This window comes from Dendrobates tinctorius, unplaced genomic scaffold (assembly GCF_039654945.1).
Source record: "Dendrobates tinctorius isolate UK_male_01 unplaced genomic scaffold, ASM3965494v1 ptg000120l, whole genome shotgun sequence".
NCBI lineage: Eukaryota > Metazoa > Chordata > Amphibia > Anura > Dendrobatidae > Dendrobates > Dendrobates tinctorius.
This window is the reverse complement of record NW_027361788.1, coordinates 16,285,726-16,543,720: the sequence shown is the minus strand read 5'-3', so window position 1 is coordinate 16,543,720 and position 257,995 is coordinate 16,285,726. Positions and strand designations below refer to the sequence as shown.

Here is a 257,995-nt window from a genome sequence, read left to right as displayed (position 1 = left end):
CTGCAAGGTTAACTCAGTGTTCCTGTATACTGGTACAACATTAATGAATCCTGTCCAGCCACAGTTTATGAAATAATTCCAGCTTATTTCTTTTGGTGTAAATACCCCTCTCCAGTTGAATTATATGGTCCGATTGAGCAATGAATTCACGTCTGGACGGAGGCTCCTCTCTGATCCAATATTTAGCAATCAGTTTCCTTACAATAAACAATAGTCTTGCAATTGCAATTTTGGTCGTATTGTCTGTGATTACTTCCTCCACGTATCCTAGTACGCATACCAGCAGATCCATAGGGACCACACATGCATACACCACTCCAATACGGTTCAGCACAACAATCCAAAAGGTTGACAGTCTGGGACAATGCCAGCGCATATGTAATATACCCGCCTGAGATTGTGAACACCTTGGGCGGTCAGAGTTAAGGCCCCGTCACAAACCGCGAGATCGCTGATTTTGTGACGCCAGTGATATTGCTGTGTGTGACAGGTATCAGCAACCGGCCCCCCCGCCGGGTATCGCTGATCGTGCTCGATCGTCCTGGGCCATTTTTTGATCGTTGGTCTCCAGTTGGCCAGCACGCATCGCTGCGTGTGGCAGCGAGAGATCAGCGACGCTGGTTTCCAATGTCAACAGCGGGTATCCAAGAGCCGTGCAGCTCGTAGATACCCGCTGTTTACATTAGAAACCAGCTTGCTCGCTGGTCCTGATCGCTGGAGGGGCTGTCTAACGATGTCCCAGCGATCCCATCCATGTCGGATCGTTGGTGGGATCACTGGGACATCGTTATGTGTAACGGGGCTCTTAGACTTCAGCCCAGCCTTGAATAACATACCAGGGGTTCTACAAACCCTATGGATCACATACAATCTCCCAGGTTCACTCATGGATATCTTGGGTACGTACTCCAAAATAGATTCCCAACTATCATCATAGGAAGTATATCCAAGGATAAGGTAGTGCTAGCCCCCCATCTTCTTTTGACCTCTGTAGAGTTTCCTGTTTGAGCCTCTGACTCTTTCAACCAATACTAGTTCACCAAATAACGATTTTATCCTGCAAAATCTACACAAGGGAAGCCAAAAAGGGGAGTTATGTAACACATACAATAACTGCGGCATCACAATCATCTTGGTCTATATGATTCCGGCAGTTGTGGGTCCTTTTCAGCTTTGGGGATAACCACAATAATGCTCCCGTAGCCCTACCCCCCCGCCATGGACATGAAAGTCTCCCTCAGCTCCTCCTCTGAAAGCGGTTCATCCAGCCGGTCTCTCTCCTCATTACTCAATTTAGGCAATTCAACCTCTTCCAAAAACCTGTTCATCTCCCCTTCCACCTGCTGCAACCATGAGGAGTATAACCTACCGTAGAACCCCCAAAAGGCTTCTAAGATTTGTTCCCCCTCCGTAACCACATTACCATTCTCTGACTTTAAGTGCATATACATGAGCAGAATCCTGCTGTGCAGAAGCCACTACTGAAAGAAAATGGCCCACTTTTCCCCCCTCTCCATTAAAAGCTTCCTTTTGGAACGCTCTCGACCTATCTTCCCTATCCATAGGCAATTTATTTATCTCTTCTTGAGTGACCTTCATGCGGTTTTGAGCTTCTTTTGTACATTGGTTGCTCAGCGCTACCTCTGCTGCTCAAAATTCCTCCATCACCGCTTTATCAGAGTTTCTGGTTTTAGTTTTATGCCTTGATGTGTCTGAACAAAATCTCCCTCAAGTATGCCTTCATAGTATGCCACACTATATGTTGCTCTGAACTGCCTTCATCCAGTTATTTTTCTCCTTGGCCCAGGTAAGATGCTTCTGGTGTTGTCTATTGGTCATTGGTGTAGGGGAAGTGGACTGATGTATGGACCTGTCTGCAGTGGGAAGGCAAAGGTGTAGTGTATTGTAGGTGGACTGTTATAGTGAAAGATGGGAAACAGCTGGGGATAAAGATGTAGAGTGTAATATTGGAATTTGACCACAAGATGGGAGTAGAGAGAGTTGTGAGAAAAGAGGCTGAACACCAGTCATTGGCTGAAGAAACTGCAAAGACATGGGGGGTGGGGTTACCAGAACGAGAAGGGCATAAAAGAGGGAGAGAAAGTTCTGGAAGGGTCAGTCAGTCCAGGGAGAGGAGCTGAGGAGAAGAATAGAAGTACAGTGCTGAAGCTCCAGAAGGGTCTGACATCTGAGACAGTCAAGGGGGTGACCCTGACAGGAGAAGCTGCAGACGGAGAGACAGGAAAGCCGCAGACTGAGAGGCCAGGGGGTACCACAAGACGGTCGGACTCGGGTAGGCGAAGCGCTGCAGTGGATAGGCCTAGGGCAGCTGCAGGGAAAGAGCCGCGAGGGCTATCATATGGAAGTAAGAAGGAAGCGAAGGTACTCGGGCCTGTGTGCGGAGAGTGTCTAGCTGCTGCTGTTTGTTGCAGTCGTCAGGAGGATGGCCAATAAAGAGGACCTGTTGGACGCACTTCAGTCTCTGTCTCAGTCTGTTCGCGGCGAAGAAAGGAGTCACCTCCCAGTCGGCCCACCTACCTACAGTGGCTTGACACAAGGAATATGACACTTGTAGCTCATGTCCTGGATACATCTGTGTGGTGGCTCTTGAAGCAATGACCCCAGCAGCAGTCCACTCCTTGTGAATCTCCCCCAATTTTTTGAATGGCCTTTTCTTAATCCTTTTAAGGCTGTGGTTATCCCAGTTGCTTGTGCACCTTTTTCTACCACACTTTTTCCTTCCACTCAACCTTCCATTAATATGCTTGGATACAGCAACCTGTGAACAGCCAGCATTTTTAGCAATGACCTTTTGTGGCTTACCCTCCTTGTGGAGTGTGTCAGTGACTGCCTTCTGGACATCTGTCAAGTCAGCAGTCTTCCCCATGATCGTGGAGCCTACTGAAACAGACTAAGAGATCCTTTTTAAATGCTTAGGAAGCCTTTGCAGGTGTTTTTTGCTAATTATTCTAATTTACTGAGTTAATGACTTTTGGATTTTCATTGGCTGTAAGCCATAATCATCAACATTAACAGAAATAAACACTTGAAATAGATCACTCTGTTTGTAATTACTCTATATAATGTATGAGTTTCACTTTTTGTATTGAAGAACTGAAATAAAATCACTTTTAGATAATCTAATCTATCACACTGCTCAAAAAAATAAAGGGAACACTAAAATTCCACATCCTAGATATCACTAAATGAAATATTCCAGTTGCAAATCTTTATTCATTACATAGTGGCATGTGTTGTGAACAATAAAACATAAAAATTATCAATGTAAATCAAAATTAATATTCCATGGAGGTCTGGATTTGGAATGATACTCCAAATCAAAGTGGAAAATCAAATTACAGGCTGATCCAACGTCAGTGGAAATACCTCAAGACAAGGAAATGATGCTCAGTAGTGTGTATGGCCTCCACGTGCATGTATGACCTCCCTGCAATGCCTGGGCATGCTCTTTATGAGGAGGTGGATGTTCTCCTGAGAGATCTCCTCCCAGACGTGGAATAAAGCTCCTCCTGAACAATCCGTGGTGCAACATGGCGTTGGTGGATGGAATGAGATATGATGTCCCAGATATGTTCGATTGGATTTAGGTCTGGAGAATGGGCAGGCCAGCCCATAGCATCAATGCCTTCATGATGCAGGAACTGCTGACACACTTCAGCCACATGAGGCCTAGCATTGTCATGCATCAGAAAGAACCCAGGGCCCATTGCACCTGGTCTCACAATGGGTCTGAGGATCCCATCCCAGCACCTAATCACCCATGTGAATTAGCACAAAGATCAACATTGGGTCCATTTGATTCAGGCTACTGGAAAGAGGTGTCTGCTCTGTAACACAGCTGGCACCCACAAGTAATGGCGCTGGTACAGCTCCTGTGCCTTCACCATCTATGTGCCACAATGGTAGGTCAGATCACAGGAACGCCCTGCTTAGGCTGGTTTCACATTAGCGCATTTTCAGCGCGCGCACGGCCGGGGGTAGCTCCGCCCCCGAGCCGGCTCTCTGCCCGGCGTGCCCGCCCCTTGCTTGTAGCGCCGCCTACTAGCGGACAGCGGCGCCTGCGATCGGCGCACCCTATCTTTAGCATAGGGTGCGCAGATCGTGCGCAGGCCGTGCGCTAGTTGCGCTTTGACCTGCGCTGCGCACTTTTGACGGTGCGCCGTGCGCGCCAAAATCCGAAAAGTTTGATTTTGGCGCGCACGGCGCACCGTCAAAAGTGCGCAGCGCAGGTCAAAGCGCAACTAGCGCACGACCTGCGCACGATCTGCGCACCCTATGCTAAAGATAGGGTGCGCCGATCGCAGGCGCCGCTGTCCGCTAGTAGGCGGCGCTACAAGCAAGGGGCGGGCACGCCGGGCAGAGAGCCGGCTCGGGGGTGGAGCTACCCCCGGCCGTGCGCGCGCTGAAAATGCGCTAATGTGAAACCAGCCTAACTATGACTTAAGGTGTCGACTCTGCTGTACAGTTATGGCCGAAAGTGTTGGCACCCTTGTAGTTCAAGAAAATGAAGTATTTCTCCCAGAAAATTATTGCAATTACACAGGTTTTTTTAATACACGTTTATTTCCTTTGTGTTTATTAGAACAACACAAAAAACTGAGAAAAAAGGCAAATTGGACATAATTGCACACAAAACCTTAAAAATGGTCAGGAGAAAATTGTTGATACCCTCAACTTAATATTTGGCTGAACACCCTATGAAATAAATAACTGCAATCAATCGCTTCCTATAACCATCCACAGGCTTCTTACACTTCTTAAGGGAAATTTTGGAGCACTTGTTGAAATAATTATAATAAAGTCCTTTCTTTTATGTGTGTGAGTGAATATATATATATATATATATATATATATATATATATATATATATATAATTGCATGTATGACATTTTAAGTTTCTTGACTTAGAAACTATTTCAGCTGACATATGAGAGTAACAATTGTGAATGCTTAGTTGGCTTTCCTAATATTACATACAAATAAAGGAATCATCACTTTCCCTACTCTGGTACCATAAATAAGGATTGCTGACAGTTAAACATATTCCAACATATGTGCTATTTTGCAAACTTTGTATTTTGAACGCCCTTCTATTGTTATATTTAAACTCAAAGAATCTGTATTGGGGCAGAGAGGTGACTGCTCACATCTTGTGCGGCCGTCATTCTCTCTCCATGCCAGTGTGGTCAATAAAGAAGAAATCATCTTACCTGCTCAGGTCTGGACGATTTCTAATTGGAAGACTAAAACTCCACTGACAGCACTCTTCTTTTGCACACTGCTTCAGGTCTCATATTTGAAGGCACCTTCTCTCAACAGCAATTTTAAGATCTCTCCACATGTATCCAATAGGATTTAGATCCGGACTCAATGCTGTTCGCTTCAGAGCTCTCCATCACTTTGTTTCCATCCATTTTTGGGGGCTTCTTGAAGTATATTTGGGGTCATTGTTGTGCTGGAAGATCCATGACTTAAGGGCATGTCACACTAAGAGATATCGCTAGCAATATCGCTATAACTTGTGACGCTATAGCGATATTGCCAGCGACATCGCTGTGTCTGATACTTACCTCCGACCGACTCCCCCACTGGTTATCGCTGATCGCGCGAGAACGTCCAGGACTGTTTCTCGTCGTCAGCTTCCTGCGGCGCTTCCTGTGGAGAGACGAGCGACGAGCGTGGACGCGGGCGGGAGAACGCAGGATCGCCTAGTCTGACAGGTAAGTAGCGACCCCCGACCCCTGCGATGTCACTGGTGAGATCTGCCTGTGTGGCAGCTCACTAGCGACCACTTAGCGATGTACCAGTGATCCTGACCGCGTCATATCGCTGGTCGGGATCGCTGAAACATCGCTAAGTGTGACAGTACCTTTAGGACGCAAACCCAGCATTCTGACACTGGGCACTACGTTGCAACTCAAAATCTTTTGGTAATCTTCAGATTTCATGATGCCTTGCACACTGTCAAGGCACCCAGAGGCAGCAAGACAACCCCAAAAACATATTTAAACTTACACCATGTTTGGCTGTAGATACTGTATTCTTTTCTTTATAGACCTCATTCAATTTTCAGTAAACAGTAGAATGATAATCTTTACTAAAAAGCTCTATCTTGGTCTCATCTGTCCACAAGACGCTTTCCCATAAGGATTTTGGCTTTACCTATGTATAGGGATGAGCAGACCCCTGGATGTTCGGATTTGTCAGGTTTGGATAAACTTAATTAAAAAAATAGGTTTGGGTACCAGAACAGTATCAGAACATAGATCCCACTCAAATGAATGGGGAGCCCGTACATCAGGCGGTTCCCTTACCTCCGGTCACAGCGCTGTGGTCCCCACGCTGTCACAAAGATGACAGTGTGTGGGCCAGCAGCTGTGACTGGTCGTGAAAAGGTTACCGCAGGTTAGGCTTCGGCTGATGACTATTGCTCTCATCAGCGTATGCCTGGCTCATAGCAGCAAGAGCTGGCAACGCTGATGAGAGTATTCACCAGCCAGTGCCTGTGCATACTAATAAAGATGTCAGTGTGATATATAATCAGTGCAGTGCGTGTAGTTTTATGTACTTGTATTTCTTGAATAAATAATTTTAAAAAATGCTGTCGGGTCCTCTTATTTTTACTAACCAGCGGAGGGAAAGCAGACTGGGGGCTGGTATTATTATCTTGGGAAGGGGCCAATATCCATTAAGCTTCACAGGCTATTTATATCAGCTCACAGCTGTCTGTGTAGCGTTTACTGGTTATTAAAACGGAGGAACCCCCCCAAAAAATGACATGAGATCCCCCTTATATTTAATAAACAGCAAAGGCCAAACAGAGCCCCCAGCTGTCTGTTTTCCCTCAGTTGGTTAGTAAAAATAAGGAGACCCCATGGCATTTTTTTAAAATTATTCAAGAAGTACAAGTTCAGAAAACTACACGCACTGCATTGATTATATATCACACTAACATCATATTATTATGCACAGGCACCGGCTGGTGAATACTTTCATCAGCGTCGCCTGCTCTTGCTGCTATGAACCTGTCCAGGTTTGCCCATCTCTATTCACGTACATTTTGGAAAACTGCAATCTAGTTCTTTTATATCTGTGTGTCAGCAGTGGGGTCCTCCTGGGTCTGCTGCCATAGAGTTTCATTTCATTCAATGTTGAAGGATAGTTCACGCTGAAAGTGATGCACTCTGAGCCTGCAGGACAGCTTGAATTTCTTTGGAACTTCATTGGGGCTGCTTATCCACCATCCAGACTATCCTGCATTGCAACCTTTTATCAATTTGTCTCTGCCGTCCATGTCCAGGGAGATTAGCTGCAGTGCCATGGGTTGTAAACTTCTTGATTATGTTGCGCACCATGGAGAAAAGAACATCAAGATCTCTGGAGATGGACTTGTAACCTTGAGGTTGTTGATATTTTTCAACCATTTTGTTTCTCAAGTCCTCAGACAGTTCTCTTCTTTCTGTTCTCTATGCTTAGTGTGGTGGCACACTCAGACATACAATGCAAAGATTGAGTCAACGTCTCCTTTTTTATCTCGCTTCAGGTGTGATTTTCATTTTACCACACCTGTTACTTGCCACAGGTGTGTTTGAACGAGCATCACATGCTTGAAAAAAGTGGTTTACCCACAATTTTGGAAAGGTGCCATCAATTGTGTCCTGACCATTTTTGAAGATTTGTGTGAAATTATGTCCAATTTGCCCCCTTTTTCTGTTTTTTTTTGTGTTGCTCAAAAACACATAAAGGAAATAAACGTGATCTTAGCAGAACATGTGTAATTGCAATAATTTTCTGGAGAAATACGTCATTTTCAGGAACAATTTCAATGGTGCCAACATTTTTTCGGCTATGACTCAATCCTTAAATGAATGTGCTGGCTGGCTGGCCCACGTGACAGGTAGGTAAATGCTACCTCAGCAGCTGTGCAGGGCCGGCCGCCTGATGGATGTGCACAGCAAAGTGCGCACGACCGTGTCTGCTGTGCTGTGATGCGGCCGGCAGTAGAAAGGCCATGCGCATCAGTCTGTCTCATAAGTCGCAGACCGCGGCTTGTGAGACCTCAGCGTGCTCATGCAGGGGGCGCGATGTCGTCATTGTCTCGCCGCTCTACAGGCCAGAAGAGAAAATGGAGGCTATGGTGCCGGGAATCAGGATGAGGCGAGTATAAACTTCATTATTTTTTATATGAACGGGCTGTGGGGCCATCCTCCTATATATATGGAGGGGAACTAGGGCCATCATACTGTATATATGGGGGAAACTGGGGCCATCATACTGTATATATGGGGGCTGGGGCCAGCCTACTATATATATGGAGGGGAACTGGGGCCATCATACTGAATATATAGGGGCTGGGGCCATCATACTTCATATATGGGGGCTGGGGCCATCATACTTAATATGGGGAACTGGGGCCATCATACTGTATATATGGGGGCTGGGGCCATCATACTAAATATGGGGAACTGGGGCCATCATACTTTATATATGGGGGAACTGGGGCGATTATACTGTATATATGGGGCTGGGGCCATCATGCTTCATATATGGGGGAACTGGGGACATCATACTGTATATATGGGGGGAACTGGGTACATCATACTTTATATATGGGAGGAACTGGGGCCATCATATTGTATATACGGGGGGAACTGAGGTCATCATACTGTACATATGGGGACTGAGGTCATCAAACTATATATATGGGGACTGGGGCCATCATACTTTATATTGAGAAACTGGAGCCATCATACTTTATATTTGGGGGGAACTGGGGCCATCATACTGCATATATGGGGGCTGGGGCCATCACACTGTACATATGGAGGAATTTGTGCCTTCATACTGTGTATATGGGGCGCTGGGGCCATCATACTCTATATATGGGGGCTGGGGCCATTATACTGTATATATGGGGGCTGGGGCCATCATACTTTATATTTGGGGGGAACTGGGGCCATCATACATATATGAGGGCTGGGGCCATCATACTTTATATGGAGGAACTGGAGCCGTCAAACTGTATATATGGGGGCTGGGGCCATCATACTATATATATGGGGCTAGGGTCATCTTACTGTATATATGAGGGCTGGGGCCATCATACTTATATATATGGGGGAACTGGAACCATCATGCTATATATATGGGGAGAACTAGGTCCATCCTACTATATATATGGAGGAACTGGGGCCGCCATCATGCTTTATATATAGTATACCTAGGGCCATCATACTATATATTGTTAGCGTCCTAGCTTGGCGAGGCAAGACTCCAGGAGTGGACCCTCTGGACTGTGGCACCGAGGGGTCCCCGGGTGAGCAACCAGGTGGATCCGACCCCTATACAGGGAGGAGCAGACCCAGGGGTTCGAATGCCACGGCAGCCAGTACCAAGAGGGGCGGCTCGGGATGGACTGGAATAGGACTGAGTGTGAGGTACCACGAGAACCAGGACAGAGAAGGACTCGGGTGGTGAGACCGGAGTAGGACTGCAGCAGATAGATACGGACAGCAGGACGAAGCAGGAACACAGGACCGGAGTAGGACGGCAGGAGATAGACACGGGAAGCAGTACAGAGCAAGGGCACAGGACCGGAGTAGGATGGCAGGAGGTAGACACGGGCAGCAGGATGGAGCAAGGGCACAGGACCGGAGTAGGACGGCAGGAAACAGGCACGGCCACAGGATGGAGCAGGGACTGCAGGGAAGAAAGCACAGTTGAGAGAGATGAGCACGGGGCACAGGGAACAGCGCACAGGGCACGGCGCACAGGGCATAGGGCACAGGGCAAAGAGGGCGGCCTAGTGTGCAGGTAGGAACACGACGATCAGGCGCCTCCAATCCAGGAGGGCGGCTTGAAATACTCTAAGACAGCCACCCTTTGGTCCGGCGGTGCTTCCGGGTCAGGGCACCGCCGGAGCACAAGAAGGTGGAGGGAGACGTGGCCGTGGCCTACGGCGCATGCGCAGAGCATGCAGTGACACAGCGGGCCGGTCAGAGGAGGACGCCGCGGCTGACGGGAGGAGACAGGCTGCGGCACTGGAGCGAGCAGGTGAGTATACAGGGGCATGATGGGGGCCGTGACAGTACCCCCCCTTAAGCCGCCCCTCACTGCGATTGGCAAAAAATCTGAGAATGTGGGGAGCGTTGATGTTCTCCCAAGGTTCCCAGAACCTTTCCTCGGGGCCAAAGCCCTTACAGTCAATAAGGAAAAAGGACCTCCCCCTGACCCTTTTCATGGCAAGAATATTTCTTACCTAGAAGGTATTGTCGGTACCAACCGGTCGAGGAACGGAACAGAGTGAAGAGTGAAACTGATTTAGTACCACAGGTTTCAGGAGAAAGACGTGGAAGGTGTTCAGGACTCGGAGCGAAGCAGGCAACCTCAACTTGTAGGCGACTTCATTGACACGTTCAAGGATCTCAAAAGGACCGATGTTCCGGGGGCCCAACTTGTGCGAGGGTAATTTTAGCTGGATATACTTGAATGAGAGCCAGACTTTATCTCCAATGCGATACGGTGGAGGATCCAATCTTCTCTTGTCAGCGTGATTCTTCATCTGCTCACTGGCTCTCTTGAGTGCTGTGTTGGTCTCGGCCCAGATCTCGGAAAATTCCAGGGACAAGGAGTTGGCCGCAGGTACCACGGAAGGAGGGGCAACAGGGAGAGGAACACCGGGATGTCTGCCAAACACCACAAAAAATGGAGACTTGGTCGAGGACTCAGCGGTATGATTGTTGTTGACGAATTCCGCCCAGGGGAGTAGGTCAACCCAGTCATTCTGGTGGACGTTGGAAAAATGACGTAGATACCCAGTCGACGTCTGATTAGTTCGCACCACTTGCCCGTTGGTCTGCGGATGAAAAATCCAGTGATATATCCAAGAGTTTACAAAGTGCCCTCCAAAACCTGGAAGTAAACTGGACTCCTCCGTCAGACACATTACATCGAGGTAAGGGCAGCACGGTGGCTCAGTGGTTAGCGCTGCAGCCTTGCAGCACTGGGGTCCTGGGTTCGTATCCCACCAAGGACAACATCTGCAAGGAGTTTGTATGCTCTCCCCGTGTTTGCGTGGGTTTCCTCCGGGTACTCCGGTTTCCTCCCACACTCTGAAGACATACTGATAGGGAATTTAGATTGTGAGCCCCATCGGGGACAGTGATGAAAATGTATGCAAAACTGTAAAGCGCTGCGGAATATGTTAGCGCTATATAAAAATAAAGATTATTATTATTATCGAGGTAGATCATGAAGCCTGAAAATCTGATGGATGAAGATTTTGGCCAGTTCGGGGACTGACGGGAGTCCGGTTAGAGGGATAAAATGTGCCATTTTGGAAAAGCGATCCACTACCATTATAACCACCATACAACCCGATGAACGGGGCAAGTCGGTGATAAAATCCATGGCGATGTATTCCCAAGGTACAGTAGGAACCGGCAGTGGAAGCAGTAAGCCGGAAGGGGACCGTCGCGGTATTTTGTTTCTTGCACAGAAAGAACAAGGGGCAACGAAATCTGCCACGTCTTGGCGGAGAGTCGGCCACCAGTAGAGCCGAGAAATGAGAGCGAGATTCTTCTTAGCTCCGGCATGGCCCGCCAGCCAGGAGGAATGACCCCAAAGTAGGACTTTTCTTTGAGCATCCTCGGGCACGAGAGTCTTGCCTGGGGGTGGAGAATGCAAATTCACAGGAGCCACGGTGATAATTTTAGTGGGTTCGATAATGTGACATGGTTCCTCCCCAATCTCGGACGGCTGGAAGGCTCTGGATAAGGCATCGACTTTGGTGTTCTTGTCACCTGGGTGAAAATGGAGCTCAAAATCGAAGCGAGCGAAAAACAAGGACCACCTAGCCTGTCGAGGATTGAGTCTCTGAGCGGACTGGAGGTAGGCCAGGTACTTGTGGTCTGAGTAAATCACAAAAAGGTGGACAGCCCCCTCCAGAAGATGACACCACTCCTCCAAGGCCAATTTTATGGCTAACAGTTCACGGTCGCCTATCGAGTAATTACACTCGGATGGAAAAAATGTCTTGGAAAAGAATCCACAGGGGCGTAGTCGACCGGAGACGGTTTTCTGGGACAGTACTGCCCCAGCTCCTGTTGAGGAGTCATCCACATCTAGCACGAAGGGTTTGCTGCTCTCAGGATGGGACAACACTGGAGCCGTGGAAAATGCCCGTTTTAGTGTCAGAAAGACCTCTTCAGCTTCCGTGGTCCAAGAATTGGGACTCATCCCCTTTCGGGTGATGGTGGAGATAGACTTGGTGATTGAAGAAAAATGAGGAATAAATTGCCTGTAGTAATTGACAAATCCGAGAAACCATTGGATAGCTCTTACACCGACGGGATGGGGCAACTTGAGAATGGCGGACAGTTTCTCAGGATCCGTCTTCAATCCAGCGTCAGAGATGATGTAGCCCAGAAATGGCAGCGAGGTTTGTTCAAACAGACATTTCTCAATCTTAGCGTACAAGCGATGTTCTCGAAGACGCTGAAGAACCAGGCGGACACTCCTCCTATGGGACGAAAGGTCTGGCGAGAATATAAGAATGTCGTCCAAGTACACTACCACACAGGAGTACAAGAGGTCCCTGAAGATCTCATTGACGAACTCTTCAAACACGGCGGGGGTGTTGCACAGACCAAAGGGCATGACTAGGTACTCATAGTGGCCATCTCGAGTGTTGAAAGCGGTCTTCCACTCGCTTGCGCGGATACGGATCAGATTGTAGGCTCCTCTGAGGTCTAACTTGGAGAAAATCCGCGCCCCTTTGAGGCGATCAAACAACTCCCGAATGAGTGGAAGGGGGTACCTATTCTTGATGGTGATGTCGTTCAAGCCCCTATAGTCAAAGCACGGCCGCAGAGAGCCGTCTTTCTTTTTGACGAAGAAAAAAACGGCTCCTGCGGGGGAGGAGGATTTCCATATGAAACCTTTGGCAAGGTTCTCCCGTACTCGGACATGGCTAAGGTCTCTGCGGGAGATAGTGGGTAGATCCTACCCCTGGGGGGGAGGAACAGGGGATTAGCTCGATCGGACAGTCAAAAGGCCTGTGCGGGGGAAGAATTTCCGCTTCCTTCTTAGCAAAGACGTCTGCATAGGACCAGTAGGCTGAGAGAAGCCCCGAGAGATCAGAAGGTGGCCGTGAGGGGGCAGCAAGACGAATAGGGTTCTGGCACCGGTCATGGCACAAGTGTCCCCAGCGAAGGACCTCCCCAGACGACCAGTCGAGGACTGGCTTGTGTGTCCGTAGCCATGGAAGCCCAAGTAGAATTGCATTAGGCAGCACGTAAAGGCCATTCTTTCACGATGTAAGGCGCCAACTTGCAACTCTACCTCCGCGGTGACCATAGTGACGGATTCCTGTAGCGGTCTGCCATCCACTGAAGCAATTAGCCGAGGATTCTTTAGGGTGACCATGGGAATCTGGTACTTATCCACCTCTTCACGCTGGATGAAGTTACCTGCTGAGCCCGAATCCATGTAGGCCACCTCGGAGCCACGCCTCCGCCCTGAAACCAAGAGAACAGATATCGTAAGAGAGGAATCATTGACACCTAGGGAGGCCTGTTGTGAGTTCATTTTCTGGTCCACCAGTTGTGAGTTCTCCTGCCAGGCTCCCTATGGTGGTAACAGGAGGTAGTGAGGCTGATTTAATCAGTAGAGATCTGCCACCTGATAATGAGGATGACGATTGGACCTCAGGAATCTCAGACTGGATTTAAGACAGCCGAATCCCTATTCTGGTGCTGGTGATTCCTTTTGGCTTGTCAGGTCTTGGTTTTCAGCTCTGTTCCAGTCATCTAAAGCTAAGTTTTTCTGCTAATGTTCACACTTGCTTTTGTTGATCTATTCAGTTTTTTTGTGGTCAGCCAGCCCCGGCTGGGGCTGTGCTGAATTTCCACTCTTATTTACCTGTATTTGCCAATTTGCTTTTTGTCCCTTATTAGATTGGCCTCTTTTTGCTCTGTCTCAGAATATTTCAGAGTGCTAATATAGTGGGAGAAGTCTAGTGACTTCAGGGTTAATTTTGCTATCAGAAGTGTTGGACATTATTTTTGTAGGGTTTTTTGCAGATTGCAGACAGTGTCTTTCCTTTCCTATCCTTTCTAGTTAGTTTGGGCCCCATCGTTTGCTCAGACTATTTTCCTGCCTGTGTTTGTGCTTTCATCTTGTTTCTCCATCAATACATGTGTGGGGGCTGTCTTTCCTTTGGGGTCTGCTCTGGGGCAGTTAGTTTTCCCCTTTTCTTGCTTCAGGCTTTTGTAGTTCTCCGGCTGTGACGAAGCGTCTAGGATCATCGTAGGTACGCTCCACGGCTGCTGCTAGTTGTGTGGTTAGGATCAGGGATCTGCAATCTGCATAGTTACCAACCTCTCTGGTTTTCTGTGACTTAGCTTGTTTTGTTTTTTCCTCCTCAGTGACCCATTCATAACAGAATCACCAGCCATACCGCAGATTCTAGGGTACTCAAAAGCAGGAAAAAGTTGTTAAAAAAAAAAATGTGTCAGAATTTTTTTTTTTTATATTTTTTCCTCTTTTTTTCTGGGGACGTAGGAGGATTTTTTTTTTCCTAATGGAGATTAAGCAATTGTCTGATCGTGTGGAGCAATTTGCTGCTGAAGTACAGGGAATTTTGACCTACCTCATTCAGTCACATGCTGCTGAACCTAAGATCCCTACTCCTGGTGTGTTTTCTGGGGATCGCTCTAAATTTCTGAATTTTAAGAATAATTGTTGCCTTGAAACCTAACTCATCGGGGAGCTCTGTGCAGCAGGTTAAAATTGTCATCTCCTTGCTGCGCGGCGATCCCCAGGATTGGGCTTTTTCTGCTGAAAATCCTATTCTGACTAATGTGGATGCATTTTTTCAAGCCTTGGGGTTGTTGTATGATGAACCTAATGCTGTTGATCAAGCTGAGAGAACCCTGTTGGCATTAAACCAGGGTCAGGATTCTGCAGAGTTATACTGTCAGAAATTCCGAAAGTGGGCGGTCCTTACTACATGGAATGTTATGGTGGGATTTCCTGTTCCCTCTGGTCTGGATGATTCTATGTCATTAGCCATTCAAGTTGATCGGCGTTTACGTGAACGTAAAACTACACAGGAGGCGCTGCCACCTTTTGAACAAACGTCTGAACCTATGCAAGGTGAGTTGGGGTTGTCAGTGTGTTCTTAGGGGCGCTCCTGTTTTCTCCACCTCTCCTCAGTCTCATGATATTCCTGATTATCTAGTCGATTTTTCTGATGTATTTCGTGAGAGCAAGTCTGCGTCTTTGCCTCCTCATAGGAGTTATGACTGTGCAATTGAGTTGATGCCTGGGTGTAAATTTCTCATGGGTCGGCTTTTCAACTTATCAGTACCCGAACATGATGCTATGCGATCCTATATTAAGGAGTCTTTGGAGAAGGGTCATATTAGACCATCCTCGTCACCTTTAGGTGCTGGTTTTTTTTTGTGGCCAAGAAAGATGGTTCATTAAGACCGTGTATTGATTATCGTTCCCTTAACAAGATGACGGTTAAATATCAGTACCCGTTACCTCTGATGTCTGATTTATTCTCCAGAGTTGAGTGCCTGCTGGTTTACTAAGCTTGACCTCAGGGGGGCGTATAATCTTATTTGCATCAAGCACGGGGATGAATGGAAGATGGCGTTTAATACTCCGGAGGGACATTTTGAGTACCTGGTGATGCCTTTTGGGCTCACTAATGCCCCTTCTGTCTTCCAGTCCTTTATGAATGATATTTTCCGTGACTTTGTGGATAAGTTTTTGATCATCTATCTGGATGATATTTTGATCTTTTCTAGTGATTGGGATTCTCATGTGGAACACGTCCGGACTGTGTTCCAGATTTTGAGGTAGAATTCCCTGTTTGTTAAGGGATCGAAATGCCTCTTTGGTGTACAGAGGATTTCATTTTTGGGATTTATCTTGTCTCCATCGACTATTGAAATGGACCCGGCCAAGGTACAGGCCATTTATGATTGGGTTCAGCCTACTTCTTTGAAGGCCCTCCAGAAGTTTTTGGGTTTTGCTAATTTCTATCGTAAATTTATAGGTAATTTTTCTGGTATTGTCAAACCACTGACTGATCTAACCAAGAAGGGCGCTGATGTGCTGAATTGGTCTCCTGAGGCGGTCTCAGCATTTCAGGAGCTTAAGCAGAGATTTACTTCAGCTCCAGTTTTACGGCAACCTGATGTCTCACTTCCATTTCAGGTGGAGGTAGATGCTTCTGAGATTGGTGCAGGAGCTGTTTTGTCCCAAAAAGACCCTGTGACTTCTAAGATGAATCCCTGTGCCTTCTTTTCTCGAAAGTTCTCCCCATCTGAACGCAACTATGAAGTGGGAAATCGGGAATTGTTGGCCATGAAATGGGCATTTGAGGAGTGGAGACATTGGTTGGAGGGAGCTAGACATCACGTTGTGGTCCTCACCGATCACAAGAATTTGAGTTATCTGGAGTCGGCCAAACGCTTGAATCCTAGACAGGCTAGATGGGCCTTGTTTTTCACACGTTTTAATTTTGTGGTATCTTTTCTTCCGGGCACTAAGAATGTTAAAGCAGACGCCCTTTCTAGCAGTTTTTTTGCCGATTCCCTCAGTGTGACCGAGCCTACTACCATCCTAGCTGAGGGGGTAGCTCTTTCTGCCATTTCGCCCGATTTGAGACGCGCCCTGGAGGAATTTCAGGAGGATAAACCTGAGCGTTGCCCTATGGGAAAATTGTATGTTCCTGACCAGTGGAGAAAGAGAGTGATGTCTGAAATTCATTGCTCCGCATTGGCTGGTCATCCATGTATTTTTGGTACCGGAGATTTGGTGAGTCGGTCTTTTTGGTGGCCTGCCTTATCTCGTAACCCTGTTCTCATTCTAGTGGGTTGCTGATGCCCCTGCCGGTGCCCAAGAGGCCATGGACCCATATCTCAATGGATTTTATTTCTGATCTTCCTGTCTCTCAGAGGATGACTGTTATCTGGGTGATTTGTGATAGATTTTCGAAGATGGTCCATCTTGTACCATTCCCAAAGTTGCCATCTTCCGCTGAGTTGGTGTCCTTGTTTTTACAACAGGTGGTTCAGTTACATGGGATTCCTGAGAACATTGTGTCCGACAGAGGAGTCCAGTTTGTTTCCAGATTCTGGAAAGCCTTTTGTTCCAATCTGGGAATTCAGTTATCCTTCTCTTCCGCGTTTCATCCCCAGACCAATGGACAGACTGAGAGAACAAACCAGGCCTTGGAGTCTTATTTGAGATGTTTTATATCTGCTGATCAGGATGATTGGGTCTCATTTTTGCCCTTTGCCGAATTCGCACTGAACAATAGAGCTAGTTCTGCCACTTTGATGTCACCCTTTTTCTGTAATTTTGGGTTTCATCCTCGATTTTCTTCAGGGCAAGTGGAATCTTCGTCCTGCCCATGTGTGGACACTGTGGTTGAGAGAATGCAGCAGATATGGGACCAAGTGGTGGATAAGTTGTCACTTCTCAGGAAAAGGCCCAGCGATTTTCCAACCGGCATAGGACCATTGGTCCCCGGTTTAAAGTGGGTGACATGGTTTGGTTGTCATCTAAGAATATTCCTATGAAGGTTGCATCTCCAAAATTTAAGCCAAGATTTATTGGACCTTATAAGATTTTGGAGATTCTTAATCCTGCTTCTTTTCGATTGGCTCTTCCAGTTACGTTCAAGATCCATAACGTATTTCACAAATCTCTGTTGAAGAGGTTTGTTGAGCCAGTGGTGCCTATGGCAGCACCTCCTGACCCTGTGTTGGTTGAAGGCAATGTGGAATATGAGGTAGAGAAAATATTGGATTCTCATTGGTTAGACGGAGACTCCACTATTTGTTCAAATGGAAGGGTTATGGCCATGAGGATAATTCTTGGGTCTCTGCCTCTGATATTCATGCCAATAGATTGGTTCATGCTTTTCACCGGGCCCATCCTGATCGGCCTGGTGGCATGGATGAGGGTTCGGTGACCCCTCCTCAAGGGGGGTGTACTGGTCCACCAGTTGTGAGTTCTCCTGCCAGGCTCCCTCTGGTGGTAACAGGAGGTAGTGAGGCTGATTTAATCAGTAGAGATCTGCCACCTGATAATGAGGATGACGATTGGACCTCAGGAATCTCAGACTGGATTTAAGACAGCCGACTCCCTATTCTGGTGCTGGTGATTCCTTCTGGCTTGTCAGGTCTTGGTTTTCAGCTCTGTTCCAGTCATCTAAAGCTAAGTTTTTCTGCTAATGCTCACACTTGATTTTGTTGGTCTATTCAGTTTTTTGTGTGGTCAGCCAGCCCCAGCTGGGGCTGTGCTGAATTTCCACTCTTATTTACCTGTATTTGCCAATTTGCTTTTTGTCCCTTATTAGATTGGCCTCTTTTTGCTCTGTCTCAGAATATTTCAGAGTGCTGATATAGAGGGAGACGTCTAGTGACTTCAGGGTTAATTTTACTATCAGAAGTGTTGGACATTATTTTTGTAGGGTTTTTTGCAGATTGCAGACAGTGTCTTTCCTTTCCTATCCTTTCTAGTTAGTTTGGGCACCATCGTTTGCTCAGACTATTTTCCTGCCTGTGTTTGTGCTTTCATCTTGTTTCTCCATCAATACATGTGTGGGGACTGTCTTTCCTTTGGGGTCTGCTCTGGGGCAGTTAGTTTTCCCCTTTTCTTGCTTCAGGCTTATGTAGTTCTCCGGCTGTGACGAAGCGTCTAGGATCATCGTAGGTACGCTCCACGGCTGCTGCTAGTTGTGTGGTTAGGATCAGGGATCTGCAATCTGCATAGTTACCAACCTCTCTGGTTTTCTGTGACTTAGCTTGTTTTGTTTTTTTCAGAGGCCTCTCTTACCTGGCCTAGGTGGAAGAGTTTCCCGGTCTCTCAGGACAGGAACGGATGAAATGAGAGCTCCTCCACAATGCGCCCTTGCACACGCCTCTCTTTCTGACGTAACTCAGCCAACTTGACACGACCAACCTGCATGGGTTCAGAAGGGGGAGTATAGGAAGCCCCGGCTGGGTGTGGACTAGAGGGCCGATTGGCAGAAGGGAGTGGTCTAGTGGGCCTCCTGTCTCTAGCTGACTCCCGGGCGCACTCCTGGAACCGAAGATCTATGCGGGTGGCCAGGGAGATAAGGTCCTCCAGAGTGGTGGGGGTATCCCGACCTGCCAGCTCATCTTTTATCCTGCCCGAGAGACCACGCCAAAATGCCCCCACCAGTGACGCATTATTCCAAACTAGTTCAGAGGAAAGTGTGCGTAAACGGATAGCATACTGTCCGACAGTGAGGGCTCCCTGGTGGAGGTTGAAAAGGGACTCGGTAAGAGAGGCTAACTGGCCTGGCTCGTCAAAGACCCTACGAAAGGTATCCAGAAAGACCGGAAGGTTCGAAACCACGGGATTGTCCCTCTCCCAGAGAGGGTTTAGCCATGACAGGGCCTCCCCTTCCAGATGGGACATAATAAAGGCCACTTTGGCCCTATTGGAGGGATACTGCTGCGGTAGAAATTCAAAGTGGAGGCTACACTGGTTTAAGAACCCCCAGCAGAGTTTGGGGTCACTGTTGAACCGGGGTGGCTTGGCAAGGCGAGGGGATGAGAACGAAACGGGGCCAGGAGATGAAGTAGATGCCACGGCGGCAGACTGGAGAGCCACCAGACGATTGTCGACAGAGGCCATATAGGTTAAAATATGGGCCTGAGTGTTACGCTCCTGGCCCGGATCCTGCTGGAGACTGGCCAGCTGGGTAGCATTTCCAGGATCGGCAGCCTGAAGGGCAGACAGGCGAGAGTCCATGGACTTCATTACGGACATTATGCGCCCCTGGTTCTCCCGCAAGAAAACCAACTCTTTTTGGGCAGCAGCAGAGGTACCGGCGGGATCCATGGCCTGATCATACTGTTAGCGTCCTAGCTTGGCGAGGCAAGACTCCAGGAGTGGACCCTCTGGACCGTGGCACCGAGGGGTTCCCAGGTGAGCAACCAGGTGGAGCCGACCCCTATACAGGGATCGTTAGGAGCAGGCCCAGGGGTTCGAATGCCACGGCAGCCGATACCAAGAGGGGCGGCTCGGGATGGACTGGAGTAGGACTGAGTGTAAGGTACCACGAGCACCAGGACAGAGTAGGACTCGGGTGGCGAGACCGGAGTAGGACTGCAGTAGATAGATACGGACAGCAGGACGGAGCAGAAACACAGGACCTGAGTAGGACGGCAGGAGATAGACACGGGAAGCAGGACGGAGCAAGGGCACAGGACCGGAGCAGGACGGCAGGAAACAAGCACGGCCACAGGACGGAGCAGGGACTACAGGGAAGAAAGCACAGGAGAGAGAGATGAGCACAGGGCACAGAGCACAGGACACAGGGAACAACGTACAGGGCATGGCACACAGGTCACAGGGCAAAGAGGGCGGCCTAGTGTGCAGGTAGGAACACGACGATCAGGCGCCTCCAATACAGGAGGGTGGCCTGAAATACTCTAAGACAGCCCCCCATTGGTCCGGCGGAGCACAAAAAGGTGGAGGTGTCAGGGTTTGAACAGGGTTCTTGCCCTGCACTCACAGGGTTAAGTGTCCGTGGCCTCTTTCTGGATCTGGGAGGGGTATTTGTACTCACTCTTTACTGGGGTTCTCTGTCAGCTATACTGTTGTTCTGGTGTGTCTGACCCCTGGTGTGTGTGTATTCTGCGTTGCTTGTTTGTTTCCCATGTATGATCCGGTCCCTTCCCTCACTCTGTACTCCGTCTCTCGTTTTTGTACTATTGTCTTTTCTGGTTTTGACCTCCTGGCTTGGCTATCGTTACTCCGTTACAGTTTGTCCCTGTTGTACCGTCTGTTGCCCGTTCTGGTTTTCTGATCTGTTGCTGCATCCTGACTATCCATTCTGTCTAACCCTTTGGTGCTGTGTTGCTGTCTCGTGCTTTGACCTAGCTTGATCTGGTTTCTGTCTCTGTCTATGCCCCTTGGTAGCATTGCCCTGTAGTTACCTTTCTAGGAGTTTCCCTGCAGCTCCTGGCTCTGTGGAGCTGAGGCCACTCCCCCAGCAGTCACATGCTGCAGGTCCTGTGAGCTTGGAGCATGCATCGTCACCACTGAGACCCCGCTCCGCAGGTATCTTTGTGCACAGTCTTTGTACTCAGGACACGTGCACTGGCTCAGTGAGCAAGTGCAGTGCGGTGTTCTTGACAGGAGGGAGATGTGGCCGCGGCCTACGGCGCATGCGCAGAGCATGCCGTGGGCCGGTCAGAGGAGGACACCGCGGCTGACGGGAGGAGAAGGGCTGCGGCGCTGGAGCAAGCAGGTGAGTATACAGGGGCACGACGGGGGCCGTGATATACATACAGGGGAACTGGGGCCATTATACTTTACAGTCATGGCCAAAAGTTTTGAGAATGACACAAATATTAATTTTTACAAAGTCTACTGCTTCATTTTTTCTAATGGCAATTTGCATATACTCCAGAATATTATAAAGAGTGATCAGCTTAACAGCAATTACTTGCAAAGTCAATATTTGCCTAGAAAATGAACTTTATCCCCCAAAACACATTTCAACATCATTGCAGCCCTGCCTTAAAAGGACCAGCTAACATCGTTTCAGTGATTGCTCCATTAACACAGGTGTGGGTGTTGATGAGGACAGGGCTGGAGATCAATCTGTCATGATTAAGTAAGAATGACACCACTGGACACTTTAAAAGGAGGCTGGTGCTTGGCATCATTGTTTCTCTTCTGTTAACCATGGTTATCTCTAAAGAAACACGTGCAGTCATCATTGCACTGCACAAAAATGGCCTAACAGGGAAGAGTATCGCAGCTAGAAAGATTGCACCTCAGTCAACAATCTATCGCATCATCAAGAACTTCAAGGAGAGAGGTTCCCTTGTTGCCAAAAAGGCTCCAGGGCGCCCAAGAAAGACCAGCAAGCGCCAGGACCGTCTCTTAAAAGTGTTTCAGCTGCGGGATCGGGCTACCAGCAGTGCAGAGCTTGCTCAGGAATGGCAGCAGGCAGGTGTGAGTGCATCTGCATGCACTGTGAGGAGGAGACTCTGGAGCAAGGCCTGGTCTCAAGGAGGGCAGCAAAGAAGCCACTTCTCTCCAGGAAAAACATCATGGACAGACTGATATTCTGCAAGTGGTACAGAGAGTGGACTGCTGAGGACTGGGGTAAAGTCATTTTCTCTGATGAATCCCCTTTTCGATTGTTTGGGACATCTGGAAAACGGCTTATTCGGAGAAGACCAGGTGAGCGCTACCACCAGTCTTGTCTCATGCCAACTGTCAAGCATCCTGAAACCATTCATGTGTGGGGTTGATTCTCAGCCAAGGGAATGGGCTCTCTCTCAGTCTTGCTTAAAAACACAGCCATGAATAAAGAATGGTACCAGAATGTCCTCCAAGAGCAACTTCTCCCAACCGTCCAAGAGCAGTTTGGTGATCAACAATGCCTTTTTCAACATGATGGAGCACCTTGCCATAAAGCAAAGGTGATAACTAAATGGCTCAGGGAACAAAACATAGAGATTTTGGGACCATGGCCTGGAAACTCCCCAGATCTTAATCCCATTGAGATCATCAAGAGACGGGTGGACAAACAAAAACCTTCAAATTCAGACAAAATAAAAGCATTGATTTTGCAAGAATGGACTGCTATCAGTCAGGATTTGATCCAGAAGTTGATTGAGAGCATGCCAGGGAGAATTGCTGAGGTCCTGAAGAAGAAGGGTCAACACTGCAAATATTGACTTGCTGCATTAACTCATTCTAACTGTCAATATAACCTTTTGATACTCATAATATGATTGCAATTATATTTCTGTATGTGATAAAAACATCTGACAAACACACATAAAAACCAGAGGCCAGCAGATCATGTGAAAATATAATATTTGTGTCATTCTCAAAACTTTTGGCCATGACTGTATAAATGAGAGAACTAAGGCCGTCATACCATATATGGGGGAACTGGGGCCAATCTATTATATAAAGCTCAAGTGTGTGTGTGCATGTATGTATGTATGTATGTCCGAAATTGGCATCCGCACCGTCACAGCTACAGCCACAAAATTTGGCACAGTCACATGTCTGGACCCCGAGAGCGTCCTAGGCTATGCTGTGAGGCGAAATTTTAACCCCGCGTGTTCCAATTCACCAAACAATTTTGCCCCTTTCTACATAATGGGGACAAAGTGTGTGTGTATATCAAGCCCCGCCCCTCATTATGTTGTCATAATGGTTGCCATGGCGACGCTGATGTCATCATAGGTTGCAAGCCCCGCCGCTCATTATGATGTCATAATGGTTGACTGTTATGATTGAGTCACCGTAGGAGGCAAAAACAGAAATGCTAGCTAAGTCCAGAAAACCAGAGAGGTTGGCAGCTATCGGATTGCAGACCCCTGATCCTATCCACAACAACTAACAGTAGCCGTGGGGGGTTCCTACGATGCCCTAGACCCCTCGATCACAGCCGGAGAATTAAATAGGCCTAAAGAAAGAAAGAGGAAATCTAAACTGCCCCAGAGCAGACCCCAAAGCAATAGGCAGCCCCCAACATATAATGACGGTGAAGCAAGATGAAAATACTAACACAGACAGAAAGATAGACTGAGCAAAGACGGGGCCCAAGCTAACTAGATAGGAAAGGACAGGAAGGCTGCTGTCTGCAATCCGTGAAAAACCCTATGAAAATAAGAGCCAACAGACTGACAGAGAAAAAGGCAAGGCCCTGAAGACGCTAGGCTTCAAAAAGCTATGTCAGTACTCAGGAATATTCTGAAGACAGAGCAACCGGCAAAAGGAGATTCAGCTCACCCCAGCAGGGAATGGCAGAATCCAGAAAAGCAAGGAAAACAAAAACAAAACACAAATGCTAACAGGCAAAGCAGAAAACTTTGCTTTAGAGGAGCAGGAATCAGACTGGTGTCCTAGAAGTCCACAGAGAAATCACCCGCAGGGCAGAAGGGCGTCGGCAACCTTATATCCAGTCCGTGACTCCACTCAGCCAGTCCTCCTCATTAGGCTCAGGTGCCTGATAATCAGGCTCATTACCTTCCTTTACCAGAATAGGGAGTTCACCAGACCTCAGTGACGAAGGGGAAAATGAACTCACAACAGTACCTCCCCCTTGAGGAGGGGTCACCGAACCCTCAACCACGCCACCAGGGCGATCAGGGTGAGCCCGATGAAAAGCACGCACCAATCTTTTGGCATGAATATCAGAGGCAGAGACCCAGGAATTATCCTCCTGACCATAACCCTTCCACTTAAAAAAATACTGGAGTCTCCGTCTAGCCAGACGGGAATCCAGTATTTTCTCTACCTCATATTCCATGTTACCTTCAACCAATACAGGGTCTGGAGGTGCCACCCCAGGAACAATTGGTTCAACAAACCTCTTCAACAAGGACTTATGGAACACATTATGGATTTTAAATGTGACAGGAAGAGCCAAACGAAAAGAGACCGGATTAATAATCTCCAAAATCTTGTAAGGTCCAATAAATCTAGGCTTAAACTTAGGAGAAGCCACCTTCATAGCAATATTTTTTGATGATAACCACACCATATCACCAATCTTAAACTGGGGACCAATGGTTCTATGTCGATTGGAAAACCGCTGGGCCTTTTCCTGGGAGAGAGATAACTTATCCACCACTTGGTCCCAGATCTGGTGCATTCTCTCCACCACAGTGTCAACACCTGGGCAGGCAGAAGGCTCCACCTGCCCTGAAGAAAATCGAGGATGAAACCCAAAGTTACAAAAAAAAGGTGACATCAAAGTGGCAGAACTAGCTCTATTATTTAAAGCAAATTCGGCCAAGGGCAAAAATGAAACCCAATCATCCTGATCAGCGGAAATAAAACATCTCAAATACGACTCCAAGGTCTGGTTTATTCTCTCTGTCTGCCCATTGGTCTGAGGGTGAAAAGCAGAGGAGAAGGACAACTGAATTCCCAGCTTGGAACAGAAAGTCCTCCAAAATCTAGACACAAACTGAACTCCTCTGTCAGATACAATGTTCTCAGGAATCCCGTGTAAGCGAACCACCTGTTGCAAAAACAGGGGCACCAACTCAGAGGAAGATGGCAACTTAGGAAGTGGTACAAGATGAACCATCTTAGAGAACCTATCACAAATCACCCAAATAACAGTCATTCTTTGAGAGACCGGCATATCAGAGATGAAATCCATTGAAATATGGGTCCATGGCCTCCTGGGGACCGGCAAAGGCATCAACAACCCACTAGAGCGAGAACAAGATTTAGACCGGGAGCAAGTCCCACAGGACTGCACAAAATTCCTGACATCATGAGACAAGGTGGGCCACCAAAAAGAGCGACTCACCAGATCTCTAGTACCAAAAATACCTGGATGACCAGCCAATGCAGAGCAATGAACTTCAGACATCACTCTCTTCTTCCACTGGTCAGGAACATACAACCTTCCACTGGGACAACGCTCAGGTTTGTCCTCCTGGAACTCTTGCAGAGCAAGTCTCAAATCGGGCGAGATGGCAGAAAGAACTACCCCTTCGCCTAAGATGGTAGCAGGCTTGGTCACCACAGGAGAATCAGCAAAGAAACTCCTAGAGAGGGCGTCTGCCTTGACATTCTTAGTTCCAGGAAGAAAAGAGACCACAAAATCAAAACGTGTAAAAAACAAGGCCCACCTAGCCTATCTAGGGTTCAAGCGTTTAGCCGACTCTAGGCAAATCAAATTCTTGTGGTCAGTGAGCACCACAACTTGATGTTTAGCTCCCTCCAACCAATGTCTCCACTCCTCAAATGCCCATTTCATGGCCAACAGTTCCCGATTCCCCACATCATAGTTACGTTCAGATAGAGAGAACTTTCGGGAAAAGAAAGCACAGGGATTCATTTTAGATGTTACAGGATCCTTTTGGGACAAAACAGCTCCTGCACCAATCTCAGAAGCATCCACCTCTACCTGGAACGGGAGTGAGACATCAGGTTGCCGCAAAGCCGGTGCGGAGGTAAATCTTCGCTTCAGCTCCTGAAAGGAAGCAACAGCCTCCGGAGACCAATTTAACACATCAGCACCCTTAGTCAGATCAGTCAATGGCTTGGCAATACTAGAAAATTTTGCTATAAATTTCCGATAAAAATTAGCAAAACCCAAAAACTTCTGGAGGGCCTTCAAAGAAGTGGGCTGAACCCAATCATAAATGGCCTGTACCTTGGCCGGGTCCATTTCAATAGTTGACGGAGACAAAATAAATCCCAAAAATGAAATCCTCTGTACTCCAAAAAGGCATTTCGATCCTTTGACATACAGGGAATTCTCCCTCAAGATCCGGAACACAGTCCGAATATGTTCCACATGAGAATCCCAATCCTTGGAGAAGATCAAAATATCATCCAGATAGATAATCAAAAATTTATCGACAAAGTCTAGGAAAATATCGTTCATGAAGCACTGGAAGACAGAAGGGGCATTAGTGAGCCCAAAAGGCATCACCAGGTACTCAAAATGTCCCTCCGGAGTGTTAAACGCCGTCTTCCATTCATCCCCCTGCTTAATGCGGATAAGATTATACGCCCCCCCTGAGGTCAAGCTTGGTAAACCAGCAAGCACCTCTAACTCTAGAGAATAGATCCGAAATCAGGGGTAACGGATACTGATATTTAATAGTAATTTTATTGAGGGCACGATAATCAATACAAGGCCTTAAAGAACCATCCTTTTTGTCCACAAAAAAAAAACCGGCACCTAAGGGTGAAGAGGATGGTCTAATATGACCCTTCTCCAACGCCTCCTTAATATAGGACCGCATAGCCTCGTGCTCGGGTACAGATAAATTGAAGAGCCGACCCTTGGGAAATTTACACCCCGGGCTTAGTTCAATTGCACAGTCATAACTCCTATGAGGAGGCAAGGACGCAGACTCATTCTCACTAAATACATCATAAAAGTCCGCCAAATAGTCAGGAACATCATGGGACTGAGGAGAGGTGGAAAAAACCGGAGCCTCACTAAAGGCACACCGAAAACCCCAACTCACCACAGACACAGATTTCCAATCCAAAACTGGATTATGAATTTGCAACCAGGGAAACCCCAGAACAACGGCATCATGCAGATCATGCAACACCAAAAATCTGCAATTTTCTTGATGGTCTGGGGCGACCCGCATGACCACCTGGGTCCAAAACTGAGGTTTATTTTTAGCCAAAGGAGTAGCATCAATCCCCCTCAAAGGGATAGGCGTCTGCAGAGGTGTCATCGGAAATCCACAACGTTTAGCAAAATCCAAGTCCATTAGGTTTAGCGCTGCTCCTGAATCCACAAAAGCCTTGGCGGAAAATGTGGACAGAGAGCAGATCAGAGTAATTGCCAGAAGAAACTTAGGTTGAACACCACCAACAGAAAACGTGTGTGCAAAGCGTTTCTCTCGTTTAGGACAAACAGAAATAATATGCGAGGCATCTCCACAGGAAAAACACAGCTTATTATGCCTTCTGAACTCCTGACGCTGCGCCTTAGGCAAAACTCTATCACATTGCATAGGTTCAGACGTCTGTTCAACCGGTGGCAACACATCGTGCAATCCTGCGTTCACGTAAACGCCGATCAACCTGAATGGCTAATGACATAGAATCGTCCAGACCAGAGGGAACAGGAAATCCCACCATAGTATCTTTTACGGCTTCTGACAAACCCTTCCGAAAGAGAGCAGCCAAGGCATTATCATTCCAGGTAGTAAGGACCGCCCACTTTCAGAACTTTTGACAGTACAACTCTGCAGAATCTCGACCCTGGTTCAATGCCAACAGGGTCTTTTCAGCCTGATCAATAGCATTAGGTTCGTCATACAACAACCCCAAAGCTTGAAATAATGCGTTCACATTAGTCAGAATAGGATCATCTGGTTTCAAAGAAAACGCCCAATCCTGGGGATCGCCACGCAGCAAAGAGATGACAATTTTAACCTGCTGCGCGGAGCTCCCTGACGAGTTAGGCTTCAAGGCAAAAAATAATTTACAATTATTTTTGAAACTCAAAAATTTAGATCGATCCCCAAAAAATACATCAGGTGTAGGGATCTTTGGTTCAACAGCATGCGAATGGGCAAGGTAGGCGGAAATTCCCCGCACTTCCGCAGCGAGCTGCTCCACACGATCAGACAATTGCTTTATCTCCATTGAGAGAAAAAAAAATTCCCCCTACGGCCTCAGAGATATAGAGGAAAGAATATACACACACTTTTTTTTTTTTTTGTTTAAAACACAATCCTTTCCTGCTATTGAGTACCCTAGGATCTGCGGTATGGCGGGTGATTCTGTTATGATTGAGTCACCGTAGGAGGCACAAACAGAAATGCTAGCTAAGTCCAGAAAACCAGAGAGGTTGGCAGCTATCAGATTGCAGACCCCTGATCCTATCCACAACAACTAACAGTAGCCGTGGGGGGTTCCTACGATGCCCTAGACCCCTCGATCACAGCCGGAGAATTAAATAGGCCTAAAGAAAGAAAGAGGAAATCTAAACTGCCCCAGAGCAGACCCCAAAGCAATAGGCAGCCCCCAACATATAATGACGGTGAAGCAAGATGAAAACACTAACACAGACAGAAAGATAGACTGAGCAAAGACGGGGCCCAAGCTAACTAGATAGGAAAGGACAGGAAGGCTGCTGTCTGCAATCCGTGAAAAACCCTATGAAAATAAGAGCCAACAGACTGACAGAGAAAAAGGCCCTGAAGACGCTAGGCTTCAAAAAGCTATGTCAGTACTCAGGAATATTCTGAAGACAGAGCAACCGGCAAAAGGAGATTCAGCTCACCCCAGCAGGGAATGGCAGAATCCAGAAAAGCAAGGAAAACAAAAACAAAACACAAATGCTAACAGGCAAAGCAGAAAACTTAGCTTTAGAGGAGCAGGAATCAGACTGGCGTCCTAGAAGTCCACAGAGAAATCACCCGCAGGGCAGAAGGGCGTCGGCAGCCTTATATCCAGTCCGTGACTCCACTCAGGGAGTCCTCCTCATTAGGCTCAGGTGCCTGATAATCAGGCTCATTACCTTCCTTTACCAGAATAGGGAGTTCACCAGACCTCAGTGACGAAGGGGAAAATGAACTCACAACAGTTGACTATGGGATGGAGGATGTGTGATGGGTATATGGGCACTGGACTATGGGATGGAGGATATGTATGATGGGTATATGGGCACGGGACTATGGGATGGCGAATATGTACGATGGGTATATGGGCACGGGACTATGGGATGGAGGATATGTATGATGGATATATGGGCACGGGACTATGGGATGGCGAATATGTATGATGGGTATATGGGCATGGGACTATGGGATGGAGGATATGTATGATGGGTATATGGGCACTCGACTATGGGATGGTGAATATGTATGATGGGTATATGGGCATGGGACTATGGGATGGAGGATAATTATAATTTGTTATAACTATCCACAGTTAGTTACTATGCCCGGGCAGCGCCAGGCTCTTCAGCTAGTATACTATATATATGGGGAGAACTGGAGCCATCATGCTATATACTGTATACACTGTATATATATGGGGAGAAATACACATAAGACGCTTAGCACAAAATTTGGCCAAACAATGTTGGCCCATCCACTGACCTAACTGCCCAGTGTGAACACTTACCTCTGGCTAATCTCTGAATGTATGGGTGAATATAAACACCTCCCTTCGTAAAGCCTAAATTTATGTGTTGGTTGGAACCTGATGTGATCAGATGTAATTAAAATCACCACATGGTGAAGGGCAGAGTGCACCTATTCAGACTAGTTCTTGTTGTTTCAGTCAGTTTTTCTATTAGGCCGGGATCACACTTGCAAGAAACTCGCACGAGTCTCGCGTCTCAATACCAGGCACTGCCGCCGGCACTCGGGACTGGAGTGCTCAGCAGCATTGAAAAACATGCAGCCGCACACTCCAGTCCCTAGTGCTGGTAGCAGTGCCGTGTATTGAGACTCGTGCGAGTTTCTTGCAAGTGTGACCCCGGCCTAACTTATATGCTAACCTTTCTGACTGAGCACTCCGACCTTCACCATGCGATGATTTTAATTACATCTGATCACATCAGGTTCCAACCAACCCATAAATGTAGGCTTTACCAAGAGAGGTGTTTATATTCACCCATACATTCAGAGATTAGCTGTAAGTGTTCACAAATTGGCAGTTATGTCAGGGACCCATCCGATTCATGAGATTACCTTGACGATGGTGGATGGGCTCACATTATTTGGCCAAATTTTGTACTAAGCTTCTCATGTGTATTTTTCCTAAATTTCATAAGCCATTTTGCAACCATTTTTCGTATTTTGATATATGTCGTTTTTTGGTATGCACCTATTCAGACTAGTTCTCGTTGTTTCAGTCAGTTGCTACTTATATGGGAAGAACTGGGACCATCCTACTATATATATGGGTGAACTGGGGCCATCCTACTATATATGTGGGGAGAACTAGGGCCATCATACTATAATGTATATGTGGTGAAAACTGGGGCCATATATAGGGGCAGTGGGGATAATGATACAATATACAGGGGGCAGTAGGGCTCATCATACTATATATAGGGGAACCGCGGAGACACCATCACATGTTTCTCAACGCAAGCAATGACCAGCCAGGTCTTTCCACGGGAAGGAACAACCACGGGAAGGGCAGTCTCCAATGAAGGAAACCACCTTTGCCAAAACATGGTATCCATCCACAGACAGCTGTTTCGGGGTATTGCCCTTCATCAGTGTGGAGTAGGAAACTGGCTGGTAGGAGCAATGCCTAGTAAAAGACTGTGAAGATGAGGATGAATGAACTCATGGAGATCAACATCCAACACTGCGGAGACACCATCACGTGTTTCTCAACGCAGTGATTCTAGAGCACTGCCCCCATCCCTTATGGGAAATATGCAAAACATGCAAAACAGAAGCCGCGGAGACACCATCACATGTTTCTCACATGTTTCTCAACGCAAGCAATGACCAGCCCGGTCTTTCCCCGGGAAGGAACAACCACGGGAAGGGCAGTCTCCAATGAAGGAAACCACCTATGCCATCACGTGTTTCTCAACGCATTGATTCTAAAGCACTGCCCCCATCCCTTATGGGAAATATGCAAAACATGCAAAACAGAAGCCGCGGAGACGCCATCACGTTTCTCAACGCAAGCATGATGATGGTGTCTCCGCAGTGTTGGATGTTGATCTCCATGAGTATATTCATCCTCATCTTCACAGTCTTTTACTAGGCATTGCTCTTACCAGCCAGTTTCCTACTCCACACTGATGAGGGGCAATACCCCGAAACAGCTGTCTGTGGATGGATACCATGTTTTGGCAAAGGTGGTTTCCTTCACTGGAGACTGCCCTTCCCGTGGTTGTTCCTTCCCGGGGAAAGACCTGGCTGGTCATTGCTTGCGTTGAGAAACATGTGATGGTGTCTCCGCGGCTTCTGTTTTGCATGTTTTGCATATTTCCCATAAGGGATGGGGGCAGTGCTCTAGAATCACTGCGTTGAGAAACACGTGATGGTGTCTCCGCAGTGTTGGATGTTGATCTCCATGAGTTCATTCATCCTCATCTTCACAGTCTTTTACTAGGCATTGCTCCTACCAGCCAGTTTCCTACTCCACACTGATGAGGGGCAATACCCCGAAAACAGCTGTCTGTGGATGGATACCATGTTTTGGCAATGGTGGTTTCCTTCATTGGAGACTGCCCTTCCCGTGGTTGTTCCTTCCCGGGGAAAGACCTGGCTGGTCATTGCTTGCGTTGAGAAACATGTGATGGTGTCTCCGCGGCTTCTGTTTTGCATGTTTTGCATATTTCCCATAAGGGATGGGGGCAGTGCTCTAGAATCACTGCGTTGAGAAACACGTGATGGTGTCTCCGCAGTGTTGGATGTTGATCTCCATGAGTTCATTCATCCTCATCTTCACAGTCTTTTACTAGGCATTGCTCCTACCAGCCAGTTTCCTACTCCACACTGATGAGGGGCAATACCCCGAAACAGCTGTCTGTGGATGGATACCATGTTTTGGCAAAGGTGGTTTCCTTCATTGGAGACTGCCCTTCCCGTGGTTGTTCCTTCCCGGGGAAAGACCTGGCTGGTCATTGCTTGCGTTGAGAAACATGTGATGGTGTCTCCGCGGCTTCTGTTTTGCATGTTTTGCATATTTCCCATAAGGGATGGGGGCAGTGCTCTAGAATCACTGCGTTGAGAAACACGTGATGGTGTCTCCACAGTGTTGGATGTTGATCTCCATGAGTTCATTCCTCCTCATCTTCACAGTCTTTTACTAGGCATTGCTCCTACCAGCCAGTTTCCTACTCCACACTGATGAGGGGCAATACCCCGAAACAGCTGTCTGTGGATGGATACCATGTTTTGGCAAAGGTGGTTTCCTTCATTGGAGACTGCCCTTCCCGTGGTTGTTCCTTCCCGGGGAAAGACCTGGCTGGTCATTGCTTGCGTTGAGAAACATGTGATGGTGTCTCCGCGGCTTCTGTTTTGCATGTTTTGCATATTTCCCATAAGGGATGGGGGCAGTGCTCTAGAATCACTGCGTTGAGAAACACGTGATGGTGTCTCCGCAGTGTTGGATGTTGATCTCCATGAGTTCATTCATCCTCATCTTCACAGTCTTTTACTAGGCATTGCTCCTACCAGCCAGTTTCCTACTCCACACTGATGAGGGGCAATACCCCGAAACAGCTGTCTGTGGATGGATACCATGTTTTGGCAAAGGTGGTTTCCTTCATTGGAGACTGCCCTTCCCGTGGTTGTTCCTTCCCGGGGAAAGACCTGGCTGGTCATTGCTTGCGTTGAGAAACATGTGATGGTGTCTCCGCGGCTTCTGTTTTGCATGTTTTGCATATTTCCCATAAGGGATGGGGGCAGTGCTCTAGAATCACTGCGTTGAGAAACACGTGATGGTGTCTCCACAGTGTTGGATGTTGATCTCCATGAGTTCATTCCTCCTCATCTTCACAGTCTTTTACTAGGCATTGCTCCTACCAGCCAGTTTTCTACTCCACACTGATGAGGGGCAATACCCCGAAACAGCTGTCTGTGGATGGATACCATGTTTTGGCAAAGGTGGTTTCCTTCATTGGAGACTGCCCTTCCCGTGGTTGTTCCTTCCCGGGGAAAGACCTGGCTGGTCATTGCTTGCGTTGAGAAACATGTGATGGTGTCTCCGCGGCTTCTGTTTTGCATGTTTTGCATATTTCCCATAAGGGATGGGGGCAGTGCTCTAGAATCACTGCGTTGAGAAACACGTGATGGTGTCTCCGCAGTGTTGGATGTTGATCTCCATGAGTTCATTCATCCTCATCTTCACAGTCTTTTACTAGGCATTGCTCCTACCAGCCAGTTTCCTACTACACACTGATGAGGGGCAATACCCCGAAACAGCTGTCTGTGGATGGATACCATGTTTTGGCAAAGGTGGTTTCCTTCATTGGAGACTGCCCTTCCTGTGGTTGTTCCTTCCCGGGGAAAGACCTGGCTGGTCATTGCTTGCGTTGAGAAACATGTGATGGTGTCTCCGCGGCTTCTGTTTTGCATATTTCCCATAAGGGATGGGGGCAGTGCTCTAGAATCACTGCGTTGAGAAACACGTGATGGTGTCTCCGCAGTGTTGGATGTTGATCTCCATGAGTTCATTCATCCTCATCTTCACAGTCTTTTACTAGGCATTGCTCCTACCAGCCAGTTTCCTACTCCACACTGATGAGGGGCAATACCCCGAAACAGCTGTCTGTGGATGGATACCATGTTTTGGCAAAGGTGGTTTCCTTCATTGGAGACTGACCTTCCCGTGGTTGTTCCTTCCCGGGGAAAGACCTGGCTGGTCATTGCTTGCGTTGAGAAACATGTGATGGTGTCTCCGCGGCTTCTGTTTTGCATGTTTTGCATATTTCCCATAAGGGATGGGGGCAGTGCTCTAGAATCACTGCGTTGAGAAACACGTGATGGTGTCTCCGCAGTGTTGGATGTTGATCTCCATGAGTTCATTCATCCTCATCTTCACATATATATAGGGGAAGTGGGGACATCACATTGTATATAGGGGCTGCGTAGCCATTTTACTATATGAGGAGCTATCAGGTCTTCAATGTATAATAAAGGACTTTGGGACCACTATATTGTGTATTGGGGGCTGTAAGACCATCATTCTGTGTGGGCGCTCAGGACATTATTTGTTATAAATGTGGACATCAATAGTTTTGATAGGGGCACTCAGGTTCCAATATTTTTTTTTCGGTGGGGACATTGTTAACTTGAAATGGGCATTTGTTGCTGGAAGGGGGCACTTGGGATATTATATCCTTCAAAGGAGCATACAGATCTTTGCACAGTAGGGGCCTTAATACTTTCTATTTGACACTTACACTTACTTTTTGGGGGAGGGAGTAATCATAGTAATGACAGAGTTTTTTAAATATTGGGATCACTATTCTATGCCTCAGGTGCATGCCGAGTGGGGAGTTTTTGTAGGTTGGGAATAGATGGAGACATCACTAGAAATGTGAGAAGTCAGATGTGTTTTTGTTGGAATCTGTGCAGACGAGTTGTGGCTGAAGAAGTGGTAATGTAGGTCTGAACCAGATGGAAAAGATGGGAAAAGTGAGCGACCCAAATCAGAAAGATTGTCAGCTGTAAATTACTATATATAACTGTACTGTAATCACGTGTATGCAGGGGTGGGATTCAGCCGGTTCTCCCCGGTTCGGTGGAACCGGTTGCTAAAAAAGCAGCCGATTCCCCGAACCGGGGAGAACCAGAGCCGCGATCCGCTACCTTGTTGCAGCGGCCAGCGGCGCCGGCGCGCAAGTTGACACCACGGAGCTGAGGAGGAGAGGAGCCTAGGAGGGACTCTTGTGCTGCTCCCTAGCCTGCAGTACGCGCACGCCACCCCGCCCGCCCGATACCGCGCACTGATACGTCACGTGCACACCCGGCAGCCCCCGCACACTAATACCTGCTGCAGTGCAGTGCAGAGATTGGGCATCTGATCTCTGACTGGAGTCACGCGCGCGCCGTTACCCAGTATGTGACTCGAGTTTGTCTGTCTGGCCTGCGACCTGCCATCATCTTCATCATCACCCCGGTCACTGGCGCGGTGGTGTGGCAGTCAGTCACCTGTTGTCAGTTAGTGTGTTTGTGTGCACGGAGGGTGGAGCAGGACGGTGCGGGGGCGCTGGGGGCGGCGGTGAGTACTGGCATTTTTTTTTTTAACGTCGGGCCCAGCCTATTGGGGATTATGCTGCCTATGGGGGACATTTACCTGCCTATTGGGGACCTCTGCTACCTATTGGAGACATTTACCTGCTTATTGGGGACCTATGCTGTCTATTGGGGACCTATGCTGTCTATTGGGGACCTATGCTGTCTATTGGGGACCAATGCTGCCTATTGGGGACATTTACCTGCCTACTGGGGACCAATGCTGCCTATTGGGGACCTGTGCTGTCTATTGGGAACCTATGCTGTCTATTGGGGACCTGTGCTGCCTATTGGGGACCTGTGCTGCCTATTGGGGACCTGTGCTGCCTATTGGAGACCTGTGCTGCCTATTGGGGACCTGTGCCTGCCTATTGTGGACCTGTGCTGTCTATTGGGGACCTGGGCTTCCCTATAGGGAACAATGCTGCCTATTGGGTACCTGTGCTGCCTATTGGGGACCTGTGCCTGCCTATTGGGGATCTGTGCTGCCTATAAGGAACAATGCTGCCTATTGGGGACCTGTGCCTGCCTATTGGGGACCTGTGCTGCCTATTGGGTATGGTGATTTTTACTTTTAATTACCATTAGGACGCAGACAGACTGTCGTATGAATCAGAATGTAGTGCACAGCCTGGCCAGACGGTCAGTCAAGTGAGACAGCTGCATAGAAATATATGCAGCTGTCACACTCGGGTCAGGAGAGCCGTTGGCCAGAATGTGCACTGTTCTGATCTCATTCCAATTTATTTTTTTTCAACTGTTTGACTGCGCCCCTACTTGTATATGTTTGAGGAAAAGGTGTGTGTAAATGGGTGTGGCTTAATAATGGGTGTGGCTTAATAATGGGTGTGGCTTAATAATGGGTGTGGTTTTCCTACACACAAACACAGAACCTGTTGTTAAAAATTTGATTCCCACCCCTGCGTGTATGTTCTGCGGGACTGGTATCTACCAATATAAAGTTACAGTAAGGTGGTAATACTGCTCTTTTTAGTAGTCTTTTTTTATTTAGTAACAGCTAAATTTCTTTCAGTCTTTCTGTAGTAGAAGGTGTATGGTGGTGTCATTGGTCGCTGTATAGTGTTATGTTATGTAAAGGTACTGGTTATATTATATTATGTATTCGCTGTGTAGTGGTGATGGTGGTGGACATTGAGTAGTTTTATTGTTTTAGTCTTTTATAGTAGTAATTTTGATAATATTGGTTTTTGCCTTGTATATTTTTGGTTAGCAACAGTGGTATACTCTAATTATATGTCTATAGATGCTCTTTAAATGGCTATAGAGGGTTAGATGGGGAGACATGCACTTTGAGGCATGGACCACTGAACTTTTAGAACCCGAGCAATGTCCCTGCCGTACTGTGTGTTTAATTGTTAGTGTTTCTAGAGATACGGTGCTTTGCGAAAGTATTCGGCCCTCTGGAACTTTTCAACCTTTTCCCACATATCATGCTTCAAACATAAAGATACCAAATGTACATTTTTGGTGAAGAATCAGCAACAAGTGGGACACAATTTTGAAGTTGAACAAAATTTATTGTATATTTTAAATTTTTGTGGAAATTCAAAAACTTAAAAGTGGGGCGTGTAATATTATTCGGCCCCTTTAACATAACACTTTGTTGCGCCACCTTTTGCTGCGATTACACCTGCAAGTCACTTGGGGTATGTCTCTATCAGTTTTGTACATAGAGAGACTGAAATTCTTGCCCATTCTTCCTTGGCAAACAGCTCGAGCTCAGTGAGGTTTGATGGAGATCGTTTGTGAACAGCTGTTTTCAGCTCTTTCCACAGATTCTCGATTGGATTCAGGTCTGGACTTTGACTTGGCCATTCTAACACCTTGATACGTTTATTTGTGAACCATTCCATTGTAGATTTTGCTTTATGTTTGGGATCATTGTCTTGTTGGAAGACAAATCTCCGTCCCAGTCTCAGGTCTTTTTTCAGACTCCAACAGGTTTTCTTCAAGAATGGTCCTGTATTTGGCTCCTTCCATCTTCCCATCAATATTAACCATCTTCCCTGTCCCTGCTGAAGAAAAGCAGGCCCAAACCATGATGCTTCCACCACCATGTTTGACAGTGGGGATGGTGTGTTCAGGGTGATAAGCTGTGTTGCCTTTAAGCCAAACATATAGTTTGGCAATGTTGCCAAAAAGTTTGATTTTGGTTTCATCTGACCAGAGCACCTTCTTCCACATGTTTGGTGTGTCTACCAGGTGGCTTGTTGCAAACTTTTAACGACACTTTTTATGGATATCTTTGAGAAATGTCATGCTTCTTGCCACTCTTCCGTAAAGGCCAGATTTGTGCAGTGTACAACTGATTGTTGTCCTATGGACAGACTGTCCCACCTCAGCTGTAGATCTCTGCAGTTCTTCCAGAGTGATCATGGGTCTCTTGGCTGCATCTCTGATCAGTCTTCTCCTTGTTTGAGTTGAAAGTTTAGAGGGATAGCCAGTTTAGAGGGTAGATTTGCAGTGGTATGATACTCCTTCCATTTCAATATGATCGCTTGTGCAGTGCTCCAAGGGATGTTTAAAGTTTTGGAAATCATTTTGCATCCAAATCCAGTTTTAATCTTCTCCACAACAGTATCACGGACCTGCCTGTTGTGTTACTTGGTCTTCATGATGCTCTCTGTGCGTCAAACAGAACCCTGAGACTATCACAGAGCAGGTGCATTTATACGGAGACTTGATTACACAGAGGTGAATTATATTTATCATCATTAGTCATTTAGGGCAACATTGGATCATTCAGAGATCCACAATGAATTTCTGGAGTGAGTTTGCTACACTGAAAGTAAAGGGGCCGAATAATATTGCACGTCCCACTTTTCAGTTTTTGAATTTCCACAAAAATTTAAAATAACCAATAAATTTTGCTCAACTTCACAATTGTCTCCCACTTGTTGTTGATTCTTCACCAAAAATTTACATTTGGTATCTTTATGTTTGAAGCATTATATGTGGGAAAAGGTTGAAAAGTTCCAGGGGGCCGAATACTTTCGCAAGGCACTGTATATGTATATTTGTAAGTAAGCTCAGTTATGGTACCATATCTAAGCAGTAAGTTTGGTTCTGGTACTGTATTATATGTATGTAGTAATCTAGATTCTGGTACCATATGCATGCCGTAAGCTTGGTTCTGTTCCCGTATCTATGTAGTAGACATAGAAAGCTCGGTTCTGCTCCCTTATCTCTGTAGTAAACTCAGTACTGCTCCCTTATCTCTGTAGTAAGCTCAGTTCTGCTCCCATATCTCTATAGTAAGCTCGGTTCTGCTCCCTTATCTCTGTAGTAAACTCAGTTCTGCTCCATTATCTCTGTAGTAAGCTCCGTTCTGCTCTCATATCTCTGTAGTAAGCTCAGTTCTGCTCTCATATCTCTGTAGTAAGCTCAGTTCTGCTCCCATATCTCTGTAGTAAGCTCAATTCTGCTCCCATATCTCTCTAGTAAGCTCAGTTCTGCTCTCATATCTCTGTGGTAAGCTCTGTTCTGCTCCCATATCTCTGGAGTAAACTCAGTTCTGCTCCCATATCTCTGGAGTAAGTTCGGTTCAGCTCCCTTATCTCTGTAGTAAGCTCGATTCTGCTCCCATATCTCTGTAGTACGCTCAGTTCTGCTCCCTTATCTCTGTAGTAAGCTCGGATCTGCTCCCTTATCTCTGTAGTAAACTCTGTTCTGCTCCCCTAGCTCTGCAGTAAGCTCAGTTCTGCTTCCATATCTCTGTATTAAGCTCTGTTCTGCTCCCTTATCTCTGCAGTAACCTCAGTTCTGCTCCCATATCTCTGTAGTAAGTTCGGTTCTGCTCCCATATCTCTGGAGCAAGCTCAGTTCTGCTGCCTTATCTCTGTAGTAAGCTCAGTTCTGCTCCCATTGCTCTGTAGTAAGCTCGGTTCTGCTACTATAGCTCTCTAGTAAACTCTTTCTGCTCCCATATCTCTGTAGTAAGCTCAGTTCTGCTCCCATAGCTCTGTAGTAAGCTCGGTTCTACTACTATAGCTCTCTAGTAAGTTCTTTCTGCTCCCATATCTCTGTAGTAAGATCACTTCTGCTCCCGTAGCTCTGTAGTAAGCTCGGTTCTGCTACTATAGCTCTCTAGTAAGTTCTTTCTGCTCCCATAGCTCTGTAGTAAGCTCAGTTCTGCTCCCGTAGCTCTGTAGTAAGCTCAGTTCTGCTCCAATATCTCTGGAGTAAGCTCAGTTCTGCTCCCATATCACTGGAGTAAGCTCCGTTCTGCTCCCATATCTCTGTAGTAAGCTCAGTTCTGCTCCCATAGCTCTGTAGTAAGCTCAGTTCTGCTCCCATATCTCTGTAGTAAGCTCGGTTCTGCTCCCATATCTCTGGAGTAAGCTCAGTTCTGCTCCCATATCTCTGTAGTAAGCTCAGTTCTGCTCTCATATCTCTGTGGTAAGCTCTGTTCTGCTCCCATATCTCTGGAGTAAGCTTTGTTCTGCTCCCATATCTCTGGAGTAAGCTCAGTTCTGCTCCCATAGCTCTCGAGTAAGCTCGGTTCAGCTCCCTTATCTCTGTAGTAAGCTCGATTCTTCTCCCATATCTCTGTAGTACGCTCAGTTCTGCTCCCTTATCTCTGTAGTAAGCTCGGTTCTGCTCCCTTTTCTCTATAGTAAACTCTGTTCTGCTCCCCTAGCTCTGTAGTAAGCTCAGTTCTGCTTCCATATCTCATTAGTAAGCTCCGTTCTGCTCCCTTATCTCTGCAGTAAGCTCAGTTCTGCTCCCATAGATCTGGAGTAGGCTCGGTTCTGCTCCTATATCTCTGTAGTAAGCTCGGTTCTGCTAGTAAGCTCAGTTCTGCTCCCTTATCTCTGTAGTAAGCTCAGTTATGCTCCCATAGCTCTGTAGTAAGCTCGGTTCTGCTACTATAGCTCTCTAGTAAGCTCTTTCTGCTCCCATATCGCTGTAGTAAGCTCAGTTCTGCTCCCATATCTCAGTAGTAAGCTCAGTTCTGCTCCCTTATCTCTGTAGTAAGCTCGGTTCTTCTCCCTTATCTCTGTAGTAAACTCTGTTATGCTCCCCTAGCTCTGTAGTGAGCTCAGTTCTGCTTCCATATCTCTGGAGTAGGCTCGATTCTGCTTCTATATCTCTGTAGTAAGCTCGGTTCTGCTCCCGTATCTCTGGAGTAAGCTCAGTTCTGCTCCCTTATCTCTGTAGTAAGCTCAGTTCTGCTCCCATAGCTCTGTAGTAAGCTCGGTTCTGCTACTATAGCTCTCTAGTAAGCTCTTTCTGCTCCCATATCTCTGTAGTAAGCTCAGTTCTGCTCCCATAGCTCTGTAGTAAGCTCAGTTCTGCTCCCATATCTCTGTAGTAAGCTTGGTTCTGCTACTATAGCTCTCTAGTAAGCTCTTTCTGCTCTCATATCTCTATAGTAAGCTCAGTTCTGCTCCCATAGCTCTGTAGTAAGCTCAGTTCTGCTCCCATAACTCTGTAGTAAGCTCAGTTATGCTCCCATATCTCTGGAGTAAGCTCAGTTCTGCTCCCATATCTCTGGAGTAAGCTCCGTTCTGCTCCCATATCTCTGTAGTAAGCTCAATTCTGCTCCCATAGCTCTGTAGTAAGCTCAGTTCTTCTCCCATATCTCTGTAGTAAGCTCGGTTCTGCTCCCATAACTCTGTAGTAAGCTCGGTTCTGCTCCCTTATCTCTGTAGTAAACTCAGTACTGCGCCTTTATTTCTGTAGTAAGCTCAGTTCTGGTCCCATATCTCTATAGTAAGCTCGGTTCTGCTCCCTTATCTCTATAGTAAGCTCAGTTCTGCTCCTTTATCTCTGTAGTAAGCTCCGTTCTGCTCTCATATCTCTGTAGTAAACTCAGTTCTGCTCTAATATATCTGTAGTAAGCTCAGTTCTGCTCCCATATCTCTGTACTAAGCTCAGTTCTGCTCCCATATCTCTGTAGTAAGCTCAGTTCTGCTCGCATATCTCATTGGTAAGCTCTGTTCTGCTCCCATATCTCTGGAGAAAGCTTTGTTCTGCTCCCATATCTCTAGAGTAAGCTCAGTTCTGCTCCCATATCTATGCAGTAAGCTCGGTTTAGCTCCCTTATCTCTGTAGTAAGCTCGATTCTTCTCCCATATCTCTGTAGTACGCTCAGTTCTGCTCCCTTATCTCTGTAGTAAGCTCGGTTCTGCTCCCTTATCTCTGTAGTAAACTCTGCTCTGCTCCCCTAGCTCTGTAGTAAGCTCAGTTTTGCTTCCATATCTCTTTAGTAAGCTCCGTTCTGCTCCCTTATCTCTGCAGTAAGCTCAGTTCTGCTCCCATAGCTCTGGAGTAGGCTTGGTTCTGCTTCTATATCTCTGTAGTAAGCTCGGTTCTGCTCCCATATCTCTGGAGTAAGTTCAGTTCTGCTCCCTTAACTCTGTAGTAAGCTCAGTTCTGCTCCCATAGCTCTGTAGTAGGCTCGGTTCTGCTACTATAGCTCTCTAGAGAGCTCTTTCTGCTCCCATATCTCTGTAGTAAGCTCAGTTCTGCTCCCATATCTCTGTAGTAAGCTCAGTTCTGCTCCCATAGTTCTGTAGTATGCTCAGTTCTGCTCCCATATCTCTGGAGTAAGCTCAGTTCTGCTCCCATATCTCTGTAGTAAGCTCAGTTCTGCTCCCATAGCTCTGGAGAAAGCTCAGTTCTGCTCCCATATCTCTGTAGTAAGCTCGGTTCTGCCCCCATAGCTCTGTAGTAATCTCAGTTCTGTTCCCTTATCTCTGTAGTAAGCTCGGTTCTGTTTACATATCTCTGTAGTAAGCTCGGTTCTGCTCCCATATCTCTGTAGTAAGCTCGGTTCTGCTCCCTTATCTCTGTAGTAAGCTCGGTTCTGTTTCCATATCTCTGTAGTAAGCTCGGTTCTGCTCCCATATCTCTGTAGTAAGCTCGATTCTGCCCCATAGCTCTGTAGTAAGCTCAGTTCTGTTCCCTTATCTCTGTAGCAAGCTCTTTACTGTTCCCATATCTCTGTAGTAAGCTCGGTTCTGTTTCCATATCTCTGTAGTAAGCTCGGTTCTGCTCCCTTATCTCTGTAGTAAGCTCGGTTCTGCTCCCATATCTCTGTAGTAAGCTCGGTTCTGCTCCCATAGCTCTGTTGTAAGCTCGGTTCTGCTCCCATATCTCTGTAGTAAGCTTGGTTCTGCTCCTATATCTCTGTAGTAAGGTCGGTTCTGCTCCCTTATCTATGTAGTAATCCATTCTTCTCGTGTCTTTGTCGGCAGATTGCTTCTGTTGCAGTATCTATGTAAGGAGTAAGCTTGGTTCTGCTCCCATATCTATGCAGCAAGCTCCGTTCTAGTTATATATCTATGTGCAATCCTGTAATCTCTGTTGCTTTAATGCAGCAGCCAGAGATAAGTTGGGCAAAGGTGGGTGACTGCAACTCGAGGGCCACTGCCTTGTGATTGCCCCCCAGGCTGAAAAGTGACAGCCAGCCCCTGAGTGCAGCTCTGTTACCCTCTTGCACTGTGAAGTCGCATATACATGTGGCCAAAGAATGTGGGTCTTTTTTATGTAGTAAAGAGGTAAAACCAAAAAGCAGGGAAGCCAAATATAAGTCTTCAAATTCTGTTAGACCACATCATTTTCAAGGGAAGTTTCCAAATGTGACATCTGTAGCCCCTGCAGATCTATAAAAGTATATCCCAAAACCGGCCAGTAGGTGGTGCTCTATGTATAACATAAGGTAACATTGAACACCACAGAGTGGGGGGGGGGCTGCAGTCACACACAGATCCCATCTAATGACTGGTATATATAACCTGTCTGTAATTCACCGCACAAGGACATGTCACACCCTCGGCTCTGGTGCATACACTTATATTACACCCTCGGCTCTGCTGCATTTACTTATATTACACGCTCGGTTCTGCTGCATACACTTATACTACATCCTCGGCTCTGCTGCATACACTTATACTACACCCTCGGCTCTCCTGCACACACTTATACTACATCCTCGGCTCTGCTGCATACACTTATATTACAAGCTCAAGTCTGCTGCATACACTTATACTACATCCTCGACTTTGCTGCATGCACTTATACTACACCCTCGGCTCTGCTGCATACACTTATACTACACCCTGAGCTCTGCTGCATACACTTATATTACACCCTCGACTCTGCTGCACACACTTATATTACACCCTCGGCTCTGCTGCACACACATACTACACCCTCGGCTCTGCTGCAAACACTTATACTACACCCTCGGCTCTGCTGCATACACTTATACTACACCCTCGGCTCTGCTGCATACACTTATACTACACCCTCGGCTCTGCTGCATACACTTATACTACACCCTCGGCTCTGCTGCATATACTTATATTACACCCTCGGCTTTGCTGAACACACTTATATTACACCCTCGGCTCTGCTGCACACACATACTACACCCTCGGCTCTGCTGCAAACACTTATACTACACCCTCGACTCTGCTGCATGCACTTATACTACACCCTCGGCTCTGCTGCATACACTTATATTACACCCTCGGCTCTGCTGCACACACATACTACACCCTCGGCTCTGCTGCAAACACTTATACTACACCCTCGGCTCTGCTGCATACACTTATATTACACCCTCGGCTCTGCTGCATACACTTATACTACACCCTCGGCTCTGCTGTATACACTTATATTACACCCTCGGCTCTGCTGCATACACTTATAGTACACCCTCGGCTCTGCTGCACACACTTATACTACACCCTCGGCTCTGCTGCATACACTTATATTACACCCTTGGCTCTACTGCAGGCACTTATATTACACACTCAGCTCTGCTGCATATACTTATATTACACCCTCGGCTCTGCTGCATACACTTATAGTACACCCTCGGCTCTGCTGCACACACTTATACTACACCCTCGGCTCTGCTGCATACACTTATATTACACCCTTGGCTCTACTGCAGGCACTTATATTACACACTCAGCTCTGCTGCATATACTTATATTACACCCTCGGCTCTGCTGCATACACTTATATTACACACTTGGCTCGACTGCACGCACTTATATTACACGCTCGGTTCTGCTGCATACACTTATATTACACACTCAGCTCTGCTGCATACACATATTACACACTCAGCCCTGATGCACACACTTATATTACACACTCAGCCCTGCTGCACACACTTATATTACACACTCGGCACTGCTGCATACACTTATACTACACCCTCGGCTCTGCTGCATACACTTATATTACACCCTTGGCTCTGCTGCATACACTTATAGTACACCCTCGGCTCTGCTGCACACACTTATACTACACCCTCGGCTCTGCTGCACACACTTATACTACACCCTCGGCTTGCTGCATACACTTATATTACACCCTTGGCTCTACTGCAGGCACTTATATTACACACTCGGCTCTGCTGCATATACTTATATTACACCCTCGGCTCTGCTGCATACATTTATATTACACACTTGGCTCGACTGCACGCACTTATATTACACGTTCGGTTCTGCTGCATACACTTATATTACACACTCAGCTCTGCTGCATACACATATTACACACTCAGCCCTGCTGCACACACTTATATTACACACTCGGCACTGCTGCATACACATATTACACACATATTACACGGCCCTGCTGCACGCACTTATATTACACACTCGGCTCTGCTGCATATACTTATACTACACGCTCGGCTCTGAAGCATACACATATTACACACTCAGCACTGCTGCACGCACTTACAGTGGCATGTAAAAGTTTGGGAACCCTCGTTCAAAATTACTGCTATTGTAAACAGTTCAGCAAGTTGAAGATGAAATTATTTCTAAAAGCCCTAAAGTTAAAGATGACATATTTCCTTTATATTTTAGGCAAAAATATATATATATATATTTTTACATTTTAAAAATTACAAAAAGGTAAGAAGGCAGATGCATAAATTTGGACACCCTTGGAGATTTGTGTGCTCAGATAACTGTGACCAAGGTTTCAGATCTTAATTAGCCTGTTAGGGTTATGGTTTGTTCATCATCAATGTTAGCAAAGGCCAGGTGATGCAAAGTTCCCAGCTTTATAAAAGCCAGCCTCCTCTAACCTTGTGCCAAACAGCAGCCATGGGTTCTTCTAAGCAGCTGCTTAGCACTCTGAAAATGGTGGAGGCCCACAACGCAGGAGCAGACTATAAAAAGATAGCAAAGCATTTTTAAGTTGCTCTTTCCTCAGTTCAAAATGTAATTAAGAAATGGCCGTTACCAGGAACAGTGGAGGTCAAGATAAGGTCTGGAAGACAAAGCAAAATTTCAGTGAGAGCTGATTGTAGTATTACTAGTGAGGCCAATCAAAACTACCGCTTGACTGCAAAAGACCTTCACAAAGATTTATCAGTCTGGAGTTGTGTACATTATTCTACTGTTCGAAGACACCTTTGCAAATATGGCCTTCATGGAAGAGTCATCAGAAAACCTCTCCTGCGTCCTCACCATAAAATTCAGCATCAGAAGTATGCAAAAGAACATCTAAGCAAGCCTGATGCATTTGGGAAACAACAAGAGGGTACAATGGGCTCAGTGGTTAGCACTGCAGCCTTGCAACACTGGAGTCCTGGGTTCGAATCCCACCAAGGACAACATCTGCAAAGAGTTTGTATGTTCTCCCCGTGTTTGTGTTGGTTTCCTCCCACACTCCAAAGATATACTAATAGGAAATTTAGATTGTGAGCCCCATCGGGGACAGTGATGATAATGTGTGTAAACTGTAAAGCGCTGCGGAATATGTTAGCGCTATATAAAGATTATTATGATCAAAGGTATGTATGGAGAAAAAGGGCACAGAATGTCAGGAAAAGAACATCTCACCAACTATTAAGCATGGGAGGTGGATCTATCATGCTTGAGGGTTGTGTTGCAGCCAATGGCATGGGGAACATTTCATGGGTAGAGGGAAGAATGGATTCAATGAAATGTCAGCAAATTCTTGATGCAAACATAACACCATCTGTAAAAAAAAGATGAAGCTGAAAAGAGGAAGAGGATGGATTCTACAAATGGATAATAATCCTAAACACAAATCACAATCCACAATAGATGACCACAAAAGGAGCTGAAGGTTTGACAATGGCCCTCACAGTCCCCTGATCTGAATATCATTGACAATCTGTGACTAGACCTCAAAATAGCAGAGGATGCAAGACAACCCAGGAATCTCACAGAACTGGAGGAATTTTCCAAGGAAGAACGGATGAAAACCCCTCAAACAAGAAGTGAAAGACTATTGGCTACAAAAAGTGTTTACAAGTTGATACTTGCAAAATGGGGTGTCCAAACTTCTGCACTGGCCCATTTCCCTTTCTGTAATTTTAAAAATGTAAAAGATTAAACTACTTTTTTTTTAAACTAAAATACAAAGGAAATGTGTCATGTGTAACTTTAGGGCTTTTAGAGATCATTTCACTGTGACCAGGGGGCCCGCACTGTACATGACACGCTCGGCTCAGCTGCACGCACCGACTCGCTGTGGTTGCCGCTGTTTAACCCTTTAGATGCCTGGCTTGGGAGCCAGTGTACACTAACCACCGCCCATCGGCCCCCCGAGACATTCCTGGTTTTACTCTTTTAGAACTTCCGAGCTTCAGCTCAATTCATGTTTTTCGAAAATAATCATTTTTCTTTAAATAAAACTTTGACTTTCCTTCTTTTTCCCCAATCCAGAAATATAACCATTAAAAAAAAAAATCACCTCCGGGGCCTTCATGTCTATGAAAATATAAAACTTCTGATATCAAATAGTAAATCGCATCAGGAAAGAAAAAAAAAATCAAAACGTCTGACTTTTTGAGAAAAAAAAACCAAAAATAAAACAAGTTCGATGTGAAGGGGGAAAAAAAAAAATGACGGAGCTAAAGAAAAAATACAGCCCCTTCCATATAAAGGGTTAAAGCGTGCGTTTAGACGCAGTCCAGGGACTGACTCCTCCCACACACATGACTGGTCACATGATCATGACATCACCATAGGTCCTTTAGCCCTTGTAGTGGGAATCATGGCTAAGGTCGGGCCACAGATCCGAGCGGCAGGAGATGAGCGACCACGGCCCCGCAACGTGTCCCGGGAAGAGGCGCTGCAGCTGCCGGGCTACAGACACGCCTGCCACGTCATGCTGTACGCCCCCACCACCGCCAAGCTGTTTGACCGGATCCCCATCCGATACGTTATCCTGGTGAGATGTCCCGGGCCGGGGGGTGATCGGAGCAGTAGCTCTAGCGTAACCCCGGAGCTCGCTCCACATACCGTAGCGATGTCCCACCTCTACAAGGAGGGTGATATAAGGGCTGAGGTGGAGGTTGTGACCGCCAGGGGTTTGGGGCAGCATGTTCTGTGCGGACCCATGTATCTCCATATCTGTGATTGTTACCTGAGGTCCTCAGTTGTCCTCCCCAGCGTCACGCGTGGGCCTCGCACCAGACAGAACATGGGATCAGTGATGTTCCTTAAAGGGCTCATTCAGATGGGTGGATTTTCTGCCCCGTCCAACTGAGCGCCAACTCCTGACATTCGTAAAGCTCCTCCACAAAGCTGGCACCATAACACACTGCTGTGCACCTACCCTTCACGGGGCGCCCCAAAATGGCTTTTCTCACCCGCCAGTCTACATTCATGGCCGGTAACGTGGAGTTGGACCCTTTGCAGCTTCCACTTTCTACCACATTTTGGAGGCGTCTGTGGGAATTTTTTCCCCTACATCAGGAAGAGCATTTGCGAGGTCAGATACGGATGTCGGGGAGAGGCCGGGCTCACAAACTCCATTCTAGTTCATCCCACTGGGGCTGAAGTCCGGATCCTCTGCCACCTCTCATGTTCTTCCATCAAACTCCCCTCCATGTCTGTATGGAGCTTGTGCACTGGGCACAGTCATGGGGGACAGATAAGGGTCATCCCCAGCTGTACCCACAAAGCTGGAAGCTATAATTGTCTAATATGTCTTATGCTGAAGGACTTAGATTACCTTTCACTGGAACTAATGGACCGACCCCTGATACTAAGCCCATAGTATTACCCCTCTTCCACCAAGCTGTACAGTCAGGAGGAAACGTTTTCCAGACTCCTTCATCAGATGCCACATAGAGAAGTGTGATCCATCACTGCACAGCACACATCTTCTCCAGAGTCCAGTGGTGGAAGCTTTACACTATTCCATCTGATGCTCGGCATTGTGCTTGGTGATGTACGGCTGCATGCAGTGCTCGGCCATGAAGATCCTGGCGGGGAGGACCCGAGGTTATACACCGGGGGCGGGGAGGACCCGAGGTTATACACCGGGGGCGGGGAGGACCCGAGGTTATACACCGGGGGCGGGGAGGACCCGAGGTTATACACCGGGGGCGGGGAGGACCCGACGTTATACACCGGGGGCGGGGAGGACCAGACTGTTATGAGTTCATTTTCTCTTTCACCTCTGATGTCTGATGAACTCCCTCTGCTGGTGAAAGGAGGTAGTGAAATTGATCTGGATGGGAAGAACCTGTCATCTGAACAGGTGGAGTGTGATTGGACATCCGAATTTCTGAGTGGATATAAGGCAGCCGACGCCCTTGCAGAGTTGCTGGTGATCCTTTCTGCTCTGAGCTCTGGCATCCAGTTTAGTTCCTGTCTACTAAAAGCTAAGTTTTTGCTCTGCTATTTTTCCATGAGATTTTGTCTGTTTACTTAGTGTTTGTGTTCAGCCTGCCCTGGTTGGGACGGGCTGAACTCCATTTTTTGTCTCTGATCAGTTGATCTCTTTACTCTGTCTTCAGAATATACCTGAGTGCTGATATAGTGATTTTGAAGTCTAGTGACTTCAGGGCCTTTTCTATCAGACGTGTTGGACATTATTTTTGGCAGGGTTTTTTGCGTGATTGCAGACAGTTGCTTTTCTTTCCTGTGCTATCTAGTTAGTTGGGCCCCATCATTTGCTCAGCCTGTCTTTCTGTCTGTTTGTGTTTTCATCTGTTTTTCACCGACAATACATGTTGGGGGCTGTCTATTGCTTTGGGGTCTGCTCTGGGGCAGTTTAGATTTCCCCTTTCTTTCTTTAGGCTTATTTAGCTCTCCGGCTGTGTTGAGGGGTCTAGGGCACCGTAGGAACCCCCCACGGCTACTGTTAGTTGTGAATAGGATCAGGGGTCTGCAATCCGCTAGCTACCAACCTCTCCGGTTTTCTGGACTTAGCTTGTGTTTTTTGTATTTTCCTCCTCCGGTGACTCATTCATAACACAAGACGTTATACACCGGGTGTAATGGGATTAAATTAGAAACTGGAATTCAAAGTTAAGATGTGTGTCTCAATATCTTTGTCCATATAGTGTATATCACTTCTCCATAGGATAGTGGATACATGCATGATCTTAGTCTGGCCACTGGGACCTGCACCAATCCCAAGATCTAGGGTCCTATAGCCCCCTGTGTGAGTTGGTTCATTACTGAGCCTGTTTGACCACTGCTCCATAAACTCTATAGAAGTCAGAGATGGTCAGTGCGGCAGTGGTCGCACATGCTCAGTAATCCTTTGTCCACATGGACCTTATATGTTTGAGACAACCCTTTTAAGCATGCAAAATTTCTGGAAAGTAAAAAAACAACCTTTTTATCCCTTGGCCCTTAGTGACTATCTGTATTTTTTTGCCCCTCTATCTTCGCAGATGATGATGCGTTTTGATGGACGTCTCGGTTTCCCTGGAGGTTTCGTGGATTCACAAGATGTTTCTCTGGAAGAAGGCCTCAACCGGGAGCTGCTGGAGGAACTCGGCTCCATCTTCGAGTCTTTGAAAGTGACCGACAAAGATTATCGTAGTGCACAGGCCCGAGAGCTCCCGCAGAAAGGGGTCACACATTTCTTCACCAAGGAGCTGAAGCTGGAGGAAATAGAGGCCATAGAGAGAGAAGGTGTATGTGCCAAAGACCATGGCCTCGAGGTGAGAGGGACATAACTGTCAAGTGTTATCTGTGGATGGCAAGGTATAAAATAAAGGGGTTATACAGGATTAGAAAACTATGGCCGCTCTCTTCTAGAAACAGCGCCACACATGTCTATAGGTTGTGTCTGGTATTGCAGCTCATCTATATGGAAATAAGTAGAACTGAGCTGCAACAACACACACATCCTGTGGACGAGTGCAGTGCTATGTTTGGTAGAAAGCAGCTGTGTTTTTTTTTTTTTCCTAATTTTGTACAATCCTTTTAAAATTCCTGGATTTAAAGAATTTATGTGAAGTTTAATAATGGTATATTCCTATGTAGCAAAGGCAGCATACAGGCCCCTTCAGCCACCGGTGCTTGGGTGCTGCCAATTCTGTACACCCTATTGATATGCTCCTGCATCAAGGTATATTGGTATTTCAAGGACAGAATATTTATAAATACCCATCCCAAGTATAATGGAGGGTTTCTTTCTACCAATACAATCAATCAGTGCGCATGCAAAGAGATGGAGACCGTCCTTTCCCTCCGTCCTTTCCCTCCGTCCTTTCCCTCCGTCCTTTCCCTCCGTCCTTTCCCTCCGTCCTTTCCCTCCGTCCTTTCCCTCCGTCCTTTCCCCTCGTGATCATAGATCAGGGCGTCTCTTAACTTTCACACTTTGCTGTAGTAAGTTCAGCCATGATGGATTTCAACATGCCCAATCCTTTTATTCTCACACAAAATAAGTATCCTCTGAGGTTGGGCCAAGCACACATTTAATAGAGCTGGTGGCTCAGGAACACCTTCCGGTTATGTAAGGTGGATCCCACAGGTGGTACCGCCTGGTATCTGATTGCAGTAGCATTCCACATTGATCGTCTGTGATCCTGGGTAACATTTGTGTTTGCTTTCCACAGGTGATGGGTCTAGTCCGTGTCCCCCTGTACACTTTACGGGATGGATTTGGAGGTCTTCCAGCCTTTCTGTCCAACAACTTTATTGGGAATTCTAAGAGCCAGCTTCTATATGGGCTGCGGAGCTTGCGGCTGCTGCGGGAGGACCAGATACAAGATGCCATGTGGACCAGTCAGAACTCTTAGTAATGGTCTCGTCACGTAACCCAATGTTTAGTATAGAGTCGGAAAAGATACCAAATTATCAATCTCCTGAATATCTTCAGTGTACAGTGTCATGTTTGGGCCTCAGCCAATGCAGATTGAGTTGCCCAGAAATCCTTAAAAATGATGTACATTTTAGTTCTGATTGTTGAGGGGGGGGGTTAAAGTTAGAAAAAACATTGTTTTCTTATTTTTTTTCCGCAAACTGCTTTTACTAGTGGAGGTAAAAAAAGATTTGCAGGACTCGGTCCAGCGGCCAAGTCGTTTGTCCATGGCCAGACCTTTCCGAACCTCCTCCTACCTGCGGCATGCCTGGCGCCCCTTCTGATTAGTCGGCTCTGCAACATCATTACATCATATGTACGTTGCCTCCAGCCCAAAACTCCGAAGGGGAGCTGGGAATGCCAGTAGGGGGGGGTCACAGGGCTCTGGTTTGGAGACCGTGGACTACTGACTTGGATCACCGTCCGGCAGATCTTTTTGCTCTATGTCTGGTATTGTAATTCAGCCTCAGTGGCTTTAAATGGAACTGAGCTGTAATACTAGTCGCAGCCTTGAGGCAAGAGTGGTACCGTTTCTGGTTAAAAGCCCATTTTTCTAGACTTAAAAGACAATTTGCAAAATCTGTTTCAAGTTAAGCAGATTTATTTTTTTTTAATTTTATATAGTTGTGTTAATGTTTCAATGTGGAGACGTTTATAACGGGGCTTTTAAAGGGGTTATCTGGTAGGTTATTGGCTCCGTGTGGGCAGGGAAAAAATGGCAATATTAGTCTCACATAGTCCTAAAAGAAGTCTTCATTGCAACTGCAGAAAGTGGACCAGGGACTGGTGAGATGCACATTGCTTCTGTAAAAGAAAAAAAAAACACACCTACTGGTCATCCCCTTTAATATAGACCCTCACTAGTTATGTGATTTGATTACACAACCTTTTGTTCTTTATGCCAGAAACTATATGTCATAAAATGGGTCCACTGGCACTGACAAGAGTTGACCTAATGGGCAGGTAAATGGCCACTCGAACGCACCCTTAAGTGCACCCGTCATCTTGACTGCAGAAATGTGTCTGTCTCTGTTTTTCATTTAACCTTTATGGCAATCTTCTAAATGCGCCTCCCTTAACATGTCAGGTACCCTCTTGTTAGAAAGCATTGGAAATGCGGATATCCTTTTTGCTTTTGGAGTAAATCCCTCCATGTATCGTCAGTGTAAGATGATGACTTCTGTGAGTTTGCATTTTAAATAAATTTGGGTAAAACTTAAGAACTTTTCAATGAGATCTCATTTTTTTTTTTTTTTGTAGACATCGGCCTATGTGTAAGGTGATGGTATCCATAGCTATTAAACCTCTCTGTGCTCATCTGCAGTATTAAATAACATCTCTATAGTTTCTAAAAGCAGTTTCCTAACCTTAATATTCTTTTTAATATGTTTAAAATAATAAAGTTTATCTCACCCTACTTTTCCAATTCAAATATGACATTTAGCCTCGCACTTCACACTCGCCCTGTAAGCGGTGGCAAGTAGGGTGATAGTTGGGGGGGGGGGGGGGGGGGGGGGGGGGTTGATTTCACCTTTGTATTGTCAGGTGACATCAAGCCCAGAGGTTTGTAATGGGCATCTAGAAGACACCCCCAATACTAACCCCATTGTCATATTGTACAAAAAAACACAGACACCCAGAATAAAGTTCTTTAATTATAAGGACACACTCCTTTAATGAGTGTGAATTAAGCCATACTCACGTCATCGCCCAGTCCACTGAAGCCAATGTCCCCTGTAACAAACAACAATATTCCTCACCTCTCCAAGGAGAAGATATTAATCCAATTGTCCAGCGACTCGTCTAGCTCTGCTACATCTAGATGGCAGCCTGAATTGTTGCATGATAGGGCGGCACGGTGGCTCAGTGGTTAGCGCTGCAGCCTTGCAGCGCTGGGGTCCTGGGTTCGAAGGAGTTTGTATGTTCTCCCTGTGTTTGCGTGGGTTTCCTCCGGGCACTCCGGTTTCCTCCCACATTCTAAAGACATACTGATAGGGAATTTAGATTGTGAGCCCCATCGGGGACAGTGATGATGAAAACTGTAAAGCGCTGCGGAATATGTTAGCGCTATATAAAAATAAATATTATTATTATTATGATGCAAAAATACAAGCTGCCATCCAGCAGAGACACTGAGCATTGAGTGCTAGCGTTGCTCAGTGACCCGGGGTCATGAACTCCTATGATCTGACTGATGTCAACGCGAGCGACAGACGGTTCTCATGCTCACGGTGCCGGCAGAAAGGTCCCAGGAGTTCACAGCCAATGAACTCTGTTCAATGCACTGACATCAGCTCGAGTGCTGTGGGAAAACGTCTAACAGCGCTCGTGCTGACGTGAGTGGATTGAACTGAGTTCATTGTCTGTGAACTACCAGGACCTTTCTAATGGCACCGCGAGCGTGAGAACTTTCGCTCGCAGTGACGTCAGTCAGGTCATAGGAGATCACTGCGAGACACTAAGCAGGGGTAGCCACGCTGCTAAGTGTCTCTGCTGGATGGCAGGCTGTATAGTTGCATCATGCAACAATAAAGCCTGCCATCTAGATGTAGTAGACCTAGACGCATCACGGGACAAAGAGATTATTATCTTCTCGGTGGACAGGTGAGGAATATTGTTCATTATTTTAATTCTGTTACAGGGGACATTGGCTTCACTGGAATGGGCAATAAGTGTAAATTAAACTATACTCGCGTCATTAAAAGACTTTATTCTGGGTGTGTGGATTTTTTTTATACAATATTACTATGGGTGTATTCATGGGGGCGTCTTATAGACGCCTTTCCATTACTTAGGCTACTTTCACACTTGCGTTTTTTTGCGGTGCGTTTTTTGAGCACACAAATGCATGAAAAAAACGCATCATGCGTTTGTGTGTTTTTTTTGCAGGTTTTGGTGCGTTTTAAAAAAAACGCATGCTTTTTTTGCGCATATGTGCGCATTACAATGCACTAAACAGTGGAAACCCCCTACAAGTGACCCCATTTTGGAAACTAGACCCCCCCCAAGGAACTTATCTAGATATGTGGTGAGAACTTTGAACCCACAAGGGCTTCACAGAAGTTTATAACGTATAGCGGTACAATTAAAAAATCATTTTTTTCACAAAAATGATCGTTTCACCCCCAATTTTTATTTTCCCAAGGGTAACAGGACCCTAAAAGTTATTGTGCAAATTGTCCTGAGTACGCTGATACCCTATATGTGGGTGTAAATGACTATTTGGGAGCATGGCAGAGCTCGGAAGGGAAGCAGCGCCATTTGACGTTTTTGGCTGGAATTGAGATCGGACACCATGTCGCGATTGGAAAACCCCTGATGTACCAAAACAGTGGAAACACCCCACAAATGACACCATTATGGAAACTAGACCCCCCCCCCCCAAGGAACTTATCTAGATGTGTGGTGAGCACTTTGAACCCCCGAGTGCTTCACAGAAGTTTATAACGCCCGGGCGTGAAAATAAAAAAAAAATCGGATTTTTTCCACAAACATGATCTTTTAGTCAATTTTTTTTATTTTCCCAAGGGTACAAGGAGAAATTTGACCCCAAAAGTTGTTGTCCAATTTGTCCTGAGTACGCTGATACCTCATATGTGGGAGAAAACTACTGTATGGGCACACGTCAGGGCTCGGAAGGGAAGTAGTGACGTTTTGGAATGCAGACTTTGATGGAATGGTCTGCGGGTGTCATGTTGCTTTTGGAGAGCCCCTGATGTACCTAAACAGTGGAAACTCCACACAAGTGACCCCATTTTGGAAACTAGACCCCCCACGGAACTTATCTAGATGTGGGGTGAGCACTTTGAACCCCCAAGTGCTTCACAGAAGTTTGTAACGCCTGGGCGTGAAAATAAAAAAATCTTTTTTTTTTCCACAAAAATATTTTTGCCCCAATTTTTTATTTTCCTAAGGGTAACAGGAGAAATTGGACCCCAAAAGTTCTTTTGCAATTTGTCCTGAGTAGGCTGATACCCTATAAGTGGGGGTAAACACTGTTTGGGCGCATGGCAGAGCTTGGAAGGGAAGGAGCACCATTTAACTTTTTCAACACAGAATTGGCTGGAATTGAGATCAGACGCCATGTTGCATTTGGAGAGCCCCTGATGTGCCTAAAAAGTGGAAACCCCCAATTCTAGCTCCAACCCTATCCCCAACACACCCCTAATCTCAGCCCTAACCCTAGCCCTAATGGGAAAAATGGAAATAAATACTTTTTTTTATTTTATTATTTTTCCCTAACTAAGGGGGAGATAAAGGGGGGGTTGATTTACTATTTATGGCGGTTTTTGTGTTTGGCAGCTGTCACACACTAACAGACGCTTTTTATTGTAAAAATAGTTTTTGCATCACCACATATTGAGAGCTATAATTTTTACGTATTTTGATCCACCGAGTCATGTGAGGTCTTATTTTTTGCGGGACGAGTTGACGTTTTTATTGGTACCATTTTCGGGCACGTGACATTTTTTGATCGCTTTTTTATTCCGATTTTTGGGACGCAGAATGAACAAAAACCAGCGTTTCATGAATTTCTTTTGGGGGGTGCATTTACACCGTTCCGCGTGCGGTAAAATTGATAAAGCGGTTTTATTCTTCGGGTCAGTACGGTTACAGCGATACCTCATTTAGGTCTTTTTTTATGTTTTGTTGGTTTTATGCAATGAAAACTATTTTATATAAAAAATAATTATTTTTGCATCGCTTTATTCTGTGAGCTATAACTTTTTTATTTTTTTGCTGATGAGGCTGTATGGTGGCTCGTTTTTTGCAGGACAAGATGACGTTTTCAGCGGTACCATGGATATTTATATGCGTCTTTTTGATCTCGCGTTATTGCACTTTTTGTTCGGCGGTATGATAATAAATCATTATTTTCTGCTTCGTTTTTTATTTTTATTTTTTAAGGGGTTCGCTAAAGGGGTTAACTAATGGGACAGTTTTATAGGGCGGGTCGTTACGGACGCGGCGATACCAAATATGTGTACTTTCGTTTTTTGAAAAAAAAAAAAAAATTACTGGGAGATATATATATTTTTTTTAAAACTATTTTTACACTTTTTTTTTTTTTTTTTTTAAACTTGTATTATATTGTCCCAGGTGGGACATCACTGTCCTGTGACAGATCGCTGATCTGTCACATCACAGATCACTGACAGATCAGCGATCTGTCACAGGCAGTGCTGCAGACTTCCTCATGCCTGCGCTTTGCAGGCAGTGAGGAAGTCAGCTCCCTACAGGCCCCTGAAGGTCCCCGTCGCCATCTTGGATCCGGGGGCCGGTAGGGAAAGAGCCCCCCCGCAGCAGCGCTGCACATTGCGCTGCTGTGGGGGGCTCAAGGAAGCACGTTAACATATCGGGGGCGGTCCGTGACCGCCCCTGACACATTGTGCCGGGTGTCAGCTGTGATAATCAGCTGGCACCCGGCCGCGATCAGTGGCGCTCACCACGTGGGCGCCGCTGATCGCTATGACGTACTATCCCATCCCTGGGAATTAAGTCCCAGGGCACGTGGACGGGATAGTACGTCTCATGGCAGAAAGGGGTTAATTACCCCCCATCCCCAAGCTATAAACATCTGCCCCAACTGTCCCCTTTCCCCTTGCTGGTTAATAAAATGTCGAGGGATAGCACGCCAGTTTTTTCAGAAAATATTTTAGTATGTAATAAAATACATGTATAGTAAGCTACACAAACAATGTACTCATTGTATATGTTACTGATTATATATATATTTATACACATACAGTAGGTACGGATAATATTCCGACTCCTATATATTTTTCACTCTGTTTCATTGCAGCCATTTGGTAAATTCAAAAAAGTTCATTTTTTTTTTCTCATTAATGTACACTCTGCACCCCATCTTGACTGAAAAAAAAACAAATGTAGAAATTTTTGCAAACTTATTAGAAAAAAAAACTGAAATCACATGGTCATAAGTATTCAGACCCTTTGTTCAGACACTCATATTTAAGTCACATGCTGTCCATTTCCTTGTGATCCTCCTTGAGATGATTCTACTCCTTCATTGAAGTCCAGCTGTGTTTAATTAAACTGATAGGACCTGATTTGTAAAGGCACACACCTGTCTATATATGACCTCACTGTGCATGTCAGTCCAAATGTGAATCATGAGGTCAAAGGAACTGGCCAAGGAGCTCAGAGACAGAATTGTGGCAAGGCACAGATCTGGCCAAGGTTACTAAAGAATTTCTGCAGTACTCAAGATTCCTAAGAGCACATGACCTCCATAATCCTTAAATGGAAGAGGTTTGGGACCACCAGAAGTCTTCCTAGACCTGGCCGTCCAGTCAAACTGAGCAATCATGGGAAAAGAGCTTTGGCGAGAGAGGTAAAGAAGAACCCCAAGATCATTGTGGCTGAGCTCCACAGATGCAGTAGGGAGATGGGAGAAAGTTCCACAAAGCCAACTATCACTGCAGCCCTCCGTCAGTCAGGTCTTTATGGCAGAGTGGCCCGACAGAAGCCTCTCCTCAATGCCAGACATATGAAAGCCCGCAAAGAGTTTGCTGAAATAAAACACATGAAGGACTCCCAGACTATGAGAAATAAGATTCTCTGGTCTGATTAGATGAAGATTGAACTTTTTGGTGATAATTCTAAGCGGTATGTGTGGCGAAAACCAGGCACTGCTCATCACCTGCCCAAAACAATCCCAACAGTGAAACATGGTGGTGGCAGCATCATGCTATGGGGGTGTTTTTCAGCTGCAGGGACAGAACAACTGGTTGCAATTGAAGGAAACATGAATGCGGCCAAGTACAGAGATATCCTGGATGAAAACCTCTTCCAGAGTGCCCTGGACCTCAGACTTGGCCGAAGGTTCACCTTCCAACAAGGCAATGATCCAACAAATGCATGGCTTCAGAACAACTCTGTGACCATTCTTGACTGGCCCAGCCAGAGCCCTGACCTAAACCCAATTGAGCATCTCTGGAGAGACCTGAAAATGGCTGTCCACCATCCAAACATGATGGACATGGAGAGGATCTTCAAGGTAGAATGGCAGAGGATCCCCAAATCCAGGTGTGAAAAACTTGTTGCATCATTCCCAAGAAGACTCATGGCTGTACTATCTCAAAAGTGTGCTTCTACTAAATACTGAGCAAAGGGTCTGAATACTTACGACAATGGGATATTTCAGATTTTCTTTAATAAATTTGCAAAAATTTCTACATTTCTGTGTTTTTTTTCAGTCAAGATGGGGTGCAGCGCATACATTGAGAAAAAAAGAACTTTTTTGAATTTACCAAATGGCTGCAATGAAAAAATGAAAGGGGTCTGAATACTTTCTGTACCCACTGTTTAATAATAATTACCATATATATATATATATATATCCTGTCGGGCCATGCTGTGATTTTACTGTATGCGGCAGATGAATTGCCGGCTTTTCAAAGGACATGGGTGTGTAAAAATCGGATGCCACTTGCATGGTCCAAGTGCCATGCGTTTTTTTTTCTCAAACCCATTGACTTGCATTGGTGGGTTTCATCCGAGATACAAGGACTCAGAAAATAGCATTGGTCAGAGTGCAATCTGATTTTTCTTTTTTTGGATTGCATTTGTCTGTTTTCCTTGAGATTAGTATGAGCCCTAACAGTTATTTTATAATTTTAACACCTTTTCAGCTCTTCACTTATTTTGTTTTTTTTTTCTGGGAAGCCAAGAGAGTCCTTTATAATAGGCCAATATTGAAAATGTAAAGAATACTTCATTACACCAATATTTTTTTTTTTTTTTCAATTTGCAATTGGCTTCCATTGAAAATTTTAATCTTACTTGTTTTCCTGCACATTCAGCTTTGATGTGGTTTGGGGTCATAAATCAGAATGAGCTCACTGATGGATTCTTAACTCTTGGCATCTGCAATATTCCGTCCCAACGCATAGGCTATGGAAGGCAAACGATACATCCTCTATTGCAGTCCTGGACAAAATGCGTCACCATACCCTCCACCGCCGTCGTCCAGATATCACCGCTATCTGCACCCTCAGGATGTAGACAGCGGTGGATACATTGGTGCAGGATGGAGTCATCGGCTCCTTATTCCACCAATCGACAGCTGAGACAGCAGAAATAATGACGTCACTACATTGCGCTTGCTGTGCGAAGAGTCGGTGCACCGAAGATATAGAATGTATGAATAGAATGCGTGCCTGTACACTGGAGGCTTATACTGCATATAGGGGGATATGTAGGGTCTTATACAGTATGTGGGGGCTCATGTAATGTTTATACTGTATATAGGGGCTCGTGGGGGCTTATTCAGTATATATGGGCCTCGTGGGGGCTTATATGGTATAAGGGGGTCAGCATACCTAATCCTGCTTAATATTGAGGGATCCAGTTAATATTAACACTGAGCAGAATTAATTTCAGCCTATTGGTTCGGCCTCCACAACAGTCACGGTCTCTCCTGTGGCCCCTCTGCAAAATGAATTGTCCACCCCTGCTGTAATGTCCGACTAAATTAAGCCGCAAACTCCACTCTGCAATGTGACCATTTTTCTGCAGATGCTATTTTCTGCCATTAGAGGGCGACCTACATATTATAGAAAGCTGTAAAATGCCTGCAGGTGAATGGCAATGTACAGTTGGATATGGATGACGTAGAGGACATAGTCCACGAGCAAAAATCTCGACTTGTCGTGTGGACAGATCCTCTATTGGTTTATGAGGCTGTCGAGCTCAGGGTCAGGAGACCTGAGTCCGCTCTGGAAATGGATTGAAAAAGGGAGAGGTGTGACACCACCTGAACTCACAACATGAGACAACCAGTGTCATCGTTCCAGAATGGTGGGAGGAAAGCCACCCAAACGTTATTCAGATGTTGTCCTTGGTCAGAATTGAACCCAGAACCATAATATTGCAAGACAGCAGTGCAGTGCTAATTACTGAGCCACTGCACTGCCAAAATGGATCACAGCATAGATGGCTCCAGCTTGCTGACTGTTTCCATTAACATCCAGCAAAACAGAATTGTAAAAGGTTATTTGGAGTCCTCAGACACTTCCAGTCCACGTTGATGAACCCTTTTAGAACATTTCGCTTTATTTGACATTATTAGAAGCATTTCTTTCTTGCCTAAAGTGATATTTTCATGAATTCTTTATCCAGCAGAGTGGATTTCCCTGGGGCTGCTGCTGCGCCTTTAAATCCCAATTGCAGTGCTTCCTGTGGGTGGGGGTGCGAGCCTGTGAAGAGAAGCGTCCTGTGTGCTGTCTCTGGGTGTTAGTAATGGTGTGAATGTTCATAGGTGTGAAGAGCTGGAAGATCAAGATGCCGACACTAAGATAGATATATATATATATATTGTATATGTCTGTCAGCAACGTGTCGAGGGCAAAGCGTCCCAACATTAAAAATGTCTTGAGGTTCATAAAACTGCAGATAAATTTGTATTTTGAGGAGGAATAGACGTGATAGATGGCAGACGAACACTCTGCAAATACTGAATACATGAATTCCAATATGGCTGCAATCGTGGAAAATGTGAAGTGCTCAATTTCCGTCAGATTTGGGTACGCCGACCCAACCAACGACACGGTGACCTAATTTTCAAGAGACCAGAGGTGTAGCTAGGGTTTCGGTTCGGGGGGGGCGAAACTTCTGAGTGGGCCCCTAACTAAGTAACTTTGATTACAACTCGGTGACGCACCCTAATAGTGGCTGTAGGAGATGACTGCGCTGTTACTGAAAATAATCCCTATGTAAAGACCAACATTGATATTACCGCCATATGGTCAGTGGTAGATACCAGTCCTACAGAACAAAAGAGATTAGTGCACAGTTTTAGATGGTGATCCAGAAGGAAAACAGTCGCACTTAGTCTAATATAATTTGCAGAAAATGGTTTAGTTTGAACACCAAAATATAGAAAATCGTTTCACTGCAGTGCAAGTTATTTCATATGGTAGGTAACGTTTCGACCATGTCCTCAAACCTTATGAGAGAAATGAAAAATATAAATATTTACCAAAAGATAATATACAAAAAAAGCAAAATTGCAACTATATTGACATATATTTACACACATACATTTATATACAAAAATGTACAGATATTATCTTATCATGAACCGTTTACCTATTACAAAGCACTACTAGAGATGAATGCATTTATCCATATGGGATTCTCTGATTGTCTTAGTATATCTGTAGATTTTTGTATATAAATGTATGTGTGTAAATATGTCTATATACTTGCAATTTTGTTTTTTTGTATATTATCTTTTGGTAAATATTTATATTTTTCATTTCTCTCATAAGGTTTGATAAAGACCTGGGACTTGCACTGCCGTGAAACGATTTTCTATATTTTGGTGTTCAAAATAAACCATTTCCTGCAAATTATATAAGACTTTAAGTGCGACTGCTTTCCTTCTAGATCACGGTCAGTGGATTAACTCCACGTTCAGTCTGCACCCACCTAGCGAGAGTGCGCGTCTTTTCTTTTTCAGTTATAGATGGTGACTTATAGATGACATTCTTTCTGATGGAACCATTCACTTTTCCAGTCTTTTCCAACTGGCCCAGACCAACATGACAACTTCTCCAGCCAGGACTCATCTGCAGAGATTACAACAAGTTCACATCTGACTTCTCAAATTTCCAGCACCGTCTCCATCTATTCCCAACCTGCACAACCTCCTTATTCTGCTGATACCCCATTGCTGAGCAGCTGTTGCTGTATGTGTCCCTATTACTGCATCTACTGGGTGGTACTGTGTGGCCTCTAATTTTCCTCCTACTGAAACCCTAGTTTCCCCTTTCATTGCACTCAAAATATGTCAACAAAATTGTCTCACAAACATTGTAAGATAACCCCACAGTGAATTCCTCCACAGTACCCTCCCCACACACAGTATGATGACCCTACTGTACCCCAACCCCTCAACTCCCTGGAAAAATATGGTGACCCCAAAACTGGATGCTCTCCCAGCTATGAACCCCACACAGCCCTTCATGCAATATAATGGGCCTACATACAGTATATTAGCCCCACACTTCACACTATATAATGGACCCAACACAGCGTGATAGACCCCGCAAAAAACCATACTGTATAATTGCTTACATACAGTATAATGCACCCCATAGTACATACCATACAATATAATGCACTCCCCATAGTCCTCCATATAGTATAATGCATTCCTCATAGTCCTCTTTATAGGATAATGTGTCCCATAGTCCTCCATACTGTATAATGAACCTCCAATAGTCCATACAGCATAGTGCATCCCATAGTCTATACAATATAATGCACCCCATAGTCCATACATTATAATGCACGCTATAGTTTTCTGTATAGTATAACGCACCCCATAGTCCATACAGTATAATGTATCCTATAGTCAACTGTATAGTATAAAGAACCCCATACTCCTCTGTATAGTATAATGCACCCCTTAGGCCATGTGCATACGCTGCGGTTTTGCTGCGGTTCTGCTGCGGTTTTGGCCCTGCAGAACTGCAGCAGTTCCGCAGACATGGTACTTCACCATGTTAGCCTATGGGCTTTCAAAACCGCAGTGCTCATGCTGCGGTTTTTTACCTGCGGAAAAGCTGCGGGTTTTTTTCCGCAGCATGTCAATTGTTTCTGCGGATTCTGCTGCGGTTTCACACCTTTAACATAGTAGAGGTGTGAAACCGCAGGGCAAAACCGCAGGCCAAACCGCAGCAAAACCGCAGGTCACTTTACCTGCGGTTTTACCTGCGTTTCCGCGGGAAAAAACCCGCAGGTGAATCCGCAGCGTGTGCACATACCCTTAGTCTTCTGTGTGGTAGAATGCATCCATTAGTCCTCTGCATGGTAAAATGCACCCCATAATCCTCTATATAGTATAGTGCACTCCTCAGTCTTCCATAGAGTATAATGCACCCCACAGTATTCCATACAGTATAATGCACTCCATACTCTGCTGTAAAGGATAATGCATCCTATAGCCCATACAGTATAATGCACCTCATAGTCCTCTATACGGTATTCTAGGCACCACAATGTTGTAAAATAAAAAAAAATACAATACTCACCTCTCCTCATTTTCTCGCTGCTCCAGTCTCTGCAGCGAGCGCCTTGAATCTCAACGTAACAGGCTCCATGTAGTGACATCTTCACGCCTGCTTCCCTCAGACATCAGACGCTGAGGAAGAATGATGGTGGAGGAAGCGGCCTGTATGATGCTAAAACAATAAAGGTTGCAATGACGAGTGGGGGGTCCAGTGCTGGCGTTGGCATCAGGCCCCCCTTCCCCGGCTCATGAGCCCCATAGTGGCAGTGCTCTGCTGCAAAGTTTAACTATAAAGTTTTACAGTTAAAAGTAGCGTAGCCCTGGGTGGGCCTTACAGAGCGCGGAGTTTGGGGCAGTTGCACCTTCTGTTCCCCTGGCAGCTATGCTACTGGATGAGACCCTGAATTCTACAGAGTTGCCTCGCCTTGTGTCTAGGCCTCAGATACAGTTATGCTCAAAAGTTTACAAACCCTGGCAGAATTTTGGCTTTCTTGACCTTTTCTCAGATAATATGAATGATAACATCAAAACTGTTTCTCCACTCATGGTTAGTGGTTGGGTGAAGCCATTTATTGTCAAACTACTGTGTTTTTTTCTTTTAAAATCCTTGGATATATTTTTGTATCCCTTTCCTGTTTTATACAGTTCAACTACCTTTTCCCGTAGATCTGTTGACAATTCTTTTGCTTTACCCATGACTCACAATCCAGAAATGTCAGTGGCTGGATGAAAGATGCAAGAGTCTGTCTGGATCCCAGAAACTCACTCAGCTTTTATGCACACACACTGATTACAAGAATACAGGTCACAGGTGAGGATGTTACCTTTAGTAGCCAGTCAAACCCTTTTTTAACAACTTCTGTGCATGCTATCAGGCCAAAATCACCAGTGTATTGAATGGTAGTGCCTATTTTTCGTGTTGGGGGACACTCACTTGGCAGCCGATTAACAAGGTCCGGCACAGGTTTTTCACATAAAAAGACCATACGGTTTATTATACAGCATAAACCACAAAAGGCAACAGTCTTATATCAGACAGAGGAATGTTCATAAGAGCTCCGCGCTCTTAGCCCTGTGGTCACACAGGCTGTGCCATGTCCAGCACGCAGGCTCCATAGCCTAAACACAGTTATTTCCCCCTGTCCGGGGTTACCTCTTAGCTGCTCCTTATTCAGGATGTCTGTCCCCTCCTGGGGACCGTCCAACACACACCGGCCTCACCAGTTACAAAGTCTCGCCATGTGCTCCAGGGATCCGATCCTCCTTCCAGGATCTCCCAACACAGACCTTCCAGGACCTTGCAGTCTACACCATTCAGGTACACACACACTCTCCTTGTGACCCACCCTGGTCACATTATATGGTCCATAACCACACCCATAGGTGAGGTATGGATCACATGGTCATGACCTCACCAAAGATCCTATTCCACACAGCCACACACATAGGCTTTACTTTGTGCGTGCAGACACACGCCCCTGGGTGGGTTTGTAGGTGACTGGTCGCACCCATCTCACCATGTCACCTGGAAGCTTCCCTAATACACAGTAATAAACCCTCAGCTGTTGATCTGCTGATCAATACATGTTCCAGCTTCCATCACAGGGCCACCCACCCTGTGATACATATCGGTCATTAACCACGTGACCACCAGTCACACCACAGTATGCAAACTTTTGATCAGGGTCATTTGGATGTTTTGGGTTTTCATTATGATTTAAAAAGAGAAAACACAGTAGTTTGACAATAAATAGTTTTCACCCAACCACTAACCATGAGTGGAGAAACAGTTTTGGTGTTATCATTCATATTATCTGAGAAAAGGCCAAGAAACCAAAAATTCTTCAAATGGGAAAAACATTTCAAATTCTAGCACAGATATTCTCCGTCTAAGCTGTAAAGGACATCTGATTATTATAATGCGAGACACACCGTCTGAGTTACCAGTAACTCAGAATGCTGTTTTATGCCTCCCCCATGCTTTTCACTGCAGCTTTGTTTACTCACACTGGTTGCTGTTCCTAAACACAAGCTTGTCAGGAAGTGTCCAATCATCATATACTTCAGGAAACCAAGTCACCAGAGAGATCTAGATCTGTAAGCTTAGTAAAAAAAAAAGTCTTTCTAAGGGGGGTAGTGTTTTTTCCACATGTTTTTGCATTTTTTTTTACAGTGTCAAATTCACAGAGCAATACCACCAGAAATCAGCATGAAAGAATTGACAAGTCACTTTCTTTCGGTGGGGAGGTTTTTACAGCTTTGTTGGAAAAAAAACAACACTAAAAGAAACATCAACAAATGAACAGAAAGGTGGATTTTCTATTTAAATCAACAGGAAGAGTATGCAAAGCAGATTTGTAGCAGATTGATGTGGATTTTGGAGTGGATCCACCTTCAAAATCCTCCTTACAAAACTCTGTGTGAACCTAGCCAAAGGGCTCATACAGGCAGGTGTATTTTACGTCTTTCTGGGTGTCTGTATGCAAAACGGATAGCGTAAGACAGCTTCCGGCCAATGCAAGTCAATGAAGCAGTTCATTTGGGCGTTTTTACAAACGGACCGTCACAGTGTCGGACTGTGTTGTCACAAATTTATATAACGATAATATGGTAGATTGTGAAATGAACAAGATGCTGCTTTTGTTTGTACATAGTGATTCAAGTATATTGTGCCTAGTACTGTTCATTTAAGAGGGTGGTGGCCCACCGGAGGATTCTCCTGCTCTCCTGTGGGGCCAGTCCAAGCCTGCAGACCAATGTTCCATGTGTAAAAAAAATTGCAGCATTGTGATCCGTTTTGTGCATTATGGGTGCATTACAAAAAATGTATGCCATATTGACATCATCCTTATGTCATGATTGTATTGCAATTACTGTCATAGGAAACTGTCACAGATTTACCCCAACAGAGAGGAGCCAAAAGTCTGCAGCATTTGATTTCTCCTACTCCTGCACTGATTAGAAGCACTTCACTTCATATTAAATGGTGTAAATTTATTTTGGGTGGGCAGGGGTTAATCTGCTCCGTTGAGAGCTCCTGGAAGCTTTCCTGCATAAAGCTCTCAGCTATGCACTGTTAGCCACTTCCATCTCTTATATAAACTGGGCCCTGTCTAGCACTCATTGTCAGAGTTATCTTCTGCTGCAAGGTTGGAAGTTGTTTTTGGTTATAACAGAAGGCGTTTGGTGGATTTATTTGTGACTGTTGCTAGGTTTTGAGTGTGTGATAATTCTTTCTTCTCCTACTTTGGTTTTACCCAATCCTCCACTCCGTTGTGCATCTCTCTGTTATATGTGTGTGTATATTTATATGTTTGGTACTTTTCGTTACCCCTGTTTGCATTACCTTGTTAGTCGTCTGGTTTGTGTATTACAGTACACTACTACTCCCCTCTTCCCTGAGTGGGGGAAGGGTACAGACTGAGGGCAGATTCAGGAGCAAAGACAAGGTACATGGCCCTGGCACCTTCACCATCAGAAGTAATCTGGGGAACAGGGTGAGCTAGGGTGCTCCTATTATTAGGGACAGGGAAGGAGCCCCTGGGTCCAGGACACAAAAACTGTATTTGGTTTTGTAAAAATTTTTAAAATGGGATGTATAAAAACAGATGGCATACAGATGTAAAAGATGGACATACAATGGCAGACTACCATACGAATGAAAAATCCTTTTTTTTCTGCATGAAAATTAAATTATTTTACATGTGCTCATCTTTGCTCAGTATAAGATCCCCTCCACACGTCCTGATATTTTCGGTAATAGAAAAAACAGTACCAGTGCTGTCTGGGTGTCCGTGTGTCCATTCTGTGTGACATCCATGTGCCGTCCATGTGCACCATCCATATGACATGTACTCCAATAGAATTCAGAAGAGAAATGACAGATGTTTAAGTGTCAAATGTGCAAAGATAGAGAATAGATAGATGTAAATAGATAGCAAGATAGATATTCATGAGAGATATAGTTAATGCCATGTGGGTGTGGTTTTACTGTACTTGTATTATACTAATAACTAAATTTTTTTTAAAAATACGTAGACTCCTTGCTATGTTTGATAACCAGCACGGGTAAAGCAGACTGGGGGCTGATATTATCAGGTTTGGAAGATCCATGGATATTGGTCCCTTCCCAGCCTAGAAATACCAGCCTGCTACTGCCTCAGAATTGGCGAATCACATTAGACGTGCCAGTTGGGATTGGAGTCACAGATCAAACGCATCAATGCATGTCTATGGAAAGTCGATGAAAACATTGGGCAGCACTTGGATCCCAACTGTCTGGTTTTTATTGACTCATGGGAGAAGCTTGCGAAAACTCCATCATTTGTTTTTATCTTTGCATACAAGAAAATCTTACGATGAATTTCTGGTAACAATGGACACACTGATTAAACACTGGTAAAAATTTGATGAAAAGTCTTTTTTTTAAACAATGGAAATCAGTTGTGATATCTAAATGAGCCCTTAGCAGTAAGGAGAGAATCAGTGTTGCGAAAACTGCAACAGTACTTCGCCATCTGTCGCAAACAGCAATAACCTATTAAAGGGGTTGTCCTTATACCCTACTGGTGCATATGGATGCCATAAATAGTTATCCCAGGCTCATGGATCATGAACCAAAGCTACCTATGCATTACGTGAATGGTTAATCAAAGAAATGACATCTAGTAAGATGGTGTCACCCTGACAATACCATCTGATTGCCAGGGGTTAGAGAAGCCCTGCTGACCCTATTAAAATAAAGTTAAGATTTTGTCTCATAGGTAGGTAAAAAGTAGAGTGCTCCTCTCAATCTGAAGGACCTGGAATTGTGTAATACTCCTTTTGTCCTGTGGAGATGCTGCAGGGAAATGAAACCTTTTGTTCTTCGCTGCGTTCTTCAATGATTACGGCTGAATCCATAATCATTGATGTCCACGTATTGCTGACGGATCCTCAAACAAAAAGGCATTTTCTGAACCCCTTCAAATACCACTGAATATTAACCCCTTAACGACCGCCGATACGCCTTTTAACGGCGGGTACATATGCCTCAGCGCCACTTTTTAATGGCACTGAGAAATAAGTGTATAGCTCCCCCCAGAGTCAGAATTTCCTCGCAGTCTTGGCTACCGGGGGCAGCTGAGACCCCAGAGAACATAATCGGGTCGATTTTTACTGGCCCCAGTGTTGCGATTGCCATTATTAACGGAATAATGGCGACCGCAAAAAAAACAAGAGTCCGATTTCCCATTTAATTTAATTTCAAGCATCAGAGGAGAGAGAACTGGGGTCCCCCGATCCCACCCAGTACCTCTGTTGTCCTTGCAACCCCCGTGCCGTCGATATCTTCCGGGAGAAAATGGTGGGCACATGCGCCCGCCGAGATCTGCCGGTTGGCACCTGGCAACAATAGGAAATTTTTCCTATTGGTTCATTTTGATCACTGTGATAGGGTCTATCACAGTGATCAATATAAAAAAATTGTAAATCAAATCCACCTTTATCACCCCCTTAGTTAGGTAAAAATAATAAAATAAAAAAAATTATTTATTTCCATTTTTCTATTAGGTTTAGAGTTGGGCTAAAGTTAGAGTTGCGGTTAGGGTTTTGGCTAGGGTTGGGATTAGGGTTATGCGTGTGTTGGGGTTATGGTTGGCGTTATAATTGTGGGTTCCACTGTTTAGGTAAATCAAGGCATCTCCAACCGTGACATGGCTTCACCATTGATTCCAGCCAATTTTGCGTTCAAAAAGTCAAATGGTGCTCGCTCCCAAACATTGGCTTTATGGGGTATTGGCGTGCTCAGGAGAAATTGCACAACAAATTTTGTTGTCCATTTTCTCCTGATACCACTGTGAAAATAAAAAAATTGGTTCCAAAATAAATTTTTTGTGAGAAAAGTAAAATGTTCATTTTTTCCTTCCACATTGTTTTAGTTCTCGTGCACCTGAAGGGTTAATAAACTTATTGAATGTGGTTTTGCGCACCATGAGGAGTGCAGTTTTTAGAATGGTGTCAATTTTGGGTATTTTCTGTCATATTGACCCCCCCAAAGTCACATATTGACCTCCAAAAAATGGTTTTGTAAATTTTGTTGGAAAAATGAGAAATCGCTGGTCAATTTTAACCCTTATAACGTCCTAACAAAAAAAAATTATGTTTCCAAAATTGTGCTGATGTAAAGTAGACATGTGGGAAATGTTATTTGTTATCTATTTTGTGTGACATAACTCTTTGATTTAAGGGTACACAAATTAAAAGTTTGAAAATTGCAACATTTTCAAAAGTTTTGCCAAATATCCTTTTTTTCCATAAATAAACGCAATTCATATTGAAGAAATTGTACCAATAACATGAAGTACAATATGTCACAAAAAAAATTCTCAGAATCAGTGGGAAGCGTTCCAGAGTTATAACCTCAGTATGTGACAGTGGTCAGAATTGTAAATATTGGCCTGGTCATTAAGTACCAAATAGGCTCTGACACTAAGGGGTTAATGTACCGTCGCATATGAAATTATGTTCACGTTGTGATTAAGGTGATCAATTAACGATGATCGAGCCTGAAGTCCCTGAGAACATTCTTGTTCCTGTTCGACATGAACCTAACGTTTATCGGCCGCTCATTATTCCCGTCCTCTAATTTAGGAGCTGCTCTTCAGGTCTGAATTCGAAGTAATGCCAGCCATAAACCAGGAGGGACCTGCTCTGATCAAAGACAAAACAAATCTCTAAACACTGAGCAAATAAATGATTGGAAATTTGTACTGGTTGTGTAGGTGCGAGGCCTTGTCAGAAATATCATCTGAGTTTGTTGCCCATAGCAACCAATCACAGAGCAGCTTTCATCTCACTAGTGCTGTTTACAAAGTGAAAACTGAGCTCTGATTGGTTGCTAAGTGGGTTTTGATAAATGAGGCCTAATGTGATAATATAAATCTCTCGGACCCCTGTGCAAAATCTGTAAAGGGCCTCACAGTTTTGTGAGCTGTGTATAATACTGGTATCCAGAAATGGCACCACTTTGGGAGAGTTTCTAATTTGCAGCTCATTACTGTTTAACCATTCAACCATATAAACGGACTGTGATGGTGGGGAGGCAATGAGTTGGAATGGCAACCACTGGGCTGAAGGACTTTGTCATGGCCATCTTGGTCCTGATATGAAGACCAGCCGATAGCTGAGCTTCACTATATACCGCAGTACTCTTGTATTGCGGTATATAGTACAAAAGTGATCAACTGATCGAAGATTTCGTTTTCAAAGTGGTGACTAAAAAATATAGCTAAAAAAATATAAGAAAATAAAAATTTAAATCCCCTCCTTTTTCGAAATAAAATAAACATCTTCAGTATCAATGTACCCACAAAAGTCTGATCTATCAAAGTAGAAAACATTTAAACTGTACATTAAATAATGGGAAAAAAATCAAAACACCAGAATTTCTGTTTTTTGGTCTCGGCACTTCCCTCAAAATACGCCCTAAAAAGCCGTGATTGTATAAATGAAAATGTCAGATTAGCACGCAAAACAGCAATCTGCTATACAGTTCCATGGAAGGCAAAATATGAATCTCAAAAAATGGTGAGCAGTACAGTATAACAATATTATTCATTTTAACAGTAAAGGTGAAAGTAACCTCGCAGGGAGTTAATAAACAGGGGACAAGAATTAATAGAATAACAAGAATAAGTGGAATAATCAGAATGAGTGTGATAGTCTGAGATTCAAACAACACTTATCATGGCTCCCGCTGGTGCTCCTTAGTCCCCAGTCCGATGGGGGTAGTAGTACTGACAACGGTAGGTGTAGAGTCCTCCCATGGGGTCCAAGAATAGCGATTCGCAGAAGTCTCTGTACCAAGCATGGGCTGATGCGCGCTAGCCAGCAAAGGGAACCACACCTTAGTGTCCTGTAACCGGACCACGCTTCTCTGCACGAGCACGGTACTACATGTAGCCGGGCACACGGCCCTTCCTACACTCACTGTCCCAATGGAGCGCTCAGGGGATGTTAGCTGCAGTATGTCACGGCGCTACAGCTCGGGGTGCAGAGCACGCTGCTCACTGTCCTGCACTCTCCCTATTGGCGGGAAACCAACCTGCTTCGCGCACTTTCAGCTCTGTCATCCCTTTAAACACGCCTGCTCTTCCCGAGTCATGGGATTTGTCCAGTCCCCTATTCCTTCCCACATGGGATGCAGCCTTGACGGTTCTGGACCCAGTTCAGTGCAGGTACCCGCAGCTCGGTTTTCCTCCTTACAATGACACAACCCAAAAATTTGTTTTAGGCCTGTTTCACATTTCCGTTTTTGACGATCAGTCAAAATCCGCCGTTTTTGCAAAAAACGGATCCGGCATTTTTTTTGGCGGATCCGTTTTTTTCTCCATTGATTTGCATTACCGGCCATCCGTTGGATCCGTTTTTTTGCGGATCCGTCAATTTTTTTTGCGTCCGCCGAGATGACTGGACAGACCATGTAACATTTTTTGTGCTGCAGGATCCGCACTTATATAGTGCGCATGCCCGGAGGAATGAAGTCACGCAGAAATTTAACCCTGAAATCATTTCTGGCGGACAGAAAATATTCTCTCTCTCTCTTCTCCCGGGCAGCAATAAACTTGCCCTCAAACGGCCATGTTAAAGGAAAAATAAAAAAGTGTTGGCTCTTGGTGTTAGGAAATACAGGTGCTTCTCACAAAATTAGAATATCATCAAAAAGCTAATTTATTTTAGTTCTTCAACACAAAAAGTGAAACTGATATATAGAGTCATTACAAACAGAGTGATCTATTTCCAGTGTTTATTTCTGTTAATGTTGATGATTAGGGCTTACAGCCAATGAAACCACAAATGTCATTATCTCAGTAAATTGGAATAATTAACAAAAAACACATGCAAAGGATTCTTAAGCAGTTAAAAAGGTCCCTTAGTCTGTTTCAGTAGGTTCCACAATCATGGGGAAGACTGCTGACTTGACATCTGTCAAGTCAGCAGTCTTCCCCATGATTGTGGAACCTACTGTTCAGAAGGCAGTCATTGATACACTCCCTAAGGAGGGTAAGCCACAAAAGGTCTTATAGTTCTCATTTATAGTCCTGATTTGTGTTGAGTATGGGGACTTTATCTGTTGGTGATGTGTGGGTGCAGGTCTTGCAAATGTTGCCGTCTCTTCTCAGTAATTCACTTGTAATCTAGCCTGATGAAAGGGCCTTCTGAACCCTGAAAGCTTGCTTGCAAATATAATTTCTCTGGTTAGCCAATAAAGGTATCACTGCTTGAATACTTTTCTCAATTTTTTTGGAGACATAAGTATTTACATCTATTTTTCTGGCTAACATGGTACCACAATATTATTTTGTATTGTACTGGGAGAAAAAGAACTGGACTGTAACTCAGTGGTCCAAGGTGTTGTTTTCAGATAAAAGTAAACTTTGCATTTCATTTGGAAATCAAAGTTCCAGAGTCTGGAGGATGAGCGGAGAGGCCACAATCCAAGCTGATGAGGTCTAGTGTGAAGTTCCCACAATCATTGATGGTTTGGGGAGCCATGTCATCTGCTGGTGTAGGTCCACTGTGTTTTATCAAGACCAAATTCAGCGTAGCCATTTACCTAGAAATTTTAGAGCACTACATGCTTCGCTCTGCCGACAAGCTTTTTGGAGATGGACATTTCATTCTCCAGCAGGACTTGGCACCTATCTTCACTGCCAAAAGTAGCAATACCTGGTTTCCAAACAACAGTATCACTGTGCTTGATTGGCCAGCAAACTCGCCTGACCTTAACCCCATAGAGAATCTATGGGGTATTGTCAAGAGGAAGATGAGACACCAGACCCAACAATGCAGACAAGCTGAAGGCTACTATCAAAGCAACCTGGGCTTCCATAACATCTCAGCAGTGCCACAGGCTGATCGTCTTCATGCCATGCCGCATTGATGCAGTAATTGATGCAAAAGGAGTCCTGACCAAGTATTGATTGCATTTAATGAACATACAGTGGGGCAAAAAAGTATTTAGTCAGTCAGCAATAGTGCAAGTTCCACCACTTAAAAAGATGAGAGGCGTCTGTAATTTACATCATAGGTAGACCTCAACTATGGGAGACAAACTGAGAAAAAAAAATCCAGAAAATCACATTGTCTGTTTTTTTTTTTCATTTTATTTGCATATTATGGTGGCAAATAAGTATTTGATCAGAAACAAAATTTCATCTCAATACTTTGTGATATATCCTTTGTTGGCAATGACAGAGGTCAAACGTTTTCTGTAAGTCGTCACAAGGTTGCCACACACTGTTGTTGGTATGTTGGCCCATTCCTCCATGCAGATCTCCTCTAGAGCAGTGATGTTTTTGGCTTTTCACTTGGCAACACGGACTTTCAACTCCCTCCAAAGGTTTTCTATAGGGTTGAGATCTGGAGACTGGCTAGGCCACTCCAGGACCTTGAAATGCTTCTTACGAAGCCACTCCTTCGTTGCCCTGGCGGTGTGCTTTGGATCATTGTCATGTTGAAAGACCTAGCCACGTTTCATCTTCAATGCCCTTGCTGATGGAAGGAGGTTTGCACTCAAAATCTCACGATACATGGCCCCATTCATTCTTTCATGTACCCGGATCAGTCGTCCTGGCCCCTTTGCAGAGAAACAGCCCCATAGCATGATGTTTCCACCACCATGCTTTACAGTAGGTATGGTGTTTGATGGATGCAACTCAGTATTCTTTTTCCTCCAAACACGACAAGTTGTGTTTCTACCAAACAGTTCCAGTTTGGTTTCATCAGACCATAGGACATTCTCCCAAAACTCCTCTGGATCATCCAAATGCTCTCTAGCAAACTTCAGACGGGCCCAGACATGTACAGGCTTAAGCAGTGGGACACGTCTGGCACTGCAGGATCTGAGTCCATGGTGGCGTAGTGTGTTACTTATGGTAGGCCTTGTTACATTGGTCCCAGCTCTCTGCAGTTCATTCACTAGGTCCCCCCGCGTGGTTCTGGGATTTTTGCTCACCGTTCTTGTGATCATTCTGACCCCACTGGGTGGGATTTTGCGTGGAGCACCAGATCGAGGGAGATTATCAGTGGTCTTGTATGTCTTCCATTTACTAATTATTGCTCCCACAGTTGATTTCTTCACTCCAAGCTGGTTGGCTATTGCAGATTCAGTCTTCCCAGCCTGGTGCAGGGCTACAATTTTGTTTCTGGTGTCCTTTGACAGCTCTTTGGTCTTCACCATAGTGGAGTTTGGAGTCAGACTGTTTGAGGGTGTGCACAGGTGTCTTTTTGTACTGATAACAAGTTTAAACAGGTGCCATTACTACAGGTAATGAGTGGAGGAAAGAGGAGACTCTTAAAGAAGAAGTTACAGGTCTGTGAGAGCCAGAAATCTTGATTGCTTGTTTCTGACCAAATACTTATTTTCCACCATAATATGCAAATAAAATGAAAAAAAAACAGACAATGTGATTTTCTGGATTTTTTTTTCTCAGTTTGTCTCCCATAGTTGAGGTCTACCTATGAAGTAAATTACAGACGCCTCTCATCTTTTTAAGTGGTGGAACTTGCACTATTGCTGACTGACAATACTTTTTTGCCCCACTGTACATATCAGTAGAACAACATTTTGGATTTTAAAATCATTTTTTCAAGCTGTTGTTATAAAGTATTCTATTTTACTGAGATAATGACTTTTGGGTTTTCATTGGCTGTAAACCATAATCATCAACATTAACAGATATAAACACTTGAAATAGATCACTCTGTTTGTAATGCCTCTATATAATATGAGTTTCACTTTTTGTATTGAAGAACTAAAATAAATTAACTTTTTGATGAAATTCTAATTTTGTGAGAAGCACCTGTAACTAAAGCACAAAAACGGAAAATCACCTTGTTATGAAGGTTTAAAGGGACATCCTGGTTTCAACAATCAGACAAAATGGAATGTGAACCACATGTAGTATAGTATTGTGCCGCAAAACTTTTGGAGTAGTGAAAAATGGTCATGTACAGTGGGGAAAAAAAGTATTTAGTCAGTCAGCAATAGTGCAAGTTCCACCACTTAAAAAGATGAGAGGCGTCTGTAATTTACATCATAGGTAGACCTCAACTATGGGAGACAAACTGAGGAAAAAAAAATCCAGAAAATCACATTGTCTGTTTTTTTTTATTTTATTTGCATATTATGGTGGAAAATAAGTATTTGGTCATAAACAAGCAATCAAGATTTCTGGCTCTCACAGACCTGTAACTTCTTCTTTAGGAGTCTCCTCTTTCCTCCACTCATTACCTGTAGTAATGGCACCTGTTTAAACTTGTTATCAGTATAAAAAGACACCTGTGCACACCCTCAAACAGTCTGACTCCAAACTCCACTATGGTGAAGACCAAAGAGCTGTCAAAGGACACCAGAAACAAAATTGTAGCCCTGCACCAGGCTGGGAAGACTGAATCTGCAATAGCCAACCAGCTTGGAGTGAAGAAATCAACTGTGGGAGCAATAATTAGAAAATGGAAGACATACAAGACCACTGATAATCTCCCTCGATCTGGTGCTCCACGCAAAATCCCACCCCGTGGGGTCAGAATGATCACAAGAACGGTGAGCAAAAATCCCAGAACCACGCGGGGGGACCTAGTGAATGAACTGCAGAGAGCTGGGACCAATGTAACAAGGCCTACCATAAGTAACACACTACGCCACCATGGACTCAGATCCTGCAGTGCCAGACGTGTCTCACTGCTTAAGCCTGTACATGTCCGGGCCCGCCTGAAGTTTGCTAGAGAGCATTTGGATGATCCAGAGGAGTTTTGGGAGAATGTCCTATGGTCTGATGAAACCAAACTGGAACTGTTTGGTAGAAACACAACTTGTCGTGTTTGGAGGAAAAAGAATACTGAGTTGCATCCATCAAACACCATACCTACTGTAAAGCATGGTGGTGGAAACATCATGCTTTGGGGCTGTTTCTCTGCAAAGGGGCCAGGATGACTGATCCGGGTACATGAAAGAATGAATGGGGCCATGTATCGTGAGATTTTGAGTGCAAACCTCCTTCCATCAGCAAGGGCATTGAAGATGAAACGTGGCTGGGTCTTTCAACATGACAATGATCCAAAGCACAATGCCAGGGCAACGAAGGAGTGGCTTCGTAAGAAGCATTTCAAGGTCCTGGAGTGGCCTAGCCAGTCTCCAGATCTCAACCCTATAGAAAACCTTTGGAGGGAGTTGAAAGTCCGTGTTGCCAAGCGAAAAGCCAAAAACATCACTGCTCTAGAGGAGATCTGCATGGAGGAATGGGCCAACATACCAACAACAGTGTGTGGCAACCTTGTGAAGACTTACAGAAAACGTTTGACCTCTGTCATTGCCAACAAAGGATATATCACAAAGTATTGAGATGAAATTTTGTTTCTGACCAAATACTTATTTTCCACCATAATATGCAAATAAAATGAAAAAAAAACAGACAATGTGATTTTCTGGATTTTTTTTTCTCAGTTTGTCTCCCATAGTTGAGGTCTACCTATGATGTAAATTACAGACGCCTCTCATCTTTTTAAGTGGTGGAACTTGCACTATTGCTGACTGACTAAATACTTTTTTTCCCCACTGTATTTACAGCGTCCCCATAATAGTGTTGCTGACAGTGCCCTCACTGTATTCACAGACACTATAGCCCTGGATCTAAGCTTCCACCTGAGGAATCTACATGTGATGTGGCCAGGAAAGTGACTATAATGCGTACAGGGTTGGTTGCGGGAGCTAGGAGGGCCCAAAAAGTCCCTTTGGCCCAAATGAGAAGACCAAGATTTGTGATAGTTGGGGGCCCTTTTGGAGATTTTGCTTTAGCAATGGTGATGAGCGAGCGTGCTCGGATAAGGTGTTATCCGAGCACACCTGTTTCTTAATCGAGCATTTTCGGCGTGCTTGAAAAAAATGCTGCTGCGGCTGCATATCTCACGGCTGTTCGACAGCTTAACAAACAGGCAATCCCTGCATCTGTTGTGGCTGTCGAACAGCCGTGGAGACTAGAACATTCTTTTTCAAGCACGCCAAAAATACCCGATTACGACACAAACGTGCTTGGGTAACACCTTATCTGTGCACGTTCGCTCATCATTAATTGGCACCCATATGGTTGAAGTTACGTCACTGGACCTGGCGACACACAAGGGTACATACAGAACCCCACTTTCTCCAAGCGTCTTTGTGGTCTTATACAGTATTTATTTCTTGCAGTAATATAAGAGGAGGGCAGGATGGTAGTCGCAGCCGAGGACACCGGGGCTCTGGAGTCACGTCCTCCTACCACAGGAATATCTTCAGCATCTACCGGCGTACCTGTTCTGATTGCTGGTCCACGGTCAGGGATTCCACTGCGGTGTGACCCGACTCCTGTACACTTACTTCCAGTGCATATAGATGAAATAACGAACACAGATATTGGTTCTGATGCAAAGCTAAGGCTTTTACTTCTTCAACGGTCCTGGACACATCAGTTACATCACAGTCCACACAGCATTCCTCCTGCACTTTCCCTTTCTGACTTTCTTCGCCCTCACGTACACTACGGGGTAGTAGCGCCTTTGGCGGCACCGCAGCTTCACTACTGTAGGACCTCAGGACTTAGGGGATCCCGCTCATCCGCTTCACCTCTGACTTACAGGCTTCAACCCTATTGAGAATCTGCCACATCATGAACATTCTGCGCCCTGCACGACTTTTGGACCACGCTTCCTTCTTCGTTCCTTCTGCTGACGTGGACTGTACTTCCCCGGGTGCTCCGATCTTATTTAGCACCCGCCTGACTGTGCCCGTGCTTTTCTGCTTCTAATCAACATTGTGTAACTGCTGTGGCGTCCTGGGCTTAGAGCCCTTGTGGACCTGTCGGGCGTGCTCTCCCTTCTAATTCCTACAACCTATACTAGCTTAACCCACAGCAGCTCCTCCTACAGTTAACCCTTAATGAACTATCTATCAACTATACCTATCAAGGACCCACTAGTTTGCCCCCATCTAGTGGCCCGTTCCAATACTACCAAGTCTATGAATACTATATACTACAAGTGTCCTCCGCTATTGAACCTGAAGGATACACTGACTTACCCTAATCTACACGTTATTATATGACATACAATACAACATAAGATAAGGTCACATCAAAGCATAATATTTTACAGTTTGGTAACACATAATCGTGGCAGTACCAAATACACAGCCGTGTAGCAGTACCGAAACAATAAATATTTACATTAATAACGACTGTACATAGGAACTCTTAAAGGGAGGGAAGACATTAAAGGGGTGTTCCATTCCAATCCCTTACAGTAACACACTTTATTGCTTGATGTTGGCTTTTGTATTATTCTTGGTTGATTTTTAAGCCTTTGTTACACTAGAGAATTGCCATTTATGCTGTGTAGTACTTCTATAATTTTTTGCATTGGTCAGGGATCTTTATATACAGGAGGTAGGGGGGAATTCTGGCCAGTTATCATAGTGAGCCAGTGTATAGGGCAATGGTGCTTTATGTTTTTAACCATTTGTGTTGTTTCTTTGTCCTTTGCATTGAAGCTTATTTTTTTTTATTATACCCACTTGGGTCCATTGCTATTATTTATATAGCTCATGATCTTTTTAATTTACGTTTTTGCTATTTTACAAGAATGTAGCACCTATAGATTATGGGCCTGATTCATGAAAGTTTTTATGCCGGTATACGGGCTTAAAAAGCTTTGAAAAGTTTCATGATATTGACAGAACTTGAGTCAGCGTTAAAATGATGGGACTTTTTTCTTTCTCACGCCATTTTCACACAGCTTCAACAAAATAATGACAAGTGGCGGCATTTTCTACGCCAAAAATCTTACTCCAGCAGGGCCTGGAGTATGATTTGTGGTGAGGCGAAGGCCACTTGTACAGCGCTCCTGATTCCTGATGGGCTGCTGTTCAGATTTGATCTCCTCTTCAAGACCGGTGTCAACAATGCCCTATATCGGCCTCATATTTTGGTTGTGCCTGTATGTAGATTTAGGCTTCTTGAGAGATCTGACATGTATAGAGGCTGAATTAATGCAATGCAGATCAGCCCCAAATCTTAAATGGGGTGTATGAAATTGCAAAAGCATGCATTCATTATACAGGAAACAGCGCCACTCATCTCTATAGGCTGTTTCTGGTATTGCATTCAAGTGCATAGTTCATTCTTGGCTCATCAGAACAACAAATGAGATGTGATCCCGAGGTTGACATATTTCTTATGTGAGTAACAAAGTCCTGTAAGACAAAGAAAACCACATATAGGAAGTGTTAGACAGGACAATGAATGACATGCATAGGAAGCATGGTGAGAGATCTAGGGTCAGATGGAAATCTATTCATTGTCTATGAGGAGCCCACAATGCCCTGTCTCCCAGTGAGCTGCAGCATGCACAGTGCCATCCAAGCTACAGATGATCAGCCCACAATTCTCCAGGTCTGATTGGTCCACACATGGGGAAGTGTGACTGTGATGAAGAAGATCACACTGACTGTGAATAAGATGCTGCTGACCCAGGAGGAGGGGGCAGAGCTGGCACATCAGACAATGCACATGTATAGGGGCATGCATATATACTATGCATATATATGTGTGTGTGACTCCTCCTGCATCTGTACATTGCTGGCCTTGCTTCATTAATAAATCATTATAGACATGAATAGAAGGGAGGAGGCTGCAGAGAGGAGCAGTGCATACAGATCAGGAGACAGGCAGCAGGTAGAGCACACTGACACATATATAGCAGGAGGAGGATGTCGTCCTAGAGACAGCTGGAGACACACAGATATAGAGACAGACATCAATCTGTGATCACACAGAGACAGCTGAAGAAGAGGAGGAGGAGGAGGGAGGCGGCGCCTGTGTGCTCAGCTCTGTGCACTGCTCTCAATGCAGAGGACACTGGCAGCACTGGACCCTGGCTGCAGCCCACAGCACTGCACCTCTGTGCCAGGGCACTTCCTGCACCCAGTTATCCTCCTGCCAGCTGCACGCATTGCACTGCACACTGTCAGCACATCACCTCGCCCTGGCACCTCCTGGCACAGCATGAAGGTGCAGAGTCCTTTGCACTGTGATCTGAAGCTGCTGTGTAGTGTCTAAGGTCACACAACCTTCCCTTCCCCAGGACTCTGGACAACTCCATTCATCAGGGACTGCTAGTGAAACATCGTTTTTTGGGGGGGTCTTTTTTTTCTTGCTGAATCTGAGCTCATGGATAGGAGGTGGAGGCACTGGCAGTGATATGACAGCAGAGCCAGTGAGTGCCAGGTACTGAGGAAAAGAGATGGCATCTCTTGGGAAGCCAAGGAAGGACAGAACTGCAGACTATGAAAGTCAGTTTAAAGGTAAGAAGGGCTGAAAGAAAGAGAGTCTTTGTTGGGGAGGCGTTAAGGGGTTAAAGCGGATTAGGGTAGAAGGTTTATGGGGAACTTGTATTATGACAGAGGCTGTGGTTAGGCAGAGAAGTGTAAGCGTTTCCTGAATACATAACCATGTAGAGCATGCTATGTCAACGGAAGAGCGGGGATTACAGAATGACCAATTTGCCAGCCATCAATATATTAGACCACGTTGCTTCTGTGCCCGTGATAATGGTCATCTCATTTGCATGGGTTTGCAGTTTTTTGAGTTTTGGTTGAAAAATAATGATCCGATTTTTTTTTCCTACCGTCGTTATGCATAATAAAATTTTTCCAAAGCGGTAGACTTTATTACGCACCTTTAAGTGCTCTGCACTAACTGCCCTGGACTACGGCGCATTGTGCATCTGTCCTGTGTCTGCAGCTGTATGTGATTTCTGACTGCGCCAGGAGCTGGCTGCTGTGTTCTTGGACTATCTGTAAAATACCAGGCTCGCATCACAATGGTCGAGGTCAGACGGGACCGCAGACAAAACAATCTGATGGTATTCGCTCCAAAGTTCATTGTGATATACAAGCCTTCATTAGAATATACCCTATGAATCCGTATTACGTGAGGATTATTATTCTCCGTAGAGCCCCTATCCTGACCCGTCTCATGATCACGATATATGTATTTACAGCATGGGTATGGTCAGATTGTGCAAAATGCTAATTTATGTAGTGGAAATATTTCCATTAATTAGATGAATAGTAGGCGTTGGAACCGGGTAGGTGACCGCAGATCTTGTAGGTATCTAAGTCATGGTGGAATACAATAAGGGCCATTGTGTTGGAAACCTGACAGCCATAAAATAAGTCTTTCTTGTCTTCTGGGAGGGTCTTCAGGTTTTGCATTGGCTTCTTCATGACTTCAATAATTGCTTCCATCCTTCTCCACCCATGTTGTCTTCTTCCGCTTCTCTGTTGAAGCACAGATGTCTTTGTCAATGAGTTGGGTCTTCCCATGGACGCCACAAGATGAGATGAAGCTCAATCTAATAACTTTTGAGATTTATTCCAAGGATCTCCCAACAAGTTACACCAATCTTTTCTAAAGTCTTCTACAATTCCAGAATAATCTCTAGAGCTTCTGTCCAATTATTCTATCTATTAGAGAACTGAGATGACGTTTTATTAGCTATCGTTTCGGAGGGAAACCTTATCTAGCCATATAGGGAACGTTCCCACGATCAGGAACAGTAGCGTTTTTGACGCACTGTATTTTCGCCTCGTCTAAACTCTGTGTTCTACATTATGTACTTTTCTTTTAGAACTATGCGGATTTACCGCACCTAATGACAATCTATTCAGGGAAAGTACGGAGAGTAGACTATCGTCTCCGCTACCTGCGCCGCAGGTGAGTTTACGCAGTGCTAAAACGAAGCACAGTGGACATGGGATTTCTATGAATCCCATCCACTCTGTATGTAATGTAGAATGCAGTGTTTTGGACAGAGTGAAAATACGCTGCGTCCAAACGGTATTTTTCCTGATCGTGGGCACGCAACCGTATAAATAGGTGATCATGTAAAACCGGTAACACGCCCTTAAGCTGGGTTTTCATATATCCGGCCATGTGGCTTTTTTCCCTCTCTCCAATGTGTCCATGAAACGCCAGAGGGAATCTGATGTGAGAACAGATCCCATAGTTTGCAATGTGATTTCTCACATTCATCGTTGTTAGGATTGACACATTGCGTTTTTTTCACTTTCGCTCACTCATATAGCAGTAAAATGGTGAAAAAGAAGGATGGGTAGTGATGGAGCGGTTATATAGGAGCTCCTGGCCTTACACTGTTGCAGACCACTCTTGCTTATAGAGGGAGATTCTCCTCCATGACTGTCATATGGACGGGGGATATCTTTATATGACAACCCCATTAAGAGCAATTGCACATACTTTGGGCTATTCTGGCTTCTACTTTTAGGCCGGGGTCACACTTGCGAGTGCAATGTGAGAAACTCGTGCGAGTCCCTCGCATCAATACCAGGAACTCAGGACCAGAGTGTGCGGCTTCATGTCTTTCTATGCAGCCGAACGCTCCTTTCCCGAGTGCCAGCGGCAGTGTCGGGTATTGATGAGAGAGACTCGTGCGAGTTTTTCGCATTGTACATGCAAGTGTGACCCCCGGCATTAGGGTATATTCCCTCTGAGTTCTTTTCGTTCTGGGTTTGGAGCGTATTCTGCACCGAAATCCATTTGAAATACACCCACAGACCATCTTTTGTTATTATATATTTTTTTATGTGGGAATTCTTTATTGCCATTCATATTAATGCAAACTTTTCTTCTGCAAATTTGAATATTCTTTAAAAGTCTTTTACCCATGGAAACCACAATGGATGACTATAGACGGGTCAGCCCCAAGAAATGCGGCTACTCGGCATGCTGACCCACAGCAGTTCAAAATGCAAACCAAGGGCAGAAATTTGGGGGTCAGTCTTAGGTTTCTGATGATGGTTCCAGGGGAAATTCATATTGATTCTTTTCCACATGAAAAGTGACGCCGTGTGAACGTACCCTGATCATTACCCCCTGCTGATCTTCTTGGATCTTCACCTACGAAAGGAAGATTCTTTGTTGTTTGTTACTTTGTGTCATTTGTGTGATGTTTGTAAAATATTCTAAAACTTTCCACAAGTTTATAAAACAAAAGAAAAGATACAATCGTTTTATAAATACACTCTACAACATGGTGATAGAGCAGAATAAAAGAACAATAATTTTTTGGAAATGTGATTGATGTCCGTTCCTTCGTCTTTTTGATGCTTCTTATGTTCCTACAGACCTTGGACTCCTGTATCTCTGCAGTTTGCACTTTGGATGGTTTCCTTTGTAGGATGTCTACTTCTACATGAAGTACAAAACATATCAAGATGTTTACAAGAAGGGTTTATACTAGTGATGAGCGAACGTGTTGAGTTAAGGTGTTATCTGAGCATGCAGGGATTGGCTAACAAACATGCAGTCCCTGCATGCGTTTCGTCTCTAACAGCCAAGAGACATGGAGCCGCGGAACTCGAACAGTTGCACTAGTAGACTTGTAGGGGTACTACCACCTTCAAAGTAGCTTCTGATTGCACATAAAGATTTTTTTACTCGGTATTACCAGTGGGGGTGTAATATGATGAGGCATTGAAGAGCAATGGGCCAATATTCTCTTCCTGCACATTGGCCCCTACTCTTACTGTCCTCCCTAGCAATAGGGTATCCAAGAAATATTTGCACTTGTTTTGTCCATACCATACCCTACTATCAGAGACATGTATAACATCAGGCTTGGACTGGCCCACTGGAGAACAGGAGAATCCTCTGGTAGGCCGCCCCTATGAACAGTGCTAATGAGTAATGCTATTACACTTGATTCACAATTTGCAGAAAAAGGTAGAATCTCATCATTCATTAAACAAGCTGGCCCAATTCAGATTACATAGAAGCACAAGTACTAGGGTCAGGTAGCTGAACGGTGGGCCCTGAGAATCAAAGTTCCTGGTGGGCCTTTGCCAACACTGTAGAACATAGACATATTAAATGTTGTAAAGATTTGGGTTTTAGCTTAGGTTGGCCCCCTATCCTCCATGGATGATGTGAACGTGAGGGACTTTCCTTCTATAAATGCAGCAAATTTTGTAAACAAGGGAGGGAGCATTGGCACATTAGTCATGCCATCCTTCTTTTCTTCCAGGAATAGGATTTTGGGCTAGTGAATAAACACTGAACTTCTATGTGCAAGGAAAGGGGGGAGGCTGGTTTGTCTGAACCTGGAGGAATGTAACATTTAGATTTTTACTACAGTGCCCCTTTTTTAAGTACACCCCAGCATGCCAAGCAATCCAGGGTTGTCACATGCAATGTTTATCGACCATCTACTGCACTATAAACTATGAAGTCTCATCCATAAGTTGTACCCTGACCTGTGGATTTCTTTTTTGTCTTCATGCCACCCGTCACTTACGTGTATAAGCGATTTCGTCTGCTGCTATCCTACATCTCGTATGTCACCGGCGGTATTGCTACTGTATGACAAAGTCACCGTTGTGTTGACAGAAATGAATGACATGTGAGTGAATGAGTCAGGGTACGGTGGTTTATACATGTGACGGGTTAGAAAAGATCTGAGCAAGTAAACATCTAAGTGCTATACTGCCAGACGTCCATGCTTGCAAAATAAATCAGTTTTGGTTTTCTGCTAATGATATAAAGAATAAAAAACATTTTTTTTATACTAACTGCTTATTAAAAAGGATTCTTTCACTGAGCGCAGCCGGTAATATAAGCATATTAGATACCCTATCGACGGCTGCGTAATTCTTCTATGCTATTTCCAGCTGTGTATATGAATGACCCATGGTGCCAACATTTGTGCTGCCCAGTGGCGCAGCATGGGTTGCCAATGTCTAGGGCAAGGCTAATATTGCGCCCCCTAAGGACCTGTGCAGAATTTTGCACACAGGTCTTCTGTCTCTGTTCCACCCGCCAGTGGTGCCACCTGATGTTCAAAGTGGACAACATTGTCCATGACCACTCTGCCTTCTGTTCCCTGCAGAGTACCCACCAGATATAGGTTTGTGCCCTTCATGCTGGATTTGCAAGATGCAAACAGCAGAATACAGACTGCTCTCTCTGACACCATGTATCCTAGACTTCAGAGTGAATCAAGGAGAAGAGATCAGGTGTCAGGTTAGGGACTATTTGTGAAAATTCTTGCACCTCTTTCTCACCACCTGGGAGTTTCAGATCATCTTCTGGAGAGCATTGCAGCCGCATTCAGTTTGTGGGTCTGTCCATTCCTATTCTAATTAATCGTCAGATGCAAGAAGTGAAAATGTAGGAATCCTTTTCCGGCAAACAAAAAAAGGCCGAAGCTGCTAGTTTCATCAAGACCTTATTGAGGAACTGATCTATGAAAAGTGATGCAGCAAACAAAAATACCCTGCAGATGCATTAGGGAATTTTGGAGACTTTGTAATTTTTCAAATTTAGCTCTGTGAGATACTGTCTATTATAAGAAACATCTCCTTAAAATGACCTCACTTATGAGCAGCTTCTTCTACTCTCTCCTGCCTCTTGAACTCACCATCTACTCTGAAAAAAAGCGGCTCAACTCCATCTTGCTCAAGACAAGATGGACTATCAGCACAGTGAGAAGTCAAGTTACTCCTCCTATCCATACTCTATTGAGAGGGGATCGGGGAGAAGGAGTGAGAAAACAGAGGGAGAGACGGAAAGATAGTGCTGAGCTTTCTAACAAGTCCTTGACCTCTCCTCAGACCTGGATTCACCTCTACACTGCTCCATGCTTCTGCTGTTTCTTTTTTTTTTTGTTCTAACTGAAGAATAAAGCGAAAGAATTCATCCCAGTGTGCTGTGTGTGAAGACATCATAGCAGATGGTCTCTTCCCACCATCTCAGAGTCAATTAGAAATTACGAGATAGAACTTGCATAGAGTAATACTGGTGAAAATGCAGGATACAAGCTGATGAAATGGCAAAAGTAATGTTATTCCCCATGTACAGCTTCTTCAGAAAAGTTTCTTGAAAGTACAATCACCATTTAAGAAAAATTAAAATACTTGTTTCTCTCATGGTGAATTCTACTTTAAGGAAGTGGATTGCATTTTAAAAGCTAGGAGTCTTGGTGGAAGTGTGGGCAAATTGTAAATGTCCATGGAGATCTGTGGCACTACTATACCTACATGAAATCATACATTTTTCACAATGGTCATATTTATAGCAGTAAGCCAAGGGGTTTGTATGCAAGAAAACTATAATTGGATCTTCTTCTATGATTCATACTTGGCGCAGTATGTTCCCAGTTACAGCTGCCGTTAAGTCACCTTGGACCAGTTACATGATAATATTTGGTTCAGGCTCTGTACTATTTTTTTTATAGGTTTAACTAGAAGTTGTATTGCTGACACAAACGTCTAACAGAGATTCCATAGACCGCAAGCCAATATTGTAAAATCCCCAAAATAGCATATACAGTAGGTGGTAATAGAATATCCATGAAGGGCTGCTTTTACATAGGCTTGACTTCAGTTTATAGGGTTTGTTTTATAGGGCTATTACATGAGTAATCATAGGAACTCAATCTGAAGATGTCTCCAGTAATGAAGCTTGGTGAGACAAGTGCCTATCTATAGACTAGTGATGAGCGATCGTGCAGGAATAAGGTGTTATCTGAGCATGCTCTGGTGCCAACCGAGTGTCTTTGGCGTGCTCGAATAATATCCTCGAGTCCCCGCAACGGAATATCGGAATGTCTCATGGCTGTTCAGCAGCCTCAACACATGCAGGGATGGCCTAAAAAACAGGTCATCTTTTCATGTGTTTCGGCTGTCTTAACAGCCACAAGACATGTCTCCCATATGTGTGCACGTGTCGTGTGCTTCACACAGTGTTTAGTGCTGTAAGATATCATATATGTAAGTATTTGTGTAAGAATTCAATATTACAATACTGATGTGCTCCATGCAGTGATCTCCCGGCATAGGACTGTGGCATAACCTGGGACCTGCAGTATTTAGAAAGCTCTACCTACAGTATTATCTTTGAAAAATAAGTCTGTCAACACTTTTTATATATGGTATGACTGCAAAGGCGCTTGTCCCCCAATAAAAATGATATTTTTTATATAGCGATCCAATGGGCCTGTCAGGAGAAATCTAGTGGAGAAGCCATAGGAAAATCAGTCTGGAAGTGTAGTGAGGGCGTGTCTGTACACTCAGACTACTGCTTCTCAGTACACTGACATGCCCCCTTGCACTTCCTGCCTGATTTGCATACAGTTTCTATGCTACATTTCTCCTAACTTGAATATCTGTTCTTTACACAAAAGGTGTCATTTCTATCAGTTTACAAGCGCCTATCCGGCTATACCACTACTTCCACATGTAAGCATGTGCTGACAGCTTCCCTTTAATGACCTGTTCATGAATGGAAACCAGGGCTGTGGAGTCGGAGTCGGAGTTGTGGAGTCGGAGCTCATTTTGGTGGAGTCGGAGTCGGTATAAAATGGACCGACTCCGACTCCTAAAATATATAATAAATTGGGTACAGTGGTTCAATGCAGAATGTGCTGAATATTTTTTCATAGGAATTTGGGAAAGTTATGAAATGTCCTATAAATGGCTGTTCTATTCCTGATGTAAGGCTACATTCACACAAGAACAGGTTCTTGCTATTGTAACGGACAATGCTTCAAACATGATAAGTACAATTAAACTGATGAATGAGAGTAATGAACAACAGCTAGAAGAAAATTTAGGATTCAGTGTGTTTGAGATGGAAGGCCACAGTGCTGTTCATGGAACTGAGGAGCAAATAGATATTACAACAGAAGAACAGCAAAATTATACTTTAGAAATAGATGATCTTGTTGAAGCTGCTTCAGAACACTTTCATATTCATCACATGCGCTGTGTTGTGCACATGCTGCAGCTGGCAATAAGAGATAGTCTGCAAGACAGACATGCTGGAAATCTGATTGGAAATTGGTTATTGCTGCCAGAACCCCTAAAATTGATTCCATCTTGAAGGGACGTGCTGGGAAAGGGGCAATTGTCGATCAAGCCACTCGGTGGGGCAGCACTTATTTAATGATTGAGCGATTGCTTGAACTGTAACCGTTTCTTATAGATATGGCGAACCTTCAGGTAACCCTAAATGAAGGTTAATGGACACAGGTGGCTGAATTGAAGGAACTGCTTAATCACCCATTTACCGTGACTAAAAAATTGCAAGTTGAGGATTTAACTCCTGGCATTTTCATAAGGGAGTGGAAGAACTTGCTATTTTGCCTGTCCCAAAGAGGAGGTTTAATCACACATGGCATTTCTGCTTCAATGAAACGGAGAGAAACATAGCTATTGGAAAATGAAATTTTTCTGGCAGCTGTTTATGTGGACCCAAGTCATCGTATACTGCTTGATGATCAACAGCTTACTAAAGGAAAAGAAGCTCTGACTGAGGTAGCAGTTAGTATGAGTGGCCTACAGGAGGACTGCCAGGCGCAAGAGGACTTGGGTCCTGCCAGTGCTGCTGCTGCCGTATCTTCATCCTCATCAGATGAGGCGTTTGACTTTGACAAGTATTTGGATGACATGGAGCAGGCAAAGCGTTGCCGCAAGGAAAAAGATTTCACTCCGTCTCCTATAGCAAGCAGATTGACCATATTTCAGCAAAATGTTTCACTTGCTCTCAAAGAAATAGAAAAATTCAACCGTTCATCAAAACTGACTGTGCATGAGGCAATTCCTTTATACCCGGAAATTGTTAGAGGTGTTGCCCATGTGGTTACGGCTTTGTCTCCAACCCAAGTTAGTGTAGAGAGGTTGTTCTCTGGCCTTAAAATTATTAGGTCAGATTTGAGGTCATCTATGAAGGAGGATCTGATGGAGGCAATTCTATTTCTTAGAACAAATTCATAAACTGCACAAATGTTATTTAGTATGTTTTTGTTGAAAACTGTTTTTTGCCACTTACATAGTTTATTACATAGTGTTATATATTGTATGTGTGTATATATATACATACATACAATATATATATATATTCGATATTACATAGTGTATTACATATTTACAATTTATTACAGTTTTTTGTGTTCTAAAGTTGTATTCCAATAAATATATATTATGTTCTATCTAAATATCTTGATTATTGTATCATAAAAATGATTAAATGTCTGATGCTCACATTGTACTACAATAAATTTTTCACTTAAATATAAGCAATATAAGTCGGAGTTGTGGAGTCGGAGTCGGAGTCGGTGTAAGGGAAATTGAGGAGTCGGAGTCGCAGGTTTGGCTTACCGACTCCACAGCCCTGATGGAAACAGTACATGAATTGAGAATAAGAATTATCTGTATTTTTTGTTCATTTTTAGCTTCGTTGTGTTTCAGTTTGTTACTCATATTTCAATGTCTATACTCATGGACGCTTCTCGTATACACGTAAAATATGCGTCTCTGTAGCTGATCCCTTTCCTCTCCTTTTCTCGTTGACTCTCTGACTTTCTGTTTAGAATCCATCACACAACATCCGGTGGAGCACGCTGCGCTCTCTGTATACTATGTTATGTGTAGCAGTACGCCCATGAGAACATAGACATATGCAGTGGTTCACAGACTCCACATGGCAACGCGTTGATGGGTCTGAGCTGTAGCACCAGACACGGCTGCATGGACATGGATCCTTCTGTGTGGGTGCCATGGGGCTGCTGATCAGTAGGAATCAAGGGGATCAGACCTCATTGTCAACTTATCCATAGATTTGATGGAAAATTTACCCCAAGCATCAGCAGAATTAAGGACCTGTACCTCATTCTCTAGATCCTTAATTGCAGAACCCAAAAAGTGCTACCAATGCCTGCTTCATGAAATGTTGAGGAGCTCATGGTGCCTTGTTCTGATGATCGGTATGGATCTTGGTGATCTGCCACACATTAATGATACATCACTGTTGGAATGCCCTCCAAATCCTATACGATTAACCTAAAGAAGGGGCTGCAGGTCTTTCTGAGTGCAACTTGAATGAGGATGATGATGAGTTGTACCACGAGGCTGCACAGACAGTAACAAATGTCACCATGTTGTTAAAGATCAAAGTAGTGGTACGGCTGTATAGGCGTTCACCCCCCTATAAAAATTACACCTTTTTTTTGTAGAGATCTGATGTGTCAGTCTTGAGAAATCTAGTATAGAAGCCGTATGTAAATCAGGCAGAAAGGTGCACTGGGGGCGTGTCAGTACACTGTGACAGCTTCTCCCTACAGCATTGACACGCCCCCAGTGCACTTACAGCGTGATTTGCATATGGCTTCTATGCTAGAATTCTCTTGACTGATTCATCGGATCTCTACGCAAAAGGCATCTTTTTTATAAGGGGACAAGCGCCTGTACAGCCGTTCTAATACTTAAAAAAAACAGGTTCCCTTTAAAAGAGAAAATATGTAAAGCAGGAATGTGAATATCCACATATTTTGCTGTAAAACAAATATAAACAAGTGATGCCTACCAGTTATAGCATACTTTCCCTTCAAGGGGACAAGCTCTACCCAACACTTATGAATAATGTCATTGATGGCCTGCAGGAAGCATGTGTCATGAGCAATTTTTGGGTATAGGGATCTGCTCTATGCATGTGTTAGTTAGGGCCAGGGAAGGGGGATGTGTGCACAAGGGGTTATCAACTGGATAAATATTCTGTGTATATTCCCCACACCCCTCTTGATCATAGTTTACAAGCCTAGAACAGAACTTTGAACTGGTTGCATATCATATTTTACACATTCAAATTGCCATCTTATCACGTTGCTGTTTCCTCAGGTGACCAAGGAGGGAAAAATATTTCAATGTGATGCCCAGAACATGGTCAATAGTGAGGGGTGCAAAAACAATTTTTGTAGAACCAAAAGTTAAGTTTTTAAAGTTACATAAAGGGGCCACTCAGCTCACTTGATGCGTCATTGTTAGCAAATCCTCATATTCCTTAATGTTACAGTTCTGGATCATCTTTATTTAAAACTGTGCATTGAGCTGTTCCTCCTAGAAATGTGTGTTAATTCACACATGGCTGTTGCCACAGAGTCGTGTCCTTACAGTCTGCACGGTCAGCACTGATAGGAGGATGTCGAAGCGTGCAGGGACACCCCCCCCACTCAACTGTCAATTTCTAGGAGGAATAACAGAGGTACAATATAGAAATCCCAAAAAAAGTTGCTCCAGCATTGAGGCGTTATGATGAACATAAAGGATTGAAGGCAGGTTGTTTTTAAATGTGTTGTCCGGTGAAAGCAAGTTACGGTACCTCGCCATAGGATAGGTGACAACTTGCTGATCGTGGAGATCCGACTGCTATGGCCTGTTTCACACTTCCGTTTTTTGATGTCAGTCAAAATCCGCCAATTTTCGAAAAAACGGATCCGCCAAAAAAGGGGCGGATCCATTTTTTCCCCCATAGACTTACATTAGCGGCGAATCTTGACCGACGGTCGTCCGTCCCACCCGTTTTTTGACGGATCCGTCAAAATTTTAGCGTCTCCCGGGCGGATGGGACGGACTCTGCAACGTTTTTTCCACTAATTTATATTGCGCATGCCTGGCAGATTCACTGGAGCAGGGCTTTTAACCCCTGAGTAGCGTTCCAGAACAGCCGTGCAAAGAAAAAAAATCTCTCTCTCTCTATCTCACTCTCCTTTTTTTCCCCAGACTCGTTCCTTTAAATTTCGGTCACTACCTGCTAAAGCGGATCCGTCCAAAAACGGATCCGGTGGCATCCGTTTGTGTCACAACGCTAACGGATCCGTTTTTCTCACAACCTGGCGGATTTGGACTGACGTCAAATAACTGAAAAGTGAAACAGGCCTAAGACGGACCCACATTTGGGGACTTGTATTCCCAGTTAAAAAATGGAGCCATAGGTTGGATATTTGACTACTGCTTGATCCTGTAAGGGGCTGCTGTAAAAAGCTGAGCGGCAACCACGCCATAGGAAATGCATGGCGTGGCGGTCAAAGATATAATAGCGGCGGTAAAGGCATAAAAGGGACCAGTTCTGCTGATCGACATTTAAAAGTTTGGTGGTTGAACCTGAGTTAGTGTCTGGTGTAAAACACCGACACAGCTGTCAAGTGACCCGGACCAGGGGCTCTTTTCCTGGCCCTAACACTAAGTGGCGCCCTAGCTCTCCCTGTTCTCCGGGATACTTCAAATGGCTAAGACGCTGGGGCCTCCGCCCTTGCCTTATCTCCTAAGTTAGCCCTCTGTCTGTTCTCTTCCCCCACCCAGTGAAGAGGGGGCGCTACTGTGCACCTTGGTACACCAACCCAACCAACAAGGCAACACAAACAAGGGGTAACTTAAAACTCCATTAAACTTTCTAACATGGCCGATTAACTCCTGTTCTGTCAGAAGAAATAAACACGTTTAGTAAGACGGAGAAGTGCTTCTTCTCAGTAGGAGCAACAAGACACTGCGGTCTTCTGGCTCCACTCCGTCGCGGTAACCACATGACAACGGACTTCTCCGTTGGTTGCAATGTTTAGAGCTCCCAGGAAAGTCCATTGAAGAGAGAGAATTTTCCAGCTCAAAAGTTCAGGTCCCCATTGTTTTCAGTGGGGTTCGGGTTCAAGTTCAGGAACAGTTCTAGTACCTGAACCGAACGTTGGAATAAATGGCACCAAGTGGCACCAGTGTTTTATGGCTGCTGCATTAGCCAGCTTGTTGTATAGACTTAGCTTAAAAAGACATTTGGATGTTCTGTGGGTGACCGGTGTCGCACTTCTTGAGAGGTCAAGCACTTTATTAAATCTTATTATTAATAGGATGTTTCATTTGTCCTGCTGATTTGGCCATAGACGTTCACTGCGCACAAACTTTGTGACAAGAATACCGTATGGAAAGTCTTTCTGTGTGTACTTGCATGTGTGCGTACGTGCCACAGCTGCTGCAAGAAGTGTGAATGACAGGAAGTGACAAACGGAGAGCTTCCGCTGCAACGCTTCACTGCTGCTTACTCACCTCGCTCACGTGGTCTTCTAATGGTCTGATTTTTCATTTAAAAATCTGCACTTTTTGTAAAAAAAGATAATAATTTTGATAACCCTGTCCATGAGTCCTGTTAGGTCCTCAGGCTAGAAGTCTTATTTATAAGCCAGGACAGACAGTTTCTCCCACTCTGGTGGACCAGCTCTGGCCATATTTACATAGATGGAAATTGATTTGAATGGATATGGTGTAATGCCGCATTTCACCTTCAGGGGGAATTATAAAGGTTTGATCAGCTGATCACCCAGTCTCCTTGTCTTCATTAATTCCTATTAGTGATGAGCGAGTATACTCGTTGCTCGGGTGTCCTCCGAGTATTTTGGCGTGATCGGAGATTTCGTTTTTGACGACGCAGCTGCATGATTTGTGGCTGATAGACAGCCTGAATACATGTGGGAATTCCCTAACAAACAGGCAATCCCGACATGTATTCAGGCTGTCTAGCAGCCGCAAATCATGTAGCTGAGTCGTCAAAAACTAAATCTCCGATCACACCAAAATACTTGGAGGACACCCGAGCATGCTCGGGAAAACCCGAGGAACGAGTATACTTGCTCATCACTAATCCCTATCCATGATATAAGGCATAACATCCCAATCGCTGGGGTTCCGACCGCAATAACAGCCACTGATCCTGAGATCCAGGGCTCTTCGAATGGAGCGCTACTTGATTAAGCACATTGCCGCGCCATTTATTTTTAATTGCACTTGCCAAGTGCTGCGCTCAGCTGGTCTCTGGCAGTGCGCATGATCAACCACCGTTCCATTCACACAAAGCTCCTCAGAGCCCCAGTTCTCAGGATCGGTGGAGGTCCCAGTGGGCAGGCAGTAAGGCATAGAACCTCCAGATGAGAAATTTGCAGTGCCATTTGCTTTCATAATTTAAAAGGGTTGTACAAAATTATATGAATATGGCTGCTTTTAAAAAAAAAAAAAAAAAAGTCTGATCGCTGTCTGCAGATATTGCTGCTCAACCTCAAACCCTTAAAGAGTAACTAAATTTTAATATTTTTTTTTAATGATTTTGTCTGACATGGAAAGTTATGAACTATTGCAAATAAATTAGAGGATTTGTCATCATTCCTGTAAAAAAATAAATAAATAAAAAAATACATGTAGTGGCTTTTAAACCTTGGCTTTTCCCCAGTTTACTTACCTGCCTTCTTCTGCATTGATATCAGAATGTGCTCATTTGGAGTACAGCTGATGGCAGTGATAGGTCACTAATAGAGATGAACGAACCCGAACTATAAAGTTCAGGGTTTGTAACAGACACTGGTGCTAGACTCTGAAGTGTGTTTGGAGTTCTGGGAGAGCGGAGAGAAACTCTGTTTCCTTTGGCAGTCCCCTAGCCCTTACTACGACCATTTCACAGCACCAAAGTTCTGGTTCCCTTTGCCGTTTTTACAATTTGGGTTCTCGTACAAGTTTGAGCAGAGTTCTGGTACCAGAACCAAACTAAAGGACTAAATGGACTAAAGTTTGGTCGAACCAGGTGAACTTGAACATCCACAGGTCCGCTCATCCCTTGTCACTAACTGGTGATTCGCTGCTGTGGGAGAGGAGGAGCAGACGGGCTGAGCTATCACTGCCATCATCTGTACTTCAGTACGTCCTAATATCAATGCAGCTGAAGGGACACAAATAGACTGGGGAAAAGCCATTTACATGCTTTTTTTTTTTGCAAGAATAAAGACAAATTCCCTAATAAAGTGGTTTGCAGTTTCAGAACTTTACCTGTTGGACAAAATTATTGGAAAACAAAGTTTAGTTACTCTCTAAAGAGAGCTGAATTGCAATACCAGCTCATTGACAAATGTGGCGCTCTTCCTGTTAGAAAGTAGCTATGTTTCCCAAAATGCTGCACACCCGTATAATGGCATAAATCATACACATGTCCTTTTCATGTAAGCTGAAGTTTCACTGGTGGGACCAGGACATCAGAAAATACAGAAGTATCCTGCTATAAAACGACATAGGGTGTGATTTTTGTAGTGGTACCATGCACGGTCAGCACTGTGCTACGTGAGCAGAAGGTCCGAGATGAGCGCTTTATGGGAAGTGATATGGTTTATAGTTACGGAACTAATAGTTGGCACACTGCCACATGCTGAGTTTTTCTTGTAACCGAGCGTAGATATACTGTATATATACAGGAGCTTCTGACTAAATTAGAATATCATCAAAAAGTGAATTTATCTCAGTTTTTCAATACAAAAAGTGAAACTCATATATTATATAGAGTCATTACAAACAGAGTGATCTATTTCCAGTGTTTATTCCTGTTAATGTTGATGATTATGTCTTACAGCTAATGAAAACCCAAAAGTCATTATCTCAGGAAATTAGAATACCCTAATTATCAAAAAAACACCTTATTTGCCCAACTCTAAAATCATACGTAAAAGGTACAAAGTAGGTGGTGATGCTGCTGATCAGGTACTTTCTGGGCTAAAGGTCAAAATATTAGGTTAAAGTTGGATGAAACCACTGATTATGGTGGAACCAGATGACCATCTACTTTGTAATTGGGTCTCCTGATGCATATGATGGCCAACAGCTATCTAGAGTGTGTGGAAACCTTTAGTTATTAGACATTGTAAAGCCCCCCATACACTTTAGACTAATATTGGCTGATCCCACTAGTATCGACTGGTTCAGCCAGTGGTCTAATGTGTTTGGGGATCTCTGATGGATGGTTGTCGGTGGAGTTAAGGATTTGGCATGTCTGTCTGCCGATCATTTTGTTCTCTAGACATTAGCAGCCACCAGTGGAGTCTGGCGGGACTGTCTCACTGAAAACAGAGCAAGGGTTCGGGAGAGTTGAGATGGCCTCCAACTGAACCATCCATTAGCCGATAGCGGTCTAATGTGTGTGTGCATTGATCAGATGTGTGTACATCAGATAAAAGTTGGCCAACCCCACTAATGTCAGTGTAATTGCCTGACTTCTTTGTGGTGGTCTTTCATCTTTTTTGGGCAGAAATACACATTGAGTAGCTGACAGCCGAATGATCGTCTGGTTGACAGCTCCGTCTCCTGTCTTTCTAGGAAAGCTCGGCTCTAGTGAACATCCCTGAGTTCCCAATGAGAGAGCTGCTGTCAGGCATGGACAAAATGAATCGTCCATGGGAAATCCAACTGGATGGATCCTTCTCTCCCCCAACATCATCTTGTCGGGAGTCCTCATACACAGTAGACTGTCAGCTGATCCCACTGACATGGGCAAGATCGCCCAACTTTAAACATGCATGGAGCCCTTTAGGGTAAAGAAGAATGGGGCACGTTGGATTTTAACCCACCTGATCCTTTTGTTCATGCTGCCGCTTTTATAGAATGTGCTTATTCCTTATACTGACATCACGTTACATTCACAATCCTGGCTTCAGAGCTGAACTCTCCCAGTATTCCTTATCCTGGAACTTTAATATATAGACCACAGTCTTGATATATTAATGCCTTAAAAGCCTAACTGAGGCTCGGGTAAGCTGTATGGGAGGAGTCTGACAACAAGTTGATGGATTTTTTTTTTTCTAGGAACAGACAGCAGAATTATGAATGTAGCTCCGGGGAATATAGTACAGGTTCAAGATCAATACAAGATAAATAACTCAATATATTTACAGAGTGACTTAATCTTTTACATAGTGTATAACTATACATATATTGTGGGATGCTGCTCAGATATGCATACACCTAATTCTACAGGCAATTGCTTTTTAACTCCTTCAGTCCTTAGTGTTTGTAGTCGTTCTCTCTTTCCGTGACTTGCTTGTTAGCCACAGGGCAGCGTCTTTGTAATATTTCTTCACAGGCTGATGCTGTACAATAGTGGTTAGCGCTTTGTCTGCTGTACAGACCTGTGAGAGCCTGTCTGTTACCTCATCATGTGCTTGCTGATGCTTATCTATTCTGTACAGGATCTTGTCCTACTTCTCAATAGCTGCGTAGTGGCCTACAACTTCCTCTCTAGTCGCACAGCGATGGCTGAAGACATTTATGGTCTGAGGGCAAAGTATCATGTAATAATTGCTTTATGGACCAGGAAATCCCACCCTTTTGCTTTATATACATACACATTAACACTTACCTTGCTAGATTTCCTGGCTAATTTTAACATAAACAGGTTCTTATGTTCACATCAGTGGTCTTCCTGAATCAAGAAATGGCTTACAATGCAAATCCCTGTGTCCTACTATACAAGGATCCTGACAGAATGAATGTACCATCAAACTGTGTGGCAATATTATATTAGCACAGTATGATAGTATTATCTAAATGCAGAGTTATTTCACCACTTTGTGTTCTTATTTATGTACTCTATGTTAGTGTTATTTGAGCGCAGTATAGTGGTATTATTTATCTACGGTATGTCAGTGTTTGAGTGCAGTATTATTATTATTATTTATATAGCGCCATTAATTCCATGGTGCTGGTACATGAGAAGGGGTTACATCAAAATACAAATATCACTTACAGTAAACAAACTAACATCGACAGACTGATACAGAGGGGAGAGGACCCTGCCCTTTCGGGCTTACATTCTACAGGATGGTGGGGAAGGAGACTGTAGGTTGGGGGCTGCAGTAGCGCCGATGGTTTTGAGGTGGTCGTCACACGTTGTAAGCTTTTTTGAAGAGATGGGTTTTCAGGTTCCGTTTGAAGGATCCAAATGTGGTGGATAACCGGACGTGTTGGGGCACAGAATTCCAGAGGATGGGGGATATTAGGGAGAAATCTTTGAGGCGATTGAGAGCAAATAAGTGTGGAGGAGAGAAGGAGGTCTTGGGAGGACCGGAGATTACGTGAGGGAAGATATTGAGAGATTAGTTTGGAAATATATGGAGGAGAAAGGTTATGGATGGCTTTGTAGGTCAGTGTTAGTAGTTTAAACTGGATACGCTGGGAAATTGGGATCCAGTGAAGGGATTTGCAAAGAGGGGAAGCAGGTGTGTAGCGAGGTGAGAGATGAATTAGTCGGGCAGCAGAATTAAGGAGGACTGGAGGGGTGCGAGAGTGTTAGAAGGTAGGCCACAGAGGAGGATGTTGCAGTAGTCGAGGCGGGAGATGATTAGGGCATGCACAAGCATTTTGGTAGAGTGAGGGTTGAGGAAAGGACGGATTATGGAAATATTTTTGAGCTGGGGGCGACAGGAGGTGGCGAGAGCTTGGACGTGCAGTTTGAAAGACAGGGCAGAGTCAAGGGTTACTCCGAGGCAGCAGATTACCGGTACAGGGGAGAGTGATTTAATTTATTGTGATAGATCAGGCAGGGAAGGTATGCAGGATGGAGGAAAGATAATTAGTTCAGATTTGTCCACATTGAGAGAGAGGAAGCGAGAGGAGGAGAAGGAGTTTATGGCTGATAGACACTCTGGGAACCTGGAGAGTAGAGAGGTGACATCTGGGCCAGAGAGGTAGATCTGAGTCTCATCGGCATATAGATGGTACTGGGAGCCATAGGACTTTTTGAGTTGTCCCAGGCTAAGGGCATAGATTGAGAAGAGAAGGGGTCCTAGGACAGAGACTTGAGGGACACCAGCAGAGAGGGGGCGAGATGAAGAGGTAGTATAGGAGTAGGAAACCCTAAATGTGCGGTTGGTAAGGTATGAGGAGATCCAGAATAGGGTAAGGTCTTTGACATCAAAGGATGAGAGGTTCTGTAGTAGGAAGCAGTGGTCAACTGTGTCGAAGGCAGAGGACAGGTCTAGAAGGAGGAGTATAGAAAAATGTTTGTTAGCTTTGGCTGTAAGTAAGTCGTTAATAAGTTTGGTCAGGGTAGTCTCAGTGGAATGGTGGGGATGGTAGCCAGATGGTAGGTTGTCGAAGAGCGAGATAGATGCAAAATGAGAGGAAAGATCAGCGTGGACGTGCTGCTCAAGGAGTCTGGAAGCAAATAGGAGCAAAGATATGGGGCGATACTTGGACATGGTGCTCGGGTCAAGGGGTGGCTTTTTGAGGATAGGTGTCATTGTGGCATGTTTGAAAGCAGAGGGGTAGGTACCAGAAGTTAGTGATAGGTTGAAGAGATGGGTTAGGGAAGGGATAAGTGTAGTGGTGAGGTTGTGGAGGAGGGGGAATGGAATGGGGTCGATTGCACAGGTGGTGAGGTGTGATTTGTAGAGATGAGCAAGCTCTCCTTCATTGATTTTGTAGAGAGAAGTTATTTGTGATATTTATATCCGATATGTCAGTATTATTTGAGCACAATATGGTGGTATTATCTATAGACTGTATTATTTCATCACTTTGTGTTCTTAATATCTATGTACACTGTCAATATTATTTGAGCACAGTATGGTGGTATTATTTATATTCACAAAAATATTTGCCATAAACCCCATAATTGGGTGCATATGAGCAAAAAATAGAAGTGATAAATATGGTTAAATTAAAACTTACTTTTTAATTTATGTACAAATAAAATATTTTATCAGGTTAAAAAGAATAGGTACTATGAAAAAAGGAGATATGTATAACTCTTAAAAGATATGAATAGCAGGACAAGTTTTTGTAATTCACCGTAATATTTATATAAGGTATATCAGTATTATTTGAGCACAACATGGTGGTATTATTTATGTATGGTATGTCAGTACAATTTGAGTATAGTATGGTGGTATTATTCATATTCTGCATGCCAGTATTATTTGAGCACAGTATGGTGACATTATTTATGTACTGTATATTAGTATTAATTATACAAAGTGTAGTAGTATTATTAATGTAGGCATATCAGTATTATTTAAACAGTGTCATAGAATTATTTACCAGGAAGACAGATGATTCTGTCGAAACGCGTTGTGGACTAAGCAATAAAGGAAGAATTTTAAATTCATCATCCCTTCTCTTTGCGCTCCTTCTGACCGGGTTTCATCTAGCTCCATAGAATTATTTATGTACTAGATTGCAGTATTATTTGAGTACAGTGTGGTGGTATTATATGTACTGCTTGTCTATATTATTTGATTACAGTAAGACAGGACTGCCAGCAGGAATTTCAGGGCCCCTTACTGGCAAAATTTTCGGGGCCCCTTGAGACTCTGCTCAGGCTCCACCCCAGCTCCGTCTCCACCCCTCAAACCTACCACAGGCCCACTGCCCTCTCTTGGAAAAACTCCACTTCTGCACCATGTCCTCACCAATCACACATTAACATTTCCCATCAAGCACCAGATCACATACATAGCCATCATCTTTTGTTTTAGCCAAAATATTTATTTTAAGCTTCCACCACTACAAGATAGACTCTGTAGGTTCCCGTAATGGTAGTTCCCTTTGTACCACTCCGCAGTCTCTGTGCTTCCTTGGAGCAACTTCCCACCAGCAAATTCAGAGACAAATTATTTCCAAGGCATCAGAAACTGGTGCCTTGGAAACGATTTGTCTCTGAAGGTAGACTCTTTTTCCAGGACCTTCTCTACTTTAACCTATTGCACATTTCTTTAAATATCCGATACTCTTTTTTGATATATTTTTATTTATTTTGAGAACGTGTCATATACATTTTTTAAAATGACGAATAATATCACATTCAAATACCATCACACCATGGCTGTGTCACATATTACCACCACATAGTGACTGATACAGTCACATACAGGGGATAAATACCGCCACACCATGACCAGACCACATATTACCATGACATAGTACCTGAATAACATCACATACAAAGAACAAATACCCTCACACCCTGACCAGACTACATATTATCACTACATAGTGACCAAATAATATCACATACAAGGGACAAATACCACCACACAATGACCAGACCACATATACCACCGCATAGTAACTGAATAATAGTTTTCCTAAAAGTTTTCATACCTCTCTTGATCCCCTACAGGCGCAGCTGCACTTCTAGTGTACTCCTGGAGAGTGCGGCATATATATGCCAGTGATGGTGCATACGTGATGACGTCATCTCGTATGCGCCATCACCAGCGCATCACAGGAGAGGCGGAGGGACCCCCTTGGAGCTGCACAACAGTTCTGTGGAGCTCCGAGGAAGGTGTACTGTGCTAAAATGTGCGGCGGAGCGCAGCGGCGCATACTACATTATTATACTTTGGGGCCCGATGAACAGAAGCACACTCTTCAGCTCACCGGCCCCATACAATAGTAAGGGCAGTAATGCCGTGATGGCATCCCTGCAGTAAGGTAGTATTATTTAGGCTGAAAACATTGTAAGTAGTTAACTCAGTAAAGACCCTTTGACAGCGGCAGATAGGCTGCCAAATGAGCGCTCAGTGATTGGCACATGTAAACAAGGCAGCTGACAAACAAACAAAAGCTCACTTGTCAGCTGATTGCATCTTCTATGTTGCCTAAAAAGATCATGGATTTATGCAGTCTCTATTGGCCTTCCTTACAGAGCTCCGATCAACCTGTTATATCCTTGATTATCACTTGTTATTGTCTTAAATTTGTCAACGTAAAAGGAATAAAAACCAACCCTTCCATATGCCCTGTTAGGGCTTACAGACATCATACAGGGTGATCCTCCAGGGTGGGTCTTGTACTGGCACTGGAAGAGCTGGCACCTCTATAAATTTCATGGAAATCTTTGTTTATATTTTTCCTGGGGCTTCTGTATCTGTGTGTGTACATATGTGCAGTGGGTTCGAAAACGATTCAGACCCCTTTAAATTTTTCACTCTTTGTTCCATTGCAGTCATTTGGTACATTCCTTTAATGTACACTCTGCACCCCATCTTGACAGAAAAAAACAGAAATGTAGAAATTTTTGCAAATTTATTAAAAAAGAAAAACTGAAATATCACATGGTCATAAGTATTCAGACCCTGTGCTCAGATACTCATATTTAAGTCGGTTAGCCAATCGCCTGCCAGCAGGGGATATATCAGGCGTCTCCCACAAGGGGAGGACGCCTGGTTTTTGTGTGAAGTCCTTGCACTAATTTGGCCGCCTATAGGGTCCCTATAGGTTCTCCCTCTGTCCTATACTTGTCCCAGCCTTTCCGTCTCTGCCTCTGCCTGTTCTCCCTGTCTGCCCTCCGTCCTGCCTGGTCCATGTTTCCTAGTCTTCGGTTCTGATCCGCTCCTTGTGTCTGGCACCTTCCCTGTCCAGTTCCCTTGCCTGCCGTCTATCTCTCTTCCTCATTTCCTCTGGTACTGGTTGCTTTGTATATCACCTCATTCCGTACTTTGGTCCCGGTGCGGCCTCTCAACCCTACTTGTGGTCTCTCCGGTCCTTCGAGCCGCCCCTCTTGGTTCCAGCTGTCGCGGTGTCTGATCTCCCGCGGGCCTGCCCCAAACGGTCCCTGTATAGGGGTCGGTTCCACCTGGTGCGCTCTCCCCGGGGGCCTCAGTTCCGCGACCCAGAGGGTCCACTCTCGGATGCTGCCGAAACCCCTGAAGCGTCACAGTATAACCAGGCCATGGACCCCGCTGGAGCCGCGGCGGCCACGCAAAAGGAGTTACTTTTCCTGCGGGAAAACCAGACCCGGATAATGTCCTTCATGAAGTCCATGGACACCCGGCTATCCGCCCTTCAAACCACTGATCCAGGGCACGCTCCCATGTTAGCCGGCCTCCAGCAGGAGCTCGCGCAGCAACGCGACGCCCAGTCCCACATCTTAAATTACATGGCGTCCGTCGATGACCGTCTACTTTCCCTACAGTCCTCGGCGGCCGCCTCTGTCGAACCCCGGGTTCCAGCATCTCACTCGCCACCTCGCCTGGGAAAGCCCCCCAGGAATAGCGGGGATCCCACGCTATGCCGGGGCTTCTTGAACCAGTGCAGACTGCACTTTGAGCTGTTACCCCTGTAATACCCCTCCGACCGTGCCAAGGTGGCGTTCATTGTGTCCCACCTTGAGGGAGAGGCTTTGGCCTGGGTGAGTCCTTTGTGGGAGAAGGATGATCCTGTGGTCTCTAGTATTCAGAATTTTCTTGACATGTTCCGCAAGGTATTTGACGAGCCCAGGCGGTTGGCTTCTACTATTGAGGCTCTGTTTAACCTCCGTCAAGGTTCGCTCACCGTGTGGCAGTATGCCATCCGCTTCCGGACACTGTCTTCAGAGCTTGGGTGGAATAACGAGGCCCTGGTGGGAGCTTTTTCGAGGGGTCTTTCTGGCAAAATAAAAGACGAGCTTGCTGGACAGGATACTCCTACCACCCTGGAAGACCTCATATCCCTGGCCACTCACATAGATCTCCGGTTTCTCGAACGTTCTCGGGAGGCCGCCAGAGAGAGGAGACCCTTTAGGCTCTATCAAGCCCCCATTCCACGTTCCTCCGCACCCTCTGCCAGTTCCGCCCCCGAGCCCATGCAAATAGACCGTGTTAGATTGTCTGAGCAACGGCGCAGGGAGAGAATGACGGAGGGCCTTTGTCTGTATTGCGGCGGTGCCAATCATTTTCTGCGCACCTGTCCTGTGCGACCGGGAAACGCCTCCACCTAGGCCAGGTAAGAGAGGCCTCCCTAGGTGACTCTAATTCCTCTCTGCCCCTTACCATTTTGGCTTTAATTATTCTAGGTTGGGAGCATAGATCTGTGGATGCGTATGTGGACTCAGGTGCGGCTGGTAATTTCATTCGGCTTGAGGAGGTTGACAAGTTCCAGATTCCTGTGGTTACCTTGGAAAACCCGCGTGCGATTGCCACTGTGGATGGCAGACCACTTCCAGAGCTCATCACCATGGTTACGGCCGAAGTTGAGTTTCAAGTGGGAGCTCTTCATCTGGAGAAGATAGCTTTCTACGTACTGCCCAATTTGTCCCACGCCGTCCTTCTTGGATTACCCTGGCTCAGATTGCATGAACCCGTTCTGGACTGGCGCTCTGGGGAGATTCTGTGCTGGGGCCTGTGATAAAACACTCCGGGATCGCCTTTGCTGGGGTCAAAGGTCACGTGCGTTCAGCATGAAACTCAGGCGCAGAGCTGGGATTCGGGTATAACTGACACTGGGTCAGGTTTATTAATGGTGAAAGCAATGCATAAAGGAAATAAAACATAAAACAAATCCTTGCCTGTCCGGCACTAACTAAACAAGGTACAACCTAACTACCAACTGGCGGGCTTCTCCCGTCCAGCCAAACCACAGTTGCAGTGGGCACTGCTTTCACTCACATGTGTCTCTCACACAGACAGGCTCTCTGTGTTCCCAGGCTGAGACCCTCACACAACCACCTGGCATCCCTTTATATCCACCTCCCATTATTCATTAGTAAGCAGGTGCGATACTGACCAGACTAGGCCACATAGGAAAGGAATCTGGGCGAGATATACCTGCCCTCATCCACTATTCCCACATGATTCTCACATATCCCCCCCTCTGCTCAGACCACTCCGGTCGAGCAATGACACCCGCCAAACAGTGCACTCGGGACAGGGCATCTGCATTCCCCATCTGTACCCCTGGGCGGTGCTCCACCGTAAAAGTGTAGGCCTGCAGGGCAAGGAACCACCGGGTCACCCGGCTATTCCGTTCCTTGTTCAAGTGCATCCACTTGAGAGGGGCATGGTCAGTGATCAGCCTGAACTTTCGGCCCACCAGGTAATATTTGAGGGCCTCTAGAGCCCACTTAATGGCGATGCACTCTTTTTCTATGACTGCATACCTTTGCTCGTGTTTATTCAGCTTCTTGCTGAGATAGAGGACTGGGTGTTCCACTCCGTCCCTCACTTGTGAGAGTACGGCCCCGATACCGGTATCAGAGGCATCCGTTTGTACCACAAACTCGCTGCGGAAGTCCGGAGTCACCAGTACGGGCTGAGAGCAAAGTGCCCGTTTTAGGCTATGGAAGGCTTCTTCAGCCGCTAAACTCCATTTAATCATGACGGAGTCTTTCCCTTTTGTAAGATCTGTCAGGGGGGTAGCGATGGCTGCAAAATTGGGTATGAACTGGCGATAATAGCCGGCGATCCCCAGAAAGGCTTGCACCTGCTTCTTGTTGACAGGTTGCGGCCAGTCCTGAACCGCCTGAATCTTATCGAGCTGGGGTTTGACAATACCCCTCCCAATTACATACCCCAAATACCGGGCTTCTTCTAACCCGATGTGACATTTCTTGGGGTTCGCGGTTAGACCTGCCTCCGACAGGTCGTCAATCACAGCTTGTACTTTCTGGAGATGAGTCTCCCAGTCCAAGCTGCAAATGACAATGTCATCCAAATAGGCCGAAGCGTACTGCTTAAGTGGCCTCAGGACTCGATCCATCAGTCTCTGGAAGGTCGCCGGTGCCCTGTGCAGTCCAAACGGCATATACACATACTGAAATAAACCTTCCGGCGTAGCAAATGCCGTCTTTTCTCTGGCAGCCTCCGCCAGAGGGATCTGCCAATACCCCTTTGTTAGGTCTAGGGTCGTAATATACCGGGCTTTTCCTAACCGATCTATTAACTCGTCGACCCGGGGCATAGGGTAGGCATCAAATTTTGAGACTGCATTCAGTTTCCTGAAGTCATTGCAGAACCGGATGGTGTCGTCCGGTTTAGGAATTAGCACAATCGGGCTGGACCAAACACTGTGCGATTCCTCAATGACACCTAACTCTAACATTGCCTTCACTTCTCGGGAAACGGCTTCACGGCGCGCTTCCGGAATTCTGTAGGGTTTCACGTGAACAGTGACACCAGGTTCCGTTACGATGTCATGTTTCATTAGCGTAGTCTGCCCGTGTTTTTCTGAGAAAAACTTTTGGTTGTGAAGTAGAAACTGCCTGACCTCAGTCTTTTGCCACTCCGAGAGAGTCTCTGCAACCCGTACCTCCGGTACGGTTTGCGAGCAGACGGGACGGGCCAGCTCCGCTGACAAGGCAGACCGATCTTTCCAGGGTTTTATCAGATATACATGATAAATCTGTTCAGGTTTCCGTTTACCTGCCTGGTATACTTTGTAGTTTACTTCACCAACTCTTTCCTTAATCTCAAAGGGGCCCTGCCACTTTGCCAGGAACTTACTGTCCACCGTGGGGACCAGGATCAACACCCTATCTCCGGGTGCAAACGTACGGATCTTGGCGCCCCTATCATAGATTCTTTTTTGGACTCCTTGAGCCTGCATCATGTGTTCTTTGACGATAGGCATAACAGCCGCAATACGGTCCTGCATTTGTGTGACGTGATCTATCACCGTTTTAAACGGAGTGACCTGACCCTCCCAGGTTTCTTTTGCAACGTCTAACAGTCCGCGAGGACGTCGAGCGTACAATAACTCGAAAGGCGAGAACCCCGTGGAAGACTGGGGCACTTCCCTGATGGCAAAAAGCAAATACGGAAGTAAATAGTCCCAGTTCTTCCCATCCTTGTCTATCGCCTTTCTCAGCATCTGCTTCAGTTTTATTGAACCGTTCGACCAACCCGTCTGTTTGAGGGTGATACACGGATGTGCGTAACGGTTCGATTTGTAACAATCGGCAGAGCTCCTTCATTACCCTGGACATAAAGGGGGTCCCCTGGTCGGTGAGTATCTGTTTTGGTATACCGACCCAACTAAACACATGCACCAGTTCCTTGGCAATCGTCTTGGTGGCCGTGTTACGCAAAGGTATGGCCTCCGGGTAACGAGTGGCATAATCCAAGATGACCAGGATATGTTGGTGTCCACGTGCAGACCGTGGAAGGGGCCCAACTAAATCCATCCCAATCCTCTCAAACGGGACTTCAATAATAGGTAGGGGTACCAAAGGGCTACAGAACCGGGGCTTAGGTGCAGAGGCTTGGCAGTCAGGACAAGACTCACAATATACACGAATATCGTGATGCATGCCTGGCCAAACAAAACAGTGTAATATCCTTTCGGTGGTTATTCTGGACTCCCAGGTGACCTCCCATCACATGTCCGTGGACCAGGTCCAGCACCTGCCGCCGGTAGGGTTTTGGCACGACTAATAGTTGCACCGTGTCTTCCCCCTTTTTCTCTATCTGATAGAGTAAATCATTCTCCAGAACCATGTAAGGATATGCCAGCCTAGAGCCAGGTTCTACGGGTACCCCATTTATCACTTTTACATTTGTCCTAGCCTGAGAAAGAGTAGGATCCTTTATTTGCTCGCTTTGGAAGTCATCTTTCTGAACTTCCAAATCCGGCAAACGGGGAGGTGGACGGCTGTCGGCCTCCTCCTCTTCCCTGGTCTCCTCCGTATCACCCGCCATGACTGAAAACGGGACCTGCAGGTCATTTCCAGCAGACTCTTCCCCCGAGTCTTCCGGGGATACCCCTTCCAGGGGTTCGGGACCCACACGTGCCCTGGGAGAAGAATCATGTCCACTATTACCCGAGGGCATCAACTGATTCTCCCACAATTGCCAGAAGTGGGGAAAATCCCGGCCCAAGATAACATCATGCAATAACGCAGGGACGAGTCTCACTTTATGTTGCACAGACCCATAGCAAGTAGTAATGCATATGACCGTGGTGAGGTACGAACAGGTGTCTCCATACACACACGTTACAGAAAATTTGTCTGATGGTCCAGTCGGGGCTGACACCAGACTGGCCTTCACCAGAGTCACCACACTTCCCGAGTCTAACAATGCCACCACATTTTTGCCATCAACAGTTAAATCACACAAGTGTTTTTCCACATCCTTTTGACCGGCATTCACACTCACTACCCGTGCAACCATAGACATGCGGTTTTTAGAGTCTGTGACGTCGCACTGCATGGGTTCAGTAGTGACCGGACAGTTCCCAGCAATGTGGCCCATCTCTTGGCAGCGGAAACACCTAATGGGCCCCTTGCTTAGACCATAGTTCGTTACTCTCGGCCTCGCATTGCGGGCAGTCCCGTTTTCCTCCCCCACTGTCTTAGGGATTTTTCCTTCTCCCCTACTCCCTGGAACAGTCTTACCGGTTCCACGTGGAGATGATGAAGAACGAGGTGGGGTAGCATCGTCTCGGAGGCCTTCCGCCACTGAGTAACGTTCAACCAGATCCACCAGTTGATCTGCCTTCGTAGGATTTCCATGGCTTACCCACTTCCTCAGGGCTGGCGGTAGAGTTCTCAGGTACTTGTCCATGATGACTCTCTGGATTATCTCTGGCGCTGTCAGCACCTCGGGTTGTAGCCACTTCTTCGTCACGTGGATCAGGTCGAACATCTGTGACCGCGGTGGTTTATCCGGCTGATAAGTCCATTGATGCACTCTCTGTGCACGGACAGCGGTCGTCACTCCCAGCCGGGCCAAGATCTCGGCTTTCAGTTTGTCAAAGTCCTGCGCGGCTTCAGGCTCATAATATGCCTTTTGGGCCTCACCGGAAAGAAACGGGGCAATCAGGCCGGCCCATCGTGCCTTCGGCCATTTTTCTCGCACCGCCGTCCGTTCAAACGTGGTCAGGTATGCCTCGACGTCATCTTCGGTCATCATCTTCTGCCAGTACCGACTCACGTGAATCACTCTCGACTCGGCTTCCAGGTTAACCTCAGGTAAACTTGCCAAGCGCTGCGCCACCTGCTGGAGAAGCGAACGATCGGTAACTGTCATGTCCACCAACTCCTTCAGCTGGGCCATCATCACCCGATTAGCTTCTTGCTGGACGGCGGTGGACTGTACCAGCGCTTTCACCACGTCCTCCATGCTCATGCTTGCAACGCGATGCCCACGTTCTCCACCACAATGTGATAAAACACTCCGGGATCGCCTTTGCTGGGGTCAAAGGTCACGTGCGTTCAGCATGAAACTCAGGCGCAGAGCTGGGATTCGGGTATAACTGACACTGGGTCAGGTTTATTAACGGTGAAAGCAATGCATAAAGGAAATAAAACATAAAACAAATCCTTGCCTGTCTGGCACTAACTAAACAAGGTACAACCTAACTACCAACTGGCGGGCTTCTCCCGTCCAGCCAAACCACAGTTGCAGTGGGCACTGCTTTCTCTCGCGTGTGTCTCTCACACAGACAGGCTCTCTGTGTTCCCAGGCTGAGACCCTCACACAACCACCTGGCATCCTTTTATATCCACCTCCCATTATTCATTAGTAAGCAGGTGCGATACTGACCAGACTAGGCCACATAGGAAAGGAATCTGGGCGAGATATACCTGCCCTCATCCACTATTCCCACATGATTCTCACAGGCCATATTTGCCAGGAACGCTGTCTGTTGTCGGTGGTCCGTTCTCATCCGCCACAGGAACCAGCCGATCTTCCGGGACTCCCAGCACCATATCACGCGTATGCCGACGTCTTCAGTAAGAAGGAGGCGGATTCCTTGCCGCCACACCGGTTCTTTGACTGTCCCATTGAGTTGATTCCGGGAGCCACCCCCCCAGGGGGAGAATGTACCCTTTGTCTCCAGCAGAGACCTCGGCCATGACAGAGTATATACAAGAAAACTTGGCCAAGGGCTTCATTCGGAAATCTTCGTCCCCTGCAGGCGCGGGTTTTTTCTTTGTCCGGAAGAAAGACGGATCCCTCAGGCCATGCATTGACTATCGAGGCCTGAACAATATCACCGTTAAAAATCGGTATCCTCTCCCGCTGATCCCAGAGCTCTTCGAACGGCTGAGAGGGGCCCGGGTCTTTACCAAACTGGACCTACGAGGAGCCTATAATTTGATCCGAATCCGCGCTGGGGACGAGTGGAAGACGGCTTTCAATACTCGGGATGGCCATTATGAATATTTGGTCATGCTGTTCGGACTCTGCAATGCCCCGGCAGTGTTCCAGGAATTCGTCAACGAGGTTTTTCGGGATTTATTATACTCCTACGTTGTGGTGTACTTGGATGACATTCTCGTCTTTTCACCCGATCTTTCATCGCATCGAAGAAGCGATCGCCTGGTCCTGCAACGTCTTCTGGAGAATCGTCTCTATGCGAAATTGGAGAAATGCCTGTTTGAACAAACCTCGTTGCCTTTCCTGGGTTACATCATCACGGATTCTTGGCTGAAGATGGATCCCGAGAAACTCTCTGCTGTCCTCAAATGGCCTCGTCCTGTCAGTGTGAAGGCCATTCAGTGCTTCCTGGGATTTGCTAATTATTACCGACAGTTTGTTCCTCACTTTCCCTCAGTGACCAAGCACATCACGCTCTTGACCTGAAAAGGAACCAAATCGAACACCTGGTCTCCCGAGGCTGAAGATGCCTTTCTTGCCCTGAAGCGCTCCTTTGCCTCAGCACCAATCTTGCATCGCCCAGTAGCCAGCAGGCCCTTCATCCTAGAGGTAGATGCCTCCTCCACCGGGGCTGGGGCAGTACTTTCCCAGCAGGCATCATCTGGACATCTGGTTCCCTGTGGGTTTTTTTCCAAATCCTTTTCCTCTGCCGAGTGCAACTACTCTATTGGAGACTGGGAGTCGCTCGCTGTAAAGATGGCTCTGGAAGAATGGCGGTATCTGCTTGAGGGGGCAGTTCACCCCTTTACTATTTTCACGGACCACAAAAACTTAGCCTATCTTCAGTCCGCCCAAAGACTCAACGCCCGGCAAGCCCGATGGTCCCTATACTTCTCACGCTTTGATTTTAAGCTCCATTTTCGACCCGGGAATAAGAACACCAAGGCGGATGCGCTCTCTAGGTCGTTGTAATCACCAGAAATGGAGGAGGTTCCATCTTATATCATCGAGCCTGCGAAAGTTATTACCGTGGCTCCCATGAGCCTCTCTACCCTTCCGCCAGGCAGGACCTTCGTTCCACAGAGCAAAAGACTGGAGGTGCTACGCTGGGGGCACTCGTCCAAAATCACAGGACACGTCGGGACCAAGAAGACCCGCTTGCTTCTCTCCCGCTACTATTGGTGGCCCTCTCTCCGCCAGGACGTGACGGATTTTGTAGCGTCCTGTACTACCTGTGCGCAGAACAAGGTGCCTAGGAATCTGCCCTCTGGTCTCCTTCATCCATTACCTGTTCCAGAGGCCCCTTGGCAGCAAATTGCCATGGATTTCATGACAGACCTGCCTTCCTCTTCTGGGTGCACTACTATCCTCGTGGTAGTAGATCGCTTCTCCAAAATGGCCCATTTCATCCCATTACCCGGTTTGCCTTCGGCTCCTAAGTTGGCTGAGATCTTTATCCATCAGATCTTCAAGCTGCATGGACTCCCTCAACGGATCGTGTCTGATCGGGGAGTTCAATTTACCTCTCGTTTCTGGAGAGCCCTCTGTCGGCACATGGGTACGTTTTTGGATTTCTCCTCCGCCTATCACCCTCAGACCAACGGGCAAGTGGAACGGGTCAATCAAGTTCTGACGACCTTCCTGCGCCACTTTTCCAACGCCCACCAGGACAACTGGGTCTCACTTCTTCCTTGGGCGGAGTTTGCCCACAATAATCATCCTAATGAGTCCACCTCCAAGTCACCGTTTTTTGTGGTCTCAGGCCAAAACCCTGGCATCCCGCTGCCCATGTCCACGTCTTCGGGGGTTCCCGTGGCAGATGCTCTCGCTGCTGACTTCGCGCAAGTTTGGAAAGAAACCAGAGAAACCCTCGTGAACTCCACTGCCCGGATGAAAAAGCATGCGGACAAAAGACGAAGGGATCTTCCACCATACCATCCTGGTGACAAAGTCTGGCTTTCAACTAAACACATCCGTCTGAAAGTTCCCTCATACAAGTTGAGCCCCCGTTACATTGGGCCTTTTGAAGTACTTGGATGCATTAACAACGCTGCATACAAATTGAGGTTGCCGGCTTCACTCCGAGTTCCTAACGCCTTCCATGTCTCGCTCCTTAAACCTGTCATTCTTAACCGGTTCTGCCCTGCTCCTATCTCTTCCCCTCAGCCAATTGGGGATGATAACGTCTTTGAAGTTAAAGACATTTTGGCCATAAAAAAGGTCAGAGGAAGGACCTTCTTTCTTATCGATTGGAAGGGATTTGGTCCCGAGGAGAGATCCTGGGAGCCTCGGGAGAATGTAACTGCCCCGCAAATTCTGAAAAAGTTTTTGGCCAATCTCAGAAGGGGGAGATGTAAGGAGGGGGGTACTGTGACAACAGCGGCCGTGGCCACCGCCTTCCCACAGGCACTGGCTCCCCCCGCGGCTCTCACTTACCCGGCGGCCCGAGCGCTCCCTCTGCCCTCCTGCTCACGTGCGTCTTCTCTTCCTGGCCTCCGGGCAGCTCCCCGCCAGCACCTGCACACTAGGGCGCGCGCCCGTCGTGATGTTTAACCCTGCGGTGGGTGGCGGCCGATTAGCGGTTAGCCAGTCGCCTGCCAGCAGGGGATATATCAGGCGTCTCCCATAAGGGGAGGATGCCTGGTTATTGTGTGAAGTCCTTGCACTAATTTGGCCGCCTATAGGGTCCCTATAGGTTCTCCCTCTGTCCTATACTTGCCCCAGCCTTTCCGTCTCTGCCTCTGCCTGTTCTCCCTGTCTGCCCTCCGTCCTGCCTGGTCCGTGTTTCCTAGTCTTCGGTTCTGATCCGCTCCTTGTGTCTGGCACCTTCCCTGTCCTGTTCCCTTGCCTGCCGTCTATCTCTCGTCCTCATTTCCTCTGGTACTGGTTGCTTTGTATATCACCTCGTCCCGTACTTTGGTCCCGGTGCGGCCTCTCAGCCCTGCCTGTGGTCTCTCCGGTCCTTTGAGCCGCCCCTCTTGGTTCCAGCTGTCGTGGTGTCTGATCTCCCGCGGGCCTGCCCCAAACGGTCCCTGTATAAGGGTCGGTTCCACCTGGTACGATCGCCCCGGGGGACTCAGTTCCGCGACCCAGAGGGTCCACTCTCGGACGCTGCCGAAACCCCTGAAGCGTCACAGTAATATTTGACAAATTCCAGAATAATGAGAAAGAAAATGTTCTAATGCATTTTTATTACTTACTGCAAAGTCAAAAGTTTACATACACTATGATTACTATGCATTTAAACAATTCTGGACTGCCCATATGATGATGTCATGTGTTTGGAAGCTTCTGATAGGTTTATTGGCAACATCTGAGTTAAAGACACACCTGTGGATGTATTTTAATGCACACCTGTGTGGCGCCCCTGAGGATTCAGTTGCCACAGAGGTACTGCACCTCCTCCTGAGGTGTGGCACCCCACCATCCAGGAAGGTTGGAGGCTCCTGACCACGCTCCAACACCTGCATCCCACACAACACAGTAGTTCAGCAAAGCCACATTGCGGCTCCCTGCTTGGAGTGTAGCAGAGCACCTTTGGTGGCTCCCTGCTTGGAACACGAAACGTGCTGGGAGGCGGGTGGAGTTAGAATATATAAAAGAGCGGGAAGGTTTAGGATTTCAGTCAGTAAGTCAGTAGGTCAGTCAGTGGGAGAGAGTGAGGAGAGAAGATCTCTGGGAGAGGGATGGAGGAAGGAGATGCTGCAGCAGACCTCAGTGACCTGGGTCTGCTGGCATGGGAAAGGAAAGAAGGAGAAAGACATTGAACAGAAACCTGATCTTCCATAAGAAGGAGAGATTAGTATGGAACGAAGGAGTAAAAGGGAACAGAGGATGTGGGTTAGGTGAGAACCCTAACTAGAAGTTCTAAGCGCAAGGTCGGGGCCCGGTCCCTGAGGTTGTATGGATACTAATGGTCCTGCAGCAGACACCGGTGGAGTAGTGAGCTGTAAATGTACTACTCCCATCTAAGACTTGGGGGCACAACAGCAACTTGGATAGTGAGCCGGGACTCAGGAGTAAGGAGTCCCCGAAGCAGGCTACAGCTGTCTGCCGTACAAGTTTGGTTCTTGGGAACATCTGTCAGGAGGAACTCCAGTGTAACTCAGTACTAGGAGTACTTCACACCAAAAGCGCTATAAGAGGAGACGTTCAGAAAGGCACATGTTGGCGGAGTGTTGGAAGGGAGCATTCCATCTGACCTGGAGGTTGACTGAGTCCCTGACCCGGCGGACACAGCACGGAGGCAGGCACCTGTGTGTACTACAGACTGTGAGTAAAGCTTTGGAACTACATGCCCTGGTGTCCTCCAATTATTCCTGCGCTAACACACCCTGTACCACTACATCGGGGTACCAGCTCCTACACCTCCTGTGCCTCTCCTCTACCCCTACATCTACACTGCCCTGGGACTACAGCTCCACCTGTGGGGAGCTACACCATCTTGGCTGCACCACACCACCAGTCCCAGAGGATCTGCATGCAGCGTCGGCTTAACATCTCCCTTGCCGAACACCACAGGTGGCGTCACAAACTATTCCATTAACTACATTCCACCATTCAAAGTTCCCCTATTAATTGGGCGCCCAGGGCCGCGGACCGGGTCACCACTGCTGTGACACATCCCGCTGACACCGGCCCGGTACCGAGTACCCCACAGCCCTGGGGGGGGCGACCCACGTGAAACACAATGTTTCTTTGTGTAGCATCATGGGAAAGTCTAAAGAAATCAGCCAAGATATCAAGAAGAGATTTATGGATTTACATGAGTCTGGTTAATCCTTGGGTACAATTTCAAGATACCTGAAGGTGCCTCGTTCATCTGTACAAACAATTATGCGCAAGTACATACAAGATGGAAATGTCCAGCCATCATACCACTCAGGAAGGAGACGGGCTCTGTCTCCCAGAGATGAATGTGCTTTGTTCTGATATGTTCATGTCAACCAAGGACAAAAGCAAAAGACCTTGTGAAGATGATGACAAAAGCTTTTAAGATTGTGTCAATATCCACAGTGAAACGAGTACTGTATCAACATGGGCTGAAAGGCCACTCTGCCAGGAAGAAGCCATTACTCCAAAAGAAACATAAAGAAGCCAGATTAATGTTTGTAAATGCACAAGGGAACAAAGATCTTAATTTTTTGGAGACATGTCCTGCGGTCTGATGAAACTAAAATTGAACTTTTTGGTCATATTGACCATCGTTACGTTTGGAGGAAAAAGGGAGAAGCTTGGAAGCCTAAGAACACCATCCCAACTGTGAAGCATGGGGGTGGCAGCATCATGTTTTGGGGTTGTTTTGCTGCAGGAGAACTGGTGCACTTCACAAAATAGATGGCATCATGACAAAAGAAGATTATGCGGCAATACTGAAGCAACATCTCAAGACATCAGCCAGGAAGTTAAAGCTTAGGCGGAAATGGGTCTTCCAAATGGACAATGACCTGAAGCATACTACCAAAATGGAAACAAAGTGGCTTAAGGATAACAAAGTCAAAGGTTTGGAGTGGCCATCACAAAGCCCTCAGCTCAATCCTATTGAAAATTTTTAGGCAAAGCTGAAAAGGCCCCGGTGCGAGCAAGGCGACCTACAAACCCGGATCAGTCACACCAGTTTTGTCAGGAGGAATGGGCCCAAATTCTGACCAACTATTGTGAGAAGCTTGTGGAAGGATATTCCAAATGTTTGACCCAAGTCATTAAGTGTAAGGGCAATGGTACCAAATACTAATGAAATGTACGTAAACATCTGAAATGCCTTAAAACGTTCTCTCGCTCATTAATCTGGCATTTGGCAAATATTAATATTTATGGTAATCCTAACTGTCCTAAACCAGGAAAGGTTTATTCTGATGTCATGTCAGATATTGAGAAAAACATGCAGATGTGTCTTCTTATATAGTGTATGGAAACTTCTGGTTTCAACTGTTTGTATTTGCGTGCATGTATTTACGCATGTTGTTGTGTACGGTACTTGTATACATGAATTTGTGCCTATATGTACGTGTACACATATACAGTATGTATGAATGAATGTATTTGTATATTTATGAGTACAGGAGAATATATTTGTGTGAATGTATTTTTGTGTATATTGTAATGTATAATAATTAGATCTGTCTCTTCAAGCAAGCCAGACTTATGGGACTTGGGGGGTGGAGACAAGAAGGATGAGAAGGGAAGTTTCACTTCTGTGTAGCATGGGAATGCAACTGTTATGCTGTGTGCTGGAGGACGAAGAATAAAACATATCTAAAGTTTAATACCTTGAATTCTTCATAACGTGTGGATATTACAACTGGCGACGAGGATGGGATATAATCACCTACTGCTGTGAGTACGGACTATATTTTACCGCTTCACACGCCAGCACCACTGAGAGACTCTATCATGGCTGACTACTTGCACACATTCCCACAATTTGATATGACTGATGTCATTAATCTCTCCCATAACTGGAGAAAATGGCTAAACAGATTTGAGAATTTCCTAGAAGCCATGGACATAAAGGAGGAGAAAAGAAAGAGAGCTTTGCTCCTGCATTGTGCAGGCACAGGAGTCTATGACATATACAGTACGTTACCTACAGCAGAAACAGACACATACAACAACTGCACTAAAGCTCTCACTGGCTACTTCAACCATAAACAGAACATCAGATATGAAAGATATAAATTCAGGATTGCCAAGCAGCTTCCAGAAGAGTCCATAGACACTTATGTCACACGGCTGAAAGAGTTAGCACATGGATGTGCCTTTACAGTTGTAGATGATGAAATCCTAACTCAAATAATTGTCACCTGCTCGTCTAATAACCTAAGGCGTAAGGCTCTGCAGCAGGATATCTCTCTACATGATTTGCTCAAAATGGCCCGTGCTATAGAAATAGCAGATCATCAGGCTACCGTAATGGAGAATGGGGATAAATTACATGTGCATAATCTCAAACAGAAAAATTTACCAGACAAACAAGCCCAGAAACAGAAGAAATGTTATAGATGTGGACAGGATTTCCCTCACCACCAGAACAAATGTCCAGCTATGGGACAAACCTGCAGTAAATGTGGAAAAGGGAATCATTTTGCAGCTGTTTGCAAATCAGCGCACTACAAGCCTCCGCTGCCTATGACAAAATCTGCAGAGGTAAAAGTGATAAATCAGGACACAGAAGAAATGTCTGCGACTGAGAACTATGTGTTCACTACCTCTGTCACTGGTTCAGTACAGTCTCCCTGTGTTACACTCTCAATCTGCAACACTGACATTACCTTTACAATAGATACAGGAGCTTCAGTGGATATCATAGATGGCACTACATATGAACAATTGAAAACAAGGCCAGTCTTACAACAAGTGCAGACTAAAATCTTTCCTTATGGATCTAAAACACCTCTAGCTATAATGGGACAATTTGATGCTGAAATTAGATATAAAGAAAACAGGAAGAAAACCACTTTCCACACATTACAAGGATCGGGAGGATGTCTTCTCAGCTATCACACTGCCTTGGAGCTAGGGCTCATCCAGGTTATTCATACCATAACTGACCCTGCGGATATGGATGTACAAACTATGGTGAACAGCTTTCCCTCCCTATTTAGTGGTTTGGGAAAACTAAAGGACTCTCAAGTACACCTTCATGTGGATGACAATGTTCGTCCAGTAGCCCAGCGTCACAGGCGTATTCCATTTCACCTGAGACAGAAGGTAGAAAAAGAACTCCAATTGCTCATGGATGAGGACGTTATTGAAACTGTTACTGGTCCCACTCCGTGGGTCTCTCCACTTGTGGTAGTTCCAAAACCAAAGACTCCTGATCAAGTGAGACTGTGTGTTGACATGCGCCTGCCCAACACCGCTATACAGAGGGAAAGACATATCTCACCTACGATTGATGACATTATTCATTTATTAAATGGAGCCACCGTCTTCTCAAAGCTCGACCTCAATAAGGGATATCATCAATTAGAACTGAGTCCAGAGTCCCGATACTTGACCACATTTTGCACCCATGTGGGCCTCAGAAGATACAAAAGATTGACTTTTGGAGTCTGCTCAGCAGCAGAAATTTTTCAGGATGCAATAAGGAGTGTCATTCAACACATCCCAAATGCCTTTAATTACAGTGATGACATATTGGTTTTTGGTAAAACTCAAGCTGAGCATAATCGTGCTCTATATGCTATCTTCGAATGTCTGCTTTCTGCTGGACTCACTTTAAACAAAGAGAAGTGCGAGTTTGACAAGGGTTCATTAGAATTCTATGGTCACATCTTCTCGGCAAAAGGAGTACAACCAGACCCCAAGAAAGTGGAAGCTATCAGAACAGCCTCAATTCCACAGGATGCCAGTGAAGTGCGTTCTTTCCTTGGAATGGCAAGTTACTGTGCTAGATATATTCCGAATTTTTCAACAATCAGCAATCCACTACGGGAACTTACAAAACAAAGTTGTATTTTTCAATGGTCTCAAGACTGTCAGGCCTCTTTTGAAACAATTAAAAATGAACTCTGCTCGACAACCACTATGGCTTATTTTGATCCAGCTCTTCGAACTGAACTGATTGTGGACGCCAGTCCCGTGGGACTGGGTGCTATTCTAGCGCAGTACAAGGATAACAATCAAAATCCTCACATCATTTCTTATGCAAGTAAGAGCTTAACAAACACTGAAAGAAAATATTCTCAACCTGAAAAAGAAAGCTTGGCAGTTGTCTGGGGATGTGAACACTTTCACTTATTTCTCTATGGAGCTCCCTTCACCATTGTCACAGATCATCAAGCACTTCTTACAATTTTTGGAAATCCCAGAGCTAAAATGCCTGCACGAATTGAACGATGGGGCCTACGTCTACAGGACTACAACTATAAAATTGTTCACAAACCTGGAAAATACAGCAATCCGGCTGATTATCTTTCAAGACATCCTACTAATGATGATATACCTGTGCATTCCTCCATTGAAGAATACCTACGTTTTGTTACAGATCATGCCGTGCCAAAAGCACTTTCTCTTGATCAATTTATAAATGAAACAACAAAAGACAAGACACTCTGTGCCCTAATACAAATCATCCAAAATCGAAGGTGGCATGAAATTCAAAAGGAAAAATTTCCTGATTCTGAGATTGATCTGAAAGAGTTAAAACTATTCTCAAGCGTACGTGAGGAATTATCAGTCACTGAAGAACACCTCATTCTTCGAGGTACCAAACTAGTTGTACCTAAGACTTTGCGTAACTTAGTCATACAGATAGCACATGAAGGTCATTTAGGAATTGTTGGCACAAAGAAGTTACTCCGAGAAAAAGTGTGGTTCCCAAATATGGATCACTTGGTGGAAGAAAAGATTAGACGCTGTTCTACTTGTCAATTAATCACTCCATCATCAAACTTAGAGCCATTACAAATGTCTCCGTTACCCACTGCTGTCTGGGAGGAAGTGGCAGTCGATATATATGGACCATTGCCAAATGGCCAATACATTCTCGTAACAATTGATGAATATTCTCGATACCCTGTCATTTCATTTATCTCTTCAACATCTGCTAATAATGTCATACCAGAGCTGGACGACATTTTCTCGGCATATGGTATTCCAAGAGTGGTCAAAACAGACAATGGACCTCCATTTAATGGACATGTGTTTACACAATTTTCTGAATACTTGGGATTCAATCACTGGAAAATCACACCTTGCTGGCCGCAAGCCAATGGAATTGTGGAACGTTTTATGCGTGCTCTGGGGAAACGTATCAAGGCAGCGAGTCTGGAGCACATCCCACTGAAACAGTCATTATACAAATTAATGCGTAATTACCGCAATACGCCACACTCCACTACTAATGCTGCTCCAGCTCATTTAATGTTCAGCAGAACCCTGCGTATACGTCTCCCTGATGTGACCAGCCATCCCCGACCGAGTGACTCCTCAGTGAGATCCACAGATTTCTCCAAAAAACAAGCCATGAAACGTTATGCAGACAGAAGGCGAAGGACTCAGTCAAGTGCCATCGAAAGAGGGGATGTCGTGGTGGTACGTCAAAGACCAACCAACAAGACCTCACCTGTATATGGTCCTGCAAAATATTATGTTACTAAAAGGAAAGGCAGCATGATCACAGCTGAACGAGATGGACACTCCATAACGCGAAATTCTTCATATTTTAAAGTCATACCGCAGAATGATGACAATGAACTCTCTTTGGTGGAAGATTTGGTATCCGATGGTGGAGAGGACCAACAAGAGGTAGCTGGTCCATCAATAATGAACCCTCTCAATGAGCCCAGACGTTATCCTACACGAGAGAGAAGAGCTCCATCGAGGCTTATTGAAGAAGTGTAACTACAGTTTTGTTTGTTTGTTTTTTTTTTTTGTTTCTCTGGTTTTTGAATTGAACAAATAAGACAAAACGGACATATGATTTCTTTGGACGTTTTCATGTTGTTGCATTTATCAGTAATATGGGTTATTTATAGTAAAAAAAAAAAAGAAAAAAAAAAGGGGGATGATGTAATGTATAATAATTAGATCTGTCTCTTCAAGCAAGCCAGACTTATGGGACTTGGGGGGTGGAGACAAGAAGGATGAGAAGGGAAGTTTCACTTTCACTTCTGTGTAGCATGGGAATGCAACTGTTATGCTGTGTGCTGGAGGACGAAGAATAAAACATCTAAAGTTTAATACCTTGAATTCTTCATAACGTGTGGATATTACATATATGAATGATTGTATTTGTGTGTATGTGAATATGTCTATTAGGCTAGTTTCACACTAGCGTTTAAACGACGCGCGCACGGCGCCACTAAGCCACGCCCCCTGCCGGCTCCCTGCCCGCCCCTTCCTGTCAGCGCCTCCTCCGAGCGCACAGGGCTGCATGCGTTATGCGCACCCTATCTTTAGCATAGGGTGCGCAGGCCGTGCGCAACTATGAATGTAGCGTGCGCTGCGCATTTTTGAATGTGCGCCGTGCGCGCCAAAATGCAACATGCTGCGTTCGGCGCGCACGGCGCACCTCCAAAAATGCGCAGCGCACGCTACATTCATAGTTGCGCACGGCCTGCACACCCTATGCTAAAGATAGGGTGCGCATTAGGCTGGTTTCACATTAGCGCTTTTTAAGCGCACGCACGGCCGGGGGTAGCTCCGCCCCCGAGCCGGCTCTCTGCCCGGCGTGCCCGCCCCTTGCTTGTAGCGCCGCCTCCTAGCGCACAGCGGCGCCTGCGATCGGCGCACCCTATCTTTAGCATAGGGTGCGCAGGCCGTGCGCTAGTTGCGCTTTGACCTGCGCTGCGCACTTTTGACGGTGCGCCGAGCACGCCGAAATCCGAAAAGTTTGATTTTGGCGCGCACGGCGCACCGTCAAAAGTGCGCAGCGCAGGTCAAAGCGCAACTAGCGCACGGCCTGCGCACGATCTGCGCACCCTATGCTAAAGATAGGGTGCGCCGATCGCAGGCGCCGCTGTGCGCTAGGAGGCGGCGCTACAAGCAAGGGGCGGGCACGCCGGGCAGAGAGCCGGCTCGGGGGCGGAGCTACCCCCGGCCGTGCGTGCGCTTAAAAAGCGCTAATGTGAAACCAGCCTTAGCCAGGGAAAATACTGACTCTCTACCCTAAGGCCGGGGTCAAACATCCACCTGACCCAGACTAGAGGCGAGAGATGTGAATGAGGACCTTTAAAATATCTCATCCAGAAAACTCACTGTAGGATTCTAGGAGAGACATCATAAACTGTAGATCTGTCCAAATATCTGTGAAAATCTAATCGATAGAGCCTTCGCCATTCATCCCTTTTTTGTTTTATGCAGTGTTTTTTGCCTCTTTTTTTTGCCTTTTTGTCATGTAAGCCGGTGACTAAATGCTACAGCGGAGGCCCCCCAGGTGGAAACAACCATTTAGTTATCGTATTAACAATATGAACTAGAAACAGGGACACTGAAAATGACAAATCACAAAAGGACAATATTTGACAAGCAGTTTTATAATAGAGGTATATGGAATTGTATGCAACAGGAATCTTCAGTATCCGCTCTGAGTCCGCAGTCCAACTTAATTCTAGTGGGGGATAACAAGTTTCCGTGGCTTTCTGGGCCTTGATGAAGGTTTCTGCTCCGTCTCACTATCCGCACAATTTTCTTACAAAGTCTATCAACGCTCTCTGAGCCACTCTAGTCTCAGCCAGACCCCATCTGGTCCGAAGTCCTCCCGCTGCTCACACCCGGTTTTGTAAGTCAGTGCAGGAAGTGACAGTCCATCTCACACGTCTCCTTCGATCACTGGCCCAGGCTGGAGTCTCTGGCCAGGACCTCTTCGTTGCTTGACTAATGACGCGCGTCTTGTTGGTCTGTATCGCTGGGGGCTGGTCCTCGTTCGGTCTTCGGTGCTTGACCTTCGACGAGCTCAGTATGCACCTTGACCAACGTAGCTCTGGTCTTCAGTGCTTGACCCGTGTTGTCTTGGTCTGGGCCTCGCTGGTACCTGCATCTGCGGCCTACAATCTTGGCTGCTGGAGCTGCAGCGGCATTGTCTGACACCTATCTCCTCCCGTTTAGGAGCGCTGACTAGTGATGAGCGAACGTGGTGTGATAAGGTGTTATCCAAAAATGTTCATGTGCTAACCGAGTGTCTTCGGCATGCTTGAAAAAGATGTTCAAATCCACGCGGTTACATGTCTCGCAACTTTTCGACAGCCGCAGCACATACAGGGACTGCATTGCCGCGAGACATGCACGTGCATATGATTCGAGAATGCGGAAAGTCACTCGTTTAGCACCCAAGCATGCTCGGATAACACCGTATTCAAGCATATTTGCTAATCTTTAGCGCTGACCTTTTATACTGGAGGCTGGTTTTGTCATGATCACCTGCTCTGGGGTACTGCCTAATTCTGTCCCTTCTGCAACTCTTCTTCTTGAGATTAGTTCCGCAGGGTTTTGTTCAAGTCTGGAGGCTGCACGACTTTGCAACTGTTTGTGTCCTATGCTCCATTTTCCTATAGTTTCTTCATCTTTTTGTAATTTTTTAAGCTTTGTACCTTTTTTTTCATATATATTATCTAAAATGTAATATGTTTGTACCTTGCTGCTGTAAACGTACCCACAACCTTGAAGATGGAAAGTATAGCCGGGTTGTGTACGCCAGAGTGCAAGAAGAGATACCTATCGGGACAGGTGTCTCACTGGCCTAGCAAAAAAAGAGTGGCAGCAACAAGGCGTGTGGTGTGGATGTGTGGACTGGCTGTGGGAAGCACTGGGCTCATTGTTAAAATATCGCAATAGGCAAGTGTGAGAGGTGGAGTCCCCCTTTACCATCACATCTGCAGTGAGTGGGCGGTGTTCATAAGAGGGCTCATTAAAGATTTTTTCCCTCCTTTTTTATATTTGGATTTGGAACAGGGAAAGTTTCAACATGAGAACATTTAGGGCCAAAGTTTGAAGAAGCGTGAAGAGTCTGGCATTGAGGACTACGTTTGTATTCTGGCATCTGCCCTGGACTCGCAGAGCAGCGTTATGTTCCCCCTGCTGGGGCAATGTTATGGACTGGCGATGCCAATCCGCCAGCTTGTCTGGATCTTCAATGCCTCATTCATGTCAGTAGAAGCCACTTCCTGCAGGCTCACACAAGGCCAGGTCTGTGCAAAGCAGGGAGTTACCTGAGGACTTTCCTACACACAGCAATGCCAAGGCAGCCAAGAAAAGTGCGAGAGGAAGATGTGATGATCATGGAAATAACCCTCTCAGCACTAGAGGCTCGGGCAATGGCTGCAGGCCTCGGTGCCACAGTTCTGCCTGTCTATGTGAGCGCGCAGCCCACACTGTCAGTCATTTCCTGTTAGGGTGTAGGTTATTCTGTACAACGCTGTCATTACCCTGAGCCTGCATTACAGAGAAGGGTCTGTCTCCTGCGGCTAACTGGATAGTTGGTTTAGGAAATCCATTAGATTTTCCTAGGGGAGAAAGAATCCCCTCAACCTCCCACTACCTCACCCGGATTTACAAGACATCCCTGATGACCGAGACCTGCAGCAATGAAGGGAATGCAAAACGTTACTGATTATTGACATGTGCGTGTGTGTACATATATATACTGGTGTGTATATATATATATATGTACTGTGTGTGTGTATAGATATATATATAATTTCAGAGGTGCATATCATGGGCCCAAGTGGTTAGAGGGCCCGTTTAGACCTCCAAAGCAGGTGGAATTGTGCATTATGATGAGCTATTGGACTTGAAAGGGCCCATATATTATTCTTGTCCTTTTATATATATATATATATATATATATATATATATATGAACAACGACAAAGCAAAGTCCAGCAATAACGTGAGCAATCCAGATTCTGGACCGTGAAGAAGGCGGGTTCTACCGCTGAAACGCGTAGTCCTATCTGCACTACTTTCCTGCGTTATTGCTGTTTTGAACTGCCTGGACCATTGCATTTTAATGGATTTATGAATAAAAAGAAAAATTTTTTTTAACAGCATCCTGGATTGCTCACGTTATTGCTTTGTCGTTGTTCACATTTGTATGGATGGACTCCTACATCCAGATCCGGGCACAACGGAGTTAACCAGGTCAGCTGAGGTTCCAGGTGGTTCACAGGAGTGAGCTGGTCTACATTGTTGGATTTATATATATACATATATATATATGATCAGCCTAAACATTAAAGCTGCCTATCTGTATAAGATCCGCTGACCTTAACGTTGATAGTGCCCGATATAAAATAGACCATGATGGGCTGCAGCTTTCACACATTTCCATCAGACAGACCAATGCCATGTGAAACAGAGCAGTGATATCTTGACAATCCGGGAAGTAATTATATTAATTTGTTTTGTTTTCATATTATATTATGGGGCACTGTAACATTGAAGAAGGGGATGTCCAGTAGTGGGCAACCCCTTTCAGTTGGTGCCCCCTACCATTAGAGAATTCTGTTGTTATTAAGAGATGTGTTTGGTGGTATGTGTCAAATATCCGCATAAACAGTATATGCCAAGCTTTCTCTGCAGAACATTGCCCAAAATATCACACTGCCTCCGCTACGTTGTCTTCTTCCTATGGTGCCATCTCTTTCCCATGTTATTGACGCACACGCACCCACACGATGTAAATGAAAATGTGATTCTTCCTACCAGCAACCTTCTTCAATTTCTCTAGTTTCCATTTACGATGCCCATGGGCAATTTTTTTGCGCTTTTGGCAGTAGATGGGATATCATGGGCAGTCTGACCCGTTTGCCTTCGCACAGTCCCATATACGGCAGGTTGCACTTTGTGTGTTCTGACTTATTTCTTTCATGGTCAGCAGTTTGCCCTGCATTGGCTCTTTTGTGGGATCAGACCCAGTGAGCTAGCCTTCACTCCTGATATGCATCAATGAATTTTGGGCGACCCTGATCCTCCTTCTGGTTGTCTTTCCTTGGACCACTTTTGGTAGTTACCAACTCATGCATACCAGGAACATCTCACCGGACCTGTCCTTTTAAAGGTGCACTGACCCAATCATCTAGCCACCACAACTTGGCCAATATCAACAACTGAGCAATTGGCATTCCCATTAGACAAGCAATAGTGGAAGCACAATTTATGTAGAACCATCAGTGCGGATTCTCATGAAACCTATATTTTTTACATAACAGATTTCCTTGTTCTTTTCAAAGAAAAAAAACTAATTTTGAAATGTGGTTTTATTTCCTCTTTCTGGCATACTTTCACTTCTGTAAGTTCAAAGAGAGCAGATAAGATCTGCAGCCAAGTCATCTTATCCACCCATTGTCCAACACCACGTGGGAGTGTTGATCCACATTGTGCTGTATTCTCTATAGGGATCAGAGGTTACTAATCTCAAGAAAAATATCTACATTTCTACATGTCCTCTCTAAACATTCACACCCATCTCAGAAAATGTTGAAGGAATGTAATAAAGTTTGATTCTAGATGAATGATCTCAAACAAGAGGGACCATGTACCTCTATTGTAGATGTTGTGATATTCTCACCAGTGTTGTCTTTGAGGTTTCACAATGCTTATTAACCACTCACTCACGTATAGAACATTTACCTCTTTAAGATTGAAAGTGTTCTAGAAAACAGATGATTTTATATGGGCAGAATTTCCCTCTTCATCTCAGGCAACATGTACTAATACAATGAATGGTGGTCCATGTCCATCCAAATCCTGACTGATAGCAACCCATTCTTGCCTAATCCGTGCTTGGAATTTTTCACAATGTGTTTTGAGGATGGATCACAGGTGTTCAATGGGGTTTCCTGATCATGGACTCAAAGTTTCAATGTTTTGTTCACCGAGCTGCTTAGTTATCAATTTTCCCTTGTGACTTAGTCTCCATCATACTGGAAAGGGAATTGTTCTTCACCAAATTTCTCCTGGATCGTTGGGTGATGTTGGTCTTGGAGGATGTTTAGACCCCATTCTTTATTCATGGCAGTGTTCTTAAGCAAAATTTGTAAGTGATACCCCTCTATAGATGAAACCCCCACACATGAAGGGTCTCAGGATGCTTTACTGTTGGCATGACACATGACTCATCGTAGCGCTCACCTTTTCTTCTTTGGACAGTCATTCTTCTAGGTGCCCCAAACAGTCTGAAGGGGCTTCATCAGAGAACGATCCAATAGGAATCTATGGGATAAGTTCCGCGTCAATTTCCATAAATAGTGTAGTTGTGAAAGGGATAAAAGACAACAGATGGCCATAGATTTGGAAACCAACTCTCCATTCCTTGCCATAAAAGAGGTGGTCACTTAACTTGCAGAAGATAATGCCTTTCTCTGACATCCTAGTAGGACATATGGGGGATGTTGTCTTTGGTCTGAAAGGACAACCAAACCAACCAAACATGTCACCACCATCAATCAAATTCTCATAGATGCCACATGCCACCATGGTGGACATACTAGACCAATTCACACCAGTAAGTTTGAGTTTTCTTAACCCAGTATACTGCATTTAAATGGGCACTTGCCCAACAGTTAAATTTTCAAGATATTGCACTTGCCACCTGAATTCTTAGCTAGGTTGGCATACAGAATGACTTTAACAGCAAGTAGGAGGTTACAATTATAGCTTCTGCACTTTGCCATAGAGCTGTAATTTATCCCATTCCCTAAGCACAATATTGCTTTAATATTAATGTCTAGTAAGTTATTTGGACCTCTCGGGTTAACATCTTTCCTTTTACTGCTCAATTTTTGGTTGACTCAAGAAGCAATTTAGTGAAAAGTAAAATTCGTCTTGGTAAGTTTTTCATTCCAACACTGCCCCCCTGCTCTCTAATTACTGATGTGAATCATCAGATCACTCTCCGGGATTAGAAGCAACTTCGACATATGGATGGACCAAAGTGGCTATCACACCCTGTAATGAAGTAAAAAGTAATTCCGGTCTTGGATGTAGTACTGTGGCTGGAGAACCCAGGAATATAGAGCATTCTATTCTTGGTTGTCTACACGGAAATAGAAGAGAGCTGTTTAACCCTTGGACTAATTTTGCATGAGGAGTGGCTCATCCTCTGTATTGTCGTCACTTCAAGTATTTAAGAAGTCTGTTGTGGCCTAACCACCTTTTATTTCGTGTTTATATTTATACTTATTGATCTTTTGCTGCTCTCTTTATAGTCCTGTCTTCTTGATTTCTCTCGTATGACCTTTCCACAAACTTGTCATATCTTCGAGCTATGTGCAAAATGACTTTTTCAGGACTCTTGTTGCCATCAATGCTTTTTGGACTATTGTGTACATTCACATGCGGAAAGAAATTCAATGGGTTGTCTTCGTCTTTTACATTTTTTTTGGACACTGAACCAGTATTTTACTTGGGCTGTGACTGGTATGTAGCTCATGCTCATTCAGCTGAGTAACTGACCCCATTCACACATCCATATTTCACGGTGCGTGATTTGACCGTATTGGCCAGACCCAAAGGCGGGTTGTGGCTACTAGTTTGGGTCAGATTGGTCCAAGGCATCGGGACTCATGTATGGATGCTGCATGGCAACTACCGCAACATAGTACTTACACAGGCAATAATCCAGGTGATCAACTGTACCTCTGCTGAAGGTCAAAGCTTCCTTGGTTCTAGGTCACAACACCTCAAAGACACAGTGCCAAAGCAACAATGGCCACCACATTGTTGGGGAATATGAGGCTTACTGTCACCTTTTTGGTGCCTTGATCTTAATCCTGTATTTTCTGGATGGGGTATCAGGCTTTGTCTAAGCCAATTATCTGTTTCTGGAAAAACTATTTTTTTTATATACTAATATATGAAGTTGTTAGTTAATTTTTTGAACAAAGTGTATAAGCCCACCGTCCTGTCATCGTGAATAGACATGTGTGGCCTCGCTCACCGCAAGTATATTGCGTAAGGCCAGATACAGTTTAGTCGGAATGTTGCCGGAATTATGCAAATCTCATACTTGCGGTCACATGACCGCCCACTCCCGACGCCAGAGAATCCTCACCCTGTGCAGTGCTCGCGCTAAGAGGATTCACAAGTTTGCAGTCTCATAGAGTGACTCCAGATTTATAGCTTAAGACCGGACATCTCCTTCAATCTAAGCGGTTTAATTATTGATGTTGCGAAATAACATTTCTTAGCATGTAATACACCACTTAGGTCGGTTTCACAAATCCACATTGTGCTTGGATTGGAAGACCCAGCCTGGCCATCAGTTCTCCCAGCCTGAATTAACTGTCTCGTAGATATATCTGAAGCCGTTAGCTCAGGTCGAGAGGCAAGACAGTTAGGCTCGGTCTTCTGGTCTCAACTCAGTCCATAAATCTACTGTAGGATGCGTGAAACCAGCCTTCCTTGCACAAAGTATATTTGCGCCACTCCAGTTTCCCTTGATGAATATGATATTATTATTATTATGCATTTATATAGCACCATTTATTCCAGGGCGCTTTACATGTGAAAAGGGGAAATATAGACAAGTATAATAAACATGTGTAAGACAAGGGACACACAAGTACATAAGGAGAGGAGACCCTGCCCGCGAGGGCTCACAGGGACGGGTGAGGATACAGTAGGAGAGGGTAGAGCAGGTCGTGCTGTGGTTCAGTAGACCGAGGATCATTGCAGGCTGTAGGCTTGTCGGAACAGGTGGGTCTTCAGGTTCTTCTTGAAGGATTCCATTGATGATGAGAGTCTGATGTGTTGCGGCAGAGAGTTCCAGAGTATGGGGGAAGCACGGGAGAAGTATTGTATGCGGTTGTGGGAAGAAGAGATAAGGGGGAGTAGAGAAGGAGATCTTGAGATGATCGAAGGTTGCGTGCGGGTAGGTACCTAGAGACCATGTCACAGATGTATGGAGGAGACAGGTTGTGGATGGCTTTGTATGTCATGGTTAGGGTTTTGAATTGGAGCCTCTGGGCAACAGGAAGCCAGTAAAGGGCGTGGCATGGGGGGGAGGCTGGGGAATAGCGGGGAGACAGGTGGATTAGTGCTAGAGGGGAGGCCAGAGAGTAGGAGGTTACAGTAGTTGAGGCGGGAGATGATAAGAGCATGCACTAGTGTTTTTGTGGTTTCGTGGTTGAGGAATGAGCGGATCCGGGAAATATTTTTGAGTTTGAGGCGGCAGGAGGAGGCGAGGGCTTGGATATGTGGTTTGAAAGAGAGCGCAGAGTCGAGGATCACCCCAAGGCACCGAGCATGCGGGACTGGGGAAAGAAAGCAGCCATTGACATTGATGGATAGGTCTGGTGGAGGGGTAGAGTGAGATGGGGGAAAGATGATGAATGCTGTTTTGTCCATGTTCAGTTTGAGAAAGCAAGCAGAGAAGAAGGCTGAGATAGCAGACAGACATTGTGGGATATCAGTCAGTAAGGAGGCGAGATTCGGTCCAGATAGGTAGATCTGCGTGTCGTCGGCATAGAGGTGATACTGCAAACCGTAGGATTCTATGAGCTGTCCCAAGCTAAAGGTGTAGATGGAGAATAGTAGGGGTCCTAGGACAGAGCCTTGAGGAACAACAAAAGACAGGGGGCGAGGTGAGGAGGTGGTTTGTGAGAGGGAGACACTAAATGTTCGGTCTGTTAGGTATGATGAGATCCATGATATGGCCAAGTCTGTGATGCCAAGAAATGATAGAGTCTGTAGCAGGAGGGAATGGTCTACGGTGTCGAAGGCAGAGGACAGGTCCAGGAGAAGGAGGACAGAGTAGTGTCGCTTGCTCTTGGCGGTTAGTAAGTCGTTAGTGACTTTAGTTAGGGCAGTTTCAGTTGAGTGATGCGGTCGGAAGCCAGATTGTAACCGGTCAAAGAGGGAACAGGAGGAGAGGTGGGAGGACAGTTCAAGATATACATGCTGTTCCAGTAGTTTTGAGGCGTAAGGGAGAAGAGATATCGGGCGATAGTTAGACACAGACGATGAATCAAGGGAGGGCTTTTTGAGGATGGGTGTGATTGAGGAATGTTTGAAGGATGAGGGAAAGACACCATTTGTAAGTGAAAGGTTGAAGTGGTGTGTTAGAGATGGGATGAAGACTGGCCAAGTTAGGGATGAGGTGAGACGGGAGTGGGTCGAGGGCACAAGTAGTGAGGTGTGATCTTGACAGAAGGGTGGAGAGCTGATCTTCTGTCATGGTGGAGAAGCTGGCTTTTGCAGAACAGGGCTGAGCGGCTATGAGGGGCATTGGGGGCTGCGGGCCAAAGTTTTATCTGATCTTGTCGATCTGCTTAAAGAAGGAGGCAAAGTCTTTAGCAGAAATGAGAGGAGGGGGAGGAGGTGCTGTGGGACGGAGTAGAGAATTGAAAGTGTTGAAGAGTTGTTTAGGGTTGTGAGACAGGGAGGATATGAGAGATGCGAAGTAAGTTTGTTTAGCGGCAGAGAGCGTGGACTTAAAGCTGGCAAGGGACTGCTTGTATGCGCTGAAGTGCTCAGTAGAATGGGTTCTCTTCCATCTCCGCTCAGCGGCCCTGGAAACCTGTCTCAGTTCTTTGGTCAGGCTGGTCAGCCAGGGCTGCTTGTTGATTGTACGAGTTTGCTATGCGTGAGGGGGGCAGCCGAATCAAGTGTTGTTGTTATTGTGGTGTTATAAAACGTGGCAGCAGCATCTGTGTCATGAAGGGAAGCTATGTCTGTAAGAGGGATAAGGGACTCAGAGAGATTCCTGCGAGGGTGAGCGAGTTTATGGAGCGGGGGTTGCGCAGTAGGAGAGGAGAGGGAAGAGAATGTCAGTAGGTTATGGTCAGACAGGGGGAGGGGTGAGTTATTGAGATTAGTGAGGGAACAGAGACGGTTGAAGATAAGGTCCAGCGTGTGACCATCTTTGTGAGTGGCCGCAGCAGAGGACCATTGAGTGAGGCCAAGGGAAGCCGTGAGCGATAGAAGTTTGGAGGCAGCTGGGGTGGAAGTGTCAATGGGGATGTTGAAGTCACCCATGATGATGGTGGGGATGTCAGCAGAAAGGAAATGGAGTAGCCAGGTGGTGTATTGGTCGAGAAAGGTGGAGATGGCTAGTTCTGGGGGGTGGTAGATGACAGCCAGTTGGAGGTTGGAGGGGGAAGAGATGCGGACGGAGTGCACTTCGAATGAGGGAAGAGTAGCGGAGGGTGGCAAAGGAATTGGGGTAAAGGAGCAGGTATCGGAGAGGAGCAAGCCAACTCCTCCACCAAGTTTGTTGCTGGGGCGAGGGGTGTGAGAGAGAGATGGAATCCGCCATAGGAAAGCGCAGCTGGAGAGGCTGTGTCAGAGGGAGTGAGCCAGGTTTTAGTGATGGCAAGGAAGGAGAGTTTGTTGGTGATAAAGAGGTCATGGATAAACGATAGCTTGTTGCAGACAGAGCGTGCGTTCCATAGTGCTCCAGGTAGGGGGACCGGGGGAGTGGGGGCTGGATGAATAGGTATGAGGTTGTCATGGTAGCAAAAAAGTGTAGAGGATCGTGGCAGGATGTTAGAAATGAGTGTGGGGATGTGTTGAGGAGGGCCAGGATTTGGGGATACATCGCCAGAAATGAGGAGTAGTAGACAGAGCATTAGAAGGTGAGAGCTGGATATGACATGATGTGGCCGTGTGTGTCTGGAGAAAAAGGATTGTATGTGGAGGAACAGTTGTGACGAAGAGGTGAGATGGCTGGGAAGGATAGAGGGGGAAATGACAAGTTCCTTACTGGGTGGAGGGATTGCAGGAGTTAGGGAGAAATAGAGTAGTATGGGGGTGATAGTAAAAAGAAGGTGAAACATTGTTGTGTTATAATCCGTTACCTTACAGTCAATTCCAGTCCAATTCTAGTCTAATTCAGAGTACTTAGAAATATGTACTTTGAAATATGGATTTTCAAGTAGATGGAGCTGACTACGTCTGGAGCAGACCCATGGTGCTGAATATATGTGCAGCTAAAGACAATCAGGTGTGAGTGAAAGTGGGGTGTGACTGCCCAGGCCAAACGCACAGAGTTAAGCAAAGGTCATAAAAGGGGGAAGGGGTTATACAGACCACTTAGATGTGTGGCAAAGATAACAAGAATGGAGTACAATTATGATAGAGAAGTTGATTCATGTGCATAAAAAAATCTGATTTTTGGCTGAAGAATGCATGGAAGTTGCTTACGTGGCAATTTGTAGGGTGATGGACTTTCTCGGAATCAAAACTCCTCTATTTCCTGGAAAAAACAGAGGTATTGTGACAACGAAGATCACACAAGGACGTATTAATATATTGTGCTCTAAATGCATCTATGAATTCATGGAATGCATACTCTGTTGTAAGCCCGGAGAGACCCTAATCTAGTAGACCACTGACCCGTCACACATCTGACTTCATAAATAAGAGCTCGTTAAATACTGCCTGGAGTAAGGGGGGAGGTTGCTTGTGGTTCAAAAAGTCAATGCGACAGTGTCAGGGTCTTGCATTTAGGACCAGATGTCATCCTCAATTCCAGCACACAAGAGAGATGTTGAGCTCTTAGTGGAGACCTAAATGGGTCAAGCCATGAACTTTCCATTTCCCCAGGGATGGACCTTTTTAGTTTTAGGAAGAAATTTAACTTGATGAGATGGAATTCTGGTCTTGGCGACTTGATTGTCAGTGTTTAGTGTAATTTGGCTAATGGGTTAATGGGGCAAACTATTATTGGTGGATGCGACCCTTTACTTATCCTCTTTATGGATGAATAGCCTATAAATCCATAGCTAGAATGAAAAATGGCAACTTATGGGATTTGTATAGGAGCATGGCCAGTTAGGGAATGTGTACACGATGTATTTTCGGGCAGGTCCGCTCAAGAATCCGCCTAAAATAGTGCTTAAAGGTTTTTACTATATAATCTGAGAGCAGCATGATACAAGGGCAGAGACCATGATCCCAGCGATGTATTACTTGCAGGACTGCTTGCTGTCATTTTGATACAATTCCTGGTTTATCTGCTGTAAATCTAGCAGAGCTCTGAATATTGAGCTGTGTATACCCCGCCCAAAACTCCTGATTGGCAGCTTACTGTGTACAATGTACATTGACAGAAAGCTGCCAATCAATGGTGGCAGCGGGGTTGGACTAGGAGGCATGACACACCTAGTCCTGTAGTGATGATCTCCTGCTGATAAGACACTCATTTTATTGATACAACAACACTGTAGTCCAGTAAATGACACATTGCTGGAATCAGGCTCTCTGCGCCTACATCATGCTGTCTCAGATTATATAGTAACAACCTGCAGACAGATTCCCTTTAAAAAAAATGCTAAAAAGAATGAACATACGCACTGCAAAGTCAAAATGACCTACTGTGAAGTGGCGAAAAGAAGTGATTGGTCCATTCTTCACTAGTTTACAGTATATACACAGTTAAAAAAAAATTACCAAAAAGATGCCAAAGAATGAGTTTCAGGAAAAGCACCACTAGCATTCTCCTGAAACGTATTCTGTTTAAAAAACTCAGCGGGTACGCCGGCGTCTAAAAGACGTCATGTTCACATACGCTTATGAGTACACTAAGCATGTGACATGCTATATGAATAATGGGCTTCAGTAGGACCCCGACTACCATGATAATCCATTGGCACTTCACATGTTGGCGGGGTCCATGATAATCCATCGGCTCTCCACATGTTGGCGGGGTCCATAATAATCCATTGGCACTCCACATGTCGGCGGGGTCCATGATAATCCATTGGCACTCCACGTGTCGGCGGGGTCCATGATAATCCATTGACACTCCACATGTCAGTGGGGTCCATGATAATCCATTGGCATTCCACGTGGCGGGGTCCATGATAATCCATCGGCAATCCACAAGTCGTCGGGATCCATGATAATCCATTGGCACTCCATATGGTGAGGTCTATGATAATCTATTGGCACTCCACATGGCGGGTCCATGATAATCTATCTGCACTCCATATGTCAGCGGAGTCCATGATAATCCATCGGCCATCCACAAGTCGTCGGGATCCATGATAATCCATTGGCGCTCCATATGGTGAGGTCTATGATAATCTATTGGCACTCCACATGGCGGGTCCATGATAATCTATCTGCACTCCATATGTCAGCGGAGTCCATGATAATCCATCGTCACTCCACATGTTGCCGGAGTCCATGATAATCCATCGGCACTCCACATGGTGGGGTCCATGATAATCCATTGGCATTCCACATGTTTGCTGGGTCCATGATAATCTTTTGGCACTCCACATGTTGGCGGGGTCCATAATAATCCATTGGCACTCCACATGTCGGCGGGGTCCATGATAATCCATTGGCACTCCACATGTCAGCGGGGTCCATGATAATCCATTGGCCCTCCACATGTCGACGGGGTCCATGATAATCCATTGACACTCAACTTGTTGGTGGGGTCCATGATATAGTGAGGTCCATGATAATCTATTGGCACTCCGCATAGCAGGGTCCATGATGGTGGGTCCATGATAATCTATCGGCACTCCATATGTCAGCAGGGTCCATGATAATCCATCGTCACTCCACATGTTGCCGGAGTCCATGATAATCCATCGGCACTCCACATGGCGAGGTCCATGATAAACTATTGGCACTCCACATGTTGGGGGGTCCATGATAATCCATCGGCACGCTACATGTCGGCGGGGTCCATTATAATCCATTGGCACTACAAATGTCTGCTGGGTCCATGATAATCCATTGGCACTCCACATGTTGGCGGGGTCCATGATAATCCATTGGCACTCCACATGGAGGGGTCCATGATAAATCATCGGCATTCCATATGGCGGGATCCATGATAATCTAACGGCACTCCACATGTTGGCGGAGTCCATGATACTCCATTGGCACTCCACATGTCGGCTGGGTCCATGATAATCCATTGGCACTCCACATGGCGAGTCCATGATAATCCATTGGCACTCCACATGGCGGCGGGGTCCATAATAATCCATTGGCACTCCATATGTCGGCGGGGTCCATGATATTCCATTGGCACTCCACATGTCGGCGGGGTCCATGATAATCTATCAGCACTCCACGTGTCAGCGGGGTCCATATTAATCCATCGGCGCTCCACTTGGCGAATCCATGATAATCCATTGTCATTCCACATGTTGGGGTGGTCCATGATAATCCATCAGCATTCCACATGTTTGGAGGTCCATGATAATCCATTGGCACTCCACATGTCGGTGCGGTCCATGATAATCCATCAGCACTCCACAAGTCGGTGGGGTCCATGATAATCCATCGGCACTCTACATGTTGGCGGGGTTCATGATAATCCACCGGCACGCCACATGTTGGCGGGGTTCATGATAATCCATTGGCACGCCACATGTTGGTGGGGTTTATGATAATCCATCGGCTCTCCACATGTTGGGGGAAGGTGAGGGAAGCCTAGATTCTAAAAAAAGATACTCCAGAACTGTATTATTATTATAGGGGAGATGCAAATATTTACAATGGACTCCATATGGACAAGAACAACAGTAGATGTTGGTGTCCCAGTGACATTTATACCCTCATCCATCTGACTTCTACATGTCATTCACAACTTGCTTAAACTTTTTAAATAAAAACAAAAATATGCACCCCTATGTGTCAGTATAGTCGCATCTCAAGGTTATGAGAATAAATTGCGGCATCAGGCGGCGTGAGGCGTTCTGGGTATTCTCTACAGGTAGGTTGCCTCTATTTATAGATAATATATTATCCCGCTGTGCTCGGGCTCTGCCTTCGCTGTGCATTGTAAAGGTCATAGGATATGTCACCAGCTGTCCTATGCTGATGGCAAACTGTGCAGTGATAATGTAGCTGTTTATAGCATCATTTATTATTGTTATTATTATCATATATTTTATTTATTATTTTATTATGATTAATTATTGTTGTTTTATTATTTATTTCATTTATTATTATTTAGTGTTATTAGGTATATATTATATATTTCATTTATTATCTTTTATACAGTGTTATTATTTTATTATTGTTATTTTTTGGTATTTATATTATTAGTGTAATTATTATTTATTGTTTTCAATTATTATTATTATTATTATTATTATTATTAATAATAATAATAATAATAATAATAATCTTGCATTATATATTGTTCTAAAAATTGAATCTATTTAGATAAAATAAATGCATATCCTTAGTAGGAAGGATTCCCATTCTTAGCTCCTAGGATATGGACAGCCATGTGGATGTTTTTGCCTTCATTGTTGGAGGTCTTCTAATCCCAGCAGGAACAGAAAGTTCTAGGAATCAGTGCAGAAGTTACAGATGTAGGAGGATGGAGAGCAGGGAAAGGCCGGGGTATGTTGGGTGACCGGATGACTAAAGACATGGCATCTAGGTTACTAGACATCAGATCAGTGCTGCCCACTTCTTCTGTGTTTTCTAATGGGGTCTGTAAGAGGTTAGGATTAAGTACTATACTGTAAGGAACTATCTCCGAGACCTCGACCTTTAGTTCCACATCATTGTTTTTTTACATAATGTTTAATGAGTCACCGTTGTTTTAATTTTTATCACATAAATCAATAGTACACAAGAAAATTAGAAACTTTGTACTGTATCTTATCAGGGAATTCTGGTTCTTTCTCCTCCCGGACTGATCTTTCACTCTTAGTTCATGAGTAAAATCAGTATCCAGTGAAGACTGATTTTCCCTTTACTCAGATTTAGCAGATGACAGTTGGTGCTTTGAAAATTCTACAGAGGTGGGAGGAGCAAGAAACAGACATTCTGCTACAAGTTCTTCTGAAACCACAGTTAGTGTTCTCCATAGAACCTTATGAGCACCAACTGTCACCTCCCATCTCAGTAATGGGAAAATCTGTATTCACTGAATGGAGATTTTACCAATGAATTGGGAATTTTGAGAATGAAAGATCAGTGTAGGATTATGTCATATCCAGGATTTAAAGGAAAAGGTTCAGCATCGATAAAAATCGCAGACGAGTTCAGAGAAACACATGGCCCACAGGTTTAAAACGCAGAACATCTGAGGGATGCAAGTCCTATCTCTTGGATCTGCAGTGATCTTGAGAAATGGGTGGGCCCCATCTTGCCCCATTGTGAATAGAGAGGTGGCCTCACATGCACGGTTCTCTTTGTTCATGGAAAGCCTGAAAATAACTGGGGAGAATCATACATGTGCAGACACCTCCATTATTAGCGGCTAAGATAAGAAGGTTGGGGGATCCCCTTCTCCAGATGTCTTCTGGATATTCCATACCGGTTTGAGATTGGTAGCCTCCCCATGCTAGGAATCAGTAGGGATCTTAGCCGCTTAAACCCACCAGTCAAGATTTTAAAGGAAATCTATCAACAGGTTTTTGCCACCTAATCTGAGAGCAGCATGATGTAGTGGCAAAGACCCTGATTCCAGCGATGTGTCAGTTACTGGGCTGCTTTGTGTAGTTTTGATAAAAACACTGTTTTATCAGCAAGAGATTATCACTAGAGGACTAGTAAACCTCATGCCATGTAGTCCAACTCCATCCGCTACCACTGATTGGCAAATTTCTGCACAGTGTACACAGAAAACAGCCAATCAGTGATGTGGGCGGAGTTATACAGAACTCAGCATTCAGAGAACTGGTAGATCTGTAGCAGAGAAAAAAGGGATTGTATCAAAGTGGCAGCGTACAGACCAGCAAGTGACACATTACTGGAATCAGTGTCTCTGCCCCTACATCATGCTGCTCTCAGATGGGGTATAAAAAAACTGCAAATAGATTCCCTTTAAGGATCTGCCATCACTTACCATGGAAGGCAAGCCCTTTTAATTTGAAATGCACTGTTAAATTATCACTCCATTATTAAACTGCTCATTTATGACATCAGACCTCCCAACCACAACCTTCTTGTAAGGTCCCATAAGACCATATTGCGGTTAATGATACCATTTACTGTACTATATAAACATGAAATGCACTACAAATAGTAAGAAATGCATTATCGCGCATGGTGATTCCTGCTTTTAAAGTAACCAGCGTGTCTTAGCGGGCAACATGCCATGTCTTACCAAAAAATTTGAGTTCAGGGTGCATGTGATCAGTCATGTGGACCTAAGCCATCCTATCAAAGTAGAGTAATGCCATCCTTATGTGTAGTAATTTCACAAATTAAGCACCCGAAGTGACCCCAAGGACAGAGGTCATCCTAGTAATGTAATGTGTACATGTCCCAATACTTTCCTCCATGTAGTGTATTTGTGTATGGATTTTCTACAGTGAAAATTCTAAGACATCTTACTGAAATGGCTAGCAAGTCTCCAGCATTACTTCTCCTAAGAAAGTGTGAATTGATCTTTCATTCTCTTCGAGGACCCCCCACCCCTTCCATTTTGAGCATGGATGACCACCACAACAGCTGATGTCCTGGGGGGGTCATGCAGTCATTGCCTTTTGTTCCACGTAGTGAGAGCTGTCATGTCCTAGCAGTAGATTTCCTGTGCAAGCGAGCGAAAGAGGCTGAATCTTTGCCCCGCAGGGCAGCACGACCATACACATAAACATCTCCCGATGAATAGGATGATACAAGGAGGCAAAAGCAAGACCACTCAATGTGTAATCCGCCGTCAGATTCTTAGGAATAAGCAGCCCTGGAAAATCTATGAAATGTAACTGGATACAATTAATACCCATGCACACACACGTATAAAATGTGAACACTCATTTACACATTATACGCATGCACACACACATACATACACATATACGTATATACATTTATTAAAATATGCAATTACTGTTTTTTTTGTAACTTTATTAAAAAAAAAGAAATTCAGCTTTTTTTAAATTACCATAATGAACAGAGATTTCTTTACCTACCGGTACAATATACAAACGTGGTCAAAATTGTTGGTACCCCTCGTTTAATGACAGAAAACCCCACAATGGTGACAAAAATAACTTGAATCTAACAAAAGTAATAAATAAAAAATTTATGAAAATGAACAAATGAAAGTCAGACATTGCTTTTCGACCATACTTCTACAGAGTTTGTTTTTTTAAATAAATCTCATGAAATAGGCCTGGACAGAAATGATGGTACCGTTAACTTACTATTTTGCTTCAAAACCTTTTGAGGCAATCGCTGCAATCAAACGATTCCTGTAACTGTCAATGAGACTTCTGCACCTCTCAACATGTATTTTGGCCCACTCCTCAAGAGCAAACTGCTCCAGTTGTCTCGTGTTTGAAGGTTGCCTTTTCCAGACGGCATGTTGCAGCTCTTTCCAAAGATGCTCAATAGAATTTAGGTCAGGGCTCCTAGAAGGCCACTTCAGAATAGTCCAATGTTTTCCTCTTAGCCATTCCTGGGTGTTTTTAGCTGTGTGTTTTGGGTCATTATCCTGTTGCAAGACCCATGACCTGTGACTTAAGGTACTGTCACAATTAGCGATGCACCAGCGATCCCGACCAGCAATATGACACGGTCAGGATCACTGGTACATCGCTAAGTGGTCGCTAGTGAGCTGCCACACAGGCAGATCTCACCAGCGACATAGCAGGGGTCGGGGGTCGCTACTTACCTGTCAGATGAGGCGATCCTGACGTCCTCCCGCCCGTGTACACGGGGCCACAGGAAGCTGACGACGAGAAACGGCCCAGGACGTTCTCGCGCGATCAGCGATTGCCAGCGGGGGAGCCGGTCGGAGGTAAGTATCAGACATAGCGATATCGCTAGCAATATCGCTATAACGTCACAAAACCAGTGACGTTATAGCGATGTTGCTTAGTGTGACAGGCCCTTGAGACCAAGCTTTCTGACACTGGGGAGTACCTTTCTTTCTAGAATCCCTTAATAGTCTTGAGATTTCATTGCACCCTGCACAGATTCTAGACACCCTGTGCCAGATGCAGCAAAGCAGCTCCAGAACATAACAGTGCCTCCTCCATGTTTCACAGTAGGGGCAGTGTTCTTTTCTTGATATGCTTCATTTTTCCATCTGTGAACATAGAGATGCTGTGCCTTGCCAAAAAGTTCCATTTTGTCTCATCTGTCCATGGAACATTCTCCCAGAAGCTTTGTGGCTTGTCAACATGTAGTTTGGCAAATTCCAGTCTGGCTTTTTTATGATTTTTTTTTCAACAATGGTGTCTTCCTTGGTCGTCTCCCATGAAGTTCACTTTGGCTCATACGACGGATGGTGCGATCTGACACTGATGTTCCTTGAGCTTGAAGTTCACCTTTAACCCCTTCCCGACATCTGCCGTACTATCCCGTCCACGGGCCCCGGGCCCCTATGCCCATGGACGGGATAGTACGTCATAGCAATCAGCGGCGGTCACAGGGGGGGGGAGCGCCGCTGATCGCGGTCGGGTGTCAGCTGATTATCACAGCTGACACCCGGCACGATGTGTTGGGGTGGTCACGGACTGCCCCCGGCATGTTAACCCCTGGCACACTGCAATCAAACATGATCGCAGTGTACCGGGGGTTTAGGGAAGCATCGGCAGGGAGGGGGCTCCCTCCGTGCTTCCCTCAGACCCCCAGCACAGCGCGATGTGCTGTGCTGCTCTGGGGGCCTCCTTCCCTGCAGGTCCCCAGATCTAATATGGCCACGGGGGCCTGCAGGGAGGCGACTTCCTCAGTGCCTGCAGAGCACAGGCATGAGGAAGCCTTGTGCAGCGCCTGTCAGATCGCTGATCTGTAGCAGCGCTGTGTGAGATCACATGACAGTGATGTTCCCCCCTGGGACAATGTAATAAAGTAAAAAAAAAAAGTGTAAAAATAATTTATAAAAAAAAATCGCTAACAAAAAAAAAATTCCCTAATAAATTAATTTTTTTGGAATATAAAAAAACAATAAAAGTACACATATTTAATATCACCGCGTCCTTTAGCGAACCCCTTAAAAAATAAAAATAAACAACAAAGCAAAAAACAATGTTTTATTATCATACGCCGAACAAAAAGTGCAATAACGCGCAATCAAAAAGACGGATATAAATATCCATGGTACCGCTGAAGACGTCATCTTGTCCCGCAAAAAACGAGCCGCCACACAGCATCATCAGTGAAAAAATAAAAAAGTTATAGCTCGCAGAATAAAGCGATGCAAAAATAATAATTTTTTTTATAAAATTGTTTTCATTGCATAAAATCGCCAAAACTGAAAAAAAGACATAGATGAGGTATCGCTGTAACCGTACTGACGCGAACAATAAAACAGCTTTATCAATTTTACCGCACGCGGAACGGTGTAAACGCACCCCCAAAAGAAATTCATGAAACGCTGGTTTTTGTTCATTCTGCGTCCCAAAAATCGGAATAAAAAGCGATCAAAAGATGTCACGTGCCCGAAAATGGTACCAATAAAAACGCCAACTCGTCCTGCAAAAAATAAGACCTCACATGACTCAGTGGGTCAAAATATGGAAAAATTATAGGTTTCAAAATGTGGTGATGCAAAAACTATTTTTACAATATAAAGCGTCTTTTAGCGTATGACAGCTGCCAAACATAAAAACCCGCTATAAATAGTAAATCAAACCCCCCTTTACCACCCCATTAGTTAGGGAAAAATAATAAAATTTAAAAAAAATGTATTTATTTCCGTTTTCCTCATTAGGGTTAGGGCTAGGGTTAGGGCTAGGGCCAGGGTTAGGGTTAGGGCTAGGGTTAGGGTTAGGGCTAGGGCTAGGGTTAGGTTTAGGGCTAGGGTTAGGGCTGAGATTAGGGTTAGGGGTGTGTTGGGGTTAGGGTTGGAGTTAAAATTGGGGGGTTTCAACTTTTTAGGCACATCAGGTGTTCTCCTAATGCAACATGGCGTCTGATATCAATCCCAGCCAATTCTGCGTTGAAAAAGTCAAATGGCGCTGCTTCCCTTCCAAGCTCTGCCATGCGCCCAAACAGTGGTTTACCCCCACATATGGGGTATCAGCCTACTCAGGACAAATTGCAAAACAACTTTTGGGGTTCAATTTCTCCTGTTACCCTTAGGAAAATAAAAAAATTGGGGGTAAAAATATCATTTTTGTGGAAAAAATATGATTTTTTTATTTTCATGCCCGGGCGTTATAAACTTCTGTGAAGCACTTGGGGGTCCAAAGTGCTCACCAAAACAACTTTTGGGGTCCAATTTCTCCTGTTACCCTTGGGAAAATAAAAATATTGGGGACTAAAAGAACATGTTTGTGGAAAAAATATGATTTTTTTATTTTCACGCCAGGGCGTTATAAACTTCTGTGAACCACTGAGGAGTTTAAAGTGCTCACCACACATCTAGATAAGTTCCTTGGGGGGGTCTAGTGTCCAATATGGGGTCACTTATGGGGGGTTTCCACAGTTTAGGTACATCAGGGGCTCTCCAAAGGCAACATGACACCCGCTGCATTCCAGAATGTCACTACTTCCCTTCCGAGCCGCGACGTGTGCCCATACAGTAGTTTTCTCCCACATATGGGGTATCAGCATACTCAGGACAAATTGGACAACAACTTTTGGTGTCCAGTTTCTCCTGTTACCCTTGGCAAAATAAAAAAATTGGGGACTAAAACATCATGTTTGTGGAAAAAATATGATTTTTTTATTTTCACGCCTGGGCGTTATAAACTTCTGTGAAGCCCTTGGGGGTTCAAAGTGCTCACCACACATATAGATAAGTTCCTTGGGGGGTCTAGTTTCCAAAATGGTGTCATTTGTGGGGGGTTTCCACTGTTTAGGCACATCAGGGGCTTTCCAAACGCGGCATGGCATCCCAATTCCAGCCAAAAAAGTCAAATGGCGCTGCTTCCCTTCCGAGCTCTGCCATGCGCCCAAATAGTGGTTTACCCCCACATGTGGGGTATCAGCGTGCTCAGGACAAATTGCACAATAACTTTTGGGGTCCTGTTACCCTTGGGAAAGTAAAAATTGGGGGTGAAAAGATCATTTTTGTGGAAAAAATTTGATTTTTTAATTGTACCGCTGTACTTAATAAACTTCTGTGAAGCCATTGGGGGTTCAAAGTTCTCACCACATATCTAGATAAGTTCCTTGGGGGGTCTAGTTTCCAAAATGGGGTCACTTGTGGTAGGTTTCCACTGTTTAGGCACATCAGGGGCTCCAAACCTGACATGGCGTCCGATCTGAATTCCAGCCAATTTTGCATTGAAAAAGTCAAACGGCGCTCCTTTCCTTCTGAGCTCTGCCATGCGCCAAAACAGTGGTTCCCCCCATATATCAGGTATCAGCGTACTCAGTACAAATTGCACAATAACTTTTGTGTCCGATTTCTCCTGTTACCCTTGGTAAAATAAAAAAAATTGGACCTGAAGTAATTTTTTTGTGAAAAAAAGTTAAATGTTCATTTTTTTTTTAAACATTCAAAAAATTCCTGTGACGCACCTGAAGGGTTAATAAACTTCTTGAATGTGGTTTTGAGCACCTTGAGGGGTGCAGTTTTCAGAATGGTGTCACTTTTGGGTATTTTCTATCATATAGACCCCTCAAAGTGACTTCAAATGTGATGTGGTCCGTAAAAATAAAATGGCGTTGCAAAAATGAGAAATCGCTGGTCAGCTTTTAACCCTTATAATTTCCTAACAAAAAAAAATTTTGGTTCCAAAATTGTGCTGATGTAAAGTAAACATATGGGAAATGTTATTTATTAGGTTTTTTGTGTGCCGTATCTCTGTGATTTAAGGGCATAAAAATTCAAAGTTGGAAAATTGAGAAATTTTAAAAATTTTCGCCAAATTTCCATTTTTTTCACAAATAAACACAAGTTATATCAATTAAATTTTACCACTAACATGAAATACAATATGTCACGAGAAAACATTGTCAGAATCACCGGGGTCCATGGAAGCGTTCCAGAGTTATTACCTCATAAAGAGACAGTGGTCAGAATTGTAAAAATTGGCCCGGTCATGAACGTGCAAACCACCCTTGGAGTAAAGGGGTTAATCTGTTTAGAAGTTTTTCTGGGCTCTTTTGTTACCATTCATATAATCCATCTTTGATGTCATCAATTTTCCTCCTGCGGCCACATCCAGGGAGGTTGGCTGCAGTCCCATGGGCCTTAAATTTCTGAATAATATGTGCAACTGTAGTCACAGGAACATCAAGCTGCTTGGAGATGATCTTATAACTTTTACCTTTAACATGTTTGTCTGTAATTTTCTTTCTAATCTTCTGAGACAACTCTTCCCTTCGCTTCCTCTGGTCCATGTTGAGTGTGATACACACCATGTCACCAAATAGCACAGTGAGTATCTGTAGCCCTCTATACAGGCCCACTCACTGATTCCAAGATTGTAGACACCTGTGATGCTAATTAGTGGACACACCTTGATTTACCATGTCCCTTTTGTCTCATCATTTTCAGATTGTAAGGTAGCGCTGTTATTCAAGTAGGGGATACTCGCTTAGTAGCCACAAAACCAAATCCGGCACGGGTTTTCCATAAACAATCATAGTCCGTGCGGTTTATTTAGCATCATAAACCCACAGCAGCAACATAAACTTCATAACATCAGCATAGGGTCCATGACAGAGTTCAGCTCTGTAAATCCCTGTGGTCACACAGGTTAGGCATACACAGGCTCTTCAGCCTCAGTTATCTCACCACGTCAGGGTTTCCTCATGGTTCCTTCATCACGCTGCAGACGTCCATTCCCTCCAGGGAATCATCAAGCACGTGCAGCCATTCAACACAGCGTTCCTTGCTGTCAGGAAGACAGCCCCCATCTCTCCCAGACGAGGCCTTCCAAAACAGACCAACCAGGTCCCAGCATTCACCTCATGTGACCTACCCTGGCCACCTTATATGGTCTAGCCACGCCCACCGGGTCACATGGCTATGACCTCATCACAGGTTCTTGAACCACTCATACACACTTTATACTAGCGTTCTTAAACACACCCCCTGGGTGGGTTTGTAGGTAACTAGTCCCTGACACATTGAACCAGCACCTCAGCAGTATCACTGCTGATCAACACACACATAAGTCTCCATCTCAAGGCCACCCACCTTGAGATACATAATGGTCATTCAGTATTCTGCCATTCATCCACTCTCCTGGGACATCCACACAGCGCCCCCTAGCGGACACAGTGGTCACTACACCACAAGGGGTACAATCATTTCTGTCCAGGCCTATTTCGTGAGTTTTATTTTTTTTTAAATTCTGTGGAAGCATGGTTGAAAAGCAATGTCTGACTTTCATTTGTTCATTTTCTTAGATTTTTGATTTATTATTACTTTTGTCAGATTCAAGTTATTTCTGTGACCATTGTGGGTTTTTCTGTCATTAAATGAGGAGTGCCAACAATTTTAACCACGTGTGTACCTGTAAAGTAGAAGAATAATATTTAGATCTTTAGGCTGGAAAAAAAAATCTGTCATATACACTATTGCAGCTTGTGGCTCACTGTTAAGGTACTGTCACACTTAGCGATGCACCAGCGATCCTGACCAGTGATATGACGCGGTCAGGATCGCTGGTGCATCGCTAAGTGGTCGCTAGTGAGCTGCCACACAGGCAGATCTCACCAGCGACATCGCTGGGGACGGGGGTCGCTACTTACCTGTCAGACGAGGCGATCCTGACGTCCTCCCGCCCGCGTCCACGCATCGCTCGTCGGCGCCACAGGAAGCGCCGCAGGAAGCTGACGACGAGAAACGGTCCAGGACGTTCTCGCGCGATCAGCGATAACCAGCGGGGGAGCCGGTCGGAGGCAAGTATCACATGCAGCGATATCGCTAGCAATATCGCTGCTGCGTCACAAAACCAGTGACGTTATAGCGATATTGCTAGCGATATCGCTTAGTGTGACAGGGATTTTAACCTGCTAGTGTGGAAGATAGAAACCTTATCAGTTTCAGTCCTGTCAAACACCAACTCAAAAAGAAATGCCAAAAATTCACTTGGACACAGAATTAGACCTTTCGTTGTGTGCTGATTTTTCATTTTTAACACAAATATACTGCTCATTGTCAGCAGTATTTCAGCAGGGATCTGTGATGCATTGGTTGAACGTCAGATCCCAATGGTGGAAGATGGATCCCTAGTAACATATGATGGAGGTCATATAGGGTTTTGTCAAGGTTTCTGTCATTTGCATGGCAAAAGTCCCCTTTGAGAATGGAGCAGTAGTGCACATGTGACCATTCACTTCTACTGGTCTCACACAATGATTGCCATACAAGTATAACTAAGTTGAGTTATTTGGCACATTACCATGTTTCCCATGAGGATCAGACATTTACATTGACCTGTTCTCTTCCTCTTCGTAGAGATCCGCAGCCAGCTGATTGAGCAAGGAAAATGTATAGATGCTCAGGTGGATCATCGGCAGCAGCTGCTGCAAGAATTGAGTGAGTTCCTGCGCAGGAAAGCAGAGATCAACCTGGAGTATTCCCGGAGCCTTGAAAAGCTGTGTGATCGCTTCTCCTCTAAAATCCGCAACTCTAAGGAACATCACAGGTAATGACCAAATGGGTGTGAAAATTGTAGGAATCTTCTCTTTAACATTGGGGTTGCGACATCCGTTGCGCAACCGAAGTTCTCTCATTGCGGTTGCAAGTAAATTGGATCACATTATGACCCATATAATACTGCATCTGCCACAAGCAATTTGTAAGAAGTGCAACCCTCTCAGCTGCCACTAAACTTCTATCTCTCACTTCCTCCTTCGGCCTCACTCAATGGTCTTCTACAGCCACCCACAAAGATGGCCACACACTGGACCTCATCTTCACCCGCCTCTGCTCCCTATCTAACCTCTCTAACTCACCTCTTCCTCTCTCTGACCACAACCTGCTCACATTCTCTTCCCTCTTCACTCCATGTCTACAATCCCCACCCCACAAACTTTCACACCCTCGCAGGAATCTTAAACACCTTGACCTACACTCATTCTCCGAATCCCTCCTCCCTCTTACAGATATAAGTTCCTTACACAATGCGGATGACGCTGCCGCTCTATATAACACCACAATAGCTGTAGCTTTGGAATCCGCTGCCCCACTTACACATACCAAAACTCGCAAAATCAACAGACAGCCCTGGCACACCAGCCTGACCAAAGAGCTGAGGCGAGCTTCCAGGGCTGCTGAGCGCAGATGGAAAAGATCCCACTCCAACGAGCATTTCATCGCATTCAAACAGTCCCTCACTACTTTCAAGACCACACTCGCCACAGCTAAACAAACCTACTTCTCATCTCTCATATCCTCCCTGTCTCACAACCCTAAACAGTTATTCAACACCTTCAATTCTCTCCTCCGCCCCCCAGCACCTCCTCCCTCCCCACTCATCTCAGCTGAAGACTTTGCCTCATTTTTCAAGCAGAAAATTGATAACATCAGGGACAGTTTTGGTCAACAACCCCCAGAGCCCTTCCTCCCGACTTCCCAGCCCTCCTCCTTCAAAACCAACTTCTCCACCATTACAGAAGATCGACTCTCCACTCTACTCTCAAGATCACATCTCACCACCTGTGCACTCGACCCGATCCCATCCCACTTCATCCCAAACCTCACCACAGTCTTCATCCCAACCCTAACCCATCTCTTCAACCTATCACTAACAACTGGTGTTTTCCCCTCAAGCTTTAAACATGCCTCCATCACACCTATCCTCAAAAAGCCCTCTCTTGACCCATCCTCTGCATCTAGCTATCGCCCTATATCACTTCTCCCATACGCCTCCAAGCTACTGGAACAACACGTCTACCTTGAACTGTCCTCCCATCTCTCTTCTTGCTCCCTCTTCGACCGCTTACAATCTGGCTTCCGGTCACACCACTCCACTGAAACTGCCCTTACTAAGGTCACCAATGACCTCTTAACTGCCAAGAGCAAGCGACACTACTCTGTCCTCCTCCTCCTGGACCTGTCGGCTGCCTTTGACACAGTGGACCATTCCCTATTATTACAGACCCTCTCATCCCTCGGCATCACAGACTTGGCCCTCTCCTGGATCTCATCATACCTAACAGACCGGACATTCAGCGTCTCCCACTCACACACCACCTCCTCACCTCGCCCCCTATCTGTCGGAGTCCCACAAGGTTCAGTCCTAGGGCCCCTGCTGTTCTCTATTTACACCTTTGGCCTGGGACAGCTCATAGAATCTCATGGCTTTCAGTATCATCTTTATGCTGATGACACACAGATCTACATCTCTGGACCAGATATCACCTCCCTACTAACCAGAATCCCTCAATGTCTGTCCACTATTTCATCCTTCTTCTCCACTAGATATCTGAAACTCAACATGGACAAAACAGAATTCATCATCTTTCCCCCATCTCACGTGACCCCCCCTACGAACCTATCAATTACAGTAAATGACTGCCCACTCTCCCCAGTCCCACAAGCTCGCTGCCTCGGAGTAATCCTTGATGCTGATCTCTCCTTCAAACCACATATCCAAACCCTTTCCACTTCCTGCCGACTTCAACTCAAAAATATTTCACGCATCCGTTCATTCCTCACCCAAGAATCTGCAAAAACCCTAGTCCATGCCCTCATCATCTCTCGCCTTGACTACTGCAACCTCATGCTCTGCGGCCTCCCCTCAAACACTCTCGCACCCCTCCAATCTATTCTAAACTCTGCTGCCCGACTAATCCACCTGTCCCCCCGCTATTCCCCAGCTTCTCCCCTCTGTCAATCCCTTCACTGGCTCCCAATTGCCCAGAGACTCCATTACAAAACCCTAACCATGACATACAAAGCCATCCACAACTTGTCTCCTCCATACATCTGTGACCTCGTCTCCCGGTACTTTCCTGCACGCAACCTCCGATCCTCACAAGATCTCCTTCTCTACTCCCCTCTTATCTCCTCTTCCCACAATCGCATACAAGATTTCTCTCGCGCATCACCCCAACTCTGGAACTCTCTACCACAACATATCAGACTCTCACCTACCATCGAAACCTTCAAAAAGAGCCTGAAGACCCACCTCTTCCGACAAGCCTATAACCTGCAGTAACCACCGATCGACCAAACCGCTGCACGACCAGCTCTACCCTCGCCTACTGTATTATCACCCATCCCTTGAAGATTGTGAGCCCTCGCGGGCAGGGTCCTCTCTCCTCCTGTACCAGTTATGACTTGTATTGTTTAAGATTATTGTACTTGTTTTTATGTATACCCCCCTCACATGTAAAGCGCCATGGAATAAATGGCGCTATAACAATAAATAATAATAATAATAATAACCTCATCTGCATTTTTGCGACTGGCTTGATACAGAGCCCTCAGGTTCGCAATGTGACCCCATTCACTTGTATCGCTCTGTGAGCCAACAAGGCCAAATTCGCCATGTAGCCCCCACCTACAACACTTCTCTACTCTTCTTCTCATTTAGGAAGGATCAGCCACTTCTGTCCCCAATCAATTGCTTGTACATGGTCCTAAACCACACACGTCAAGAAAGCCGGGATTATGCCGCCATCAGCGACGTTTACAGCTCACATCTTATTCCACGTCTCACGCATACCGGGGAGGATCTCATCCGCCTTACAAAGAAGGTTAGACTTAGCCTAATTGCTCATTCACATCTGCGTAAGGTATATATATTGTCCATCTATATTTCATCCGTATTTTTTTTTTTTCGCTTTTACTTAGAAATTGTAACTTTTTTGTTCCCTGATTGAGTTTTCTATTAGTTCCCTTTTGTAGAAGGATACCTATTTTTTTTTCTTTTGCTGTTTTTGTAAAGCTGAAGCAATTACCGAATATGCAGATGTGAACTATACAAATATAGAACGTGCGATTTTAAAGGCAAACCATGGACTTCTGCTTTTCAGCTCATTTGTGTAGTTTGAATGTATTGGTATTTTTATTTTTTTTTACAAAGCAAGAGAAGGAAGGAATTAATACAGATCCATAATATGTAAGTGTGAATAATCCCTCAAGAAAAAGTATACAAATAAGATGGAATGACATTACCGATCATCATAAATAATCTGTTCAGTTTATTGTACGAGTTGTTACAATTACAAGAATAATAAATATACCTCTTGGGTCCCTGTGCGGCTACAGAAGTTGCACCAATGGTATGTGTGCCCCAGCATTATGCCTGTGATGATGAAGAATGCAATTTAGAGCTTTAGGCCGGGGTCACATGCAGCGCCCGCTAGAGCCGGGTGTAGTTGGTCCAGGCCGGTCAGTTCTTCAGGGGATGTCACGGCAGCAGTGACACGGTCCATGGCCCTGGGCGTGCAATAAAATGCAAGGGGGAAAGTTTATAGGGATTAAGTCGTGACGCCACCCATGGTGTTCGGCAATAGATGGCCGACGCTACGATTCAGGTCCACTGGGGTGGTTGGTGACGCAGCAGAGATGTTACAGCTCTCCACAGGTAGAGCAGGCCCCAGGGCAGTTATAGGGTTAATTTGATGATGGTAACTGTTGTAGTACAGGGCAGATGACACAGTAAATCAATCTGAGGACACAGCAGGGTGCAGTCTTCACACTTTACTCACAGTCTTTAGGTTACAATCACCAGCCGGGTGCTGTGTCCCCCGAGTCGGTGGTCCAGCCAGCTCTCAGGTAGTTTGGAGTACACTTTACCGGGTCCCTCTTCTTGTGTACCTTCTCAGGTCGTCTCTCTCTGCGCTGGTTCACGCCCTCCCTGCCCTGCGCCTCATACACAGTGTCCCAAGCCAGCAGCCTCAGGTCCTCCCGGTCCCCTTGACCCTATTTGGCTGCCTTTTAGCCATTTTGTGTGAATTTGGCTATCACACAGCTACTACAGCCTCCGGTTAGATAGCTGTGTCCTACAGTCTCTCCACTAGTCTGAGGCTGTTCCCCACTGCGACCTGGTCCCTTCACCCGACTACGGACGGCGTGGATTCTGGCGCCACGGGTGGATTCTTCACTTCCCTGGCCCCTAGGACCCCTTCTCCTTCACTGGAGCCCCTCTCTGACTCCTCCGTCACTCCTCTCTTGACACCTGCCCCAACCGACTCCCGTTTCCATGACAACTCTCCACTACCAATTGTCAACTTTCTCTCCAACTGTCACTCTACCTCCAGGTCTCCTACCCTTATCTATTTCCTCTACCCACACCCTCTACCTAGTTCCCCCTCCAGCTTGAGATGGGGCCCTCCCTAAATAGGGTCCGCCCAGATCCCCTGGCATGGAGTGGTGTGGTGTTGGATGCTAGTGTGCGGGTGCCGGGTAGTGCCCCCGCCTTACCCGAGAGTGGGGTACCACACCTCTGGCTGAGGTGCAGTACCTCTGTGACGATTGGACCCTCAGGGGTGCCACACACACTTGCGAGTGCAATGTGAGAAACTTGCTTGCACGAGTCTCTCGCCTCAATACCCGGCACTGCCGCCGTCACTCGGGACCTGACTGTGCTGCTGCATGTCTTTCTATGCAGCTGAACGCTCCGGTCCAAACCACCGGCGGCAGAGCCAGGTATTGAGTCGAGAGACTTGATCGAGTTTCTCTCATTGCACTCGCAAGTGTGACCCCGGCCTTACGCAGAGGAAATCCTCATCTAGTTAGTAGTGCTGCCTGTGGAAGAACCCAAGTCAAGAAAAGCAAATAATTTATTAATTAGATATAATGAAAAAATACAGATGACAGGGGCATCACCCACAATGTGCTAAGCTGTCACAGGAAAGGGGGTCCTTGCATTATGCCTGTAAATAAGGAGAATACAATTTATAGCATCTGCATATAAAAAAAATATCAGATTGCACTCTGACTAATGTTATACAATGATTCTGTGCTGTTCTGTGATTTTTTTTCCTCATCTTGAATCTGGATGAGAAAAAAAATGCAGCATGCTGTTAGAGTCCGCATATATCGGACGAGACTCGCCAATGCAAGACAGTGGGTTAAAAAAAAAAAAATTGCACGGCACATTGACCATGCGTGTGGTGTCCGACTTCTGTGCAAACATTTCAAAGGAAACTCGACATTTCATCGGTCAAGTACAGTAAATTCACAGATAGATAGATGTCAGTGATATATATATAATTAGTGCTTTGCATGTGTATTTTTCTGTACTTGTATTTAGCTAATAAATTAATAACTAAATGAAAAAAGTACCTTGGGGTCAGCCTTATTTTTAATAATAAGCTAAAGGAAAGCGGACAGCTGTGAGCTGGTTTTAGTAGTCTGGGAAGAGGCCAATAAACATGGAGCTTCCCAGCCTATTGATATCACCTCACAGCTGTCTACTTTTGGCTGTACTGGTTATTAAAAAGGGAGGACCCCGCCAAAAAAATAATGTGGATTCTCCCGTTTTTAATAACCAGCAAAGGCTAAGCAGACAGCTGCAGGCTGATATTAATAGTCTGGAAAGGTCCATTGATATTCGTCCCTCCCTAGCTTAATAAGACCAACCACTGGCCAACACAGAAATCTATTAGATGCACCAATTCTGCCGCGGCTATTCCTTATTGCCTTAGTGCAGTGACAATAGGGGTAATGGTTTTGGGGTTGATGTCAGATATATAATGCCAGCTGGCATCAAGCCCAGGGGTTCATAATGGTGAGACATCTGTCAGACACCTCCATTACTGAACCTGTAATCAAAAGAAATAAACACACACAGAAAAGTCCTTTAATTGTAAAAAGCATTCCCCTAGAATTACGCTCTTTTACCCATTACCCAAAAAAGTCATCTACAGGTGTCTGCCGTAATCCATAATATGGAGGTTCAACGATGATCACCGTCTTCTTTGTCCAGTCTATGGAGCCCCGTTCCGAGAACTCAACTCTATAGACTGGAGCAGCAGCCACTGCTGGCTTTCACGCTGTGTAATGCGAGGACCCGGCTGCTGTGACAAGCCGTGATGTCAGTAAAGTTCTCACAGTTCACAGCTGCTGAACTGCGGTAACCTTACTGACGTCACCGCTCGCAGCGTGATAACTTACTGCCGGTTCTCACCCTGTGCAGCATGAGATCCGCCAGTGATTGTAGCTCCTGTCTGTGGAGCTGCGTTTTTTGAACGGGGCTCCATGGCTGGATGAAGAAGACTGGTATCATCGTGGTACCTCCATTTGGATTGCAGTGCACCCTGTGAATTATTTTTTTATGGTAGTAAGTAGGTGAAAGAGGGATTTTTTTTTCCAGAAAGTCCTTTTTACAAATATAGAACTTTTGTGTGTGTGTGTGTGTGTGTGTCTGTTTCTTTGCTTTCACTACGGGGTTAGTAATGGGGGTGTCCATTACTAACCCCTGGGCTTGATGTTAGTGCACATTACACAGCTGATATCAACCCCAAAACCATTACTTTGATTGCCAATGCACCAGGGTAATCAGGAAGAGTCGAGACTAAGCACCATCTAATGGATGCACCACTTCTGGGGTGGCTGAGTGCTGGTTTTCTTAGGCTGTTAAAGGGCCAATATCCATGGACCTGCCCAGCCTATTAATGTCATCTTGCAGCTGTCTGCTTAACCTTTGCTGCATAATAAAAATAAGGAGTATCCCATACCATTTTTTTAATTTACTCCTCCTCCACTGCTTTTTCTCCTCTAAATATACATGACTATTCCTGATGCATGTTTGGATATGGAGGTTTGAGGCAATGTCGGTGCATAATGCGACATTTACATATCTATTTGCAGATTGTTTTGGTTAAGTTGACGCCTTATGCTGTTTCCCTTCCCTTCCCTCCCGCAGAGTAAAGACATAGGTGCCCAGCAACAGGAGGATCTGATGAAGCTGGTGTCTGAGCTACAAGGGGTGAGTATGGGGCGGAGGACAGATGAGAAGTTTACTTCGAGTCATCATAACATAACGTCACATCTGGCAGAGACTCGATTCATTCGTCATGTATTTATGTGATTCAACGTGCTGGAATCTGAGTCTGTCAATGTAAAAGGCTGTCTGGGTAATTACATAAACATGGCAGCTCTGTGAGACCGGCACGACAATCTGAAGAAGCCGCGGGCAATCCCAGCTGACGATGTGCGCCGAGCTCATGCCTGTAAAGGGAGCGATCGTACAGGATTATACTATAATATCATGGAATATTACTGCCTTGTAAAATATGGTTCGAGTGCACGCTCATACATTTTAAATATAGGGTTATGTCACCCTCGAAAGAGGTAATAGGTGGCAGACTAGATTAGAAAAACATGGCTGCTTTCTTCTGGAATCAGAGCGTTGTTTTATTTTTCGAATATACATGGCAGCTAAGTGCTGTTGAAGTAAATGCCGCTCACCTGCAATGCCACACCCAACCAGTGGACAAGTGTGGCGTCGTTCTGGCACATTATAACCACACCCCAATCCACACCCATTTACTATTTCTTTCTACCCTGGCAGGAGGAGTTGTCAGAGAGGCGGTTGTAGGGAGGGACATTCAGCAGACGCTTTTTTTATGGGTTTAATAGAGAAAATTATCAATCACGTCATTTTTTTACACCATTACCAATCTTCGTAAATAATCTGATCGCTTTGTAGTACGGATTGTTACAATTCCAGAGACACCAAATATGTCCATGTTATTTGCTGATTTATGAGGTTTATTATTTTTTAACAAAGCATAATAACATTGACATTATTGTAATTGTTTTATTATTGCAGTTTTATAGGAAGAAAAAACATTTATTTTCTTCTCTGATCTAGAATCCAGGGACATAGAAATACACTGCTATGTACAGATGTATTATAATCTGCTTGGGGAGTCAGAGCCTGCAATACAGATCAAACACACAATATTCTGCTAGTGACATCACCAGGCCTGTGGCTCAATCCCTTTAGCTCCTTCCTGTAATGATGAAGGTAGTGATTTGAGTACCAGGGAGAGTCACAAAAAAAGAAAAATGATATATTTGTAATTGCTTTTTATTATTTTTAGTAGTTTTATGGGGACAAAAAAATCTCACTCTTTCTTTACCTCTAGTATACAAGGGACCTCTATGTAGTAGAATACCTCACTTGCTATCAGCACTGACCACCAGGCGGCACTCATAGCAATCCAGTAGAGAGAACCATAGAGGTCTGCAGGAGACCTCTGGTTGTCACACCTGACCCTTCGGTGACCCGCGATGGGGTCACCAATGGGCGGATTTCCAGCACGATTGCCGGAATCGCATGTTAAATGCTGCTGTTAGTGTTCGCAATTCCACCCGCAGCTGTACTGGGCACATGTCAGCTGTTCAAAACAGCTGACATGTGCCAGAAAAGATGTGGGCTCAAAAGGAGGGTGTGCGACATCAGCGTACTATTACGCCCAATGTTGGAAAGGGGTTAAAAATAACAAACCCAGTTATACTAGCCTAATTCCCATTCAATTGAAGCCAGCGTCTCCTGTAATAAAACTAAATTAAAAAAACAACAATATTCCTCACCTTTCAGTCATTCTTCTCACGCCGTAATCCATGTCTGGGGATAAGTAGATTTCAACCTGGACAGTGACAAAATGCAACCGTCCATGCTGAAAACCACTGATGAATGAGCTAAGCAGTGGTGACTCATCAAGGTTACCGCCCCTCTATTATACTAAACCGTGGGTTGGATGTCACCAGACAATACAAAGATGACATCAACCCCACAATATTATTTAAATAATTAAAAAAATATGGCATGGGGATTCGTCTATTATTGATAACCAACCTTGCTAAAGCTGACAGCTGAGGGTTGCAGGGAAACCCACATCATTTTTTAAATTTATTTATTTACTAGCTGAAGAGCCCAGCGCTGCCTGGGCATAGTAACTAACTACGGTTAGTTATTACAAATTACAATGATTATATCTAAGCTGAGTATAAAGCCCTGCCCATTCCCCATAGCCACATTCACTATAATATCCCACATCATCCTGTCAGCCAGAGCCACTGGACTACTACCCCTAATATCCCACATCATCCCGTCAGCCAGAGCCACCGGACTACTACCACTAATATCCCACATCATTCCGTCAGCCAGAGCTACCGGACTACTACCACTAATATCCCACATCACCCCGTCAGCCAGAGCCACTGGACTACTACTCCTAATATCCCACATCATCCTATCAGCCAGAGCCACCGGACTACTACCACTAATATCCCACATCACCCTGTCAGCCAGAGCCACTGGACTACTACTCCTAATATCCCACATCATCCCATCAGCCAGAGCCACCGGACTACTACTCCTAATATCCCACATCACCCCGTCAGCCAGAGCCACTGGACTACTACTCCTAATATCCCACATCATCCCATCAGCCAGAGCCACCGGACTACTACCCCTAATATCCCACATCACCCCGTCAGCCAGAGCCACTGGACTACTACTCCTAATATCCCACATCATCCCATCAGCCAGAGCCACTGGACTACTACCCCTAATATCCCACATCATCCCGTCAGCCAGAGCCACCGGACAACTACCCCTAATATCCCACATCATCCTGTCAGGCAGAGCCACCGGACTACTACCCCTAATATCCCACATCATCCCGTCAGCCAGAGCCACCGGACAACTACCACTAATATCCCACATCATCCCGTCAGCCTGGAGTCAGAACCAGAACGCTGAGTGGAACGGTCCTAAATTCCATACTGGGGATCCCTTTAAGGGAGGCCTGGGGTCAGAATCAGAGCGTGTTACGGGCTGGCGGAACACACCAAATAATAAAGATGGTATTTAAGTGCGTTCGCAGCCCGGGGTCCACCGTGCAGAGGTGTTAACTGCTGTTCGGTAATGGCGGACGCGATATGGCGGTATAATATCGGCACACACGGGGTTAACCTCACCCAATGTATACAGAGGCGGACTCTGTTATCTTACAGAGCCACACAACCGCCAAATAATAAATGCCGTAGCCTGTTACTGCTCACAGAGCTCGGCAGTGTGAGCGCTAGCATATAGTCACAGAACTCAGCCCTTAGACCGCAGGACTGAAGTCCCTCTAGACCGCTAGCGCTTGGCACCACGACTGCGATGCCAGCAAGGGTTAAATAAATTACGCATGAAAGTGTGCACAGTGCCGCTCAGGTGGACGCCACTAATCGCCCTGGGTTGGGCCAGATAAGTGCACAGGTTGCGCAAGGCGTTGCATCGGCGTGGCTGTCACTTGCCGCGGTTCGATAGTGCCCTGCAGTGGGCGACACCATCGGACGCTAGTGTGCAGACAGCTGGTATGCACTGTGGCCTATAGACTCGCCACTGACAGGCGCTGACTCGGACTCTAAACCCTACCAACATACGTATCAAAAGGGAAGGGGTTTCATAATGAGTCAGTCACCAGATACATGCATCCATCATCATACACTCCAAATTATTTGAGTCTATACTAGCACATGGCTGAGCGGCCATGCAACCCTTTTATAGCAGCGTCCTTCCGGGACCTTCCTGACCTTCCTGATGGTCCAATCCGAGCTGGAGAAGGACCTGAGCATGTGACCTCCGATCTCCAATGAGAGATCGTCCCACGGGCATGCTCAGTAGACCGAAAGGAGGACTTAGTCCCTGAAGTAGCTCGCTGCTGACTAGCCTGCATTGCTATAGCTAGACCAGAGGTGGCAGCAGCAACTAAACCTACAGAGCTTGTCTGAGCAGAGTGCCTGGATCGCAAGTCTGCTGAGCAGCCTCCTGTGCGGCCGGAGAGGAAAGGGAGACTGCCGAATGCAAGGCTCGGGATTCCTGCCGTGCAGCGATCGGAACCCAACGCCTAACAGAGCGCCGAGAGGATTTGCCCTGACTTCCATACCATTGATCCCTTTAATAGAAGCCTGAGGTGAGAATCAGAGCGCTGAGGGTTTACCCTAACCTCCATACCGGAGAGGCCTGTGGTCAGTACCAAAGCGCAGAGTGGATTTTCCCTCACTTCCGTACCGAGGATGCCTTTAAGAGGGGACTTGGGTCAGAACCAGAGCGCTGAGTGGATTTGCCCTAACTTCCATACCGGGGATCCCTTTAAGAGAGCCTGGGGTCAGTAACAAAGCGCAGAGTGGATTTGCCCTAAATTCCATACCAATGATCCCTTTTAGAGACCCTGGGGTCAGTACCAAAGCGCTGGATGGATTTGCTCTGACTTCCATACCAATGATCCCTTTAAGAGGGAAGATGTGCCTACAGAATGGAGGATATGTGATGGGATCTAGGCATGGGAGGGGGGATTCATTTCTGTCATGTGATCTGTGCTCCTTTCAGGGGGGCAGACAATGGCTGGGAGCTTATGTTCCCAGGGATACTAGATTTCTCCCTCCATGTCAGTGTCTGCTGAGGTGTTGTCAAGTGGGAAAACTGTTGGTCATAGCAACCAATCACAGCTCAGCTACTTTTAACCAGCTCTGGTGAAATGAGAGATGCTTAGTGATTGTTTGCAAGGAAAACTGTTGCTCATAGCAACCAATCACAGCTCAGCTTCTTTTGAAGAGCTCTGGTGAAATCAAAGATGCTTCATGATTGGTTGGTGATACACACACACACATTAATTTTTATACATAGAGATAGCACAGGCAGCGGCGGCTGATAAATACTTCCATCAGCCTCCGCCTGCTCTTGCTCTTATCAGTTGAATACAGCAATCTTCCCTGCTTGCGCTGATTGCAGCGCGAGCAGGGGAGAAGGATGAGGGGGGTCTTCAGCAACTGGCACCGGGGAACAGTGCTAACAGTACCGCTGATTCCCAGGTTCTGGTACTTGTCGCACTGATGACACCCGAATGTCATCAGTGTGCACATGTGCAGGACATTTTGCAGCCCCCGCTGCTGCTAAAAATACGGACATGTCAGCGCATTTTGTCTGCAGACACTCGGTCCGTGGAAACACACTGACATGTGCATAGACCCATTCACTTGAATGGGTTTACGTGTGTAAGTGTCTCCGGTACATGTGAAAACTGTCACCACACGTACTGGGCACACAGACGTGTGAAAGAACCCTAAAGATGGAAGTAAAAATTATTTGATCCTGAAAATGGTGACTTTAGCAATTTCAGCTTTTTGGTGTTACTGTATGTTTGAAAGAGTTTTTCACAGTAAAAGCTTTAACCATGATAACAGTGCTACTACAATCGGCTATGAAATTGACCACCACAGTACGCTCATAAAAGTGCCAGCCACGACATGCCCATAATTATGCCGGTCACACCATTACAATAACTTTTGACAACCAACAAAACTCTCTTGTGCTGCCCCTCACAAACTCAGCTGGGCTACGTCTATATAAGCCTGTTTCACCAATTAACAGAAGTGCTGATGGTGAATCTGTCAGCAGGTTATTACCAACTAATCTGAGAACAGCATAATATAAAGATGGAGACCTTGATTCCAGCGATGTGTCATTTACTGGAATGCTATTTGTAGTTTTTACAAAATCAGTTTTATCAACATTAGATTATCACTAGAAGACTAGTAAACCTGCAGCCAGGCAGTCCAACCACGCCCCCCACCACTGTTTGGCAGCTTTCTGTGTATGCACAGTGTATATAGAAAAGAGCCAATCAGAGGTGTGGGCGGGGTTATACAGAGCTCATCATTCAGAGAACTGCTACATCTCTAGCAGATAAAACAAGAATATTATCAAAACTACAGCACGCAGCCGAGTAAGTGATACATCACTATAATAAGGATCTCTGCCTCTACATTATACTGCTCTCAGATGGAGGAGGAAAAAAACCTGGTGACAGATTCCCTTTAAAAACTGACATGCAGAAATGTTCTTGGGTGGAGATGTCCTTTAATTACACTTTAGATATGGGTGTTCCTGTGAAGCTGTAGTTTTCTTGTCTTCTGGTGGCATAATATCAGTATAGTTTCTACGTATATGGCACTATAGTTACATTGTTGCCTTGATGTTTATGTATGGCCCGACGTGAATATCTCTGTAAAACATTCTTGCAGGATTATTGTACGGTATAAAAACTCCTTACATAAAGTATTTACAGTGGCACAAAATGCCTAAATAAATTGCAACATACAGTGCAAAGATAATATACCATGTTGTACCTAAGTCGCAGTGTCACATAATGTCTAAATAGTACCATACGGTGCAAAGATAATATACTGTATTAAAGTAGCAGTGCCATACATTGCCTAAATACGTAGCACCATACAATGCAAAGATAATATACTGTATTGTACCTAAGTAACACTACGAAACATTGCCTTTTACAACACCATACAGTGCAGAGAAAATATACCGTATTGTGCCTAAATAGCAGTTCCAAACATTGCCTTAGATAGTACCATACAATGCAAAGATTACATACTGTACTGCACCTAAATCGCAGTGCCATACATTGCCTTAGGTAGCACCATACAGTGCAGATCATATACCATGCTGTGCCTCAGTAGCAGTGCCATACATTGCCTTAGGTAGCACCATACAGTGCAGATCATATACCATGCTGTGCCTCAGTAGCAGTGCCATACATTGCGTTATTAGATAGAAGTGCACATACCAATGATTTATGCAGTTTTCCCTCAATCCAACTAGATGTTATCTCGGTGAAACATGACTTCTCTTCTTGCTGACAGGCTATGAAGACATACCAGCTGTACCACAATGACTGTCTAAACTCGGAGCACAAACTGCGGGAGGCAGAGAAGCAGGATGAGAAGCGCACAGGCAAAGTGAGCGAGCAGACGCTGAGCTCACCGGTGGCTGAGAGAGGGCCGAGACGTAGCTCGCTGAAAAAGAGCGAGAGGCTTGTTGAGAAGGTAAGGAGGGTCTTAGTGCAAAATGTGTAACGCGGGTTTGGCCACTGACTTATAGAAGTGCTGTCCTCTTATATTGCGAAGGGATCAGTTGTCTTGTAATGCAGGCCATTTACATGAGCTAGCTAGCCAATATTCTATAAATATATCTATTTTTTATTTTTAGAGGTTGAAAAAATACCTGGAGAACAGTCAAAAATGCACAAAGGCCCGAAATGAATATCTCATCAACTTGAACACGGTGAACTCCAACCTGAACAACTACTATATCAATGACGTCAGCGACCTGATCGATGTAGGTGGCTCCTGCAGTTCTCTCCTTCATTCTGGATCATTACTCATGCCCCCCTAGTAATGTTCCCACTTTCTTTTTTTCCCCTGGCAGTGTTGTGATCTTGGCTTTCACCTTTCCCTTGGGAAGACAATGCGGGTATTCTTGCAGGCTGAGGAACGAGTCCAAGCCTCCCGACACCAAGGTCTTCAGGCCATTGAAGGGGCAGTTGACAACTTGGATGCCCAGGCTGACAAACACAAGATGATGGAGATGCGAGGTGACGCCTTTTGTCCTCCAGCACGATTTGAATTCCAGCCCCACGAGGGTGATGAGGTATGGACCTGCTTGTCTTTTGGGGTCATCCAAAATAAATATGTAGTTTTTTTTGTAACTACATATGTCATGTTCTTCATCTCCAGGTGTTGGAGGTCCGATCTGAGCCACTTTTTCACCAAGAGCTGATCACCAGATTTCAACATATTCAGTCCAGACTGGAAAGCGAGCATCTAGAAACTGAAGAAGTACGTTACACCTTAAAGGGATTATTCCAAGTTAACAATTGGACTCTGAAATGCCCCAATGTAATGAAGTGATTGCTGTAAATTTAGCATCTATAGGACTACTCTACTCTGTTATCTCCAGCAGTCCTATAGACATTCGGACTGCTGGGGAGGAAAAAAATGTCCTCTTTTTGAGGCAGCTTGGTTCATGCATTATGGTTGTACCTATACTTCATTCTAGCATTCTTTCGAATTGGTTTGCAGCACCTAGTCCATCAGCCTTGTTAGAAATCTGTAGCAGTGATTAGCAGGCAGGACACAATATTATATGTTCATCATGCCACAACGTTGACCTTGTGCCAGTTCAGCTAATCAAAAGAGGAGCCGTGGGTGACGAGAGGTAAGAGATGGTTCTCCTCCCGTCCAGCAGCCATAGATTACTGACTTGGCCGATGGACTGAGCCCTGTGAATCGATTCACACCAACTCTGCTCCATTCCCATTATCCTTTCCCATCCCTTGGTTGAACCTGTGGGATATCTCAACAGAGCCCTCACCAATTCCATTCTAAAGGCCCCGTCACACTAAGCGATCTCGCTAACGAGATCGCTGATTTTGTGACACATCAGCGATCTCGCCAGCGAGATCGCTGTGTGTGATGGGGATCAGCGACCGGCCCCCCTGCCGGTTATCGCTGATCGTGCTCGAGCGGCCTGGGCCATTTTTCGATCGCTGGTCTCCCGCTGGCCAACGCGCATCGCTGCGTGTGGCAGCGAGAGACCAGTGATCAGCGACGCTGGACGCTGGTTGCTGATGTAAACGTCGGGTATCCAGGAGCCGCGGCTTCTAGATACCCGATGTTTACCTTGGAAACTAGCGTGTACGCCGGTTTCCAAGATAAACAGCAGGTATCCAGGAGTTGCGTGGCTCCTGGATACCCGACGTTTACATTAGAAACCAGCGTCCAGCGTCGCTGGTCCTGATCGCTGACAGCTCACCAGCGATCAGCCTAACGATGTCCCAGCGATCCCATCATGTCTGATCGTTGGTGGGATCGCTGGGACATCATTTAGTGTGATGGGGCCTTAAGTCACCGGTGTCCTTTGGACATTGGTCAATGCTGGTGGTGCCCATTATATAATAGATCCAGAATTGTGTTGTTATTTCTTTTATGTAATAGAAGTCAGAAAGCAAATGTGAACAGAGCCTTAGACAGAGCATTCAATGCTACTGAGCAAGACTGACAAGGGAATTGGTCATTCCCATGGGTCCTCAGCTTTGTTCCATGCTCATACATATGATTCATGGAGCCTAGTTGGATGAAATGAGGTGGGTCTGGGCATGGCAAATTATTGAAAATAATATGGAGGACCCTTTCACCACCAAAAGTTGTAGCAGTTTAATTAAAATTGGGAGCAATTAACATTTACATTCTAAGCCTGTTTTCTTTGCAGGTGAACAAGACTCTTAAGGCTACTCTCCAGTCTCTACTAGACCTCATTGGAGCTGATGACTTCGACTTGTCCGATGCATTTCAGTCCAGCCAGTCCACCGAATCATTAAAATCCACGGGATCAGACACCAGCAGTAAGACAAGCACGGCTAAAAGACGGGCCAACCAGCAGGACACGGAGACCTTCTATGTTACGGTGAGAAGGGAATAGGATGGTGAATAATATGAGGCTTGGTCTTTTGAGGTCGAGGGCCATAAATGTGAGGACCTAACAGAAAAAAATGCAGTTATGAAAGCCCTCAATGGAAGTTTTGGAAGACTTAGACAAATGACCATTCAAAGATACCCAACAATGCCACCATTCAAAATCTACTCATTCTCCTGGTGTCTCTCTACGGTTCCATTCACCAGGCTAATGGCCCATTTTGTACTTTAGCACAATAAGCTGCCACTCAACATCACTAGTAATTACATATCTTCATCCCATAGCAGCAAGTGAATGGGCCATTAGTCTGATATGGAATGACTGGTTGTTAACCTAGATTCTTCGGAGGAGTTGTCTGGTTTGTAAAACCCCTTTTTAAAGGCCTTGTTAGGGAATTCAGAGTTAATAGAGGAGGATCCCGTATTCAGAACCCTCATTTATTAGCCAGAATGGAGAGTGGGCGACAAAGAGCAACTCTTGTCTCTCTGAAGGACTTGGCACATCCATGATCTACATGGACAAGGAATTAAAAGTCTCTAAGACTTCAACATCAATCATCCTTGGGATGAAAGTACCTGTGGATATTTCCATAGGCAGTATGGTAATGTAGAGATAGATCCATGTTCATCATGAATGGATTGGAGACACTGTGCCGGATGCAGAATTATAAGATGTAGATTAACTTCCTGTGGATGGTCCCTGCTGTTCTGATGCTTCCATGTTTGGTGTGGCTGATATCTGCTTACTTGTACTTTTCTTTTCTGTTTTAGAAATTGCAGAAGTATCTTGCAGGGAGAAGCACTATATGTAAATTACAGTCAAAGCGAGACCGGCTGAAGGAGGCCATAGATAAAGGCAAGTGTATTGTGCTCAGTAGAACTTGGGAGTTGTCGAGTTTCCGGTCAAATGTCTTCCAGTTTTTTGCGAAGAATCTCTAAATTATCCTGTAAACCTTAAATACAACGCTTTTGTCTTTCATAGGTTGACATTGTCATTTAATTATGTGACTGGTTCCCCAGCCATCCTCCAGCTCTGTTCACACTTGTACAGAAGTGGGCAAAGCAAGAGAACACCTGGGCAAGCGATATTGACCTCTGCCACCATCTTCATTACTATGGATGGAGAGAGTGCTGCGTTCAATGCTCATGAAGAAAATGATCATGGGGTGGCCTGACATTTAATCAAAACGGCTCACTGACATGTGAAAATTTAGGACCCCTTTAAGGCTATAAGTGGCTGCTATTAAGATTGGGTTCTTCGATCATATTGACACAAGGTTCCCTTCTATAAGTACCCGCTATACCGGTTGAACCAGTTCTGGCAACACTTGGAGGAGGCTCTCCAGTTTTCACTATCTCCATTATATAAAAGCTTGCTTGCTCAGAACAGCGTCACTCTTGCCTTTATGTAGTTTATGATATTGCAGCTTACCTGTAATGACTTAAAGTATAACCATCTTTTTAATTTTTAGTTCATAAATCAATAGTACACATGAAAGTAAGAAACTTTGTAATATCTCTTATGAGAGAATTTCTCTTCTTTCTCCTCCTAGACTTAACTTTCTGTCTCATAATTCTGACAGTTGGTGCTCATAAAGTTCTATGGAGGAACTGGAGGCAGGCACAGACATTCTACTGCAAGTTCTCCTGAAATTACAGTTGCATTTTAAACTTATGGTAAAAAAAAAAAGTTAAACTGTATCTATTTCAGGAGAACTTGCAGTAGAATGTATGTGTTGATCCTTAGCTTTGCCTCTCTCCATAGAACTTTATAAGCACCAACTGTCATCTCCCATCCCAGTAGTGGAAAAATCTGTCTCCTCTGAACACAGATTTTTCCCGTCAATTGAGAGTGAAAGCTCAGTAGTCCAGGAGGTGACAGAAGCAGATTTCTCTGATAAGATATATTACAAAGTGTCTTATTTTGATATGTACTATTAATTTATGAAATGAGACTTCAAACCACTATTACTTTTTAAATTATTTTCAGCTGCAATACCAGACACAGCCTGTGGAGCAGAGTGGCGCTGTTTCCCAAAATCTCATGTAACCTTTTTAAAATAAAAATGTATATTGTGTCCACTTATCTGTCCTCGTTTCCATTAAAGTATATTATAATAGCATATTATATAGCAAAGTACATCAAGATCTGCTAAGCAATAATTATTTCCTAAGCTGCTCTAATAAGTAGATGTATTCAAATTATATATCAGAACGGCTGAGGAAGTTGCCATGTTTCTGTGCATTCTGCAATTTCTCACTTTTTCCATTTTCCTTTGCAGCTGCTGAATCGCACAGTCACATCTCTGGGTATGTACGCCGTATGTTTTCTGTATTGGGGGTACAGAGGAGGAACGGGAAGTTGACTCTTTAGCAGATATGGATTTATTTAGTATATCAGATAAAAAAAAAAACATAAAACTCACACCACAAGGCAATGATTGACCCTGGTTTTTGCTTTCCCCGCTGACTCCCTTTTCTTCTTATTACAAAGCTGCAAGTTAAATAAAAAATGTTTTCTGTAGCCACCACTAGAGGGAGTTATAGATCTCACAACATACTGTTTTATAATAGAGTTCAATGGAGACTGCAATAAACTCCTCAGCTCCCTCTTATGGTGAATACAGGTAGCTACCATTTTTAACTGAGCTCCTCAGCTCCCTCTAGTGGTGACCACAGGCACACATAATTATATAATTTAGTTCTATATATTCAGGGGATTTGAAGCTGTATAGAAAAAATTGGAATGTTGCTAAAATATACAAAACATTTTTGATCCTAATAACAAAATCTGGACATTTAACATTAAATTCATTCTTTGCCTTGAAGCTTTTGGATGGGTGACCAGCTGATCCATTTGACAATATCGTGAGACCAGGGGAGAACCAATCCCCCATTATAGCGATCGGTGGAGTTAACAATAATGACCTATCCAATGGATAGTTGACGATTTATTTAGACTGGAATCAACCTATTGTTGCCCTTTTTGTCATTTGCTGCTCCTTGACAAAAAAAAGTACTTAGTCCAGGATTAGAGAAAAAGTTATGTTTTTTTCCCCCACCAAAACAGCGCCCATCCTGGGCACAGGTTGTATCTGGTATTGCAGTGCATTCTTATTCATGTTTTGGGGCTGAGCTGCAGTAAGAGGTACAAAACTTAGACAAGACTGGCATTGTCTACAGGTGCAAAGCCTTTTCTCCTAATCCTGGACAGTTGCTTTAGTAAACAAAGCCTTTATTAGGCGTTGTGTATATAATACTATCCCTTGGCATTTTTTCCTTTTTTATTTGATCCTGTCTATTGGATATCATCCTGTTTAATGATAAATGACTCTAATGAAGTTTGTGTCTTTATGTAATGGAGGCCAGAATATTATCTATGTTTATAGCCTCTGTTATATTATAACGTAGGTGCTACCGACAAATTTGGCCACAACATGGGTTCAGCATGACCAAAGATTGATTTTGCAATATGCAGGTCAATGGGGTTTGAATTGCGACCCACGGGCTGCAACAAGTCACAAAAAATCATAACCATTTGGATTTTTTGTGATTTGGTTTTTGCGGTCGTGGTACCTTATGGGTACCAACGTGACCCCATTCATCTACATTATTCTGCAGCATACAGCGATCTTTTTGCTGCTTGATCCGTGTTGCAGCCGCAGTCGCCGCGTAACCCCATCCTTTATGTGAAGCGAGGATTTGCTTGTGGGTGAATTGTATGTCCCACGGTTGGTTTCAGGCAGGAGTCCAGCACCAGTAAGTCTCAAAGGGCGAGAAGGCAGAGACCATCCTCCCAGTATAACCACAAACTGTTTAACGGGGACTTGGAGGAGTTTGTGCAGGTACCCGCCATATCTGCTGCCCCTTTCTTTGCTTCCTGATCTGGCTTGCTTTCCCTTTTGAGGAATTTACTGCTGCGTTGCTCATTCCAGAAGCCTTCACTGCATAGGACTATCCCTTCCGATGCAAATATCTATCACCTCGCTGCTGAATGATCTCACAGTCTGAGCTTCTGCTGCTGATAGGACTCTTATGTTAGGTTTTTCTTTTCACTCTCTTATTCCACATTATCTTTTTTATTTCTGTATTTCAGTTTTTATGCCTAACAGTGCCAGCCACTCTACCCCATGCCCCCATAGTGCCCGATATTGTACTTCCATATAAATGCCAGCCTTAGGGGGACCTGCCACTTATTCTGTCATCTCTTGTATTACCCAAGAAATATCAATTCTGGAGCATCTTTTCTTTCAATTCTGCTTTGTGCCGTTCCTCTGATGTTCCGCCTGGAAATTTAGGAATAAATTGACAATTAGATGTTACCATTCACTTATCAAAGAGATATGTCCCCCCCGTACAGTCCGTCACTTGCAATGTTAGTGGACAGTAGCAGATTTTGTAGGCACACACTCCCTCAACAGGTAGCCCATGTGAGTGGACCCTGCTGTCCCTGAGCCCACTTAGCATTTGTAACACATGACAAAATGAGGCCTGACACCTATTAAACTGTACGTGATTGACTGCTGACTCCATGCATAGCACTTGTAACAGACTCATAAGTGGGTGCTGTTGTACCTAATAGCTCAACATTGATAAACCAACATATACAGTAGGTGCTCAAATCTCTACTTTGGCGACATGCACCTTTTATCATACCCGCATTTCATAGTTGCCAACAGTCTGTGTGTGTCCGGGACTGTCTCTATTTTTTGGCAATCGAGAAAAGTAGTGGAGCTTGCTTAAAAAGGACCTGTCACTTGCTCTAAAAACTGAATTAAATACCTTGGAAAAATTCCTGAGTTCCCCTGATTCTACCGCTCTTTTCCATTTTGCACTGCGTCGCTCCATTGCTGAGATATTAACATTTGTTTCTTCTGGAGTGCAGTATGTGAAATCTCTGCTTGTAATGAAACTGGGCGTTTCTTCAGAGTCCTCACTGGGGGCGTGTGTCTTCACTCATGCCTCCTACACGCTGCCAATCACAGCTCGGCATCCAATTCTGCAGTCTGTCAGACTCAGAGGCAGCGTAGCTGTGATTGGCAGTGTCTGGGAGGGAGGGATGAAAGGACACACCCCCAGAGAAGAGTCTGAAGTATCGCTCAATTGGTCTACAGAAGAGATTTCACATACTGTGATCCAGAAGAAACAAATGTGAATATCTCTGAAATGGAGCAACACAGAGCAAAATAGCAAAGTGACACAAAATCACAGGAGGTCACTCACTTTTTTTTTTTACAAGGTATTGATCTCAGTTTCTTGGATCAAGTGACACATCAGCTTTAAATCACACCACAGATTTGAAGGTTACATCCAGTCTGTCTTTCGCTGAGCTCAGTGGGACTTAATCAGCAAAGTTGGTATATACAATCTGTATTTTACCTTCTTTTTGCTCACATAAGAAGTTTTAAAGATAAAGATCATTATCATCTATCACTTGTCATTATCTCTCTTCCTTTGCTTAATCTCTTCTTCCCTTTTGCAGACCAATCTTTACTTCCCTTCTCATGTTCTACCATTCTATAGTATGTGCTCTGCTTTCTATGTCCTATATGACCCTTTTTGTAATGAAAACGTGTTATACAACATATTACTCCTGGTATAATGGGCTAAATCTACACAAATATCCATACATAAGTGTTTGTAATGGGGTGATGATGAAGAAAAGGGACACAAACTTTTAAGATCACTCACCCCTTCCTTTATAAATGTAACATTCTTTCATTATACTCATGAGTTAGCTCTACAGATTTTTAAAGGGCGATTCCATTTACCATTTATAATGAATATCAATAATACAAAATCTTCCCTACATTAAATCCCATAGTTATTTTATGACATTGGTCATTCTTATTTCCAAGTCTCCCATTACATCTGAGGACGGTGCACAGAATTGACGGTGTTTCACCCTGTGTGCATTCCTGTTTCTCCTGTAATATAGCAGATAATAGTCTTAAATAAGTTTCCTAAGAAACCAAGCATAAAATGCAAAATTTGCCTAGATTTGGATTGATCACTGGATCCTCGATGAGACCTTCTTGAAGATTTTCCTGGCCTCCTCCATCTAGAGCATGACACCTTCCTGAAGATTCCCCTGACCACCTACAGATGTAGCATGACACCTTTTTGACCCCCTGGCCCCCTTCATTTGTAGCATGACATCTACCTAAAGGTACCCCTGGCCTCCTTCACATATAGCTTGACACCTTCTTGAAAGTTCTTCTGGCTTCCTTTATCTGTAGCATGACACCTTACTGAAGGTTACCCTGGCATCCTTCACCTGTAGCATGACACCTTCTTGAAAGTTCTCCTGGTCTCCTCCAGGTGGAGCATGACACCTTCCTGAAGGTTTCCCAAACCTCCTTCACATGTAGCATATCACCTTCCTGAAGCTTCCCCTGACCTCCTCCACCTGAAACATGGCACCTTACTGAAGGTTCTCCTGGCCTCCTCCACCTTGAGCATAATACCTCCTTGAAAGTTCCCATGACCTCCTTCACATATAGCATGAAACGTCTTGAAAAACGTTCTCCTGGCCTCCTTCATTTGTAGCATGTTACTTTTCTGAAGGTTCCCCTGACCTCCTCCACGTTCAGCATGACACCTTCTTGAAGGTTCTCCTGTCCTCCTCCACCTGTAGCATGATACCTTACTGAAAGTTCCCCTGACCCTCTGTATTTGTAGCACCAGAGCTTCTTAAAGGTCCTTTCTGTAGTATGACACCTTCTTGAAGGTTCTCCTGCCTCCTCCATCTTGAGCATGACACTTTCATGTCCTGAATGGAGGCATCATGATCCACCTTGTCCCCCTTGCTGTGTATTTGATCTTATAGATGGGGAGATTTACTTATGGCAGTGGACATGGGCAAATCTTAATACCTACAGACACTGAGGCCATCATAATCCAAAGAAGCAACCAATTTGGACTTCACAGGTTGGGAATTAGAAATTGACATATAGTTTTGCTAGGCTCTTAACTTTCTCGTCTACAAAAATGTACTTTTTTTTGCATTTTTTTTGTATTCCACACTTGAATTTACTTAATCCGAAGCCTGCCTCTACTTTCTATTTGCTATAAGTGATTTACCTCTTGCTGATCACATGGGCCTGATATCATTCTGCTTGTGCTTGCAGTTAACCCTTTACAGACCGATCCTCTCTTTGTCTTTTTCCCCCCCCCCTCTCTGCTTGCAGGAGACGGCGGTACCTGTCCCGCGCCAAGGTACACTTCAGTAATTCTTCTCTTCATGCATGGCTTTCAGCGCTGTTGTGTCTGCTTGCAGTCTTTATTGTTGCTTTTCTTTCCCAATTATTTCATATGTCATCTTATTGCTTTTCTGTATGGTTTGAGGTTGTGGGATTAAATAGTAATGGCCAGAAGTAGAACATTCATCAGGACCCTGCCCCCCCATATAGCCCCCATCTGTATGAATACAGCCAATGATCTGTATGATCAGCCTAAGAGGTCTGGCTAGATTGGAACAACCTGGTCTTTAATTAAAGATCATTTTGCAGGTCTGTGTCTCAGGATGTTTTCGTTTGCCCCTGACTTTGTTATTTCCAAAAACTTACAATATCAGAGGTTTTAATCAATGGTGGTCAGAGCGTTGTGACCCCCTGATTACTGAAACAGAGAGAAGGAAACTAAGCGAGTGTTGTGTCCTACTGAGACTACTCAATAGAAAGTCAATGAACTTGTCTGTAGCAAACGCTGCCTCTCTTCGTTTCATTCTCTTCGATTTTGTGATCAGTGGGGTATCAGCAACAGGATGACATTGATGATAAATTCTGTCATTTATGTCAAAAGTTTTTTTTAAATTACTTTTATTTTTAAATGCATGCTCTGCGGAATACAGATTATCTAAAGTGTTCAGATGGGTTACAAATAATAAAATAATTAATATTCGTCCTCACTAATCCACTGTAGTTCCCGTTCTGCACTTTCCTAGTCCCTGATAGTCTGGGCTGCTTGGTCCCATTCTCGACACACTGGAAATGTGACCTGCCTTAGTCATTGTTTGTCTGAGAGGGTAATGTGATTGTGGACAGGACCAAAAAGAACAGATGAGCAAGGACTGGGTTAGGGACTGAACTGAAGCTGCCGGGGTTTTAAGAGCGCAATTGTTTTGTTTTAAGATTTTTAGCAGTCTGAACACTTAAAACTATTTTTTCCCATAATGTGCCTTTAAATTGAAATAAGAGGAGAAGCTAGCTACTTTCTTCTTCATCGATGTAACCATTAAACCACACTTCCAAGCAATCTCTGATTTTTAAGGTGATAAAGAAACTATTTTTAACCAGTCTGAACACTTAAAAAAATGTGTAATTCCCTCAAAATGCCCCTTTAAATTAAATTAGGAGAAGTTAGCTACTTCCTTCTTCACTGATGTAACCACTGAGCCACACTTCCAATCAATCCCTATTTATAAGTTGATAAAAGTATATATATATATATATATATATATACATATATATATATTTATTTATTTATTTAACCAGTCTGTACACTTAAATGTTTCTATTTTCCTCAGAATGCCCCTTTAAACCAAATTAGGAGTAGGAGGAGAAGCAAACTACTTCCTTCTTCACCAATGTAACCATTGAGCCACACTTCCAAGAAATCCCTGTTTTTTAAGTTGATAAAAAAAAATTTCAACCACTCTGAACACTTGAAAAATGGTTTTATTTTCCCCAGAATTCCCCTTCAAACCAAATTAGGAGGAGAAGCTAGCTACTTCCTTCTTCCCTGATATAACCACTGAGCCACACTTCCAAGCAATCCCTGTTTTTTAAGGTGATAAAGAAATTATTTTTAACCAGTCTGAACATTTAAAAAAATGTGTAATTCCCTCAAAATGCCCCTTTAAACCAAACTAGGAGGAGAAGTTAGCTACTTCCTTCTTCACCGATATAACTACTGAGCCAAACTTCCAATCAATTCCTATTTTTTAGTTGATAAAAGTATATGTATATACATATATATATATATTTAACCAGTCTGTACATGTAAATGTTATTATTTTCCTCAGAAAGCCCCTTTAAACCAAATTAGGAGTAGAAGGGGAAGCTAACTACTTCCTTCTTCACCAATGTAACCATTGAGCTACACTTCCAAGAAATCCCTGTTTTTAAGTTGATAAAAAAATATTCTGAACACTTGAAAAATCATTTTATTTTCCACAGAATGCCCCTTCAAACCAAATTAGAAGAAACTAGCTACTTCCTTCTTCCTTGATGTAACCACTGAGCCACACTTCCAAGCAATCCCTGTTTTTAAGTTGATTATTAGGGTGATAAAGAAAATTATTTTTAACCAGTCTGAACACTTAATTTTTTTCCCCCTAGAATGCCACTTTAAATCAAACTAGGAGGCGAAGCTAGCTACTCCCTCCTTCACCGATGTAACCATTGAGCCACACTTTCGAGAAATACCTGTTTTTCAACTTGATAAAAATTATCGCTTTATAGTGTTCCAGCTGAATTGAAGTCATTGTCACATCTTATCTAATGAATAGTTAAAGGGACCGTCCAGGATTACAACAACTTGGCTGCCCTCTTTCAGAAATATAGCTAATACGGCTGTTATAGGAGATGTTCATGTGTTGCCGGAGTGACACTTTACATACTCCTCATGATAGTAGCAGAGGAAGTATTTTCTTGTAAAAGAAACAGGATGTGGCATCATGCGGTTCTATTCTGGAGGAAGCCGGCGAAACACATCACTATATTGAATGGCTTCTCGGAAGGCTTAGTTGTCCCATGGTTCAATGGTCTCCAAGACTGCGTGAAGACTTCCCAAGACTTCTCCATGTTGCTGGAAGCTGAATAGCCGTGTATATAGGGTGGACTCTTGTAGAATACTGATTGGTAGCCCCCTTCCGTTGTATTTAGTCTATTATGGGCTTCATTGACTTTCCCCGTGCTTACCCCCACCGTGTATTTCTGCCCGGTCAGCAGTGAGCAGCCATTATCAACGTAGTGAAAATGGTAGCAAAGAAGAAGACGTCTTATGGCCTGCTCATGCCATTTTCTTGTCTTTTCTCTTGGTGTCTCGACCACCCAGAGTTCAGGAGAAGCCATTCCACGGGTTGTATCGAGCTGTATCCGCTTCATAAACCTGCACGGTAGGTAAACTCTTCAGAGGCCATTTGCGTTTAGCTGGCAAAATTGCTCCTTACATTATAGTATCGCCACCCCCTTATGGGTCAGGGTGGTCCTTTTGTCCTCCGGCCCAGTTTTGTCCTAGTGGAGTTGGAAGCAAGAAAATATGAAATCCAGTTGGAAACCATAACGCAACAAAAAGGTGTAACACCTAAAGGGAATCTGTCACCAGGATTTTGTTACCTCATCTGAGTGCAGCATAAGTGATGAAAACCTGGTGACCGATTCCCTTTAAAGGGTCATTCCCAAGATACTAAGTAATTCCCTATTCACAGTATAGGCGATGGAATATTGATCGATGGGGGTCTGACCACTGGAGGGATCTGCTCTATTCATTGTCTATGGGACTCCTGCTGAGAGCAGCACTTCGCCATTTCTGGAAGTTCCATAGATGGAGCAGAAGGCTATGGAAGGCAACTGATATGGCGTAAATGGCTAAGGGTGTAGAATTTGCTAAATGTGTGAACCAATAATCAAGGGTATTTTTGGAAAACGTCTTATTTCCATAACCTATCACTTGCCATAAATATGTACCGTTGTACTTGAGTATTAGCCGAGGCACCTAATTTTACCAAAAAAACTGGGAAAACTTATTGACTCAAGTATAAACCAGGTATGCATTGTTCCCTCATCCCTATCCTGGTCTGCATGGCTCTTCATCCCTATCCTGGTATGCATGGCTTCTCATCCATATCCTGGTCTGCATAGCCCCCCATCCCCATCCTTGTCTGCATGGCTCCTCATCTCTATCCTGGTATGCATGATTCCTGATCCCCATCCTAGTCTGCCTGGCTCCTCATCCCTATCCTGGTATGCATGGCTCCTCATCCTTATCCTGGTCTGCATGGCTTCTGATCCCCATCCTAGTCTGCCTGGCTCCTCATCCCTATCCTGGTATGCATGGCTCCTCATCCTTATCCTGGTCTGCATGGCTTCTGATCCCCATCCTAGTCTGCCTGGCTCCTCATCCCTATCCTGGTCTGCATGGCTTCTGATCCCCATCCTAGTCTGCCTGGCTCCTCATCCCTATCCTGAACTGCCTGGCTCCTCATCCCTATCCTGGTCTGCATAGCCCCCTCATCCCTATCCTGGTATGCATGGCCGCTCTCATCCCCATTGTGGTATGCATGTGGCTCCTCATCCCCATCCTGATATTCATGGCTCCTCATCCCTATCGTGATCAGCATGGCTCTTCATCCCTATCCTGGTATGCATGGCCCTCATCCCTATCCTGGTATGCATGGCCGCTCTCATCCCCATCCTGGTATGCATGTGGCTCTTCATCCCTAGCCTGGTCTGCATGGCTCCTCATCCCTATCATGGTATGCATGGCTCCTCATCCCTATCCTGGTATGCATGGCCCCCTCATCCCCATCCTGGTATGCATGTGGCTCCTCATCCCTATCCTGGTATTCATGGCTCTTCATCCCTATCCTGGTATGCATAGCTCCTCATCCCTATCCTGGAATGCATGGATCCTCATCCCTATCCTGTTATGCATGGTTCTTCATCCCTATCCTGGTATACATGCCTCCTCATCCCTATCCTAGTATGCATGGTTCTTCATCCCTATCATGGTATGCTTGGCTCCTCCTCCTTATCCTGGTATACATGGTTCATCATCCCTATCCTGGTATGCATGGCTCCACATCCCTATCATGGTATGCATGGCTCCTCATCCCTATCCTGGTATGCATGCCTCCTCATCCTTATCCTGGTATACATGGTTCTTCATCCCTATCCTGGTATGCATGCCTCCTCATCCATATCCTGGTATGCATAGCTCCTCATCCCTATCCTGGTATGCATGGCTGCTCATCCCTATCCAGGTATGAATGACTCCTCATCCCTATCCTGGTCTGCATGGTTCCTCATCCCTATCCTGGTATGCATGGCTCCTCATCCCTATCCTGCTATGCATGCCTCCTCATCCCTATCCAGGTATGCATGGCTCTTCATCCCTATCCTGGAATGCATGCCTCCTCATTCCTATCCTGGTATACATGGTTCCTCATCCCTATCCTGGTATGCATGGTTCTTCATCCCTATCCAGGTATGCATGGCTCCTCATCCCTATCCAGGTATGCATGGCTCCTCATCCCTATCCTGGTATGCATGGCTCCTCATCCTTATCCTGGTCTGCATGGCTTCTGATCCCCATCCTAGTCTGCCTGGCTCCTCATCCCTATCCTGGTCTGCATGGCTTCTGATCCCCATCCTAGTCTGCCTGGCTCCTCATCCCTATCCTGGTATGCATGGCTCCTGATCCCCATCCTAGTCTGCCTGGCTCCTCATCCCTATCCTGGTATACATGGTTCTTCATCCCTATCCAGGTATGCATGGCTCCTCATCCCTATCCAGGTATGCATGGCTCCTCATCCCTATCCTGGTATGCATGGCTCCTCATCCCTATCCTGGTATGCATGGCTCCTCATCCCCATCCAGGTATACATGGCTCCTCATCCCTATCCTGGTCTACATGGTTCCTCATCCCTATCCTGGTATGCATGGCTCCTCATCCTTATCCTGGTATGCATGCCTCCTCATCCCTATCCAGGTATGCATGGCTCTTCTTCCCTATCCTGGTATGCATGCCTCCTCATTCCTATCCTGGTATACATGGTTCCTCATCCCTATCCTGGTATGCATGGTTCTTCATCCCTATTCAGGTATGCATGGCTCCTCATCCCTATCCAGGTATGCATGGCTCCTCATCCCTATCCTGGTATGCATGGCTCCTCATCCCTATCCTGGTATGCATGGCTCCTCATCCCTATCCTGGTATGCATGGCTCCTCATCCCTATCCTGGTATGCATGGCTCCTCATCCCCATCCAGGTATGCATGGCTCCTCATCCCTATCCTGGTCTGCATGGTTCCTCATCCCTATTCTGGTATGCATGGCTCCTCATCCTTATCCTGGTCTGCATGGCTTCTGATCCCCATTCTAGTCTGCCTGGCTCCTCATCCCTATCCTGGTCTGCATGGCTTCTGATCCCCATCCTAGTCTGCCTGGCTCCTCATCCCTATCCTGGTATGCATGGCTCCTGATCCCCATCCTAGTCTGCCTGGCTCCTCATCCTTATCCTGGTATACATGGTTCTTCATCCCTATCCAGGTATGCATGGCTCCTCATCCCTATCCAGGTATGCATGGCTCCTCATCCCTATCCTGGTATGCATGGCTCCTCATCCCTATCCTGGTATGCATGGCTCCTCATCCCTATCCTGGTATGCATGGCTCCTCATCCCCATCCAGGTATGCATGGCTCCTCATCCCTATCCTGGTATGCATGACTCCTCATCCCTATCCTGGTCTGCATGGTTCCTCATCCCTATCCTGGTATGCATGGCTCCTCATCCTTATCCTGGTCTGCATGGCTTCTGATCCCCATCCTAGTCTGCCTGGCTCCTCATCCCTATCCTGGTCTGCATAGCCCCCTCATCCCTATCCTGGTATGCATGGCCGCTCTCATCCCCATCCTGGTATGCATGTGGCTCCTCATCCCCATCCTGATATTCATGGCTCCTCATCCCTATTGTGATCAGCATGGCTCTTCATCCCTATCCTGGTATGCATGCCTCCTCATCCCTATCCTAGTATGCATGGTTCTTCATCCCTATCCTGGTATGCATGGCTCATCATACTTATCATGGTATGCATGACTCCTCATCCCTATTCTGGTATGCATGGCCCCCTCATCCCCATCCTGGTATGCATGTGGCTCCTCATCCCCATCCTGGTATGCATGTGGCTCCTCATCCCTATCCTGGTATACATGCCTCCTCATCCCTATCCTGGTCTGCATGGCTCCTGATCCCCATCCTAGTCTGCCTGGCTCCTCATCCTTATCCTGGTATACATGGTTCTTCATCCCTATCCAGGTATGCATGGCTCCTCATCCCTATCCAGGTATGCATGGCTCCTCATCCCTATCCAGGTATGCATGGCTCCTCATCCCTATCCTGGTATGCATGGCTCCTCAACCCTATCCTGGTATGCATGGCTCCTCATCCCTATCCTGGTATGCATGGCTCCTCATCCCCATCCAGGTATGCATGGCTCCTCATCCCTATCCTGGTATGCCTGACTCCTCATCCCTATCCTGGTCTGCATGGTTCCTCATCCCTATCCTGGTATGCATGGCTCCTCATCCTTATCCTGGTCTGCATGGCTTCTGATCCCCATCCTAGTCTGCCTGGCTCCTCATCCCTATCCTGGTCTGCATGGCCTCTGATCCCCATCCTAGTCTGCCTGGCTCCTCATCCCTATCCTGGCCTGCCTGGCTCCACATCCCTATCCTGGTCTGCATAGCTCCCTCATCCCTATCCTGGTATGCATGGCCGCTCTCATCCCCATCCTGGTATGCATGTGGCTCCTCATCCCCATCCTGATATTCATGGCTCCTCATCCCTATCCTGATATGCATGGCCCCCCTCATCCCTATCCTGGTATACATGCCTCCTCATCCCTATCCTAGTATGCATGGTTCTTCATCCCTATCCTGATATGCGTGACTCCTTATCCCTATCATGGTATGCATGGCTCCTCATCCCTATCCTGGCATGCTTGGCTCCTCCTCCTTATCCTGGTATACATGGTTCTTCATCCCTATCCTGGTATGCATGGCTCCACATTTTTATCATGGTATGCATGGCTCCTCATCCCTATCCTGGTATGCATGCCTCCTCATCCTTATCCTGGTATACATGGTTCTTCATCCCTATCCTGGTATGCATGCCTCCTCATCCATATCCTGGTATGAATAGCTCCTCATCCCTATCCTGGTATGCATGGCTGCTCATCCCTATCCAGGTATGCATGACTCCTCATCCCTATCCTGGTCTGCATGGCTTCTGATCCCCATCCTAGTCTGCCTGGCTCCTCATCCCTATCCTGGTATGCATGGCTCCTAATCCCCATCCTAGTATGCCTGGCTCCTCATCCCTATCCTGGCCTGCCTGGCTCCTCATCCCTATCCTGGTCTGCATAGCCCCCTCATCCCTATCCTGGTATGCATGGCCGCTCTCATCCCCATCCTGGTATACATGTGGCTCCTCATCCCCATCCTGATATTCATGGCTCCTCATCCCTATCGTGATCAGCATGGCTCTTCATCACTATCCTGGTATGCATGCCTCCTCATCCCTATCCTAGTATGCATGGTTCTTCATCCCTATCCTGGTATGCATGGCTCCTCATCCCTATCATGGTATGCATAGCTCCTCATCCCTATCCTGGTATGCATGCCTCCTCATTCCTATCCTGGTATACATGGTTCTTCATCCCTATCCAGGTATGCATGGCTCCTCATCCCTATCCAGGTATGCATGGCTCCTCATCCCCATCCAGGTATGCATGGCTCCTCATCCCTATCCTGGTATGCATGGCTGCTCATCCCTATCCAGGTATGCATGACTCCTCATCCCTATCCTGGTCTGCATGGTTCCTCATCCGTATCCTGGTATGCATGGCTCCTCATCCCTATCCTGGTATGCATGCCTCCTCATTCCTATCCTGGTATACATGGTTCCTCATCCCTATCCTGGTATGCATGCCTCCTCCTTCCTATCCTGGTATACATGGTTCTTCATCCCTATCCAGGTATGCATGGCTCCTCATCCCTATCCAGGTATGCATGGCTCCTCATCCCCATCCAGGTATGCATGGCTCCTCATCCCTATCCTGGTATGCATGGCTCCTCATCCCCATCCAGGTATGCATGGCTCCTCATCCCTATCCTGGTATGCATGACTCCTCATCCCTATCCTGGTCTGCATGGTTCCTCATCCCTATCCTGGTATGCATGGCTCCTCATCCTTATCCTGGTCTGCATGGCTTCTGATCCCCATCCTAGTCTGCCTGGCTCCTCATCCCTATCCTGGTCTGCATGGCTTCTGATCCCCATCCTAGTCTGCCTGGCTCCTCATCCCTATCCTGGTATGCATGGCTCCTGATCCCCATCCTAGTCTGCCTGGCTCCTCATCCTTATCCTGGTATACATGGTTCTTCATCCCTATCCAGGTATGCATGGCTCCTCATCCCTATCCAGGTATGCATGGCTCCTCATCCCTATCCAGGTATGCATGGCTCCTCATCCCTATCCTGGTATGCATGGCTCCTCATCCCTATCCTGGTCTGCATGGTTCCTCATCCCTATCCTGGTATGCATGGCTCCTCATCCTTATCCTGGTCTGCATGGCTTCTGATCCCCATCCTAGTCTGCCTGGCTCCTCATCCCTATCCTGGTCTGCATGGCTTCTGATCCCCATCCTAGTCAGCCTGGCTCCTCATCCCTATCCTGGCCTGCCTGGCTCCTCATCCCTATCCTGGTCTGCATAGCTCCCTCATCCCTATCCTGGTATGCATGGCCGCTCTCATCCCCATCCTGGTATGCATGTGGCTCCTCATCCCCATAATGATATTCATGGCTCCTCATCCCTATCCTGATATGCATGGCCCCCCTCATCCCTATCCTGGTATACATGCCTCCTCATCCCTATCCTAGTATGCATGGTTCTTCATCCCTATCCTGATATGCGTGACTCCTTATCCCTATCCTGGCATGCTTGGCTCCTCCTCCTTATCCTGGTATACATGGTTCTTCATCCCTATCCTGGTATGCATGGCTCCACATTTTTATCATGGTATGCATGGCTCCTCATCCCTATCCTGGTATGCATGCCTCCTCATCCTTATCCTGGTATACATGGTTCTTCATCCCTATCCTGGTATGCATGCCTCCTCATCCATATCCTGGTATGAATAGCTCCTCATCCCTATACTGGTATGCATGGCTGCTCATCCCTATCCAGGTATGCATGACTCCTCATCCCTATCCTGGTCTGCATGGCTTCTGATCCCCATCCTAGTCTGCCTGGCTCCTCATCCCTATCCTGGTATGCATGGCTCCTGATCCCCATCCTAGTCTGCCTGGCTCCTCATCCCTATCCTGGCCTGCCTGGCTCCTCATCCCTATCCTGGTCTGCATAGCCCCCTCATCCCTATCCTGGTATGCATGGCCGCTCTCATCCCCATCCTGGTATACATGTGGCTCCTCATCCCCATCCTGATATTCATGGCTCCTCATCCCTATCGTGATCAGCATGGCTCTTCATCCCTATCCTGGTATGCATGCCTCCTCATCCCTATCCTAGTATGCATGGTTCTTCATCCCTATCCTGGTATGCATGGCTCCTCATCCCTATCATGGTATGCATAGCTCCTCATCCCTATCCTGGTATGCATGGCTGCTCATCCCTATCCAGGTATGCATGACTCCTCATCCCTATCCTGGTCTGCATGGTTCCTCATCCCTATCCTGGTATGCATGGCTCCTCATCCCTATCCTGGTATGCATGCCTCCTCATTCCTATCCTGGTATACATGGTTCCTCATCCCTATCCTGGTATGCATGCCTCCTCCTTCCTATCCTGGTATACATGGTTCTTCATCCCTATCCAGGTATGCATGGCTCCTCATCCCTATCCAGGTATGCATGGCTCCTCATCCCCATCCAGGTATGCATGGCTCCTCATCCCTATCCTGGTATGCATGGCTCCTCATCCCTATCCTGGTATGCATGGCTCCTCATCCCCATCCAGGTATGCATGGCTCCTCATCCTTATCCTGGTATGCATGACTCCTCATCCCTATCCTGGTCTGCATGGTTCCTCATCCCTATCCTGGTATGCATGGCTCCTCATCCTTATCCTGGTCTGCATGGCTTCTGATCCCCATCCTAGTCTGCCTGGCTCCTCATCCCTATCCTGGTCTGCATGGCTTCTGATCCCCATCCTAGTCTGCCTGGCTCCTCATCCCTATCCTGGTATGCATGCCTCCTCATTCCTATCCTGGTATACATGGTTCCTCATCCCTATCCTGGTATGCATGCCTCCTCCTTCCTATCCTGGTATACATGGTTCTTCATCCCTATCCAGGTATGCATGGCTCCTCATCCCTATCCAGGTATGCATGGCTCCTCATCCCCATCCAGGTATGCATGGCTCCTCATCCCTATCCTGGTATGCATGGCTCCTCATCCCTATCCTGGTATGCATGGCTCCTCATCCCCATCCAGGTATGCATGGCTCCTCATCCTTATCCTGGTATGCATGACTCCTCATCCCTATCCTGGTCTGCATGGTTCCTCATCCCTATCCTGGTATGCATGGCTCCTCATCCTTATCCTGGTCTGCATGGCTTCTGATCCCCATCCTAGTCTGCCTGGCTCCTCATCCCTATCCTGGTCTGCATGGCTTCTGATCCCCATCCTAGTCTGCCTGGCTCCTCATCCCTATCCTGGTATGCATGGCTCCTGATCCCCATCCTAGTCTGCCTGGCTCCTCATCCCTATCCTGGTATACATGGTTCTTCATCCCTATCCAGGTATGCATGGATCCTCATCCCTATCCAGGTATGCATGGCTCCTCATCCCTATCCTGGTATGCATGGCTCCTCATCCCTATCCTGGTATGCATGGCTCCTCATCCCTATCCTGGTATGCATGGTTCCTCATCCCCATCCATTTATGCATGGCTCCTCATCCCTATCCTGGTATGCATGACTCCTCATCCCTATCCTGGTCTGCATGGTTCCTCATCCCTATCCAGGTATGCATGGCTCTTCATCCCTATCCTGGTATGCATGCCTCCTCATTCCTATCCTGGTCTGCATGGTTCCTCATCCCTATCCTGGTATGCATGGCTCCTCATCCCTATCCTGGTATGCATGCCTCCTCATTCCTATCCTGGTATACATGGTTCCTCATCCCTATCCTGGTATGCATGGCTCCTCATCCTTATCCTGGTATACATGGTTCTTCATCCCTATCCAGGTATGCATGGCTCCTCATCCCTATCCAGGTATGCATGGCTCCTCATCCCTATCCTGGTATGCATGGCTCCTCATCTCTGTCCTGGTATGCATGGCTCCTCATCCCCATCCAGGTATGCATGGTTCCTCATCCCTATCCTGGTATGCATGGCTCCTCATCTCTATCCTGGTATGCATGGCTCCTCATCCCTATCCTGGTATGCATGGCTCCTCATCCCCATCCAGGTATGCATGGTTCCTCATCCCTATCCTGGTATGCATGGTTCTTCATCCCTATCCTGGAATGCATGGCTCCTCATCTCTATCCTTGTTTGCATGGCCCCCATCAGAAAAACATAAAAAAAACCCATCCTACTTACATCCCTGCACTCCCTCACAGCGTCTTCTTGCAATGCCGACCGCTGATTTATGCTTGAAAGCAGCGCATGGCAGTAATGTCATGCGCTGCTTACAAGCCCAGGACAGTAGCCAGAATTCTCACTGCAATCCATACCGGGATTATGTGCATGGAGGGCAGTGAGTATTCATTGCAACGGTTAGGCTTTCACACATGCCGCTATTAAAGGGAATGAATATTCACTGTCCTACACGCTCATGGGAGTGGAAAGAAATGAATATTCATTTCTTTTAAGTAGCGGGCACACTTGATCACCTGGCAGCTGCAGAAAGCCGGCGGCTGCGACTACTGTACCTGCTGTTAAAGAGCAATGAATATGCACTGCGAGCGCAGTATACTCACTCGAGTATAAGCCAAGGGGATCGTTTTCAGCACAAAAAAATGTGCTGAAAAACGCTGATCTTACTCGAATATACAGAGTAGTTGTTTTAATCTGATGTAAATGCCGCTGTTCTCCTGAATCCAGCGATGCTTTTCTTTTGTTCCTGTACCTCTCCATTCCTGAGATATGGCGTCTTCTTCCCTTTATAGAAATCTAGTCTTGATAGCCAAGGGGGCGTGATTCCTAAAACGACTCACAGAGAAACATTTAGGACCACGCCCACTTCGATAACAAGTTGTTGTTGCTACTCCTCTCTGTTCCGGAGATATGGCCTTCTGTTTTTTGTATATAAATCTAGTCTTGTTAGCCAAGGAGGCTTGGTCTTCTGCTCTCCTCCTTTGTGGGCGTTTTTTCGATGACCGCACGCACTTGACCAACAAGACTAAAATTGTATTTAGGGAAAATGGGGCCATATCTCAGGAATGGAGAAGCGCAGGAACTAAAGAAAAGTATCGCCGGATTCAGAAGAAGAGCGCATTTACTCATGGTAAAAAAAAATACACATTTATGGCAGGAGACCGGTCCTATTTAAAGATCTGTTTTGTGCTTTGCTGCTGTATGTGTAAATGACACGTAACGAGTATTTGTGACATTTTTGACCAATACTTTCTTATAGGTCTACAACACGAGGGTATATTCCGTGTTCCAGGGTCACAGGCCCAGGTGAATGAGATTCGCAGTGCCTTTGAAAGAGGTTCGTATAACATAAGGGTGACATTGATGGAAAAATGGGGATAGATTACCTTCTGGGCCACAATCTTGAAATGGATGAGATTTTACAATACTGCTGTTTTTTTTTCTTTTATGCCCTTTTGTTATGTCACTTATCTATATATATAATTACCTTAAATTGTCCGTCATCCACTTCCGTCTGGATGTCCCCGAATCCCAGAATCCACCGCGCCAACCGGAAGTACGCCGACCGCCATTTTGAAATACCCAAGTGATGGGTGTTTCAATATGGCACCCGCTGGTGGTACCAGGCCCTTCCACAGTACCACCAGCGGGACACCGGCGGGACCCCCCTACCGCCGCTGGACCCCCTGCCGCTGCTGGATCCGCCGCTGCCTGTCCACCCACCTCCGTCACAGCCGGCAGGAAAGACCGCGGCTTTCGGCCTGTGCACAGGCCGCAAGCCGCCGCCTTTCCTTCCGTCTGGCCGCCGCCAGGACCCCCTCCGACGCTGGACCTTTTGCGCTAATCCCCCACCACCACCGCCGCTGGACCCGTCGCTGCTGGCCACAACATGTACTTACACACACATGTACATACACACACGTGTACATACACACACACACGTACACACACAGACGTACGTACACACATGTACATACACACACATGTACGTACACACACATACATATGTACACACTCATACGTGCACACACACACGTACGTACATGCACTTATTCACTCACACACGTACTCACACGCACGTACTCACACACACGTATGTACTCACATACACACACGTACTCACACACACGTACTCACACACACACACGTACTCACATACATACACACACGTACTCACATACACACACGTACTGAAATACACACACGTACTTACACACAGACATGCACTCACATACACACACATGTACTCACATACATACACACACACGTACTCACATACACACACACGTACTCATATACACACACACGTACTCACACACAGACATGTACTCATATACACACACACGTAATCACATACACACACGTACTCACACACACGTACTCGCATACACACACACACGTACTCGCATACACACACACGTACTCACATACACACGTACTCACACACAGACATGTACTCACATACACACACACACGTACTCAAATACACACACATACTCTCACACACACGTACTCACACACACGTACTCACACACACGTACTCACACACACACACACGTACTCACACACACACGTACTCACATACACACACGTACTCACATACACACACGTACTCACACACACTCACATATACACACATGTACTCACATACACACACGTACTCACACACGCATGTACTCACACACATACACACACACACACGTACTCACACACATACACACGTACTCACACACACGTACTCACACATATGTAGTCACACACACACGTACTCACAATACACACACATACTCACATACACACACATGTACTCACATACACACACGTACTCACATACACACACACACGTACACACACGTACTCACACACACAGTCACATACACACACACGTACTCACATATTTATACACACACACGTACTCACACACACACGTATTCACACACACGTACGTACTCACACACACGCACACACGTACTCACACACACATACTCACATACACACATACGTACTCACATATACACATAGTCACACACACGTACTAACATACTCACATACTCACATATACACACACGTACTAACATACACACACGTACTCACATACACACACGTACTCACATATACACACACGTACTCACACACACACGTACTCACATACATACACACTTACATACATACACACACACGTACTCACATACACACACATATACTCTCACACACACACGTACTCTCACACACACGTACTCACATACACACACATACTCACATACACACACACGTACTCACATACACACACGTGCTCACACACACTCACATATACACACACACGTACTCACACACACACACACACATACTCACACATACTCACACACACACACACGTACTCTCACAAACACATGTACTCACACATAAGTAGTCACACACACGTACTCACACACACACGTACTCACATACACACACGTACTCACACACACTCACATATACACACACGTACTCACACATTCACACATACTCACTCACACACACGTATTCACACACACACACGTACACACACACACATATACACACACACATACTCACACACACGAACTTACATACACACACGTACTCACATATACACACATGTACTCACATAAATACACGTACTCACATACGCACTCACATGCACACACGTACTCACACACAGACATGTACTCACAGACACGTACTCACATACACGTACTCACATACACACACGTACTCACATACACACACACATATACACACACACACACTCACATACACACACACGTACTCACACACACGTACTCTCACAAACACATGTACTCACACATAAGTAGTCACACACACACGTACTCACACATACGTACTCACAATACACACACGTACTCACATACACACACACGTACTCACATACACACACGTACTCACATACACACACGTACTTACATACACACACACACACGTACTCACACACACACTCACATATAAACACACGTACTCACATATACACACACATACTCACTCACACACACGTATTCACACACACGTACGTACTCACACACACACACACATACTCACACACGTACTTACATACACACACACACACACGTACTCACATATACACACACGTACTCACATATACACACACGTACTCACATATACACACGTACTCACATACACACACATACACGCTCGTACTCACATATACACATACACGTACTCACATACACACACGTACTCACACACACATACTCACACACACACACGTACTCACATACATACACACACACACACATACTCATATACACACACACGTACTCACACACACACACACACACACACACGTACTCACACACACACACACATGTACTCACATCTCCAGCACAGGCCGCAAACCACTCTCTTTCCTGCTGGCTGTGACTGCACGGAGGTGGGTGAGCAGGCAGCTGAGGGACACACAGACACGTACACACACATTAACAAACCAAATTCCCAAAACATGTTCTGGACAGCTTAGATCTCGTTTGTCAGTCCAAGAGAGGAGAAATGCACCAGCTCAAAGTATACCGAAAACAAAGGAGAAGGAGAAGAGCCAAAGGTGTCTTGAAGATAAAAGTCAAATTTTATTTTGCAAAAATTCATAGTAAAAGTTAATATGACAATGCACAAATCCCAGTGAAAAGGCAGAAAGGGAAAAACTAACCCCAAGTGCCGCAATGCCTTGTAGGTAAGTAGAAAAGCATGACACATAATTAATGTGAATCTAATGAGCCATGGTAACAAGTATTATCCAGTGAAAGATCAACAGCCATGGAGCAATGCGCATCAGGCGTTATGTAACAGCAAGTAACGGCTCAATAAGTAATAGTACAAATAATCCAGCTTACCAAAGAAGGACAGAGGGCACAAATGGGAGGGTGTGATACTCCCCGACGCGCATTTCGCGGCCTAAAGGAGCCGCTTCCTCAAGGGGAAGTGAGGCAGCAAACCGGACAGGACCCTGAAGTAACCCGGTGAACTGGGTCACATGATCCTAAGTGGCCAATAGCGGTGAACCAAACGGCGCATGCGCGGTGCACCGATGGAGCCCTGCGTGCACCAAGGGCGTCACATACACGCGGACCGCCCCAGGGATTAACCCTGTATGCGGCGCATGAAATGTAAAGACGCCCTGACGCAAGCAGGACCCCAAGGGAAGCGCCGCCATGCGCACCGTCCCCACTGATTAAAGAACATATATCGCCAAGCGATAAATAATAAAAAAGGGGGAAGGGAGGAAAAAAGGGGGGAATATCGACATGGGAATAGACTAATATCACAATATAATGCAAGTACAGCAAGTGTATACATGATGTAAAGAAGCACCCCAAACACCTATGAATATATCGCACAAATAGAAAAACAGTAATATCATATCAAAAACATCATGATAAAAAGAGTTAAAGATACATAAATGGATATTTCCACAAAACAAAATCATGTACATAGGTTGTCTGTATCCTCCATGATAGAAAGTCCAAAAGCCCCTTCCATCCAAGTGGTTAGTATCAGGATCCCTCTGGAGCATGGTAAGTAGAATTCATGAAATGACTAATCACTAATAAAATAAAAACAAACGTGAAAAATTAAAAAGATTAAAAACAAACACATCCTCCATTGGGGAAAGAATAGTGTGGTTGGGAATAGCAGGAGGAGAAAAAAAAAAAGGGGACGTCGCAAGGACATGTAGAGAGTTTTTTAGAGAAATGGGGCAAAGCTTAAGGACTCATTCAGACCATGGGGTGTGACGGTGTCAAGAAGCACAATCCACCTTGCCTCCATTTGAGCAAGAAGTTTCTTGTGATCACCGCCTCTAATCCCAAGGTGTAAAACATCGATACCCCTGACACTAAAAGACTTGGCATCACAATTGTGATGGGCCTTAAAGTGCCGTGGGATCGCTTTCAGGTCTCTGATGTCAGTCACGGTTTTTGCTGCGCCAATGTCCCGCACATGCTCCCGGACCCTAACCCGGAGCTCCCTAGTAGTAAGACCTACGTAAATCTTGGGGCATGAGCAGGTAGCATAATAAATAACATTAATAGTCCCACAAGAAATGCGTTGTCTGATAGAAAAATTTCTGGAGCCATCCGAGGAGGAGAACGTGGAGCAGCGCAGGACATTGGCGCACGCGAGGCAGTGGCCACATGGGAAAGAGCCGGCCTGTGGGGTGTAAGAACCCAGATAAGTGCTGGGGGCCGGAGTGTAGTGGCTTCTTACTAGAAGATCCCCAAGATTTTTGGATCTCCTTGATGTCATACTAGGGAAACTTCCCAAAGCAGACCCCAGGGCCGGGTCAGCCTCCAAAATTGGCCAATGTCTTTTTAGAACAGCACGCATCTGTTCCCACTCATGGTTGAAGGTGGAAATAAACCTTATGGGGCCCGAAAAATCCACCCCAGTGCGTTTTTTTGTGACATTCAACAGATGACTGCGGGATGTTTTTCTTGCCCGATCTTACCCAGTTTTCATGCATCTGCGGCTGTAACCGCGTGCGTGAAATCGGTCTTTGAGATCCGAAGCCTGTGCCTCGAATCTCGTGTCTGTGGAGCAGATTCGTCTCATCCTAAGGAATTGTCCGACCGGGATGGCCCTAATGGTGGTCGAATCATGTGCTGAGGACGCATGTAGCAAGGAGTTAACTGACGTTGGCTTCCTGAAGACGTCCGTCTGGATGCGTCGATCAGCGTCAACCTCCAGACGCACGTCCAGGAAGTCAACCGTAGAATTATGGAAAGTATATGTAAGTCGTATATTGAATTTATTGTTATTAAGCGTCCTCATGAAATTCTCAAGCTGGTGAGCCCCCCCATCCCACAACAACAGTATGTCATCGATATACCGGTACCAGCACAGCACATGGGAAGCGGCCTGTGGACCCCCGTCGCCAAAAATGGATCTCTCCCAGGCCCCCAGGAAGAGATTAGCGTACGAGGGCGCACAGGCCGCGCCCATGGCTGTGCCACGCCTCTGTAAGTAGAAGACGTCCTTGAAGACAAAGTAGTTGTGGGTGAGGATATAACCCACCAGCTCAATGATCAGCTCACACAAAGGGCCACCCAGGTCGGAGGCCCCCAGGAAGAGACGAACCGCATCCAGACCCTGGGAATGGTCGATGCAAGTATATAAGCTCTCAACGTCAGCTGTGACCAATAAGACATGAGAATCCACAAGGACGCCATCGACCCGTGACAGGACGTCCGTCGTGTCTCTGATATAGGAAGGTAGAGTCTCCACTAGAGGTTTGAGATAATAATCAATAAATTGACACGTAAGGTCACAGATGCCTCCTATACCTGACACGATGGGGCGTCCCGGCGGGTCAAGGGCATCCTTGTGAATTTTAGGTAATAGGTAAAATGTTGGAGCCCTGGGAGACCTGACCATGAGACCATCAAACACTTTTTTAGTAATAATATTATCATCCACAGCCCTCATCAAGATCATCTGCAGCTCGCGCAAAAAGGTAGACATGGGGTTGAAAGGCAGCCTAGAATAGGTATTGGAGTCTTTTAACTGTCGGAAGACCTCCTTCTCATATTTGGAACAGGGCCAGATCACTATGTTCCCCCCCTTGTCTGCTGGTTTGATTACAACTAGAGTTGAGCGATACCGTCCGATACTTCAAAGTATCGGATCGGAATGGATCGGCCGATCTTTAAAAAAAGTATCGGTATCGCCGATTCCGATACCGGAAGTCCCATTCAAGTCTATGGGACTTCCGGTATCGGAATAAGAAAAACCCTGTTTTTGCCTTGTACAGCCTCTCTGGGGTCTGTACGGGCCTTTCGGGGGGCTGTGCCGGCCTGCCAGGGGGTCTGTGCAGGCTCCGGTGGTCTGTGCCGGCCTTCCGGGGGGCTGTGCCGGCCTGCCGGTGGTCTGTGCAGGCTCCGGTGGGCTGTGCCGGCCTGCCGGTGGTCTGTGCAGGCTCCGGTGGGCTGTGCCGGCCTGCCGGGGGGCTGTGCCGGCCTGCTGGTGGTCTGTGCAGGCTTCGGGGGTCTGTGCAGGCATCGTCCGATGGGACTACAAGTCCCATCGGGCGATGCCTGCTACCATTACAGTGATTGACACATTAACCAATGATGGGACAGTAGTAGTCCCATCATCCGGCTAATGTGTTAAATGTTAAAAAAAAAAAAAAAAAAAATACTACATACATACTACATGCATGCTACATACATACTACATGCTACATACATACTACATGCTACATACATACTACATGCTACATACATACTACATATATACTACATGCATGCTACATACATACTACATGCTACATACATACTACATGCTACATACATACTACATATATACTACATACATGCTACATACATGCTACATACATGCTACATACATACTGCATGCTACATACATACTACATACATACTGCATGCTACATACATACTACATACATACTACATACATACTACATGCATGCTACATGCATGCTACATACATACTGCATGCTACATACATACTACATACATACTACATACATACTACATGCATGCTACATGCATGCTACATACATGCTACATGCATGCTACATACATACTACATGCTACATACATACCACATACATACTACATACATACTACATACATACTACATGCATACTACATACATACTACATACATACTACATACATACTACATGCATGCTACATACATACTACATGCATGCTACATGCATGCTACATACATACTACATGCTACATACATACCACATACATACTACATACATACTACATACATACTACATGCTACATACATACTACATATATACTACATGCATGCTACATACATACTACATGCTACATACATACCACATACATACTACATACATGCTACATACATACTACATATATACTACATGCATGCTACATACATACTGCATGCTACATGCATGCTACATACATACTACATACATACTACATGCTACATACATACCACATATATACTACATACATACAATACATTCATACAATACATACATAGACATACAGTACATATAACATAGAGTAACATACTTACCAATACTTGTCACATTGTTCCCCGAAGCCATTGTCTTTTCCGGAATAAATATTAACATAACAAACCACAAAAATACTCACCCACGATCCGAAGCAGTCCACGAGTGTGTCCCACGACGATCTTGGGTAGAGAACTGCAGCATCAGATGCTGCTGCCGTTCTCTACGGGCTGCAGGAATCCAATGACGGAAGGTAGGTATCCTTCCGCACTGTATTCCTCCGCCACTTAAAAAAAAAAAAGTCCCTAGTCTCACTTTATGCCATTGCTGCGTGGGAAATTCCCACACAGCAATGGCATAAAGTGAGACTAGGGACTTTTTTTTTTTTAAGTGGCGGAGGAATACAGTGCGGAAGGATACCTACCTTCCGTCATTGGATTCCTGCAGCCCGTAGAGAACGGCAGCATCATCTGATGCTGCAGTTCTCTACCCAAGATCGTCGTGGGACACACTCGTGGACTGCTTCGGATCGTGGGTGAGTATTTTTGTGGTTTGTTATGTTAATATTTATTCCGGAAAAGACAATGGCTTCGGGGAACAATGTGACAAGTATTGGTAAGTATGTTACTCTATGTTATATGTACTGTATGTCTATGTATGTATTGTATGAATGTATTGTATGTATGTAGTATATATGTGGTATGTACAGTGCCTACAAGTAGTATTCAACCCCCTGCAGATTTAGCAGGTTTGATAAGATGCAAATAAGTTAGAGCCTTCAAACTTCACACAAGAGCAGGATTTATTAACAGATGCATAAATCTTACAAACCAAAAAGTTATGTTGCTCAGTTAAATTTTAATAAATTTTAAACATAAAAGTGTGGGTCAATTATTATTCAACCCCTAGGTTTAATATTTTGTGGAATAACTCTTGTTTGCAATTACAGCTAATAATCGTCTTTTATAAGACCTGATCAGGCCGGCACAGGTCTCTGGAGTTATCTTGGCCCACTCCTCCATGCAGATCTTCTCCAAGTTATCTAGGTTCTTTGGGTGTCTCATGTGGACTTTAATCTTGAGCTCCTTCCACAAGTTTTCAATTGGGTTAAGGTCAGGAGACTGACTAGGCCACTGCAACACCTTGATTTTTTCCCTCTTGAACCAGGCCTTGGTTTTCTTGGCTGTGTGCTTTGGGTCGTTGTCTTGTTGGAAGATGAAATGACGACCCATCTTAAGATCCTTGATGGAGGAGCGGAGGTTCTTGGCCAAAATCTCCAGGTAGGCCGTGCTATCCATCTTCCCATGGATGCGGACCAGATGGCCAGGCCCCTTGGCTGAGAAACAGCCCCACAGCATGATGCTGCCACCACCATGCTTGACTGTAGGGAAGGTATTCTTGGGGTCGTATGCAGTGCCATCCAGTCTCCAAACGTCACGTGTGTGGTTGGCACAAAAGATCTCGATCTTGGTCTCATCAGACCAGAGAACCTTGAACCAGTCTGTCTCAGAGTCCTCCAAGTGATCATGAGCAAACTGTAGACGAGCCTTGACATGACGCTTTGAAAGTAAAGGTACATTACGGGCTCGTCTGGAACGGAGACCATTGTGGTGGAGTACGTTACTTATGGTATTGACTGAAACCAATGTCCCCACTGCCATGAGATCTTCCTGGAGCTCCTTCCTTGTTGTCCTTGGGTTAGCCTTGACTCTTCGGACAAGCCTGGCCTCGGCACGGGAGGAAACTTTCAAAGGCTGTCCAGGCCGTGGAAGGCTAACAGTAGTTCCATAAGCCTTCCACTTCCGGATGATGCTCCCAACAGTGGAGACAGGTAGGCCCAACTCCTTGGAAAGGGTTTTGTACCCCTTGCCAGCCTTGTGACCCTCCACGATCTTGTCTCTGATGGCCTTGGAATGCTCCTTTGTCTTTCCCATGTTGACCATGTATGAGTGCTGTTCACAAGTTTGGGGAGGGTCTTAAATAGTCAGAAAAGGCTGGAAAAAGAGATAATTAATCCAAACATGTGAAGCTCATTGTTCTTTGTGCCTGAAATACTTCTTAATACTTTAGGGGAACCAAACAGAATTCTGGTGGTTTGAGGGGTTGAATAATAAATGACCCTCTGAATAAACTTTTCACAATTTTAAAAAAAATTAAACAAAGAAATAACATTCTTTTTTGCTGCAGTGCATTTCACACTTCCAGGCTGATCTACAGTCCAAATGTCACAATGCCAAGTTGATTCCGAATGTGTAAACCTGCTAAATCTGCAGGGGGTTGAATACTACTTGTAGGCACTGTATGTAGCATGTAGTATGTATGTAGTATGTATGTAGCATGCATGTAGCATGCAGTATGTATGTAGCATGCATGTAGTATATATGTAGTATGTATGTAGCATGCATGTAGTATATATGTAGTATGTATGTAGCATGTAGCATGTATGTAGTATGTATGTAGTATGTATGTGGTATGTATGTAGCATGTAGTATGTATGTAGCATGCATGTAGCATGCATGTAGTATGTATGTAGCATGCATGTAGTATGTATGTAGCATGCATGTAGTATGTATGTAGTATGTATGTAGCATGCATGTAGTATGTATGTAGTATGTATGTAGTATGTATGTAGCATGTAGCATGTATGTAGTATGTATGTGGTATGTATGTAGCATGTAGTATGTATGTAGCATGCATGTAGTATATATGTAGTATGTATGTAGCATGTAGTATGTATGTAGTATGTATGTAGTATGTATGTGGTATGTATGTAGCATGTAGTATGTATGTAGCATGCATGTAGCATGCATGTAGTATGTATGTAGCATGCATGTAGTATGTATGTAGTATGTATGTAGCATGCATGTAGTATGTATGTAGTATGTATGTAGTATGTATGTAGCATGTAGCATGTATGTAGTATGTATGTGGTATGTATGTAGCATGTAGTATGTATGTAGCATGCATGTAGTATATATGTAGTATGTATGTAGCATGTAGTATGTATGTAGTATGTATGTAGTATGTATGTGGTATGTATGTAGCATGTAGTATGTATGTAGCATGCATGTAGCATGCATGTAGTATGTATGTAGCATGCATGTAGTATATATGTAGTATGTATGTAGCATGTAGTATGTATGTAGTATGTATGTGGTATGTATGTAGCATGTAGTATGTATGTAGCATGCATGTAGCATGCATGTAGTATGTATGTAGCATGCATGTAGTATGTATGTATGTAGTATGTATGTAGCATGCATGTAGTATGTATGTAGTATGTATGTAGTATGTATGTAGTATGTATGTAGCATGCAGTATGTATGTAGCATGTATGTAGCATGTATGTAGTATGTATGTAGTATATATGTAGTATGTATGTAGCATGTAGTATGTAGCATGCATGTAGTATATATGTAGTATGTATGTAGCATGTAGTATGTATGTAGCATGCATGTAGTATATATGTAGTATGTATGTAGCATGTAGTATGTATGTAGCATGCATGTAGTATATATGTAGTATGTATGTAGCATGTAGTATGTATGTAGTATTTTTTTTTTTTTTTTTTTAACATTTAACACATTAGCCGGATGATGGGACTACTACTGTCCCATCATTGGCTAATGTGTCAATCACTGTCATGGTAGCAGGCATCGCCAGATGGGACTTGTAGTCCCATCGGACGATGCTTGCACAGACCCCCGGACATCAGCACAGCCCCCCGGCAGGCCGGCACAGCCCCCCGGCAGGCCGGTACAGACCCCCACAGGGTGCACAGACCACCGGCAGGCCGGCACAGCCCCCCGGCAGGCCGGTACAGACCCCCACAGGGTGCACAGACCACCGGCAGGCCGGCACAGCCCCCCGGCAGGCCGGTACCGACCCCGGGCAGTCCACACAGCCCCCCGGCAGGCCGGCAGAGACCCCCGGAAGGCCCGAAATGACGGCGCATCATGATGCGCACACACCGCGCATCATGATGACGTCAGGCCGTCAATCAACTTTGAACTTCCGATTCCGATGCCGAATTCCGATATTGAAAAAATATCGGAAGTCGGTATCGGAATTCCGATACAGCAAGTATCGGCCGATACCCGATACTTGCGGTATCGGAATGCTCAACACTAATTACAACATCTCTCCAAGATTGCAGTTCTCCAATAGCTTGGCGCTGTTTATGTGTTAGATTATCAAACTTGCGCCTAGTGGAGAGTTTCTTGAAATCATCACTTACCAATTTTGTGAAAATCTCCACATTAGAACTCAGAGACAAGGGGGGAAACCTAGTAGACCTTGGAAGAACATGAGGAGGAAAATTACTTGCCTGTAATGTATCCTGTTCTTCTAGGAGGTCCTCCAAGTCATGAAGTGCCTGTCTCTCAACCTCAGTCACAAATTCAGATGTCTGTTGTCTACTATGAAGTTTCTTTAGTATCAATTTGCGCGAGAAGAGATGAAGATCTTTTAAGGCTGTGAAATAATTAAAATGGTTAGTGGGCACAAAGGTCAGGCCCTTAGCCAGAACTTCCAATTGAGAAAGAGTGAGTGTGTGGGAGGAAAGGTTAACTACCTGGAGTCCCCCTTGGGAACTGGACTGGGTATTAGTGACACCAATGTTCTTAGTTTTGGTGAGCTGTCTTGTCACAATCCTTTTATTAGAGGTCTCCATAGCTTTGGTGCCCCCAACTTGTGGTTTCATAGATACAATATCATCCTCGAAATTAGATCTATTGGATCGTATAGAAGTGGATCTTGAACGTGAACGAGATTCGTTCCTAAATCGGGAGCGGGAGCGACCAGATGAATTCCGCCATCTGTACATTCGACCTGTCTGCTTATCCAATATGTCCCTTTTGAACTTTTTGGTCTTGGTTATCTGTACGTCCATAACCCATTTCTGCATCTCTACATCAATCTCATCATTAAATTTTTTTAGCGAGTCACTAGTCATGTCCCTTCTTAGAATTGCTTGTAAGGTGTCAATTTCAGTTTCAATAGATATCAAGGATTCATGATTCATCTGTTTAAGAAGGGTCAAGAAACCCCTGGAACAGGTATTTGCCAAAACATCCCAATTATTTTTAAAATCCTCGTCTAATATTGGGAAGGAGGGAAAGACCTGTATCCGAAGACCTCTTGGAATAAGGTCTCTCTGTAAGTATCTGTCCAGGAATTCGTGATTCCACCAGATGCGTGTCCTTTTGCGTAACAAATCCCTAAAACGAACCCTAGCCTCCTGCAGATCTTTATTAGACCCACCAACACCCTCATCTGCGTTATCCTGGGTAGCGTTATTAATTTGTATGCGCCAAGTGCCATCACGGGCTCGAAAATCCATTTTTGGAACGGGAAAAACTGTGAAAAACACAGAAAAACTGATTAACAAACCAAATTCCCAAAACATGTTCTGGACAGCTTAGAGGATGTGTTTGTTTTTAATCTTTTTAATTTTTCACGTTTGTTTTTATTTTATTAGTGAATAGTCATTTCATGAATTCTACTTACCATGCTCCGGAGGGATCCTGATACTAACCACTTGGATGGAAGGGGCTTTGGACTTTCTATCATGGAGGATACAGACAACCTATATACCTGATTTTGCTCTGTGGAAATATCCATTTATGTATCTTTAACTCTTTTTATCATGATGTTTTTGATATGATATTACTGTTTTTCTATTTGTGCGATATATTCATAGGTGTTTGGGGTGCTTCTTTACATCATGTATACACTTGCTGTACTTGCATTATATTGTGATATTAGTCTATTCCCATGTCTGATATTCCCCCCTTTTTTCCTCCCTTCCCCCTTTTTTATTATTTATCGCTTGGCGATATATGTTCTTTAATCAGCGGTGACGGTGCGCATGGCGGCGCTTCCCTTGGGGTCCTGTTTGCGTCAGGGCGTCTTTACATTTCATGCGCCGCATACAGGGTTAATCCCTGGGGCGGTCCGCGTGTATGTGACGTCCTTGGTGCACGCAGGGCTCCATCGGCGCACCGCGCATGCGCCGTTTGGTTCACCGCTATTGGCCACTTAGGATCATGTGACCCAGTTCACCGGGTTACTTCAGGGTCCTGTCCGGTTTGCTGCCTCACTTCCCCTTGAGGAAGCGGCTCCTTTAGGCCGCGAAACGCGCATCGGGGAGTATCACACCCTCCCATTTGTGCCCTCTGTCCTTCTTTGGTAAGCTGGATTATTTGTACTATTACTTATTGAGCCGTTACTTGCTGTTACATAACGCCTGATGCGCATTGCGCCATGGCTGTTGATCTTTCACTGGATAATACTTGTTACCATGGCTCATTAGGTTCACAATAATTATGTGTCATGCTTTTCTACTTACCTACAAGGCATTGCGGCACTTGGGGTTAGTTTTTCCCTTTCTGCCTTTTCACTGGGATTTGTGCATTGTCATATTAACTTTTACTATGAATTTTTGTAAAATAAAATTTGACTTTTATCTTCAAGACACCTTTGGCTCTTCTCCTTCTCCTTTGTTTTACATGCACACACATGTACGTACACACACACATGTACTCACACACACACACATGTACACACACATATGTACTCACACACGTACTCACACACACACACCCCACTCACACACTTCCCTCCCGATGCGATAATATCGAGCACACCTCTAGTGCTTTTATATTCATGGTAACTACGTACAGAACACAGTAAAGTTATTGGGATTCCTTTCCAGCACGCTATATTTGCTTTGGAGTGTCGCCATCTACTGGTGGCATGTTGAATTACATGATATTATTAGCGTTTTATATTATTTACCGTATTTTCCATAAATCAATAATACACAGGAAAATAAGAAATTCATTAGAAAAAATATGTTTCTTTCTCCTGTTGGACTGATCTGACACTATTCAATTTACTTGTAAAATCTTTCTTCATTGAAGGAGATCACAGTTGTTGCTCTTAAAACTCTGTGGAGGAAAGAGGAGTTAGAGGTGTGACTGTCCTTTCAGGAGAACTTGCAACAGAATGTCTGTGTCAGGCTCCTCCCCCTCCATAGAACTTATAAGCACCAACTGTTATTTCTTTTTTGAGTAATGGAAAAATCTGTCCTCACTGAAGACAGATATTATAGATTTTATTGTAGCCATGTATTAAGAATGGATGATCAGTCCTGAAGAAGAAAAAAATCAAATTTCTCCGATAAGATAATAATTTTTGTAATATATCTTAACTCGAAAAATAGAAAATGTTTACCATAGTTGCTCTATAACATTTTCTTAGGTACAGTGGGTACGGAAAGTATTCAGAGCCCTTTAAATTTTTCACTCTTTGTTTCATTGCAGCCGTTTGGTAAATTAAAAAAAGTTCATTTTTATTTCTCATTAATGTACACTCTGCACCCCATCTTGCCTGAAAAAAAAGAAATGTAGAAATTTTTGCAAATTTTTTAAAAAAGAAAAACTGAAATATCACATGGTCATAAGTATTCAGACCCTTTGCTCAGACACTCATATTTAAGTCACATGCTGTCCATTTCCTTGTGATCCTCCTTGAGATGGTTCTACTCCTTCATTGGAGTCCAGCTGTCTTTAATTAAACTGATAGGACTTGATATGTAAAGGCACACACCTATATAAGACCTCACAGCTCACAGTGCATGTCAGACCAAATGAGAATCATGAGGTCAAAGGAACTGGCCAAGGAGCTCAGAGACAGAATTGTGGCAAGGCACAGATCTGGCCGAGGTTGCAAAAGCATTTCTGCAATACTCAAGGTTCCTAAGAGAACAGTGACCTCCATAATCCTTAAATGGAAGAAGTTTGGACCACCAAAAGTCTTCCTAGACCTGGCCGTCCAGCCAAACTGAGCAATCGTGGGAGAAGAGCCTTGGAGAGAGGTAAAGAAGAACCCCAAGATCACTGTGGCTGAGCTCCACAGATGTAGTAGGGAGATTGGAGAAAGTTCCACGAAGTCAACTATCACTGCAGCCCTCCACCAGTCGGGCCTTTATGGCAGAGTGGCCTGACGGAAGCCTCTCCTCAGTGCATGACATATGAAATCCCGCATAGAGTTTGCTAAAAAACACATGAAGGCCTCCCAGACTCTGGATAAAACCAGGCACTGCTCATCACCTGCCCAATACAATCCCAACAGTGAAACATGGTGGTGGCAGCATGATGCTATGGGGGTGTTTTTAAGTTGCAGGGACAGGACAAATTAGTTGCAATTGAAGGAAATATGAATGCGGCCAAGTACAGAGATATCCTGGATGAAAACCTCTTCCAGAGTTCTCTAGACCTCAGACTTGGCCGAAGGTTCACCTTCCAACAAGACAATGACCCTAAGCACACAGCTAAAATAACAAAGGAGTGGCTTCAGAACAACTCTGAGACCATTCTAGCCTGGCCCAGCCAGAGCCCTGACCTAAACCCAATTGAGCATCTCTGGAGAAACCTGAAAATGGCTGTCCACCAACGTTCACCATCCAGCCTGACAGAACTGGAGAGTATCTGCAAGGAAGAATGGCAGAGGATCCCTCAGGTGTGAAAAGCTTGTTACATCATTCCCAAGAAGACTCATGGCTGTACTAGCTCAAAAGGGTGCTTCTACCCAATACTAAGCAAAGGGTCTGAATATTTATGACCATGTGATATTTCTGTTTTTTTCAGTCAAGATGGGGTGCAGAGTGTACATTAATGAGAAAAAATGAACTTTTTTGAATTTACCAAATGGCTGCAATGAAACAGAGTGAAAAATTTAAAGGGGTCTTAATATTTTCCGTACCCTCTGTATGTATTAAAGGTGTTTTCTCTCATATATAATACCAATTATCAAGCTGATAAAAACGGGTTCATTTTAATTTGCCTTCAATTAAAGCAACTTTTAATAGCTGCATACATAGTAATACCCAGTGCACCGCCCCTTTAAGCCCTGTATTCTCACTGTCTACTTGTTACTGGCTCTTCCCATTGCCCTTGGTACAGAGTAAACCTTCCTGAAATGAGACCTTTTTAGGTCTTTTGGGGATATTTTTCATACAGGAGGACTAATCTGTTCTCCTTTCCAGGTGAGGACCGGTTGGACTCCAGCTATACAGGGAATGATGTGGACTCGGTGGCTGGGGTCCTGAAGCTGTACTTCCGGGGACTGGAGAAGCCACTATTTCCAAAAGACATGTTTAACGAATTACTATCCTCTCTCCGTGAGTGTATTCTATATACAGTGGATGTATTGGGAGAGGGTGGAACTCATCAAAATGGATCTGTCACCAGATTTCACAATATAAACTGCATACATTATCAAATACATTTCTTAGACCTGATTAAACTGGTGTATTTACTATGAAAATTCATGTAAGAATGGCTGACACTCTTCTGAAAGTTTTCCTGACAAATATTAAAATGAGCATTTTACAATTCCAGCTAGAGCAGTATAAAAATCCACCCCCCAATGCATTTCCCACAGTTTTGCGCCCCCTAACCCGTATAACCTTATCACTGCCGTCAATCAGTCTAGTATTGAACACCTTATACCCCAATCACATGAATAGTTTTGAAGAAAATACTGATGGAATCATATTTTGCCTTTCGACCCTCTATTTTTTTCAGCTTTTTCTCACTAACATACAACACAAATGTAAAAATTTAAAACTTACACAGTTGTAATTTTTTTATTATCTTATTTTCTCTTACATTTTTATATAACTATTTCATTACCTTATCCCTAAGGCTACTTTCACACATCAGGTTTTCGGCGTCAGGCGCGATCCGGCGTCGTGCCGGAACGCCGGATCCGGCAAATGTTTAGTAAAACCGGATCTGACGGATCCGGTTTTCTGCCGGATCCGTCTTTTTCTTGACAGACAAAACCGGATCCGTCTCATCCGGTTCATCCGTTTTTCTATCCGTTTTTCGACGGATTACGCCGGATCCGGTTTTTAAAATTGACCCTTGTGGCCTTCCGAACGGGATTGGCTACTGGAAAACTATATATAGAGTGTTCCTACAGCCCTTCTTTGACAGGTTGTTGAGGAGAAAGTGCAGGTTGGAGAGAAGAGCAAGTTACTGGCGAAGATGGATGTTGTCAATGGAAATATTTTGAAGAATTTGGCGGATTTTATAGCGGAGGCGAATCGTTTGAGGGTGATTGTTCTGGAGAAGGAGAGAGCGAGACAGCAGCGCATCAGGCATCGTAGACGACATTTGTGGATCCACCCCATCACAGCCAAGAGAATGACGCGTGGGGTCTATTCTACACTCTGCATGGACCTTCGACGAAACCCGGATAAATTTTTTGGATATGTTAGGATGAAAATGGAGAATTTTGATAACTTGGTGGAGCGCATTGCACACCTCATAAGAAAAGCGGACACCTATTGCCGCTTCTCTGTTTCACCCGCAGAGCGTCTGATGGTGACTTTAAGGTAAGCCACATTTATTGGATATGCTCGCATCAGAGCACACTTTCACTGCAATCTTGTTGGTGGTAGTTTGTATCTCCAAGTGTTATAGCTGAGTTTTGGTATGTAATGCTGTGATTTAAAACGAATTTATTGTTTTTTAATTCCCCACAGATTTCTTGCAACTGGAGAATCCCTTTCGTCACTGCATTTCCAGTACAGACTCGGGATTTCCACCATATCTGGAATTGTGAAGTACACATGCCGTGCACTGTGGGACTCCTTAGCTGAAGAGTTTTTACCAGAGCCCACAACAGAGAGGTGGATTGAAATTGCTGACAAGTTTCAACAGATATGTCAGTTTCCCAACTGCTTGGGCGCTGTGGACAGGAAACATATCCGCATTGTAAAGCCAGCTGGATCGGGATCGGAATATTTCAATTACAAGAAATATTTTTCAATTGTCCTCATGGCCATCGCTGACGCGGAATACAAATTTATTGCGGTTGATATTGGGGCCTATGGCCGCTCCAATGACTCTCAAGTTTTCAAACTGTCTGCCATGGGGCGTAAACTGTATGGAAACACCTTCCAGTTCCCACCACCTAGACCGCTGCCGCAAACATCTGGTCCACCTATGCCATTTGTCTGTGTAGGGGATGAAGCCTTCCAGCTGTCAGAACACCTTTTGAAACCGTACTCTAGCAGAGGATTGACAAGACCAAAACGCATTTTTAATTACCGCCTCACAAGAGCAAGAAGAATGGTTGAATGTACCTTTGGTATTCTGACAGCCAAATGGCGGGTCATATTGACTGCGATCAACCTCAAGACAGAAACTGTGGACGAGGTGATCAAAGCGTGCGTGGTACTCCACAATTTTGTTATCTGCAAGGAACCCATTTCCATTGAGGACACCTCTGAAGAAACCACCTTGCAAGATTACCATGACATTACCACTAGAAGTTCTGTGACGGTTTCAGTAATGAGGGACAATTTTGCACTATACTTTATGTCACCTCAAGGCAGAGTACACTGGCAGGATGGCAGAGTGTGAAAGATTTGTGCCCTAACCAAACTTGTGTACCTTCTGTACCAACAGTATATACCTTTGCCAACCAAAGTTGGCTATCTTGTCATGGTCTCTATTTTTAGCTTTAGGCCACAGGTGTGTACCTGGTTGTGTTTTATGCAAAGTATTTCACCTTTTAACAAAAGTTGTGTACATTGTTAGGAAATCACCAACAATAAACACAACTTTTTAGGTGAAATACTTTGCTTCAAACACAACCAGGAACACAACTGTGGCAAAAAGCTAAAATTTACCCACAGTTATATACCTGGTTTTGAATACCATTTCACCTTTTAAATACCCTGTATTTAACCTTTTTCACCGCAGAAAGAAATGACAGACAACCAGTGTAAAATAATTTAACTTTTATTGAAAAATGTTTTTTTTAGTAAACTTTTTTAAAATTTTAATAAACTTGTTTAATAAAGCTTTGAAACCATAAAACTGGTCATTTTTATTTAAATACACACATTATAAATCTGTGTAGTGTGTGGTGGAAATACTGCTGGAGGGGCTGAGGGACACTTCGACACTGGGAGTGTGGAGAGAGGACTGGGATCGTGGTGGGGAAGGAACAGTTAGAGGTGAAGGTGTGGAAAAAACTACAGAATGGGTGGACATGTGGGAAGCAGAAGAGGTGGTGGGTGATGGAGTGGAGGGTTGGGCAGGGACTGTAGGAGCAGATGATGTTGATGGCAAGTTGTATGGGGAAGGAGTTTGGTACGGGGCAGGTTGCTGGAAGTGGGGAGATGTCTGGTACGGGGCAGGTTGCTGGAAGTGGGGAGATGTCTGGTACGGGGCAGGTTGCTGGAAGTGGGGAGATGTCTGGTACGGGGCAGGTTGCTGCAAGTGGGGAGAGGTCTGGTACGGGGCAGGTTGCTGGAAGTGGGGAGATGTCTGGTACTGGGGAGGTTGCTGGTACTGGGGAGTTTGCAGGTACTGGGGAGGTTGCTGGTACTGGGGAGGTTGCTGGTACTGGGGAGGTTGCTGGTACTGGGGAGGTTGCTGGTGCTGGGGAGGTTGCTGGTACTGGGGAGGTTGCTGGTGCTGGGGAGGTTGCTGGTGCTGGGGAGGTTGCTGGTGCTGGGGAGGTGGATGGTATGTAATAGGAGGGGGAGGATGGAAAGTGGCTGGAGGGGGTGTAGATGTAATAGGAGGGGGAGGATGGAAAGTGGCTGGAGGGGGTGTAGATGTAATAGGAGGGGGAGGATGGAAAGTGGCTGGAGGGGGTGCAGGTGGAGGAACTACTGTGGTGGGAGGAGGAGGTTGGGAGGTAACTTGCTGGAAGAGTCTTGAGGAGAAGAGTCTTGAGGAGATCATTTGCATATTCCCAGTGCCTTCTGGGATAAGTGAAGAGTCTCCGCGAGCTCAACGATCACTGGGTTTTGGCCGTTGCAGCTGAAAAAAGAAAATCGGAAAACCAGGGGAAGAGTCTTGAGGAGATCATTTGCATATTCCCAGTGCCTTCTGGGATAAGTGAAGAGTCTCCGCGAGCTCAACGATCACTGGGTTTTGGCCGTTGCAGCTGAAAAGAGGAAATCGGAAAATTTTGGCTCATCTTTCATCGTTTTTAAGAAATCTCAAGATGGAAGAGGCCAGGAGCCATTTGGTGAGCTGCATTTCTTGCTACATGTTCACAGATTTACCAGTGGAAAAGCCAAACTTCACATGCCACAAATGCAAGCTTGTGACCCTGTTGGAGGAAATGTTGCAAAATCTCGAAGAGAGGTTAGCTACATTGAAGATCATTAAGGAAGGTGAAGAGTTCTTGGACAGAGCAGAATTATCTCTTCATGTTACAGAAAGAGAAGAAGTTCGAAGTGCACCTGAAGAAACAGAGGAATGGAGACATGTGACCCAGAGAAGCAGGAGGATCAGGAGGCAGTCAGCACCCATACTGCTCAGAAACCAGTACCAGGCTCTCACGCAGGAAAACGATGAAGAAATACATCAGGATAAGACTTTGCCAACAAACAGCAACCTTGTACGCCTTCAGAGTCCTCCTGGATGGAGAAAGAAAAATGTTGTGAAGAAGAAACGGAGAGTGGTGGTCATGGGGGATTCCCTGTTGAGAGGAACAGAGGCCGCTATCTGCAGACCGGATATAACTTCAAGAGAAATGTGCTGTCTTCCAGGTGCAAAAATTAAAGATGTGTCTGACAGGATATCAGGACTCTTCAGACCTACAGATGACTACCCATTCCTGCTACTACATGTGGGGACAAATGACACCGTAAGAAACGACCTGGAAACCATCTGCAGAGACTTTGAAGACATAGGCAAGAAAGTGAAAGAACTGGGAGCGCAGGTGGTCTTCTCTTCCATCCTCCCAGTGGATGGCCATGGAACAAGGAGGTGGAATAAGATTCTGCAGGTGAACAACTGGCTACGTCGATGGTGCCGTCAGCAACGATTTGGATTTCTGGATCACGGAGTGAACTACTTATACGATGGACTACTTGCTAGAGATGGGGTGCACCTTACGAAGACTGGAAAGCAGGTATTTGGAAGTCGCCTTGCTACACTTGTAAGGAGAGCTTTAAACTAGAACAACATGGGAAGGGAAGCAAAAGACCAGAAAAAGCCATACACCTGACAAATGCTATTGAGAACTCTGCTATTAGAAGTGGAAAGGAAGAACAAAGACGAAAGAATCTAATTAATAAAAATATTGGAGAAAGAGAAACCAATCACAAACTAAAATGTTTCTATACTAATGCACAAAGCATGGGCAACAAACAAGGAGAATTGGAACTACTAACACAGGAAAAGAAATATGATGTCATTGGAATCACTGAAACTTGGTGGGACAATACACATGATTGGAATACAAGACTAGAAGGATACAACTTATTTGCAAGAAACAGACTTGATAAACGAGGAGGGGGTGTCGCATTGTATGTTAGAAATGCGTATATCTGCACAGAGATTGAAGCTTCAGAGACTGGGAGTTCTGTGGAAACTGTTTGGGTAAGAATACAAGGACAGAACAATGGAAAGGACACCATTGTAGGCATTTACTACAGGCCGCCTGTGCAAGCTGAAGATATGGATGAACTCTTTATGCATCAAATGGCCAAGTTCTCCAAAAAATATAACATAGTTGTCATGGGAGATTTCAACTATCCAGACATTTGTTGGGAATCTCTCTCAGGCAAAACTAACAGGTCAAGGAAATTCTTATCCTCTCTTGCTGACAACTTTATCTTCCAAAAGGTAAAGGAGAAAACAAGGGGAACTGCTACCTTGGATCTAATCCTTATAAACAGGGAGGAAATGGTTGAGGAGGTAAAAGTGGCTGGGACCCTAGGAGGTAGCGACCATGCTATTTTAGAATTTTGGATAACTAGAGGCTGAAGACCTGTGAAGACTCAGACGTCAAGGTTAGATTTCAGAAAGGCAGATTTTAAGGGATTCAGAAAGAGAATTGGAGGGATCCAATGGCTGGATATCCTTAAAGACAAAAATGTCCAGGAAGGATGGGAAATCTTGAAAAATGAAATTCTCAAAGCACAGTTGTTAACAATTCCGAAAAGAGGGAAGAATAGGAAGCATTTAAGGAAACCAGGATGGATGAACACAGAACTTAAGCACATGCTAAAAAGGAAGAAAAAAATGTTTATAAAATGGAAAGAGGGAGGCATATCTAAAGAAGAATATAATGCTGTCTGCAGAACCTGCAGGGCACAAATCAGATTATCTAAAGCTGAAAATGAATTGAGGCTTGCAAGAGATGTCAAAAGCAATAATAAAGGATTTTGGGGATATGTCAAAAGTAAAAGAAAAGTCAAAGATGCTATAGGATTTTTACAGGATGAAAATGATGAAATGGTAAGACAGGATGTTGAGAAGGCTGAACTTTTAAATTCCTATTTTGCATCTGTTTTCTCTCAGAAAGGAAATGTAACATCAACTGTTATTCACTGTCCTATTAAGGGAATAGAAGAATCCAGGATATCTATAAACAGAAAGATAGTGAGGAAACACTTAGCTAACCTAAATGAATTCAAGTCTCCAGGTCCAGATGAATTACACCCCAGAGTACTGAAGGAGATAGCAGAAGAAATTTTTGAACCCCTCTCCATAATCTTTGAAAATTCTTGGAGAACAGGAGATGTGCCAGAAGACTGGAGAAGAGCAAATGTTGTTCCTATCTTCAAAAAGGGGAAGAAGGTGGACCCAGGCAACTATAGGCCGGTGAGTCTGACTTCTATACCAGGAAAGATCTTTGAACAAATTATTAAACAACATGTATGTCAATACCTGGATAAGAATGAAGTGATTAAACAGAGTCAGCATGGGTTTGTAACTAATAAGTCATGTCAGACTAATTTAATTTCCTTCTATGACGGTATTACTGATTGGGTGGATCAAGGAAATGCTGTAGATATAGTATATCTTGACTTCAGCAAAGCATTTGACAAAGTCTCTCATACAATCCTTATTGAAAAAATGACTAAGTATGGAATGGACAAGGCAACTGTTAGGTGGATTCATAACTGGCTTAGTGATCGGACCCAAAGAGTGGTCGTAAATGGCTGCACATCCAGTTGGAAGAATGTCTCAAGTGGGGTACCACAGGGCTCTGTCCTGGGCCCTGTATTGTTCAACATCTTTATCAACGATTTAGATGAAGGAATTGAGGGTAAACTGATTAAATTTGCTGATGACACAAAGCTAGGAGGGATAGCTAATACTAGAGAAGAGAGAGAGAGGATTCAAAAAGATTTAAATAAACTGGAGAAGTGGGCAGCAACTAACAGAATGGTTTTTAACAGGGAGAAATGCAAAGTACTACATCTGGGCAATAAAAATGAAAAAAGCATATACAGAATGGGAGGAATAGGGCTAAGTGACAGCACATGTGAAAAAGACTTGGGTATACTAATAGATCACAGACTGAATATGAGTCAACAGTGTGATGCAGCAGCAAAAAAGGCAAATGCAATTCTAGGATGTATTAACAGAAGCATACAGTCTAGATCACGTGAAGTAATTATTTCCCTCTACTCCTCTTTGGTCAGACCTCATCTGGAATATTGTGTCCAATTTTGGGCACCACATTTTAAAAAAGACATCAACAAACTGGAGCAAGTTCAGAAAAGAGCGACCAGAATGGTGACCGGTCTGCAAACCCTGTCTTATGAGGAAAGGTTGCAGGATTTGGGAATGTTTAGTTTGCAAAAGAGAAGACTGAGAGGAGACTTAATAGCTGTCTACAAATATCTAAAGGGCTGTCACATTGTAGAAGGATCAACTTTATTCTCATTTGCACAAGGAAAGACTAGAAGCAATGGGATGAAGCTGAATGGGAGGAGACACAGATTAGATATTAGAAAAAACTTTTTGACAGTTAGAGTGATCAATGATTGGAACAGGCTGCCACGAGAAGTGGTGAGTTCTCCTTCAATGGAAGTCTTCAAACAGAGGCTGGACAGACATCTAACTGGGATGATTTAGCGAATCCTGCTTTGAGCAGGGGGTTGGACCAGATGGCCCAGGAGGTCCCTTCCAACTCTACGATTCTATGATTCTATGAGAGCAGCGTGGCATGAATGCATTACATGCATCTGCTGGGCAGGAGAGAGCGTTTCCATGCGCTCCACAACAGACCTGAAAAAGGTGTGGTTTGGCGAAGATCTTGCTTCTGAATGCATGGTTTGCAGAAGTGTCTTCACCTCCAGAATGCTGGAGTTGATCTGCTGATAGCCTGCGGAGATTTGCTCTGACAAGACTTTTAGACAGTTCTGGAAAGATGCATTCAGATGCAAGAACTCTGGCGCATAAGTCTTTTCCTGACCCCTCTGCCGCTGCCGCCCAGTACCCGCAGGTGTACTAGAGGTGGCAGGGGCAGAAGGGTGGGGTAAAGGGAAAGCGATCTCCTCACCAGCAGCTTCATGTAATGTAGGCGGCCACGATGCTCCTGTGCTGGTGGATGGGACAGATGGGTCGAATGTGTGGGAAGGCTGGGAAGGTGCAGATGTACCGGGGCGGTCGAAGTGTCCCTCGGTGCCGGTCTCCTCAGGGATCGCCTCAGAAGGGTCCAATCGTGCAGGCTCCCGAGTGCTGCTCACCGTGCTGTGGAATAAAGAGAAAAAAAAACAATTAAAATAGTGACATGGTATGGCCCTGGCTGAAAAAAAAAAGTTACATCTAAACATTTTTTTGTCACATGTGGTGTGTAATATTTACCTTCTGGTGAGCATTGTCTCCCGGAGGAACGACAGGGCTCGTGCGTACTTGTACTTGCTCCTGCGTCCTCCAGATCCACTCGGGGCCCACATCTCTTTATTGAACTCCTTCTTGAAACGATCCCTCACAGACCGCCACCGCTTCACAATTCTCTCCCCTGAAACGAGAAAGGACAAAGTGGTTAGTATACAACATCAGTGTTTCCCAAACTCCAGTCCTCATGGTCCCAGGGGTCATGTTTTCAGGATTTCCAAAGTAAATAGAAATCCTGAACACATGATCCGTGGGGACCACAAGGACTGGAGTTCGGGAAACACTGGTTTAAATCAAGCAACCGGTACTGTATATACTTACGCTCTTTAATCTGGGCCCGAGCTTCGAGGTCCTCCCAGCGGTCCACAAGGAGCGAACAGATTTCCTCCCAGAGTCGTCGGGTAACGATCAGGTCAGCGTGGCGGCGGTCAGCCATATTCTAGAGCGGCTCCCTTTCTCTGACGAGATCGATGAGGCGGTCCACATCAATCCCTCCATCCTCACCGTCAGAGTCGGGAGCACGCTGTGAAGGCTGTTAAAGAAAAAGACAAAAATAACATAATTAGCCTCCACAAAAGAAATGAAATAAAAAGTGCAAAAAAAACAAAGCAAAAATATTTATACTTACACACTGGTGACCGCCGCGTTGCTGTCGCCTACGACCCTGGGAGGCACTGCGAGGACCTCTTGGCCGAGCACCAGATTGGGAAGACTAGAGAAGAAAACAAAAATGTTATGTCTTTGGATGTAGGCATTTGTTTGCTGTGTGTGGTCTGCAGAACATTGTTTTCTATGTGTTGTGTGTAGTGTGATGTTGTGTTTCTGCGTTTGATGCAAAAAACTTACCAATTGTGAGCCCACTCCAAGTGTCTGTCCACCCCTTCCTTCTTCTTCTGGGAGCTCCTCTTCATCTTGTGATTCCTGTTTTGAAATAAAAGGCAATGAATACACATATATTACAGAGATGATGGATTTTGGAAATAAAAACTTACCATCAAACGCTGACGATGCGAGGGAGGGCTCCCAGAAGATGTGCTGTCTTCCTCATGGCCAGACTCCATGGCTGTGGGTGGTGTTTCTGCTGCTGCCATTGCTGCTGCTGCTGCTGCTGCATCTATTGGGCGGCTGTTGAATAAAGAGAAACAAAGGGCCAATGAATATCTTGATATTCCATAGCCCTAGTTTGGAGGAATGGGGGATTTGATAATTACCGTCTCTCATCTGCTGCTGGACTCCCCTCCCGTTGTTCAGCATGCTGCTCCATTTGGGGTGGTGCTGATGGTGCTGCTGCTGCAGATGTCTGCTGCCTTCTCCTGCTCCTGGTTCTTGGCTTGGGTGGCATGTTGGGTGTGGCTGAGGGTCCCATTGTCTTGCTTTTATATATGTCCTGTGGGCAGAGCTACTGAGCATGCTCAGACCAAAGAAACCGGATCCGGCCGCCGGATCCAGCTGTCGCCGGATCCGGCGCATTGCGGCGCTCATAGGCTTTCATTGTATGAAAAAGCCGGACACGCCGGATCCGGCGTGTCCGGCTTTTTCGCCGGAGACAAAAAACGTTACAGTAGCCGTTTTTTCCAGACGCCGGATCGCGTCACATTGCCGGATCCGGCGAAAATCGGATGAAACGCATGGCCATCCGGCTCGATCCGGCTCTAATGCAAGTCAATGGGGGGGAAACCGGATCCGGCATTGCATTTCGCCGGATCCGGTTTTAGTCAAAAGCGCCGGATCGCGCCTGACGCCGAAAACCTGATGTGTGAAAGAGGCCTTACCCTAGCCCTGATCTTAGCCCCCACACCAACCCTGACCCTAGCCCCAATACTAAAAATAATCCTAGCCCCCACTCTAGCCCTAACCCTAACCCCAGTCCTAGCCCTAACCATAGCCCCCACTCTAGCACTAACTCTAGCCCTCACCTATCTCCAATCCTAGCCCTTACCCTTGCCCCCACTCTAGCCCCAACACTAACTTTAACCTCATCCCCTCCTATCTTCCACCCTAGCCCTAATCCTAGCCACCAGCCAAACCATAGCCTCAATTCTAGCCATAACCGTAGCCTCAATCCTAGCCCTAACCCCAATCCTAGCCCTAATCATAGCCCGCACTCTAGCACTCACTCTAGTCACGATCCTAGCCCCAATCCTAGCTCTAACCATAGCCTCAATCCTAACCCTAACCCCAATCCTAGCCCTATTCATAGCCTGCACTCTAGCACTAACTCTAGCCCCGATCCTAGCCCCCACCTAGCCCTAATCCTAGCCCCCACCATAGCTCTAACCCTAACTCCCATCCTAGCCCTAACCCCAATTATAGCTCTACCCCTTGCTCCCACTCAAGCCCTAATCATAACCCCCACTCAAGCCCTAGCCCCAATACTAGCTCCCACCCTAGCCCCAATCCTAGCCCTAACCATACCCCTCACCCCAGCTCTAACCATAGCCCAAATCCTAGCTCCCACCCTAGCCTTAGCCACAATCTTAGCCACAATTCTATCCCTAAAGAAGGCATTTTACTCTCCCATAAAAATTTACCACCCAGGGCGATCGTCTCTGTGGTCCCTCTTGGCAGGCCACACCACTGCCACTGTCTCATAAGAGGCCTAGATGACAGCTCGGTTTATACCCCCCATATTTGACACTGCAGCTTGGCTTGTTTAGATGTACTTCTGTGTATTTCCACAAGTCGTTTCAAGATTTCCAACAAATTAGAACATTAACTGGACAAATTATTCTAGAACACAAACAGAGAAACAGTCACACACAGTGAGGCAAACCGGCCTCCAGAAGAAGGGATTGTAGGGATTCATATTCGTTAGTTACTCAGTATCGTGTTCTAAGTGGTCTCCAAAGTGTCTTTTGTATGTGTCATAACCTGTTGTAATTAGTTGTATTCCTGCATGTTTATTATAAAAAAGAAATCTATTTCTTACCCATCAGAACTGGAGATCCAGGAAAGAGTCGCACACTTGAAGAAGTTGGTGGCACAGCTCCCCCCAACCGTCACCCTTGTCCTAAGATACCTCTTTGCCTTCTTGAACCAGTACGTAATTTCAAGAACCCGTTCAGATAATACATAAAATTGGTGCCTACATTGCTGCCTTTGCTGCCTTTGCTGCTTAGAGGGGTTGTCTTTGTAGAAAACCCATTTCCATTGAGCCTATTAGGAAATTCTAAATCAATACAGGGGGTCCCCTGTTAAAACCTCATCTATTAACCATCAAAGAACGACTTTTGATTTGATCTCATTCTGTAGTGACTTTAGTGAGCATTGTGTAATACTCCATCCCACCTGCAGGGGCACTGCAGGGTAATTAAACACTTGCTGTTGGATTCTCATGTAGCTGATCACTGTGTTCCCTACCAGCAGGATATTTTGCAATCAGCTTATTAATCCTGTCAATTATGAGTAGTTGAAATCTTGATCAGGAAAATAAAACATTCTACACTTCTGTTTCTTCTTGTGTTTTTTAGTTTGTCTCAGTACAGTGATGAGAACATGATGGATCCATATAACTTAGCAGTCTGTTTTGGTCCAACATTGGTTTCCATCCCTGAAGGACAGGACCCGGTATCTGTCCAGGCTCATAGTAACGAGGTTGTGAAGACCATTATCATTTACCAAGAACGGATATTTCCGGGGCCAACAGAACTGGAGGGTCCCGTGTACGAGAAGTGCATGACGATGGAGGAGGATGAAGAATACTGGTGAGTGTGAACCTGAAGGCGAATGTTCAGAATGGATGGACCATCCGTCATCTCAGCCCACAACCATTAATGTTGGACAGACTGAGAACTTGAGTCACAGAATACTAATTGTAAATGGTCAGAATTTTCCTGGAATGTATATACAGTTGTGTGAAAAAGTGTTTTCCCCCTCCCTGATTTCCTATTCTTTTGCATGTTTGTCACACAGAAATGTTTCAGATCACCAAACAAATGTAAATATTAGACAAAGATATCATAAATAATCACAAGATGCAGTTTATAAATTAAGGTCTTTATTGTTAAGCGGAAAAGAAATCCAAACATACAGGACCCTGTGTGAAAAAGTGATTGCCCCCCCACCTTAAAACATAAAGTAACTTTGGTTTATCACATCTTTTCGAAGCTGATTTCACATTCCCTAGCCACACGCAGGCCTGATTATTGACACAGCAGCTCTCAAACGAGAAATCACTTAAATAGGACCTGCCTGACAAAGTGAAATAGACCAAAAGATATTCAAAAGCTAGCATCATGCTGCAATCCAAATAAATTCTTGAACAAATGAGAAACAAAGTAATTGAGATCTATTAGTCTGGAAAAGGCTAAAACCATTTCTAAAGCTTTGGGACTCCAAAAAACCACAAGGAGAGCCATTATTCACAAATGGCGAAAACATGGAACAGTGGTGAACCTTGCCAGGAATTGCAGGCCAACCAAAATTACCCTAAGTGCACAGTAACGACTCATCCAGGAGGTCACAAAAGACTCCACATCATCCAAAGAACTGCAGGCCTCATTTGCCTCAGCTAAGGTCACTGTTCATGACTTCACCATAAGAAAGACACTTGGAAAAATGGCCTGCAGGGCAGAGTTCCAAGACGAAAACCACTGCTGAGCAATAAGAACATAAAGGCTCTTCTCAGTTTTCCCAGAAAACATCTTGGTGATCCCCAAAACTTTTGGGAGAATACTCTGTGGACTGACAAGACAATAGTTGAACTTTTTGGAAGGTGTTTGTCCCATTACATCTGGCGTAGAAGTATTTCAGAAAAGGAACATCATACCAACAGTAAAATATGGTGGTGGTAGTGTCATGGTCTTTGGCTGCTTTGCTGTTTCAGGCCCTGGAAGACTTGCTGAGGTAAATGGAACCATGAATTCTACTGTCTACCAAAAATACTGAAGGAGAATGCCTTGCCATGTGTTCGTGACCTCAAGCTGAAGCGCACTTGGGTTATACAGTAGGTCAATGATCGAAAACGCACCTCTGAATGGCTTAAGAAATACAAAATGAAGACTTTGGAGTGGTCTAGTTAAAGTTCCGACCTTAATCCGATTGAGATGCTGTGGCATGGCCTTAAAAACGTGGTTCATGCTCCGAAACCCTTCAGTGTGGCTGACTTACAGCAATACTGCAAATATGAGTGGGCCAAAATTCCTCTCGATCGTTGTAAAAGACTCATTGCCAGTGGTTGCAAAATTTGATTGCAGTTGTTGCTGCTAAGGGTAGCCAACCAGTTATTAGGCTTAGGGGACAATCACTTTTTCACACAGGGCCCTGTAGGTTTGGATTTCTTTTTCCCTTAAAATTAAAAAGACCTTCAATTATAAACAGCATTTTGTGATTACTTGTGCTATCTTTGTGTATTATTTACATTTTTTTGGTGGTCGGAAACATTTAAGTGACAGTCATGCAAAAGAATAGGAAATCAGGAAGGGGGCAAACCGTTTTTCACACAGCTATTTTGTCTGGAACAATTAGAAGTAGATTGGACCTTTCATGGTTTTCCAGGCACTAGTGCATCTGTACCTGACTGTGTCAGGTGCTGTAGCTATGCCGCAACCTGGATGACCCAACCTGAGGATACCCCATTACTGTGCAGAACGTGACTATGATGTGGTGTCATTTTTATCTTATGAAAGTGTTTTTTTAATTACTAATTTTAATATCTATCATTTTATTTAGTGATACACTAGCCCTGGAGGCAACCATTGAAGAAAGTGATCAAGAGATGCAGCAGGAAATGGCTGTCAGCGAGGATGGCAAGAAAATGCTATCCTATCTATCTATCTATCTATCTATCTATCTATCTATCTATCTATCTATCTATCTATCTATCTATCTATCATGTATCATCTATCTATCTATCTATCTATCTATCTATCTATCTATCATGTATCATCTATCTATATATCTATATATCTATCTATTATCTGCCTATTATCTATCTATCTTTTTTTCAGAGCTGGAAACAGTGGAGGCTTTGGCAAAGTTTGACTACTTGGCTCGAACTCCTCAGGAACTTTCATTCAAAAAGGGTGATTTGATTGTCTTGCACAGCAAGGCATCTGGTGACTGGTGGAGAGGGGAGTCTGGAGGGCTGCGAGGCCTGGTCCCTCACAAGTATATCAATATTCCTGAGGGGTAAGAGATTCTCAGAAGAAATATGGAAACTCTACAGCACCAAAAGTCTGGGGTCTTATCTCCTGCCAACATTGTGCTTGTAATCTTGTGGAAACCTCACACTGGGCAGCTGGTGATCATTGGTTGTAGCTACTGTCTTCATAGAGGTGATGATCACCAGCTCTCCTACAAAACATCCCATATCCCACCATAACGGCCCTTGTGAGTGTGATATTAGAATGAAGAAGCAAGCTGTATTCTATATGTATATATAAAATATGGCCTGCTTACTATTTTGTAGATCAGAGAAGAAGCTGGAGCAACGAGCTCTCAGGAAGGAAGCGGAGTCCAGCACAGCCATCACACCCGATGATATTGTTGAACCTAGCAGGTAAGAGATCAGCTCGCTGGATGTTGGGCAGTTGCCTCCTAGAGTGCTATGGTGTCTCTCCTCACCTGATGTCAGATCTGGCAGGAGGGTATGCTCACACAACCCCTTCAGCAAACCGTTATATAATAAAAAAAATGGACTTGCAAGAAAAGAAGATCTTGAATATACAGGTTACCAGTAATCTGAGCAGCAGCACTCAATACCAAGCAGCAGCTGCAACAGACAGTACAATCTCAATTTCCTTAAAGTTACATATAAAACCTATGACTTGAATATCATTTTGCCCCTATATAAGGCTACAGTCTTAATCAAGAAGGCACTTCTGTAACAATTTTTTCAGGTGCTGGAGTGGAGACGCACTTGGGTGTGGAGTAAGGTAGTTGTATTGTTATATAGGAAAGGGTTCTTTACGGTACATGTAGCTAATCTATGAATGATCTAGTAGAGTTGGCACTCAAACCAGTGTTTTCTCATAATTCTCTTAGGTTACGAGTAAATTCTGATAGCGCGTGCTCCCCCAGAAAACGCAGTGAGGGAAGCCCAATCCGAAAAATCAGCCCATTCATGGACACATCCAGGATTCCTTTTCCTATGGCTCACCCTGGTCCAAGGCTGCTTAGTCACATTGACAGGTAAGATGGAAGACAGGAGTGAAAGACACATGAACATCTATCTATCTATCTATCTATCTATCTATCTATCTATCTATCTATCTATCTATCTATCTATCTATCCATCACGCATATATCTTCCATCCATTCATCTATCTCTCTCTAGCTTTCTATCTAGCCATCCATCCATCTTTCTATATCTTTCAATCCACCCATCTTTCTATCTATCTTGAGACGTTATATGTAAATTGATATCATTATATTATGATAATATTTTTTATTTGGTTACTTTTTTTACATTTGCTTTGTTCTATCATACCAGAACACCAGGGGAGAGGAGGAACCATATGGACGGTATGCCTAAGGGGACATTTGCAATGAAAACCTGGCAAAGTGATCGTCAAGGCATAGAAGTAGATAAGGTCATTTTCCATATTACTTTAATGTGGTTGTGAAAAAAGTGAAGATAGGCAAAGGGGAATCAAGAGGTCCTGTGTTCTGTCATACGGATTATGCCTTGATCCTAATCACAATCTTTGGCAATGTTCACACACCGCTGCGGAAACAGTGGTTGTTGAGTTTGTGTTCATATCCAGTTAAAATACTATAGGGTAGAAATAGAAGTGTTGTCATAGGGGAACGGACGTCTGCGGCTTTAGTCAGACCTATATTAGTAGTTTTTGTGATCTTCCACTATGTTGTAAGTTATCATATATACTGGGGTGTAGCCAGTGTCGGACTGGGGCACCAAGGACACTTCAGTAACCAACTCCAGGGCCCCACTTTTCAGTGACAGTTACAAATTTATATAACAGTGATCTGGGTAGATTGTTAAATGAATAAGATGCCGCCTTTTTCTGTACATATAGTGATTCAAGTATATTGTGCCCAGTAGGGTGACCGGATCTCATATGGGGGGGAAAAAATGTCAGAATCTTGTTCGTCTGGACCCCACAAAACGATTCCCCTTTCCAGATATTGAGAGAGCCAAAATTTGAGCTCGATCAAACGACGTTAACCCGTGCCGCTCATCGCTCAAAGTTTGAAAAAATCCAAATTGAGGTATTTTAAGATTTAGGTATTTTGCATAGTCTGTTAGACTATAAAGAATGTGACAACAACATTGCAGAAATAGCCCTGACCAAATTTTCGAACCATTTGTGGTATTTGAATGCAGAGTTGGTGGGATTATCGTTTTTTGATCCCACCATTACAGACAATGAAAAGTTGTTAATGGCTAATAAATTGCTCAGTAGCACAGATGAACCATCAGAGCACGCTAACCTACATGAGTTGATAATTTTACATAGTTATCTAATCTATTCTAGAGCTTTTGTTAAAGTAGTTTTGAAACGTCAGAATATAATGCTCGGCATTTGCTTACAACTTGCAGGATATATTGCTTTTGTTCTTCATCTTTTGTCAGAAGGTCGTTAAAGTCGGTTACTTCCTACCTCTTTTAATTTTTCTTTCCTAACTTTTGGATTTACAACCCTAGCGTGCTCTGATGGTTCATCTGTGCTTCTGAGCAATTTATTAGCCATTAACAACTTTTCATTGTCTGTAATGGTGGGATCAAAAAACGATAATCCCACCAACTCTGCATTCAAATACCACAAATGGTTCGAAAATTTGGTCAGGGCTATTTCTGCAATGTTGTTGTCACATTCTTTATAGTCTAACAGACTATGCAAAATACCTAAATCTTAAAATACCTCAATTTGGATTTTTTCAAACTTTGAGCGACGAGCGGCACGGGTTAACGTCGTTTGATCGAGCTCAAATTTTGGCTATCTCAATATCTGGAAAGGGGAATCGTTTTGTGGGGTCCAGACGGACAAAATTCCGACATCGATTTTTTGCGGTCACCCTAGTGCCCAGTACTGCTCATATAAGAGGGTGGTGGCCCACCGGAGGATTCTCCTGCTCTCCTGTGGGCCATTCCGGGCCTGGGTGTAGCTAATTTGGGGTTAGGGGAACCAATCAACCAGCTCTGGAGCCCAATGAGTATTTTAGGGCAGATTTTGCAGGAGTTCCAGGTTCTGCACCTGCTCCATATATTGTCTTCCATGAGTAATCTAAAATATTGCATTTCTATCTCCCCTCTACATGACAGGATGTGACAAAAAACATGGACAGCGTTTTCAAGGAGCTGCTGGGTAAAGCAGCGCACAGACACAGTGTCGGGGAGGAAACAAGTGAAGTCACCAAAGCAGGGAAGCCCCGGGAGACTAAACCTCATGCACCAAGTGCACTCGAGCAAGTACGCGGGAGCCCAGCGGGCAAAAAGGGACCTCAAGGAAGAACCGTTTTTCGAAGATGAATTTGGAGACAAGAAAGGGACGTAGAATCCATTCATTTCCACGCACCCCGCTCCCCCTGGGCTCAAATTAGTATTGGAGTGCTGGACGATAGAGGAGGGAAGGATGTGTGATAATATGTACATTTGCATTCATTTCTATGTATCAGTCTATGTTTTTGCCATACAGAAAAGCACAGTTGTGTGAAGCTAAATGGAGCTTATCCCTCCCCAAAAACCAGCGTGGGCCAATGTCCAACCATTTGGGAAGCACCGGGGGACAGAAAATGCATATATAGACTGTGTTGGCTGCGGATATTGGCCGTGGCTCCTATCCAAGTCAACAACGTTCATTTTTAGCCCACTGGTATTTAGGTTTCCTGGCATCTAGTCCAGATTCCTGCTCATCAGAATGATACCAGCAGGTTGGCATAAGCACAGCCAATAACACCACTAACGATCCCCCATCTTTTTTACTGATCATACAATCAGCCAGCATTAGTTTCTACGCGGGAATGAACTAGACACTGTTAGGACACTGTTAGGACGGTGACATTTCAAGAGAATCCGTCCACTTTTTTAGTTCTTGTGAAGCGGCTTTGATGTTACAGCGGGGTCCGTTCAAGTTTACGCATAGTAGGAATTTAGTCACTTAAATATGACTACACTGCTAATAACACAGGCACTGACAACAGGCGTGCAATGTCAAGGAGATTTATATAGATGTCAATAGGTGGTGCTAACTGCATCATTTTACATTTTATGCTTGCAATTGAGCAGTTGAGTGAAATATATTGAGTGGTACCTTTAAAGGGATCTGTCAACAGGTCAAAAGTGGCCAGTTCTCGCTATTATTTGCTTTCCTGATTATTCTATTTTTTGTCTTTTTAAAATCCAACATACGGTTCCAAAGATATGGGCCGTTTTGTTTAGTGCTAGTTTGTTTTTTCTGGATCTTTTGAAACAGGGCGTGGCTTGCAGGATCCTCAGGGGCGTGACCCAGCAGTTAATAAAAAGGCCCATATCTCTGAAACCGTATGGCAGATTTAGAAAAAAACAAAAACATAATTCTCAGGGGAGCAGCGTGAAAAAAATTAGAGTAAAAAAAGATAGCCCATATTTGACGTAGCCCGCATTAATTAGGACTAAGTTGGTCCATAATGTAAAAATAATCATTGTTGGCAAATGGTGTTACTTTTAGCGTTATCCACCTACTTGTACTCCATGTGACCACTTTGTTTATAAGTTCTGTTGCCACGGGGGATGTCTGCCCACCGTCATAAGTTTTGGTGGTTACACATGTGCGGTACTGTTTTCAATCTATATTATGCTCCCTATACGCTGACGCTGCAGCTGAAAATCTAAGGAAACTACGTGTGATGTGACGAGATGGGGAACTGTAGACCATTGTGTCTCAGCGCACAACTCGGAGCACAATTTGGGATTTCTACACCAAATTTCTAATTAGGATATGAAATGTACAAAAAAACCTTTTGTTTAGTAAGAAATTAGCAGACTAGATTCCTTGCCACCAATTTCAAGGCCTACTTTGCGTAATGGGAAAATCCCTTTAATGACCTTCACTGGACATTCCTTACACAGACCAAGGAGCAAAGCCATATAGCGGCTACATGGGCTTCTGAGCGCAGTCTCAGTCATGATTCCTTCATCTTTCGGTATTGGGTAACAAAACTTATCAGGCATTTTTGTCTTGTGTGGAAAAACCCAATACCATAATGGAGGCCTATATGGCTTTCTGTAATGTTAACTCAAATCAAAACTGAAAGTAAGACTATCCTTGTTGCCCATAGCAACTAATCAGAGCGCAGCTTTCATAAACTGTTCAGGTAAAATGAAAGCTGAGATCTGATTGGTTGCTATGGAAAACAGACAGTTTTCATATAACTGCCCTACTGAGTGTGATATTGGGGTCACTTAAAGAGGACCTGTCACTTGCCATAAATATTTATATTTTTTTCTCCAAGTGTAAAACACGCTGCTCTCCTGAATCTGACATTGCTTTACTTTTCTTCCTGCTCCTCTCCATTCCCTGTATATAAATCTAGACTTTTTAGCCAAATAGGCATGGTCCTGAGCTCTTCTCTATTGCCATCTTTTGGAAGACCACGCCCAGTTGGCCAAAAATACAATTTATATACAATAGCGCCATGTCTCGGGATTGGGTAGGAGCAGGAACAAAAGAACAACAAGGCTGGATTCAGGAGAACAGCGATATTTACATGAGATAAAATAATGGCCTATTTATAGCGAGTGACAGGTCCTCTTTTAATAGTGATACAATACAACCTATGGATAAGAATGGCGCTGTTTCTAGAAGAAAGCGGCCATGTTTTTGTAGTATCGGACAACCGTTTTAAACATTGTCTAAAGGCTCATATATGACAGATATCGCTCACTAATAAAGTGAATTGACATTAGTGTGACATTTTTGTCTTCATAGAATTTCCATATTATGTAAAATTTAAAAAAAAAAAAACGGAGTCCAAATTATTCTGGATTAAAGGAATTTTACTGCTTTCCATACACTTTTATCAGTAATGAGATATTCTCAATATATTCTTCAGACATATGCCAAATTATTGACGGTACATGGTGATCTTTTTTCAAGATCTGTCAGTCAGAATAAGGCCAAATTCAGCCATCCAAGGACCATGTTCCTTTGGACCATGTTGTTTGGACTGGCCAAAGGTTTTCCTGACGCAAACTTGACAGCGTCTTATACACATCTGAAGGAGGCCCAAAGTGCAGCTCTAAAAATTTTTGCTTTGGAGGATCCGGTAAGTTCAGTCACAATTTCATTAGGAACTGTGTAATATGCCATTTCTCCTGTTATGGCGCAACACAAAAATTCGACTTCCTGCGGTGACACCATGTAATATACTGATCAATGGAGCAGCCTTCTTACAAAAAGTCACTTTTCAACCAAGCATCCTCTTTAACATGAACCCCAAAAAACAGCTCTTAAAGGCGACCTTTTAATTTGCAGCAATTTGTAACTTTTCTACCTTGTGTAAATGCCGCAGTTCTGCTGAATTTGGTGTCACTTTTCTTTTTTTTTCAACTCCTCTCCGTTCCCGAGATATGTCCTTCTGCTTTCTGTAAATAAACCCAGACTTGTAAGCCAAGGAGGCCTGAGCCTCTATGTGGGAGTTTTCTCCATGATCACACCCACTTTGCTATCAAGACTAAATATATACACTCACTGGCCACTTTATTAGGTACACCATGCTAGTAACGGGTTGGACCCCCTTTTGCCTTCAGAACTGCCTCAATTCTTCGTGGCAGAGATTCAACAAGGTGCTGGAAGCATTCCTCAGAGATTTTGGACCATATTGACATGATGGCATCACACAGTTGGCGCAGATTTGTCGGCTGCACATCCCTGATGCGAATCTCCCGTTCCACCACATCCCAAAGATGCTCTATTGGATTGAGATCTGGTGACTGAGGAGGCCATTTGAGTACAGTGAACTCATTGTCATGTTCAAGAAACCAATCTGAGATGATTCGAGCTTTATGACATGGCGCATTATCCTGCTGAAAGTAGCCATCAGATGTTGGGTACATTGTGGTCATAAAGGGATGGACATGGTCAGCAACAATACTCAGGTAGGCTGTGGCGTTGCAACGATGCTCAATTGGTACCAAGGGGCCCAAAGAGTGCCAAGAAAAAATTCCCCACACCATGACACCACCACCACCAGCCTGAACCGTTGATACAAGGCAGGATGGATCCATGCTTTCATGTTGTTTACGCCAAATTCTGACCCTACCATCCGAATGTCGCAGCAGAAATCGAGACTCATCAGACCAGGCAACGTTTTTCCAATCTTCTACTGTCCAATTTCGATGAGCTTGTGCAAATTGTAGCCTCAGTTTCCTGTTCTTAGCTGAGAGGAGTGGTACCCAGTGTGGTCTTCTGCTGCTGTAGCCCATCTGCCTCAAAGTTCGACGCACTGTGCGTTCAGAGATGCTCTTCTGCCTACCTTGGTTGTAACGGGTGGCAATTTGAGTCACTGTTGCCTTTCTATCAGCTCGAACCAGTCTGCCCATTCTCCTCTGACCTCTGGCATCAACAAGGCATTTCCGGCCACAGAACTGCCGCTCACTGGATTTTTTTTCTTTTTCGGACCATTCTCTGTAAACCCTAGAGATGGTTGTGCGAGAAAATCCCAGTAGATCAGCAGTTTCTGAAATACTCAGACCAGCCCTTCTGGCACCAACAATCATGCCACGTTCAAAGGCACTCAAATCACCTTTCTTCCCCATACTGATGCTCGGTTTGAACTGCAGGAGATTGTCTTGACCATGTCTACATGCCTAAATGCACTGAGTTGCCGCCATGTGATTGGCTGATTAGAAATTAAGTCTTAACACACAGTTGGACAGGTGTACCTAATAAAGTGGCCAGTGAGTGTATATATAGAGAAGAAGGGGATATATCTCAGGAATGGAGAGGCGCAGGAAAAAAAGCAAAACAGCTCCGGATTCAGAAGAGCAGTGGCTTTTAAACAAGAATTAAAAAATATATATTTATGACAAGTTAAGAGTCCTCATTAAAGGAACATGCTACCTTGTGTTGATTTTTACATGATTATTTTTACCGTACACCTTTTTGCACTCAATAACATCTAATTATAAGGATGTAACAGAGCTGAGCTTTACCGATAGATGCCATATTCAGTGCACTGTCTATAATAAGCACATAGGCATGCTGGAAAGCAAAAATAACATTTAGTAAAAGTTGTAGAAGGGTGTATAGAAGCCAATGAATTCACAGGAGTAGGAAAACCTCTGCCTAAAATCAGCTATTGGAGGGAACCTAAATCCGGCAGGTTTTCTGCCTGATCATATCCGTATCAAGAGGTAAGTGGCGCCACATTGTCCAGTTGCCACTTATTACTCACGAAAACCACCAATGATCAGTGGTTGACCAGTATTTTATAGCTATTTCTCCAGCAATATTAACCATACAATATATACACAAAACATTTTTTTATTATCATCCAGGAATGAGATCTTATCAATGAGGCAGCTTACGGTTTCAATACATTTCCCATATTAATGGCACAAAAGACACCTGAGGGTTCTTTTTATGGACCTGGCACATTTTTTCTTAGATTGTCTGTTCTTGTAGTTTTGCTTGTGGTTAAAGTCTTTATGCTGTATGTGCATCGTTTTCCAGCCTCACCCTACGGTGTTATCGCCCTCTGTCATTGCTTTCACCTTGGCATAACTCGGCACTCTGGCAGTTGGGTTACCAACGCTCTAGGGTACCCATGTTCAGTGTGCCTTATCTGTTTGTAACCGTACACTATCCCATATCTTACTGTGACTTTCAGGTTTTGGAGAATAGTTTGACTTCTTGAATTCGGGGCCCATGTGGAGTCTTGGAAGAACGTCTTCACATTGATCTTCTGCGGCTATAGATATGTGGATTCTTTGAAGAACATCTTCACGATAATTTTCTGCTGTCTATAGATGAGTGGAGTCTTGGAAGAATGTGTTCACATTGATCTTCTACTGTCTATAGATGAGTGGAGCCTTGGAAGAACGTCTTCACATTGATCTTCTGCGGCTATAGATGCATAAGACTATGTAACAGAGGCCTTTTACCCTATACTCCTTCGCCAGTTCTCACCAAAATACAGCTGTTTGTTCATACAGAGAAATGCCAATAAAACATGGTATTTATACCCACTTTTGTTTTGTGTGATTCTTTGGGTTAGGTCAACCTAAATCGGGTCCGTTTGCATCATGATATTGGTAGTTGGGTTACTTAGTTGGCAGGTTCCCCACCTGCCATTGTTTATTGGTGTCAATTTGTTTTTCACACTTCCTTTCTGAGGGCCACACGGATGCCACCCAGCGCTTTACCCACGGCCTCAAAGATTGGGTCACAGAAGGTACGGAGACAAGCGGCATAGAACTGGCCCAGGCACTGGATTTCCATTTGGTAACTCTTGACACAAGGGACTACAGCCCAGATGTGACAGAATGAAAGGCAAGCGAAGAGGAAGCCCCACAGGAGCGCCAGCGGAAGGCCAAAAACAGCGGAGATCACGCGGTAAAACCAGTATTTCGTGATGGTAAAGGTGGTGTTGCTGGCCTTCCACACACCGTCAAAGCTGTGAATGCTGTCTGGTTCAGCGATTACATCCTCGAAATCCACCTGTAGGAAAATGACATGGACCAGTTAAGACCACTGCACAGTGGGACATTATATACTGTTAGCTAGCCAGTAGTAACTGAGCGTAGTTTATATATATGATCTTCCAAGGTGTTAGGTTAGGTGGTCTTAAAAGGAATCCATCACTTGTCATAAATAGAAAATTTTTTATCTGGTGTAAATGCCGTTGTTCTGAATCCAGCAATGTTTTTTCTTTTGGTCCTACACCTCTCCATTCCTGAGATATGGCCCTCTCTATAAATCTTGTTTTCTTAGCCAAGTGGGCGATGTGTTAAGAAGTCTCCCACAGAGAGCAGAGGTGCAAGAACAAAAGAAAAACATTGCCATTCAGGAGAACAGCGGCATTTACAGCAGGTAAAAAAATTACATGTGTGGCGTGCAGCCATGAAACAGCTGACATTAACCCCAACCCTATTATCCTACTTGCCACGGCAGCAGGTCAAGTGGGAAGAACAAGGCTAATCTTATGGATGTGCCATTTCTGGGGCAGCTGAGGGTTTATGTTCTAAGCCTGGGAGGGGGGAGGAAATATCCCTGGATTCCTCCCAGCCTAGTAATATAAATCCACAGCTGTCAGTTTAGCCTTTGCTGGTTAGAAATTATAGGGGAACCCTACATAATTTTTTCTGGGGTTCCCCTGTAAAGACTAAGCAAACAGCTGTGAGCTATTATTAATAGCCTGTGAACCTTTTGGGATATTGGCCCCTTTCCCTGGTTATTAACATCAACCCCCAGCAGTCGGCTTTCCCTCTGCTGGTATGAAAATTATGAGAGAGCTCATGCTATTTTAATAAAATATACCGTGTATTTCTTTTATACACCATGTACACAGCGGGTGCTGAACACAACTCCCATAATTGTCACCTGGTCATGCTCATTGCAGGGAGATTAGGTGACAATGATGAGAGCTCAGCACCTGGCGCATGGGATCAATGCGAACTGTATCGCTTTTTCCCAGTTGCCGATACGTTTCGCACTGATGGCACATGAATGTAATCCATGTGCATGTGTGCAGGACGTTTTGTGGCCCATGCTGCTGATGAAACACAGACATGTCAGCGTATTTAGCCCACAGACACATGGTCCGTGGAAACACACTGACATGTGCACAGATGGGTCTATGTGTGTAAGTGTCTCCGGTACGTGTGAAAACTGTCTCCCCACCTACATGGGGCCTTACAGACTTAGGCTGGATCACTGTCCTTCCTACATGATTTATTCTGCAGCTGTGTTTGTGTGTTTTTAACCCTAGACTGGCCCATTTTTAACCTTCAAGATGGAGTATTCTTTTTACATTTTTTTCTAAACTTTTTCCCGGCACTAGAACTTTTTTTTGTTTTTTCCACTTATAGAACATGATGTTTATTTCAAACTCAACCACTGCAATGAGATATTGGGTGTATAGTATTAGTGCCCGTGCCCTTCCAGCTTGCCAGGGGGCGGTGCTCTCCTGAAGATTGACAGCTCACGCCTGTGGCATGTTAGAACTGTAAACTCTTCCATCAGTGTCGGACTGGAATGCTAGGGGCCCACCTGTAATATTGACAGTGGGGGGGCGCACTTTTCACCTGCATACAAATATTACACTACCCTCGTTCACAAGTTTACCTATATCTCTATATAATAATAAACTGGGTAGTTTGGTTAATGAATGAGATGCTGCTTTATTTTTGAACAGAGTGAATCAAGTGAACAATGCCAAGTACTGTCCATACAGTGGGGTTGGGGGCCCAGATTTGCACAGGGGCCCAACGAGAGATTCCCCTGTTACCCTATGGGCCAGTCCGAGCCTGTCTCCCATGCTGCAAGCTTTGCAGAGGCACTGAAGGATGCTAAATCCACTAATCCGGCCAAAATCAGAGCAGCGCTTTCTGCAGTGGCGTAACTGCAGCAGGTGCAGGGGCTGCAGTCACACCCGGACCCTTGAGCTTAGGGAGGCCCAAAAAAGTCCTTTTAGTCCACCTGAGAAAACCAATACTATTAAAGCACTGTTGGAGATTTTTCATTTGTGCCCATAAGGTTTAAGTTATGCAACTGGCTCGCAAACGTGCTTCTTGTGTAGGAAACCTGCTACCGCTGATTTACTGCAGAGATGGACGGTAAACAACAAAATGTGTACTACAGAATTAAAAATCCTTTTGTTTCTGAGAACAGAGAGAATTATTAATAAAATTTCAATTGCAAAACTTCTTGTTTTTATATGAAATTTGATATTTTACCCATTTAACAAGATGAGACTTACAACCATGGTCATGAGCTGACGATAGTTGTAATGATGAGACAACCCCGTTAAAGCATTACAACCATGGTCACATGGGCTGACGATAGCTGTAATGATGGGACAACCCCGTTAAGGCATTACAGCCATGGTCACATGGGCTGACGATAGCTGTAATGATGAGACAACCCCTTTAAGGCATTACAGCCATGGTCACATGGGCTGACGATAGCTGCAATGATGTGAGACAACCCCTTTAAGGCTACGTGACCATAGATCCATCTGTATAGAGGTGTAAAGTCCAAGCACATGCTGACCACAGAGTCACGGAGCACCGGTCTAAACAGAGCCTTATTCCTTTAGATCAGGGGTCTCAAACTCACGGCCCACGGGCCAACAGTGGCCCTCGGGAGAATAGTTTGTGGCCCTCACCTCATGGGCCCCTCGGGACAATATTTTGCGGCCCTCACCTTGGCCGGGATCACACATGCGAGAAACACGGCCGAGTCTCGCATTTGAAATCCCAGTCACACATAGTACCGCTCATTAAGGTCATGAATATGGATGCCACTCCACTCTCATAGGCGTGGTGCCCATATTCATGAGCTTAATGAGCGGTACCACGTGACGTGTGACCGCGCGCTCATACAGGAAGAAGATGTCAGCGCTGGACCATCGGAGCTGCAGCAGGAGGAGGTGAGTATGGTGATGGCTAGACAGTCACAGCAGCCTGCTGTCAGCTGGCAAGGCCTATGAGTCACACTCACAACACATGCAGCAGGAGCAGCCAAGCAGGGACCGGACCGGACCGCGCCACAGACTCAGGTGCGCCGGGTTCAGAATGAGCGGTGGGGCGGTGCGGTATATTGCTCTTGGAAGCAGGACATCAGCCGGCCTTATTGCGATCTTGCATCATTATCCCAGGCTCAGAAGCGGAGGCGGCAGCGGAAATTGCTGCTCAGAGGGACAGAAAAAAAAAGTGGAAAAGACGCATCAGCTAACACTGAAACAGTGACACCAAGTAAAATTATCTATTACACAGCCCCAAACATGTCTTTTTCAATGCCTGCAGTGAAGAGAAAGGTTGGCGATGAGCACAGACAATTTCAGGTAAAGTGGGAAGTGCAATATTTCTTTGTTGAGCACAGGGGCATCCCGACGTGTCTTATTTGCACAGAGAAAGTTGCAGTGCACAAAAAATACAATTTGAAATGTCATTACATAACTAGACTGTCATGATCCAGGTTGGATATGACAGGCTTTTAATAAGTAACCTTTTTTTCCTTTGAGCTGGTTGCTTAGAGTTGGTTTTGCCCCCGGTGGCCATTAGGGTTATTACACAGTGGTGTCTTTTGTTCTAGTTTGCCCCCGGTGGTGGTGAGCGTTATTGCACGGGAATCTCTAACAGGTGTGAGACTCTGGCTCCTAACTATAAAGGTGTGTCAGGTGTTCTCACTCACTGTTGGTGATATTGGTGTTTTCCAACCATCCTTGGTGAAGGAAGGAGCTAGAGAAAGTTCCTGGCAGCTCAGTCAGAATCCTGGAGTGGCAGCTATGGTGTCAGCGAGGAGTTCTTGCAAAGCTTGGAGGAGTGGCAGCTATGGTGTCAGCGAAGGAGTTCTGGCAAAGCTCGAAGGAGTGGCAGCTATGGTGTCAGCGAGGAGTTCTTGTAAAGCATGGTGGAGTGGCAGCTATGGTGTCAGCGAGGAGTTCTTGCAAAGCTTGGTGGACTGGCAGCTATGGTGAAAGCTGCACTCAGATGCTGGACTCTGTTGCTGGAAGAGAGCTGCACTCATATGTTGGACACTGTTGCTGGAAAGTTGCACTCAGATGCTGGACTCTGTTGCTGGAAAGCTGCACTCATATGTTGGACTCTGTTGCTGGAAAGTTGCACTCAGATGCTGGACTCTGTTGCTGGAAAGCTGCACTCGGATGCTGGACTCTGTTGCTGTAAAGCTGCACTCAGATGCGGGACTCTGTTGCTGGAAAGCTGCACTCAGGTGTTGGATCCGGTTGGAGGAAAAGATGCACTCAGGTGTCGGACTCTGTTGCTTGGAGCATTAACAACAGAGCAAAGCTAAGTGGTGTTTCCCTGTTTGTCACTTTCCTCAATGTGTGTTTTAGTGCAGTGGTGGGATTAGTTTCTGCACGGTCCACTTCACTAGTAAGGGATTGGTTCAGGGCGAGCTAGGGATTTCAGGTATCCTGATCAGCGCCCGGTGCGGAACCGGCCTAGGGATCGTTAGGAGTGAGGAGACACTGACTCAGGGGGGTGCAGGAGGTCTCCACATCCCCGTTCCCTATCGCAAGGCCACCATTGTAATTGTTTTCGCCCTGCCGGAGGCGGTGTATCCAGACATACGTGTACTACTGAAATTCGCCTGCTGGAGGTGGTGTATCCGGCTGCACGTTCTATTACATAAATTCACCCTGCTTGAGGCGGTGTGTCCAGTCACACGTGACCATGACATAGACATGCTGATGTCCTGATGCGGCCCAGCCTCACACAGATTCTACCTCCAGCAGCCCCCGGGTAAATTGAGTTTGAGACCCCTGCTTTAGGTCAAGCCTTTGTGGTTGATTACTGGTATTAGCAATTTCAGATTGGAGGAAGGGGGCGATCGTCCACCGTGATTATTGCTTTATCTCAGTTCTGAAAACCTCCAGAAACCTATGTTTAAGGAGTATTAAAAGCTTTGCACTTTTACATTAATTAGCTTTTTATGCAGTGTGAACGTTGCAGCGCCATCTTTTTACTACGAGGGGTTATTGCTTTGGGGACGGTCACTAAGTCGCTGTGGGATGCACTTATAAGGTTGCATTAGTGCTGGGGTTTATGAGGATTCCATTAATTCCCTCTATATATTTGTCTCTGAGTGGAGGTGGATGTGGGCAGCGTCTCCAGCTGTCAGACCTCTTCTGCGACTTGTGACAGCAGCCCCCACCAACAGCCACACGGTGACCAAAGCAGACCTCGCCAGCAGTGTTAAATTTACACAGATCCCAAGTGCTAACTTAGAACCCCACCCAATCACCTCCATTTTACACGGCAGTGATTATTAGTGTGTCTCTTTGTTATAATAAAGCTTATTCCTCAGTTTCGAATTATTAGATGGACGACCAACCCCAGGGCTTTCAGTTCTTAAAGGGTTTTCCCCATTTTTGTAAATCGATATTGTTGGATGGAGCTCGTAAATACAAGCAATTTTGCAATTTATTGTTGATTACAATTTGAGATATTAACACCTTTCTCTTTTTTACAGCTCGTTGCCTTGGAGAGCGACCACCGCTGCTAGAGAGCAGAACATGCACAGTGCTTATAATCTCTTTTCTGTTGCGCTGGCTGGGAAACACTGTTGCATAGCTGTCCAGGATTGCTGTAAATTTCTAAACCCAGTCAGCTTTAGCAAAGTGATTACAAACTAGACAGCTGCAGTGGTCGGTCTCCTAGGCAACGAGCTGTACACAAAAGAAAAGTGGTAAAACAGATGCAAATATTGATTAGCAGTAAACTACAAAAGTGCTTGTTTTTACAAGTACTATCCAATAATATCAGTCTATGAAGATGGGAATACCCCTTTAAGAACAGAAAGCCATGGCATTGGTCTTCAATCTGACAACATCCATCTATAAAGATGGAAGTAAACCTTTAGTGCCAATATGCCCTTAATTCTGAAATGCTACTGACTAAATGAGATATACGGTAAGTTTCCTCCAGATACAGCGCCACTCTTTACCATAGGCTGTGTTCGGTACTGCATTGCAGGCGCAATAACTTAAATGCGTCTGAGCTGCAATTTTACATACAGTATATGGACAAAGGTGGCGCTGTTTTTGGATTTGTTCTTTTTTTTTCTTATGTCTTACAATGCATTTCAAGTATATAGTATTTATAGTATTTAAGTATTTATACCCATGTGCAGGTAAAAGTGGAGACCTTCCAGAAAAGTTGGCAAATCTCTTGGGTGCCTCCAAAAACTTGTGGAAAAGTTTCTGGTCTGCGATAATGAGATGCTGTCATTAGACAAAGCCACTGGTGTCCAAACACACATTCAGAGGTGAGCATTGGGGTGTAGAGGGGGCACAGTCTGGAAGAAGGGGGAACGTTAATGTGTATGGGGAAGTTGGGAGAAATAGCCGTCAGGTGAAAGTGCATGGTTGGCTTTACTCTAGAAAGACTGGCATTTTCAATGTCTCCTATTCATAATTATCTAGTAAATTAGAAGAAATCTAAGAATAAGGACATCACCAGCAATTCAGGACTGTCCAGCTGAATTGGTGGTAACTGTAAGATATCATACATCACTTACAGCCTTAAATGTCACTATAATGTAAATTAAAGGGTGTATGACTGGTTACTTTTATTTCTGAAACTACTAATACAGCTATATGGCTCCTATTAAAACAAGAATAATTATACCTCTCTCGCATTAATCCGATGTGCCACAGCGGAGAAATCGAGCTACTAAGCCACATGCAAATTAGCCTGGAAGTGCTCTGTGAGTACACCGACACGCCCCCAATGCACTTCTAGGTTAATTTGTATGTGGCTTCAAGGCTTGATTTCTCAGCATGGGAACATCGGATTGCTACAAGACAGGTATCATTTTTCTTGTTATTCTAGGACCTATATAGTCGTACCACTAGTTTCAGTAGTGAATTTGTCCTAACAGATCCCTTCTAAGTACCTTGGAAAAGTCATGGCACCCCCAAATGTAAAGGCATCTCCTTTATATGCACCACCCCCCCAAACACAAGTGTATTGTGGTGATTGGATAACGTAGAAAGTGTCCTAATTTCCCAATACAATCCTAATATGCTGTAATGATCTAAAAGGGATTGTCCACTACTTTTCATGGATGACCTAGGTGATCAGTTAAAAGATTAGTGGGGTCCTGGGTGTCAGACCACCACTGATTTTATATGCAGATCAGCTCTTATTCTCTTAAAAAAGAGCTGACCTGCAGTACACTGTAGGGGCCACTTCACAGAATACAGAGCTGTGGGGTCCTGCTCTGTTCACTGTTTACATCCAAGAATAGGGGGGGGGACCAAAAGGTGGAAGTTTTTTATTCATGGATGATAGAGTAGCTTTATTAATCAATGGATAGATAAGGATGGAAAGATAGATACATTATAGATATATATTGATAGATAATAGACAGATAGATGATAGATAATAGATAAATTATAGATAGACATATAATAGATAGATAATAGATAGATGATAGATAGATAGATAATAGATGGATAATAGATAGATGATGGATAGGTAATAGATAGATAATAAATAGATAGATAATAGATAAATAGATAGATAGATAATAGATGATAGATAGTAGATAGATAGTAGATAGATGATAGATAGTAGATAGATAGATAATAGATAGATAGTAGATAGATAGATAGATAATAGATAGATAGATACATAGATACATAGATATATAGATAGATAATAGGTAGATAGATAATAAGTAGATAGATAGATGATAGATAGATAATAGATAGATAATAAGTAGATAGATAGATAGATAGATAAAAGATAGATATATATATATATAGATAGATAATAAGTAGATAGATATATAGATAGATAATAAGTAGATAGATAATAATTAAAGAAAATTTGGCAGCCCTACCAAAAGCATCCCGATGCAATAAAACCTGTTTAGGTGATGTCCAAACCTCCAAAATAGAAAATTAGAAAAAAACAGGCAGCATTCCAAAACTTAGGCTATGTGCACACACTGCGGAATCACCTGCGGGTTTTTCCCCGCGGAACCGCAGGTAAAACCGCAGGTAAAGTGACCTGCGGTTTGGCCTGTGGTTTTGCCCTGCGGTTTCACACCTCTACTATGTTAAAGATGTGAAACCGCAGCGGAATCCGCAGAAACAATTGACATGCTACGGTTTATAAACCGCAGCAAAACCGCACGGAAAAAAATACAGCGTGAGCACAGCGGTTTTGAAAACCCATAGGGTTACATGGTACTGTACCATGTCTGCGGAACTGCTGCGGTTCCGCAGGGCCAAAGCCGCAGCGGAACCGCAGCAAAAACCGCAGCGTGTGCACATAGCCTTAAAGTGAAAAACCGTGGCTTTATTGATCCATTAGCAGCAACGTTTTGGCAGATTTCGCTGCCTTTCTCAAGCTATAGATAGATAGATATATAGATAATAGATTGATAAGAGATAGATAATAGATAGTTGACAGTTAGATAATAGATAGATAATAGATACTGTACATAGATGATAGATAAATAGATAGATAATAGATAAATAAATAGATTGATAAGAGATAGATAATAGATGGTAGATAGATATTAGATAGATAGATATTAGATAGATAGATAGATAGATAGATAGATAGATAGATACATAGATATTATTGTTCTCTCATTCCTCAGATAGATTTCATGTTCCTATGTAATGTCACAATCTTCCATACACCTCTCACCTGCACCACGTCCTGGTTGATATTTTTGGGGTCCCTCTGTACTAAGTCAATCTCCTTGGTGAGGGTGTCGGGGAGGGTCTTGCTCTCCTTCGCAGGCTCCGGGTGCTGGATTTGGGCCATGTTCTGTTCCTTGGTATTTCTTTCTAACTTCTTACCCTGTCAGCGTCCTGCAGCTTCTGCTTGTGAGGCTCTGCCCAGAGTGCTGCCCATGTCCAGAGGATCCGCCCTCTCCCATTTACCACTGGGCAACCCCCAGGATCTGGAGCTCACTGACTGTGACTCTGACTCTACAGCCATCATTTTATAGTTTTACATTGTGATTATCCAACTACATCTACCGTACTTTTAGGAACTGTAAATGGGTTGAAGTGCTAAGGACAGGTGGCTATAAATCACTATACACTGGCTTGAGAAAGTATTCACCCCTTTGGCATGTCACCTATTTTGTTTCATTACAGCCTGTGTTTAAATTTTTTTGCACCTTAATTCGATTTATGTGTGATACATCAGCACTAAATATTTTAAGTTACTGAAGTCGGAAAAATATAGGCATAAATTACATTTATGGGATCAAATACCGGTAACTAAAAATTGACATGTGCATATATATTCACATCTTTTGCTGTGATGCTCTTAAAAATTTCTGGTGAAAGCAATTCCCATCATAAGTCCCATGCTGTGTGTGATCTAAGTGTCACATGTCCGTCAGTATATACACTTTACCTTTCCTGAAAGGCCACTGAGGCTGCAACACCGTTAAGAAGAGGCCCCACTAACCAAACACCATAAAGACCAAGGAGATCTCCAAACAACACCATGACGACCAAGGAGATCTCCAAACAACACCATGACGACCAAGGAGATCTCCAAACAACACCATGAAGACCAAGGAGATCTTGAAACACCACCATCAAGATCAAGTATATCTCCAAACAATACCATGAAGACCAAGGAGAACTCCAAACAACACCATGACAACTGAGGAGATCTCCAAACAACTCCATGAAGACCAAGGAGATCTTCAAATAACACCATGAAGACTAAGGAGATCTTGAAACACCACCATCAAGATCAAGTAGATCTCCAAACAATACCATGATGACCGAGGAGATTTCCAAACAACACCATGAAGACCAAGGAGAACTCCAAACAACACCATGACAACTGAGGAGATCTCCAAACAACTCCATGAAGACCAAGGAGATCTTCAAATAACACCATGAAGACCAAGGAGATCTTGAAACACCACCATCAAGATCAAATAGATCTCCAAATAATGCCATGATGACCGAGGAGATTTCCAAACAACACCATGAAGACCAAGGATAACTCCAAACAACACCATGACGACCAAGGAGATCTCCAAACAACACCATGAAGACCAAGGAGATCTCCAAACAACACCATGAAGACCAAGGAGTTCTCCAAACAAGAAACAAGTCAGGGAAAAGTTGTTGAGAATTGCAAGACAGGGTTGGGTTATAAAAAATATCCCAATCGCTGATGATCCCGTGGAGCACCATCAAATCTATTATCATCAAATGGAAAGAATGTGATAACACAACAAACCTACTAAGAGAGGGTGCGCCGTCCACTAAAACTCTCAGGCCGGGTAAGGAGGGCATTAATCAGAGAGCCCAGATACCAAAAGTAACCCTGAAGGAGCTGCAGAGCTACCAAGCAGAGACTGGAGTATTTGTCCAAACGACAACAATAAGCCAAACACTCCATAGAGGTGTCCCGTATAGAAGAGTGGGCAGAAAAAAAGACTTTACTTATACACAAAAATAGTATGGCTCGTTTTGAGTTTGCCAAAACACATGTGGGAGACTCCTCAAATGTATGGAGGAAGGTACTGTGGTCAGAGGACACCAAAATTGAACTTTTTGGCCACCAAGACCACCAAGGTCTGGCGACAAATCAACACAGCTCAGCATCCCAAAAACACCCTACCAACAGTGAAACATTGTGGTAGTAGTATCATGCTGTGGGGATGGTTTTTGGCAGCAGGGACAGGTAAAATAGTCAGAGTCAAGATGAAGATGGATTGTGCAAAATACAGGGATATTCTTGAGCAAAACCTGTTTCAGTCTGTCATTGATTTGAGACTGGGACGGACGTTCACCTTCCAACAAGATAATGACCCAAAGCAAACTGCTAAAGCAGCACTTGAGAGGTTTAAGGGGAAACGTGTAAATGTTTGGGAGTGGCCTAGTCAAAGTCCAGACCTTTATTCAATTGAGAATCTGTGGTCAGATGTGAAGGTTGCTGCTCACCAGAGGAAACCATCTAATTTGAAGGAGCTGGAGCAGTTTTGCTTTGAGGAATGGGAAAAAATCCCAGTGGCAAGATGTGGAAAGCTCAGAGACACTTATCCAAAGGGACTTGCAGCTGACATTACTGCAAAAGAAGGTCTAAAAAGTACTGACTTCAGGGGAGTGAATAGTTATGCACATTAAAATTTTCTGTGATTTGTCCTATTTGCAGTTTACTTCACAATAAAAAAATCTGATGCAAACCGTCAAAAAACAGTGAAATTCCAGATTGTGACATAGTAAAACACAAAAAAAGCCAAAGTAAAGAGGGGGTGAATACTTTCACAATCCACTGTACATAGATAATATTGCTTCCTGAATCATCTGAGGCTTCTACTGCTTTCTCCACCCCCAATGCTTTACACTGTGGCACTGCTTGTCTATATTAACTGCTGTGTATAAGCACATACTATCATAAACTTTGGAAGGAAGCCACTACATTATGTCTTTCCTATCGTATGTGGTTGGCCATGAGGGCTGGACAGGGTAATTTGGATAACATGAGTGAAAACCAACAGCCCCTGATTTGACAGATGTAGGAGCACATATGGGCTTATCTTTCTTCTTATTCAATAACAGGTGCCTATTAAATGATTTTCAATCCCTACATCATATATAAATCTTCAGTAAAATGTGGAAAATGTAAAAAAATGTTAAAAATAAAAAAGATTAGAAAAAAAGAGTTTGATTTATTTTTCAGAAACAGTGCCACTCTTGTCCAATCGCTCTACAGAGGACCCATTACTTGCCATAAATTTATAATTTTTTTTACCCTGATTGAAAAGCCGCTGTTCTCCTGAATCCGACGATGTTTTTCTTTTGTTCCTGTTCTTCTCTGTTCCTGAGATACAGCTTCATCTTTCCTGTGACTAAACCTAGTATTTTATCCAAGTGGGCGTGGTTCTCAGTTCTTCATTGTGGGCGGGTTCTTGTTGGAGACACCCACTTGGCTAAGAAAACTAGATTTTTATACAAAAAAGAAGGGACCATATCTCAGGAAAGGAGAGGAGCAGGAAGAAAAGAACAACATCGCTGGATTCAGGAGAACAGCAGCTTTTACACCAGATTAAAAAGAGTTACATTTATGGCAGGTGACGGGTCCTTTTAAAAAATTTCCCTTTATTTAATACCTGCATAAAGATGGGAGAGTCACATAATCCTTGTGATTAACATAATTCTTTCTCTGTATATATCACGAAACAATCACTGACCTCAGGGAGACCAGTCAAAGAAAACACTGCGGCAGCCAGCAAAGGCGCGCAATCAGTGAAATCAGTGCATTGCTCCCTGGGAAATACAAATATGCAAATAAAGTCCGTGGAGCCTCATTTAAGAGTCTCAAACACCGGACTAGCCAAATCTTCCTCCAGGGAAGGACCCAGCCAAGGGGTGGCTCCTTTCGGAAACCACCATTACCACCATATTAAGTGGCCCTTTAAGTCAATATCCAGCTCTTTACGAGTTTACAGGTATGACAAGGGAAATACCAAGGCCAGGTATCCATCCACTGACAGCTGTTTCAGGGTGTTGCCCCTCATCAGTGTGGAGTAGGATTCTGGCTAGGTGGGAGCAATGCCTAGCAGACCAACATCACGAAACAATCACTGACCTCAGGGAGACCAGTCAAAGAAAACACTGCGGTAGCCGGCAAAGGTGCTCAATCAGTGAAATCCTAGGTGCAATGCTCCCTGGGAAATACGAATATGCAAATAAAGTCCGTGGAGCCTCATTTAAGAGTCTCAAACACGGGACTAGCCAGATCTTCCTCCAGGCTAGGTCCTTCCCTGGAGGAAGATCTGGCTAGTCCTGTGTTTGAGACTCTTAAATGAGGCTCCACGGACTTTATTTGCATTCTCTGTATATAAAGCACAGAGGTAACATATAAATCTGCTAGTGCCAGTGTTACTTACACTGTATCTACCAGTATATTTTTAGGCTCAGAGGAAACCCCCAACAAGCACGACCAGGAAAAAACTCCATGCAACTAATGCTGATGTTAAAGTTGAAATTGTCACACCAGTGCTGCCACCATGCTTGGTGTGATTTACTTATTTATACCAAGAGACCCTAAAGAATTTAGAAGAACAGACACGATATATCAGGACATAACTTTACATGAAAATTTCTTGTAAAGTTGAAATTAAATCTGACCCCGATCTGAATTTACAAATTGCAGGGTTTTAACAACCTTTTTAGCATTGGAGAACCCCTGATAAAATATTATCTCGGTGAACCCCCCTAACAATTAATTTTTTGGAAAAGACAAAAAAGAGAAAAAAGATTAAAAAAAAACTAACACAACCAGTGCACAGGAGTAAGGTAAGAGTCTCAGTAAAAAACAGAAGAAACTAAACAATGAAACAGTGTGAATAACAAAAGTACCGTAAACGTAGCAAACAATGAATAGTCAATCCAGACACAAAACCTAATTTAATTCAGATCCTGATCAGACCAACCAATTAATTCAGACCCCTAAAGAAATGAATTCAGACCCCACACCCCTAAATTTATTTAAACTCCAAACCAGAACCCTGAATAAATTCAGACCCCAGAACAGGACCCTAAAATTAATTCAGACTCCATGCCAGACCCTTAAATAAATTGACTCAGACCCCAAACCAGATTCCTAAATTATCTCAAAACCCAATCCAAACCCCTAAATTATTTCAGGCCCCAAACGAGACCTCTAAATTATTTCAGACCCCAAACCAGGCACCTAAATAATCTCAGACCCCAAACCAGACTCCTCGTACAGACCACAAACCAGATCCTTAAATAACTGAACCCCAAACCATATCCCTAAATTAACTCAGACCCCAAACCAGATTCCTAAATAACCTCAGACTTCAAAAATAACTCAGATCCCCAAACCAGACCACTAAATTAATGCAGACCCCAAACCAGACCCCTAAATTAACGCAGACCCCAAACCAGACCCCTAAATTAACGCAGACCCCAAAGCAGACCCCTAAATTAACAGAGACCCCAAACTAGACATCTAAATAATATCCGACCCTAAAGCATTCCCAAATTACCTCAGACCCTAAACCAGCCCCCTAAATTAACTCATACCCCCAAACTAGCTAAACCAGGCAACTAAATTAACTGAGACCCCAATCCAGAACCCTAAATTATCTCAGACCCCAAACCAGATTCTTAAATAACCTCAGACTCCTAAATTAACTCAGATCCCCAAACCAGACCTCTAAATTAATACAGACCCAAACAAGATCCCTAAATTAAAGCAGACCCCAAACCAGACTACTAAATTATCTCAGACCCTAAACCAGACCCCTAAATTAACTCAGAATTCCAAACCAGCTAAACAAGGCCCCTGAGACTCCTATGCAGAACCCTAAATGATCTCAGACCCCAAATTAGGCCCCTAAGTTAATTCAGATCTTAGACCAGATCCCTGAATCATTTCTTACCACAGACCTGCCCCTAACTTTATTTTAGAGCACAGATGTCCAAATTATTTCAGGACCACTACATACATGCCCCCCATGTGAATGGAGGGGCACTGCACATCATTCATTTTCTATGTAACTGACCCAGAAAGCCTTCAGCAATTTCTCCTGCAGTAATCTTCAGGCTCTGTGCACACGGTGCGGATCTGCAGCAGAACTGCAGGTGATGTATAGTACCATTATAGCCTATGTAAAAAAAAAAAGCCGCTGTGCAGATGCTGCGGTTTTTTCCCGCGGAAAAAAAAAGCAGCATGTGACTTCTTTTGTGAGGTTTTGCTGCAGTTTTCCCCCTGCTCCATTCTACAAATCCGCAGGTGGAAAACCGCACAAAAACCGCAAAAAAAAAGGAAGAAATCCGCGGGAGGATCCGCACCGTGTGCACATAGCCTCATGCCGGCATAGTGTTGGGAAGTGCCATTTAAGCAATTGTTTGGTATAGACTCCAGAGTTGGTGTAAGGTCTTAGCGTCACTAGGTCTGGCTCAGGCTGCGGCGCCCCCTCCATTGCATGGCAGGCTTTAGTTCAGCAGCGTCTGCTTTATTTAGCACCGCTCTGCCCACATGAAATGTGACCCCGTCCCCTCCGCTGCCTCCTGTGAAGTGGTTTGAATTCTTCTCTCGCATGCGACATTACTGGCTTGGGATGGGTCTGTAGTGGTGGAAATAGCTGCGGGGGGACCCCACAAAGTAGGATTCCAGCATGCTGAAAATGGAGGTGCAAGAAACAATGCTAATGTTTGGGGATTTGTCCCCTGCATAAACCAAAGGGGCTGGAATGCGGGGATTTTTACAAAAATAGACCTAAGGCTGTGTGCCCATGTTGCGCTTTTGTAAGCGTTTCCGCAGCGTTTCTGCCGGATCAGACGCTGCAGAAACGCTTACAAGATGCTTCAAATTAATTAGCATGCGTTTTTGGCTTTTTGTGCCAATGCATGCGTTTTTAACCGCTCAGGAATCGCTTAGTGGCTAAAAGCACAGCATGCTCATTAATTTCTGAGCGTTTTTAGCCTTCCCCATATTCCCAGAAAACGCGCGGAAAAAACACATCAAAAACACGCGGCTTTTTTGCACAAAACGCGCAAGGATCGCACGGAAAAAAGACGCGCGTTTTCTGGGAAGGGGATCAGTTTCCTGAGCGTTTAAAAGCGCTAACGTGGGCACATAGCCTAAAATAACCATTACTTATTTATTTAATTCCCGCCCGCTTTGATGGTCCCTGGTGGTCCTGCAGGAATGACGTCACTTTCAGGAAATGCTGCAGTTTCATGCACACCAACATGACCCCTGAGGCCAGTGATTGGCTACGGAAGTGACGGAAATGAGGGACTTGACGTTATTGCTGCAGGACCCCTGTGGTGGCATTATTGGTGCAGTAGGGGATAAAAGAGGCAAATAATGATTATTTTATTATTTTTACACATTTCCAGCTGTTATGTCAAGGTTTTTAATACATTTTGGACAACTCCTTTAAATAGTTAAATAGTAGCTGCCAGTAGCCACCACTAGGGGAAGCTATTTATACTCTGAATTCGTAAAACAGTCAACAGTTTAGCTCCCTCTAGTGGTGTTTTGAAGCGCTCCTGATGTAAATATGTATAACTTACTAATATATTAGCAAAGCTCCACCAGGGCCCCGGTTTCATTGCCAGTCCCAGGCAGCTTCAGTTACAGCCTGTAGAGAGTTTCTCCTGTTACAGGATGTCATCAGAGCTGTGTAGGAAGAGGGCTAACTTGTGGACTCATTTCAATAGCTAAGCCAGCCACCTTCTCTATGCATCGGCTGTGACAGAGAAGGGGGCTGGCTTAGCTTCTCCGCTGAAAAATAGAAAACCCTTCCTGATTGCTTTTCGGTTGTTAGCCAGAGCAGAGGGTGAATACTAATAAACATAAAAAAAAAATCTCTCTTTTGGAGATCAAGTCTCTCTGTGCACTATATAGACAGTCCATTCATTTCAATGGACACCATGTTACATAGTAAAATAGTCTATCAGGCTTGAAAAAAACATAAGCCCATCCAGGTTAGCCTATACGTCTCCAATGCTGATGCAGAAGACAAAAACCCATTTTGGGCAAATTTTTTTCATCATAAGGAAAAATTCTTCCTACAAATAAATTCTTGGATCAACATCAGAAATGTAGTACCTCTAATTTGTATCATTGTTACACTCAGGAAGGGCATCCAGCCGCTTTTGAACTCTATTATCTAATTTACCATGAAAGACTTTTCTGGGAAAGAGTTCCATGATCTCCCTGCTCTTACATTAAAGAATCCCCTCCTAGGACACATCAATACAGACTTTTTTTTTAAAAAACCTTCTCATCTCTAGGTGTATTGTATGCCTGTTGTCATAGGTTCCGTCCATGCTATAAATAGATTAGACATCACTATAATTCTTCATTTTCCAGGTGGAGGCAATACAGTCCAATCTAAGGCTATGTGCACACGCTGCGGTTCCGCTGCGGTTTTGGCCCTGTGGAACCGCAGCAGTTCCGCAGACATGGTACAGTACCATGTAACCCTATGGGTTTTCAAAACCGCAGTGCTCACGCTGCGGTTTTTTTTGCGCTGTTTTGCTGCGGTTTATAAACCACAGCATGTCAATTGTTTCTGCAGATTCCGCTGCAGTTTCACACCTTTAACATAGTAGAGGTGTGAAACCGCAGGGCAAAACCGCAGGCTAAACCGCAGGAAAACAGCAAGAAAACCGCAGGTGATTCTGCAGTGTGTGCACATAGCCTAAGGCTTACTGATGGATTTCTCTCCAGATTAAAGTTTATGGTCGGCTGTCCCAGAAGCAGCCATACCTTTATTTATATATGTTCCACTAACGTAGATACCTTAGTGACTGAAAAGAATATCTTTAATATTATGCGCAAAAAACTTGGATGTTCTTCATCCTCAAAGTTGATCACTTACAACATCTCATTGTCTTCGGGACATAAAGATATCTCTCCTCTCTTAGTCCTACTGAATTTAGGCTTCTGGACCTGGTCCCTTTCCTGGACAGAAAATGACTCTTCTCTCTTAATCCTCCTGATTTGAGACTCCAAGACCTGGTGTTGGAATATGTTTGGTGCAGAAACTCCATTCCTGTCTATGAATGTGGGTTGCCGTCCCAGGGCTGTGGGGTACTCGGTACCGGGCCGGTGTCAGCGGGATGTGTCACAGCAGCGGTGACCCGGTCCGTGGCCCTGGGCGCCCAAATCAATGGGGAAATGTAGTTAATGGAATAGTTCGTGACGCCATCTGTGGTGTTCGGCAAGTAGGATGTTAGGCCGACGCTGCATGCAGATCCTCTGGGGCTGGTGGTGTGTTGTAGCCTAGATGGTGTAGCTCCCCACAGGTGAAGCTGTAGCCCCAGGGCAGCGTGGATGCAATGGAAGAGGAGAGGTGCAGGCGGTGTGGAGAATGGTACCCAGCTATAGCGGTGCTGAATGTGTTAGCGCACAAATGAATGGAGGACACCGGGGCTTGTAGTTCCAAAGCTTTACTCACAGTCCGTTGTACACACACACAGGTGCCTGCCTCCGGGCCGTGTCCTCCGGGTCAGAGACTCAATCAACCTCCGGGCAAGTTAGGATTCTCCCCTCCAACACTCCGCCAACATGTACCTTTCTGAACGATTCCTCTATAGCGCCTTAAAGTGTGAAGATCTCCTAGTACTGAGTTACACTGGAGTTCCTCCTGTCAGATGTTCCCAAGAACTCTACTTGTACGGCAGACAGCTGTAGCCTGCTTCGGGGACTCCCTTCTCCTGAGTCCCGGCTCTCTATCCAATTGCTGTTGTGCCCCAAGTCTGAGATGGGAGTAGTGCATTTACAGCCAACTACTCCACCGGTATCTGCTGCAGAACCATAAGTGTTGTGAGTTCATTTTCCCCTTCGTCACTGAGGTCTGGTGAACTCCCTATTCTGGTGAAGGAAGGTAATGAGCCTGATTATCAGGCACCTGAGTCTAATGAGGATGACTGGCTGAGTGGAGTCACGGACTGGATATAAGGCTGCCGACGCCCTTCTGCCCTGCGGGTGATTTCTCTGTGGACTTCTAGGACACCAGTCTGATTCCTGCTTCCCTAAAGCTAAGTTTTCTGCTTTGCCTGTTAGCATTTTTGTTTTTGCCTCCTACGGTGACTCAATCATAACAGAATCACCCGCCATACCGCAGATCCTAGGGTACTCAATAGCAGGAAAGAATTGTGTTTAAAAAAAAAAAAAAGGTGTGTGTATATTCTTTCCTCTATATCTCTGAGGCCATAGGGGGAATTTTTTTTTCTCTCAATGGAGATAAAGCAATTGTCTGATCGTGTGGAGCAGCTCGCTGCGGAATTGCTGGGAATTTCCGCCTACCTTGCTCGTTCGCATGCTGTTGAACCAAAGATCCCTACACCTGATGTATTTTTTGGGGATCGATCTAAATTTTTGAGTTTCAAAAATAATTGTAAATTATTTTTTGCCTTGAAGCCTAACTCGTCAGGGAGCTCCGCGCAGTAGGTTAAAATTGTCATCTCTTTGCTGCGTGGCGATCCCCAGGATTGGGCGTTTTCTTTGAAACCAGATGATCCTATTCTGACTAATGTGAACGCATTCTTTCAAGCCTTGGGGTTGTTGTATGACGAACCTAATGCTATTGATCAGGCTGAAAAGACCCTGTTGGCATTAAACCAGGGTCGAGATTCTGCAGAGTTGTACTGTCAAAAGTTCCGAAAGTGGGCGGTCCTTACTACCTGGAATGATAATGCCTTGGCTGCTCTCTTTCGGAAGGTTTTTGTCAGAAGCTGTAAAAGATACTATGGTGGGATTTCCTGTTCCCTCTGGTCTGGACAATTCTATGTCATTAGCCGATCGGCGTTTACGTGAACGCAGGATTGCACGAGAGGTGTTGCCACCGGTTGAACAGACGTCTGAACCTAATCAATGTGATAGAGTTTTGTCTAAGGCGCAACGTCAGGAGTTCAGAAGGCGTAATAAGCTGTGTTTTTTCTGTGGAGATGCCTCGCATATTATTTCTGTTTGTCCTAAACGAGAGAAACGCTTTGCACACACGTTTTCTGTTGGTGGTGTTCAACCTAAGTTTCTTCTGGCAATTACTCTGATCTGCTCCCTGTCCACATTTTCCGCCAAGGCTTTTGTGGATTCGGGAGCAGCGCTAAACCTAATGGACTTGGATTTTGCTAAACGTTGTGGATTTCCGATGACACCTCTGCAGACGCCTATCCCTTTGAGGGGGATTGATGCTACTCCTTTGGCTAAAAATAAACCTCAGTTTTGGACCCAGGTGGTCATGCCGGTCGCCCCAGACCATCAAGAAAATTGCAGATTTTTGGTGTTGCATGGTCTGCATGATGCCGTTGTTCTGGGGTTTCCCTGGTTGCAAATTCATAATCCAGTTTTGGATTGGAAATCTGTGTCTGTGGTGAGTTGGGGTTGTCGGTGTGCCTTTAGTAAAATTACTATTAAATATCAGTATCCGTTACCCCTGATTTCGGATCTATTCTCTAGAGTTAGAGGTGCTTGCTGGTTTACCAAGCTTGACCTCAGGGGGCGTATAATCTTATCCGCATTAAGCAGGGGGATGAATGGAAGATGGCGTTTAATACTCCGGAGGGACATTTTGAGTACCTGGTGATACCTTTTGGGCTCACTAATGCCCCTTCTGTCTTCCAGTGCTTCATGAACGATATTTTCCAAGACTTTGTCGATAAATTTTTGATTATCTATCTGGATGATATTTTGATCTTCTCCAAGGATTGGGATTCTCATGTGGAACATATTCGGACTGTGTTCCGGATCTTGAGGGAGAATTCCCTGTATGTCAAAGGATCGAAATGCCTTTTTGGAGTACAGAGGATTTCATTTTTGGGATTTATTTTGTCTCCGTCAACTATTGAAATGGACCCGGCCAAGGTACAGGCCATTTATGATTGGGGTCAGCCCACTTCTTTGAAGGCCCTCCAGAAGTTTTTGGGTTTTGCTAATTTTTATCGGAAATTTATAGCAAAATTTTCTAGTATTGCCAAGCCATTGACTGATCTGACTAAGAAGGGTGCTGATGTGTTGAATTGGTCTCCGGAGGCTGTTGCTTCCTTTCAGGAGCTGAAGCGAAGATTTACCTCTGCCCCGGTTTTGCGGCAACCTATTGTCTCACTCCCGTTCCAGGTAGAGGTGGATGCTTCTGAGATTGGTGCAGGAGCTGTTTTGTCCCAAAAGGATCCTGTAACATCTAAAATGAATCCCTGTGCTTTCTTTTCCCGAAAGTTCTCTCCATCTGAACGTAACTATGATGTGGGGAATCGGGAACTGTTGGCCATGAAATGGGCATTTGAGGAGTGGAGACATTGGTTGGAGGGAGCTAAACATCAAGTTGTGGTCCTCACTGACCACAAGAATTTGATTTTCCTAGAGTCGGCTAAACGCTTGAACCCTAGACAGGCTAGGTGGGCCTTGTTTTTTACACGTTTTGATTTTGTGGTCTCTTTTCTTCCTTGAACTAAGAATGTCAAGGCAGACGCCCTCTCTAGGGGTTTCTTTGCTGATTCTCCTGTGGTGACCAAGCCTGCTACCATCTTAGGCGAAGGGGTAGTTCTTTCTGCCATCTCGCCCGATTTGAGACTTGCTCTGCAAGAGTTCCAGGAGGACAAACCTGAGCGTTGTCCCAGTGGAAAGTTGTATGTTCCTGACCAGTGGAAGAAGAGAGTGATGTCTGAAGTTCATTGCTCTGCATTGGCTGGTCATTCAGGTATTTTTGGTACTAGAGATCTGGTGAGTCGCTCTTTTTGGTGGCCCACCTTGTCTCATGATGTCAGGAATTTTGTGCAGTCCTGTGGGACTTGCTCCCGGTCTAAATCTTGTTCTCGCTCTAGTGGGTTGTTGATGCCTTTGCCGGTCCCCAGGAGGTCATGGACCCATATTTCAATGGATTGCATCTCTGATATGCCGGTCTCTCAAAGAATGACTGTTATTTGGGTGATTTGTGATAGGTTCTCTAAGATGGTTCATCTTGTACCACTCCCTAAGTTGCCATCTTCCTCTGAGTTGGTGCCCCTGTTTTTGCAACAGGTGGTTCGCTTACACGGGATTCCTGAGAACATTGTATCTGACAGAGGAGTTCAGTTTGTGTCTAGATTTTGGAGGACTTTCTGTTCCAAGCTGGGAATTCAGTTGTCCTTCTCCTCTGCGTTTCACCCTCAGACCAATGGGCAGACAGAGAGAACAAACCAGACCTTGGAGTCGCATTTGAGATGTTTTATTTCCGCTGATCAGGATGATTGGGTTTCATTTTTGCCCTTGGCCGAATTTGCTTTAAATAATAGAGCTAGTTCTGCCACTTTGATGTCACCTTTTTTTGTAACTTTGGGTTTCATCCTCGATTTTCTTCAGGGCAGGTGGAGCCTTCTGCCTGCCCAGGTGTTGACACTGTGGTGGAGAGAATGCACCAGATCTGGGACCAAGTGGTGGATAAGTTATCTCTCTCCCAGGAAAAGGCCCAGCGGTTTTCCAATCGACATAGGACCATTGGTCCCCAGTTTAAGATTGGTGATATGGTGTGGTTATCATCAAAAAATATTGCTATCAAGGTGGCTTCTCCCAAGTTTAAGCCTAGATTTATTGGACCTTACAAGATTTTGGAGATTATTAATCCGGTCTCTTTTCGTTTGGCTCTTCCTGTCACATTTAAAATCCATAATGTGTTCCATAAGTCCTTGTTGAAGAGGTTTGTTGAACCAGTTATTCCTGGGGTGGCACCTCCAGACCCTGTATTGGTTGAAGGTAACATGGAATATGAGGTAGAGAAAATACTGGATTCCCATGTGGCTAGACGGAGACTCCAGTATTTGGTTAAGTGGAAGGGTTATGGTCAGGAGGATAATTCCTGGGTCTCTGCCTCTGATATTCATGCCAAAAGATTGGAGCGTGCCTTTCATCGGGCTCACCCTGATCGCCCTGGTGGCATGGTTGAGGGTTCGGTGACCCCTCCTCAAGGGGGAGGTACTGTTGTGAGTTCATTTTCCCCTTCGTCACTGAGGTCTGGTGAACTCCCTATTCTGGTGAAGGAAGGTAATGAGCCTGATTATCAGGCACCTGAGTCTAATGAGGATGACTGGCTGAGCGGAGTCACGGACTGGATATAAGGCTGCCGATGCCCTTCTGCCCTGCGGGTGATTTCTCTGTGGACTTCTAGGACACCAGTCTGATTCCTGCTTCCCTAAAGCTAAGTTTTCTGCTTTGCCTGTTAGCATTTTTGTTTTTGCCTCCTACGGTGACTCAATCATAACACATAAGTGTCCATACAACCTCGGGGACCGGGCCCCGGCCCTGCGCTGAGAACCCATAGGCAGGGTTCCTCCTCTAACCCACGTCCTCTCTGTTCTCTCTACTCCTTCGCTCCGTACTTGTCTTTCTTTCTTATGGAAGCTTAGATTTCAGTTCTACGTCTTTCTCCTTCTTTTCCTTTCCCGTGCCAGCTGGCTCAGATCACTGAGGCAGCTGCAGCACTCCTTCCTCCATCCCTTCTTCCAGGGATCCTCACTCCTGTCTGAGTGACTTCCTACCCGACTGACTTTCTGTCAGACTGACCTGTCCTCCTACACTTTCCCACTCTTTTATGTATCTTAACTCCACCCACCTCCCAGCACCTCCAGTGTTCCAAGCAGGGAACCACCAAAGGTGCTCTGCTACCCTCTGAGCAAGGAGCTGCACTGTGGTTATGCAGAACTACCCTGTTGTGTGGGGTGCGAGCGTTGGAGTGTGGAAAGGAGTTCCCACCTTACCCGGATGGTGGGGCACTACACCTTAGGAGAAGGTGCAGTACCTCTATGGCGACTGAGCCTCAGGGGCACCACATACCCCCCCGTTAAACACAGCACGTCCGCGTGCTGCAATATAAACAAAGTTGACAGTACAGGAACATACAAAATTTTATAATGCTGAATAAACGTTTCTTATACTATACTTCCCAATATGAGAGGCACTGTTTCTTAAACGTTGCAAACAATTCCTAATTACCTATCTAAAATTCTAAGTCAAAAGTGCAAATCTTTACTTAATTTCAAAGTGCTGTCATCTGTTACTCACTAATACTTCAGTATTCTTCATCAATACATTTCTTTCTTTTCACTGTCTCTTCTAGACTCTGGACGACAACTGTAAATACCTGGTTCGTCACCTAAAATTTTTTATTCTTTATTCAAATCAAAACATTCTTACTTCAATGTAAAAGCCATTGACTATCATAAGACACATTATCAAATATTTCACAGTAAAACTTTTCAAAAATTCTTGTAAGTGCTGGACACCGCTCCCAGCCGGGATCTCTTGCAGTGTCCGTTGAGGTAGACTCTTTCTTCGAAAAGTGTCCTTATGCAAAACCAAGAGAGGGCACCCAAAGATGCGCAAACTATTTACAATAAAGTTTGTGATGCACTCCAAGTTCATGATCACGGAAGTTCAAATTAGAAAACGCTGCCAATCAAAAACCAGGCAACAAAAGTGCAAACAGGGAAAACATGATGAACAAAAGAAGGCACAATGGAGCAAATAAACCTTCCTGAGTAACGAGAGTTATTAATGCTGATCCCCTCCTGGGGTTCTGGAAGCTGAAATAGAACTGTTACCAGACGAAAAGAACGCATCTATAGTCCTCAAATATTCCTCCTCCCGGGACCTGCTTTTACCCACTGGGGCCCGCGGCACCACCGTTAGGGGTTCAGACATTTCCCCCCTGGGACTTGTATCCCGGTCCCAGACAAGGTCCAGCATGACCTGTCTTGCTGCTACCACGGGCATACACCCCAGGGCCTTCCCAGGTGCAGGGGCTGCAGTCATACCTGGGGCCTCCTGGCTGTGTTCCGGCTCCGATGCAGGCTTGAGACGGTGGGCCTCTGCAGAGATATCCACCGGAATGGCTGGTCTGGGTGCCGGCGGTGGTGGAGCGGATGGTGGCTCCGGGTCCGCAGGGGCCTCCGGTAGGACCTGCGCAGCCGCGTCAGGTCCAGGCAAGAGAGCACGGCCTCGGCTCCCGGGATCTCTGGTGACTCCTCTGGGCAGGCCGCGACCAGCTGTATGGACAGCGTGAAGGTGTAAACCAGCGCTGCCTGAGGACAGTCCACTGCAGCGGTGGCAGATACCGTTGGTGAAGGTACCAGGTCCAGAGGTGTCGGTGGTGTAGGCCCCTCCTGGGCATGCGGCCTGCTCAGCCTCCATAAGGCCTCCTGCCTCAGTTGCAGACGGCACATCAGCCGGGCGATGTCATCCTCCAGCTGCTGGCGGCTCATCTCAGAGACGGGGTCGGAGCCTTCAGCCATGGTGCCAGGGAGATCCGATTCAACCTCCGCGCGCTCCGTAGGCCTCCTTCCCTCTCTTTCCAAAATGGCGTTCTGGCGTTCTTCTCCCCGCCTCGGCCCCTTTCCCACCACTGGCTTCTTCTGTCCCTCCTTCCGGGGGCGGCGTCTTCTTCCAGCGCCTCCATACCAAGCCAGTATACGAACCCCTCGGGGGGTGGGCCATGTTGCTGTCACATGGCAATTCAGGCAGGGGAGGCCCAAGACTCTTTGCGGTCTTTTCCTAGGACCCCCCATCTCTTCACAACCTTCTTCTCCGCGCCAGCGGCCATTTTTAATATTCATGCCACAGTCTATTAAATTGGGTCTTCTGCACATTTTCAAAAGGTCAAAGTCCAACAAATCTCAGGCACACAGAACCCGATGGCATCAGGTCTCGCCATCCCGTTCGTGACGCCAAGTTGGGTCGCCCTCCCAGGGCTGTGGGGTACTCGGTACCGTGCTGGTGTCAGCGGGATATGTCACAGCAGCGGTGACCCGGTCCGTGGCCCTGGGCACCCAAATCAATGGGGGAATGTAGTTAATGGAATGGTTCGTGACGCCACCTGTGGTGTTTGGCAAGTAGGATGTTAGGCCGACGCTGCATGCAGATCCTCTGGGGCTGGTGGTGTGTTGCAGCCTAGATGGTTTAGCTCCCCACAGGTGAAGCTGTAGCCCCAGGGCAGCGTGGATGCAATGGAAGAGGAGAGGTGCAGGCGGTGTGGAGAATGGTACCCAGCTATAGCGGTGCTGAATGTGTTAGCGCACAACTGAATGGAGGACACCGGGGCTTGTAGTTCCAAAGCTTTACTCACAGTCCGTTGTACACACACACAGGTGCCTGCCTCCGGGCCGTGTCCTCCGGGTCAGAGACTCAATCAACCTCCGGGCAAGTTAGGATTCTCCCCTCAAAACACTCAGCCAACATGTACCTTTCTGAACGACTCCTCTATAGCGCCTTAAAGTGTGAAGATCTCCTAGTACTGAGTTACACTGGAGTTCTGTTATGAATGGGTCACCAAGGAGGAAAAAACAAAACAAGCTAAGTCACAGAAAACCAGAGAGGTTGGTAACTATGCAGATTGCAGATCCCTGATCCTAACCACACAACTAGCAGCAGCCGTGGAGCGTTCCTACGATGAACCTAGACGCTTCGTCACAGCCGGAGGACTAAATAAGCCTAAAGCAAGAAAAGGGAAAAACTAACTGCCCCAGAGCAGACCCCAAAGGAAAGACAGCCCCCACACATGTATTGACGGTGAAACATGATGAAAACACAAACACAGGCAGGAAAATAGGCTGAGCAAACGATGGGGCCCAAACTAACTAGAAAGGATAGGAAAGGAAAGACACTGTCTGCAATCTGCAATCTGCCAAAAACCCTACAAAAATAATGTCCAACACTTCTGATAACAAAATTAACCCTGAAGTCACTAGACTTCTCCCACTATATCAGCACTCTGAAATATTCTGAGACAGAGCAAAAAGAGGCCAATCTAATAAGGGACAAAAAGCAAATTGGCAAATACAGATAAATAAGAGTGTAAATTCAGCACAGCCCCAGCCGGGGCTGGCTGACCACAAAAAACTGAATAGACCAACAAAATCAAGTGTGAACATTAGCAGAAAAACATAGCTTGAGCTGACTGGAACAGAGCTGAGAACCAAGACCTGACAAGCCAGAAGGAATCACCAGCACCAGAATAGGGTGTCGGCTGTCTTCAATCCAGTCTGAGATTCCTGAGGTCCAATCGTCATCCTTCTTATCAGGTGGCAGATCTCCACTGATTAAATCAGCCTCACTACCTCCTGTTACCACCAGAGGGAGCCTGGAAGGAGAACTCACAACTGGTAGACCAGAAAATGAACTCACAGCTGTACCCCCCCTTGAGGAGGGGTCACCGAACCCTCATCCACGCCACCAGGCCGATCAGGATGGGCCCGGTGAAAAGCATGAACCAATCTATTGGCATGAATATCAGAGGGACCCAAGAATTATCCTCCTGGCCATAACCCTTCCATTTCACCAAATAGTGGAGTCTCCGTCTAACCAAACGAGAATCCAATATTTTCTCTACCTCATATTCCACATTGCCTTCAACCAACACAGGGTCAGGAGGTGCTGCCATAGGAACCACTGGCTCAACAAACCTCTTCAACAGAGATTTGTGAAATACGTTATGGATCTTGGATGTAGCTGGAAGAGCCAATCGAAAAGAAACAGGATTAAGAACCTCCAAAATCTTATAAGGTCCAATAAATCTTGGCTTAAATTTTGGAGATGCAACCTTCATAGGAATATTCTTAGACGACAACCAAACCATATCACCCACTTTAAACCGGGGACCAATGGTCCTATGCCGGTTGGAAAATCGCTGGGCCTTTTCCTGAGAGAGTGACAACTTATCCACCACTTGGTCCCATATCTGCTGCATTCTCTCAACCACAGTGTCCACACCTGGGCAGGACGAAGATTCCACTTACCCTGAAGAGAATCGAGGATTAAACCCAAAATTACAGAAAAAGGGTGACATCAAAGTGGTAGAACTAGCTCTATTGTTCAGCGCGAATTCGGCTAAGGGCAAAAATGAGACCCAATCATCCTGATCAGCAGATATAAAACATCTTAAATAAGACTCCAAGGTCTGGTTTGTTCTCTCAGTCTGTCCATTGGTCTGGGGATGAAACGCTGAGGAGAAGGATAACTGAATTCCCAGATTGGAACAAAAGGCTTTCCAGAATCTGGAAACAAACTGGAATCCTCTGTCGGACACAATGTTCTCAGGAATCCCATGTAACCGAACCACCTGTTGTAAAAACAAAGGTACCAACTCAGCGGAAGATGGCAACTTTGGGAGTGGTACAAGATGGACCATCTTCGAAAATCTATCACAAATCATCCAGATAACAGTCATTCTCTAAGAGACAGGAAGCTCAGAAATAAAATCCATTGAGATATGGGTCCATGGCCTCTTGGGCACCGGCAGGGGCATCAGCAACCCACTAGAACGAGAACAGGGTTTAGACCCAGAACAAGTCCCACAGGACTGTACAAAATTCCTGACATCACGAGATAAGGCGGGCCACCAAAAAGACCGACTCACCAAATCTCTGGTACCAAAAATACCTGGATGACCAGCCAATGCGGAGCAATGAATTTCAGACATCACTCTCTTTCTCCACTGGTCAGGAAAATACAATTTTCCCATAGGGCAGCGCTCAGGTTTATCCTCCTGAAATTCCTCCAGGGCGCATCTCAAATCGGGCGAAATGGCAGAAAGAACTACCCCCTCACCTAGGATGGTAGTAGGCTGTCACATTAAGAGAATCGGCAAAGAAACTCCTAGAAAGGGCGTCTGCCTTAACATTCTTAGTGCACGGAAGAAAAGAGACCACAAAATTAAAACGCGTGAAAAACAAGGCCCATCTAGCCTGTCTAGGATTCAAGCGTTTGGCCGACTCCAGATAAATCAAATTCTTGTGATCGGTGAGGACCACAACTTGATGTCTAGCTCCCTCCAACCAATGTCTCCACTCCTCAAACGCCCATTTCACGGCCAACAATTCCAGATTCCCCACGTCATAGTTGCGTTCAGATGGGGAGAACTTTCGAGAAATGAAGGCACAGGGATTCATCTTAGAAGTCACAGGGTCTTTTTGGGACAAAACAGCTCCTGCACCAATCTCAGAAGCATCTACCTCCACCTGAACTGGAAGTGAGACATCAGGTTGCCGTAAAACTGGAGCTGAAGTAAATCTCTGCTTAAGCTCCTGAAATGCTGAGACGGCCTCAAGAGACCAATTCAGCACATCAGCGCCCTTCTTGGTCAGATCAGTCAGTGGTTTGACAATACCAGAAAAATTACCTATAAATATACGATAGAAATTAGCAAAACCCAAAAACTTCGGGAGGGCCTTCAAAGAAGTAGGCTGAACCCAATCATAAATGGCCTGTACCTTGGCCGGGTCCATTTCAATTGTCGACGGACACAAGATAAATCCCAAAAATGAAATCCTCTGTACACCAAAGAGACATTTCGATCCCTTAACAAACAGGGAATTCTCCCTCAAAATCCGGAGCACAGTCCGGACGTGTTCCACATGAGACTCCCAATCACTAGAAAAGATCAAAATATCATTCAGATAGATGATCAAAGACTTATCCACAAAGTCACGGAAAATATCATTCATAAAGGACTGGAAGACAGAAGGGGCATTAGTGAGCCCAAAAGGCATCACCAGGTACTCAAAATGTCCCTCCGGAGTATTAAACGCCGTCTTCCATTCATCCCCGTGCTTGATGCGAATAAGATTATACGCTCCCCTGAGGTCAAGCTTAGTAAACCAGCAGGCACTCTTAACTCTGGAGAATAAATCAGACATCAGAGGTAACGGGTACTGATATTTAACCGTCATCTTGTTAAGGGAACGATAATCAATACACGGTCTTAATGAACCATCTTTCTTGGCCACAAAAAAAACAGCACCTAAAGGTGACGAGGATGGTCTAATATGACCCTTCTCCAGCGACTCCTTAATATAGGATCGCATAGCATCATGTTCGGGTACTGATAAGTTGAAAAGCCGACCCTTGGGAAATTTATACCCAGGCATCAACTCAATTGCACAGTCATAACTCCTATGAGGAGGCAAAGACGCAGACTTACTCTCACTAAATACATCAGAAAAATCGGCCAGATAATTAGGAATATCATGAGACTGAGGAGAGGTGGAGAAAACAGGAGCGTCCCTAAGAACACAATGACAACCCCAACTCACCACAGTCCCAGATTTCCAATCCAAAACTGGATTATGAGTTTGCAACCAGGGAAAACCCAGAACAATAGTATCATGCAAATTATGCAGCACCAAAAATTTACAGTTTTCTTGGTGGTCTGCGGCAACTCGCATTATCACCTGGGTTCAAAACTGAGGTTTATTCTCCGCCAAAGGAGTAGCATCAATACCCCTCAAAGGAATAGGCGTCCACAGAGTCGTCATAGAAAAACCACAACATTTAGCAAAGTCCAAATCCATCAGATTCAGCGCTGTTCCTGAATCCACAAAAGCCTTAGTGGAAAACGTGGATAAGGAGCAGATCAGAGTAATTGCCAAAAGGAACTTAGGTTGTACACTTCCCACAGCAAATGTGTGTGCAAAACGTTCTCTCGTTTAGGGCAGACAGAAATAGTTTGAGAGGCGTCACCACAGAAAAAACACAGCTTATTACGCCTTCTAAACTCCTGACATTGCGCCCTAGACAAAACCCCATCACATTGCATAGGTTCAGACGTTTGTTCAAAAGGTGGCAGCGCCTCCCGTGAAGTTTTACGTTCACGTAAACGCCGATCAACTTGAATGACTAATGACATAGAATCATCCAGACCAGAGGGAACAGGAAATCCCACCATAACATCTTTTATGGTCTCTGATAAACCCTTCCGAAAGAGAGCTGCCAATGCAGTATCAGCGAGGAGATGTGAACCGCAGCGCACCGGCGTCACCCCGACGCGCGTTTCGGCGATCCTTCGTCAGGGGGCTGACGAAGGCTCGCCGAAACGCGCGTCGGGGTGATGCCGGTGCACTGCGGTTCACATCTCCTTGCTGATACTGCCTCCCTTGCAGCTTAGTGGATTTCATCCGGTATGTAATGTGAATGATTGCTTTATGGCTTTGTATTTTTTACATTGCCACTATTTTCTACTATGCTGCTTGGGTGTAAGATGTATATAGATTTTCTGGTTGATATGATAGTATATTTGAGGGAGTGTGCCATATGCATAGTATATATTATATAAACTATATATACATAAATGGCTTTTGCCATTTGTTCGATAGGAAAGATTGTTCTGCATTATATATGGCAGCGCATTTGTGTCCCGTTTTGTGGTGTTTTTAACTGTGTATAGCACTTTGGTGTATACCACCGCTACCTGCTGTTATATTTTTCACTGAATAAAAATTTATATATTTTTGATTACTTTGGATTAGGTGATCGTTTTTTCCTGTGTTTCTTGTGTTTCTTCAGCGATCAGTCCTATATTTTTTGTCCAGTGTATGGGGTATGAATAGGGGAAAAAAAAAAATTTGTGACATTTATTTGATTGATTACATAAGTATGGTACCTCCTTTTTGGCTGAAGTGCTTTATTGAGGTTGGTAACTATGCAGAGTGCAGATCCCTGATCCTAACCACACAACTAAAAGCAGCCGTGGAGCGTTCCTATGATGAACCTAGACGCTTTGTCACAGCCGGAGGACTAAATAAGCCTAAAGCAAGAAAAGGGGAAAACTAACTGCCCCAGAGCAGACCCCAAAGGAAAGACAGCCCCCACACATGTATTGACGGTGAAACAAGATGAAAACACAAACACAGGCAGGAAAATAGGCTGAGCAAATGATGGGGCCCAAACTAACTAGAAAGGATAGGAAAGGAAAGACGCTGTCTGCAATCTGCCAAAAACCCTACAAAAATAATGTCCAACACTTCTGATAACAAAAATTAACCCTGAAGTCACTAGACTTCTCCCACTATATCAGCACTCTGAAATATTCTGAGACAGAGCAAAAAGAGGCCATTCTAATAAGGGACAAAAAGCAAATTGGCAAATACAGATAAATAAGAGTGTAAATTCAGCACAGCCCCAGCCGGGGCTGGCTGACCACAAAAAACTGAATAGACCAACAAAATCAAGTGTGAACATTAGCAGAAAAACATAGCTTGAGCTGACTGGAACAGAGCTGAGAACCAAGACCTGACAAGCCAGAAGGAATCACCAGCACCAGAATAGGGTGTCGGCTGTCTTAAATCCAGTCTGAGATTCCTGAGGTCCAATCGTCATCCTTCTTATCAGGTGGCAGATCTCCACTGATTAAATCAGCCTCACTACCTCCTGTTACAACCAGAGGGAGCCTGTTATGAACGGGTAGCCGAGAAGGAAATAAAAACAATACAAGCTAAGTCTCAGAAAACCAAAGAGGTTGGTAACTATGCAGACTGCAGACCCCTGATCCTAACACGCAACTAGCAGCAGTCGTGGAGCATTCCTACGGTGGTCCTAGATGCCTCGTCACAACCGGAGAACTAGATAAGCCTAAAGCAGGAAAAGAGGAAAACTAACTGCCCCAGAGCAGACCCCAAAGGAGAGACAGCCCCCCACATGTATTGACGGTGAAAAAAGATGAAAACACAAACAAAGGTAGGAAAATAGGCTGAGCAAACGATGGGGCCCAACTAACTAGAAAGGACAGGAAAGGAAAGACACTGTCTGCAGTCTGCCAAAAAACCTACAAAATGTCCAACACAACTGATAGCAAAATTAACCCTAAAGTCAGTAGACTTCTCCCACTATATCAGCACTCTGAAATATTCTGAGACAGAGCAAAAAGAGGCTAATCTAATAAGGGACAAAAAAAAGGCAATTTGGCAAATAAGAACGGAAATTCAGCACAGCCCAGCCGGGCTGGCTGACCACACAAAAAACTGAAAAGGCCAACAAGAGCAAGTGTGAACATTGGCAAAAAAACAAACTTATCTTTGAGAAGACTGGAACAGAGCTGAGTCCTAGACCTGAGAAGCAGACTGAATCACCAGCACCTGGTTAGGGAGTCGGCTGTCTTATATCCAGTCTGATACTCCAGAGATCCAATCATTATCTTCCTCACCAGGTGGCAGATCACTACCACTTAAACCAACCTCACTACCTCCTGTCACCACCAGAGGGAGAATGGAAGGGGAACTCTCAACTGGTGGAGCAGAAAATGAGCTCATAACAGGAGCCTGGAAGGAGAACTCACAACTGGTAGAACAGAAAATGAACTCACAACAGAGTTCCTCCTGTCAGATGTTCCCAAGAACTCTACTTGTACGGCAGACAGCTGTAGCCTGCTTCGGGGACTCCCCTCTCCTGAGTCCCGACTCTCTATCCAATTGCTGTTGTGCCCCAAGTCTGAGATGGGAGTAATGCATTTACAGCCAACTACTCCACCGGTGTCTGCTGCAGAACAATAAGTGTCCATACAACCTCGGGGACCGGGCCCCGGCCCTGCGCTGAGAACCCATAGGCAGGGTTCCTCCTCTAACCCACGTCCTTTCTGTTCTCTCTACTCCTTCGTTCCGTACTTGTCTTTCTTTCTTATGGAAGCTTAGATTTCAGTTCTACGTCTTTCTCCTGCTTTTCCTTTACCGTACCAGCTAGCTCAGATCACTGAGGCAGCTGCAGCACTCCTTCCTCCATCCCTTCTTCCAGGGATCCTCACTCCTGTCTGAGTGACTTCCTACCCGACTGACCTTCTGTCAGACTGACCTGTCCTCCTACACTTTCCCACTCTTTTATGTATCTTAACTCCACCCACCTCCCAGCACGTCCAGTGTTCCAAGCAGGGAACCACCAAAGGTGCTCTGCTACCCTC

General features: G+C 45.0%; 3 protein-coding genes across 7 annotated transcripts; 2 read left to right on the top strand and 1 right to left on the bottom strand.

The window, feature by feature from the left end:
• Window positions 1-47,214: 47,214 nt before the first annotated feature.
• LOC141101612 (U8 snoRNA-decapping enzyme-like) lies at window positions 47,215-52,593 on the top strand. Its single transcript, XM_073590783.1, has 3 exons — window positions 47,215-47,483; window positions 49,945-50,217; window positions 51,118-52,593. Exons 1-3 carry the CDS (start codon window positions 47,307-47,309, stop codon window positions 51,298-51,300), a joined length of 633 nt encoding a protein of 210 aa, XP_073446884.1. The 5' UTR covers window positions 47,215-47,306; the 3' UTR covers window positions 51,301-52,593.
• A 27,560-nt stretch (window positions 52,594-80,153) lies between these two features.
• ARHGAP4 (Rho GTPase activating protein 4) lies at window positions 80,154-224,319 on the top strand. 5 transcript variants are annotated; one of them, XR_012235005.1, is made up of 23 exons: window positions 80,155-80,776; window positions 146,602-146,791; window positions 149,687-149,849; window positions 153,968-154,030; window positions 160,765-160,947; window positions 161,111-161,239; window positions 161,330-161,551; window positions 161,638-161,739; window positions 163,172-163,366; window positions 164,146-164,230; window positions 165,657-165,684; window positions 167,117-167,219; window positions 173,434-173,494; window positions 183,761-183,838; window positions 200,561-200,695; window positions 212,126-212,228; window positions 212,660-212,893; window positions 214,860-215,318; window positions 215,599-215,688; window positions 216,174-216,320; window positions 216,622-216,721; window positions 218,416-220,528; window positions 220,877-224,319. XR_012235005.1 is itself a non-coding variant. In XM_073590781.1 (23 exons), the coding sequence occupies exons 1-23, from the start codon at window positions 80,716-80,718 to the stop codon at window positions 218,620-218,622; spliced, it is 2,937 nt and encodes a 978-aa protein (XP_073446882.1). In that variant the 5' UTR covers window positions 80,159-80,715; the 3' UTR covers window positions 218,623-224,319. The 5 variants fall into 5 exon arrangements, 3 of the variants coding, with proteins under 3 accessions (XP_073446880.1, XP_073446881.1, XP_073446882.1); XM_073590781.1 differs by having other exon boundaries at window positions 80,159-80,776; window positions 214,860-214,936; window positions 215,138-215,318; window positions 218,416-224,319; XM_073590779.1 differs by having other exon boundaries at window positions 218,416-224,319.
• LOC141101610 (caveolin-3-like) lies at window positions 224,245-233,646 on the bottom strand. Its single transcript, XM_073590782.1, has 2 exons — window positions 233,485-233,646; window positions 224,245-224,791 (listed from the first exon to the last, which is right to left on the bottom strand). Exons 1-2 carry the CDS (start codon window positions 233,602-233,604, stop codon window positions 224,450-224,452), a joined length of 462 nt encoding a protein of 153 aa, XP_073446883.1. The 5' UTR covers window positions 233,605-233,646; the 3' UTR covers window positions 224,245-224,449.
• Window positions 233,647-257,995: the final 24,349 nt, after the last annotated feature.

What these genes read in the sequence shown, in the direction of transcription:
- LOC141101612 (XM_073590783.1), top strand. Translation starts at nt 47,307, where the DNA reads ATGGCTAAGGTCGGGCCACAGATCCGAGCGGCAGGAGATGAGCGACCA. An exon ending in CCATCCGATACGTTATCCTG is followed by an intron (nt 47,484 to 49,944) that starts GTGAGATGTCCC and finishes CTATCTTCGCAG; the next exon opens with ATGATGATGCGTTTTGATGG. An exon ending in CCAAAGACCATGGCCTCGAG is followed by an intron (nt 50,218 to 51,117) that starts GTGAGAGGGACA and finishes TGCTTTCCACAG; the next exon opens with GTGATGGGTCTAGTCCGTGT.
- ARHGAP4 (XM_073590779.1), top strand. Translation starts at nt 80,716, where the DNA reads ATGGCATCTCTTGGGAAGCCAAGGAAGGACAGAACTGCAGACTATGAA. An exon ending in GCGAGAGGCTTGTTGAGAAG is followed by an intron (nt 160,948 to 161,110) that starts GTAAGGAGGGTC and finishes TTTTATTTTTAG; the next exon opens with AGGTTGAAAAAATACCTGGA. An exon ending in GATATTGTTGAACCTAGCAG is followed by an intron (nt 215,689 to 216,173) that starts GTAAGAGATCAG and finishes TAATTCTCTTAG; the next exon opens with GTTACGAGTAAATTCTGATA.
- LOC141101610 (XM_073590782.1), bottom strand. Translation starts at nt 233,604, where the DNA reads ATGGCCCAAATCCAGCACCCGGAGCCTGCGAAGGAGAGCAAGACCCTC. An exon ending in TCAACCAGGACGTGGTGCAG is followed by an intron (nt 224,792 to 233,484) that starts GTGAGAGGTGTA and finishes ATTTTCCTACAG; the next exon opens with GTGGATTTCGAGGATGTAAT.